The sequence below is a fragment of the Mobula hypostoma genome, chromosome 2 (genome assembly GCF_963921235.1).
Source record: "Mobula hypostoma chromosome 2, sMobHyp1.1, whole genome shotgun sequence".
Taxonomy (NCBI): domain Eukaryota; kingdom Metazoa; phylum Chordata; class Chondrichthyes; order Myliobatiformes; family Myliobatidae; genus Mobula; species Mobula hypostoma.
This window is the reverse complement of record NC_086098.1, coordinates 140,310,300-140,558,991: the sequence shown is the minus strand read 5'-3', so window position 1 is coordinate 140,558,991 and position 248,692 is coordinate 140,310,300. Positions and strand designations below refer to the sequence as shown.

At 41.5% G+C, this 248,692-nt stretch overlaps 2 protein-coding genes across 3 annotated transcripts; one reads left to right on the top strand and one right to left on the bottom strand.

The window, feature by feature from the left end:
• Positions 1-29,705: 29,705 nt before the first annotated feature.
• Positions 29,706-59,280, bottom strand: snx3 (sorting nexin 3). Its single transcript, XM_063040804.1, has 4 exons — positions 59,047-59,280; positions 37,733-37,828; positions 33,446-33,570; positions 29,706-30,869 (listed from the first exon to the last, which is right to left on the bottom strand). The coding sequence occupies exons 1-4, from the start codon at positions 59,206-59,208 to the stop codon at positions 30,755-30,757; spliced, it is 498 nt and encodes a 165-aa protein (XP_062896874.1). The 5' UTR covers positions 59,209-59,280; the 3' UTR covers positions 29,706-30,754.
• A 21,077-nt stretch (positions 59,281-80,357) lies between these two features.
• afg1lb (AFG1 like ATPase b) lies at positions 80,358-216,064 on the top strand. 2 transcript variants are annotated; one of them, XM_063040801.1, is made up of 13 exons: positions 80,361-80,522; positions 111,608-111,834; positions 118,016-118,067; positions 120,188-120,289; positions 125,522-125,652; positions 131,308-131,407; positions 139,245-139,303; positions 154,670-154,752; positions 188,340-188,410; positions 188,667-188,767; positions 208,375-208,515; positions 210,439-210,552; positions 215,024-216,064. In XM_063040801.1, exons 1-13 carry the CDS (start codon positions 80,408-80,410, stop codon positions 215,147-215,149), a joined length of 1,422 nt encoding a protein of 473 aa, XP_062896871.1. In that variant the 5' UTR covers positions 80,361-80,407; the 3' UTR covers positions 215,150-216,064. The 2 variants fall into 2 exon arrangements, with proteins under 2 accessions (XP_062896873.1, XP_062896871.1); XM_063040803.1 differs by lacking the exon at positions 208,375-208,515 and having other exon boundaries at positions 80,358-80,522.
• The last annotated feature ends 32,628 nt before the right edge of the window (positions 216,065-248,692 follow it).

Genomic DNA, 248,692 nt, shown 5'->3' with positions numbered 1-248,692 from the left:
CCTAGTCAGGGAAAATGTCACAGCAGTGTTCAGTCAGAACAGACTGGAGAGATCACCTAGTGAGGCTTTATGGGTAGAACCGAGGAATAAGAAAGGTATGACCACATTGATGGAATTATATTATAAACCATCCAACAGTCCGAGATTTAAAGGTGCAAATTTATAGAGAGATCACAGACTATTGCAAAATACATAAGCTTGTGATTCTAGGTGATTTTTACTTTCCACATATTGGCTGGAATTCCCATACTGTAGAAGTTCTGGATGGGAAAGTGTTTGTCAAACATGTTCAGGGAAGTTTCCTTAATCAGTACATTAAAGTCCCAACTAGAGAGAGTGTGATATTGGATCTCCTAGTAGGGAATGAAACAGGGCAGGCGACAGATGTTTGTATAAGGGAACACTTTGCATCTAGTTATCATAATGCCATTAGTTTCAAGGTAATTATAAAAATGCATAGGTCTTGTCTTCCGGTTGAGATTCTAAATTGGAGAAAGGCCAATTTTGATAGTATCAGAAAGGATCTGACAAGTGTGGATTGGGATAGTTATTTTTTCTGGAAAATGTGTGCTTGTTAAGTGGGAGGCCTTCCTACTTTGAGAGTACGGAGTTTGTATGTTCCTGTCAATAAAAGGCAAGGATAGCATGTTTATGGAATTTTGCTTTTTTGAGAAATACAGTATTGATGTGCTAGATAAGAAAAAGGAGGTACTTAGTAAGTACAGGCAGGCAGGAACAAACGAGATACTTGAGGAGTGTAAGAAATGCAAGAGGACATGTAGACAGGAAATCAGGAGGACTGAAAGACATGAAGTTGCTCTAGCAGACAAGGTAAAGGAGAATCCCAAGGGCTTCTACAGATATATTAAGAGCAAAAGGATAGCAAGGGACAAAATTGGTCCTCTGGAAGATCAGAATGGTAATCTATGCATGGAGTCAAAAGAGATGGGGGAGATATTAAATGGATTTTTTGCATCTGTATTTACAGGGGAGATGGACACTCAAGGTGAGGTAAAGCAGCAGTGGGGTCATGGACCCTATACAGATTACAGAGGAGGAGGTGTTTGCTGTCTTGAGGCAAATTAGGGTGGGTAAATCCCAAGGGCCTGATAAGGTGTTCCCCCAGACCCTGTGGGAAGCTATGGTAGAAATTGAACAGTCTCTAGTAGAGATATTTAAAACATCCTTAGGTACCAGAGAATTGGAGGATAGTGAATATTGTTATGTTGTTTGAGAAAGGCTATAAGATAAGCCAAGAACCTATTGGCCGATGAGCCTGATAACAGTAGTGGGAAAGATAGACAATGACAGATTAGGGATAGTCAACATGGCTTTGTTCATGGTAAATCATATCTAACTAATCTTATAGAGTTTTTTCAAGTAAGTTACCAGCAAAGTGGATGAAGGGGAGACAGTGGATATGCCTACATGGACTTTAGCCAGGCCTTTGACAAAATCCCACATGGGAGGCTGGTCAAGAAGGTTCAGTTGCTTGTCGTTCAAGATGAGGTGATAAATTAGATTAGACATTGGCTTTGTGAAGAAGCCAGAAAGTGGTTGTAGATGGTTGCCTCTCTGAATGGACACCTGCAACTAGTGGTGTGCCACAGGGATCGGTGCTGTGTCCATTGTTGTTTGTCATCTATTCAATGATCTGGATGATAATGTGGTTAACAGGATTAGCAAATTTGCGGATGACTCCATGATTGGGGGTTTAGTTGGCACTGAAGAAGACTATCAAAGCTTGCAGTGGGATCTGGACCAGCTAGCTGAAAAATGGCAGATGGAATTTAATGCAGACAAATGTAAGGCAAATGGTCCTCCATTTTGGGAGGACCAACTAGAGTGGGTCTCACACAGTGAGTGGTAGGGCACAGGGGAGTACGGTAGAATGGACGGATCTGGGAGTACAAATCCATAATTCCTTGAAAGTGGAGTCACAGGTAGATAGGATCATAAAGAAAGCTTTTGGTACATTGGCCTTCATAAATCAAAGTATTGAGCAAAGGAGTTGGAATGTTATGTTGTATAAGACGTTGGTGAGGCCTAATTTGGAGTATTGTTTGCAGTTTTGGTCACCTACCTAAAGGAAAGATGTAAATAAGACTGAAAGAGTGCAGAGAAAATTTACAAGGCTGTCGCTGGGTCTGGAGGACCTGAGTTATAAGGAGAGATTGAATAGGTTGGGACTTTATACCCTAGAATGTAGAAGATTGAGTGGCAATTTGGTGGAGGTATATAAAATTATGAGGGGTATAGATACGATAAATGTAAGCAGGCTTTTTCCACTGAGCTTGGGTGAGATTCCACCTATAGGCCATGGGTTAAGGGTGAAAGGTGAAATAGTTAAAGGCGAACTTCTTCAATCAGACGGTGGAGAGTGTGTGGAACAAGCTGCAGGTGTAGGTGCTGGATGTGGGGTCGATTTCAACGTTTAAAAAATTGGATAGGTACAATGATGGGAGGGGTATGGAGGGCTAAGGTCTGGGTACAGGTCAATGGGATTAGACAGATTAATGGTTCAACACAAAGTAGTTATACTGAAGGGCCTGTTTCTGTGCTATTGGAGGACATATAATATAGGAAAAAATTGGTGAAAAACTAAAGGATTGGAAAGGTTTTAAAACAGAAGGCAACAGAAAAAGCCTTATGGAGGGAAAGAGAAGGTAAGCTCCCAATAATATCAAAGAGATACCAGAAGAGTTCAGATACATAAAGGGTAAAGGAGAGGCAAGAGTGGATATCGAACTGCTGAAAAATGATGCTAGAGAGGGAGTGAATCACAAACATGAGAAATTCTGAGTCCTGAAGAAGGATGTTGGCATGAAATGTTGACTGTTTACACTTCTACAATTTGCCTACTGACACAACCGATCAACAGATGACGCAATAGCCACAGCTCTACACATTGTCCTTACACATCTGGAGAAGAAGGATGCTTATGTTAGAACACTGTTCTTGGACTACAGTTCAGCATTCAACACCATAGTTCCCTCCAGGCTCAACAAGAAGCTCAGAGACCTCGGCCTTCACCCTGCCTTGTGTAGCTGGATCCTGGACTTCCTGGCAGATTGCCAGCAGGTGGTAAGAGTGGGCTCCTTCACCTCAGCCCCTCTGACCCTCAACACAGGTGCCCCTCAGGGCTGTGTACTAAACCCCCTCCTTTACTCTCTGTATACCCATGACTGTGTCGCCACCCACAGCTCCAATCTGCTAATTAAATTTGTTGATGATACCATGCTGATTGGCCCAATTTCAAATAATAAAGAGGCAGCATACAGAGAAGAAGTCATCACCCTGACACAGTGGTGTCAAGAAAACAAGCTCTCCCTCAATGTTGCAAAAACAAAGGAGCTGGTTGTGGATTAAAGGAGGAATGGAGACAGACTAACCCCTATAGACATCAATAGATCTGGGGTTGAGAGAGTGAACAGCTTTAAGTACCTCGGCGTACACATCACTGAGGATCTCATGCGGTCTGTGCGGTGAAAAAAGCACAACAGCACCTCTTTAACCTCAGACGGTTGAAGTTTGGTGTGGGCCCACAGATCCTAAGAACTATCTACAGGGGCACAATTGAGAGCATCCTGCCTGGATGCATCACTGCCTGGTATGGGAACTGTATTCCCTCAATTGCAGGGCTCTGCAGAGAGTGGTGCGGACAGCCCAGTGCATCTGTAGATGTGAACTTCCCACTGTTTAGGACATGTACAAAAACAGGTGTGTAAAGAGGGCCTGAAGAATCATTGGGGACCCGAGTCACCCCAACCACAAACTGTTCCGGCTGCTACCATCCAGGAAAGTACAAGATAAAGCCATCCAGGAAAGTACAAGTAGGATAGATAAAGGGGATGCAGTGGATGTTGTATATTTGGAGAGATTACAAGTAGGATAGATAAAGGGGATGTAGTGGATGCTGTATATCTGGACTTTCAGAAGGCCTTTGACAAGGTGTCACACATGAGGTTGCTTATCAAGTTAAGAGCCCATGGTATTACAGTAAAGTTACTAACATGGTAAGAGCATTGGCTGATTGGTAGAAGGCAGTGAGTGGAAATAAAATGATCCTTTTCTGGTTGGCTGCCAGTAACTAGTGGTGTTCCACATGGGTCAGTGTCGGGATCAGTTCTTTTTATGCTGTATATAAATGATTTAGATGACGAAATAGAAGGCTTTGTTGCCGAGTTTGCAGATGATACAAAGATTGGTGGAGGGGCAGATAGTGTTGAGGAAATAGCTAGGATGCAGAAGGACTTAGACAGATTAGGAGAACGGGCAAGAAAGTGGCAAATGAAATACAATGTTGGAAAATGCATGGTCATGCACTTTGGTAGTAGAAATAAATATGCACACTATTTTCTATATGAGGAGAAAATCCAGGAATCTGGGATGCAAAGGGACTTGGGAGTCCTTGTGCAGAACACCCTAAAGGTTAATTTTCAGGTTGAGTTGGTGGTGAGGAAGGCAAATGCCATGTTAGCATTCATTTCAAGAGGTCTAGAATACAAGAGCAAGGATGTGACACTGAGGCTTTATAAGGCACTGATGAGGCCTCACCCTGAGTATTGTGAACAGTTTTGGGCCCCTCATCTTAGAAAGGATGTGCTGGCATTGGAGAGGGTCCAAAGGAGGTTCACAAGGATGCTTCCAGGAATGAAAGGGTTATCATATGAGTAATGTTTGATGGCTCTGGGTCTGTACTCACTGGAATTCAGAAGGATGTGGAGGGATCTCATTGAAACCTTTCGAATGTTGAAAGGCCTAGACAGAGTAGATGTTGAAAAGATGTCTCCCATGGTGGGAGAGTCTAGGACAAGAGGGCAAAGCCTCAGGATAGAGAGGCTGAGAAATTTCTTTAGCCAAAGAGTGTTGAATTTGTGGAATTTGTTGCCACATGCAGCTGTGGAGGCCAGGTCATTGGGTGTATTTAAGGCAGAGATTGATAGGTTCTTGACTGGACATGGCACCAAAGGTTATGGGGAGAAGGCCAGGAACTGGGGTTGAGGAGGAGATTAAAAAAAAGGATCGGCCATGATTGAATGGTGGAGCAGACTTGATGGGCCAATCGTTAATTTTCGTTATTTTTTTTTCTCCAACGGCGTTCTGAGAGGCGGGACTGCACAGGCGTGTGACGTCGGGCAGTGCAGCGTGGCAGATTTAAAAGGGCAGACATCCTGCTTCGGGTTTGATTCGAAGAAGGAGTCTGAGAGTCTGAGTGGGAGTGCCAAGAAAGACATTTTTGAAATTTTCGTTATTTTTTTCTCCAACGGCGTTCTGAGAGGCGGGACTGCGCAGGCGTGTGACGTCAGGCTGTGCAGTGCGGCAGATTTAAAAGGAACAAAGCCTCATAGAGCGGGCAGCGTAGTTTGCAGGCTACGGAGTGAGCTGGGAGCAGAGTGAAGACTTAAGGGCTTCGGCTCAACGGGCTTAGGTGGAAACGGGCGAGGCGAGGAAGGTTTGGCATTCATTTTCTGTTGTTATTTGAGGAGAGGGGCAGTATGAGTGTGAGGGCAGTTTGCTGTTCTCGGTGTCGGATGTGGGAGGCCCTGGAGTCTCCAAGCCTCCCGGACGTCTACATCTGCGCCAAGTGCGTCGAGATGCAGCTCCTAAGGGACCGCGTTACGGAACTGGAGCTGCAGCTCAATGACCTTCGTCTGGTCAGGGAGAGTGAGGAGGTGATAGAGAGGAGTTGCAGGCAGGTGGTCACACCGGGGCCACGGGAGGCAGGCAAGTGGGTCATGGTTAGGAGGGGGAAGGGGAAAAATCAGGTAATAGGGAGTACCCCGGTGGCTGTGCCCCTTAACAACAGGTACTCCTGTTTGAGTACTGTTGGGGGGGGACAGCTTACCCGGGGGAAGCGACAGTGGCCGTGCCTCCAGCACAGAGTCTGGCCCTGTAGCTCAGAAGGGTAGGGCAAGGAAGAGGAGGGCAGTTGTGATAGGGGACTCGATAGTAAGGGGGTCAGATAGGCGATTCTGTGGACGCAGTCCAGAGACCCGGATGGTAGTTTGCCTCCCTGGTGCCAGGGTCCGGGATATTTCTGATCATGTCCAAGGTATCCTGAAGTGGGAGGGTGAGGAGCCAGAGGTCGTGGTACATATAGGTACCAATGACATAGGTAGGAAAAGGGATGAGGTCCTGAAAGGAGAATATAGGGAGCTAGGTAGGGAGTTGAGAAAAAGGACCGCAAAGGTAATAATCTCGGGATTACTGCCTGTGCCACGCGACAGTGAGAGTAGGAATGCGATGAGGTGGAGGATAGATGCGTGGCTGAGGGATTGGAGCAGGGGGCAGGGATTCAAGTTTTGGATCATTGGGACCTCTTTTGGCGCAGGCGTGACCTGTACAAAAGGGACGGGTTACACTTGAATCCTAGGGGGACCAATATCCTGGCAGGGAGATTAGCAGGGGCTACTGAGGTGACTTTAAACTAGAATGGTTGGGGGGTGGGAATCAAATTAAAGAGGCTAGGCGTGAGGAGGTTAGTTCACAACAGGGGGATGGGAACCAGTGCAGAGAGACAGAGGGGTGTAAAGTGAGGGTAGAAGCAAAAAGTACTAAGGAGAAAAGTAAAAGTAGCAGGCCGACAAATCCAGGGCAAGCATCAAAAAGGGCCACTTTTCAGCATAATTGTATAAGGGCTAAGAGAGTTGTAAAAGAGCGCCTGAAGGCTTTGTGTGTCAATGCAAGGAGCATTCGTAATAAGGTGGATGAATTGAAAGTGCAGCTTGTTATTAATGATTATGATATAGTTGGGATCACAGAGACATGGCTCCAGGGTGACCGGGGATGGGAGCTCAACGTTCAGGGATATTCAATATTCAGGAGGGATAGACATGAAGGAAGGGGAGGTGGGGTGGCGTTGCTGGCTAAAGGAGAGATTAACACAATAGAAAGGAAGGACATAAGCCGGGAAGATGTGGAATCGATATGGGTAGAGTTGCGTAACACTAAGGGGCAGAAGACGCTGGTGGGAGTTGTGTACAGGCCACCTAACAGTAGTAGTGAGGTCGGAGATGGTATTAAACAGGAAATTAGAAATGTGTGCAATAAAGGAACAGCAGTTATAATGGGTGACTTCAATCTACATGTAGATTGGGTGAACCAAATTGGTAAAGGTGCTGAGGAAGAGGATTTCTTGGAATGTATGCGGGATGGTTTTTTGAACCAACATGTCGAGGAACCAACTAGAGAGCAGGCTATTCTGGACTGGGTTTTGAGCAATGAGGAAGGGTTAATTAGCAATCTTGTCGTGAGAGGCCCCTTGGGTAAGAGTGACCATAATATGGTGGAATTCTTCATTAAGATGGAGAGTGACATAGTTAATTCAGAAACAAAGGTTCTGAACTTAAAGAGGGGTAACTTTGAAGGTATGAGACGTGAATTAGCTAAGATAGACTGGCAAATGACACTTAAAGGATTGACGGTGGATATGCAATGGCAAGCATTTAAAGGTTGCATGGATGAACTACAACAATTGTTCATCCCAGTTTGGCAAAAGAATAAATCAAGGAAGGTAGTGCACCCGTGGCTGACAAGAGAAATTAGGGATAGTATCAATTCCAAAGAAGAAGCATACAAATTAGCCAGAGAAAGTGGCTCACCTGATGACTGGGAGAAATTCAGAATTCAGCAGAGGAGGACAAAGGAAGGGAATTAGGAAGGGGAAAAAAGATTATGAGAGAAAACTGGCAGGGAACATAAAAACGGACTGTAAAAGCTTTTATAGATATGTAAAAAGGAAAAGACTGGTAAAGACAAATGTAGGTCCCCTGCAGACAGAAACAGGTGAATTGATTATGGGGAGCAAGGACATGGCAGACCAATTGAATAATTACTTTGGTTCTGCCTTCACTAAGGAGGACATAAATAATCTTCCAGAAATAGTAGGGGACAGAGGGTCCAGTGAGATGGAGGAACTGAGCGAAATACATGTTAGTAGGGAAGTGGTGTTAGGTAAATTGAAGGGATTGAAGGCAGATAAATCCCCAGGGCCAGATGGTCTGCATCCTAGAGTGCTTAAGGAAGTAGCCCAAGAAATAGTGGATGCATTAGTGATAATTTTTCAAAACTCGTTAGATTCTGGACTAGTTCCTGAGGATTGGAGGGTGGCTAATGTAACTCCACTTTTTAAAAAAGGAGGGAGAGAGAAACCGGGGAATTATAGACCGGTTAGCCTAACGTCGGTGGTGGGGAAACTGCTGGAGTCAGTTATCAAGGATGTGATAACAGCACATTTGGAAAGCAGTGAAATGATCGGACAAAGTCAGCATGGATTTGTGAAAGGAAAATCATGTCTGACGAATCTCATAGAATTTTTTGAGGATGTAACCAGTAGAGTGGATAGGGGAGAACCAGTGGATGTGGTATATTTGGATTTTCAAAAGGCTTTTGACAAGGTCCCACACAGGAGATTAGTGTGCAAACTTAAGGCACACGGTATTGGGGGTAAGGTATTGGTGTGGGTGGAGAATTGGTTAGCAGACAGGAAGCAAAGAGTGGGAATAAACAGGACCTTTTCAGAATGGCGGGTGGTGACGAGTGGGGTACCGCAAGGCTCAGTGCTGGGACCCCAGTTGTTTACAATATATATTAATGACTTGGATGAGGGAATTAAATGCAGCATCTCCAAGTTTGCGGATGACACGAAGCTGGGTGGCAGTGTTAGCAGTGAGGAGGATGCTAAGAGGATGCAGGGTGACTTGGATAGGTTGGGTGAGTGGGCAAATTCATGGTAGATGCAATTTAATGTGGATAAATGTGAGGTTATCCACTTTGGTGGCAAAAATAGGAAAACAGATTATTATCTGAATGGTGGCCGATTAGGAAAAGGGGAGGTGCAACGAGACCTGGGTGTCATTATACACCAGTCATTGAAAGTGGGCATGCAGGTACAGCAGGCAGTGAAAAAGGCGAATGGTATGCTGGCATTTATAGCGAGAGGATTCGAGTATAGGAGCAGGGAGGTACTACTGCAGTTGTACAAGGCCTTGGTGAGACCACACCATCCCAGTATTGTGTGCAGTTTTGGTCCCCTAATCTGAGGAAAGACATCCTTGCCATAGAGGGAGTACAAAGAAGGTTCACCAGATTGATTCCTGGGATGGCAGGACTTTCATATGAAGAAAGACTGGATGAACTGGGCTTGTACTCGTTGGAATTTAGAAGATTGAGGGGGGATCTGATTGAAACGTATAAAATCCTAAAGGGATTGGACAGGCTGGATGCAGGAAGATTGTTCCCGATGTTGGGGAAGTCCAGAACAAGGTGTCACAGTTTGAGGATAGAGGGGAAGCCTTTTAGGACTGAGATTAGGAAAAACTTCTTCACACAGAGAGTGGTGAATCTGTGGAATTCTCTGCCACAGGAAACAGTTGAGGCCAGTTCATTGGCTATATTTAAGAGGGAGTTAGATATGGCCCTTGTGGCTATGGGGGTCAGTGGGTATGGAAGGAAGGCTGGGGCGGGGTTCTGAGTTGGATGATCAGCCATGATCATAATAAATGGCGGTGCAGGCTCGAAGGGCCGAATGGCCTACTCCTGCACCTATTTTCTATGTTTCTATGTTTCTATGTTTCTATGTATTATGGTCTTATGGAAACTGTACTGCAGCATAAAAGCCAGGACCAACAGGCTCCGCACAGCTTCTTCCACCAGGCCATCAGACTGATTAATTCAGGCTGATACAACTGTATTTCTATGCTATATTGACTGTCCTATTGTACATACTATTTATTACAAATTAACTACAAATTGCACATTGCACATTTAGACGGAGACGTAATGTAAAGATTTTTACTCCTCATGTATATGAAGGATGTAAGTAATAAAGTCAATTCAAAATCAGTTCAATTTTCAATTGATCCTGCTGGGTCTGCAGAGTTCCTCCAGCATTTTGTGTGTGTTGCTCCGGAACGATAGTAATGTGAAACGAAGAAATGGTGAACAAACTCAATAAGTATTTTGCTTCAGTCTTCACTGTGGAAGACACCAGCAGTATGCTAAAACTTCATGGGAGTCGGGGGCAGAAGTGAGTGTAGTCTCTGTTACTAAGGAGAAGGTGCTTATGATGTTGAAAGATCTCACGACATATGCCAGTGATAATAAATCTGATTCTGTTTCTGATTCTGATTCTGAAGGTAGCTAAGTCACTTGGACCAGCTGGACTACAGTATATTCCAGGGTTCTGAAAGAGGGAGCTGAAGAGATTGTGGCAGCATTAGTAGTGATTCTTCAAGAATCACTAGATCCTGGAATGGTTCCGGAGGACCAGAAAATTATAAATATCCCTCCAATCTTTAAGAAGTGAGGGAGGCAAAAGACGGGAAATCTGCCTATTAATCTGACTTCAGTGGTTGGTAAGATGTTGAATACATTATTAAGGATGAAGTTTTGGCGTACTTGGAGGCACATGATAAAATAGGCCAAAGTCAGCATGGTTTCCTTATGGGGAGATCTTGCTTGAGAAATTTGTTGGAATTCTTTGAGGAACTAACAGGCATGATAGAAGAAGAAGAGTCAGTGGATATTATTTACTTGGATTTTCAGAAGGCCTTTGACAAGTTGCTATAGAGGCGCTAAACAAGATAGGAGACCATGGTATTCCAGGAAGGATAGAATGGATAGAAGATTTAAGATTCTGGTTTAAGGTGGTGTTGGTAAAACACGGTGACGTCTTACTGGCAGCAGACAAAACTACTAACTGTTCCATTAATCACACTTTTTCAGGAAGACAATCCCTGCAATCAATAGCCTGTGACTTCTGTTTTGGAGTTGAGTTTTTTGGGGTCACCTGTATGATCTGGCATTTTTGCGGTGTGACCTGCAGTCTCAAAGGTGTGGCGTGGCGTGTGTGGATGGTTGTGGCGTGCCATGTATGGGTGGAATCAATGTGATAGGGCCCAGAGCTGAGAGCGAGGGACGAGCCAATGTTTGACCGATTAAAGTGAAAGGCCAGATTGGAAAGGTTGGGTATGGGCCGAATTAAACCAGCAGGGCCTGAGTGTAGGGACGGGGTAGTGTTCAGCTTGCTGCTCGGCAAGTTTTACTCGTCTCTGCACTGAACTGAGGCTGTGGTCTGCAACTAACAGGCTCCTGGAGATGCTGCAGTGATGACTGTCTTCATGGCTGTGGCCTCACTTACAGGTACATGAACTTTAGTTCTTACTCTTATTTGCTTACTTTTTTATTGTTTGCACAATCTGGGTTTTTTTGCACATTGGATGTTTGCTGGTCTTCTTTTCAATGGGTGCTATTGGGTTTCTTTGTTTTTTGGTTGCCTGTAAGGAGATAAATCTCAAGATATATACATACTTTGATAATAAATGTACTTTGAACTTTGAGAAGATTGATTGACTGGCAAGAGGCAAAGAGAGGGAATAAAGGGAGCCCTTTCCGGTAGGCTGCCTGTGACGAGTGGTGTTCTGTAGGGGTCAGGGTTGGGTCCGCTTCTTTACACCTTATATGTCAATGATTTGGATGACAGAATCGATGGCTTTATGTCCAAGTTTGTAGACAATACGAAGATATCCTATGGTGGGGGAGTCTAGTACCAGAGTGTACAGCCTCAGAACAGAAGAATGTCTTTTCAGAACAGAAATGAGGAGGAAGTTTTTTTTCAGCAGGATGGTGGTGAACCTGTGGAATTCATTGTCACAGATGACTGTTGAGTCCAAGTTATTGGGTACATTTAAAGCAGAGGTCGATAGGTTCTTGATTAGTAACGGTGTCAAAGGTTATGGGCAGAAGGCAGGAGAACAGAGTTGCAAGGAACAATAAATCAGCCAAAACTGAATGGCAGAGCACTCGATGGGCTGAATGGCCTACTTCTGCTCCTGCGTCTTATGTTCTTACCTCCTGAGTGCATGTTTACTTCTCTAATAGGAATAGCGATGTTTTTAAAGTTTAAGGGGACCATGGGAAACAAGGCCACAGTGGGTTTCAAGGGAGTGCAGGAAACATTAGGTTGGGTAGTGAATGACTGTGACTGTTTTGAACAGAGAGATTGCTAGCACATTTGAGTTAAGAACCAAAGCTGGTGGTACACTTCTCACCACTTATCACCTTTCTTCGACACTTATAGCCTTTTTCAACCTCTCACTACTATGGGCGGAAGTTCTTACTTGCTTCAAAAAGGCAATAATTATACCAATGTCTAAGAAGAATAATGTGGGCTGCCTTAATGACTATCGCCCGGTAGCACTCACATCGACACAGTGATGAAATGCTTTGAGAGGTTGGTCATGACTAGACTGAACTCCTGCCTCAGCAAGGACCTGGACCCATTGCAGTTTGCCTATCACCACAATAGATAAACAGCAGACACAATCACAATGGCTCTCCACACGGCTTTAGACCACCTGGACAACACAAGCACCTACATCAGGATGCTGTTCATCAACTATAGCTCAGCTTTAAAGACCATCATTCTCACAATCCTGATTGAGAAGTGCAGAACCTGGGCCTCTGTACCTCCCTCTGCAATTGGATCCTTGACTTCCTAACCGGAAGACCACAATCTGTGCAGATTGGTGATAACATATCCTCCTTGCTGACGATCAACACTGGTGCACCTCAGGGGTGTGTGCTTAGCCCACTGCTCTACTCTCTGTATACACATGACTGTGTGGCTAGGCATAGCTCAAATACCATCTATAAATTTGCTGATGATACAACCATTGTTGGCAGAATATCAGGTGGTGATGAGAGGGCATACAGGATTGAGATATGCCAGCTAGTGGAGTGGTGCCGCAGCAACAACCTGGTACTCAACGTCAGTAAGATGAAAGAACTTCTTTGTAAGACGAAGGAACACATACCAATCCTCAAGTGGAGAGAGCGAACAGCTTCAATTTCCTGGGTGTCAACATCTCTGAGCATCTAACCTGGTCCCAACATATTGATGTAGTCATAAAGAAGGCAAGACAGCAGCTATACGTTATTAGGAGTTTGAAGAGATTTGGCATGTCAACAAATACACTCAAAAAACTTCTAAAGTTGTACCGTGGAAAGCATTCTGACAGACTGCATCACTGTCTGGTATGGAGGGGCTACTGCACAGGACCGAAAGAAGCTGCAGAAGGTTGTAGATCTAGTCAACTCCATCTTGGGCACTAGCCTACAAAGTACCCAGGACATCTTCAGGGAGTGATGTCTCAGAAAGGCAGCATCCATTGTTAAGGACTTCCAGCACCCAGGGCATACCCTTTTCTCACTGTTACCATCAGGTAGGAAGTACAGAAGCCTGAAGGCACACACTCAGCGATTCAGGAACAGCTTCTTCCCCTCTGCCATCCGATTCCTAAATGGTCATTGAATCTTTGGACACTACCTCCCTTTTTTTAAAAAAACATACAGTATTCCTGTGTTTGCACGTTTTAAAAAATCTATTCAACATACATAACTGATTTACTTGTTTATTTAATATTATTTTATTTATTATAAGTAATTTTTTCTTTGCTAGATTATGTATTGTATTGAACTGCTGCTGCTAAGTTAACAAATTTCATGTCACATGCCATTGATAATAAACCTGATTCTGATTTGATAGGCATTGGGTAGCAGTCCAACAGTGAATAATGAATTCACTTGGGAAAGGATAGTGTAGAAGCCATGCATCTGTTCTCTATCTGCATTGTATTCTGTGTTGCACATTTATTATGTTAGTTATGGTAAATACTCACGTGGGTGGGGGTGGTGTTAAAAGTGAAGGGAATAAGTTGCGTATTCATGCTTATTGTGGGCAGTTTAGAGCTGGGTACCGTCGGGTGTCAAATCTTTTGTTGACCACTTAACTTCGCTTAATTGCATCGCTTCAAGACTGTATGTTTTACTGGTTTCTAATAAAAGATCAAATACAGTTCTTCAACTTTTTGGAACATTATTTTTGAATTGATCGGAGGGCGCCTCATACAAGGATAACAACCCGTGCTAGATCGTCAGCAGCTGCAATGGTTTGTCTACAGATAGGTAGAACTGGACTTCATCACCATGCAGATTGAATCTGCCCCCAGATATAGTGATAGGCATTCAAACACATAGATAAACAGAAAGGAAATGCTGATAGCAAGAATATCAATTTTTCCTTCTTTCAAAAAAATTGTACCTCCCCCTCTCTTCTTCTATCCCCTGCTCTGGCCTCTTCTCACCTGCCTATCACCACCTTCTTCCCTTTTTCCTGTGGTCCACTCTCTTCTGCTATCAGATTCCTTCGGCTCCAGCCCTTTACCTTTCCTAATCATCTGGCTTCACCTATCACCTTCTACCTATCCTCCTTCCCTGCCCCTCAACCTTTTTTATTCTGGCATCTTCCCCCTTCCTTTCCAGTCCTGAAGAAGGGCCTCGGCCCAAAACATCGACTGTTTATTCATTTCCATAGATGCTGCCTGACCTGCTGAGTTCCTCCAGCATCTTGTGTGGGTTGCTCTGGATTTCTCGTGTTTATGTCTGCAGATGTGGTGTTGTTCTGCTCAGTACAAGATGTACCAAATATTCCAGCAAAGATTCCTTCGTCCTCGGTGCAAAGCTGCCATCAACAGCATGATCACTGGCTCACACCTCAAGTACAAGAAGACCTGGGGTGTTATTGGCTCAACTGTTGATTTTGATGCCACTGCCATTATCATTACAGCATGTGGAAGTATTAGAAGTATTAGAGTGCACTTTTAAATGATGATTAGATTTTTAACAAAAAAAATTGGAAAATTAGATTGTTGAATTAGTTGCATTCCATTGAAACGGAACCTGTTTCTCACACACTTAATCTACAGTCACCTCTTCTACCTTCTGGTTTTCATTTCATTAAAGGTACAGTAAAGGTAGAATTGCTGATTTAATCATTCATTTACAGGCAAAAGATGTAAACAAACTAGTAGTGAAAAAGAAAGATCAGTGAGAAATGATTGGCAAATACAGTCTTTGGTGCACACTTTTCTATGTACCGGGTAACATTATGCTCTTACAAATAAAAGAGGCGTTGGTAGAGAAATCTGACAAAAAAGTGTCTTTAAAAAACAGTACAGATTATGTGTCAAAAATAGGGAAAGAAACAAACTTGCTCAGTCACAAGCTGTGGAACTGAGTAGCTTAAAGTCACGTCAGTTTAAATGTGCATAGTTATCATGCAAAAAAGACCTTTTTAATGCTTCTGTGAGGTATTGCCTACAGGAGTTGGCACATGATGCAGTTCTACAAGGTGTTATGTTTGAGTGCACACAGAATATGAAATAAGGTAGATGATCTTGTAGTGCAGTGAGAAATTGGCAGGTATGATGTCGTGGGCATCACTACGTTAAGGTTGAAAGAGGATCTCAGCCAGGAGCTCAACATCCAGGGATATACATATATCAAAATGACGGGCAGAAGAGAAAGGCACCTTTGTTATTTAAAAAATAAATCAAATCCTGAGAAAGGAAGAACATAGGGTCAAAAATGTGGAATTCTAGTGGGCAGAGTTAAGAACAGCAAGGGTAAAAAGACTCTGATGGGAGTTATATAAGGCCGCCAGACAGTAGCCAAGTTGTGAGGTACAGATTACAATGGGAGATAGGTAAGGTATGTAAAAAGTACAATGTTAAGATGATCATAGGGAATTTCAATATGAAAGTAGTTTCAGAAAATTAATTTGGTGCTGGATCCCAAGAGAAGGAACTTGTAAAATGTCTATGAGATGGCTTTTTAGAGCTGCCTGTGGTCGAGCCCACTGGAAAAAAGGCATTTCTGAATTGGGTGTTGTGCAATGAACCAGATTTGATTAGAGAGCTTAAGGTAAAGGAACCCTCAGGAGGCAGCTATTAAAACATGATGGAATTCGCCCTGCAATTTGAGAAGGAAAATAAAATCAGATGTATCAGTATTACAGTGCAGTAGGTACTGAGGCATGCTGAGGAATTGGCCAAAGGTGATTGGAAGGGGACGTAGGTAGTGATGATGGTAAAGCAGGAATGGCTGCAGTTTCTGGGAGTAATTCAGAAGGCTCAGCATTGGTTCATCCTAAATAAGAAGCAGCACTCTAAAGGGAGGATGAGGCAACTGTGGCTGACAAGTCAAGTCAAAGATAGCATAAATGCAAAACAGAGAGCATACAATACAGCATATGATTAATGGGAATACAGAAGGTTAGAAAGCTTTTAATAAGCATCAGAAGGCAACTAAAACAGCAATAAGGAGAGAAAAGATGAAATATGAAGGCAAGCTAGCCAATAATGTAAAAATGTGAAAAAAACTTTTGGTATCCTCTTTTGTAAGCTTATATAAAGAGTACAAGAAAGGTGAAAGTGGAGACTGGACTGCTGGAAATTGATGCTAGAGAGGTAGTAATGGGAAAGAAAGAAATGGCAGACAAACTGAATAAGTATTTTGTGTTGGCCTTTACAGTGGAAGGCACCAGCAGCATGCCAGAAATTTAAGTGTCAGGAGCAGATCAGAATCAGGCTTATTATCACTGGCATATGTGGCAGCAGTACATTGTAATTCATAATAATAATAAAAATACTATAAATAATAAGATATTATATATAATTAAATTAAGTAGTGGAAAAAGAGAGGGAAAAAAAGTCCTGAGGAAATGTTCATTGGTTCATTCAGAAATCTAACGGTGGAGAGGAAAAAGCTGTTGCTAAAACATTGAGTGTGTCTTCAGGCTCCTGTACCACCTCCTTGATAGTAGCAATGAGAAGAGGGCATGTCCTGGGTGATGGGGGTCCTTAATGATGGATGCTGCTTCTGAGGCATCTGAATGATGGGGAGACTAGTGCCCACGACGGACCTGGCTGAGTTTACAACTTTCTGCAGCTTTTTCTGAACCTGTGCAGTGACCCTTCCGTACCAGACAGTGATGCAATCAGTTCGAATGCTCTCCACAGTGCATCATTAGAAACTTGCGAGTGTCTTTAGTGACATACCAATTCCCCTCAAACTCCTAATGAAATATAGCTGCTGTCATACCTTCTTTATAATTGTATCAATATGTTGGGCCCCAGGATAAATCTTCAGAGATGATGATACCCAGGAACTTAAAATAGCTCACCATTTCCACTCCTGATCCCTCAATGAGGACAGGTGTGTGTTTTCTCAACTTTCTCTTTGTGAAGTCGACAATAAATTCCTTGGTCTTACTGATGTTGAGCGCAAGGTCGTTGCTGTGGCACCACTCAAGCAACTGAACTATCTCAACTCCTGTACACCTCCTCATCATCATCTGAAAGTCTGCCAACAATAGTTGTGTCATCGGCAAATTTACAGATGGCATTTGAGCTGTGAATAACCACACAGTCATGGGTGTAGAGAGAGTAGAGCAGTGGACTAAGCACACATCCTTGAGGTGTGACAGTGTTAATTGTCAGCAAGGAGGAGATGTTTCTTCCGACCTGCACAGATTGTGGTCTCCCAGTGAGAAAGTCAAGGATCCACTTGCAGAGGCAAGTACAGAGGCCCAGGTTTTGGAACTTCTCATTAGAACTGAGGGTATGATTATGTCAAATGCTAAGCTGCAGTCAGTAAACAGCAGCCTAACACAAGTATTACTAGTGTCCAGGTGATACAAGGCCAAGTGGAGAGCCAGTGAGATTGCAACCCCTATAGACCTATTGTGGTGATAGGCAAATTGCAGTGTATCTTGGTCCTTGCTTAGGCAGGAGTTGATTCTAGTCATGATCAACCCCTCAAAGCAACTCATCACAGTAGATGTGAGTGCCACTGGATGATATTTGTTGGGGCACCTCACCTTGCACTTATTGCTTCCCTTTTGAAGCAGGTGGGAACTTCTGACTGCAGGAATGAGAGATTAAAGATGTCCTTGAACACTCCTCCTAGTTGGTTGGTACAGTTCTTCAGAGCCCTGCCTGGTACACCACCAGGGTCTGATGCCTTGCGAGGGTTCACCCTCTTGAAAGATCTTTTAACGTCAGCCTCTGAGACAGAGATCACAGGATGACCAAATGCTACGGGTGTAGTTTTATTCTCCCTTTCAACTCATCTGGGAGTGAAGTATCACTGCTCTTCATGAAGTTGGGTTTCACTTGGTAGGAAATAATGGCTTGCAAACCCTCCCAGAGCTGACGTCCATCTGATTCAGTTTCTAACCTCAACTGGATTTTTTTTTCCACTCTTCAGATAGCTTTTCATAGGTCATACCTGGACCTCGTATATAGTTGTGGATCACAGGGTCTTGAATGCTACAGATCTAGTCCTCAGCAAATATGGAATGTTCTCAGAGGTACACATTCATCCACACAGGTTTCGATGAAGTTGATGACAACAATGTTATTAATTTAGACTAAAGCTTGAATCCTTAAATAGTGTCTATTGTAGTCAATATTACAAAGGGGAAAGTGCTTGGGAATTTGAGAGGTCTCAAGGTAGCCAAGTTACCTGGTCCAGATGGACTATATTCCAGGGTTCTGAAATTTAGCTGAAGAGATTGTGAGGGCATTAGTAGTGACCTGTCAAGAATCACTAGTTTCTGGAATAGTTCCAGAGGACTAGAAAGTCACAAATGTCACTCCACTCTTCAAAAAGAGAAGACGACAAAAGACAAGAAATTATAGGCCAGTTGGCCTGATGTCAGTTGTTGGCAAGATGTTAGAACCCATTATTATGGATGAAGTTTTAGGATACTTGGAGGTATAGAATGAAATAGACCTAAGTCAGCATAGTTTCCTTAAGGGAAATTCTTACCTGACAAGTATGTTGGAATTCTTTGAGGAAATAGCAGCCAGGATAGACAAAGGAGAGCCAATGGATTTTGTTTACTTTGATTTTCAGAAGGCCTTTGACAAGGAGCCACACATGAGGCTGGTATTAGAGAATAGAAGCTAGCATGGACAGAAAATCGGCTGACTGACAGCAGGGAAAGAGTGAGAATAAAGAGGGCCTTTTCTGGTTGGCTGCTGGTGACTGGTGGTGTTTTTCAGGGGCCAGCTACTTGTCACGCTATTATGTCAAAGAACTGGATGACAGGTTGGCTTTGTGGCCAAGCTTGCAGATGATACAAAGATAGGTGGAGAACCAGGTAGTGTTGAAGAAGCAAGGACTTAAACAGATTAGCAAATTAAGTTTGAAGTGACAGAGAAGCAGCTAGTTCCACACACAGGTTAGGGAGTATATGGAACCAGCTGCCAGAGGAACTGGTAGAGACATACAATTACAACATTTTAAAGACAGATTGGCACATGGAAAGGAAAGGCATACAGTATGGGCTATGCAAAGGAAAATGGGATTAACTCAGTTAGGCAATTTGGTCAGCATGATGAAGTTGGGGCAAAGGGCCTCTCTTTCATGCTGTATGGCTCTAGGTCCAGTAATACTGATAATGACACTAACAACCGAGATGCCAGCACTACTGGCTCTCCCGCAGTTTCCTCAACTCCTGCTTCTAAATAAATGGCAATTATACCCAGAAAACATGAACTGTATTATAGATAAAACAAAAGCAAAACAATAAGCTTGAAGTCAGAGATAAAACCCACAAACGCTGGAGAACTCAGCAGATGCAGCATTTGTGAAGAGTTAATGACACGGAGGGACTGCATCAGATGGCCTGGAATTACATTCCTTTGCAGGATCCCACATGTGCTTGAGCACAAGTTTAAAGAAAAGAGCAGGAGTCAAGCACAACCATTTTTGAATTTGGAGACTACTTATGGGATACGACTTGGATCATTTCTGTGGGTAAATAAAACAGTGTCCAACAGCCTCCAAACCATTATCCCCTATTGGAGACAAGCACAATTATAGACACTTCCCTACCTACCCCACTTTGCTGGTATAGATACACTAGGTTTTATTGATATGGGTTTGCTTACAGATGGGTACATGGGGAATCTTAGCAAATATTCCAGAGCCCAAATTTCAGCACTGTAAAAGTTGCCAGCATATTAATGCCCTTTTCCGTAACCAAATCAAATATATTTCACCCTATCACATCGTCATTGGCTAAAATGAATACCAGCTCATGATATTGGGCTGACAAATCACTGATTAAAACACAAACACGAGGAAATCTGCAGATGCTGGAAATTCAAGCAACACACATCAAAGTTGCTGGTGAACGCAGCAGGCCAGGCAGCATCTCTAGGAAGAGGTACAGTCGACGTTTTGGGCCGAGACCCTTGGTCAGGACTAACTGAAAGAAGAGCTAGTAAGAGATTTGAAAGTGGGAGGGGGAAGGGGAGATCCGAAATGATAGGAGAGGACAGGAGGGGGAGGGATGGAGCCAAGAGCTGGACAGGTGATTGGCAAAAGGGAGGTGAGAGGATCATGGGACAGGAGGCCTAGGGAGAAAGAAAAGGGGGAGAGGGGGAAAACCAGAGGATGAGCAAGGGGTATAGTGAGGGGGCAGAGGGAGAAAAAGGAGAGATAGAAAAAGAATGTGTGTATATGAATAAATAATGGATGGGGTACGAGGGGGAGGTGGGCCATTAGCGGAAGTTTGAGAAGTCAATGTTCATGCCATCAGGTTGAAGGCTACCCAGATGGAATATAAGGTGTCGTTCCTCCGAGTGTGGCTTCATCTTTACAGTAGCCATGGATAGACATATCAGAATGGGAATGGGATGTGGAATTAAAATGTGTAGCCACTGGGAGATCCTGCTTTCTCTGACAGATAGAGCGTAGGTGTTCAGCGAAACGATCTCCCAGTCTTCCGCAGGTTTTGCCAATATATAGAAGGCCACATCGGGAGCACCAGATGCAGTATATCACCCCAGCTGACTCACAGGTGAAGTGTCACCTCACCTGCAAGGACTGTCTGGGACCCTGAATAGTGGTGAGGGAGGAAGTGTAAGGGCATGCGTAGCACTTGTTCTGGGCCATTTTCCTTTGCCTATATGCATCCATTTTAATGAGGCCACTCATCAAACCAGCAGTTTTATTGTACAGCTCTAAGAGGTCTTGAGAAGCTGATGGCCAGCTACATTGAATTACAGTAACAATGTAGAATGGTCCTAAATAATGAATAACCGACTGGTGGATAAATCCCCAGTAACTAATGAGATCTACCCCAGCTTGTTACAGAAGGCAATGAAGATTACTGGGGCACTAAGAGGAATGTACGAATCTTTTCTCCCCATATAAGAGGTTCCCATTGACCAGAGGACAAAGATACAATATCTTCATCCAAGGGGCACTGCAGGGTTTACTTAGGTAATTACAGGCCAGCAAGTCCAACAGCAGTAGTAAAGAAGTCATGGGAACAGTAAAAAGGAACAGGATTAATCAATTTTTGAAAAGTAGTAAGTAATCAATTATTCAGGAGGTAACTAATTATGTCAACAAGGCTAATGTAGCAAATGTAAACTAAATCAACTCCAGTAATGCCTTTGATATAAGACCATAGATGTAGGAGCAGAATTAGGCCATTTGGCCCATCAAGTCTGCTCCACCATTTCATCATGGTTGATTCATTTTCCCTCTTAACCCCAATTTCCTGCCTTCTCCCCGTATCCCTTCATGCCCTGACTAATCAAGAAGCTATCAACCTCTGCCTTAAATATATCTAATGACTTGGCCTTCACAGTTGCCTGTGGCAACAGATTCACCACTGTCGGGCTAAAGAAATTCCTCCTCATCTGCATTCCAAATGGATGCCCCTCTATTCGGAGGCTGAGTCCCCTGGTCCTGGAGTCCCCCACCATAGGAACCATCCTCTCCACATCCACTCAATCAAGACTTCTCAACATTCGATAGGTTTTCAATGAGAACCCCCCCCCACCCCACCAATTCTTCTGAGCCATCAAACTCTCCTCAGACAAGCCATTCAATCCCAGAATAATTTGTGAACCTCCTCTAAACCCTCTCCAATATCAGCATATCCTTTCTTAGACAAGGGGACCAAAACTGCTCACAATACTCCAAGCAAGGCCTCACCTGTGCCTTGTAAAACCTCAATATTGCATCTTTGCTTTTATATTCTAGTCTTTGCGAATTACAATGAATGCTAACACTGGATTTGCCTTCCTCACCACCAACTCAACTTGCAAATTAACCTTCAGGGAATCCTGCACCAGGACTCAAGTCCCTTGTGCCTCATTTCCGTATTTTCTCTACATTTAGAAAATAGTTTACACTTTTTATTTCTTCCACCAAAGTGCATGACCATACACTTCCTGACACTGTATTCCATCTGCCACTTCTTTGCCCATTCTTCTAATCTATTTAAGTGCTTCTATAGTCTCTTTGCTTCTTCAACATTATCTGCCCCTCCATCCATCTCTGTATTGTCTGCAAATCTGGTCACAAATCCATCAATTCCATCATTCAAATCATTGACATATAACATAAAATGAAGTGATCCCAACGCAGACCACTGTGGAACAATATTAGTCACTGGCAGCCAACCAAAACAGACTCCCTTTATTCCCACTTTGCCTCCTGCCAATCAGCCACTGCTCTACCCATGCTAATAAATTTCCTGTAATATCTTGGGCTCTTAAGTTAAGTAGCTTCCTGTGCAGCATCTTGTCAAAGACCTTCTGAAAATCAAAGTACATGGCATCCACCGATTCTCCTTTTTTTTTTTAAAATCCTGCTTGTTATTTCTTCAAAGTATTCCAACAGCCTTGTCAGGAAACCATGCTGACTTTGGCCTATTATATCATGTGCTTCCAAGTAGCTCAAAATCACATCCTTAACAATGAACTCCAGCATCTTCTCAATCACTGAGGTCAGACTACCTGGCCTATAATTTCCTTTTTTTCTGTCTCTCACTTCTTGAAGAGTGGAGTGATATTTCCAATTTTTCTGTCCTCTGGAACCATGCTAGAATCTACTGATTCTTGAAAGATCACTACTAATGTCTCCATAATCTCTTCAGCGACCTCCTTCAGAACCCTGGAGAGCAGACCATCTGGTCCAGGTGACTTATCGACCTTCAGACCTTTCAGTTTCTCAAGCACCTTCTCCCTAGTAATGGCAACTTCACTCACTTCTGCCCCGACACTCTTGAACTTCCAGCATACTGGTAGTGTCTTACACAATGACAACTGATACAAAATACTTATTCCATTTGTCCACCATTTCTTTGACTCCCCATTACCATCTCTTCAGCATCATTTTCCAGTGGTCTGATATCTACTCTCACCTCTTTTACACTTTATATACTTGAAGAACAGATATATCTTTAACATTATCAGTGAGCTTACCTTCATATTGCATCTTTTCCTTCTTTATGACTTTTGTAGTTGCCTTGTTAGTTTTTTAAAAAAGCTTCCTAATCCTCTAAATTCCCACTAATTTTTGCTCTATTATATGCCCTTGCTTTGGCTTTGACTTCCCGTGTCAGCCACAGTTGTGTCATCCTGCTTTTAGGATACTAATTGTTCTTTGGGATGTATCTATCCTTGCCTTCTGAATTGCTCCCAGAAGTTCCAGCTATTGCTGTTCTGCCATCATCCCTGCTAGTGTTCCCTTCCAATCAATTCTGGCCAGCTCCTCTCTCATGCCCAATTCCCTTTACTCCACGCCAATACTGATACATCTGACTTTAGCTTTTCCTCCTCAAATTTCTGAGTGAATATATCACATTATCATCATTGATCTCCTAAGGGTTTCTTTACCTTAAGCTCTCTAATCAATTCCAGTTCATTGCACAACACCCAATCCAGAATAGCTGATCCCCTAGTGGGCTCAATCACAAACTGCTCTTTAAAAACATCTTGTAGGCATTCTACATAGAACAGCACAGTACAGGCCCTTCGGCCCACAATGTTGTGCCGACCCTCAAACTCTGCCTCCCATATAAGCCCCCACCTTAGATTCCTCCATATACCTGTCCAGTAGTCTCTTAAACTTCACTAGTGTATCTGCCTCCACCACTGATTCAGGCAATGCATTCCACGCACCAACCACTCTGAGTAAAAAACCTTCCTCTAATATCCCCCTTGAACTTCCCACCCCTTACCTTAAAGCCATGTCCTCTTGTATTGAGCAGTGGTGCCCTAGGGAAGAGGCGCTGGCTATCCACCATCTATTCCTCTTATTATCTTGTACACCTCTATCATGTCTCCTCTCATCCTCCTTCTCTCCAAAGAGTAAAGCCCTAGCTCCCTTAATCTCTGATCATAATGCATACTTTCTAAACCAGGCAGCATCCTGGTAAGTCTCCTCTGTACCCTTTCCAATGCTTCCACATCCTTGCTATAGTGAGGTGACCAGAACTGGACACAGTACTCCAAGTGTGGCCTAACCAGAGTTTTATAGAGCTGCATCATTACATCGCAACTCTTAAACTCTATCCCTCGACTTATGAAAGCTAACACCCCATAAGCTTTCTTAACTACCCTATCCACCTGTGAGGCAACTTTCAGGGATCTATGGACATGTACCCCGAGATCCCTCTGCTCCTCCACACTACCAAGTATCCTGCCATTTACTTTATACTCTGCCTTGGAGTTTGTCCTTCCAAAGTGTACCACCTCACACTTCTCTGGGTTGAACTCCATCTGCCACTTCTCAGCCCACTTCTGCATCCTATCAATGTCTCTCTGCAATCTTTGACAATCCTCGACAATCCTCTACACTATCTACAACACCACCAACCTTTGTGTCATCTGCAAACTTGCCAACCCACCTATCTACCCCCACATCCAGGTCGTTAATAAAAATCACTAAAACTAGAGGTCCCAGAACAGATCCTTGTGGGACACCACTAGACGCAATCCTCCAATCTGAATGTACTCCCTCCACCACCACCCTCTGCCTTCTGCAGGCAAGCCAATTCTGAATCCACCTGGCCAAACTTCCCTGGATCCCATGCCTTCTAACTTTCTGAATAAGCCTACTGTGTGGAACCTTGTCAAATGCCTTACTAAAATCCATATAGTTCACATCCACTGCACTACCCTCATCTACATGCCTGGTCACCTCCTCAAAGAACTCTGTCAGGCTTGTTAGACACGATCTGCCCTTCACAAAGCCATGCTGACTGTCCCTGATCAGACCATGATTCTCTAAATGCCTATGGATCCTATCTCTAAGAATCTTTTCCAACAGCTTTCCCTTCACAGATGTAAGGCTCACTGGTCTATAATTAGTTGGACTATCCCTACTACCTTTTTTGAACAAGGGAACAACATTCGTCTCCCTCCAATCCTCCGGTACCATTCCCGTGGACAACGAGGACATAAAGATCCTAGCCAGAGGCTCAGCAATCTCTTCTCTCGCCTCGTGGAGCAGCCTGGGGAATATTCCATCAGGCCCCGGGAACTTATCTGTCCTAATGTATTTTAACAACTCCAACACCTCCTCTCCCTTAATATCAACATGCTCCAGAACATCAACCTCACTCATATTGTCCTCACCATCAAGTTCCCTCTCATTGGTGAATACCGAACAGAAGTATTCATTAAGGATCTCACTCACTTCCACAGCCTCCAGGCACATCTTCCCACCTTTATCTCTAAATCGGTCCTACCTTCACTCCTGTCATCCTTTTCTTCACATTAATTGAAGAATGCCTTGGGGTTTTCCTTTACCCTACTTGCCAAGGCCTTCTCATGCCCCCTTCTTGCTCCTCAGCCCCTTCTTAAGCTCCTTTCTTGCTTCCCTATATTCCTCAATAGACCCATCTGATCCTTGCTTCCTAAACCTCATGTATGCTGCCTTCTACCACCTGACTAAATTTTCCACCTCACTTGTCACCCATGGTTCCTTCACCCTACCATTCTTTATCTTCCTCACCAGGACAAATTTATCCCTTACATCCCGCAAGAGATCTCTAAACATCGACCACATGTCCATAGTACATTTCCTTGCAAAAACATCATCCCAACTCACACCCGCAAGTTCTAGCCTTATAGCCTCATAATTTGCCTTTCCCCAATTAAAAATTTTCCTGTCCTCTTTGATTCTATCCTTTTCCATGATAATTATAAAGGCCAGGGAGCAGTGGTCACTGTCCCCCAGATGCTCACCCACTGAGAGATCTGTGACCTGACCCAGTTCATTACCTAGTACTAGATCTAGTATGGCATTCCCCCTGGCTGGCCTGTCCACATACTGTGACAGGAATCCATCCTGGACACACTTAACAAACTCTGCCCCATCTAAACCCTTGGAACTAATCAGGTGCCAATCAATATTAGGGAAGTTAAAGTCACCCATGATAACAACCCTGTTATTTTTGCACCTTTCCAAAATCTGCCTCCCAATCTGCTCCTATGTATCTCTGCTGCTACCAGGGGGCCTATAGAATACCCCCAGTAGAGTAACTGCTCCCTTCCTGTTCCTGACTTCCACCCATATGGATACAAAAGAGGATCCTGCTACATTACCCACCCTTTCTGTAGCTGTAATAGTATCCCTGACCAGTAATGCCACCCCTCCTCCCCTTTTTCCATCCTCTCTATCCCTTTTAAAGCACTGAAATCCAGGAATATTGAGAATCCATTCCTGCCCTGGTGCCAGCCAAGTCTCTGTAATGGCCACTACATCATAGAAACTACAGCACAGAAACAGGCCTTTTGGCCCTCCTTGGCTGTGCCAAACCATTTTCTGCCTATTCCCACTGACCTGCACACGGACCATATACCTCCATACACCTCCCATCCATGTATCTGTCCAATTTATTCTTAAATGTTAAAAAAGAACCTGCATTTACCACCTCATCTGGCAGCTCATTCCATACTCCCACCATTCTGTGTGAAGCCCCCCCCTAATGTTCCCTTTAAACCTTTCCCCCCTCACCCTTAACCCATGTCCTCTGGTTTTTTTCTCCCCTTGCCTCAGTGGAAAAAGCCTGCTTGCATTCACTCTATCAATACCCATCATAATTTTTTGTACCTCTATCAAATCTCCCCTCATTCTTCTACGCTCCAGGGAATAAAGCCCTAACCTATTCAACCCTTCTCTGTAACTGAGTTTCTCAAGTCCCGGCAACATCCTTGTAAACCTTCTCTGCACCCTTTCAACCTTATTTATATCCTTCCTGTAATTTGGTGACCAAAACCGAACACAATACTCCAGATTCGGCCTCACCAATGCCTTATCCAACCTCATCATAACATTCCAGCTCTTATACTCAATACTTTAATAAAGGCCAATGTACCAAAAGCTCTCTTTGCAACCCTATCTACCTGTGACGACACTTTTAGGGAATTTTGTATCTGTATTCCCAGATCCCTCTGTTCCACTGCACTCCTCAGTGCCTTACCATTAACCCCGTATGTTCTACCTTGGTTTGTCCTTCCAACATACAATACCTCACACTTGTCTGTATTAAACTTCATCTGCCATTTTTCAGCCCATTTTTCCAGCTGGTCCAAGTCCCTCTGCAGGCTCTGAAAACCTTCCTCACTGTCTACTACACCTCCAATCTTTGTATCATCAGCAAATTTGCTGATCCAATTTACCACATTATCATCCAGATCATTGATATAGATGACAAATAACAACAGACCCAGCACTGATCCCTGTGGCACACCACTAGTCACAGGCCTCCACTTGGAGAAGCAATTCCCTACTACCACTCTTTGGCTTCTTCCATTGAGCCAATGTCTAATCCAATTTACCACCTCTCCATGTATACCTAGCGAATGAATTTTTCTAACTAACCTCCCATGCGGGCCCTTGTCAAAGGCCTTACTGAAGTCCATAATTCCATGTATGTATCCAAGCTCTCAATTCATCACCTTTGTTCCTGATGCTTCTTGCATTGAAGTACACACATTTCAGCCGTTCTACCTTACTGTCTTTATACTGTTTATTCCGCTTCTCTTTCCTCAAAGCCTCTATGTTAGATCTGGCTTTACTCCATGCACTTCTTTCACTGCTCTATCGCTCTGGGTCCCATCCCCCTCGCAAATTAATTTAAACCCTCCCGAATCATGCTAGCAAGCCTACCTGCAAGGATATTGCTCCCCCTCGAGTTCAGGTGCAACCCATCCAATCTGTACAAGTCCCACCTTCCCCAGAGGAGATCCCAATGATCTAAAAATCTAAAACCCTGCTCCCTGCACCAACTCCTCAGCCACGCATTCAACTGCCATCTCCTCCAATTCTTACCATCTCTGTCATGTAGCACTGGCAGCAATCCTGAGAACATCACCCTTGAGGTCCTGTTCTTCAGCCTTCTGCCTAATTCCCGAAACTCACACTTCAGGACCTCATCCCTCTTCCTGCCTATGTTGTTGGTCCCAACATGTAGCACAACTTCTGGTTGCTTTCCCTCTTGTACCAGGATGTCGTGCACCCCGTCAGAGACATCCCGGACCCTGGCACCCGGGAGGCAACAAACCATGCGGGTGTCCTGCTCACGTCCACAAAATCTCCCGTCTGCTTCCCTGACTATAGAGTCTCTAATGACGACAGCTCTCCTCTTTTCCGTCCCACCCTTCTGCATCACAGGGTCAGATTGCAATTTGGGATGCAGCACCAACCTAATTTTCCCCACCTACCTGCATATTGAAATCTTCCATTATCTTAACATTGCCCTTTTGACATGCATTTTCTATCTCCTGTGATAATTTCTACACATCTTTGCTACTGTTAGGAGGTTTGCATACAACTCTTTTTATCCTTGTAGTTTCTTAGCTCTACCACAACGATCTACAACTTCTGCTCCTCTGTCACTTTTTAAAAATGATTTGATTTTTAAAAAACAGAGCCACTCTATCCCCTCTACGTACCCACCTATCCTTTTGATACAATATGTATCCTTGTATTTTAAGCTCCTAGCTATGATCTTCTTTCAGTCACAATTCAGTGATGCCCACAATATCATACATGCCAGTCTCACTGTGCTACAAGTTCATCACCTTTTTCTGTATACTACACATATTCAAGTATACCACAGTCCTGTTTTATAGAACATAGAACAGTACAGCACAGTACAGGCCCATCAGTCCACAATGTTGTGCCAACCCTTACACCCTACCTCCCATATAACCCCCCACCTTAAATTCCTCCATATACCTGTCTATAGAACATATTTTCATCATTCTTTTCAATTTTGTCCCTCCTTTACATTGCAACACATCCCATTGACTGCAATTTACCCCTATCATCAGCTTCCCCTTGCTTCAGTCTCATTACATACTGCCTCTGTTTGTAAACCAACTACCTCATTCTCAGTGCTGTCACTCTGGTTCCCACCCCCTGTCAAATCAGTTTAAACCCTCCCAAACAGCTCTTGCAAACCTGCCCACAAAGATATTGTGCACAAATCATCCTGTCAGATTTGTACGATAAGCTCCATTTGCAAACTCTACCACACTCTGGAAACACTAGTCTAGCCCATCATAGGGAGAGCTTAAGAAAAATAGAGGAGAATCAGCACACTCAAAGCAACCTTAAAATTGCAAATGCCTAGGTATCAATATGGAGGAAAACAGAACTGAATGAGATCAGTTTATCAATCAAGACGACAAAGGTTTAGCACCACCTCAAACCAGAACCAGACACCTGGTCATATGGTAGTGTAGTTTCTGTATTGGCACCATCCATCTCAGAACTCAATCAGAATGGACACAGAGCATCAAGCTTTGTCAGTGTCTGGAGACTTGCACAAATTTTCACATTAAGGTACAAGGCATTAAGTTACAGCCTCACGCTGTGAAGACTTTGAAGTACAGCACTTTAAATACAACACTGAAGCCTATAACAGCATTTGTTACTGGAATCCAGTCCAAAATAATGTTCTGTAACTCACAATTAATGAAGTTAGTTAACCAGTTCTCTGAATGGAAGCATAGTACAAATACTGAAGTCATTAGTAAGTTATCAATACACGTTTAATGTCCCATTACAGTCTCAAGTGCAGTTAATCAAGACAAAGCAGCCAACCAGAACACAGCAATATTTCAGGTAACTGGTGACTGGTAAATCAATTACACCAGAAGGTATTGGATTGTCCGGAACTTGAACTCTGCTGCTCTTCCAGTAACACTGATGCACATCAAAATATGAAGCCGCAAAGCACATCTCAATTGTTCCTAACAAACCAAAAGGGAAAAGAGATTACAAAGCATAATAACATGTGCACAAGTTAAATACGATTCAACATTTGTATTTTTTTATTTGAAAACATTTCAACTTTGCAGGAGGCTTGGTCTTAGTGTTTGATAAATTCAAAAGTAGAGACTTGGCTATAAGAGTTAATACAAAAACTTGAAAAGGAAGCATCTGAAATAGTCTCCACTCTTACTAAGAGAGCCAAAAAGTTACAAATACAGTGTATGGATAAAGGTTATAGCTGAGGGAAACGGAGCTACATGGTAATAGTTGAACTTGACAACAGTTTGAGGTAACATTACTGAAATTCAAGAAGTTCATTTTGGCTATAGGTTGCTTCCAGGAAGACTGAATCTCTCCGTTCATTTACCATGCACTCAAAGAACAAAACTTGCCAAATATGGACAGACTTCAGCTAGAAATTTTAAATTACAAAGCACATGCATTATAAAAATATTCTTTCATAACTGATGAAGCATCAGCTAAAATTGTTAGAAATGCTGCACTTATGCCACAGGTTTACCTGACAATCCTGTCAAATGTAACATTTGGGCACAAACAATTACATCAGCATACTTTACTCAATTTAAGGCTTCAGTATGAATAAAGCAATAAAGTGTTATACAAAGCCAAATTATAGTAGCCAGCTCTAATCCCGAATGCAGATCTTTCTTGCTCATGATCTGCACCTGAGATGAAGTTCTGTTTTCAGAAACATCAGTAAGCAGAAAGATGTACTGAGGATTAACAAAAACCAGCAATCTCAATTGGTATGGAAGGATTTCTTTGACAGATCTGTGTTTTAGTCCTTTCACACTGTTTGTGCATGTTTCACTTTTGCTGGTGTGTAGTTTTTGTCTATGATTTCCTCTTGTAGGAACATATGAAGGCAGCGCTCATTTTGTGCCAAGGGATGTCCAGCCACTCTGAAAAGTAAAATACATTCATGATACATTGCATTTTTCAGCAAATAAACTTCAAAAGTAGTAAAAACCCAAGAATGATCTAATCTAGAGCAACAAATCTGCTGTAAGAACTCAGCATGTCATGAACTACTTGGGGAAGAGGGGGTGGGGGAGGAACTGTGAAAAGTGATTTTGGGTCAGAAACCTGCACCAGGACTAACCCAAAACAAATTCCTCCCCCTCCCCCCACTTGACCCCCCAACTTCCTTCAGCAGACTGCAGTCTTATTTCCTAAACAAATCTAGAAGTTGATAGTTAGATTACTGTTTCCTCCACGGAGGAAGATTTAATAGAGAAGTGATGAGTAGGGGCAAGACTAGAAAAGCTGGCCATGCTTACAGATAACAAATCACGGGTAGATGAAAAAGATCCAAACTCAGAACTAGTGGAGATCATCTACAGGCTTGCTATGATGCTCCAATCCTCCAATTACCAGAAAACTGGAGAATGACAAATACAATATTCTTGTTCAAGATAGCTAACGGACATAGCCAACTACAGATCAAATTCTAAGGCTCACCTACAATGGGGCACAATTAAATAGGAATTGCGCTGATGGTAATTTTGATGACAGATTTAAGGGAAGGTAAATACATCATTCAAGCCCGTTTCCTCCTTTCAACAAGGTCACAGCTGACCGAGGTATCGATATCCTTGAATGGCATGGTAGAATCACAAGCTATCAGCTGCCAAGTTAGACCAGGTCTGATTCTACAGACAAGTGGAAATTAAAATCACATCTGAAATCTGAGATTGTGTACAAGACAGATAGAGCTGTTCCCATTAGCTAAATAGTTCAAGAGTCAGCTGATGAGATTTGTTCCGTTCAAATGCAGCAAACTTGGAAAATTTTTAATGCAAGTTAATACAGAAGTCAAAAGCAAGCGCAACTCTAAAAAGATAATGTGCACTTATTTTATTTTACATACAATGTTCTTACTAGGTTCAAGAAAAGCTGCATTAAGGCAATTTGGAGCCACTTCCCCTTAATACCTTATGATTTTTAAACCGATTTAAGAGTTCATCATCTTCAAGAAATTCAGACCACTAATTAACTTGTCAAATCAAAAGCAGGCAAATAATGAATTTAGATTCAATAGAATTTTGTTTACAGAACTAGAGGCTAACCAAGGTTAGGAGACAATACAATATTCTCTAATGTATCCACTCATCCCACTATTATTATTCAGACATTAGCTGCCAAAAACTATACATTAGGGGGAAAGTACTAGTTTTTAGAAGACTGGGAAAAATCCTATTTTGACTAGCTAGCATCTTGCCTGTAGTGTAGACATATAATACACTTTGAAGAGCCATGTTTGAACTTAACATTACTAAATTCGAAATCAATGACATTTAAATGCAAGCTCAAGAACCAATGCTTCTTGGCGATAATTTGTCTGGCTTTATTCTGCCGGTGTCTGTACGGAGCTTGTACATTCCCCCCGTGACTGAGTGAATTTCCTCTGGGTGCTCTGGTTTTTACCCGCATTTCAAAGACTTACAGGTTGGTAGGTTAATTGGTCTTTGTAAATTGTCCTGTGATGAGGCGAGGATTAAATTGTGTTGCTGAGCAGCACAACCCAAAGGGCTGGAGGGGTCACCCATGCACTGTAATTAAGTAATACTCTGCCTTAGTAACCCACAGAGGCCATTTTGTTGGGTACAACCTGCTCACTGATGCAAATATCTATTAGCCAAACATGTGGCAGCAACTCAATGGATAAAAGCATACAGACGTGGTCGAGAGGTTCAGTTTTTCAGATCAAACATCAGAATGGGGAAGAAAGGTGATCTAAGTGACTTTGACTGTTGATGCCACAAGGGACGGTTTGAATATCTCAAACTGCTGATCTCCTGGGATTTTCACGCAGAACAGTCTCTTAGAGTTTACAGAAAATGGTGCAAAATATTTAGTCAGCAGCAGTTCTAAAGGGGAGAAAACACCTTGTTTATAAGAGATCAGAGAGAGAATAGCCAGATTGGTTCAAGCTGACAGGAAAGCAGCAGTAACTCAAGTAACCATGCATTACAACAGTGGTGTGTAGAAGAGGATTTCTGAACAAACACGCTGAATCTTAAAACGGACATGCTATATAGCAGCAAAAGACCATGAACATAGTAAAGTGGCCATTTTACTACATACAGGGAGGTACCTAACAAAGTGGCCACTTAGTCTACATACAGCAAGATTCACCAGTCACATTATAACTGTTGGCTTAAAAGTTTCCCCTTCAAATGAAGACAACCTTGGATGAAAAATAATTACATTTTTGTGGGGTGGGGCAAGAGGAAAATAAGCATAGGACTATTGTTTCAGAAAACCAACTTAATGAAAAGCAATTGAAACTTAGCTAGACTATTATACCATCTATATGCCCTCAGCCTCAATGGAATCAGAGGTAATCATTAAAAAATTATTCTGCTCAATTAAAACACCGTACACTTATATTTCACTAATTTGTGAAACTGACTTCTATTTTATTCACCCAACTCAATTCTTTTGGCATTCACTACAGTATTAAAAAAAACTTTACTTGTTAATAAATTGTTCAAGTCCTTGTCTTCTTTCTTCTATAAAATTGTCATCAAATATGCCATCATCCCCTCTAAAAGGTAGCTGACGAAATAGTGCTTTGCCAGGCAGTGGGGGCACCACAACCTAAGGGATGAAATGTGTGAAGTTTTCAGTGAGAAAATAGGAATTAAATATTGTCATGCAACATACCAAGCACTAGTAATCCAAAAGAAAAGCAGCTCAACTTTTACTTTGAAGTGTACAGTACATTTTGAATCTATTTGATAAATGTTAAATCACTACAAGTTGCTTACTTGTTCTTGACATATAGGCAGTTGAAGTCATGGAAACTATGACAAAGCAGTACAAGAATAGATATGCCAACCAATAAAAAAAAACCATAACTTTCCACCATTTGTTAGTAATTTTCATAAAATCTGTGCATCACAACCTGCCAGTAAACACTTAAGATCTTTATTTTCCACTGATATGCTATATGTGGATCTAACTCAAGGTCAGAACCAATCTCTGAACAATTTGTGTATACTTTAAGAAACAAATCATTGTCTGTACAAAGATAAGATGCATGTCAAGTGACTCCCTGCTATGCACTGCTGGTAATCCTTGATGGAATTAATTAATACTTCCTCTTGATTCATCATTTCAGTATGTTTATAAACTTAATAAACAAATAAAATCGCATTTGGAGGAGCATTGGGTATAATGCAGGGGGGTGTAGTGATATCTGCTTTTGGCCAGCTGTAGCAAATCTAAACTCCTATCCGCACAGAGGACTCTGAGATACCATTCCCTGGACTGGAATAAGACTGACAATAGGAAAACAAATATAGTACTAGTGTAGTAGGGTTAATTTGGTCACCTAAAAAGATTCTTGCTTATGTCAACTAAGGAGAGGCAAATGCAACAATCAAACAGTGAAATAAAATTAAGTCCAGTTTGCACCCTTACTTCTGTAATCAAGTCCATTCACAATAAGTAGGTAAGCAATTACACTTTTCAATTGATATGCTCAAGTTTATTTTTTAAAATTACACACGGAGTCATAGTCTGTTGGGGCAATAAACTTTGATTCTCCATAATGTACCAAAACATTTTCCATTCCTACTTTTCCCAGCCATCTGCTGAAAACTTGCATATCCATTATACTTCCTAGATTTCAACAGAAGTTCACCTACTGATGCAGTCAATTCATTCTGGAGATTGAAAGAATCTACAAAGAACATTTTTTTCTTAGCCATGATCCTGAAAACGAACCCTCTTCAACTTGTTCTGCATTTATGCAGGACCCATTTCCAGCACTTTTAAATCCACAGTGAATTAAGTTCACATGCCTGATATTCACTAAGTAGCAAATTACTTTTAAAAAGGGATTCAAAAGATCACTTTAAATATTTGAGGAAATGCCAGATGGCCAAATAAAATTTGATCCTTTACCATGGGTGGTAATCAAATTGGCCAAAAAGAAAGTGCCCAAATTGGCAAGTATAAAAATTTTGTTGGAATGCAGCAAAGCTTCTTGATTATTTAAACCCCACCTGTACCAAAAAGACAATGATCATCTTAACAGCCAGATGAAGCAGCAAATGATTCTTTTTACAATCTGAGAGCAGTGAAATGTTTTTACAGAAACATCTCACACTGGCTTGGCAACAGCTGGACAGCTAAGAGAACATGCCACTTTGTGACGATACATTTTGAAATCCTTTCAGACCTGGTGTACACATCAGTATTTGGATCGTAAACAGTTGGGCCAGTTAACATTGGCTTTGCACTGCTTACATTTCTGTCATTTGTGAGTGAATACTGGATATTCAGTGATAATAGCAGTAAAAACTAGGTGGTTTAGCATCTCCATGAATCTTTTTTTGCAATAAACATTAGTAAAACCATGATATTTAAGTTTATCTGTGAGATACTTTAAAATTGTGTTTATGCTTTGCAGCTTGTTCAGAATGTCAGAAACACCAAAGTAAGGGAAATATTCAAATGATAGAAGCAGCAGAGACTTTCAAGAGCAGTGAAAGATTTGACAGGATTGAGAAAGGTGTTAAAGCATTATGCATCTTGCATTCCAAAACTGTGGTGTACAGGACTTCCTCCATAAAGCAGCATTATGAAAGTGTTCATAAAATGTCTTTGAATAAAAAGATCAAAACAAAAAAAAAGAACATTTCTTGAGATCAGCAACAAAAAAAGTGTAATATTTTGATGACATTTATTTCAGGTAATTCCAATTTAGTTACCGCTAGTTTTGAGATTTCAAAGATTATTGCTCAGTGATGGGGAATATGATAAAGAATCATATCTAGTGTGCTCCTTTCCTTTGGATGGTTTTCCAGAAAAAGAAAATATTCAACTCATTAAGCAGAAATACTGCAAAACATTAATGGGAACAAACCTAGCAGAACAACAAGAGATTAGTTTATATAAAGAACTTTCCATACATTTGATGAGACCAATGATGTGACACTGTCAGCTAGGGTAGCCATTTTGATTTTGTAGGAGTGATGAAATTGGTGAAGAATTAATTAATGTGGTAGTATCATTTGAACAAACTACAGGGGGTTAAACTATATAAGGCAGTAGTAAAAGTCTCTGATCAACAAGTTAACCTTTCAAAAATATAGTTTCTGTAACAATTGATAAGCTCAGAATGATTGGTAAAAAGGAAGATTTTACGATCTGTTTGCAAAATACAATGGACATCCACTGATTGTAGTACACAAGGAGGCTTCATATGCAAAAGCTGGCCTTAAAGAACTTGAAGTGATGAAAATTTTATCTCTGGGCATGCTTTGGGAAAAAAGGCAATTTCAGTATTAAATGAGCGAGGTGAATTCAGTGCACACAGAACTACACGTCTAACCATGTTTATTGGTTTAGTAGAGGTTCTGTCTTTAAATGACTTGAGTGCTTGGATGAAATCGGTCCGATTTTGATGAATGGAAAAATTTCATGTTGAGAATAATATGCTTGTGCTGATCTGTTGATTTTTTTGTTTTGCAGATTTCTCCTCACATTTAAATGACTTGAGCACCAAATTATAGGGACCCAGCAAAATGCTTCATGTTACTTTCGATTAAAAACCTTTGAAATCAAACTAGATTTCAATGCGATGCCAAAAATGGCACTTTAAAATATTTCTCAAATGTAAAAAGAGGTATCAAATTCCTGAAAAGACAGTGAATCTTAAAGAAACCTGTATAGTAATTAAACCAATGTTGTTCAAATTACATTGGAAGGCTCTGAATGTCTAAGTTTAAGGCATTTGAAGAAACAAAATTTATTGAGTATGTAGACAGTAACATCAGACAAATTGAATTTGGAAGTATTGCAGTGGATTGATTTGGATAATTTTGAAATGCAATTGAATGATTTACAAAGCAGCTCGATTTGGAGGCAAAAAAACTTCAACTTAAAGCTGAAGAAAGTATTTAAACAGGATGAAAAGATTTTAAAAAAGAATAAAACAGGATGAAAGCATAAAACTCCAGACTTTCAAATTCTATTCCTGAAACTTCTGTTTTGAAAAATCTTGCAATATTAACAGCATTTTCATCAATATATTTATGTGAGTCATTGCTTTCAGTGATGAACTTGGTCAAGTCTAACTACAGCAGTATACTTACTGATTAGAGCTACCTGCATAGCTCCCAAAACCAAATGCAAACCGGAAACAAAATGTTTATCTTTGTTAGTGCAACAAGTTTCACTGAGATCAAAGTATGCTATTTTCCTTTCCTTGAACTTCTATGAATACACAAAGCTTAATTTCATGTTCACATTTCTTATGTCATGAAGTACAATTATACTGTTTAGAAATGCTGTTCTTCAATTGTCTTTTAAAGATTAATCTGTAATATTTGAACAAGCTTTCAAAAATGCTTCACTTATTTCAGTCTCCATGATATTTTTATTAATAGAAAAACAATATACGGAAGCAACAGGGCTTAGACATTTTTTTTATTAAAAAAGTCCATAATTATTGTTAATTCACCAAGGATAATCTCTGCTCAAAATTACCAAGGCATGCAAGAAGTTAAAAAAAGATTTTCGCAAATTTGGTCACTCTCAAAAAGCTCCATCTCTGCTCTAGACAGTTTGATATAGTTTTGAAACAAACTGAAATGTACATCCAATAAAATTCCATTAACTTTTTGCATTACAATTTACTCAGTAACAATTCTATTTAAGATATCCATGTACATCTTTTCACCTCCACAAAAGAGGCAACATATTTAAATAGTTTCCCTCTTTAGAGAAAATTTTGAAAATTGGGCTTTACCTTGCTTTCCCTTTCAAGCTCATTCCTCAGCCATTCAAAATCACTGTATCTTCTTCTCACAGAAGATTCCTTCAATTTGAATATTGGTAGATTAGTCTGAAAAATAATGATTCAAGATACTCAGTGGAATGACAAAGCCTTGTCAAGGAAGTTTAAATTGACTGTTGCAAGTGCAATGATCATCTCCAAGATTTATTCATAACTTTAAAACTTTGAAAGTGAGTTTCACATTTCAAGCAAAAAAGTACATGAAGACTGTAGGACCCAATAAATCAGAATCCAAAGGGAAGCTGGTTCCCTTTTATACACAAGGTTACAAACCAGTTTAACAGTAGAGCAAGATCAAAAGGACACTAAAGGCTGATTTATACTTGTGCGTCAAGCTTGCGCCGTAGCCTACCCAAGTGGACAACGCCATTGTGAACATTTATAGTTGTGCGTTGGTGTGTCTGCGTCGCTCTGCAATTTACGCAAGTCACGCATGCACACACACCTGCCCGTGCAAGGCTTCATGGTCATGGTAGTCTTTCTCGGGGTAAACAAGTTTGAAGCGAGCATCTTTTTTCGTAAAAGCAAAATGTATCATCATAATTCGAGGTCTGTAAAGCTTTATGGAAAACATTACAGCCAGAGTCCTTCCCCGCCCTTCAGGGAAGCTACTGCAGCGTAGGAGAAAATGCGATGCTACCAAGCGGACCAATCACAGTTGCTGCGGTCTGCGTTGCCGCAATGCGTAGTTATATTTTGGGAGAGGTGCGCATCAGGCTACGGCGTAGGGATCCACGTAGGCTCTGTGTAGGGTTCGCAGCTACGCCGTAGATTTGACACAGAAGTATAAATCAGCCTTTGGAAAGTCCTTAATGAGAGTTCAATGAATAAGTAATAAAGTCAAAAAGTTTAAAAAAGTTTCCATTGTCAAAATATTTCTTCTGCTTCTGGTGTTTTGAGATAGTTAACCACAGAATTGTGAGCTGTTGACAGATTATCAAAGGATTTTCTCAAAAAATGTCCAGTGCCTCCTAGAAATACTTGGCCTACAAGTGATCAAAGTGAAGCAGCAGAATTCAGGTCGGCACCAAGAGCCTCAAATCCAAGCAATGGAAACACAGACACCAAGGGCAAGTGGAGGAACATGCCATCTGTTGCAAAAAGCAAACCCTGCTCAAATCTATAATATGGATCCTACCCTGATCTCAGAACCCACAAAAATGGAATGGAAACAGACTTGCCTCAATGCCAAATTATTGCCTTCTGATAGGTGATATCAACTAAATTTCTTCAGTAAGCAGTATCAAACCATCTAAAAAAGTTGCTCATTCAGCTGGGCAAACTTACAGGAACAAATGTGGGCCTCTCAGTCAGTTGAAGTGTCATGAAGAAAGATTCCTTTCTCACTTTCATAGTGTTCATCTTCGCTGAAAACAAAATTTGCTGGATACACTAGAATACCAAGTGCCTCAAGACTGAGTAAACTGACGAAAGAGTCACTGCCAACACACGCAAAATGCTGAAGGAACTCGGCAGGCCAGGCAGCATCTATGGAAAAAAGTAGAGTTGACATTTTGGGCCGAAACTTCCGGCAGTACGGGAGAGAAAAAGCCAAGTAGATTTAAAAGGTGGAGACAGGGGAGAGAGAAACACCAGGTGATAGGTGAAACTCGGTGGGGGGAGGGGGGGGGGAAGAGATGAAGTAAAGAGCTGGGAAGTTTATTGTTGAAAGAGACAGAAGACCATGGAAGAAAGGGTGGGGGGAGAAGAAGAGGAACACTAGAGGGAGGTGGTGGGCAGGCAAGGTGAGGGAGGGAAAAAGGGGATGGGAGGCATTACCGGAGGTTTAAGAAATTGATGTTCATCCCATCAGGTTGGAGGCTACCGAAACGGAATACAAGGGGTTGTTCCTCCAAGCTAAGTGTGGCCTCATCATGACAGTGGAGGAGACCATTGATAGACATATTGGAATGGGAAGTGGAATTAAAATGGATGGCCACTGGGAGATCCCACTTTTTCTGGTGGACAGAGCAGAGATGCTTGATGAAGCAGTCTCCCAATCTACGTCAGTTCTCACAGGAGGACACACCGGGAGCACCGAACATAGTAAATGACCCGAACAGACTCGCAGGTGAAGTGTTGGCTCACCTAGAAGGACTGTTTGGGGCCCTGAATGGCAGTGAAGAAGGTGTAGGGGCAAGTGTAGCACTTGTGCCATTTGCAAGGATAAGTGTCAGGAGGGAGATCAGTGGGGAGGGATGAATGGACAAGGAGGTTGTGTATGCAGCGATCCCTGAGGAAAGTGGAAAGTGGGGGGGGAGGAAGAGGAGAAGATGTGCTTGGTGGTGGAATCCCATTTCTAAGAATTATGTGCTGGATGTGGAGGCTGGTGGGGTGGTAGGCGAGCACAAGAGGAACCCTATCCCTGGCAGGGTGCCGGGAGGATAGGGTAAGAGCAGATGTGCATGAAATGGAAATGGAAGATATGGGGTTGAGGGCAGCATTGATGGTGGAGGAAGGGAAGCCTCTTTCTTTGAAAAAGGAGGACATCTTCTTCATTCTAGAATGAAAAGGCTCATCCTGAGAGAAGATGCAGCAGAGACAGAGGAATTCAGAGAAAGCGATAGCAGGGTGGGACGATGCAGGATCTCCCAGTGACCACCTGTTTTAATTCCACTTCCCATTCTGATATGTCCATCCATGGCCTCCTCCTCTGTTGTGATGAGGCCACATTTAGGTCGTTGGGAAAACATGTTATATTTTGTCTGGGTAGCCTCCAACCTGATGGCATGAACATGGCAAACTTCCAGAAATGCCCCCCATTCCATACCCCCCACCACCACCATTTCCCTCCTTCACCTGATCTCCTTGCCTGCCCATCACCTTCCTCTGGGCTCACCTTCCTTTTCTTTCTTCCATGGCCTTCTGTCTCTTTCACCAATCAACTCTCCACCCCCCCAATCTTGTCACCTATCACCTGGTGTTTCTCTCCCCTCCCCCCACCTTTTAGATCCACTCCTCAGCTTTCTTCTCCAGTCCTGCCAAAGGGTTTCGGACAGAAACATCGACAGTACTTTTCCATAGACGCTGCCTGGTCTGCGGAGCTCTTCTGGCATTTTGTGCATGTTGCTTGGTTTTCAGCATCTGCAGATTTTCTCATTTGAAAAAAAAGTCACTACACAAAGATTCAAAGTACATTTATTAGCAAAGAATGTACAAATTCTACAACCTGAGATATGTTTGCTTACAAGTAGCCGCAAAGCAAGAAATTCAAAAGAACCTACTTTACAAAAAAATAAAAATAAAAGACCAACACCTGATGCACAAGAGAAAAGGGGGAGAAAAAACACAAATTATACAAACGAAGTGAACAACAACATTCCGAACCGAACTGAGTCCTCAGATCCGAACCCAGGAGCACCCAAGAGTAGGTCCAAAGCCTCGCTCAGTTCAGCCGAGGCAGTCTACAAAGCCTCAGCATCATGGGCAGAACGAGTGAAATCAACTCGCCTCTAACCTTGGCTGACGTCTAAACACCAGGTTGACCCGGCTACTGCGAAGGACTCCGGGCAAAGACCATGCCGCCCAGCGACCCACTCCGGGCCCAGATCTCTCCACCCAGCTCGAAGCCGCTCTCAAGCTCTTCAAATCTGTTCAGTACCAGAACAATCCAACCTTGCACCCAGACCTGATGACATCTGAACTCCTCTGCCCCGGCATCTTTAACTAACAGCATGCCAGCTCAAAAGCTGGTAACCCTCCCCACAGCCCTGACTGATGATCTACATCGAAGTGTAGAAGGGTGGCTTTAGAGAAGTGGCTGCGCCCATGCAAATATGGTCACACTGCTTAGCAAAGGAGGACAAGAGAAAATCAGGAATTTAAAAAAGAACATCTTCAGAAAAATAATGATCGAGTACAATACACACCAATTGAAGGAACATGTTTAAATTCCATAGAGTTATCTTATCAGATGATCTGCCCTGGGACCAGCATGCAAGTGTCTTTACAAAGCCAGCACAACAGTGCCTCTACTTTTAGAAGTTTATGCAGGTTTAGCGTGTCATCTAAAACTCCGACAAGCTTCTATCGATGCACAATAGAGTATCTTGACTGGTTGCATCACAGCCTGATACGAAACCACCAATGCCCTGGAACAGAAAGGTCTACAGAAAATGGTGGGAAATGCAGAATCTATGACAGGCAAAACTTTACACTATTGAACACATCTGTAAGGAGTGCTACCACAAGAAAGCATCACCAGGCAGCCCTATCTTCCTACTTCTACCACTGGGCAGGAGGTACAGGAGCCCTAGATCGCACACCACCAGGCTCAGGAACAGTTATTACCCCACAACCATCAAGCTCCTGACCAGTATGGATAATTTCACTCAGCTGAACTGATTACACAACCCACAGACTCACTTTCAAAGGAAGTATATTTTTTCCAACCCATAGACTCACTTTCAAAGGAATTATATTTTTTAATTTAAATTTGCACAAATTGTCTTCCATTACACATTGGTTATTTGTCCTACTTGTGTATAGTTTTTCCATAAATTCTATTGCATTTCTTGTAAAATCCTGCAAGAAAATTATATCAAGGTAGTATATGGTGACGTATGTACTTTGATAACACATTTACTTACACTCCATCTACTGGAGCCTATTATCACCTTTCAATACTGGTAGCATTGATGTTTCTGTTCGTCATCCAGCTCATTGCCATCAACTTCACCCTACCATCATTCCACACCTCCTCCTCCTCCTCCCACCCCACCCTCCACATCTAGGCCCATCTGCCCTCACTTATCATCCACGTATCTGCATTTTCCAACCATCACTGCCAAACCTGGCTCAATCCTCTTTCACCTCAGTCTACTAATCACCCACTGCCCTCTGTTTCACCACTCTTCTTAAAGCTGGCCATCTCCCCTCTCCACTCAGCACCCTTCAACCAGAAATGTTGACAATTCTCTTCTTCCCCACCCCACACTGCTTCAGATTTTTTAGCCGACTGTTACTGTAACTCTTTGGAATTTAGCGAACAAGGGGACAACGTGGAAGTAGTTCCTTTGGATTTCCCCAAATTCTTTTGGGAATACCTCATGTTTGTTGAAAGGGTTAGAGCAGGGGTAACTGCAGAAATCCATGCTTGGACTACAACTATTTATGATCAAAAATATAGCTGAGGAAGATGGATTGCTGTTCCTAAAATCAAACACTCAAGAAGCCAACACAGCATTTGTTCTCATTAGCTTATTGCTACTTTAGAGATTAAATGATATATTGGAGCAAACACTCCATCTAAAACCAAAAGTGCAAACTTTTGGAAAAGTGTTCTCAATCCAGTAAAAGGTGCAATTTCTATAGTTACCCTTTTATCTATACACTTGCAAAATTATGTGCAGCGCAATGTAAACTTCCATAAAATGGCCTTTTGGAGCAGTTTAGAGAAAACAATGCTCAACATTGTTGGAGGTAGAGTTAAGATGGTGCTAAGCAGCAACTCTTTTGCTTGCATCTTTGGAAACAGCTTTATTTTTATCTTTAGAATCTTTATTTTTCCCCTTTCAGGGTTCTTTTGAAGACCTTAACCTGGAGTTACACACTGACTTCGATTCTTTACAGGAATGGGACCCATTCTCCGGGTTTCAGAACTGGCCATTGTTTGGCACGCCAAAGGTTCGGCCTGAGAGTCTTCCTCGTTATTTGGAAGCCCAAGATCTTGGGGCTCTTGAAACGGGCGGACTGAGGGTTGGTGTCACGGCAGGAGACTCGTGTCTTCGGGGAGGCCGGAAAATCTTTCACTGTCGGCCCGAAGACCCGAGATCTTTGTGATCTTCAGACACAGAGCTTGTAAAAAGCGACTAAACAAACTTAACATCGTAAAGCAGCAGGTTGTTATGTCTCCCACTCCCTGTGAAAATGGGGGACACCTCCCTCCCCCTTATTAGGGAGAGAGAGAGAACCTGTGGTTTGTTGAATGCCAGATGAAATACGAAGTCTTTGAGGTAACTGCAGGTCTGTATCTTTGCTACAGCCTAGCTGACGCTTGCGCTCGGTGATGATGTTGATGTTTTGCCGGTGGAGGGAGGGGTGATTGTTGCTCGCTGCTGCTTGCATGGTGGGGGGGGGGGGGGAAGAGATGACCTTGGGTTCTCACGTTTATCTATCGTTCATTCTTTAGGGCACTTCAGTTTTTGTGGATGTTTGCGCAGAAAAAACATATCAGTATGTATATTATATACATTTCCTTGACATTAAATTGGACCTTTGAACATATTGCTTTGTTCCAACAGCAGTATTTTGCTGCACAGGCAGGACAAAATTAACTATGCTGTTTTAAGAGGATTGTGTCCAAGAAACAAATTTTCTTCAAAAATGGCAGTGCAAGGTGAAGTCCAACTAAAGTATAGACAAAAGATTTAAGATTTCTTTTGACTTCAATGCTTAATTAAGAAAGGCACAGTACTGAGTAAAAGTCATGTCCCAAACGAATGATACCAATTAGCAGCAAACACTAACCTACCCAAACACGAAATTCACTTCCCAAACTACAGTCTTCTAACATTTGCCTGGCTTCGACCATGACATTACCAATGCATTCAAACAGTTAAAGTTTAAGACTGGCTCCCATGAGCAAATGTGGTCAACAAATTTAACCTCAAGTTTTCAACACTTCTTCTAGCTTTAGATATCAAAACTGCATTAAAAACAATTTAGATTTATTTTACTATAATCTGGAAGAAGTCAATACTGGTCTGAAGAGTTCTTACTATGTTCCTGGATTTTTCTGGTCAGCTGCTTTCTTCAAAGAAATGCAACTCTCCTATTTTCCACCAAACTGTTAATTTGCACTAATTGTACTCTGGTTTAGAGTTATCCAATTTCACCAACTGGCTTTTTACCTGAACTTGCCTTCCTTCTCCTTGAAGCACCATTGGGTCTTTGTGAATCTTGAATACACCGAACAAAGCCTTTAAAATACTGATTACATTAAAATGGAACTCTACATTTTAAATACCTTTTCTCAAATTACAAAGAGATTAGCTTCTATTTTACTTGGCATAAAGACCAACCAAGCCCAAAAAAAAAGCCTACCTGTGGGCACGGAAGTCTATAAAAAGTTAATCCTTGGAACAGATCTTGGTTACAGGTACAATGCTCGAACAGAGAGAGTAAATTGACATTAATTTGCCTTTAAAATTTCCTTTTTGAACTTCTGATACCCCATTCTTTATTCAACAAAGGAAAAATTAGCTGAAGATACCAGTCTATTACAGGAATGCAATAGCTTCACTTCTGCTCAGTTTCATGGTTCTAATCTAGAGGTCTATCCATTTTTAAAAGATTTCAAAATGCATCATTCAGCATTAGAACACTTCCAGTTTATCCATTATACTGAATATGATAAAGCTGATGTTCATAAACCGTTTGATAATTATTACTGACTTCACAGCCTTTATAACTAATTCCTGGTTAGTTATTAAGATATTCCTATCAGTTATGCAAAAAGTTATAAAACTAGTTAGTTATAAAATACCCTATTCTACACAGCAAATCCTGTTTAAAAGGTGCACAGGAATTTGAGAACTGGTGTAGCAGTAGTTTGTTGAAATTGCTTTGAGCAATTAGTCTCAATCATAAAAATATACAAAAATATCCAGCAATCGTCAATCGTCAGGAGAATATACAAGATGTTATGAATTTGGGGAAATCTAATACCTGCCATCCAGACAACAGGAATTCTGGAAATTCAAGCAACACACATCAAAGTTGCTAGTGAACGCAGCAGGCCAGGCAGCATCTCTAGGAAGAGGAACAGTCGACGTTTCAGGCCGAGACCCTTCGTCAGGACTAACTGAAGGAAGAGTTAGTAAGAGATTTGAGAGAGGGAGATCCAAAATGATAGGAGAAGACAGGAGGGGGAGGGATGGAGCCAAGAGCTGGCCAGGTGATTGGCAAAAGGGATACGAGAGGATCATGGGACAGGAGGTCCGGGAAGAAAGACGGGGCGGGGGGGGGGAACCCAGAGGATGGGCAAGGGGTATATTCAGAGGGACAAAGGGAGAAAAAGGAGAGTGAGAGAAAGAATGTGTGTATAAAAAAAAATAACAGATGGGGTTTGAGGGGGAGATGAGGTATTAGGAAGTTAGAGAAGTCGATGTTCATGCCATCAGGTTGGAGGCTACCCAGACGGAATACAAGGTGTTGTTCCTCCAACCTGAGTGTGGCTTCATCTTTACAGTAGAGGAGGCTGTGGATAGACATATCAGAATGGGAATGGGACGTGGAATTAAAATGTGTGGCCACTGGGAGATCCTGCTTTCTCTGGCGGACAGAGCGTAGGTGTTCAGCAAAGAGGTCTCCCAGTCTGCGTCGGGTCTCGCCAATATATAAAAGGCCACATCGGGAGCACTGGACGCAGTATATCCTCCCTTACTACCATTCAGGGCCCTAAACAGTCCTTCCAGGTGAGGCGACACTTCACCTGTGAGTCGGCTGGGGTGATGTACTGTGTCCGGCCACACATTTTAATTCTACATCCCATTCCCATTCTGACATGTCTATCCACAGCCTCCTCTACTGTAAAGATGAAGCCACACTCAGGTTGGAGGAACAACACCTTATATTCTGTCTGGGTAGCCTCCAACCTGATGGCATGAACATCGACTTCTCTAACTTCCGCTAATGCCCCACCTCCCCCTCGTACCCCATCTTATTTATTTCTATACACATATTCTTTCTCTCACTCTCCTTTTTCTCCCTCTGTCCCTCTGAATATACCCCTTGCCCATCCTCTGGGTTCCCCGCCCCCCTTGTCTTTCTTCCCGGACCTCCTATCCTATGATCCTCTCGTATCCCTTTTGCCAATCACCTGGCCAGCTCTTGGCTCCATCCCTCCCCCTCCTGTCTTCTCCTATCATTTTGGATCTCCCTCTCTCAAATCTCTTACTAACTCTTCCTTCAGTTAGTCCTGACGAAGGGTCTCGGCCTGAAACGTCGACTGTTCCTCTTCCTAGAGATGCTGCCTGGCCTGCTGCGTTCACCAGCAACTTTGATGTATGTTACCTGCCATCCAGAGTACATTGTTTAAAAATTGACTATATAATAGTCAAAAACTTGTTTATTGCGATAGCTACATTTCATTTGCAAACAAAATTCAAAGTTACAGACTCAGATCCATTTAAGCACAATTACTTAGAATATGATAGGGGATACAAGCACTGTAACACTACACCACAGAACAGGAGAGGAGCAGCCTCATCAGTCCACTATGTCTGCATCAGCTACGATGCTGATCTGCTCATATTCCCATCCTTTTATTCCCGGCTCATCAGTCCATCAGACAGCAGCAGAAATAGGCTATTCACATTTAAGTGATGGAGCACGTTCAATCACAATTTCCTATCCCCCCCCAACAACTCTATTCTCCCGCCTTCTCCCTTCAATGCTTGATGACCTTGCTAATCAAGAACCTATCAACCTCCACTTTAAATATACCCAATGAATTGGCCTCCACAGCTGTCTGTGGCAATGATTTTCATAAATTCACTGCCCTCTGGCTAAAGTAGTTACCTTACAACCTTCAGTGTAATTTAGAAAACGGATTCAACAGGCCATATTTGTGGAATAACTTTCATCACCCATTTGTGGTCTTAAAGGACCATCAGCAAAGCACCTACCTCAGAGCCTTACAGACAAGACAGCATCCATGGATAAGAACAGCTAACGTATCTAGAGCAATACATGTACCGTACACAAAAAGCTGGAAGAACTCAGGGCCGGCCAAAATCCTCCTGTTGTGTTGCTCCAGATCCCAGCATCTGTACTCGTTTCAAATTAATGTTTCTGGTCTAACTCATGCAGAATCTGTCCAAAACAAATCTTTATTTAGTTCGCCAATATAAAAACATTGCAGCACTGAGGCAAAGCAGTAAATTGCTGCCTCATTTGGAAGGCCAATGTCTCCCCATGGAAAAAGGTAATTGTTTAAAAGACAGGTGGCATTACTTGCAGTTACACACTGTCGTTGAGAATAGGATAGAACTTCACTGTCATCATTCAAGACAACAAGACTGCAGTGCTACTCCAGTCCATGCAAAACTGACATTTACTCCATGAAAGTGTCTTGGATACTACAGCTCGTACCTACGATGGAGTTGACCAATTTACAACTCTCTGTAGTTTACTTCATTCCTGTGCAGTGGCACCCTCCTCCCCCCAACCCAGACAGTGATGCAGCTAGTCAGAATGTTCTCCATGGTACATCTGTAGAAACTTAAGTGTTTTAGGTGACATTCTAAATCTCAAACTTCTAATGAAATATAGTTGCTGTCTTGCCTTCTTAGTAGTAGCATCGATATGCTAGTACCAGGGTAGGTCCTCAGAGATATTGATACCCAGGAACTTGAAATTCTGGCCTCTCCACTTCTGCTCCCCCTGTACAGATTGGTGTGTTCTCTCATCTTACCCTTTTTGAAGTCCACAATCAGCTCTTTGGTCTTACTGACATTGAGTGTAAGGTTGTTGCTGCGACACCACTCAACTAGCTGGTGTATCTCACTTCTGTATGCCCTCTCGCATTCCTATTTACATGTAGCAAGTAAAGTTGATAGTCCTTAACACTCAAAGGCCGTTGGCAAGCCAGGATGTAGCATTATTCAGCTGCACAACAGCCCTCAGGAAGAAGCTGTTCTTGGCCAAGATGTTTCTGTATCTCCTGGAGATTGAACAGAGTGTCCGGGATGGGATGGGTCTTTAATGAGGTTATCAGTGCACTGTAGTCATCGAGAGTTGTAGATAATGTTTTCAGGTCCAGTAGTTGAGTCCCAACAATGTGCGGAGCTGTTCTAATCACTCGTTGGGGTGCCTTGTGATCCGTCTTGCTGCAGCTACAGTACCACACGGTCATTCCATATGTCAGTATGCTCTCTATCGTACATCGATAACATTTTTAGGGCAGATTAGCTCTCCTTAAGCACCTCAGGCAGAATAGTAGGCAAGGGACAACACAAACTATCGAAGTTTATGTAGACAGACTAAGACAACTACTCAGATATTCACCCCCAAAAACTTGAAACTGAAGACCCTTTGCACTAACTCACTATTTATGAACAGTGGTGCTTGTTCAGGACCTCTCATCTTCCTGAACTCAATTATTTCTTTTGTCTTCATGATGCTGAGTGATAGACTGTGGTTTCTGCACCAATCAGATGGAGTTTCAGGATCTCCTCTCTACAGATTCGTATTGTTTGTGATTAGGTCAATCACAGCTGTGTCATCTGCAAATTTGATCACTGAGTTTGTAGAATGAGGAGTGCAGTCATGGGTGAAAGAGAGTAGAGAAGTGGGTTCAGTACACTTCTCTGTGGGGCACTGGTGCTAACAGTTGGGGCAGGGGTTGGTAGGCACTTGTCTAGTTTCACTGCCGGGGTAGTTAGTGAGGAAGTCCAAGATCCAATGACAGGTTGATGCGCTGAGACCTAGATTTTGAAACTTGACAGTCAGTTTGTTTGGTAGAATGGTGTTAAAGGCCAAGCTGTAATCAATGAAAACCATCCTGACGTAGGAGTCTTTGTGCTCCAGGTGTTTCACGACAGAGTGAAAGGCAAAAAGAAATGGCAAATTCAGTTGATCTATTCGCCTCGTAAACAAACTGGTGCTGGTCGTGGGAGATAATAAGACTAGAGGCTGTGGAAAGATCAGTGGAAGGTTAGTGACCATCTAGAAGTCAATGGTCTGATGTTCAGTAATAGGATCAGAGTATACATAGTGTCAGAACTGGTGTTCAAACTTTGAGCGGTAATCAGTTTGCCAAACAATACTGTTTTTGCCAGCATGTTTGATGACACTGGAGAAACTCCTTAATAAGCAGAGTACTGCAAGCTCTATAGGGGCAGAAAAACAGAGGGAGGAAACGTGGTTAAAATGTTATGTTACCCAAGTGAAAACAGGAGTCAAGAAAGTGGTGGCTGGGGGGTGGGGAAGAGGAAGACATTATCCAAAATTAGATAATGGTGGTAGGAGAGTATCAGAATCAGGTTTAATATCACCAGTATACATTGAGAGATTTGTAATAGGGCAGCAGTACATTGCAATACATCATAAAATCTGTAAATTACAGCAAGTACATAAACTTAATTTAACTATTTTAATACAAGTAGTGTGAAGAGAGAAAGTAGGGAGGTAGTGTTCATGGGTTCAATGTCCATTCAGAAATCAGATGGCAGAGGGGAAGAAGCTGTTTCTGAATTACTGAGTATGTGTCTTCAAGCTCTTGTACCTGACGGTAGCAATGAGAAGAGGGCATGTCCTGAGTGATGGGGGTCCTTAATGATGGATGTTGCCTTTTTGAGTCACAACTCCTTGAAGACATCCTGGATGCTGGGGTGGCTAGTGCTCACAAGTTCACAACTTTCTGCAGCTTATTTCAAACCTGTGTACTGCCCCCATACAGGACCGTGATGCAGCCAGTTAGAATGTTCTCCACAATACATCTTCACTGTACATCTGTAGAAATTTGCGAGTGTCTTTAGTGACATACCAATCTTTTCAAACTGCTAAGGAGATATAGCCACTGTTGTGTCTTCTTTGTAACGGTATCAATGTTGGGCCCAGGATAGATCCTCAGATGCTGACACCCAGGAACTTGAAATTGCTCCCCATTTCCACTGCTGATCCCTTGATGAGGACTGGTGTGTCTTTGCTCGACTTCTTTTAAAGTCCACAATCAATTCTTTGGTCTTACTGACATTGAGTGCGAGTTTGCTGCAGCGACACTACTCATCTGGCTGATCCATCTTGGTGGTTGGAGGTACACCTTGTTGTCACCATCTGAAATTCTACCAACAATAGTTGTGTCATCAGCAAATGTAAAAATGACATTTGAACTGTGCCTTGCCACACAGTCACAGGTATACAGAGAGTAGAGTAGTGGGCTAAGCACATGCTCTTGAGGTGTGCCAGTACTGATTATCAGCGAGGAGGAGATGTTATTTCTAATCTGCACAGACTGTGGTCTTCCCTTGAGGAAGTAAGTCAAGGGTCCAGTTGCACAGGGAAGTACAGAAGCCCAGGTTTGGGGTTTTTTTGATCAGTACGGTAGGAAAGATCGTTGAAAATGCTGAGCTGTAGTCAATAAACAGCAGACTGACACAACTATTAGTATTGTCCAGGTAATCCAAGATCGTGCCAAGTGCCAATGAGATTGCATCCACTGTAGACCTATTGTGATTGGCAAATTGCAGTGGGTTCAGGTCCTTGCTTAGGCAGGAGTTGATTCTAACCATAACCAACTTCTCAAAGCACTAATCTGGTGGACGGAGCATAGATGCTCGGTGAAGCTGTCTCCCAATCTAAGTTGGGTCTCACCAATGCACAGGAGGCCACACCGGGAGCACTGAACACAGTAAATGACCTCAGACTCACAGGTGAAGTGTCCCTTAACCTGGAAGGGCTGTTTAGGGCCCTGGATGGTAGTGAGGGAGGTGGTGTAGGGGCAGGTGTAGCACTTGTTCCGCTTGCAAGGGTAAGTGCCAGGATGGAGATCAGTGGGGAGGGACGAATGGACAAGGCAGTCGCATAGGGAGCAATCCCTACAGAAATGGGGGAGGGGGAGGGGGAGGGGGAGGGGGAGGGGGAGGGGGAGGGGGAGGGGGAGGGGGAGGGGGAGGGGGAGGGGGAGGGGGAGGGGAGGGGGAGAATTGTGCAATGGGCGCGGAGGTTGGTAGGTGAGGATAAGAGGAACCCTATCCCTGGTAGGGTGGCAGGAAGATGGGGTAAGAGCAGATGTGCATGAAATGGAAGTCAGAACCCTCTTCTCCTTAAACAAATTTTCAATTCTGCATGGCTGTCTCAGAGGAGAACGGCACCTGTGATCACAGACACAAGATTCAGTGACTGAGCAGCAATAGATTTTTAAAAAAATGATGCTGCTTAATGCACATTTCATGCTGTAGCTGTGGATTTCAGCCATAGCAGTCTAAAATAGGAAAATTTGAAGAATTCCATCAGACTACTCGCACGAGTCACCACTTTAATGGCGCCACCGTAAGTATAAAAAAAAGAGCCAGAGTGGAAGCTGATTTTCTAGACTGGAGGCTCATGACCAGGGTTCACTGTTTGTTACCCATTTATTGATTTGGATGAGTGTAGGTGGCATGGTTATTAAGTTTGAAGTTGGCATCTACCTCAAACTCTCATGCTTCTCACTTTAAATCCTGGCTCGTATTAAGTGGGAGTGCAGTCTGGAAAATCAGATCAGTCTCTTGTAACCTATTTTCTGATAGCCCACTGAACCCATAGCCCTCCTCTCCAATTCACCTACAAACATTTGTACCACCCACCAACACCGGAGGAAACTGAGTGGCCATTCAACCTGCAATCCATGTAATCTGTGACACATCCCACATGGTTACAAAGACCATACAAACTCCACACAGACCACATACTTCGTATTGAAAACAGGTCACTCAAGCAGTTCTACTAAACAGGAAATAAGCTAATACACAAGTATTTAACTTCATGCCTACCCTGTCTAAACGTAGAGAAATAAAATGGAGTTGTGCACTGTAATTTATTCCATTAATGCCACAGTTCATTCTCATACATTTACAGCAAAAATTGTGTTGATGCATTAGTTTTGGTAATAACTTCATTTCCTTAATTACTATGGTAATTTTGTCAGGCATCTTGACTATTAAAAGCCAGTACAGACCCCACCCTATCATGCCACTTTTTCATTTGAGAATGGCTTGTACAAAAAGCTTTTCAGATTTTCACCAATACAAGCATCCAGAGGAGTCAGGAAAGTTTATTTCAACTTACAGCTGAGGCCTTGTGGCAGAGATAAATAGCTTTGGTCTAGTATTGGGATTACGTGTGGCAAAATATTTGGGGAAGTGAAGTAATTACAAAGCATACCAGCTATCGAACATCCTTAGCGGGATTTTCCGAACTGATTCAAATTAGAAAAAAAAATTACCAATGAAGTCAGTCTTTTAAACAAGAAAGACTATTTACGTGTTGTAGCAGCATTCATTTGCTTGAATAAAAAAGCTAAAAATATTCAGAGGTTATTTACATGAAGAACTAGCACAGGGGTCAGGGATTCAAGATCTTGAATAACTGGGATCCTTCTAGGGTAGAGACAACCTGTACAAGATGGATGGGACACATTTGAACTAGAGGGGGACCAATATCCTAGCAGGGCAATTTGCTTTTGCCACGAGGGGAAGAATTAAACTGGATTGGCAGGGACGAAATTTGAGACAGCAAAGTCAGTGAGCAGACAAGGGTACATACAGAACCCAGGAGTGCAAGCTGAGCAGTCGGCATAGCCATGTTTACAGTAAAAAGGACAGATACAACCACTGCTTTAAATTGCATCTATTCCCATGCACATAAATTCAACAGGTAAAGTGGATAATCTGAGGGAATATGCTGCCTGCGTGATAATGCGGCCATAACAGAAGCCTGGCTGAGAGAAGGGCAGGACTGGCAGCTCAATATTCCGGGCTACCAATGTGTTAAGCAGGACAAAGGAGTGTAGGAATGGAAGGGGTGTCCATCAGTTTAACTTCAGCACTCCCTTCTCCTTCTCAAACCTTATTCCCTCTGAATTCACTGCCCTCCCATCTCTCTGCACCAATACAAACCTTGCTATCAAACACACAGCCAAAATGGGTGCTGTTGTAATGGGGTAGACTGACCTCTAATTTGCTGAGGTCAGGCGGCAACTCTCAGGAAAAGGCTTTCCTTTCCCAGGACAGAGATGTCCCCTTTCTCCAAAGAACGGAGTTTCCCTTTCTCCACCAGTGATTCTGCCCTTACCTGCATCTCCTCCTTTTCCTGAACATCCTCATGCCGCCTGAACAGTGATAAGAGGTCCTCACCTACCACCCAGAAGTGTCTGAATCCAAAACATCATTCTCCACAACTTCTGCTATCTCCAAAGGAATACCACCAAACATATTTTTAATTCTCCCCACCCTTCCGTCTGTGATTCCATTGTCCTTTTGTCCCTCCCAGCAAGCAGCCAAAGTGCTACACCTGCCTATTCACTCTGTCCCTCACCTCCATTCAGGGCTCCAAACTGTTATTCCAGGTGAGGCAACGCTTCACCTGCTAAATTGCTGAGGCTGTCCATTGTGTCCAGTGGTCCTGATGAGGTCTCTTCTACATTGGTAAGATCCATCATAAATTGGGGGACCATTTTGTTGAACACCCCCGCTCCATCCACCAAAAGCGGAACTTCCCAGTTGCCAAACATTTTAATTCCATTTCCCATTCCTTCATGTCGGTCCGTGGCCTCCTCTATTACCATAATGAGGCCACCCTTAGGGTGGAGGTGCAACACCTAATATTCTATCTGGACAGCTTCCAACCTGATGGTAGGAATATCAATTTCTCCTTCCCTCACTATCCCCTCTTCTTCTATTCCCCACTCTGGCCTTTTCCTCTTCTCACCTGCCCAACACCTCCCACTGGGTCCTCTCCTCCTTCCCTTTCCTACTATGGTCCACTCTCCTCTCCAGTCAGATTCCTTCTTCTCCAGCCCTTTACCACTCCTACCCACCTGGCTTCACCCACCATCTTCTAGCTAACCTCCTTCCTCTTCCCCCCACCTTTTTATTCTGGCGTTTTTCCCCTTCCTTTCCAGTCCTGAAGGTTCTTGACCTGAAATGTCGACTGCTTATTCATTTCCATAGATGTTGCCTGACCAGGATTTTGTGTATGCGTTGCTCAAAGTTCCAGAAGACTTGAAGATGGCTAATGTCGTTCCATTGTTCAAGGCGGCTAGCAAGGACAGGCCAGCAAACTACAGTAAGGCAAGCCAGAGTTGAGATGTAGAGAAATTACTGGACAGAATTCTGAGGGACAAGATCTACCATCACTTGGACAGTCAAACCCTGACCAGGAATAAATCAGTATGGTTTCGTGTGCTAGATCATATCCGGTTGATTGTTTTTTGAAGAGGTAGCCAAGGGGATAGATGCAGATAGGACAGAGATAATAGATTTTCCTGAGGCCTTTGACAAAGACCTGCATGGCAGACTGATCTGCAAGATTAGGTTTCATGGGATTCAGAAGGAAGGTTGTGAGCTGGATTCATTATTGGCTTGATGAGAGGAGGCAGGGCATTGCCAGAGGAGGTTGTCAAAGTAGGCACAACTGCAATAATTAGGAGGCATTTGGATAGGTACATAGGGGAGAATGGCTTTGAGTGTTATGGGCTGAAGATGGACAACTGGGACCAGCAGGCAATGTTCCTTCTACTTTGTAATGACCAGTGTGCGCAGAAATTTTGTACTGTGCAATTTTTTCTCCAGTGACATGTGTGCACTGAATAATTTCTTCAATAAAGTATAAATAAGCCAGTCCTTTAAAAAAAATTTGCAAAACCAATCACAAACTCCACATTATCACTGTTCACATCAGAAACTAGAAAAGGAAATGTGGTTGTGTACGAACCTTTTGTGCAGTTTAAATTGCTTGATGCACTAGTAGCAAGATGTGCGCATTGGAACATTGCTAGCAGGGAGGATGATCTCAGCATGGACCAGTTGAACTAAAGGGCCTAATTCTGTGCTGTGTTACTCCATGAAAGAACTAACGTTTTAAAGACCCTCAGGTGAGGACTGGTTCAATAGCTTGGTTTCTTCTCTCACAGATGTGAGCTGAGTATTTCCAGCATTTTCTGCTTTTATTTCAAACTTCTGGCATTTAATTCCACTCTCCTCTCCCTCCACAAATTTCCCCTTCTCCTTCCCCCTCCCCCCTCAAAGTTCCTCATTTGCTTCTTTGGTTACAGGCATAAAACAAAATACTGGGGACATTCAGGTGAAGCAGCATCGGGGGAGCAAGAGATCACAAGGGAGCAAAAACCCTGGTAACCATTATCCAATCATCATTGGAAAAGGCATGATACTGTCGGACTGTTAAAAGCCTTATTGTAGCACATTGCTTAAAGTAGTAGTAGTAAATCATGACAGTCAAGAGAGACTATAGATGGTGCAAATAGGAAAAAATCCAGAAAATCTACACTCAAGATACAATAAAACATTGATCCAACTATATTTGAATAAAAGAGAATGTAAAGTCTTAGAGTTAACAGAAAGTTGAACAAAGCAATTGCATTAAAAGCATTAATACTAATAAACATTGAAAATGTTGGGCAAGATCAGCAAGGAAGGAGTGCAAGGCTCAAAGCAACTGGATCCTGATTGATACTGAAATGACTTACAAAGGTTGATAAAAAGCAACACACACACACAGGACTTCAGCAGGCCAGGCAGCATCTATGAAAAAGAGTAAATAGTCGATGCTTCAGGCTCAGACCCTTCATCGGGACTGAATCTACATCAAGACTGAATTTCCAGCATCTGCAGATTTTCTCTGGTTAAGGATGATAAAAAGGCATTTCTCCTGAAATCATCTACAAGTATGGAAGCCTTCAACTACTCAGTTTGAATCCACATTTACAAGCATTATGAAATTTTAAACCATGCTTCAAATTGATGCCAATTCAACATTGATTTATGTATTATCCAAATTTTAATGCACTAAGTACATGCTATCTATCATAGGGCAAGTTTGCAGGATGCAAAACAGCCACAAGAAAAATGTCTGTTTAAAACAGATAATAACCACTAAGTGTCAAACAGGAAAGGTGATAACGTTTAATTGAGCCAGCTGGAATAAATGGATAGCATTTGTTGCAGTGTAGAACAAACTGTGGTAGATTCAAACTAGATTTGTTTTTGTTATCTCATTCCAAAACTAATTAAAATTCTTAAAGGAAGTAATGCATTATATCTCACCCAAGCTATCAGAGCTCCAAATCTCATCTACTTGTATTCCAGCTAGAATCATTTTTAAATATTTCACTTCATTGCAGCTTCACAGGGTAGGAGAAATTCCTTTGTTTGAATTATTTCCTTATGAAATCATGAATGTTTACTTAGCTGAGGACTCAACACCTTTCTATTTACAAGGCACAAGAATGTCATTTTTAATACTCAAAGCAGATTTAAAATATTCTGTAAACCCAAAATAAAAGCAAATCTGCTGACACTTTTGCCAATTATTGATTCATTTTACTTAACACAATTCCTTTCAAGAATATGGCTTACAGATATGTGTAAAGTTGTGATCTTGCCAAATATATTCAATAATCTAAATATTTCATGCAAATGAAATAACTCCTACCAGAAATATTACCAGCTTAATTTTAGATTCCAGTTATCCATAATTAACACTGAAGGGAATGTATGGAAAGAAAAAAGAGCAAGATAACTTTCATATCCTTACAATAGAGTCAACTGTTTGGTACAGCAAGACTATGCTGGCTCTCCAGCCAATCCCATTATCTCAATTAATTCCTTAGTAACTTCTGCTCTCACATACGTCACCCATCATTCACTTACTCAAGTGCATTTGAAAAGCATAAGCCTATGGGTGGGCACAACAGCAGAGCACCCAGATGAAACCCACATGATCACAGATGAAGTGCGTCAACTCCATTGGAGGTCAGGCTCAAATCAAGTTCCGTGTTTAGTGGGCGATGCACTGCCTTCTACATCACATGCTGCCCCTTCCAAACAAACAGTTCCAGAGTGAGCTTGATGTACTTTTCTATTACCTTAAAGACCTTATTCTGAGGCACAGAATATTCAGTTTTTCCTGGTAACAGGCTTTGACAACATTGCTTCTATTCAATGATTGCAAATTTATACAGAAAGTGTTTATCATAGCTTCATTTCCATCCCCTGATAATGTTTTTTGCGTTTTCAAACCCACTACTGTACTTCATGACCTATATCTCCTTGTGCTGTTACCCAATGAAAGGGGTCAGCAGTCGAGGGTTCTGGTCTCACAAGTCTTTCAAAAGTAATATTTCCATACATTCTACAGTTAATTTAGTCATTCAAATTAAATTCCACTCAACAGTGGAATGCAAAACGAGTTAAAGAACTACCCAAGTACTCAAGTCTAAAGCATCCAAAAGTACAGATCAATTTTTAAACATTCAGAAGGATCGAAAATTAAAGCTATTCTGCAGACTAAAACAAATCAGTTCCAAAACTATTGTTACACGCATTGCCTGTTCCTCCTTACCTCAAATGCTGTGACCTACCCAACTTCTACAGCAGTTAATCCAGTGTTCAACAATTTCTCTGCAGATGCTGCCCTATTACTTCTAGCATTTTGTTTTAAATCCCCTCACATTCTGTTTCAGCAACAGTTTGCTGTGAACACACGCCACATACAATCTGTACTGTTCTATCAAATTACATTTAGACCACAAAAGCTACCACAGGCCTTAACTTGAAACAATTTCACTAAATTCAGAAATAGTCTGGTGGTGCTTTGAAGACGGAACACACAAGTTCTTAAATAAAGGCAACTATGGAATATCTTGCTACCTGTGTTGTTTAGAACTACCAGTACAAACAATACATTCATCTCAACTTTACAAAGCCACCGTTTTGTCAGAGATTCTCAACTGAGCTCTTAATGCCTGTAACTCAGTTTTTGTGTACGTTGAACTTCCAAACAGAAATTAATAATCAACAGTACTAAGCCGAATGCGATACTCTCCCTGATGTTTTCTCAACATCCTCCATTACTATTTAAGAGAGACTCAACTAGGACGTAAGCGAAGAGAGTTTACACGTCCTTTAAAGATATATGCAACAAGCCAGGCTTCAAGGGCAAAAAAAAATTTACATCTCAAGCACGCGCTCAAAGAAAACTACTCAAAGTAAATTTTGAATGGTCACACCTAAAAGCACACTCCGTAATGTCCACAATTGTTGGCACCCGCAACTCTGATCTCCTATCTTGAGGAAATACACGATTACAACATTCCAGTTCTTGGACTGGAAACAGGAGTTGTTCCAACTTCCCGTATTCCACCGCCCCTCTGTCCTCCTCCTCACGCTTCAACCAGAAAAAAAGTTTTTGCACAACATGGACACCAAAGTGCACCTCTACCTTCAATATTTAGGTTACGCAAAAGACACCGACTGACAGCGTTAGCCCAGTAACCGTGCTGAAACATCTAACTCTACAGTGGGGGCAGATCATTTGGGAAGGGAAGCAATCCTCTTCCTGAGGTTTCGCCAGTCACACACACACGGTCAACCCCCTTTCCCCATGACCCAGAAGGAGACAGAAACACCCGACAGCCATGAATTCTCCACGGAAGGGGAGAAAAGAGACCGCGCCGACGGTCGAGTTGGATGACACAGATTCTTCCCTCCACCCTCGCCCAGCTGGACGGCCCGGCGAGTATTCCCCTCCCCGGTACGGCTCACCTTTATCCGGACCTCGTAGGTAGTGTAGCGCTGCCTGCCGACCCCGACCGTCTGCGGGGTGCCCACGTCAATCTCCAGGAAGTTGCTGGGCGGCCCGTAGGCATCGTTGAGGTTCTGGGGCTTGGCCAGCAGTCGCCTAGTGTCGGGCACAGCCTCAGCCATCTTGTTCCCTTTCTCTCGCTTACTGATGGGCCTAATGACGTCTCTTTTCGCCAGCCGTCAGCTGCCTTTCAAATGACTGCGAGGCGGGGAAGGGTGGGGGCGCCTGGGATTGTGGGAAATGTAGTTCACGCCTGCCATTGGAAAGCGATAGGCCCAAGGACAAGAATGAATTGAACTACATTTTCCAGAGTGCCACGCAGTCGTTTTTCGCAACTCCCTACTACCCTTCCCCACCCCGCCTCTCAAACAGTTGACGTACATTCATTCCAGCTGCAAATATAACTTCCCTCAGCGAGAACGAGGGTAGCTTTCCTATTATTTTGTATGCAGAGAAGTTGCGTCGAAAACATTTTTTTCCACATAAGTAGCATTATCATTTCAAGACACACATTGGATTTAGTTGACAATGCTAATCTTCGTTTTGAAGAACATAAATAGGTGAAAGTACACCTAGCTTCCACTTCATTAGGTACACATTTACACCTGCGTCAATATAAATATCTCATCATGTGACAACAACTCAATGCATAAAAGCATGCAGACATAGTCAAGAGGTCCAGTTGTTGTTCAGAATGTGGAAGGAATGTGATCTAAGTGATTTTGACCGTGGAATGATTGTTGGTGCTAGACAGGGTGGTTTGAGTATCTCAGAAACTGCTGATCTCCTGGGATTTCCATGCACAACAATCACTAGAGTTTACAGAGAACGGTGAAAAAAAATATAAAAACACCCAGTGTGCAACAGTTCTGTGGGCGAAAACACCTTGTTGATGAGAGAGGTCGGAGAATGGCCAGGCTGGTTGGCTGACAGGAAGGCAACAGTAACTCAAACAACATTGCATTCCAACAGTGGTGCGCAGAAGACACACAACACGTCGAATCTTGAAGTGGATGCACTACAACAGCAGAAGACCACATAGGGTTCCGCTCCTGTACCTAATAAAGTGGCCATTGAGTGTTTGCCCTTTATTATGGATGCACAGAGCTGCAGACACTGGAAATCTGGAGCAACACATACAAAAGTACTGGAGGAGCTTAGCATGTCAGGCAGCATCCATGCAGGAAAATAAACAGCTGATGTATTGGGCCGAGGCCGTTGTTCATTATAGAATTGGTTTGTAATCTGTGCAACCTTAAATTGTAAATCAATGACATTCCTAACCATTGACAACTTCTTAAACATTCAAGGAATCATAAAATGTTATTATTGGATTGCTGCTCAAAGGAAATCAAAGCAAGGAAAACTTTGGTTGGATTCACACTGAGGAAAAAGAAAGACGGTTGTGGTCGTTAAATATAAAATACTCAATCCAGGTCATAAGAAAATTTTTAGGAGTGTAGCGCTGCTTCTGACTGATCTGTTATAAAGTTACGTGGGAGACTTTTCTGGTCTGTAAAATATTCAGGTGTCACTGGCATACAGCATGTCATGTAATTTGTTGTTTTGCGGCAGCAGTACATCAGAATACGCAATAATAAGATGAAATATACATAAAAATTAAATAAATAAGTAGTGCGAAATGAGAACAAAAAAAAGTGAGGTAGTGCACATGGGTTCGTTGTTCACTCAGAAATCTGATGGCAGAGGGAAAAGGGCAGTTCCTGAACATTTGGGTGTGCTTTCAGGCTCCTGTACCTCCTCCCTGATTATAGCAATGAGAAGAGGGCATGTTCTGGGTGAGGGGGGTCCTTAAAGATGGATGCCACCTTTTTGAGGCATCGCCTTTTGAAGATGTCCTTGATGCTGGAGAGGCAAGTGCCCAGGATGGAGCAAGCTGAGTTTACAACCTTCTGCAGCTTTTTCTGATCCTGTGAAGTGACCCCTCCACACTAGACGGTGATGCAACCAGTTAGAATGCTCTCCATGGTATATCTGTTCATTTAATCAATGCATTTGCCATGCCTTTGTATTCATGTAGCTGGTTGACCACGTGCTTGCATGTAACAAGACAAATATTCAACCAGACCTTTGGTTACAGGAGAAGATCAGAAGCTGAATAATTTACTCCTGACTCCCCAAAGCTTTCTGTGATGCAAAGCGCAGTCAAAAGTTCAATGACTGGTTAAGTGAAAGTCTTAATACAAGAGCCTTCGACACTCTCCTTCCAAAATACCCACACCGAACAAACCTGTGCACCTTGACTGCAGTGTATACTGTCTACAACATACTCTTTAATTACTTGTCTAGACTACTCCAACAGCACTTGCTAAAGCTGTACCTCAAACACCAAAAGAAATGGAATTGGCATCCCTGGTAAGTGCATGACTCTCATTTACATGTTGCCTTTGTTACAGTATGCGTAGATATTTTAATATTTACAGTATAGCTGCTTGCTTTATATGTGGACTTGGATGAGGAAACACTACTGAAACTATGTATAGCCCAGGATCAATTTTGCACCTTAGAGACTGATTTCATTTCCCTTTCTGATTTCTTGCTCAAGGTCAACCTAGTGGTATACATTTAGTATTTATTTATTGAGATTTAGGCCCTTCCGGAATAGGCCATGCCACCCAGCAATCACCCAATTTAACCCTAGCCTAATCATGGGACAATTTACAATGACCAATTAACCTACCAACCTGTAGGTCTTTGGACTGTGGGAGGAAACTGGAGCACCTGGGAGGAAACCCACAAGGTCATGGAAAGAACGTACAGACTCCCCACAGGCACCAGCGGGAATTGAACCCGTGTCGCCTATACTGTAAAGCGTTGTGCTAACCACCACGCTACCGTGCCGCCCTTTAGGGGCGTGAGATTGGTGTCCTGAGCTGAGCTTAGGCTACAGGTTCTATTCTTAACTTCTGGCTGTCCAGAAAGGATTTGCGACAGCTCTGGCAATGGTTGTGTCCCAAAATTTACATATAAGGTGAAATGCTCTGTTTCTCCCGGTGCTACAAAGGTGAAACCTAACAGCATAAATACAGTGATGCTTCACTCCCTAAAGAACTTACAAACTTTAATGCATACTTTGAAAAGGTGAATAGCATGATACACATGCAAATCCAACAACTCTGTAATCTCATATTTGTTAAATAGGGTACCTTGCACAATTCTGATTTGATGGAGACAGACCTGAGTAGGCACAGAGGAACATCTGGAAATTTCTGAAATGCCCGGTTCGCTGCCGCTGCTACTGTGTGATTGAGAATCTCCGGAGGTTGGCCCCAAAATCCGCGGCTTTGCCTGCTGCTGGCGACCGAGGCTGAGGTTGAAGCGCTCGGCAGAGGTGGCGCTCGGTACTCAGTGTCGGAGGGCTGATCAGAACTCGAAGTTTTCGGACAACTCAGAGTCAGACTGTGGTTAGGCATGGCAGGGAGAGTTTTCTTCCTTCTCCCGTCTGCATGAGATGTGGGGCTTTCGAGAGACTTTGAACTTTTTTACTGTGCCATGGCCTGTTCTTCATCAAGTTACGGTATTGTTGCACTGTTGTAACTATATGTTATAATTATGTGGTTTTTGTTAGTTTTTCAGTCTTGGTCTGTCCTGTGTTTCTGTGATATCACACCGGAGGAATATTGTATCATTTCTTAATGCATGCATTACTAAATGACAATAAAAGAGGACTGCGTGTCCTCATAATCTAATCTAATCTAATCTCTGTCTCAGAGGCCAATGTCCAACCATCCTTCGAGACGGTGGACCCTCACAAGGCATCAGGCCCTGATGCAGTATCTGGTCAGGTGCCGAAAACCTACGCCGATCAACTGGCTGAAGTTCTCAAGGACCTCTTCAAACCTCTCACTGCAGCAGTCTGCTTGAGACCAACTGTTTGAAAAGCACAGCAATCATCCCTGTGCCCAGGAAGAGTGGGATGGGCTGCCTCAGTGATTCTCACCCAGTAATACTCACACCTACCATAATTAAGTGGTTTGGGAGGTTGAATTACCTCCTAGCTGAGCAAGGACATGGACCTGCTGCAATTTGCTCACCGGCACAGCAGGTCTACAGTCATGCAATATGACTGGCTCTCCACTCTGTATTGGAACTCCTGGACAACAGCAAAACCCGCTGTTAATTGATTACAGGTCAGTGCTTAATACAATCATTGCTTCAGTATTAATCGTAAAACTTCTAAGCTTGGACCTCTGTACTTCACTCTGCAATTGGTTCCTAGACTTCCTCATTGGGAGATCACGGCCAGTAGGATCAGTGACAAGTTCTCTTCCTCAGTGGCTATCAACACAAGCACGTCTCAAGAAGGCATGCCTAGCCCACCACTCTCTTCCCCCTACTACATTCACGACTGTGCGGCTATGCACAGCTCAAATGCCATCTATAAATTTGCCAGTGACGCCACTGTTAATGCTAGGGTCTCAGATGCAATGAAGAGGCTTAGAGGAGTGAGATAAATTGGCTGGTTGAGTGGTGTCACAACAACAAGGTTGCACTTAACGTCAGCAAGACCAAGGAATTGACTGTGGACTTCAGGAAAGGGAAGTTGAGAGAACAAACACCAGTCCTTCACTTGTTTGTTTATTTGTTTATTTACTCGTTCATTCATTCGTTTGTTTGTTTGTTTGTTTATTTATTTAGAGATGCAGCGTAGAACAGGCCCTTCTGGCCCAACGAGCCACGCTGCCTAGCAACCCACCTATTTAACCCTAACCTGATCACAGGATAATTTACAACGACCAGTTAATCTATTAACCAGTACGCCTTTGGACCGTGGGAGGGAAGCAGAGCACCTGGAGGAAGTCTGCGCATGCACAGGAAGAACGTACAAACTGTCTTACAGAGGGCGTCAAAATCGAACTCCACACTCCAACGCCCTGAGCTGTAATGGCACCACACTAACTGCTACGCAACCGCGGCCCCTTATTAAGGGGTCGGTTGTGGAAAGAGTGAGCAGCTTCAAGTTCCGAGCTGTCAATATCTCAGAGGACCTATCCTGGATACAACACATCTAGAAGGACCTGTACTGGGTAGAACACATCAATGCAATCATGAAGAAGGCTCTACTTCATTAGGAGTTTGTGGAGATTTAGTATATCACCAAAGACCCTTACTAATTTCTATAGACGTACAGTGGAGAGCATTCTGATTGTTTACATCACAGCCTGGTATGGAGCCTCCAATGCACAGGAGCAAAAGAGATTGTAGAGGATTGTAGAATCAGCCACTTCCAACACAGGCACAGCCTGCCCCACCATCAAGGACAGCTTCAAGGTATGTTGCCTTAAGTAACCAGCGTCTATCATTAAGGACCATCTGGGGCACGCCCTTTTCTCGTTACTACCAAGAGGGAGGAGAACCCTGAAGACCCACATTCAATGACCCAGAAAGAGCTTCTTCCCCTCCGCCATGGTTCAGGTTCATCTCTTATTTATTGATGTGATCTTTGATATTGGTATTGGCAAATGGACTCTTGACCCCACAATCTACCTTTCACTTCGTCAGTGCCCATTTGTAGTGAAATGATGTGTTTGATACATTATGCCAGACAGGGTTTTCACTGTACCTTGGTAAACGTGACAATAATAAACCTACTTACCAAATTTTGTACCAAGATACAGTGAAAGGCTTTTGTTTTCTGTGTGATCCAGACAGATCATGCCATACATAATTAGACAGAGGTGGTGAAAAGTAAACAAATGCAGCATATAATGTTACATTTCCAGAGAAAGTGGAATGTAGACAAGTAAAGTGGAAGGGCCATAAAGCGGTAGATTGGGAGATCCTTTAGTGTATGAGATGTCTACTCGAGTCTAATAATGGCAGATAGAAGCTGTGTATAATTTTGGTGGTTTGTGTTCTCAGGCAGATGTTATCTGTCAGTACCTCCAGTTGAACTCTGTCTTTTTGTGTGCTTCCCCCAGCTGTTAGTCCGTGGTTTTGTATTGCCATGTGCTTCTGTCCCTGCTCCTGCTCTACTCTGGCTCCTGTATTACTGAGTACTCCATCTCTCATCTGTTTCTCATTATTACCTGTATTGCTGAGTACTCCATCTCTCATCTGTTTCTCATTATTACCTGTATTGCTGCCACCTGAGTCTCATTGTGCTCCACCTATCATCTGCCTCTCTGTTTATTGCTCAGTGTATTTCAGTCCTGTGTTTTCACCAGATTGTGCTAGTGAACTTGCCTGAGCCTTTTCAGCATTTGTGTCTGTCTGTTGACTCTGCCTGTTTCCTGATTCTGGTTTTTGGATTTCTCTGCATGTTTTCATCGCTGCCTGAACTTTGATGCTGACTTTGTTTGCACCTTGGGATTTGTTACTCAATTAATATCACTGTGTGAACTGTACCGGGTCTGCAATTGAATCCCTGCTCCAGTGTCCTGACAGTTATCTTCCTCCTGATAGGAGAAAGGAGAGGGGAGAAGAAAGAATGACTAAGGTGGTGGGATTCTTGATTATGTTAGCTGCTTTCCTGAGGCAGTAGGAACCATAGACAGCCAACAGAGGAGAGAATAATTTGCATGATGGACTGGACTGGTTTCACAACTCTTTAAAATTTGACTCTTAAAGTTGAATTATTGTCACAGGTGCAAGCATACAAATGCACAAGTTCTATGAAAGGAAACTTATTGCATCATAAAAGCAGAATATCTCAAGGAAAACTTAAACTAAATATAAATTATACACATTTTTACATGGAAATTCAATTTTTGAACAATATAGAAACAAAGGCCATTTCAGTGTAAAGTGGTCAAATGGTCATAGCACTGATGAACTACAATGATTAAGGTCTTTCCAGTTGGACGTAGATGTTCTTGAGCCTGGTGGTGTGGGACCTCAGGCTTCTGTACCTCCTGCCTGAGGGTAGCTGTGAAAAGATGGCAAAGCCCACATGATGGGGATCTTTGATAGCAGAAGGTGCTTATTTGATGCAACATCTCAATTTCTGCAATTGCTTGTGGTCCTGGGCAGAGCAGTTGTCACAATCAATCTACAATGCATCCAGGCAGGATGTTTACCCCTGCATCAACATAGAAACTCACTTACCTACTTACTGCCCGTTACACTGTTGGTGTTTAGGACAGCAATGAAAGTCCTCCATCTCTATTTGTCCATACTGTCATACACAGACAAAGAAGGATTATTCATTGTTGTTTCTGTAACAATTTCTTTGACCAGTTAGGGTTGTTAACCCGAAGCTGAACCCCCAAATTTGGAGGTCTAGTGGACCATTCTTAGTCTGGCCTCTACCCTTTGACCTGTTTGGCAAGGGTGACCTTACCAAGAGCCAAAGTATAAAGCCCTGACTCCAGCCAACATAAGCTCTCTGGGTTACTGAGGCATGCAACCCTCCAAATCATTGCTTCAGTATTAATCATAAAACTTCTAAGCTTGGACCTCTGTAGGATAGAAACTCAACACAAGTAATAATCTTACACGTAGGTCTTCAGCTTCTGCTTTTGCAGTCCATGCTCCTTTTCCTTCTTTAGGAAGATAATAAAGTTAATGCTAAACAAACACATGTAAAATCCTAAAGAAGAAGATCTGTCAGGCATTTGTAAGACTACAGGTCCACAGAATGGGTAACTTTGGATCAGGGTAATAAATCAATGACAAGTATTGATTACTTGGCTATATTGACAAATCTCTGGACAAATAAATCAAACATTCAGGAATCCAAGAAATATGTAGCAGTAATTTTAGAATATAATCTTCATCGAGTTGTCAGGAGATCGTGATCTTTTTCAGAATGATCTGAGTGTCCCAAGTGTTCCCAATTAATTTCAACTGTAGATATAACTTGGGGGGGGGGGGAACTGACATCTGTTTGCTCAGTATCAAAGATCACCAGACAGTACTCAAGAATGGGAGCTTTTTCAATCTATCTTCACTCTTACCCAGGGTTATGCTGCCAGATATAATCCTCATTACTGCTGGAGTTAAGATTCCAACTCTGTCAGATCTCAATGATCTTGGCTTCAAGTAGATAGACTTGGAATCTTTGAAGCAGGGGGTAAAGGAAAGCTCTGTAATCCGACACATAATAAAAACATTACATTTGTGGAAACAAGCCAGGCAGTGTGTGGTGCCTATTGAAATCAAAAGGCTCATGGATTACTCAGACGACATGAGACTGCCTTTGTAAGTACAGAATTAATAATGAATACTCTATAGAAACCAATGTCAGGAGTCCATAAACTGTTGTTAATACTAGTTTTAATGCTGAGCTCTGAAAATTAACAGTATTTTAATAATAGTGCAATATTTTTCAAAGGAGCTGATACCTTACAAACTTGCTTGAAACTTATCCAAACTGTTAATAGCATTTCATTGAAACAATGTATAAACTGCACATGTGGGAAAAATCTGAACTAGATGTGAATAAAAAAAAACATTCTTTATATTTAAAGAGGGACAACACTAACTCAGTCATTAATTCTGAGCATTGGCCACATAGTGACCCTTTCAGTGTGGAAAAGAACTTCAGATGTGCTTTGAAAAATCTGATTGCCTTACTTCTGTAAATTGCAAGGGTAGCAGAGCATTTTTAAATGGTTTTACCATACTCTGACACAGGAAGTGTAAACCTATTTCTCCTTTAAAAACATTAAAAGTATTCCTTCTGTGGGCCTCCGGATTCCTTTGTCATCAACAAATACTGGAAGAGAGATGGTAACTTGGGAAGGGGTAAAAACTCATTTTGACCAGCATCTATCGAGGAAAAAAATCATGAAACAGAATGACAGATATAAAACAGAAGCATTTAGTGGCTTGCAGTACTGAAGAACTCACAACATGGAGAGTGCTGGTTTACCCATTCTGTCAATGTCTACATTGGTTTTTAAGCCTTCTTCTCCATTCTTATCTTTCTTATCATTTTCAATATATGTTCTTTTATCATTTTATTTCAAATGCAGAAACAATTCCTCTTAAAGTTATGTTAAAACTTTCACCTTACATGGATGAACCACCCTGGTTTCCTTGGCTGCGTAAGTCTAAGGAAGACAATTTCAAGTCCCGCCAAACTCGTGAGATTGAGACGGCTCATCCCACCCCAAACCCCGGTTTGTGTGGATGCTGTGTAATTTGCTACCCTGTCACAAATTAGTGCCACGAGATAACAGACAGTACACTGCATACGATTAAAGGAATTATATTTATGAATCTTAACTAAAGGGTTAGTGAAGAATAACAAAAAGAAAAGGAGCCATTCTAATTAAACAGTCAAAAGTGCACAAGTTGGAGCTCATCTTGAACTTCTCTGTCACTCACCTGCTGGGCCCTCGGCCAGCGTGAAAGCACACACCACCTTCCGAACGTCGCTCGCAATCCATCTTGAACAAACGGGTCTCCCACTGGATCGTATGCTATGACCGGTTCTCCCCTCGCCTTCTCTCTTCATCTCCTGATGAACAAAAGCCCAAGACCAACCTTATTGTCTCTCACCAAGAAAACGTCCTGCTAATTGGATGGCACAAATTCCACATCATCCCTTATCTTCAACAATAACCCAGACAGGCTGAAAACAGAACAGAGCTGCTAAATGAAATACCTACAGCATAACAGTAAAGATGTGAACCAGGGCATTGCACTGGCATACAGTGAAACTTCATTATGTTTTATGTTCCACATACAAAATATTGGAGGAACTCAGCAAGACAGGCAGCATCTACGGAAGGGAATGAACAGTCGACTTTTCAGGTCGTGTCCTTTCATCAGGACTGGAAATGAAAGGGGAGACGCCAGGAAAAGAAAGTGGCGGTGAGGGGAAGGAGTACGATTCGGCAGGGGATAGGTGAAGCCAGGCAAAGTGGGATGGGAAGGTAGGTGGGAGAGTGGGGGGAGTGAAGTGAGAAGCTGGGAGGTGAAATTTGAATGGGTGTGAGGGGAACCAGAATAGTGAATGGAAAAAGAGAGAAGGGTTGAGGGGGGGGGGCAGTGAAAGAGATTACCTGAAGTTAGAGAAATAAATATTCATGCCGTCAGGTTGGAGGTTATCCAGAAAATGAGGTGTTGCTCCTCCACCATGAGAGTGGCCTCATCGTGGCAGTAGAGGAGGCCATAGGCCAATTTCTCTGAAAGGGAGTGGAGAGTGAAACTAAAATGGTTGGCCACTGGGAAGTCTTCTCTATTGCAGATGGAGCAAAGGTGCGCAACAAAGCGGTCCTCCAAATCTACTTTGGGTCTCACCGATGTAGAGGAAGCTGCACCGGGAGCACCGGATAGAGTAGATGATCCGGACAGACTCACAAGCGATGTGTTGCTTCGCCTGGAAGGAATGGTTGGAGCCCTGAATGGAGGTGAGGGAGGTGGTGAATGGGCAGGAGTAGCGCTTGTGCCACTTGCAAGGGGAAGTGCCAGAGGGAGATCAGCGGGGAGGGATGAGTGGACAAGGGAGTCATGGAGAGTGTGATCCCTGTGGAAAGCGAAGAATGTGGCGGGGGGGGGTAGGTAGTAAAGATGTGTTTAGTGGTAGAATCCCATTAAAGAAGGCAGAAGTTGCAGAACGTAGGTTCCGGTCACCAACCATTTTAATTCTACTCCCCATTCCAATTCCAACATGTCAGTCCATGGCCTTCTCTACCGCCAAGATGAGGCCACTCTCAGGTTGGAGGACTAAAACCTCCTATTCTGTCTGGATAGCCCCTAACCTGATGGCAAGAACATCGATTTCTCTAACTTCCAGTAATCTCTCTTCCCCACTTCCTCTTCTCTCTTTTTCCATTTCCCATTCCGGCTCCCCTCTTACTCCTTCTCTTCTCCTCCCCTGCTGATCTCCTCCCTCTAGTGCCCCCCCTTCCCTGTCTCCCATGGTCCACTCTCCTCTCCTATCAGATTCTTTCTTCTTCAGCCCTTTACCTTTTCCACCAATCACCTCCCAGTTTCTTACTTCATCACCCCTCCCCCACCCACCTACCTCCCCCCGACCTTCACCTGGCTTCACCTACCACCTACCAGCTTGTACTCCTTCCCCTCCCTCCCACCTTCTTATTCTGGCATCTTCCCCCTTCCTTTCTGGCCCTGACGAAGGGCCTCGTCCTGAAACGGTGACAGTTTTATTCCCTTCCAGAGCTGCTGCCTGACCTGCTGAGTTTCTCCAGCATTTTGTGGGTGTTACTCTGGATTTCCAGCTTCTATAGAATCTCTTGTGTTTATGTAATGTATTAGTTAGGCAGTACTTATAATAAAAACTGAAAATTTTGGAAACATTCAGCAGATCAGACAAAAGCAGGATATCCTTAGAGAGTGTATACAGGGTCTCCTGCATTAACTGCCTGCCTCTCCTGGTAATCACCTACCTACCCTCTAGCAGAACCTGCGGTGTGACCACTTCCCAAAACTCCTATCTCCGACACTTATGCCTCCTGTATGCTTCTTACTGAGTCTAACTGCTGCTCCAACTGAACAATATGATCTGAGATAAGATGTGGCTGTACAGACCTGCAAACACAGTCCTCAGGAACATTTGAATTCTCCATCATCTCACATACATCATAGGAGGAGCATGCCAATCTGCTGAATGCCAGCTACGCTTCTAGAAACTACTGAATCAAAAGAAATCATTTTACCTCTCTTTACAGTTTGCTTTTTGCCAAAACCTCAGCATATTATCCTCAACCACAGCACTTTGACCTCAGAAACAGCCACTCTTAAGATGGATGCTCCAATGTAGTTACTGCTGTGGGACCTAATTTTATTTTTATACCGTGTACGCACTCAGAGGTCACTTTCATTCAGAGATGCTCTTCTGCACACAACTGTTGTAATATGTGGTTGCTTGAGTTACTGTCGCCTTCCTGTCAGCTTGAACACACCTGGCCATTCTCCTCTGACTTCTCTCATTATCAAGGCGTTTTCGCCTACAGAATTGCCACTCACTGTTTTTTTGCACCATCCACGATAAACTTCAGAGACTGCTGTGGATGAAAGTTCCGGGGATCAGCAGTTTCTGAAATACTCAAACCTTCCCATCTGGCACCAATAATCATTCCACAGTCAAAGTCAATTAGTTAACATTTCTTCCCATTGTGATGTTTGGCCTGAACAACAACTGGACCTCTTGACCATGTCTGCATGCTTTTATGCATTGAGTTGCTGCCTCATGATTGACTGATTATTGTCATTGGCCGAATTAATGGTGGTGATGAATCAGCATATAGGAAGGAGACTGAAAATCTGGCTGAGTGGTGCCACAGCAACAACCTGTTACTCAGTGTCACCAAGACCAAGAAGATGATTATTGACTTCAGGAGGAGGAAATCAGATGTCCATGAGCCAGTCCTTATCGGAGGGTCAGAGGTGGAGAGGGTCAGCAACTTTAAATTTCTTGGTGTTATGATTTTGGAGGACCTGTCCTGGGCCCAGTATGTAAATACAATTACCAAGAAAGCACGTCAGCATCTCTACTTCTTTAGAAGTTTGCAAAGATTCGGCATGACATCTAAAACTTTGACAAAACTTCTATAGATGTGTGGTTGAGGGTATATTGACTGCTGCAACACAGCCTGATATGGAAACATCAATTCCCTTAAACGGAAAATCTTACAAAACATAGTGGATACGGCCCAGTCCATCATGGGTGAAGCCCTTCCCACCACTGAGCTCATCTACACGGAGCGCTGACGCGGGAAAGCAGTGTCCATTATCAAGGACTCCCACAACCCAGCTTCTGCTCTTGTCTCACTGCTGCAATCAGGCAGACAGTACTGGAGCCTCAGGACTCACACCACGAGGTTCAGGAATAGTTGTTACCCTTCAACCATCAGGCTCTTGAACTAAAGGGGATAAATGTATCCCTAATAGCAACCTCAGAATAATAATGAGAGCTTTTCATTGGACTAATGTGGTCTGGGAACAAAAGTTACAGATACTTCTAAGGCAGGGGGAGGTTAAATTCAATTAACTAATTAATTAGCTGTCACTGCACATGGCAGCGTAGCGGTTAGCACAACGCTTTATAGTATCAGTGACCCAGTTCAATTCCCACTGCTGTCTATAAGGAGTTTGTATGTTGCCCCTGTGACCACGTGGGTTTCCTCTGGCTGCTCTGGTTTCCTCCCACAGTCCAAGGTTAACTGGTCGTTAGAAATTGTCCTGTGATTAGGCTCGGATTAATTTGGGGGATTACTGGGCGGCACGGCTTGAAGGGCTGGATGGGCCTATTCTGCACTGTATCTCAATCAATAAACTTAACTCAACCTCACTTACCCCATCATTGAAATGTACCCACAACCTATGGGCTCACTCTCACGGACTCTTCATCGCATGTTCTTGATGCTTTTTCGTCATTATTTGTTTCTTTTTGCCTTTGCACATTGGCTGAGTGCCTGAGTTGGTGTGGTCTTTCATTGATTCCATTATGATTATTATTCTATTAAGGAATTATTAAGTATGCCTGCAAGAAAATGAATCCCAGGGTTCTGTATGGTGACATATATGCACCTTGATAATAAATCTGCTTTGAACGTTGATTTGTATTAACGAGCAGGTGTACAGGTATACCTAATAATGTGGCCACTGAGCGTAGATCTTGCCTTGCTCCTGTTTGCTTTCTCTTGCAAACTCTCAAGTGACTGACATTGGTATTGCCTTTTGTAAGCCTTACCTGTTTCTCTCTTGCTTTGTCCTGCAATTTTTATTTTGCAAACCTGCAAATTTTCAGAAGCAATTGACCTCTTATAAAACATTTTGCTCTGTTTTTGAATATGATGAGACCCCATATAGATTTGTTTTTGTTTGTTTATTTTAATGCTCTACTAAATTTACAGAAAATCAATTAAAAATCCTCATAAAACAATTAGTATAAGAAATCTATGATGAAGGGCCTTTGAAAAATAGGTACTTCTGAATCCTGTGATTTTTCCAATAATTTTCAGTTTTATTGCTGTTACATAATTATCCACCACGTGGGCATTAAAATTGAATCCCTAAGGAAAGACGAAAAAGGGAAGTCCAAAGAACACATGGAGGAGTGACATCGAGGCCGAAGTTTGATGATGGGGCACTCCTGGTCCACCCTTGAGAAAGTAGCTCAGAACAGAGGACAATGGAGATGGGAGCAATGCTCCACTGCGAGCTAAGTGCCCAGGAATAAGAGATACCCATTACTAGTGCAATAGGTTCAATAGATACATTTAATGTCAGAGAAATGTGTACAATATACATCCTGAAATTCTTTTTCTTCGCAAACATCCATGAAGACAGAGCCTCGAAGGATGAATGACATTTAAAACATTAGAACCCAAAAGCACCCCCCCAGCTGCCCCCTCCAATGCACAAGCAGCAGCAAGGCAATGACCACCCCACCCCCACCAGGAAAAAAGCATTAGCACCCTCCACTGAGCACTCAAGCATGAAGCAAGCATCAATAAAGACACAGACTTGCAGTACCCCAAAGACTACTCGTTCACCTGACAATTCGACATAATGGGGGCAATATTTCACTATTTGCCCCATGAAAAATACTATCATTTTGAAAATCATCACTAGATCGCTGTTAACTTTCCCTGTACTACATAAAACGGTCAGATTTTTATGTTTTTCTTTGTGCCTCTATTCTTTCATTCATAGCAAACCTTTGTTCTTTTACAGTATAAACACAAGAGGTTCTGCAGTGCTGGATGGGATTCCAGAGCAACATGTAAAAAGTGCTGGAGGAACTCAGCAGGTCAGGTAATGTCCATGGAAAGGAATAAAAAGTGAATGTTTCGGACCAAAACTTTTCATCAAGTCCTGATGAAGGGTCTGGCACAAAACATCGATTCTTTATTCCTTTCCATGGATGCTGCCTGACCTGCTGAGTTCCTTCAGCGTTTTATGTGCGACATTGTCATCTGCAAATTTGCTGTTCTGGTTTTCCACATTATCATGCAGATCATTGATATAGATGATATATAACAATGGACCCAGCACAGATCCCTGCTGCACACCACTAGTCAGAGGCCTCCAGTTGGAAAGGCAGCTATCTACTACCACTCTCTGGCTTATCCTGTGAGGGCAATATTCAGTTCAATTTACTACTTCATCCTGAATGCCAGGCACCTGAATCTTCTTTACCAGCCTCCCAATGTCTTTGTCAAAGGCATTGTTGCAACCTCATCAACTTCCCTTGTAATCTCCTCGAATAGCTCTAAGGTTAATTAAATACAACATGCCATGTTCAAAGCCATGTTGGCTAACTCTAATCAGACCCCACCTATCCAAACACAATTATATCTGGTCCCTTTAGAATAATTTCCAGTAATTTACCCACAACTGACATTTGTCTCACCAGCCTATAATTTCCCAGCTTATTTTAGAGCCTTTCTTGAACAATAGATTCAAGGACATTTTAAATGCCTCTGCCAGGGCTCCTGCAATTTCTACATTGGTATCCCACAAAGCCCAAGCAGACACTTGTTCAGGTTCTGAGGCTTGTGAAACCTAATTTTCCTCTAGACAGCAAGCACCTCCTCTTCTGTAATTGACATCAGGCCATGACCTTCCTGTTGTTTTGCCTCAATTCTATAGACTCTGTGTCCATCTCCCAAGCAAATACAGATGCAAAAAATCCATTTAAGATCTGATCTCCCCCATCTCATTTGGTTCCACGCATAGACCACTACCCGGTGTTACGTACCCCGTAACTGGGTTGCCAAACCAGCAGAAGTGGATCACTCAGTTGGAGTCTGGAGTACTAGAACTAAGAAAGTTTTATTAAAGGAACAAGCAACACAGTAATCGAAAGGATAATAAATGCAACAGTTCAGCAATGATAACCACACATGTGCACAGAATTAAGATAACAGCATCAATCAAGCTCTATCGTTGTCTAGGGGTAAATGACCAAATTTCAAAGTGACTCAAAGTTCAGTCCAGTTTAGTAGTTCAGTTCGCAGTAATCGTTGCCATGGCGATGGACAACGTGGGGGAAGAGAGAGATAGAACAGGAACAACTGATCATTCAGACACTGCTTCACTCACAGACCGGCGAGATGGCTCACAAGCAGCTTTTGGGCGGGTCCTTGGTGATGTCACCTGAGGTCACCGACTGTGACCCCTCCTCCAGATGCGGTCGATCCTCTGCAGTGAACCCGGCACCCAGGCAAGGGCGGACACACACCGGGTTCCCGCTGATCGTACCTTTCCACCCTGGGCGTTGTCCGGTACCCCCCACCAACTCGTGAGAAGCGTACCGCTTCCAGGGTCTCGTTACCTCGGGTGGCGTGTGTGTCCTGCCTTAGCGAACCTGTCCCTTTTTATCCCCCGGCTGGGGTATCGCCTGTCCATCACTTCAAACAGTTCAGGGTTCAAAGGGGGGAGCCGCTCCAGACAGCTCTCTCTCCCACGTCCCTTCATTACACATCTCCAGACGCTGCTCCATTGTTCCTTATCTCTCCTTCCCCTGAGGGCAGGTGGCAGACCACTTGCTGATGTCACTGATGCTAACCCAGGCCAGCAAACATCTTAATTTTATGTGTATTCTCGTCACACCGGATCTTTACGTGGATCCCTTTTATCCTTTTGCTCTTAATATATCTGTAGAAGCTCCTCCTGCAATCAAGGCTCACTAATGGCTATGATGTCATAATTCCACCTGCAGATCCATGTTCTAAACTCATTGGCCTTACCTACAATACTGCTTATATTGAAATTGATACAACTCAGAACATTATTTCCACCATGCTCAAACTTTCGATTTCAGTCTTTGCATGTTTAACGTCATCCTCCCCCACAACCACATTACTATCTGCCCTGGCACTCTTCCAATCTTTCTGCATCTCACTCTAAACTCATTGGAGGAGCACTAGCAAACCGTCCCGCATAGTGTCTCCCTTCAGTACAGGTACAAACTGTCCCATCTGCTTAGATCCACACCTTCACTGGAAGAAAGCCCAAAGATCAAAAAAAAGAATCTGAATCCCTCCCTCTTGCACCATCTCCTTCGCGACATGTTACATTGTATTGTTTTCCTCTTTCTGTCCTCATTAGCACCATGCAGAGGTAGCAGTCCTGACACCACACCCCTGGAGGTCCTTTCCTGTAGCTTAGCACCTAAATCCCCGAACTCACTTTTGTGTTAGGTCTACGTACTGGGTGGCGGGGTGAGGATACAGTAGTGTGCAGAGGTCTTAGGCACATATACATAGCTAGGGTGCCTAAGACCTTTGCACAGTACTGCATTCGTCAACGTGGAGCAGAGAGTGAGATTGTAAATGAGTCAGAAGCAAAGGATGTTGGGAATGGCGAGGGTGGAGTGCCATGGGAGGGGTGTGGGACAGGTGCCAGAAAAGGAGTGCCGGACTGGGAGGATGGCAAGGGTGAAGACACACCCAGCCCTGAGACACCAGGCAAGGTCATTTCATTCCAAACAATTGGTTTATTGATCATCACAGAACATCTTTCTGGTGCTTCCCACTTCCTCCCCTCTCTCTTCCCCTTTTCCCAACCCTGATGCTCCTCTCCCTGCCACCTTCCCACTCTCGGTGCACAATAGAGACCCATGTCAGAATCAGGTTTCTCATCGCTCACATATATCATAAAATTTGTTTTCTTTTTGCAGAAGCAGTACAGTGCAATACATAAAATTACTCCAGTACTGTGCAAAACTCTTAGGCACTCCAGCTATATATATGTGCTTAATACTTTTGTACAGTACTATACATCAATACCAAAGGAGGTGCAAGGCATTCCTTTCCTTCTCTAGCCTGCAGGTCATCCATGGGCAAGGTGGAGCACCTGCTTAGCCTCCCATTCAGGGTCACATGAAGCCAAGGAAGCAGATGGTAGATGGTCATATGAGCAGCTGGTGCATATCACAAGTCCTGGTTATGCAACCACTGACTGCAGGCAAACAGTCTCTGAAGAATATTGTTAATGGTTGGGGTCACCCATCTTGTAAAGACATGGCCTGGAGAAAGGTAATGGCAAACCACTTCTGTAGAAAAACCTGCCAAGAGCAATCGCGGTCATGGAAAGACCATAATCACCCACTTCAAACAATATGGCACATTATGAGTGAATGGACTATGTACTCAGATTTCACGCCTGTACCTTTTCGTGGAGCAAGCACGACTGGCATTGATATAAAGAGTGTTACACAACATGCCACCTTGATTATTATGTTGTAATGGTTTTGACCAGTTATTCAGTTTTATATATGAATACAGTATCTGGAAGAGAATACATTGCCGCACTTAACAGATCGACTCTTTTAAAGGACAGATTATGCTTTTATAGAGTTGCAGCTCTGAATTAACCATTCTCAATTTTGACATAGTGTGAATTCTGGATCTCTTAGACAGCATGAAAAAGTACCCTATTGTAAGTAAGAAGGAGGAGCAATGGAAGAATGATAATATTGCACATAAATCTATCAAAGTCTGAAGGCATGTTCAGAAGAATGAGCTGGAGTGATATACAGTACTGTGGTCAAACTCACAGAGGACATCTTTTGAGACTAAATATCAACCATCTCAATATTTTGTTTATGGCTGGAATCCTTTAAATCCTATTGGAGGAAAGATGGCCATGATTAAGACTCATAAAGTAATAGAGAACTGCAAAGCAGAAAAAGGAACTTTGACAAATTGAGTCCATGCTGACCACTTACACCGATCCATTAATGACCCATTGAGTCCATGCTGACCATTTACACTGATCCATTAATGACCCATTGAGTCCATGCTGACCATTTACACTGATCCATTAATGACCCATTGAGTCCATGCTGACCATTTACACTGATCCATTAATGACCCATTGAGTCCATGCTGACCATTTACACTGATCCATTAATGACCCATTGAGTCCATACTGACCACTTACACTGATCCATTAATGACCCATTGAGTCCATGCTGACCATTTACACCGATCCATTAATGACCCATTGAGTCCATACTGACCACTTACACTGATCCATTAATGACCCATTGAGTCCATGCTGACCATTTACACTGATCCATTAATGACCCATTGAGTCCATGCTGACCATTTACACTGATCCATTAATGACCCATTGAGTCCATGCTGACCATTTACACTGATCCATTAATGACCCATTGGGTCCATATTAACCATTTACACTGATCTATTAATGACCAATTGAGTCCACACTGACCATTTACACTGATCCATTTATGACCCATTGAGTCCACACTGACCATTTACACTGATCCATTTATGACCCATTTGGTCCACACTGACCATTTACACTGATCCATTTATGACCCATTGAGGCCACACTGACCATTTACACTGATCCATTAATGACCCATTTGGTCCATGCTGACCATTTACACTGATCCATTAATGACCTATCGAGTCCATACTGGCCATTTACAATGATCCATTAATGACCCATTTGGTCCATGCTGACCATTTACACCAATCCATTAATGACCCACTCATGATGACCATTTACACTGATCCATTAATGACCCATTGAGTCCACACTGACCATTTACTGATCCATTAATGACCCATTGACTCCATGCTGACCATTTACACTGATCCTTCATTAATGACCCATTGGGTTCATGCTGATCATTTACACCGATCCTACATTAATGACCCATTGGGTGCATACTGACCATTTACACTGATCCAACATTAATCCATTTTTTATCATTGTCACATTTCCGTTTTGTAAGAGGTGACCAAGAGGATTAATGAGCACACACTGGTAGACATTTTCTACTGTATCTGGACTATAGCAAGGCCTTTGTCAAGTTTCTGCATGGTACACTGGTCTGGAATAGTATCCAAAGTGAGCCAGCAAATTGGATACAAAATTGGCTTGGTTCGAGCAGGTTTCACAATTGTACTGGTGCCCAATAAAACCTTGGTACACTGCCTCAATGATTATCATCCAGTAGCTCTTACACCCACCGTGATGAAGTGCTTTGAGAAGTTGGCCTTGAAACGTGTCAACTCCTGACTGAGGAGAGACCTGGTATTGCTCTAATTGCCTGATGTCACAACGGCAGATGCCATTTCATTGCCTCTTCACTTAGCCCTGGAACATCTGGACATCAAAATGCTCTTCATTGACTACAGCTCAGCACTCAACACCATCATACCATTGAAACTAATCATTAATCCCCAAGACCTAGTCCTCAATACTTCCTTCTGCAACTGGATCCTTGCCATCCTCACATACAGACCCCAGTTAATACAGATTGGCAACAACATTTCCTCCATAATCAGCTGGGACCTCCACCATCCAGGCCATCTTCTGTCCTCACTGCTGCTATTGGGAGGGAGGTACAGGAGCCTTAGTACCCACAACACTAGGTTCAGGAGCAATCATTACCTTCAGGTTCCTGAAGCAGCGTGGTTAACTTCACTCACCTCAGCAATAAACAATTACATAACCTTTGGACGTATCTTCAAAGAATCCACAACCTCTGTTCTCAGTATTATTTATTTATTTATAATTTTGCACATTGGCTGTTTGTCAGTCTTTGCGTGTAGTTTTCTATTGATTCCGTTGTGAATGCCTGCAAGAAAATTAATTGGTATTTGGTGACATTGTACTTTGACAATAAGTTTACTTTGAACTTTGGTGGAAGATGTCAGAGGATGGAGGGTCCCGCCGAAGGGTCTTCGTCCGAAATATCTGATGTACTTTTTTCCACAGATGCTGCCCGACCTGCTGAGTTCCTCCAGCATTTTGCGTGTGTTGCTTTGGAATTCCAGCATCTGCAGGTTTTCTCTTGCTTGTGAAAGGACGAAGGGGTATTATTCGGAGTGGAGGACCGTAACAAGTGGTGTACTGCTGGAATCAGTGCTGAGTCCCAGGACAGCACTTCCTAATACGATAAAATTACTAGCAAAATTTGAGAATTTCTATTGCATAGGAAGATTCACAAAGTGTATGGTGCAGTCTTCTGTGAGAATGTTTTAAAAACTGTTTCAGATTTCTCACAAAGCAAAATGACATTATAGCAGGTTAGTCAGGCATTTATAATAAAAATAGAAACTTCTGGAAACACTCATAAGATCAGACAGCATCTGTAGACAATGAAAATAGGGTGGACGTTAACAGAACAGTTCTGATGAAGGTTCTAGCTGAAACATAACCTGTTCGGTGTCAATAAAAAAAAAACAATTTTTCATTTTAACAAATAATTATCACTTTCTTAGCCCGAGAATATCGGCGATCAGACTTCCCCTCATTAGCTGCCTACAAGCGGCTAGAGATCACGCCAAGCATTCAACGCCTTCCACTCTAGCACAGCAGATGCAGGAATCTGGACGCGAAGCGCCGGAGTTCTGTGCGTTGAAATAAAGTTAATTGTTGTTGACATTTACGAAGATGGCGACCGGCAGGACGCCCTTGGTTGCTATCGGCCGCTGGGCCGGTCTGTTGAATGGCGAAGGTCGTTGGTTCAGATACAAGTTGCGGCTGACCAGCCTTGCTTGTATGAGGGGTGAGTGCGATCACAGTCAGCTGCCGGAAGGCGAATCGTGGAACTGGGCGGCCTCGGGGTTCGGGGTTCCGAGGCCGGGGACGCGGGTAGGGAAAGATTAGGAAAGGGCTTTAACTCGACTTTTTTTAAACCGTGGTGGCGGGGACCACAACTTGCTTGTTGACAAATGTGTACTTTGGGCGCTTGGGGTCTGGAATTTACTGCCTGGAAGTGTGTTCAAAGGAATGCCCCTTTAGGACTGAAGTGAAGAGGAATTTCTTCAGCCAAAGGTTGGCGAATATGTGGAATTCATTGTCGTATATACTTAAATCATAGATTGATGGTTTCTTGATTGGCAAGGGGGTGGGTGGGGTTAGGGGATATAGAGAGAAGACGAAAGAACGGGAGGGAGGGGTGGAAAAAAATCAGCCATGATTGAATGGCAGAACAGACTCGATGGGCCAAATGGTTGACTTAAAGGTCGTCTGATGATACATGAGCATTAACCCTAATGCTGCTGTATTATAAGACCATAAAACATAGGAGCAGAATTAGGCCATTCAGCCCATCATAGCTGATCCTGGATCCCACTCAACCCCATATACCTGCCTTCTCGTCATATCCTTTGATGCCCTGACTGATCAGGAAATAATCAACTTCCGCCTTAAATATACCCGCGGACTTGGCCTCCACTGCAGTCTGTGGCAGAGCATTTCACAGATTCACTACTCTCCAGCAAAAAAAATCCTCCTTACCTCTGTTCTAAAAGGTCACCCTTCAATTTAGAGCTGTGCACTCAAGTTCTGGATAACCTGACTATGGGAAACATACTCTCCACTTCCACCCTATTTAGTCCCTTAAACATTCAGTAGGTTTCAATGAGATCCCCCACCCCCACATTGTTCTAAATTCCAGTGAGTACAGGCCCAAAGCTGCCAAACCCTCCTCACAGGTTCACACCTTCATTCCCAGAATCATCCTTGTGAACCTCCTCTGGACTCTCTCCAATGACAACACATGCTTTCTGAGGTATGGCCTCCAAAACTGTTGACGGTACTCCCAAGTGCGGCCTGACGAGTGTCTCATAAAGCCTTGCATTATCTCCTTGCTTTTATATTCTGTTCCCCTTGAAATAAATGCCAACATTGTACTTATCTTCTTTACCACAGATTCAACCTGTAAATTAACCTTCTGAGATTCTTGCATGAGGACTCCCAAGTCACTCTGCACCTCTAATGTTTGAACCGTATCCCCATATTGATTATAGTCATGTAGTCTAAATACTCAATATAACTAAGTAGTATGGTTGACTGGGATTATTCTCAATGAACTGGACACTATGAGCTTCCTAAGTGCTATAAATTGTTTAATGTCATTTCCAGTTCACAAATGTAAAGGACACCCAGATAATTGATGATTTGTGTAGAATCGCTGACTTGAGAAGCACTGAAATGTGTGGACCCAGTATCAGATTATGTAGTATGATCTATTCATTTTATTTCAAGGATAATGTGTTTAGAAGAAAGACATTCTTATAGCTACGTAGATAAGTTTTACATTTGATAGTTTGCACCCAGTACCACGGTTGGATAGTCAGCATTCTGATTCTGTTGCTCATCGAGAATTGTAGGCAGCACTTCTTTCTGGGTAAATTGGCACTTATTAAAATGAAAACCATTCTTGAAGGTTATTGTCTTCAAAATTCTTAGCTTGGTATATTTAAACAAGTTTTATGCAAATATGATCCTCTCATATCCCTTTTGCCAATCAACTGTCCAGCTCCTGGCTCCATCCCTCCCCCTCCCGTCTTCTCCCCCTCCCCCTCCCACTTTCAAATCTCTTACTAGCTCTTCTTTTAGTTAGTCCTGACGAAGGGTCTCGGCCCGAAACGTCGACTGTACCTCTTCCTAGAGATGCTGCCTGGCCTGCTGTGTTCACCAGCAACTTTTATGTGTGTTGCTTGAAATTTCAGCATCTGCAGATTTCCTCATGTTTGCGTTTATGCAAGTATGGTTTCCATTGCATCCGTGCAGACATTTAATTGTGCATATAGCACTAAAGTCGACTTTGACTTTGAATCCGGCCTTCACCTTCTGATATGTGTAATAATGAGCGCTATCACTCAGCTGTAATCCTTGTTCAGCTGTAACTGTTTCTTCAGTTTCACTTTCCAGAGTATCCCTGATTTTCCTACTTCCTGTTGACAGCTGTTTTTTTTTCTCTGTTCGGGCTTTGTGCCTGGAGCTTCTGTGTTAAACCCATCTATTTCTCTCCACTTTGTTCCTTAAAACATCATTCTTTGAGTAAGCTTTGGTGTAAGATCTGGTCACTTGACAAAATTTGTTCTTGTGGCTTTTGTCAAGTCTTATACTGTATTATTAAATCTCTGTGAAGCTAACTGTTGCAACTTTAACTATTTCATTCCCAAGAATCAGTCTAGTGACTCTAAATTCCACTGTCTCCGGAGGAAGTATACACCCCTTTTAGAATACAGACCAAAGCTGCTATATTACTCCAAATGTGATATCGTCAAAGTCCTTAAAAATCTCCTGCCACAGGGTTTCAACCCCAAACATTGGTAATTACTCCCCTGCCCCCCAACAGATGCTGCTTGATCCAGAGATTGTTTGTTGTTCCAGATTCCAGTATCTGCAGTTTCTTGTGTCTCCTATAAAAGCTCAGCTGGATTTATAATATTTTGAATTGCAGTTTCCTTGCAATAAAGCACATTCATTTTCAGTCCTTTGGGTCAAGAATAACTCGTTTGCATTTCAGTTTTGTGGGTTCTGAGCTGGTTGATGAGATCAATCCAGGTTGATATTTCACAGTGAATGGGAGTGTTGCAGAACAGATGAATATCGGAGAACAAGTACATGGTTCCCTGAAAGTGATGTCACAGGTACACAGGGTGATAAAGAGGGCTTTTGATATTCTGGCATTCATAAGTCAGGGCACTGAGTATAAAAATTGGGAGATTGTGGTTCAGTAGTACAGGACACTGGTGAGGCTGTACTTGGAATATTGTGTCCAGTTTTGGTCACGCTACTATAAGAAAGATGTTATTAAACTGGATCAAATGCAGAATTTTTTTTTCTGGATGTTGTCAGCACTTGAGGAACTGGGTTATAGGGAGAGTTTGGATAGGCAAGGACTTTAGAGACTAATAGGAGACTGAGAGGTGATCTCACAGAGGTGTATAAAATCATGAGGGGCATAGACAGGGTAAATCCACTCAGTCTTTATCCCTGGGTTGGGAATCAAGAATAAGAAGTAATAGGTTTAAGGTGAGAGGGCAAAGATTTATTAGGAACTTGGGGGCAACTTACTTTTACACAAAGCATGGTATGTATGTGGAATGTGCTGCCGGAGGAAGTGGTTGAGCCAAGTACAAAGTTTCAAGGGATAATTGGACAATTATGTAATTGTGCAAAAGTCTTAGGCACCCTAGATTTTTAATATGGTTTCAAATTGTATGGCCTCCACAGAGCCTTGATCTTAGCCATATCAAGACTGTCTGGGGTTATCTATAGAGACAGAAGCAAGCAACAAAATCAAGGTCTGCAGAAGAACTGTGGCAAGTTCCCCAAGATGCTTGGAACAACCTACAAACCGATTTTCTTTTAAAACTGAACAACAGTGTAACCAAGATAATTGATGCAGTTTTAAATGCAAAGGATAGTCACATCAAATATTGATTTGATTTAAGCTTTTTACTGTATACTGCTCTTTATAGTAAATATTTTGTTACTTAGAAACTTTCCATTATTTTTGAAAGCACCTTCACTTTACAGACAGCACACATCAAAGTTGCTGGTGAACGCAGCAGGCCAGGCAGCATCTCTAGGAAGAGGTACAGTCGATGTTTCCGGCCGAGACCCTTCGTCAGGACTAACTGAAGGAAGAGCTAGTAAGAGATTTGAAAGTGGGAGGGGAAGGGGGAGATCCGAAATGATCGGAGAAGACAGGAGGGGGACGGATGGAGCCAAGAGCTGGACAGGTGATAGGCAAAAGGGATATGGGAGGATCATGGGACAGGAGGTCCAGGGAGAAAGAAAAGGGGGAGGGGGGAAAACCCAGAGGATGGGCAAGGGGTATAGTCAGAGGGACAGAGGGAGAAAAAGGAGAGAGAGGGAGAGAAAGAATGTGTGTATATAAATAAATAACGGATGGGGTATGAGGGGGAGGTGGGGCATTAGCGGAAGTTAGAGAAGTCAATGTTCATGCCATCAGGTTGGAAGCTACCCAGACAGAATATAAGGTGTTGTTCCTCCAACCTGAGTTGGCTCCATCTTTACAGTAGAGGAGGCCGTGGATAGACATATCAGAATGGGAATGGGATGTGGAATTAAAATGTGTGGCCACTGGGAGATCCTGCTTTCTCTGGCGGACAAAGAGTAGGTGTTCAGCAAAGCGGTCTCCCAGTGTGCATCGGGTCTTGCCAATATATAAAAGGCCACATCGGGAGCACCGGACGCAGTATATCACCCCAGCTGACTCATAGGTGAAGTGTCGCCTCACCTGGAAGGACTGTTTGGGGCCCTGAATGGTGGTAAGGGAGGAAGTGTAAGGGCATGTGTAGCACTTGTTCTGCTTACAAGGATAAGTGCCAGGAGGGAGATCAGTGGGGAGAGATGGGACGAATGGACAAGGGAGTCGTGTAGGGAGCGATCCCTGCGGAAAGCGGGGGGAGGGGAGGGAAAGATGTGCTTAGTGGTGGGATCCCGTTGGAGGTGGCGGAAGTTACAGAGAATAATATGTTGGACCCGGAGGCTGGTGGGGTGGTAGATGAGGACCAGGGGAACTCTATTCCTAGTGGGGTGGTGGGAGGTTGGAGTGAGAGCAGATGTGCGTGAAATGGGGGAGATGCATTTGAGAGCAGAGTTTGATGGAGACCAGCAACTTTGATGTGTGTTGCTTGAATTTCCAGCATCTGCAGATTTCCTTGTGTTCACTTTACAGATTTTTTTTACATGAGCCTAAGACTTTTGCACAATACTGCACATGAGTAGGAAAGGTTTAAAACGTTATGGGCCAAACTCTGGCAAATAAGACTTCTTTGAATGGCATTTTGATCAGCATAAACTAGTTGGGCCATTAAGTCACATTTGCTAGTATTTGGGCCACGATTTTCTAAACTCTATGAACTCTATGAACTTCAGTGTGAGAGCAATTTTTGGGTTTAGCATGTATAGCAAATAACTTCAGCCACCAATTTTCAAATCTGAAGATAGATTGTAGATTAAATTTAAAATGCAGCTCTGAACAATGGGTTCCGAAAAGCCTTGAATCACAGACCAGATAATACTGATTAAAATTCATTTAGATGTCTGTGGTGCAGGGTGTGAATTGGGAGGTTTGAAGTTTGTGTGTAGTTTCAAAGACGTTATTGTGGATGCATTGTAAATATGGAATTGTCCTTTGATGTTTAGCACATAAAATGTCAGGTAGCTTTGGGCCAGCCAGACCTTTCCACCAAAAGGGACTCAGTATGATGCCTTTTGTATCTTGTTTCGTCAAATAAAGAGGCTGCTTCATATCTACCAGTAATTTTCTCTGGTGACTTCATTCATGAAACAACATTTGGTGGCAGGCACAGGATGCCTTCTTGTGACCCATTGTGGGCCAGTGATCTTAGCATTCTAAGTGGGTGAGTATTTTTAAAATTAGCACTCACACTTGGTGGTACACGGGAATGCAAGAGCTGAACTGGTGGATATAAAAGTAGTGTGTGTGCATTTATGTTTATGTAAGAGACAAAACCTTGTGTGTTAATTTGGTGAGACGGAGCCACCAGTTGTGATGGGTGGTTATTGAAGGTTGGGATCGCCAGAGGGGAGCGTGTAGCCTTGTTCTGGGAGTTGTATTTTAGCATACGTGCTTTGCGAGTGTGATGCAAAGGGGTACAGCAGGCATCATGAGTTTGGATGCACATAAGTGACAGATTGCGGCATATATATTCTGCTGTTTTAAGTATTTACTGTTTAACTTATATCCTTCATTTATGTTTTGCATTGTATGGGAACTGCTGTAGAGATATTTCAGGGAGAGGTTTTACCCAGATGTATCTGTCAGGATGGCACCTATTGAGGTCAGGAACGTTAGGTGGAGAACCCTGATGATCCGAGCTAGCCCTCGATCCTTATTATGACCATTCATAAGCTCTTCACCTCCAGGGAGAAACAGCGCACTTTGTCAGTGTTGCCCTCACTTAAAGTTGCCTGTGGGAATTTGGAATTCAAGCTTGAGGAAATGGTTGAAATTTGTCAGATGTATCCTAAAGATATACACGTGTTGGTAAAAGCGAAGTGCCCAAGGAATATGTGGGACAGTATGGCCCAGGGGTTGCGGGACGGTACACGGGCAACTACTGAGACTGTCAGCAATGAAGAAAGATATTGCTCTTTTAAAGGGGAAGTGAGGCAGCGACTGGGAGGAGATGAGAGGAACTGGGGAACGACAATGTCACTGATTCAGAAAGCTGATAGACAGCCATGGATTATGCAGAACATAAATATTGAGTGTATGAGGAGTATTCAGGTAGGGACCCAGTCTTCCTGAAAACGATGAAGGAAGGCCTGAGCTCAACAGAAAAGGAAATTGTAGATTTAGGGACAGCAGTTGGGATGACCTATTCTGCAATACTTTCATGGGCCTGTGAGATAGACCAAAGAAAGTGCAAGAGAAATTGTAAGGTAATTATCGTGTATGGAGCTGCCGTGACATCAGAGGGTTCGCTTTGTGTGCCAGAAACCAGGGCTGATAGTAAAGGACTGCCAGACCGAGCATTAAACAGTAAAGGAGTTGATATGCTACAGCTGTGGCCTAACAGGATATGGTTGGAGGCAGTGTCCAAAAAAGGGGAAAGCTAAGCAGGTGAAAGTCACAGCAGACCGGTAATCTCTCATCCCATCAGCATCCAGTCTGACCAGACTGACTGCTGATCAGATCATAGAGCTGGTGAAGAAGTGGTGGTGCCAGCACTGGTGACCCGTGGATGTACACAACAGCATTGTTAGGGGCTGGCAATGTGATGTGTTAGTTGACACAGGGACCTCAGTATCAGTAACTGACGTACCCTTGGCAACAACCAGGCAGACTATGTATATTACAGGCGTAGGAGTGAAAACGGTGAAAGCAGAAGGAAACAGAAGAAAATCTGCAGATGTTGTGTATGTTGAAAGGAAGAAGAATCAGGTCTCAGATCCTCAAAAATGGCAAGGTGCAGCTTCCAGTATGTTTCTTGGTCTGCCCAAATAACGAGGGTACTGTCCTTGGACTAGACATCCTAAGAGAAGCAGGGGCCACAATAGATTCAGGAAAGAGGGAAATAATATAGACAGGCTAGGGGCAGCGACCACGTACAGCCAGCGGAGTACACAACTAAGCCTGTGCTGCCGCAGCCACTCCAATCATCAGAGTCTAGAGCCAGGCTGGTGTCTGTGAGCTACTTGGACAGCAGTTCCCAGCAGTGTGGGCTAGACACAAGCAAGATTGTGGTTGAGTGAAGATAAACCCAGTTAAATCCTGCAGAAACCCCATAAGCAGGATCCTATAAAAACCGAAACACTGACAGCTGTTCACTGGACAGTAATGATAGTGAAGGAAACTGGTGAAGAATTAGCTTCAGGAGCACTGCCAGGCGGTTGCTGAGCTCAGCCGGTGGAACTGGTGGTCCTGATATAAGCATTGTGCTACAGTGAAGACAGGTGAGCAAATATATACGCAGACAGTGCCTTTGGGGTGGTGCATGATTATCTGATGGCATGGGCACGAAGAGGATTTGTAACCTCAATGGGTGCAGGTATTCAGCATGGGCACCTGATACAACAACTGATGGAAGCAGTGACTCTGTCAGCAGAGGCGGCAGTGAATAAAGTAAAGGCTCACCAGAAACGGGAGAGAGTAAGGATCAAAAAGGAAATGAGTGGGTGGACATCAGTGCAAAGATGGCAGCAGAAGAACAAGAGGCGATTGAAATTGCTGGTGTGCAGGAAGAAATGACTGAAGCCAGTTTAGTAAAATTATATGAAGAGGTGGAGGCAGAAGAGAAGGAGAAATGGAGGAGAAAAGGAGCAAAGGAGGGACCAGATAGGAGCAGGACCCATGGGGAAGGAGTCATGGTGGTCCCTAAATGTATTAAGCATATACTTCTGAAGTTATATCATGGGGTGATGCATTAGGGAAGGCAGAGCATGATCACAACCCTCTGGCAAGACTGGTGGTGGCCAGGGATGGGTGGGGATATTGAGAAATTCTGCCACTGTTGTATCATTTGCACCCAGCATAACCCTGGTAAGGGCATAAAGCTCCAGCTGGCGAACCAGTCATGGCTGAGGGGACCCTGGGATAACATCCAGATGCCAGAAAGCAGGAGGAAAAGCTACTGTCTAGCAATTATGGATCACTTCACCCGGTGGGTAGAAGCTTTCCCAACAAGGGACTGCACTGCCAGCCCCACTGCACAGGTTCTAGTTTAGGAGATCCTCCCAAGGTGGGGAACTCCAGTCCAGATGGACTTGTAGCGAGGAGCACATTTCACAGGGAAAGTGATTCAGGAACTGTGCCGACTGTTAGGGGTTCGACAACGGTTCCGTGTACCCTACCACCCTCAGAGTGGTAGAAAAGATGAACCGAGCAATCAAGAATACCTTAGCTGAAGCTGTAACTGAGACTGGAAAGACATGGGTTGATGCATTACCAGGAATCTTGATGGGATTCCGAGCAACCTCCAAACTGCAGGCTGGGTCTCAGCCCCTACGAATTATTGATGGGGCAAGCAGTGCGACTCCTTTATGGGGTAATTATGAGTTGTGGTGAATCTGGGACTGACAGGGATATTTCGACACTTTTCTTTTCATACTTTTTGAAAGCATCTTTACAGAATTTTTTTTATATGTGTTTAAGACTTTTGCACAATGTTGTACATGGCCAGGAAAGGTTTAGAAAGTTGTGGACTAAACTCAGGCAAATTGACGTCTTTGAATGGCATCTTGATCGGCATAAACTAGTTGGGCCCTTCAGTCACTTTTGCCAGTATTTGGGCTGCAATTTTCTAAACTCCACGACCGATGTAGGATCCATATGCTCTGCTTGTTGGGTGTGGATGGATGGGTCCTGTGAGGGTGGTAAGGTCCCTGCACTGTTCTAAGTTTCCATGTGATTCCCGTGAAGAGACTTGAGATTCTCAATGCAGTCCCTGATACTCCCCCATTATTTTTATGTTATGGACCATGGATTCCTCGTGCATGAGTAGCAATGTTTTATTTTTGCAAAAGAGACATTGATAATGTATCTGGAGCATTTCAACACTCCTGATAATCTTGCTGTGACAAGGCTTGGAGTAGAGTTCCTGATTTGGGAGTCTGATGTCAGGTATATGTTCAGCCGAAGCAATAGATGGGATGTAATTTCAGCCTGGATGATGTGGGTGTTGGCCTGACTGAGCACACTAACATTGATTCACTTACCTATCCTGCTTGTGGATTTGGAGGAGTTTGCAAAGGCAATTTTGGTGACTTTGAGAATACTATCTACAGAAGATAATATCACCGAGTCTGCAGGGAACATTGATCACTTTAGCCCACTCAGCTTTTTGCCAGGAATGGTGAAGTCTTGATTTTTGAGTGTTCTTTTCCTCAGGAATAGATTGTACTGGTGTACAGTAGACAGTGGTGTACTCTACCTTTGTTGAGGGGTAGTCCCTGAGATTTGAAGGTTGTCTTCATTTTGCCAGGTCTTGGTGTGGAACTACATTGTTGCAGATTGGTGTTGTACAGTTTAATGGCTAACACGAGAGGGCACAGTTTATGGCTAACACGAGAGGGCACAGTTTTAAGGTGCCTGGAAGTAGGTGCAGAGGAGATGTACGGGGGCAGGACCTTTGTTTTGCTGATGTTCAGAGTGAGCCTATTCAGAGTTCAAAGTACATTTGTTATCAAAGTATGTGTACTGCATACAACCTTGAGGTTCGTCTTATTGCAGGCAGCCACAAAACAAAGAAACACAAGAAAACCCACTTTTTAAAAAAAGCACACCCACACAACAAAGGCTGTCCAACACCCAAAGTTTGGGGGGAGAAAAGAACAAATCATGCAAAAAAACAACACACAGAACATTAACTGCAGAGTCCTTGAAAGTGAATGCACAGCCACAGAGCCAGTCCAGCGCTGAGCCCAGTGAAGCCAGTCCCGAGGTCCAGTGGCTGTAGGCCAGGGGTCCCCAACCTTTTTTGCACTGTGGACCGGTTTATTATTGACAGTATTCTTGCGGACCGGCCGACCCCGGGGGGGGGGGCGGGTAGGGTTGCCCACGGACAAGAGTAGCAGTCAAATACGTTGAAAGACTACCATGACCATGAAGCCTTGCGCGGGCACCAGTGCGCATGCGTGTACGTGCCGTTTTTTTTCCTACAAATCATTTTTGGCGATTCTGTTCGGGGTGGGGTGGGTGGTGTTAATCACAACAGGAATATAGGTGATAGGTGGCTAATATACTCAATTTCATTTTTAGAAGGGTTTATCTAACGAATTTAATATTAAACACACAGTGCATATTTTCCTCGCATGAATATAGTGATAAGTCAATTATCAGGGGAGCTTGAAGTAAATGTTGAACGAACTTCCAGTAGAAGTGGTAGAGACAGGTTCGATATTATCGTTTAAAGAAAAATTGTATAGGTATATGGACAGGAAAGGAATGGAGGGTTATGGGCTGAGTGCAGGTCGGTGGGACTAGGTGAGAGTAATGTTTGGCACAGACTAGAAGGACAGAGATGGCCTGTTTCTGTGCTGTAATTGTTATATGGTTATATAAGTCACTTATAAGTCAATAACATCATAATATTTTAAGTAACGTTTGGATATGAAACACACAGCACATATTTTCCCCATATAAACATATAAAATCATTGCAACACACCAATATTGCTGAATCAGTGGGAGCCCTGGGCTTGTTTCCCTGCAACAAGACGGTCCCATCGAGGGGTGATGGGAGACAGTGATACTTGAAGGAGGTTCCTTATGTCCAGTCTATTCCGCAGTTTAGTTTTCGTTGCATTCATTGCAGAGATATGTTGGAAATGGAAGCAACGTTTTCAGTGCTTTCGTAGCTATCTCAGGATATTTAGCCTTGACTTTGATCCAGAATGCCGGCAGAGATGTTATGTCAAACATACTTTTCAGCCCGCCGTCACTTACAAGCTTGAGGAGTTGATCTCCTTCCAGCACTGTCATGGACTACGCGCGGGTAATGACCTCGCATGTGTAATGGCTCAACAGTGGCCGTGACAGGGAATGAGGAAATGTGCAGCTGACTCATATCGCCAAATCATATCGTTTCCTTGCACATGCTTTGCGGCCTAGTACCGGTCGGCGGCCCGGTGGTTGGGGACCGCTGCTGTAGGTCATAGCCACAGAGCCAGTTCAGTGGAGCCCATTCAGCACTGAGGTGAGTGAAGCCTGTCCAGAATCCCAATGCCTGTAGGGCAACAACTGCCCCCAAACCTGGCGGTATGGTGTGATGGTAGTAGTGAAAAGAATGGGGGGGGGGTGGCGCGACTGGTCAATTGTAGGGACGTGGCACTGAACACCTGTTTGTTTTCCGCTCTCATTCTCAATGACTTTAATCTTGCTCGATGCTGTACTTGACATGGAGTAATGAAACCGACCACAGGTTGGGCTTCCTGTATCAGGCAGCGACACAGCATACACCCCCAGTGATGGCCGCGCTGTAGTTCACCGAATCCCCCAGGTGATGGTAGAAACCCCAGATTGTTTAGTTGGCTCAAAAGAACATCTGCGGTCTGCTACACGTCGCCATTGGTTGCTGGCGCCACCTTACATTTTTCATTCTCCTGTATGTTTTGGTAAATGAATCAATAATGATGTGGAGCTCAGCATCCGAATGTGTACAAATGCAAATGTTATCTGCTTACCTCCTCTTAATGATTGAAGTTGGAGTGACCAGATTTTGGACAGTTTCTCTTTTAACTGTAGATTAGCTGCCCTTCAATGGGACGCTTAATTCAGAATCAGGTTTGTTATCACTGACATATGTCGTGAAATTTATTGTTTTGGGGCAGCAGTACAGTGCAATATATTAATATATTGTAATCATATAATAATAAATAATATGTAAAATACTATATTGCAATCATTAATATTTAAAAGATAAATAATGTGCAAAAAGAGAGCAGAATAGTGAAGTAGTGTTCATGGACCATTCAGAAATCTGATGGTGGAGGGGAAGAAGCTGTTCCTAAAACATTGAGTCTGTGACTTCCGGCTCCTGAACTGCCTTGATGGTAGTATGAGATAAGGTGGAGATTATTACAACAAGAAAGATGGAGAAAAGAGGGGGATTATACCTCCCAGTTATACTGGAATTAAATCTGTATTAGATTTGTGGATTAGAATCAAGCCTTGCATGCTGTCGTATGGCAGGGATAGAATGGAAATGAATTTCCGAAGGCAGCCACATTTGTGAACAATTCTCCACAGTTGCATTAAGTTGACCCAGTAACAGGCTTTTGTAAGGTCAAAGTAGGCGATGTACATGCATTTGTTGATGCTGCTCCCTGTGGTTTTCTTGGAACTGTTGTCAGGTATTTCTTGATGGATGAAATACATACTGCAGTCCAAGGAGCAGTTCTTCAATCACTAAGAAGGCATGGTGGAGGAGGACACTGACATTTATATCTCATTCACTGTGACGTTCAACAGGCAGGCCCCTTTGTTGTTACCTCCAGCCTACTTTATTTCACATGGGAAATGAATCTGTGAATTTGTGTGTGGGGTTCCTCTTTATAAAGTTTTAGAAATTCAGTAAGGTTACTGTCCGCCCCAGAAGCTTTGCTATTTAACATATGTCCTCCATGACCCATTGTCAGGTCAAGATGGTGGCAAAGCTGAATAGGACAGAATGCGTGAGGTTGACTCTGGTGTTCTCAGAACACTGATGCCAAGGGCAGAATCATATTTGCGGAACTTTTCGAAGTGTTGTTTCCAGAAGACACTGAATGCTTCCCCTTGCACTCTCCTCCATTTTGGGGTTTTAGCAGAGTAGTCTATTGTATGTTTGAGCCAGAAATGGTGTTTATAAAGCTGAAAAATCAATGCTGTATTTCCTATGCTTTTGTTCACCCACCGCCTGTTCTCAGGTTTTTCTTTGTTGGACTGCACCTTCAGCTGTTTGTAGAGCTGTTTTATTCTCCCAACCCTACCCCTAACATGTCCGACTTTACAAACTACAAACACTGTGCATTTTTGGTTAATGAACTTTTGAGTCTGTTCGTTCTCATCAGTCCAGGTACTGTGGGGACTGTCTGCAGCTCCCATTGTTTGGAGCCCATCAGGTTTTCTGTGAGATGTCATGAGAGTTCCAAATGTATTACACACTGGACAACGCTGCAAATGAGGTTTCACCCCACCTCAACATGATCTTGGTTTGGCTTTTAAGCTTTTGCATTCAATTTCCTTTGCAATATAGAAATCTCAGTGATACAGTGTCTAATTGCTTTTTGTTACAATAGTACACCATGATCCCTCTGTATACAAGGATTTATTGGTTTATCATACATTTAAAATCTAGATTTTCTATTCTGACCAGCTAGATAAATAACTTCCTCTTGAGTTAAGTTTGAGTACTTAAGTCCACCTAAAACTGTAGATTTTCCGGTGATGCAGGGGTTCCCAACCTTTTTTATGCCCTGGACCCCTACCATTAACAGAGGAGTCCGTGGACCCCGGGTTGGGAACCTGGACCATAATGTATGTGTGCTACCTTAAATATGAAAGGGAAATCTTCTGCATGTCAGCAGTTTCAAACTTCAAAGTTAATTTGGTATCAAAGTTCATGCATATCACTGAAACAACACTGAGATTTATTTACAAACAAGTGAAAATCTGCAGATGCTGGAAATCCGAGCAACACACACAAAATGCCGGAGGAACTCAGCAGTTCCAGGCAGCGTCTACCTGCCTGCTGAGTTCCTCCAGCATTTTGTGTGTGTTACTGAGATTCATTTTCCTGCAGGCATTCAAAGTAAATTCTTTGGGGCACTCCTTTGTTTTTGTGGATGTTTGCGAAGAAGAGGAATTTCAGGATGTATATTGTATACATTTCTCTGACATTAAATGTACCTATTGAACCTAAATACAAGGAACACAATAGAATCAATGAAAGACTGCACCCAACAGAATGGATAAACAGCCAACGTGCAAAAGATAATAAACTGTGCAAATACAAAAAGAAAGAGAAAAAGAAATAATAATAAGTAAATAAATAAATATTGAGAACATGAGACAAGTCCTTGAAAGTGAGTCCATAGGTTGTAGTGATGGGGCAAGTGAAGTTATCCCCTCTGGTTCAAGAGCCTGATGATTGAGGGGTAATAACTGTTCCTGAACCTGGTGGTATGGGTCCTGAGGCTCCTGTACCACCTTCTTGCTGACTGTATTGAGAAGAGAGCATGGCCTGGATGATGGGGTTCCTTGATGATGGAGGCCGCAGCAGTTTTCCATGGGATGCAGCAAAATGAAAATTGGCCAGGTTGAATCTCAGGCAATGTATTTTGAGAACATGAGATAGTGCACATTGTGTGGGTCCATAATCTAGTGTAATATCTGGCGAGCATCTTTCAGCAAAGGTAAGCCAAATGATGTTGCTATTGTGCTAAAACTGTGCTGAGTAGGTAATGAAGTAAAGGGATGAATATGGACACCTCCACTACTTACTAAGTATCCTAAGATGGCTAAGGAAGAGTCCAATAAAATTTTGGAAATCAAGATAGCATTGGCATACTTTGAATTCAAGGTAGCAAGAAAGGTAACAAAAATATCTTTAACATTAGGACCCAGGCACACACACTGGAAATTCCTTCATCCCCTGAAATGTAGCAATAAGGGAGAGAGAGATTGAAAGAGATAAGCGATAATCTGTTGACAGCATTATAAGCAACAATTGGACAATAAGCACAATAATTTTTGAGATAACAAAACAATTGCCACTATATATAAACACATGGCTATAAATAAACTTTTTGGCGAGGATTATGATGCAATATTATATTTTTAAAAAATTAACTCCTCTTTAGGGAGCTGTGCATTTCTCCTGATGTAGATCCAATTTATGAAAAGTCGATAAAACAATTTACAAGACCAACAGAAGTTGATTCCTACAACATCAGTTCCAGTATATGGGGCTGGGAGTCAATAGGTTTTCATACAGTTTATTGAACTTCATGAGAAGCTTATTTTTCTATCTAATAGCTTGGAAGTCTAAAAACATCTAAATATTTGGAAATTTTATTTTTTTCAGTCTTTTTTAAATTATATTTTGTATTGCATGTTATGGAATTATCTGAAAGTGAACATATTATACTCAACCTATTAGTTGAACCAGTCCTGTTTTTAAAATATGAGTTAAGGATTTTACATTTTTAATAATTTTGTCTGACATTAGATTCACAAGATCTAGTATTAGAGTCTACTAGACTAAATCTCTTACTAGATCTTCCTTCAGTTAGTCCTGACGAAGGGTCTCAGCCCGAAACGTCGACTATACCTCTTCCTAGAGATGTTGCCTGGCCTGCTGCGTTCACCAGCAACTTTGATGTGTGTTGCTTGAATTTCCAGCATCTGCAGAATTCCTTGTGTTTGCTAGTATTAGAGTACTTGATAACTGAATTGCTTGCAATCCTTGTTCCTACTTCACATGTTCACGGTTTATACTCTATTGTCAGCTACTTGCTTGCTGACTTGACCTGTCTTCACTCCATGGCCACTTTATTAGGTACCTCTTGTACCCAAATGTTGTGGTAGTGATCAAAGTCACTGGAGAGACACTTTGTAATTGATATGACACCTCTGAAGGTTCAAGTGCCTCTGGGAGAAACTGGTTAACGCAAACATTCTAAAACCTTTTGTCAGCAGAGAGCCAGGCACCCAAAATTAATGTTTCAGGGCTGTCTCTGAGAACACAAATTTGCTAACTATATAAAAACTACTGACTGCCTATACCTGTAGCCATGTTTGATATGCGAAGTGACAACATCCATCTGGTCTGCCAGCTTGCATTCAAGTCACAATGATGCAAGTAGCTTCGCCATGTTGCCTGGTTTGACATCAACTAATTGTCTTAACGTTTGGCTCTTGCATGTATATGCAATATCTTAGTCTGCGGAGCAGCTTGTGCTTTTAACTTCAATTTACCCCTTGCAATTTACAATAAATTGAAGGCAAACTGTAAGCTTGCTGAACTTCTTTACATTTACAATGAGAATGGAAGCCTGGTTCTTGTTTGAATTAATATGCCATATTCTCGTAATTCTAGAATACTCGCTAACACCAACGAAGTAGCCACGAAGTTTATGGTATGTTTGTGGTCTTCTACTGCCATGGCCCATTCACTTCAAGGTTCAATGTGTTGTACGTTCAGTGATGCTGTTGCTCACTTGATTTTTTTTGTTTTTAGCGCTATTCTCCGTAAACTCCAGAGACTGTTGTGCATGAAAATCCAAGGAGATCATTAGTTTCTGAGATACTCAAACCACCCAATCTGGCACCAACAAATATTCTATGGTCAAGTCACTTAGAAGCCATTTCTTCCCCATTTTGATGTTTAGTCTGAACAACAACAGACCGTGTCTGCATGTTTTTATGCATTGAGTTGCTGCCAATTAGATATTTGCATTAACGTACAGGTGTACCTAATAAAGTGCTACTGAGTGTATATCCTTTTGCAGATTCTTTGCATCCTCATGGTGTCCTTTCCTATCTTGTATCACCAGCAAAGTACAAGTTCAAAGTACATTTTGTTAGCAAAGTATGTATAAATTATACAACCTTGAGATTCTTCTACCTAACAGGCAGCTACAAGACAAGAAACCTAAACGAAACCAGTTTAAAAGAAGACCGACACCCAATGTGCAGAGAGGGAGAAAAAAACAAATCAAATCAAATCATACAAACAATAAAGCAAGCATTAGCATTCAGAACGAAATTGGGTCCATAAACCCATAGACCATCACACAGAGGCGTGCCGGCTGCCATATTCTAGGGGAATTTCCATAAGTGTAGTTTTATTCTCTCTTTCAAAGCGTGCATAAAAGTTCATGGGGCAGTGAATCATTACAGCCACTTATGCTGTAGGTTTCACCTTCTAGGAAGTAATGGCGTGCAAACCCTGCCACAGTTGTCATGGATCTGATGGTGTCTCTGACTTCACAAGGAATTGCATTTTTGCTGTTACGATGCCCTTCTGTATGTTGTACCTGGACATTGTTTAGGATTCTGAATCATCAGTCTTGACCACCACAAAGCTAACTCTCAGCTGAATCACTTGGTTCATTCATGGCTTCTGGTTTGGTTATGTTCTCGAAGGCACACATTCATCCACACAGGTGTTGGTGTAGTCGGTGACAACTGTGGCATATTCATTTAGAGCCAGAGATGAATCCCTGAATATGATCCAGTCCGCTGTTTCAGAAAATGCTCTTCTGTCTCCCTTATTTGTACCTTCATGGCCCTTACCACTAGTGCTATGGTCCTCAGTCTCTGCCTGCATGCCGGAGGTAGGCATACTGTACATTCAGGTGAAGTGCTGGTGTCGGATGGCATGCTAAGTGTCCTTGACGGTGGTGTTAACAGTGGTCCTGCCTGTTAACTCCTCTGGTTCCACTGGTGACATGTTCATGATAGTTGGTCAGAGACCCTTCAAGCTGGCCTGCAGTGATTGGGCAGACATCAGGGTGCACTGACTCATGACTATTGGATCACAGTGCTCAGCCCCTTCAGTGCCCGCTTCGCATTTGCCCAGGTGGAATCTTCACACTGCTACCAGGATGATGGCAGAGAACGCCCTTGGCAGATAGAATGGATGAAATTTGACTGCTAGGTGTTCCAGGTTGGCGGAGCAGGACTGACACAGAACTGCCATGTCTGTGCACCAGGATACATTAACCATAGGGACAACACTGCCACCTCTGCCTTTACCTGACACTGCTGTTTGGTCCATGCATTGGAAGGTGAAGCCCTCGAGTTGGAGTACTGTGTCTGGAGTGCTGGGGGTGGGGGGGGGGAGTAGATCCGTCTCTGTGAAGCAGAGTAAACAGCAGTACCTAATGACCCTCTGATATTGAAATCTTGCTCTGAGGTCTTCAATTTTATTTTCCAGAGACTGTACATTAGCCTGGAGGACGGTAGGGCTTGGGGGCCTTAGGACCCTGTGCATCAGTTTTTGCATGCAGTCTCATCCGGTAGCCACGGTTCCTAATACAATGGGGATATTCTCTTAGCTTCCAGCTGCTACACCCACTCCCTGGGTGAATACTTGCTACAAGTGGGAAATTACATCCAGCAACAAAAATATTTACTGTTTGCAGCTCTTAAGGAGAAACCACAATTAAGTTCGGATGAATGGTTTTGACCCAAGATGTCAAATTTCAAAGGAAATTTATTATCAAGTACATATGTGTCATCATATGTTATCCTAAGATTCATTTTCTTTTGGGCATTCACAGTAAGTACAAAGAGACATAATAGAATCAATGAAAAGATGCACACAACCTGTGAGCAAAAAACAACTAATTGTGCAAACACAAAAATGAAAAATCAAAGCAATAATAATAATTAATTAGTAAGTATTGAAAACAGGCATTGTAGACTCCTTGAAAGAGAGTCCATAGGTTATAGAATCAGTTCAGTGTTGGGGTGATTGAAGTTATCCACTCTGTTCCTGAACCTGATGGTGAGGGACCTAAGGCTTCTGTACCTCCTGCCCGTTTGTGTAAACAAGAAGAGAGCATGGCCTGGATGGTGGGGGTCCTTGATGATAACTACTGCTTTCTTGTGGCAGTACTCCTTGTAAACGTGCTCAACAGTGGGGAGGGCTTTTCCTGTGATGGACAGGTTTATATCCACTGCTTTTTGTAGGCTTTTTTATTCAAGGGCATTGCTGTTTCCCTACCAGGCTGTGGTGCAACCAGACAGTATACTCTCCAACGTGCATCTATAGAATTTTGTCAAAGTTTTGGATGTCATGCCAAATCTGTGCAAACTTCTTAGAAAGTGGAGGTGCTGCAGTGCCTTCTTTGTAATGGCACTTGGTTGCTGGGCCCAGGGTAGGTCGTATGAAATGATAACACTGAGGAATTTAAAGTTACTGACTCTCCCCACCTCTGATCCCCTGATGAGGACTGGCTCACAGACCTCTGGTTTCCTCCTCCTGTAGTCAATAATCAGCCCTTTAGTTTTGTTGAAAGTGAAAGGTTGTTATTGTGGTACACTCAGTCAGATTTTCAATTTCGTCCAATCTACTGATTTGTCACCACCTTTTGATTTGGCCAACAACAGGGGTGTCATCAGCAAACTTAAATATGGCATTGGAGCTATACTTAGCCTCGCAGAGCGAGTCAAGCAGGTGGCTAAATGCATAGCCTTATGGTGCACCTGTGCTGAAGTTGCCAATCCAAATTGACTGAGGTCTTCAAGTGAGGAAATCAAGGATCTGGTTGTACAGAGAGGTATTGAGGACTGAGTCTTGGACTCCATGGATGCTGTCAAGCATACTGAGTTCATCCAGCAGTTTGTTTTCTGCTTCAGATGACAGCATTTGCCATTCTTGTGTTTCCATAAAATGCTGCCCTTTAAGTTGATGGAAAATACAGTGGATTCCAGTTAGTTGGAGCAGCCACGTGTTTAAGACAACCCTTAAAGAACAAAAACAAAGCAAGAAAATAGCCAGGATTCCCTTTGTTTATTTGGGACACTAACCACTTAACTGGAACAGGAGACCACTGCTGAACAGTTTCTCACTAGTGTCAGTCATGTGAACTTGTGTGCCTGTTAGGCACTACACCGTGCTTAGAACGAACAGTTTTGAATAGTGTCAGTTGTGTGCATTTGTGTTCAGAAAGCAATTATAGTTGACAAAAAACTAACCAGTAAAACAATTTAGAATTGTTTTGCTCACCTGCGGTTTCAAGCATTCAGGCTTGGAGGTGCCAGAAGTGGCCGGGAGTGAAAATGAAACGATTTCACTACTTCAACAAGTTAGGAACTATGAAGAATTAGAAGGTATCAACAATCATCTTGAATGTTACAATGAAAATGAAGATTTGGAGGATGCAATCATCAAAACCATTGTACTAAGGCAATCCACTTTCTGCACTATGTGACTGCGGTAATTTTGTTCATTTACAGTCAGTCAAGAATACGACAGCGTGTTGGTTGTCCGACATATCCGAAGATGACAGTGAAACCTGAGTGGGAGAGTTTTTGGACCGTACCACTTTCTTGACCTCAGAAGTCTGGGTCTAATGGTACGAGTTGTTGTCACAATCTAGGGTCTTTCCTTAGTTACGGTGGATAACCATGACTACTTCTATGCCTTGTCATGTCTTTTACTCTCCACAGATTGTAACACAGCTGCCTTCTTGACCATTGGAACTCATTATTGATTTAATCCACCCAGTCGACCAGAGCTGAATTCACATGCTAGGACAGGCATGTCCTTATTTCACTGGGGTATGAGGCCCACCAGCTACCCACACCTGCTTTAGCCCGCCTGTTGAGACTGTGTACCGAGATGTGGCCGCTGTCACGTGCAAACAGCTAATTGGAGCCACAGGTAGGAGCTGAGTGTACCAAAGTTGAGTGAGCCACCCCCAGAATGGACATGACAAGCCCCTTCACCAGAGGTGCTACCCCTCCCTGGACACACCATACATAGCAGCATACATAGGATGAATTCCTCTGTTGATAGCTATGAAGAGCTAATATAGTTTTATATAACTGTTGTAGCACTGGTAGTGTTCTAATTTGTTCTGCATTTCATTTAAATACATAATTTGTTACTCGGTTAAATGGTAGTGTGTCTTTTTTATACTTTTTTAACTATTTCCATGAAACTTCAGCTAATTGGGGCAACCACTTAATTGGGCCAAAACATACTGGTCCCGATATGTCCCAATTAACCAGCGCCCACCCTATATACACTCAGTGGTCACTTTGTTTGCTCCAGGAGTGGAACCCAGTGTGGTCTTCTGCTGCAGTAGCTCATCCACTTCAAGGTTCGACATGTTGTGCACTCAGAGATGCTCTTCTGCACACCACTGTTGTAACACGTGGTTATTTGAGTTACTGTCACCTTCCTGTTAGCATAAACCAGTCTGGCCATTCTCCTCTGACCTCTCTCATTAGCATGGCGTTTTCACCCGCAAAACTGCTGCTCATTAGGTGTTTTTTGTTTATGGCACCATTCTCTGTAAACTCTTGAGACAAGCTATTGTGCATGAAAATCCCAGGAGATCAACGGTTTCTCAGATACTTAAACCACCCTGTCTGCCACCTACAATTATTCCACCATCAAAGTCACTTAGATCACATTTCTTCCCCATTCTGATGTTTGGTCTGAACAACAACTGAACCTCTCGACCATGTCTGCATGCTTTCGTGCATTGAGTTGCTGCCACATGATTCTCTGATTAGATATTTGCATTAATGAGCAGGTGTATCCAATAAGGTGGCCACTGAGTATATTTCTTATTGTAATTTGTAGTCTTTTTATCTTTTGCACTGAATTGTTGCCACAAAACAACAAATTTCACAATATGTACCAGTGATGTTGAATCTGATTCTTAGACATGTGTGCGCAGCTGCAATGAAAAACGTACTTGCATTAACATCACAGGCACACAGCATCATATAAGCAGCATTCATGCTAAAACCTAAATTAAACATTAATTCTTCACAATTTTTATTTGAAAGAACACATTGGAACAAAACAAAACAAAGTCCATTTTAGTGCAAATTGAGCATAGTGTTGTTAAACTGCTGTGATTAAAGTTTTGTAGGTTGGTCTAAGAATTGAACAGTTGAAGGGAAGTAGCTGTCCTTGAATCTGATGGTGTTTGATTTCAGGCTTCTGTACCTCCTGTTCAATGGTAGTTACGAAAAATTGCATGGCCCCAATGGTAGAAATCTTTGATAGATGTTGCCTTACTATGGTGGTGTGACTCTCGCTTTGGCTAGCGGCTTAATATAGGGGATGATGGCCCCCCCCCCCGGCCTGGCCAAAATGAAGAAATCTCGTTTGGGTGGATGCTGCGCAATGCATCCCCTGTTACAGGTCAGTGCCACAAAATAACAAGCAGTACACAATATGCGATTAAATGATTGAGCTTTATAATTCTTAATTAGACTATGTGATTAGTAAAGAAAAAGGGCCTATTCTCATGAAACAGTCCATTGCGCAATGTTGGAGCTCACTGATAAGGCTGTTCGTCCACCATTGACCTCCTCCGATCGTCGCTGACCTTCAGACCCTCACTCCAAGTCCACACCATCTGAGGTCTACCAACTCTCTCCATTCGCGTCTTCTCTCCTCATCTCTCCCTACCAAAGGTCCGTGAATTCCCGAAACAGGCATTTCAGAAGTTTCACCAGATGTTCCTCCGTGCTCTCACGTCTGCCTCCATCAAATCAGAGTTGTGCACGGCATCCTACTTGACAGATAACAGATATTCATCACCGGAGAGGCCGCGCGTGCTGCGTCGCACCGCCATCTTTTCCTCCTCCCGACACTGGATCTGAAATTGATGTGAGGAATACCTTAATCAGTTCAATCCATTTTCCTGGTTGGAATTTTTAAAAAGGTAATTTTCCTTTTGTTTAATAACTGCAAGTTCTTAAATATATTCTTTTTCAATCAGCTACTGGACACATTGTATTAGGACCATGCAACAGGTTAAGCTGTAGCACAAAGTGGAAAAGATTGCCTTGTTTGTAGTTGAATAATTTGGAACGATTCTTCAGAGAAATTGAAGTTGTCTTTAAAGAAGCATTCCCAACAGCTGAATTTTTCTATGTTCTTATCATTCTTGTTCCCCCCCTACTCCTTTTCAAACATATTCACGTACCTTACCGTGAACAATTTGTTTTCATGTCACTGTCCTTTAGGCTGAGCACCGTGCAGTGTAAAAGGCTGACTTGAATGTTCTTCTTTTTCATGCAAGGACTCTTATTTCATATCCTGTGCCTTACAGAGCATGGTTTTTAAACTGTGTGATTTGGTTTGATATGCCAGGCATTTGATGTAGATTGGGGATTCCCAACCTTTTTTATGACATGGGACCCTACCATTAACCAAGGGGCCCATGAACCCCAGGTTGGGAACTCCTGGTATTTATTAATGTAACTCAGGTACTTGCTAAACTAGTAAAGCTGGAATTAAATATGATGCAGAAAAAGCTACATGTAATATATTAATTTAGTTATGTTGATGAAACGTACAGAACACTATCATTCAAATAGTCATTTATTAGAAATCTGTAGTATTTAAAATGCCAAATTTGACCAAGTCTCTGAATTAATGGATCATTAATTGAGTTAGTGAATTCAGTGAGTTATGAAAAAGGTTGTGGTGGCTCATTGGCGTTTTAAGATTTTCACACAAAAAATTGGTGTCAGTGGTGATCAAGTTTTGAATGAATTGAAGCTAAAATATCCTTACTGAGTACTCACTGAGGCTCCTGACAAAGCTAGTATACTACAAAGAAAAGCATTTTACTAGATGGTGTACAGAGCCATTTTCCTTTTACAATCCTGTGGTCACTGTTGTTTAACTCAAGATTGATTACATTGGAGAATTTAAGATAATGGGATATGTGGTGTAATCTATGACAGTCCCAGAAAAGCCACTGTGGACACAGGGACAACCTATCCAATTTGTATTTGTTAGTGAAACACCTGATCTAATCTTGTTGAGAACTGCATCTTTGCAAAGTACTAATAGTACAAAGACAGTGTGTTCTTTAATATATCCCCCAATTTCTCATTGTAATGGTGCTAAACTGAAAAAGATCATTATGGGCAATTACTTGTAGACACTGCTGTTCTGTGTAGTTGATTTTTCAAGCTGTTATCTATCCTTATCACCTCCAAACAAGGTACAGTTTCATAATTTCAAATAGCCTTCCTTCAGGCTTAATCCAGTTATACATACATGCTTGCTTACCAATAGATCTTATAGGATATCCACGCAGAGGAATAATGGTATTTAATAACACTCTCTATTCTGTGCTTTCTCAAACACAATCCCATTTCTCCAATCTGCAGAGCTGATGTATGGTTAGAATGACAATAAAGTTTTTTGAATCTTGAATCTTGAATCAATGATGTGGAGGACAATTACACCAGCTCCAATTATGCTCCTGCTGAGCTGGCCCAAATCTGACACCTGAGACCTCTTGTTCTATAAATAATCCACCACATATTTACCTGTCTTGCTGCGTGAATAAAACCATCAACCACACTCATTTGGTGCAAATGTTCAAGTGGTATTCTGACATCTTTTGGAATCTAGGTGTATTAGTTTACCCAGCAGTACAAATAGTTCCTTTCAAATTTGCTGTCTTTTTTAACAGTACAAAAAGAATGTGGTTGATGCTTTGATTTGCTCCTTTCATTCTTACGCAAGATCAAATATATTAAGGTAACAGTGGCCCTTAAGCATGATTACACCTTGAAGGGGTAACTCTTGAAATGGGAGGTGTGTATGAATGAATGTTAATTTTATTCATTTATGAATGACTACATATTTTTCTGCTACTGCCTGCCTTCTCCAAGGAATCCTGAATTGGTTTTAAAATGACTTGCCAATTTAACAGCTAGTTCTGCTCCTAACATTCCTTGCTGTAGGTTTTAGGGATTTTACCAGTCATTTTGAAAAGCCTCATGATGAACTGGTAGTGCAATAAAAATTCTCATTTGTTCATTAAGTTACAATTTTACTCGGAGCTTAAAATTGCACAGAGTCCAGTTTGATTCAAAATAGGACAAGGTTTTAACAAATGGATTTTTGGGGTGATAGGATGGTGATGGGAGCTGCTGAATAATGTAATTATTTCTTTACCCAGTTTGGAAAGTCTGGCTAGTTCAGTCATTTGCTTTGTATGTCTGTCCAGATAAAGTGGCCCTTCACACCAGTTAATTACAAAGGGATCCTTGAAAGGATGTATTTGAATATTTCCTTGAAGGTTTTAGCAATGGAAAGCATATTATATGTGAAGAATGAGTAGAAACAGGTTTAAATAAATGTGGAAATTTCATATGAATCGAGGCAGATATATACTAAGGGAATAAAATTAAGAAGTGCTCTAGAGATATTTCAAAATAGGTGAGAAGGGATTAAAGGATTAGCTCAAAAGGTCAGCGCTATTCAGATGCTAATCTATTCATGGGGCAAGGGGCTCCAAATAAATTCATTATCGATTCTATTAAAAGTATTGTTCCAGTGACTTGAAGATTGATTAGTTATTGATGGATTTTGATTAACAATTTTATTTTAAGACTAGCAGATTTACACCAAATATGCAGCATACATTTTAAGACTAAAAAATATCATCACAGTCCAACAGTCTGGATTCATCTTGCTATGTAACAAGTTTAAGAAATCCAGTAAGAAAATGCAATTCAGGCAATTGTAGTTCATACCTCTGGTACTCCAGCTTGCCTGATTGTGAACTATATTTTCAATTTCTCCAAATTACTTAACACCCTCTACAATATCAAAATTGAGTGGATTATTTGTCAAGTTTCATCTTGTTCTTCCTTTCAAGTCTCAAAATTGACACCAGGGACTGCTGTGGACTTTGCTTATGGAAGCGTGGCTCACTGCCCTCCCCCCCCCACCATTTTGGACTCAGCATTGCAACCTGAGTTCACCGTCAAGACGAGTCAGATGAGTTTTTTAAAGGTAGAGGAGGGTGAGTATGCCTCATGATTACTCACTGAGGTAAATCACAGACGTAATGGTTCTGCCTCATTCCTGCTCACCCGACCTGAAACATCTAGTGGTCAAGTGTCATCCATTTTACCTGTCGCTAGGAGTCAGGCCCTGATGATATACTGTACCTGGTAGAGCACTGAAAACCTGTGCCAACCAACTGTTGGGAGTATTCCAAGGACATCTTCAATCTCTCACTGCTGTAGTCGGAGGTTCCCATCTGCTTCAAAAGGGCGACAGTCATACCAGTGCCCAAGAAGAGCAGAGTGAGCTGCCTTAATGATTATCACCCAGCTGCATCACATCTGCAGTGATGAAGTGCCTTGAGAGGTTGGTCATGGCCAGAGTCAACTCCTGCCTAAGCAAGGACCTGGACCTGCTGCGACTTGCCTATCAGAACAATGGGTGCACAGCGGATGCAATCTCACTGGCTCTCCACTCAGCCCTGGATCACCTGCACAATAGCAATACCTACACCAAACTGCTGTTGACTGATCACAGCTCAGCGTCCAACACTATCATACCTTCAGTATTAACGAGCTCCAAAACCTGGGTTGCTGTACCACCCCCTGCAACTGGATCTTTGACTTCTTCATTGGGAGACCACAATCCGTGTGGGTTGACCCCTTGCTGACAATCAAGGATGCACTGCTCTACTCTCTCTGCACACATGACTGTGTGGCTGGGTACAGCCCAAACATCATCTATAAATTTGCGGATGACATAGATGTCATTGGCAGAATTTCAGATGGTGATGAGGAGGCGTACAGGAGTGAGATGAGTCAGCTGGTTGAGTGGTGTGGCATCAACAACTTTGCACTCAACCGTGGAATTGATTGTGGTCTTCAGGAAGGGGAACTCGAGCAAACACACACCAGTCCTCATCAAGGTATCAGCTGTGGAAAGGGTGAGCAGTTTCAAGTTCCTGGATGTCAACATCTCTGAAGATCTCTCCTGAGGCCAACATATTGATGCAATTACAAAGAAGGCACAATAGCGGCTATATTTCATTAGGAGTTTGAGGAGATCTGGTATGTCACCAAAGACTCTCACAAATTTTTATAGATGTACCGTGGACAGCATTCTAACTGCTTGCATCACTCTTTGATATGGAGAGGCCATTGCACAGGATCAGAAAAAGCTGCAGAAAGTTGAAAACTCAGCCAGCTCTGTCATAGGCACTAGTCTCCCCAGCGTTGAGGACATCTTCAAAAGGTGATGCTTCAGAAAGGCAGTACTCGTCATTAAGGACCCCATCATCCAGGACATGTCGTCTTCTCATTGCTACCAAAACAGCCTGAAAGCACACACTTAATGTTTTAGGAACAGCTTCTTCCATTCTGTTATCAGATTTCTGAGTGGACAATAAACCCATGTACTGTACAATATCTCAGGTTTTTTTCTCTTTTCTGCTCTCTTTTTGCACTTTTAATTTAATTTGATTTTTATTGATCAATAGATTTCGGTTAATTAGTCCGTTGGTTAATTAAGGTAGTCACCCTTCTGGGACAAATCCTAAAGAATGAAAACTGATGGAGAAAATGGGAACAACAGGAATTCTGCAGATGCTGGAAATTCAAGCAACACACATAAAAGTTGCTGGTGAACGCAGCAGGCCAGGCAGCATCTGTAGGAAGAGGTGCAGTCGACGTTTCAGGCCGAGACCCTTCGTCCTGAAACGTCGACTGCACCTCTTCCTACAGATGCTGCCTGGCCTGCTGCGTTCACCAGCAACTTTTATGTGTGTTGGAGAAAATGGGGTTGGGGAATTCCTTTTGTTTATTGGGAAACTATGTCACTTAATTGGAGTAGAAGACAGTTGCTGAACAGTTTCTAACTAGCGCCAGTCATGTGAACTTGTGTGGCTGTTAGATACTACACCACGCTTCCGGCAAACAGTTTATAAATAATGTCAGTTGCATGTATTTGTGCTCACGAAGCAGAGATTTTTGTCACTGATTATTGGTGTGAAATAAGCAGTAAGACAATTTAGAACTGTTTTGCTCACTGTGGCTTCAAGCAGTGAATGGCCAGGAGTGAAAATGGAACAATTTCACTACTTCAGTACGTTAGTAACTATGAAGAATATGAAGGTATCAGCAATTATCTTGTATGTTACAATAAAAATGAAGATTTTGAGGATGCAGTCGTCAAAAACATTGTATGAAGTTAGTCCCTTATCAGCACTCCGTTAATTTTGTTTATTTACAGTCAATCAAAAGAACACAGCAGCGTGTTGGTTGTCTGTCGTATCCGACGGTGACGGTGAAACCAGTGCAGGAGAATTTTTAGAATGGAAAAGCTGTTGCACTGGGACAGTTTCCACTCTCTCGACCATGGAAGTCCAGCTCCAGTGGTATTAGCAGTTGTCACAAACTGGGGTTTTCCTTGATTGCAGTGGATAACTATAACTTCCTCTGTGCCTCGTCATGCCCTTTGCTGTCCCTGAAGTGATGCAGAACCGCCTTCTTGGCTGTTGCATCTCTTCTGCCAGTCTGCTGGAGCTTACTTCATACGCTAGGACAGCCATGTCCCTATATCACTGCACTCCTAGGCCCAGTAGCTACCCCAACCTGGTTTAGCCCGCCTGTTGAAGCGGTGTACTGGGGCAGGGCCGCTGTCGCAAGCAGACAGGTACTTGGAGCCACAGGCGTCAGCTATGTGTGTGATGAGGTGGGTGACCTACCCCAGAATGGATAGGACAAGCCCCTTCACTAGAGGAGCACCCCTTCTCTGGACATCCCATACACAGCAGCCAGCATTGGATGAATTCCTCCTTTGATAGCTATTAGAAAATAATGCACAGTTTTATAGTACTGTAGTAACATTGGTAGTGTTCTTATTTGTTCTTTATTTCATTTAAATACATAACTTGTTACTCAGTTAAATGGTAGTTTGTTTTTTTTAAATGCCTTTTTAACTATTTCCATAAAACTTCGGCTAACTGGGGCAACTGCTTATTTGGGTCAAGACGTATTGGTCCCGATGTCCAGTTTGCGTGGCTTCAGAGCTATATGTCAGACATGGCTATAGGCAGCACTGGAGCCCCACAGGGGACTGTATTGGCTCCCTTCCTGTTTACCCTGTATACCTCAGACTTTAGATACAACATTGAGTCATGTCATCTGCAGAAATTCTCTGACGACTCAGCAATAGTTTGGTGTATTATGGGAGGACGGGAGGATGAATACAGGGCCCTGGTGGAGGACTTTGTCAAATGGTGCAAGCTGAATCATCTGCAGCTCAACATTAGTAAGACAAAGGACTTTAGGAAGCCTAAGCCTGCACTGCTCCCTGTTACAGATGTGGTGAGGATCTACACGTACTTGGGGGTACATCTGGATGGCAGACTTGAGTGAAGCTTCAGCACAGAGGCTGTGTACAAGAAGGGTCAGAGTCTGAGGAGACTGAGGTCCTTTGGAGTATGCAGGCTTCTCTATCACATGTTCTACCAGTCTGTTGTCGCCGGTACAATCTTCTATGCAGTGGTGTGCTGGGGCAATGGCATCAACACAGGTGATGCCAACAGGCTCAATAAACTGCTTAAAAAGGCTGGCTCTGTTATCGGAATCAAACTGGATACACTGCGGGCTGTGGTAGAACAAAGGACCCTACAGAAAATCCTGGCAATTCTTGACAATGTTTCTCACCCTTTTCATGCCACCTTGGTGAACAGAGGAGCACTTCTAGTAATAGACTAAGACAACTGCACTTCTCCAAAGAGCGTTATACTGTATGAAGTCATTCTTACCCTTGGCCATTAGGCTCTATAATGAGTCGACCTATAGCCAGGGAAGTGATGACCCCCTCCTGTTAGACTGTTTGAGGTAAGTTATTTTTTATTTTTTATTCTTTCTTCTCTTCTAATATTTGTATATCTGTGCACTAGTAATGCTACAGTGACACTGTAATTTCCTATGGGATCAATAAAATACCTATCTATCTATGTGTCGAAAATAACTGGAAGCCAATGTTTATTTCTTATTGTAATCTATGTATTTTTTGATTATGTACTACACTGTATATCTGCCACAAAACAACATATTTCACTTCATATGCCTGTGATATTAAACCTGATTCTGATTGTATATTGTAGGCTCACTCCAGATGTGAGTACAAAATCCATGCATATAATTCAGTGCAGTGCTGAGTGGGATTTGCACTGCTGAAAGTGTTTCGGGCATTATGTGTCCTCTTGGATTGATGCAATAATTCCCATGACACTGTTTCCAGGAAGAATAGAGGACTACTTCCTGACATTTTAGCCAATATTTGTCACACTGAACAGAATCCAAACAGGTGAATTGGTCATTTTCTCTGTCAAATTAATTGCTGCATTTCTTGCATTAGAGCTGTTTCTGAAGTTAATTGGGATTTCCTGAGATTGTCAAAATCGAATCTGTCTTTCTCTGCAACCTGTGATTTTCCTGACATGGCACACATGATCAACATAATTAAAATCCCCACTCACTCTAGACATTCTCTCTTACTGCTTCCCCCCTCTCCAATTGGGCAGAAGATACAAAAGCCTGAAAGCACTTACCACCAGGCTCGAAAACAGCTTCGGTCCTGCTATTATAAGACTATTGAACGGTCCCCTAGTTTGATAAAATAGACGATTAACCTCACAATCGACCTCATTACGACCTTGCACCTTATTGTCTACCAGCACTAGACTTTTTCTGTAGCTGTTACAGTTTATTCTGCTCTCTGCGATTGCTTCCCCTTGTGCTACCCCAGTCTGCTAATGTGACAAATAATCGGTAGAGACAGGATGCAAAACAAAGTTTTTTCACTGTACCTCGGTGTGTGTGACAAGAATAAACCAATTTGCCAATTTATGATCTAATGGGAGTCTGAGGAGGAACCTTTCACTCACTGCTGCCACTATTCTTTGTCTCTAAGTTTCAGACACAATTGTTAGTAACATTTGGAAAAATATAATGAGAATGTGTCAGTTTTTCAAGTATCTTTTTAAAAAATAAATTGACGATTGTGCCTTATTAGCAGCCAAACCGCAAAATAAATTTGAGAGTGTGCCCAGGTGTCCTTTTCAATTACGATTTTTTCATACTGTTACAGGCCAGGATCATAGTTTGTAAGCTTGAAAGACTAAATCACTAAATAATTATACAGGTTAAATAAATTGGAATGAGTTGTACTGAAAGGGCATCTGCTTATTCTGCTGGAGAGTCAGGATATGAAAGACATGAAAAACCAGCTTATCCTCAGTTTTAAAAGTACAGAATACAATCTTACACTTAACTATAGTTGTCAGAAAATTGAAGATTCAAGTAATCAGTTTCATTTTTGCTTGCTTCCAGGTTATGCTCTGCCAACAACAAACAGTGCTGCTACTGAGGTGGAAATTATTCAGAAAGTTTCTGGGTTTGCACCAAGTGTTGAAGGACCTCTGCAGCACTACGATGTGTTGGTCAGGCAAGGAAGTATAAAACACGACGAACATCAGAGAAGGGTCGTGCAGTGTTTACAGAAGCTTCATGAGTTGCTTAAGGGATACAATACCGGTCAGAAGAATTTCTTTTCACAGGTAAGGTCACAAGTTGAGAGGGGAGGCCTCAGTAACATAGCAATTAGTGCGATGCTATTGCAGCACAGGGCGCCAGAGTTCGGAGTTCAGTGCTGGCGGTGTCTGTAAGGAGTCCCCGTGGAATGCGTGCGTTTCTCCCCAGGTGCTCCAGTTTCCTCCCACAGCCCAAAGGTGCAGCAGATAGGTTAATCGGTCACTGCAAATTGTCCCGTAATCAGGTTAGGTTGAATTGGGATTGCTGGGGTGGCATGGCTTGGAGGACTGGAAGGAGCTACGCCGCGCTGTATTGCCAAATAAATAAATAAGGCGAGCAGGTCAGACAGCTCTCAGAGGCTGCAAAGACTGGAGAGGTGTAAATTCCTGTATAGACTGCACTCGTATATTGCTTCCAACCCACAAAGTGACTTCTCTCTGTGAATCATCCATATCTAACCATTCCCTTCGTATTAATGTGTCTATCTAAAAGTCTCCTATGCTTCCCCAAGCTGCCTGTTACCCCTGCTGATGCTGACAGGAAGGTGACAGTAACTCAAATAATCGCGCGTTACAACAGTGGTGTGCAGAAGAGCAGCTCTTGAACGCACAGCATGTTGAACCTTGAAGTGGATGGGCTACAGCAACAGAAGACCACGAACATACACTCAGCGGTCACTTTATTAGGTATGGGGGGCTCATAATAAAGCGGCCACTGAGTGAATAATGCTTTTTACAGAGTAAATTCATTCCACAATAATTACCAAATAAAATTTGACAATGCTTGACTTAGTGCAGGTTTTATTGAGGAGAGGCATGTTAAAACATTGAGGGACTGGCTATTTGTTCTGTATGAATAGATGGGAATTACATATCATGGTGCATTTTAATTTAATATCTTTATAGTTTACTGAGAGTAAGATGCTCTGCATTGAACCACAATTTACAATGAGCAATTAACCTACTGGGCTTAACTGTGGGAGGAAACCGAAGGACCCAGAGAAAACTCATGCATTCCACAGGGCGGAACATTACAAACTCCTTGCATAGGGTGGCTGAGATGGAACTCCAGACTTTGATGCCCCAAGCTGTAATAGAGTTGCGCTAACCGATACACTCCATGGCACTCACTATATCTAGATCCCTTACGACTTCATACTTCGTAATTAAACTTCTAACACCTCCTCCTACCCCACCTCCCACTTCCCCTATGGTATAAACAATTCTTCTTTATCCAACTTGCCTCATGGCTACAGCTTCTCTCCTGTCAACATCTTTATAAATCTCCTTGGCTTTCACATACTTCATGCTAATGATGACCAGACCTTAAGCTGTGGTCCAATTTGTGTTGTTCACAGTTTCAGCACAATCTTCCTGCACTTATACTTGTTGAGATACAGAATATGCAAACACAATCCATGTGGTTTTTTTAAGCCACCTTGTTGGTATGTCCTGCTGCCATTAAGATTCCAAGCAAGCACTCTGAAGGCTGTCTGCTGATTGAAATCACTCAATATCCTAGAGAAAATTTTGTATTCTAGGAGAGAATTTTTGCTTTCTCTTGTCTTGTGGCACCTTCCCAAATGCATTAAATCTCAGTTGAATTATATCTTCAATTTTTCTACATAACTTATTTTGCATCCTCCTGTGGGCTAAGGATTTCCTACTCACTGCTAATTGCATCACCAATTTTCGTATTATCCATAAATTTTCTCATGTACTTGTATTCAGTTGTAATGAATAGTATAGAGAAAATAAGTATCTAAGTGAACAGTCCCATGAAGAAAGATTTGTAGCAGCCTTCCAGTCATAACAAGAACCAACCTTTTCCTCCTTTACAGGGTGATTATGCAAGACAAGCTTTTCACTGTATCTTGTACAGATTACAATAATAAGTCAATACCAATATTAAGAGTTGGCTGGGGTGCAGGACTAGCTCGATTGCTGTTGTATAAAGTCACTATCAACTCAATAGGCTATATTGTCTCCTTACACGCTGCTACCACTCTGATTTGTGCCTCAGGGCCAGCTTTGGAAACATTCTCCCACTTTCTCTTGGATCTCATGGATTTTATTTTTTTGACCAACTTGTCATTTGGGACATCATCAAAATCCTGGAGATCCACATAACATACAGTAAACTCACTTGCCCACAGCAACTGTTACTCCTTCAAGAAATATTGTCAGGTTATTCAGGCATAGCCTTTTGTTATCTCTTATTTTTAAAATTAAGGTTTATATTGTCTCTTAAACTGAAATCCAGTGAATTTCAATGAACAGGTCTCTAGTTGCTTGGCTTATCCCTTCTTTCCTTAAGAAAAAAAGGGTAGAATAGTAAACCATGCTGACTTTGGTCTGTCATGTGCCTTCAAGCACCCCAAAACCTCATTCTTAATAATGGGCTCTTAACATCTTTCCAACCACTAAAGCAAGATAACTAGCCTATAATTTTCTGTCTTCCATCTTCCTCAAATTTCTGGCAAGCTGCTTGTGTCTTCCAAAGTGAAGATTGATGTAAAATACTTACTAAGTTTGTCCACCATTTATTTGTCCCCATTACTCCCTCTCCAGCGTTATTTTCTGGCAGTCCAAAATCCACTCTTACCTCTCTTTTACTCCAGAAAAAACTTTTGGTATCTTCTTTTATATTACAGTATTGCTAACTTACATTCGTATTTCATCTTCTCTCTCCTTATGGCTTTTTTAGTTGCCTTCTGTAGGTTTTTAAAAACTTCCCAGTCCTCTAAATTCCCACTAATTTTTGCTGTGTTATAAGTCTTCTCTTTTGCTTTTATGCTGTCTTTGACTTCCCTTGTCAGCCATGATTGCCTCATCCTCCCTCTGGAATATTTCTTCATCTTTGGGATGGATCGAATTGAATTGACTTTATTTCTTACATCCTTCACATACATGAGGCGTAAAATTCTTTACGTTACGTCTGTGTCTATATGTGCAATGTGCAATCATAGTAATTTATAATAAATAGAACAGTCAGTGTAATATAGAGTACATTCATCCTGCACCTTCCGAATTGCCCCCAGAAACTCCAGCTATTGAGGTTCACATGTCATCCCTGCTGGTGTCCCTTTCCAATTAACTTTGGCTAGCTCCTCTCTTATACCTCTGTAATTCCCTTTATTCTTCTGTAATACTGATACGTCTGACTTTATCTTTCCCTCTAAAACTGCAGGATGAATTCTATTGTATAATGATCACTGCCTCCTAAGTGTTCCTTTACCTTAAACTCCCTAATCAAATCTGATTTATTACACGACACCCAGTCTAGAATTATCTTTCCCCTAATAGGCTCAACCACAATTTGCTCTAAAAAACATCTCGTAAACATTCCATAAATTCCTTCTCTTGGAATGCAGCACCAACCTGATTTTCCAAATCTACCTGCATATTGAAATACCCTATCACTCTCATAACATTGGCCTTTTTACGTGCCTTTTCTATCTCCCATTGTAACTTATATCCCACATCCTGTCTATTCTTCAGAGGCCTGTATATAACTCCCATAAGGGTCTTTTTACCATTTTAGTTTTTTAACTCTACCCACAAAGATTCTACAGCTTCCAAGATCATCTACCTTATTCCGTAAATTGCACGTATTCCCTTACGCTCTCTTGACAGTCACCCAAGTACCTGCCTCGTGCAACTTAGGGGTGACTACTTCCCTGTAGATCTTATCTATCACCTCCTCAGTTTCCTGTATGAGCCAAAGGTTATCAAGCTGCAGCTCCAGTTCCTTAATACAGTCTCTGAGAAGTTGCAGCTTGATGTACTCCATGCAGATGTAGTTATCATGGAGACTGGATGTCTCCCAGAGTTCCCACATCTCACACAAAGAGCATATCACTAGCTCTGGTCCCATTCTAACTATGTACTAATAGACCAAGAATGCAGCGGAAAAATTACTAGGAACTTACTTAGAACCTCCACTTGTGTTTGCCCAAGTCTGTTCTTGCCGAAGCCTATTGAGCCAAAGACTCTAACCTACTACTCTAACACTGGTTTAAGAGATATTTAGATTCATTTCATAATTTAATTTTTTTTCTACATGATTAATTTGGAATATGGGATACTGTGATCATATTACTGTGATTTAAATGTAATGTAATTCATATTACTTGTATCCTTATGAATTTTGTATTTGTATTTATGCAATTTATATATTAATAAAAAAATTGAAAGAGAAGAGAAATTTAGACAGGTACTTAAATAAGGAAGGCAAAGAAGGAAATGGACCCGGTGTGGCCAAATGGGATTAGTACAGATGGGTTAAAAAGTTCATCATGATGTAGTGGACCAAAGGGCCTGGTTCTCTTCTATACGAATCTATGACTCGAATAAATTGGTAAAAATCACAAAATAGTTTGGTTCAGTATTTCACACTTGATGCTCATGGTGCAGTTACAACAAAAGTGCCCCTTTTTTGTAAGGACAGTTGCAAAATATGCATTAAGAATCTTACCAATATCCTCCAGTGACATATCCAGCCCTAATAGGCTCTTTCATGGATATTCTGTTGTTGTTTATTTACTTATAAAGTCTTTGGATTTCCTTTGATTTTACTCAAAAACATTTTTTTTTCAGTTCTTGTCTTTGATTTCTTAATTCCTCTGAAGAATCTTCTTCTTACAGAAAAAACCTTATGGTACAACTGGGTATTAATAATCTTTTGTGATCCTTGGAATAAATATTGTATGTAATTGGTTCTTTTTCTGCTCTAACTTTTACTTCCTTGCGGACGTACCTTAAGTGGTTCCATATCAGTATTGAGCTTATTTGTTGAGAGTTATTTCATGAAAAACATTTCCTCTGAGTAGATTTCTTCCATTTTTAAAAAAATAGTCCATTTTATCTTTGTACTGCTCAGTTATCAAAGTTAAAGTTCTGTGATCGGTAGCATGGGAGACTTGCAGGCAGACTGCAGGGAGAATTTTTTTGTTAATTCTAAATCCCTGGTGTCGATGTTTTCTGGTGTTTACCATTCGGGCAATGAAGATAGAATGTGTGTTGTTTGTAAAGTACTTTTCCCTCTATACTGTAATTGTATAATCAAATGTTATACTTAGTACTTCCTCACAGGCGCATGTCTCGTTAACTAGCATGATTCTGCATCATTCAATTAAAATTAAAATCTCTTTTGTCGTGTGGACTTATTTCTTTGTATGCTGTTCAGTTCACCGTGCTGGCTGTTTCTAGATCATACAGTCATCAGGATATGTTGTCATACAAAAGGTAATCTCTGTGTACAGTACTGTGCAAAAATATTAGGCACATACAGTACATATAGCTAGGGTACCTAAAACTTTTGAACTGTACTGTATTTGTCAACATGGAGTAGAGAGTAAGTTTGTAAATCTGGCAGGATCAAAGGATGTTGGGGATGGCGAGGGTGGAGCACCACGGGAGGGGTTTGGGACAGGTGGAAGTCAAGAATGGGCGGGGGGATAGTGTGGGTGCAGACACACCTAGCCCTGAGACACCAGACATGGTCATTTGATTCCAAACAATGGGTTTATTAATCATTATAAAATGTCTCTCTTGTGCTTCCTGCTCCCTCCCTTTTTCCAACCATGATTCCCTTCTCCCTGCCCCCTTCCCACAATACAGACCCATATCAGAATCAGGTTTATCATTACTCACATATGTCATGACTTTTTGTTTGCGGCAGCAGTACAGTGTAATACATAAATTTACTGCAGTGCTGTGAAAAAGACCAAGCAGCCTAGCTACATATACAGTATATGTGTTTAATTCTTTAACCCAGTACTAGATTATGAATTGTCTGAATACATTTAAACCCAGAACTGTTGCCTGAGCATATTCCCCTAGACTTCTGCTGCATGGAGAGATTAAAGGAATGATCCAGATGATGCACCCCTCCATCTATCTGCCTCATTATACTTTTCGTTCCAACCCCCCCGCCCCCCAAGAAATGTCTCAGGATCTCGTTTTAGGGTTGGTATATCTACTGTGGTAACACAGTTTTGTTTTGGTCGTGCTCACTGTATAATCATTTGTGGTCCTCTTGGTGTGTATAACCATCTCTGGCAGATATCTGCTGTGCTCAACTGATGAAAATTCCAGCTGAGCAGTATTTTAAAAAATAATTTCCAAAGACATAGATCTGCAGATTTCACTTAGTTATATGAAACAATAATTTGAAACACTCTGTTCTTTGTATTTCTGTTTGCAGTTTTTTGAAAGATCTAAACCTCCCAAAGGCCTTTATGTGTATGGGGATGTTGGTAAGTGTAAATCATAATTACTTTGTTCCCAGTCATGCTAATTAGCTGCTTTGTATTTAACGGAATATAGGACAGTCCAGCACAGAAACAGGTCCTTCATCCCACAATGTCTGTGTCGATTACGAGACCAATTTAAACTGCGCGTCTGCCTGCAGTCTGTATACCTAAACTCCTCGCCTGTTCATGTGTCTATACCAACACCTCTTAAATGTTGCTACTGTTTCTGTTTCCACCGCTGCCCCTGGCAGTGCATTCCAGGCACCTACTGGAGCACCTGGAGGAAACCACACACTCACGGGAAGGACCTACAAACTTCTTACAGTCAGTGTCAGACTTGCACTCCAGACTCCAACATCCCAAATTATAAATAACATCACTAACCGCTACACTACCATGGCTTCCATATACATTATTCCTTAGACATTTCTAGCATTATAATGCATTAGCTAATCTTCCATTAAACATGACCAGGTAAATTGAAATAAGAGGCTGGATCTGTTTGCACAGCCATACATTACTTAGCACCTTAACAGCTAAAGAGAGAGAGAGAGAAGGAAATGATAGTATATATTACAGAGCAATGACAGCTGGAATGTAAGAGACTGAGGCACAGTCATGAGAATATGCCTCCAGTTATAACTGGAACTGAGAAGAATGATTAATAGATGAAAACAGAAGGATCTTGCTCTGAATGCATATTTTGTTCATTTTAAGAATGAAAAGTAATGACACCCAATAGAAATAAATGGATGTGATCTAATAGCAGGTTAGAGAGGCAGGGTTGGAGTTGTGGAAACATTGCCTTGTGATGGGAGGAAGCTACTGAAGATGGTTGGGCACAAGAGGAACCCCGGTACTACTGCCCAGAGGTTGAGCTGATTGGCCTCCGACAGCCACGCAGCCATCTTCCTTCACACAAAGTGTGCCAGCACTACTGGAATGTTTTCACTTTGCCCATCGAATTAGATTTTACCAGGGTGCCTACATACCGCATTCAGTCAAGTGCTGCCTTGGCTAAAGGGACAGCTAGTTCTGAAGCATAGGCAGACAGTACCGCAGGAAATTGTCCATGTTACGTATAGTGCTTTCAGCTGTTTATTGATATCAAGTAGAGTGAAATGAATTGGTTGGCAGTTGTTTCTGTAATGGTGGAGATCATCCATTTGGCACTTCTAGATGAACATGGTTGGACATACTTGTCCTTGCATTTATTGATGGGCTCTTTCATCTTTGTATCCTCATCTTGTTATCTGCATACATTAAGATCATGGAATAAATCAGGGTATAATAAGCATACATAATATACATGGACTATATGAATTATAATAACTTATTTGACACATTATTTGCCTTAGGCGAATGAAATCTGCCTTCTTTATCTGAATCTAAACCCACCAATTTAGTTGGCTTTTAGCTGTTCCCTGAAATGTCCAAGTAATGTTTAGGAAAAGAGGATCACTGTCAGCCTTGGTAACAATCTGTACATCCTGTAAATAGAATGCTGGAAAACATATCTTACAATTATAAGTGGTATCTGTGTTTTACTTAAGAAGGTTGTAATTTGAAATGTTCTCCCCAGATAGCTGTGGACAGTCAGTGGCTCTGTGCACTCAAGGCTGAAATTTAGTGACTATTGGACACTTTGAGGATCAGACAGAAAGTGGATAAAATGCATATCATCTCACTGAATGGTGCAACAGGTTCGAATGGCCATATGAACTATTCTTGCTACTATTTCATATTTATATAGTTACAGTGCATTTCGCCATGGTGAGATTTGAACTTGTCTGTAGATTATCATTCGGAGAAGATTGCTAATCTAGTAACATAAATGTTTCACACATGAGGTTTAAGATCTGCTGAGTTTCCAGAGTAACTTCTTCCATGGTTATGCTTTTTGTGTTGCCAAATTAAACTATCGTGGTCTTCATTGACTCTTATTCCACCCCCCCCACCCCGTTGTCCACGTCCTTGTCAAATATTCCATGTGTGTTGGCTATAAACATCGTATTTCATCTGAAAGTAAAATGTTACATAAACTACTGCTTTGCTTTTAAGGAGGGAGAACAATTAATTTTTAACCTTTATGTGACACAAAATTTCATCTTTGATTTTCACAGGTTCTGGGAAAACAATGTTGATGGACCTGTTTTATTCTCATTCAACAGTTAAAAGGAAGAATCGAGTACATTTTCATGGTTTCATGCTGGATGTCCATAGAAGTAAGATATTTTCAAATAAGGCACCAGAAATGGCGATTATCTGCATAAATACGGCAGTGATGTTTAAGTATGTTGTATCTCTGATTCTCTGCAACAGAGTGGAAGTGTGTGTGACTTCACACCCATTATTCCTTAACATTTATAATTTCAATTATACTGCTATTAGGCAGGATTCTCAAAACGAAGTAAAATAACAGAATAGCCAGAGCCAAAACTTCCAATAAGCTGTTTTCAGGGCAAGGTTGGTGGATTGGAAAGTACGTTGGCTCAGAAAGTTGGGTCCTTTGAAACTGTGTCGGAAAATGGATGAGGTACACACTACCTCAATGAATGTTGGAAATGATCAAAACAAAGAAGCATAATTGCTTGGAAAATGTATGATTTTTTTCTTTTTGATGGTATATACATTGTATTAAACTGGAACACTCTAATATCATTATCTGGGTTTGTATTTAGTCCAGGTTGGTGTTGGGTAAGTGTTGTCTTGTCTGAAAACCTGGTACAATGAATGTGGACAGTTTCAGCCAATTCCTTAGTGAGTGTCAGCACCTGTTCGAAAACAGTTCTTAAATTTGTGTAACTTTCCAGTTGTACTTGGGCTAATGACACTGCAAGAGGTTGAAATGTTGCCCTTCAGTCTTTTTGTGATGCAGCAGAGGGAACCATTTGACTAATGGATGTTGCCGATGCTGAGCTCTTGGAGTGGTTGTGCATATTTTAAACATTGAGTTCATTAGGATCGTTGGTCTTGCAACATTCACTAAATGGCTGAATTGCCGTGAACTTTCTATTTTCAGAGTTGTAATTCCACCCCCCGCCATCCATCCTATTAATCCCATATGAGAGTTCCTCATCTTGGTTTTGATGTTTGACCAAGATCATGTCCATTACTTTATAAAAGAAGGAAATTAACATTGACAGTGTTCAGTGGCATGTACTTGAAGACCATCTAGATAGATAGATATACTTTATTGATCCCGAGGGAAATTGGGTTTTGTTACAGCTGCACCAACCAAGAATAGAGCATAAATATAACAATACAAAAACCACAAACAATCAAACAACAAAATGCAAACTATGGCAGATGGAAAATAAGTCCAGGACCAGTCTATTGGCTCAGGGTGTCTGATCCTCCATGGGAGGAGCTGCAAGTTCGATGGCCACAGGCAGGAACAACCTCCCGTGACGCCCAGTGTTGTATCTCGGTGGAATATGGCCGAAGTCCAACAGTAAAAAAGTTCAATATCCGGTCTACAAACACGTTCCTCGATCGTAATATGACCCAGATTGCACCATCTGCTGTTAACCAGAACAGTAAGCACCCAACTCTTTTACGCTTACCGCTCTCAATGCACTTCCGGTCAGCCTGAACGGTCTGGAAGCCGCCCATGGAAAAGTTTTGATTGGGTATGTCCTCGTGCAGCCCCGTTCCAGTGAAACACATAACACTGCACTCCCGAAACGTTCTCTGACGCCTGGCTAGTGCCATGAACTCATCCATTTTATTACCCACCGAACTCCTCTTCTCCATAAGTCTCTGTTGTCTTGAGGATCTTAAAAGGAATTGTATGGTTCTTGCATTGTAATTAACAAATATAAAAAGGCTGTTTTATTCAGCTGGTGGTTATTTGCAACTTGAGAAAATAATGGGTCATCAGTTTCCTATATTCTTTTATCTCATTTACCTTTATCCTCCTATCTGTAGGGGACTTCAGTATTCACAGTCTTAGCTTATCTTGAACATGAATGCCTTTTCATTCCAATACAAAGTGAGAGAGAAGCCAAAGATTGATCACTGGGACACCTGATATCCTGCTCCACTACTGAATTTGGAACTGAATATGGATGGTGAAGGCATTCATTTTTAATCTTTTTGTAATTGTTTGGTATTTTCTTAGATTTGCACATAGGTTAAAAGCTGTTGATAGCCATCAGGCTATCTGGGAGCAGGGCCTTAACATACAAACCTGAGACTCCCACTGCTTTGAGTCCCCTCTTGTTTTGCAGGACATCTTTGGTGTGAAGGGCAAGCTTATCCAGCTGTCTGCCTCTGGGTAAGTTAGGCCCAGAACAAATTGCCAATTATTCATGCCAGCCTCTAATCCTGGAAATGAACTCTACAATGCTCCAAGAGTGTAGCAAAGTATTTCCACTGGTTCCCAGATGGTGGTGGCACCATCGTGTGGTAGAAGTTTTATTGCTTTTTTCTTCACACGAAAAATCCTGCACAACTTTTGTCTAGTGCTCATTCTCTACTGCAGCTAGTCACATTGCTTTAAAAACTGATGGTGGTTTTCCATTTTCATCCATCATGTTCACCTGGTCAAGTCCCACCAGCTTACTTCATCAATTATAACACTAAGGAAAAAAAATCTCATTTTAATTACTTTTTGGGTTTGTTTTAACTGTTTATTTAATAATACACATGTCATAATTAAACCTTTTAATTTTGGTTCTTCGTGCTTTTCTGCTTGGCTTTTTTAATTAAGCTAACACACAGTCAACCTGTTATTGTCATTATTAGATCCCCTCTTCATTTGTCCCTCAGTACCTTTGCTTTCAGCTCTTTCCCCATCTTTCCTTGTCTCCTGCTCAGTTAATTCATTAATTTGCATAATGATTATTCTCTTGGGCAGAAGGCACAATCTTGTTTTATTAATTACATCCTCACAGTCATGCTATCACTGTTCTTTTTAAGTTGCTGACATGTCTAATCTGATTTTATTACTTTGCTTCCCCAAGTCTGCACTGTGAAGCCATTGACAATATTTACTTATTTTCGAGAAATCCGCTGTTTTACTTTACTTAAACAACAGGAATTCTGCAGATGCTGGAAATTCAAGCAACATACATCAAAGTTGCTGGTCCTAGTCTGACGAAGGGTCTCGGCCTGAAACGTCGACTGCGCCTCTTCCTATAGATGCTGCTTGGCCTGCTGCGTTCACCAGCAACTTTGATGTATGTTGTTTTACTTTACTTGTTGGATTCGTATTTAATTGATTTAGTTTTGAATTGGAGTCCTTTTGATCTCTGTGGTTCTTCGCTTTTCCTTAGATGCTACTCTCTTTCTAATGTAGACTTTTTCTAATAAGTAAGAGTTTTTACTCAACTTCTACCTTGGGTCTTTCTCAAACTTCCCTGGGAGGTACTCATAGTTGATTATCCATGCTCTACTGCAATCCTCTAAGTTAGCATTCATTAAAAATAATATATAATTTGTTTCCACCATCCTTTCAATTTGTATGTTTCAAACCACAGCAACTTATTGAATCTTTTCCTCCCCCCAACCCTCATATACCCTTTGACCTGATATCTCAAATATTCATTTTCTGGCTGGAGCCATTCCAGCTGGTTGAAATAGTTACTCACTTTTTTTTTACCAAATGAAATATAAAACACAAATCATTGGTTAACAAAAACAGAAGACGTCTCAGAGGTAAGATTTATCGTTTTGAGTAGCTACAATGAAAATGAAACATCTGGAATCTTTCGAGCTGCTAAGGTGTGTCAAAAGTATTTTCAAGATGCTATGGGATCTCAGGACTTGTAAGGGATGTTGGGCACTCACTTATCCTCGGAGTTGAAGATGGAGGGTTCCAAAAAGGGAAGAGTCAGAGGTAAACCATGTAACTGTGAAAGCAGGGTGGAATTTGGCAGCAAGTATATGAAATTTTCCAGTTCAGTATGAGTGCAGAAAACAGCACCTATAATGCCATCAATGTTCTGGAAAGGGGGGTAAGGGAGTGAGACCAAGTAGGCCTGCAACAGAAAGCGTATCTGCCAGAACATGAGTATGTGAGTTCCCATAGCGACACCATTGATCTGATAGAAATAAGCTCAGTGGGGCAAGAGCAGGCTTAAGCAATGGGTGGACTCAGTCGATCCTGCTTGTGGTTACTGGGCAGGCGGCAGAAATGGGTCATGAGAAGTTGTGAGTGATAAGGCAAGAAACTGTTAGTGAAGATCTCAAGGGAAGTACAGTTCACAGCTCTATGGGAGACAAAGGCCTGATGCTGTATGGTGCACCTGTAGTCTAGAGGGGGGTATGAGGAGGTGTCTGAAAGCTGACATTTAACCTCTTGAGAGGTAGGAGTTAATTCACCAAACCACAACAGTGATTCCTTTGTTGGCGAGCTATGAGATCATTTTTATTAAATTGTATCGATAATTTTTATTAAATTCAGTCACGTTTCACAATCTGGGCATTGAACACAAACAGTCTTTGAATAGTTACTTGAACAGTTGCAATCTTTGTGGTAAAGATATTCTCGCAAGGTATTAGTTAGGGAGTTGGTACAAGGCATAGTGTTCCCATTCTTTTGAAGCCCTTGTTTTCCCTGGTGATAGGCTTGGAAGGTGCTATTGGAGTAGCCTGAGCCTGTAGTTTTGTAGATGGTACATTGAACAAATTAACATTTAAGGTGATGGTTGGGTTGTAGTCAAGCAGGCTGCTGTTGGGTCTTGGATGGTATTGAGCTTTTTGGGTGGTTTTTAGAGATGTGCTCATGCAGCCAGACGAAGAGCAAAACACCACAGTCCTGTCGTGTGCCTTCAATATGGTAGAAAGGCCTTGAGGTGTCAGGCAAGTAATTAGCTAGAGGAAATCCAGTCTGTGAATTGCACTTGCAACCATTGTATAAATGTGGTTGATGCAGCTGAGCTTATTGTTAGTGGTATTGTGATTATATTGATGAAACCAGCAGGTAAGGTTCCACCAATACTTTATATAAATGAAGCACAACCTCAATACTTCTGAATTTGATTCCTCTTGCAATTAACAGTTGCATTGTTAACCTTCTGAATCATTTGCCATGTGCATACTAGCCCAAATCCTCTGTACTTTGGATTTCTGCCATCACTTACCACTTAGTAGTTTTTTTTCAACTTTTCAAGCCAAAATGGACAATTTAGCATTTGCCAGATATTTGTGAAAACCGTATAAGGCACAGGTAATCAAAAACAACAGTTTCTATTAATATTGTCATTGAGTTGTGCCCTTTCATTTTTGCTGAGAATTGTGCTTGTCATGTTCTCTTGGCATGTTGAAATAAAGTGGAAAAAGTCTTCGAACATTTGTGTTATTACATGGGAGAATAGCTGCTCATTAAAATCAAGTGCGTGCCAGCAAACAACATAATTGTTTTTATCTGGGGCAGGCACTTCTGTTTCATATATTTAAAATTAATTGTAGAAATATGAATATCCAATTGTTTTTAAACTCACTCACAACAGGAATTCATCGGTTAAAGCAGACCTTACCCAAAAGGAAGCCTGGCTTAATGGCAAAATCGTATGATCCGATAGCACCTATTGCCACAGAAATCAGCAATGAGACCTGCCTGTTGTGTTTTGATGAGTTTCAGGTAAATGGTGTTTCTTTTTGTGAGACTTGATTAATTCATTAATTGGTTTATTATTGTCACTTATACCAGGATACAGCAAAAAACTTTGTTTTGCATGCCATCTATATAACAATCCAAAACGTAAGTACATCAAGTAGTACAAAGGGAAGAGCAATCAAAGAATGCAGAAAATAGTGTTACAGTTACAGAGAAAATGCAGTGACGTAAGACAAATGAGGTGCAAGGGCCAAAAGGAGGTCCTAGATTGAGAGGTTAAGAGTGATTTATTATTAAAGAAGAGGGTGCATTAAGTTACATGAGAGGGTGACATTTTTGTGTGTGTTTGTGTTAATGCATGCAGCAAGTGACTTGGTAAGCAAAAGCCAAGTTTGTGCTCTGAAAATTCCTCAGCACTGAACAGATTCAATATATTGATTTATGTTTGTGGGTATTTTTACATGTTAGGTTTTGTTAGTACTTACTAATAGCAGATCTGCAAACTTGTCTGTCAAGGGAATACGGAATCGCTAGAGAAGCAGAGCATTAAACGTGCAGAGATTCATCTTGGCTCTCTCACTACACCTACACAGAGACCACTGTCAGCAAGTCTTGTGAGGCTGAGGAGGAGGGAGACCAGTATCAAATGAGAGCAGCTCCACTGAAAGTTGTCAATAAATTCACCAGTTAGTACCCTTGAAAGAGGATTACCAAAGTCATCTGTAATGCAGTCAGTACAGCTTATCCCAGTGACATTCTGCAGTGGGAAACTGTGTGACATCGTTACGTCTCAGTTAAAGGAAACCTTTGATTGAACTGCCTGATCTGCAGCTAGGATGCTGCAAGCACTGGTACTTCCACGCTTTCAAATAAATATTTCTCTGCTTGCATGCTTCAATCTTTTTGCATGTGAAAGACTTGTTCCCGTGGTGAAATGTGTCCATTTTTTAAATTTGGGAAGCTCAGGTATTCTTTTTACACTTTTGACTTGTGTTCTGAGAAAGATGCATACTTTTGACTTTCTTGCTTAGTGAATTATGTAAAGCTGCTTCAAATTTATTTGTCTTAACTACCTCTGTACTGTGGAGAATAATATCCTAGTTTGATATCAAGTATTAAAATACAGATTTAGGTTGAGGAAAATGCCATATTTATTGATTGAAATTGATTTTAACTTTCATAACTATAGGAAGGATGTGGAAGCATTGGAAAGGGTACAAAGGAGATTTACCAGGATGCTGCCTGGTTTAGAGAGTATGGATTATGATCAGAGATTAAGGGAGCTAGGGCTTTACTCTTTGGAGAGAAGGAGGATGAGAGGAGACATGATAGAGGTGTACAAGATATTAAGAGGAATAGATAGAGTGGACAGCCAGCGCCTCTTCCCCAGGGCATCACTGCTCAATACAAGAGGACATGGCTTTAAGGTAACGGGTGTGAAGTTTAAGGGGGATATTAGAGGAAGGTTTTTTACTCAGAGAGTGGTTGGTGCATGGAATGCACTGCCTGAGTCAGTGGTGGAGGCAGATACACTAGTGAAGTTTAAGAGACTACCGGACAGGTATATGGAGGAATTTAAGGTGGGGGGTTATATGGGAGGCAGGGTTTGAGGGTCGGCACAACATTGTGGGCCGAAGGGCCTGTAATATGCTGTACTATTCTATAACATTGAATGTCAGTTATGAGGCTGGATAATTTAAAAGGGAAGGAATTTTGGGTGAGTGGAATTGTTACCTAATTTAATGGAAAAGTACTTGCATGCTGAGATATTGTTTACCCATTATAATTATTTACTAATCACTTTTCCATTAATTACATTCGTATTAGCAGTTTTAATGGAACAAAAGCATGCGTCAGAATTGTAAGACAAGTATAGAGTTGTGGAATAAATACCAATTTAATATACTGAAAACTAAGCAAAGGTATTTTATATCTGTCTTCCAAGTCATAGATTGGTCTGAATCTGCACAAAAACAAAGCTTTTGTTTTGTGCTGCTACTAATTAATGAAAGCACTTATTAATGGATAGAAATTTATAAAGCACTTCGCCAATCAAGGATGACTGAGATTAAGGGACTTGCTTATGTAAATATTGTATTGGCTTTTTTCTCTTTTACTTAAGTGAATCATAATGAAACAACTGTAGGTCATAGAAATCTCTTTTTCTTAAATGCTAATGAATTTTCTCTCTTCCTATGAGCTGACTATCATTAACAGTAATTTGTATCCATCCTTCTCTGCTTGCTTGTAATGAATACTATGCAGCATTCGAGAATATCCTTTGGTTATTGTACTTTGCTTCTTTAGACTGTACAATTACTTCTCCCTTCTTAAGCTGTATATGATCAAAGGATCCACACACTGGAACAGGAATTTAGTGTGACTCCTGCCACAACAGCTACTGTATATATTATTCTAAGACCATTCAGTTCCGAATTTATTAGTATCCATATATTTGCAGATAGTAGTGATAATTTCAAAATGAAGCTTTTGGTAGTAAAATCTTAAATTATTAATGTGTGCCATGCAATAAGCCATTCTCTGTAGCAAGATGACGTTAATTTTATATAAGAAAAGTCATCAATCCATTTTGATTCCCCTGTCTCTCCCCCTCCCCTTCCCCATCAACTCCCCCACCCCCGCTCACTCCCTCCCCCTCCCCTCCTGCCCCCTTCTCCCCATAACTCTACATCACCCTTTTAACTCCTGTCCTTAGTATTTTTCAAGCATCCAACATCTATGTCTTCCCGGTCTAATTTTGCTCGCAAACAGAAAAAAATGTCTAAGAACTGTTTTATAGGTTGCTTGCTTTCCTCAGCTTCACTTTCTTGCTAGGGTTTCCAATTAACTTTGATTGCACATCTTGAGCCACCTTCAGATCAGGATTAAGTATTAGATTGGCCTAGCCTTCATTTGGACATTAAGTTAAAATGTTATTAAATTATTTAAAAATCCCATTTGAACCACTTGCATAAGGGGCTGTCATAACGCTCAGATTTAAAATCTATATCAACTGTATGATTAACCCAAGTCTTGTCACTGATGTTGGAAAATATGATTAATTTTAGTTATAACCAAGTAACAGTACTGAAATGTTTGAAACAGCTTTCATTAGTCTGCTGTTTTAATGAGGATTTTAGTCTATTTGTTCCCATATGTAATGCAGTACTTGCATCAAGACCACTATAAATTTAACTTTCTTTCTTTCATCTATTTTTGATAAATTGCAGTTTGATGCCAGTTTGATTTCAGTGTTTATGTGAAGGAAGCTTAACTCCCTTATCGTTGGTTTGGGCAGCAAAATAAGATAATCGTATCTCTATCTGAACACGCACCTATGACTTGAACACTGAGTAAAATATCATAGCCTCCACAGTTTTGATCCCTCTCCGTTACATTTATCTGATGACTCCATTAATTTGTCCTTGAAGAAAATTAATGTTGTAATCATTTGATTTCTAAATGAATATCCAGAATTAAAGTTGGGTACAATGTGCTCCATTTTCATCCTGTCAAAAAAATTTGATACAATCTGGTCAGCATATACAAAGTGTATCGTACATCATCTGCTTATTTAATGAGGTTCTTTGTATAGAATAGTTGCTTGATGTATATTTTGCTGAAGACCTATTGAGCAAAACATTAAAATTATATTGGGAAGATGCAAGGATTACACAAATTTCATTCAAATCATCCAAATCTAAGGCCATTGTCACACTGAGATGATATTACATAAAATGATTTGCTCGAGAGGCGCTTCTGCTTTGAAAACTGCATCAAATTGGTGAGGTGGAAATACCATGATTCCTTGTAGCCCTCGCGATAAACTGCCATGGAGCTGCAGATTGTTGTTTCATGTTTGAACGTTGACATTCTGCTCACTTGCCAGTCTGAAGCTATTGGTAATATTTCCTCAGGCGTATCTGTGAAAGTAAGCAGCCATGTAATGAAGGATCTTTTAAGGGTGATTTTTTAATGATATCTCAAAGTGAGTAGTAGTATTGCTGTAAACATGCTGCTCGATTCTTAATGTTCAATAGATTTGTTCCAGTTTGAATATTGAGAGTAATAACTGTAATTGGTGCACCAAATAACATCAGTGATTCCGGATTAAGAAAGTGAAAATCTACTCATCAGATATCAGTGTGGTAGGAAAATTACACAAGATAGTGACAGTGATAATGTTGGCAAATGAAAGTTTGAAGAAGTGCCCATGATTGTATTGCTTTTAGTATAAAGGTTGTGGTAAAGAAATAGTGTTTTTTGTAAACAAGAAGCCACAACTGCCACTTTCTTCTCAGCATTTTAACAGGTAGCTAATTTAATTTACATGCAGAAATAATTTGGCTCAGCATGTGTCAGATTGATGAAGATACCAAGTGCAACAGTTTTTTTTCCCCATGAGACAGCATTATTGAACCAAGAAACATTACTAGCTCTGATGGAAATTGAGATATGAAACCTTACATGCCAACAAAAATAATAGCATTTATTTCCCTACAGTGAACCAAGGGTCAGAATAGTGAAAAGGCAGTACTTGAGCAAAGAAAAGCTGTGAAAAAAAAACAACCATCAGATTGGCTGGGTTACAAATGGAACTGGTATACAAAGTCTGATTTGCTGCAGGGTGTTCTGGAAGAGGAAATGTAGGACAAGGTCAAAAGAGATCAGTGTTGGGAAAGGAAAGACAGTGTAGGAATTAGAATTAGCAACGGGGATAAGGTCTGGGAAATTAGCTGAATTACAGGGCTGATGAAGGATAAGAGAAGGCTGATTGATTCTGAGATAATTAAGAATAGCCAAGGATCTGGCATTAATGTAAATCTGATCTGTGTAACAGGAGAGAGTGTCATTGCTGATGGCAAGCAGTCAAGTCATCGAGAATCATGGTCCAGCAGCACAGAAGTTTAGAATCTTGTATATTTGTTTCTTTTTTCCTGTGTTTTGGATGATGTGCAAAGCAGTGAGAAGGTGGTGAATGTTTCTTTTAGCAGCAAGTCAATCAGGCTATACTTTGGAGCCAAAGAAAGCAACAGGAAACTAGAATGACATGTGTGGTCTCTCTTTTGCTCCAGCTTCTAATATAAACATTTTAAGGCGTATGGGGAGAGCAGGATTTGAAATTTAGATGTCACAGTAAAGTGTAAATTAGGTATGGAAAAGATTCGATTTTAGAAACTTTATGTGACAAGAAGAAACATATATAGCAAGTGATTTCTCATAAACTGCACGGTACTCACTTCTAATGGGGATGTAATAAATAATATTTACTGCTGCGAGTTATGTTAATTTTTAAATGTATACGAACACAGTGATTACCATCTAGAATACTGCCCTTGGTTCAATAATTCCATCCAGGAGCTCCATTTTCTCTGTGGTGGTATAAATCTTGACTGGGCATGTGTAATTTGTTTGGCCAATTGAAATGCAGTTCTCTTTAACTATCCATAGCTTATTTTATCATGTTAATTTCTTCTCATTCTGCATATGTTTAATTTTGCTTTCATGACTAACACTGAGCCATTTAAACATAGCTAATGAGTGTAATGAAAAAATTCTTGGTTTGAAGCATTTTTAATTTACCTTGTGTATCTGTTCTTTGCTTCCATCTGACGGTAAGTTATGTCTGCATAAATTAACCTGATCCACTCGATGACAGTTTTGTTTTCATGTTGTAAGGTCACAGATATTGCTGATGCCATGATACTGAAGCAGCTTTTTGAAAATCTGTTCAAAAACGGTGTTGTTGTTGTGGCCACATCCAACAGACCACCTGAAGGTAAGATTATTCTTTTCTCAAGTACAATTTGAAACTTTCAGTAATGTGGAAGCATAGTGAAGCAAAAGTATTAGCAAAGTTTGATTAACACACACCCAACCATGTGATTACAAAGAACAAGGGAAAGGAGATAAAATAAAGCACATTAGAAAGTTATATTTATGTCTACATGGAATTATTATAGAGGCTGAGATTCACTCTAGAAAAGAGCTGACTAAGCAACGATTGAAGACCCACTGTTAAGGTAACATATAGAGATCCAAATGAGCAGCCTTAACATAAGAAAGCCACTCATATATCCACTAGTGAATTTAGAACAAACTTGCTAGAAAATAGTTTGACTGAGGTATAGGTAAGTACTTGATAGAGCAAGGAATTGAAGTGTTTGCTGATGGAATTCCACAAAGATAATCAGAAGTAACATCAGAGCATAAATGCCATGGAATTGTAACATGTAGAATGGCATATATCTGGAATATGAACAATTTATCACCCTGTTGTATTATAATATTAAGTTATGGTGTTTGTCTGGGTGGTGGTAGGCTTGATGAAAGGCAAGGTACCACCTGAAAAATGACTGAGAGGGAACAGGAGAGAAAATATGCAAAGGTGTTATAGTCAGGAAATGCTTCAATAGGTTTAGTCGATTGCCTTTGTGGGGAATGTATTTCCCACAGATCCTCATAATGATGGTTATGGTCGGACTAGGATGGTAACCTAATGATGGATGTAACCTGGTTTTTGATTTATTCACAATCCGATCTCCTACCATTGCCAATTTAAATTCATAACCAGGACTACTCCTCCTACCTTCATATCATGAACATGTATTGGCTTTTCTGTTTGCCTTTTCAAATTCATATAGATTCCTATTTAGATGCACACCTATAGGATGGAGGAAAAAACTTAAAACAGGTTAATTTCCAAGTCAGGAATATTGTGCTCAAAAACCTGTAAAGATATTTTCTTCCAGATTTCAGCATCTACAGGCTTTTGTGTCTTCAAAATATCTTTTTCATTTGATCAGCAGCATTTTTGTGCTGTTAAAATCCACTAGACATATTAATGTAATGAATAGATCCTTCAAGATCTCAATCTAACCACACTTATGGATTAACTTTAATAAAAATTTGATAATGTACCCCATTTTAAAGTCATAAATAAATTAACTTTATAGGGAAGAATAGGTGTCTGCCTCTATAAGTGAAATATTGTATCTTGGGTGGTATTATGATTAGGCCAGCTTTCTAAGAGCTGTCTCGATAAAAGCTGGTCAGTTCTAGACCCCTGACTTTGCTAAGAAAGTTGTTGGGACTTGGTACTATGGAAGTCATAGTAACACACACACATCCAGCAAGCCATAAACAATGACCTGAAGAAGGATGTATATTGAGGCAATATGATGTGTTCTCATATTGAATAGTCTTAGCATTGATGCACATATATCTAAAAAGAATTAAAGATGCAATTACAAAATGAGAAATGATACATTTTTCAGAATTGATAGTGTTTAAATAAAATTCTGGGACAGGTAGATTTTGATGTTAAAATATCTACTTGGTTAACAGCATTTAAAACATGATCTCTTTCCATATTGCATTCATTTGTTAGAGGGTTGAATTCCTTCTCTATTTCATACTTGCGCATTGCCTAGGGTCTTGCATCTTGTATAATGGCGATAGATAATCTGACCACATCCTTCTTGTGATCAAGCAGTTGGGCAAACATTCCCATTTTTCTGTGCCTTTTCCTTCTGCTCACTTCCATGATGAGGATACAGAATTTTAAATGTTCCTATTTCCTATTGAGAATGCAGTTAAATTTGGAAATTAAAATGATCCTTCACTCTTAATCCAAATGTGCTTTTATTTTGAAGGATATTAATCTGCTACTGCGTTTGGAAATGTCTGTGGTCAGGGTCCACTGCAGAAAATTTGTTACCAACTGTGTTGCTGCTTTATATTGCCTGTTCACATCACTGCACAGTGAAATTTGTCCAGTATGCTCTGATGTCTGAGTATCAACTGCTGGTTAAATCTTATCTATGAGAAATATAGAAATGCTATCTATGAGAACTGCCTAGGCAGTTTCTGCTATCTCGTTAGTGACCAGTGATTGATCTAGCAGTGCCATTAGTCTGTTAATGCACTGCATTCAGACAACTCTCACTCTGCAGCCATAGTGCTCCTGGCTTAATTCAACTGTGCAGCATTCTCTTTGGAGCTATTTCATTGACTTTTCTAACTAGTGCTTTTGTTTACTCTATTTTCCTGAATGCGACGATCTCATTGTTAGGTTGCCAGTGGTACATGTATTGACAGTCCTTCAAAATCTTGTCCAAGTACCTATTAATTGTGTGAGATGTACAGTAATATTGGCAGGCTGCTTAACAGTGTAGGCAATTATAGTGAACCCAATCCTCTTGACCTAACACTGCACTATACAATACTTCTACCAAGGTGCCCTGGACCAGAACTATCAGTTGTTTTGTATGCTTCCTTAAGCAATAAATTTCAAAATGTAGGAGTGTACTTCCCCATACAGGTTTAGTGGAGGACTGGAAATATTTATATCAATCAAAATTTTTTTTCTAAACACAAGGAAGTCTGCAGATGCTGGAAATCCAGAGCAACATATACAAAATGCTGGAGGAACTCAACAGGTCTGGCAGAATCTATGGAAATGAATAAACATTCAACATTTCGGGCAAAACCCTTCTTCAGGACTGGACAGGAAGGGGGAAGACACCAAAATAAAAAGGTGGGGGTGGGGAAGGAGGACAGCTAGAAGTTGATGGGTAAAGCCAATTGGATAGGAAAAGTAAAGGGCTGAAGGAATCTGATAGGAGAAGAGAGTGGACTATTGGAGAAAGGGAAGAAGAGGGGGATTCAGGCAGAGGTGGTAGGCAGGTGAGAAGAGGTAAAAGAACGGAGTGGACAATAGGGAAGGGGGAGGTAATTTTTTATTACTGGAAGGAGAAATCGGTATTCATACCATCAACATCAGGTTGGAGGCTACCAAGCTGGAATATAAAGAGTTGCTCCTCCACCCTGAGGGTGGCCTCATTGTGGCACGAGAAGAGCATGGAACAGGGATGGGAGTTGGCTCCCGGGAAATTCTGCTTTTGGTGGATGGAGCATAGGTGTTCATTGTAAAGTGGTCCCCCAATTTACGACGGGTCTCACCAATGTAGAGGAGATAGCATTGGAAGCACCGGACACAATAGACAACCCTAACAGATTTGTAGGTTAAATGTTGCCTCACTTGGAAGGACTTTTTGGGGCCCTGAATGGAGGTGAATGGGTAGGTGTAGCACTTTGGCCGCTTGCAGGGAGGGAGATTAGTGGGTGTGGAAGAATGGACAAGGGAATCATGGAGCGAGTGATCTCTGTGGAAAGCGGAGAGAGGGAGGGAAATAAAGACATGTTTGATGGTAGGATCCCTTTGTAGGTGGCGGAAGTTGTAGAGAATGATGTGTTGGATGTGGAAGCTCATGAGGTTGTAGAAAAGGAAGAGAGGAACTCTATCCCTGTTAAGGCAGTGGGAAATGGAGAAGATGCAGGTGAGGGGAGTGTCAATGGTGGAGGAAGGGAAACCCTGTTCTCTGATGTCCCAGAAAGGAAAGCTGCATCCGAGGAACAGTTGTGCTGGAGACGAAGAAACTGAGAAAAAGGAATAACATTTTTACAGGAGACAGGATGGGACGAGGTATAGTCAAGGTAACCGTGGGAACTAGTAGGTTTATAAAAGATGTTGGTTGACATTTTGTCTCCAGAGATGGAGACAGCGAGATTGAGAAAGGGGAGGGAGGTGACTTTCAAAGTTCAAAGTACATTTATTTTCAAAGTGTATACATTATACAAGCCTGAGATTTGTCTTCTCACATGCAGCCACAAAACAGGATACCTAAAAGAATGCATAAAAAAATACCCAATATGTAGAGAGAGAAAAAAAACAAATCATGCAAACAATAAAAGTAAACAAATAGCATTTAGAACGAAAGTGAGTCCTCAGACACGAAGCCCAGAGCAGGCCCACAGCCTCAACCTCAACCTCAGTTCTTCACACAGCAGAGTAAAACATCGCGGAGCCCGCAGGTACGCAGCCCGGAGCAGACCCACAGCATCGGTCTCAGTGCAGCACTTAGCGGAATAAACATCGCGGAGCCCGCAGGTACGCAGCCCAGAGCAGACCCACAGCATCGATCTCAGTGCAGCATATGACAGAGTACACATCGCGGAGCCCGCAGGTACGCAGCCCGGAGCAGACCCACAGCGTCGGTCTCAGTGCAGCATATGACAGAGTACACATCGCGGAGCCCGCAGGTACACAGCCCGGAGCAGACCCACAGCGTCGGTCTCAGTGCGGCATATGACAGAGTAAACATCGTGGAGCCCGCAGGTACGCAGCCCGGAGCAGACCCACAGCGTCGGTCTCAGTGCAGCATATGACAGAGTACACATCGCGGAGCCCACAGGTACACAGCCCGGAGCAGACCCACAGCGTCGGTCTCAGTGCAGCATATGACAGAGTACACATCGCGGAGCCCGCAGGTACGCAGCCCGGAGCAGACCCACAGCGTCGGTCTCAGTGCAGCATATGACAGAGTACACATCGCGGAGCCCGCAGGTACGCAGCCCGGAGCAGACCCACAGCATCGGTCTCTGTGCAGCACTTAGCGGAATAAACATCGCGGAGCCCGCAGGCACGCAGCCCGGAGCAGACCCACAGCGTCGGTCTCAGTGCAGCACTTAGCGGAATAAACATCGCGGAGCCCGCAGGTACGCAGCCCGGAGCAGACCCACAGCGTCGGTCTCAGTGCAGCATATGACAGAGTAAACATCGCGGAGCCCGCAGGTACGCAGCCGGGAGCAGACCCACAGCGTCGGTCTCAGTGCAGCATATGACAGAGTACACATCGCGGAGCCCGCAGGTACACAGCCCGGAGCAGACCCACAGCGTCGGTCTCAGTGCAGCACTTAGTGGAATAAACATCGTGGAGCCCGCAGGTACGCAGCCCGGAGCAGACCCACAGCGTCGGTCTCAGTGCAGCATATGACAGAGTAAACATCGCGGAGCCCGCAGGTACGCAGCCCGGAGCAGACCCACAGCGTCGGTCTCAGTGCAGCATATGACAGAGTAAACATCGCGGGGCCCGCAGGTACACAGCCCGGAGCAGACCCACAGCATCGATCTCAGTGCAGCATATGACAGAGTAAACATCACGGAGCCCGCAGGTACACAGCCCGGAGCAGACCCACAGCATCGGTCTCAGTGCGGCATATGACAGAGTACACATCGCGGAGCCCGCAGGTACGCAGCCCGGAGCAGACCCACAGCGTCGGTCTCAGTGCAGCATATGACAGAGTACACATCGCGGAGCCCGCAGGTACGCAGCCCGGAGCAGACCCACAGCGTCGGTCTCAGTGCAGCATATGACAGAGTAAACATCGCGGAGCCCGCAGGTACGCAGCCCGGAGCAGACCCACAGCGTCGGTCTCAGTGCAGCATATGACAGAGTAAACATCGCGGAGCAGTGAGCAGAACTGGCCCGACCTTCGCCTCTTGTCCCGACACCCAGCCTTTTCAATCCATCAGGCCTGGTGTTTAAATCATCCAAACACTGGGTGGTTTCTCAGTCAATGACCCAGGCCCTATCGCTTCACTACGCCTTGGGACCGAACTCCGCCACCACATTCAGGACCATACTTGACTTTTAGGGGCAAGGTGGAAGTTAGAGGCAAAGTTGATGAAATTGACGAGCTCAGCATGGTTGCGTAAAGCAGGATCAATGAAGTCATCAGTGTAGCGGAGGAAGAGTTGGGGACCATTCCCAGGGAAGGCTTGGAACATGGACTGTTCTACCTAGCCAAGGAAAGGATAGGCATTGCTGGGGTGATTCCGGTGTCCGTGGCTACTCGTTGCGTCTGGAGAAAGTGGGAGGAGCCAAAGGAAAAATTGTTGGACCAGAGGACAAATTCTGAGGGGAGCTGGTTGGTTATTTTATTGAGAAGGAAGTGGAGAGCTTTAAGGCCTTCATAATGGGGGAGAGAAGTGTCACACACAAAATACTGGAGGAACTCGGCAGGTCAGGCAGCATCTGTGGAAAAGAGTAAACAGTTAACGTTTCAGGCCAAGAACCTTCTAGACCAAAACAGCGACTGTGTACTCTTTTCTTTAGTTGCTGTTTGGGCTGCTGAGTTCTTCCAGCATTTTGTGTGTGTTGCTTGAATTTCCAGCATCTGCTGATTTTCTTGTGTTTGGAAGTAGAAATGTATAGGGACTGGACATCCATGGTGAAAAGGAGGCAGTCAGGACCAATGAATTGAAAGTTAGTGAGGTGATCGAGTGATCTGTCAAAATTCTCTTCTGTTCTGTGAATGGAAGGTTCTTTGAATTTCTGTAAATTGAATCATGTTTTTTATATTTCAATTTAATGGATTTCAGCTAAGATCAATATTGTTCTTAATCAGCAGGCACATTTATTTTCCTGCAAGTTTTGTTAGCTATTAATATGGAACCCTGTTTCATTTTCTGATATTTTCCTTTCTCCATTCCTTAAATACCGAAACCAATCATATTCAAGAACTAAATAAAACAAAAAAAACCTGAGAATATTTAGCAAGTTGGGCAGCGTCTATGGAGAGGGAGGAGCTGAATCCAATGTGCTATGTATCTCTGACCTTTTTCCTTTCAGATTTCTAGCATATTCAGTTTTTTGCTTTTTACTGACCAGAGCGAGATAACTTACTCAGCATGTTCTAGCACCAAAACAAACATGAGGCAAGAAATGAGCATGGTTCACCTCCTTAAATAATTAATGTTTTGGTGAGTGTGGAGTGTACCCCAACATTTTCTGTAAGTATTCATGACTGACAGCTCTTGAGATATTCTGCTGTTCACATTAGCAAGACCAAACTTAATGACAAATAAGGGATGTCAATGATTTCTGCCTTTTTTTAATCATTGTTTTTTTAAAATTAGGTACTGAAAGGCTGAACAGGCAGGTGGTCAAATAGCCATTCACTGTCTCTTTTTAAACATTTTTCACAATTTAAAAGGTTGTTTCATAAATATAACAAACATATATATTTTGATTTTCCAAAGTTTGAGCTAAATTTAGAACCAGAATCAGATTTAATATCACCAACATCTGTTGTGAAATTTGTTAACTTTGCAGTAATACGATGCAATACATGATAAATATAGGAAAAAATGGAATTACAGTAAATATATACATAATGTACTGGTAGTTCAGTTAAAATAAGTAGTGCAAAAGCAGAAATAAAAAAAAGTAGTGAGGTAGTGTTCATGGGTTCAATGTCCATTTATAAATTGGATGGCAGAGGAAAAGAAGCTGTTCCTGAATTGCTGAATGTCTGTCTTCAGGCTTCTGAACGTCCTTCCTGATAGTAACAATGAGAAGAGGACATATCCTGGGAGGTGGGGGATGTTAATGATGGATGCCGTCTCCCTACGACACCAACTCAGTAGAATTATTCTACTGTGTCTGAGTAGTGTTGGCCTTGACATGTAAAAAAAATATAATCTAACAGTTTTATCCTTCTGTTTCAATGCTGACTTGGGTCACGTGAACAATATATGTATCATTACTTCAGAATGTCGGCAGACTTTCTGTGGCTGTTCACACTCCAGTTTGCATTATGACTATCATGGATTGTTATTAAGAACTCTACATATTGCTTGAGCAGGAATCAATTCTGTACCTTTGGTCTTGCTATTATCTGCTGTTGTTGAGTGCATGTATTTGCCAAAATGAAAAATAGAAGCTATCATCAAGCTAAGTAGCAAAGCTAATACCAATTTTCTCTTTCAGACCTCTATAAAAATGGGCTTCAGAGGGCTAACTTTGTGCCATTTATTGATGTCCTGAAGGTAAAGAATGTCACGTTTTGATGTTTTCTCTCATTGACTGTAATATTGATCAGGGTTTACATAGTTTCCTTTGATCTTGCCTTCAAGGTGAATGCTACTAATAATTACCACGAATGCTGCTAATGGAATTGCTGTTGGAGAAAGGGAACCTAACAATGACAGGTCCTTAGATTTTTTTTGAGTAGGCACGCAACAACTTGATAGCTTGCTTTCTTTTAACTCTTGACTGCCACTGGCAATTTCTATTTTTAAAAGAAAGGTACTGTATAATAGACAATATATTCTGAAGAATATAGCATGTAAAATGTCAGGGACTGAAATTTATCTCTGTAATATTCACATTGTAGAAATACATTGAATAGAATTTATTTCTGTATAGCTCCATGACATTTCTAAATACACTTGTTCTGTTGTTCCTCAGCTGTTGAGAATTTCTGTTCTCTTTAAGTAGGGACTGACTGGTGAGTTTGGTATAATTACCACAGAAACAGGTTACTCTCAGCTTTTGTTATTGTTCATGTTAAGGCATTATATACACACTTATCTTAAATCATTGAATTGTGAAGAGAAAATAAATCTTGTGTTAATTCTTGTTGAAAGGATAAGATGGGTATAATTGAAGTTTTATGACTCATCACATAAATTAATGGATGGGTGCAAAAATATACTTTTGGCTAATATTTGCAGTTAGTTAATTTCATAATGTTGTAAGTGACCCAAGGCCTTGCACACTAGTGAGGAATGATGGAAAGATGGGAGAGCGAAGAAGAAGTGCCTGAAGAACCCAGTGGAAATCTCAAATTAAGGCTGCTTGCTTATGAGACATACTGCCTTTTAGTTCAGGTAATTTTTATAGAATAGGTGGATAAATGACAGGTTTAAGTACATAATGGCAAAGCAAGAGGTTTATTTTGAAGGGAGAACTGAATATGGTGAACTGAAATGGTGCTACATAGAGTGGTTAAAGTAGATTGGAATGGTTAAAGCACATGGGATTGTTCCAATTGGTGGAAGGCTTGAGGGACAAGAGAACAAGGGATGTGTCTGGGGGAATGGTATTTGACAGTAGCTTTGAAGAAATTTGATTTGTGTGCGCTATAACTGCTTGAACTATTCCTTTGAGCTGGAGCAGGGGTGCCCAACCTGGGGACCACGGACTCCTCAGTTAATGAGGCTGTATGGCCTAAGAAAGACTGGGAACCCCCTGAGCTGGTGTTTCTCTCTGGGCTAAGTTTTTGCAACACAGACAGGTTATAAAGAGGTTTACAGAGTATTTAAAACTCATGAGAAATAGACAAATGGACTTGGTAAACATTGATTTTGATCTCCAGTTGTCAGAGGATTCTGCACTCCTATGGAAGTAATGAGGGAGAACAGAGTACCCCTGTTCACTTAATGTTCAATCTCATCACGCTTTCTAGTCTCAGTTCTAATTACTTCATAGATGAGTTTGTCTTTTTTAATTGTGCCTCTCTTGATGAAGGTGTGAGCTAGTTATATTTGTCTCTGTCTACTGTTTGGAAGTTCTTCCTGCCAGAGATCACAGAGGTGACCGCAGGTATATCTTGTCTATTGGTGGGTGATTGGCATCAGGACACCTCCACAGATGCCTTCTCATGGGAGGTGTAGAAGCATGGTATGGGGAAGGCTGCATTTGTCTTTGATACTGTTTTACCTCCATAGTGTAAGTTCATTTGTAGTTGAATCTAATTTTATTACTGGTAGTTCTTCACAGAAGTTAGAAATCATGAATTACTTTGCCCTTGCAGTTTACACTTCAGGCTTCATTTGATGAAGAACTGAACAAATCCTGCATTAACTCTGAATCACTTACAAATGGATTAACGTTCTGACTGGCCTTCATACTGCACCATTCAAAACTTACAGACTAAAATCTTTAAGGTTAACCTAGCAACAGATAAAATTAGAAGTATTAAAGAACTAGAAGTCTTGTAATAAGACACACTGATGCCAATAATACCTTGATCAAATGTGACTGTTTAATCGCAGCTAATGTTTTAATTTTGTACAAAGGTGTGCCAATAGACATGAGTTACTTTGATCATATGGTTTAGCCATTGGGTACTGAGATGTTAAAGTTTTTTGTTTGCTTCCTTTTTATTCCTTCTCGTGCAATAGGTTGATACCTCTTAGGTTTTTTTGGACTCGGACATCTCTGTTTCATTAACAAGCGTCTATATAATAGCAAATAGTACACCGCGAACAATTTGCCATCCTTTTGGATTCATCAGTTTGGAAGCTTAAATTGAGTTGTCAGATTGCAGCCTTATAAGACTTTGACACTACAACAGTCTTTTATAAGCTACAATGACCCAGAGACCAACCTGTGAGGTCAGTACATGACCTCGGTGTGGCTGTCACCTGAGCCGAGTGCTGGGGTTAATCCGGTGCTGATGTATTTGCTTATCAATTGACTTTCAATGCAGTCTTCTCACTCATGTCATTTTAATTCTTGGCTGTTTATCATTTGAGGACAGTCTTTATGAGAATTTCATCCCTATTTTTGCCTCAGTTTTCATAGATGTATAACTGTTCTCTTCACTTTACTGTGAAATTTATTTTGTATTCCACAATTAGGCCTGTGTCAATTGCCTGTTGTTTAAATTTCCAATGAAGGTCTCACTATAACCTTACCTTACTCATTCTAGTTAAAAGCATCGGTGTCCAGAGTGAAACTAATAAATTTCCTCTGTTTTTGGTGCACTGATGTAATGCTGAATCAAGTTTTCTGTTTTTAATCCCAGGGCAATTAGTATAGTCATTGGGATTTTTAAGTTCTTTGTTACAGGCCACCTCGGAGGTCTGCAGAGAAGAACCCTAATCCAATAAACGTCTCATTTAGATCATGAAAAGAAAGCATGAGGAGAAGGCCCACAGGAGAGGTCTCTTCCACTGCCTCTAAGCAGCAACACTGTGGGGAACTGTCAAATTAGCCAAGAGGTCCCCATATTTAACATGCATTTTCTGTTGAAACCAATAATAGAATAATTATTTAATGCAGGTAGAACCTTTATAATAGGCCATAAAAGGAATAATAATTGTCCTCCAAAGAACTTGCCATTATGTTAGCTGTCTTGCAAAAGGCATGGGGGAGGGTGTGAGAAATGCAAGTAGTAAATAGCTCCGGCTGAAGTTGGTCACAGAAAAAGGAATTGATAATTAGATGTAATTAGGGTGTATGAATCGTTGTCTTCTGTTTTGGGAATGAATAAATTTGGAAGAAAAAACCCTTGTGATGAAAATGCTTTGATGTAAGAAGAGTAGTTGCGGCTTGGCAGCATAAAGGCAGTGTTTTATACTTTTTGCATAATAGCTGTAACACAGAAATGGTAAATGGACTACAACCCCCTATTTGCTTTAGACCAAGTGCTTTGAGGTCGGTTGATTCTTTTCAAACAAAAAGCATCAAAAGTTTTCAGCTGTTGGTAATGAGGAGTAGACCTCAACACGGCTGAAGGAGTTAGTTATCTCTGGTTTCTCCCTCTGGATCAGACAATAACAGATCAAAAAATTGAACTCTTATCTTAAAAGTGATTCAGGCACAAGTTAGAGTCTGTAGGTGGGAAGAGTGTTTTTAACTTGACTTTTTTTTTGCAAAGAAAAGGTTTGCTTTGCATGCAACACTATGGCATGTAGGAAAAGTGTCCACAGATGCAAAATGTTTCCTTTTTCACAGTGGGACTGGAGTGGGTATTCTCACTGTGAAAATGGTGATTCTAATGATTTTATTTTCAAATGGTCCTATTGGTTTGTATGATGACTATGTATTAACGTTTTCCACTGAAAGCTGTTCCAGCACTGCTTAGAATTGGTTCCTTGTGCAAACATAGCAACTGAGAACTATTAATTCTTTCCTTGCTTTTGCTAATTTGCTACTGCTTCTGTTCATGTTCTGCCTTCTAAGAAGGAGGAATAAAGGTTTTGTGACATGAATATACAGAAATTTTGTTTCATGGTTTTGCTTGGATATTAAAGTTTAAAAGCCCTTGTTATGCTATAACAATATTACAGTTTAATTATGTTGCAAATCTTGTAAAGCTTTTGTTATTATTAGTCCACTGCATCATTTCATTGTCTGCCATTGAACGTCATAATCTATAAATTCAAGTTTTCAAATATCTCATCAAATAGTTAAAGGTAATAGCAAAAAAAGACATTAAAAATTGGGCAGTCACAAGAGTTACTGCATATTTAAGAGATTTTGTTTTACTTACTTCTCACTTCTTTTAAAGTATGGTGCTAGATCAATGTGATTGTGACACTGGTTTATGATTCTATTGTACCACCTGTATAGAGGAAATCTTTTGCAAGTAGAGTGTAATTGTCTCCAGTGTCACACATTGATATAAAATTCTTTCGAGGCAACTTGATAGCTATCTGTTGTATGGATGATGCTTGAAGATAGAATATTTGGGGGTGATCTGGTTAAAGGTTTTAGATAAGGAGAAGCTCTTTACTTTGGTGAGCAAGGTGAGAACAAAGGAACATGCTCAGTAATATTGTTGTGCAGCTCTTCAGATAATTCTTTAGTCACATGGGTATAATTGGACAGCGTGGGCTTGTTGATCCAGAACGGCCTTGTTACCCTGCTGTATTTCTCAATAAATAAAATTAATTTAAAAAATGGTGTTATTCTGGAATGCTAGGTTCTGAAAATCAACTGCAACAGTTGAAAAATTCAAACCTCACTTTGATAAATTCTCATCAGAGTTACAAGCCAAGATGGATAATGCCATGTCTCTGTTCAGCAGCCAAAAGATACTTGCATACTTGATGGCCTAATCCTGATTTTATGTACCTATGTATGTGAAATGGGATGAATATGAAAGATATTTGCAATAGCAACTGCCAATATTGGGGGAAAAATTGCTTGGGAAGTGATTGCAAAAACATTGTTAGCACTTGGCTCCATTGGAAAGATTTTGCAGGGTTTCATCCATATTTGCTGGATGTTATAGTGTCTTCTCTCAGTGACCATTTGTATATTCAAACCATTCTATCTTGGCACTCAGTTGAATCAAATTTTTACTGTACCAAGGCTTATAACTATATCTACCCGTCATCATATGTTGTCTTGCACTTGTTTTTGCCATTTCTGCCAGAAAGTTTTGTGAAAGTATGGTAACTTTTCAACAACAGAAAGCGGCAGGTAGGACCTGAATGAATTGGGAAAATCTTAACCAATTATATCCAAAGGATTGAGAAAGTGGGTACAAAAAGATAAATTGAGAGCGTTGGGAAGACTGGTTTGAGCAAGGTACAGTCTGAAAAAGGAAATTTCACAGCAAAGATAATAATCTTAATCTTGTCTGTTTTCCAACACCAAGTGAGGCTCCACAATTGCAAACAACAGGAATTCTGCAGATGCTGGAAATTCAAGCAACATACATCAAAGTTGCTAGTGAACGCAGCAGGCCAAGCAGCATCTATAGGAAGAGGCGCAGTCGACGTTTCAGGCCGAGACCCTTCGTCAGGACAACTCCACAATTGCAGTTATTTTTCCAGGTTGCTCAGCAATTATTAACACATCAGTTTGGTTTTACCAATTCTCAGTGGTGAATATAGTTTGTCTTTGCAATACAAATAAAGCAACTTCACACAGCATGATCAAAATCCCACCCACTCCAGATATCCTCTCTCCTCTCATCGCGGAGACACAGAAGCCTGAAAGCAGGTACCACCAGGCTCAAGGACAGCGTCTACCTCGCTGTTGTAAGACCATAGAATGGCTCCCTAGTGCGGTAAGATGGACTGTTGATCTGACAATCCACCTCGTTGTGACTTTGCACCTTACTGCCCACCTGCACTGCATTGTCTTTGAACTGTAACTCCTTATTTGGCACTCTTTCACCTTATAGTCCCTTAATGAATTGATCTGTATGGACAGCATGCAAGACAAGTTTTTCATGCTGCACGTGACAATAATAAACCAACTTACCAATATCTGCTTCAGCTCATGCGAGTAGGCTGTGCATCAACATTTCACGCCACCATTATCAAACTCAGCACTGAACTGCGTTGAATGATGAGGACCTGCTGAACATTTAAGCACTTGGGGGAAAGCAAACACAGGACTTCCATTGATTCCTTGTGCTGTAGTTTCCAGATCCTTGTTCTCATCATCAAACCTATTTGAGTTTCACCCCCAGCCTTTAGCCGTTAGTCCTCTAATTCTATTTTAGCGTTTCTGTCCAGAATCATAGAATTAGGAATTGCCCTAGCTCTTTCTAGAGCAATCCCATCAATCTCATTCCCAAGATATCTTTTTTCTCCCCAATAACCATACAAATTATTTTCTTTTAAGTGCTTTTTCAATTCTGTATTGAAAGCCTTGCTTGATTTCCCCCAATAACCTTACTAGAAATCCATCATGCATCCATAACTGCATAGAATTAGGCCCTTCAATCCACTGCGTGTGCAGCAACCATTCACACTGATTCCATTTCATTCTACCCTCTGGATTCCACCACTTGCCTACATAAGTAGCAACTTACAGTGGTAAATAACCTAGTAACCCAAACATTTTCTAACATCTTTGAGAGCACCTGGAAGTAATTCATGTGGTCACAGTGAGAACAGCACTGAAGCTTCGGAGAGAACCTGGCTTGCTGGAGCTATCGGGCACCAACACTATTAGCTGTACCAGTCACTGTTTCACCTCAAGTTCTAGGTCTAATTATGTATGTTCAAAAGAGAGGGCTTTTTTCTTTTTGCATCCCCGCCATCGACCATCTGGACCATGCTGTCTTTACACAGCTACCGTTGGGTAGGTGTTGTAGAACATAGAACGGAACAGCACACTGAAGGCCCTTTAGCCTATAATGCTGTGCTGACCTTTTAACCTACTCCAAGATCAATCTAATTCTTCTCGCCCACATAGCCCTCTATTTTCTTCAATCCATGTGCCTATCTAAGAGACTTTTAAATGTCCTTAATGTATCTGCCTCCACCACCACTCCCAGCAGTGCATTACATGAACTTACAAATCCGTGTGTTAAAAAAAAACTACTTCTGACATCCATTCCTCCCCCGCCACACCCAAACAGTCCTCCAATCTCCTTAAAAGTATGCCCTCTTGTACGGTATTAGACATTGCTCTGGGAAAAACGTGCAAGCTGTCCACACTATTTGTACCTCTTATTATCTTATACACCTCTCTCAAGTTGCCTCTCATCCTCCTTCGCTCCAAAGGGAAAAGTCCTAGCTAGCTCGCTTAAGCTTTCCTCATGAGAAATACTCTCTAATCCTGGCAGCATGCTGGTAAAGCTGCTCTGCACCCTCTCTAAAGATTCCATATCCTTCCTATAACAAGGCAATCAGAACTGAACACAATACTCCAAGTATGGTCTAATCAGAGTTTTATAGAGCTGCAATATTGCCTCGTGCCTCTTGAACTTGATAACCCAACTAATGAAGACCATGTGCCTTCCGAACTGCCTCTGAACTTGTGCAGCAACTTAGAGGGATCTATGTGCTTGGGTGACAAGATCCCTCTGACCCTCTGCACTGCTAGGAACCATGCCATTACCCTTGTATTCTGCCTTCAAAATAGACCTTCTAAAGTGTATCATTTTTCCAGACTGAACCGAATCTGTCACTTCTCAGCCCAGCTCTAATCCTCCAAGTGTTCCTGTTTCCTCCAATAGTCCAAAGACGTGTTAGTTAGTAGGTTAATTGGTCGTTGTAAATGGTCTGGTGATTAGGCTAATGTTAAATAGGTGTGTTGCTGGAGGGCACAGCTTGTTAGGCCAGAAGGGCCTGTTCCATGCTGTATCTCCAAAACCATGTAAAATTTTAAAAACAGATCCGGCTAAGAACAGCTCCAATGCTATCTTCAAATTTACTGATGACACTCCTGTTGTTGGATAAAGCATAGGCGATGGTGGGTCAGCTTAGCAGAGCAGATAGGACGGCTGGCCACAACAGCAACCTCTCCCTCATTGTCAGCAAAACTAAAGAGCTGATTGTTGACTTCAGCAAGAGGAGTGAGTCTGCGTCAGTCTACATCAGGATTGACAGTGGAGAGAATCGGCAGCTTTAAATTCCTGAATATTAACATAACAGATCACCGTCCCTCGACACAGCACATGGATGCCATCACAAGGGAAGCCCATCAGCATCTGTACTTTCTTCGGAGCTTTGGCTTGTCACCAAACGCTTTGACAAACTTGTATCAATGTATTTTTTAAAAAGTACAGTATCCTGACTGGTTGCATCACGGTCTACCATGGCAATGCAAGTGCACAGGAATGTCTGAGATTCAATGTAGGGGACTGTGCTCAGCACATAATGGGCACGTTCCTCTCCACCATTGTCAGCATATGCTGCCGAAAGAAGACAATATCTGTCGTCAAACATCTCACCATCCTAGCCATGACATCTTTTCACAGCTGCCCTCAGGCAGGAGGTACAGAAGCTTGAAGTCTCACACCATCAGGTTCAACGATAGCAGCTACTTCCCTTCAACCGTTCAGTTCTTGAACCAACCAACAAAACTCTAATCAATACAGTTTAGCAGTGCTTTGACCATTTCAATTACTTTGGACTAAAATTGACTTTTTTGTTGTAATTATAAAATTGTTTATAATTTATGATTAATTTGTTTTTCTTGTGAATGCTGCTTCAGTGATGCTAAGTGCCTGTGATGCTGCTGAAAGCAGGTTTTTAATTGTACCTTTTTAATTCTAAATTTGACTTTGACCTTGACTACACCTACAGACAAGGTGCTTCAATACTGTTACAGCACTGAAATCTTTCTGATGCTGTTGTGGAATATTGGGTGTTTGCAAAAAAGCAGGACAACTCCACTCTGGTTAAAACTACTCTCAATATCAGCAATGTGATGAAAAGTGTTACGGACAGTCAGGTGTTCCCAACCTCTTTTATGCCATGGGCCCCTATCATTAACCGAATGCTCTGTGGACCCTAGGTTATGAGTTAGTAACTTCAAACTTTCTGCATAATCACTCACAGTTGAACTTCACATGCATGTAACGAGAGCTGTATAACTCATTTCCTTCTACCTTAGGCCATAAACTTATCAATCACCTCTGCAGTGGACCACTTTCTAGAGGTCCAAGATGCTGACTTCTAAAAAGAAGGGATCCATCCGTATGTTCCATGACCGCTGGGCTAAGTGTCTGAATGTAGGAGGGGACGATGCTGAAAAATAAATGTGCTAGGTTTTCTAAAATTGACTCCTTCTGCCTTAGGCCACAAACTTATCAATCACCCCTTGTAATGTTGCAAAAGTAGCCAGAGGCTGGGTATCCAGTAGTGAGTGACTTGCATCCTGACATTATCTCCAATGCACAAGTCAGGAGCATGATGATACTCCCCAAGTATACCAAGATACTGGGGAGAAAAGTAAGTGAGTAAATAAGCATTGTACCTCTCAATCTTGTTGACTTAGATTTTCATGAAGAGAAAGGGAATTATGATAAATATTCCAGCTGAAAATTGCATATTGTAATCCACCTCAGAATTATTCTGACAAATTGGCTCAGACATGAGCATGTGGGCATAGAAACCATAGAAAAACTACAGCACAGAAATAGGCCTTTTGGCCCTTCTTGGCTGTGCCGAACCATTTTCTGCCTAGTCCCACTGACCTGCACACAGACCATATCCCTCCATACACCTCCCATCCATGTATCCGTCCAATTTATTCTTAAATGTTAAAAAAAGAACCCGCATTTACCACCTCGTCTGGCAGCTCATTCCACACTCCCACCACTCTCTGTCTGAAGAAGCCCCCCACTAATGTTCCCTTTAAACTCCCCCCCCCACCCTTAACCCATGTCCTCTGGTTTTTTTTCTCCCCTTGCCTCAGTGGAAAAAGCCTGCTTGCGTTCACTCTATCTATACCCATCATAATTTTATATACCTCTATCAAATCTTCCCTCATTCTTCTACGCTCCAGGGAATAAAGTCCTAACCTATTCAACCTTTCTCTGTAACTCAGTTTCTCAAGTTCCGGCAACATCCTTGTAAACCTTCTCTGCACTCTTTCAACCTTATTAATATCCTTCCTGTAATTTGGTGACCAAAACTGAACACAATACTCGAAATTCAGCCTCACCAATGCGTTATACAACCTCATCATAACATTCCAGCTCTTATACTCAATACTTTGATTAATAAAGGCCAATGTACCAAAAGCTCTCTTTACGACCCTATCTATCTGTGACACCACTTTTAGGGAATTTTGTATCTGTATTCCCAGATCCCTCTGTTCTACTGCACTCCTCAGTGCCTTACCATTAACCCTGTATGTTCTACCTTGGTTTGTCCTTCCAACATGCAATACCTCACACTTGTCTGTATTAAACTCCATCTGCCATTTTTCAGCCCATTTTTCCAGCTGGTCCAAGTCCCTCTGCAAGCTTTGAAAACCTTTCTCACTGTCCACTACACCTTTGTTAGGTGTTGGTTGAATATGTGCAATAACTTATTTTATGAAGTGGAAGGTGGCTAAATTTTGAATAGGTTAAGACTAGAACAGCTTTTCTGCACTCTGTACCACATTAAAGTAAGAAAACATGAAGAAAAGCAACTAGATTACTTGTTTTATTTTGTTCGCTGCTGCAAGTTGGAGATCTGATCTGTTCAAAGTTCTAATGAGTAGGGAAATATCAGTCAGTGAATTGATTACTCCTGTAAAACTCCGATAACCTGACATACTTTGGTAAACAAGCAGATTTTTTGGATTAATGGATCTTATTGCTGTTAATGCCAGAGTGTATTTTTTAATTCACTTTTTTTTTAGATTCTATACAATATTATAATAAATTCCCGGTGAGTTTAAAAGGACCAGGGGAGATGGGATCCTTGTCTGTTTAAAAAGAGAGCATGGGAACTGGGGCCCCATTGATTTGGAGAGGAGCATAGGAAACATCACCTGGTTAGTCACATTTCATGCCATTGCAAATTCCAAGTAACCAGATTGCAGACCACTGTAGTTTTATTATAAAGCACCGAATTTTTAAGATGAATGAGATCTGGAGAACCTTGTTTTCATCCACAGTTGGTAGGCTGTGGAATGCTTCAGCAGAAAAGAAGTTGGAGTCAATAGAATTATCAAAGAAAATGAAAATGTTAGAAAAATAGCATTTAAAAATGGAAATAGCAGGAGGGTAGAATAGCAGAAAAAGAGAAGCAATGTGGGCATAATGGACTGAATGGCTTTCTTTTGTATTGTGAAGCTGAACTATACTGCCCTTTTATTAAAATAAGCTGCCTCAATGTTATATTATGGCTTTGTGGAACTTGTGAAGACTTTTGGGGGAGGTTGATGGTATGGAGTGAGGGTGGGCAATGAGGGATTTTTAAACCCGAAACAAAGAGAATGCGGGGGTACTGAGAAAGCATAGCAGTGTCACAGTTAAATAGGATTATATGTATTCATGTCTCATACAGTGTTCCAGTAGTTGACTTGGCAATCTTCTTTTATTCTGTAGCATTTTGAGCACTTCACCATGCAATTATGAATGATTCAAAGGATCAGTTCTTAACAACCTAAATTTTAAAGGCTGATTAGGACGAGGATTGATAGTACGGTGGGTTGAAACTTGTTGCAGCATTACTTCTGATATCATTATTAATCATTCCTGGTTAAAAATGTACCTGTGTTATTGTTGAAAATCATCATTTATGATTGTTAACCCTTGGCTGCCAGTCATCCTATTTTGTTACTCTTTAGCTCAGAATGCTCAAATGCAGGAGTTCCCAAATGGCAGAATTTTAATGCAGATAATTTGAAAATGATTGGTTGAATATAATATTGTTTGTTCAGTTGCATGCCTGTCAAGTTAACCTGAAAGCAAAATGGAGAATTTTTTTCTCTCTCTCTCCCTCTGAGAATGTTGTGCTTCATGCCTGCATTATTTTGTCAACTTTGCTATAGAACATCTTTACATTTACTTTGATTACAAGCAATGTGATTTGCTTAAGTTTGTCAGAAGGGAGTTTATTGTTATGAAGTTAGCCTAATTTAGCAATCATGGTGATCCTCAAAAAAAGTTAAGCAAATCCCAATTTGAGCCAATAAGATGATGAATCTGATATTATTATTGTATGGGCCAGCATCAACATTTTCTCAGTATTATGAAGGAATTTGGTGAGAATTTTATTTATTGCAGTGAGCTGAAAAGCTGGAACTGATTTGTAAGGTGCAAAGTTTTTGTTATAAATGCCAAAAGTTTAAAGAACTTGCTTTATATATTGGTCATAACATAATCAGAAAGTTCCTCATTCATGTCATGTAAACTGAGGCTCCACACTCTTCATTGCCTTTGCACGTACGCCTAACCTTTTGTCCTTTTGCAGCACAGCAACTTCCAATATTCTAGAGTCTCAATGGATTGCAAAGATACGTCAGAGATGAAAGATTACATCATTGAAAATCACTATAATGCCTTTCACAATTCCTGACAGGATGAATAAAAGTGATTCGGGACAATTATTTTCAACTATAGAGAAAGATTAAATGAAAGACAGGAATCAAATCACCATATCTTTTAAAAGTCATAATACAGCAGTGAGCAGATCAAGTTAGGATATGAATGCTATTTAATTTTAGTCCCTGTGAACCAGAGATCTTAAAAATTTTGTTGTATATACTTGCACTAACCATCTATTAACGGTTCCTTGTCATGTAAATAACTTAGAAAACCCTTTTAAAAGACCTTTAAAGTGAACTTCAAAAACAGTTTTCCTATCATTTAGCCTGGATTCCTATTGTGAGTGTCTAGGCTGGGAGATGGCTTTAAAGATACACATAGCTATGTACCACTTTGTGAGTTTGCAAAACTTTTTATTGGATTTGAAAGAAAAAATGCTGGAGCTATATAATGGAAATTACACCTTCCACACATTCTTTGACCCCTTTTCCCCTTTCACTGGAAAGAAGCCTGATACATCATGAAGAATATTTCCTCCTCAGCAATTGTTCCATCAATAAAAATATAACCATGGGTTGTCTCACTATGTCATGCTTCAAAGCTGGTAAAGGCCAAGTGTACGGATGAATTTGATAGCTGCACTCCTATCTGGTTACCATAGTGTTGAGTAAGGATCAGCATTCTTCTGTAAGCTGTGTCGTGAGCCTTGTATGCAACTGAACATTTTAGTGCCGGTACTGGCATTTTGTAAGCCTGCTGATCCTTGTATGCTCAGGTGGTTGGAAGCATTTCTTTCCAAACAGTAGAAGATAATGATTAAAATTATTCCGTGCTACTCAAATATTAATGTATGACACGAAGAGAATCTAGATCTAATGTTTAATGTTAAATTTATTGATAATGAATTTTGTTCTGATGAAGGGTCTCAGCCCAAAATATCGACTGTTTAATTCCCATCCATTGATGGTGCCTGACGTGCTGAGCTCCTTCAGCGCATTGTGTGTACTTATTGATAAAATTTGGTGATGACTTCTTAACACTACAACAGCTGACCAGACCAAGTTCTTTTCTTCCTCAAGTGAAATGTACATTCTCCCCATGACTACGTGGGTTTCTTCCAGGTGCTCCGGTTTCCTCCCATATTCCAAAAATGGACTTGATTGGTCACATGGGTGTAATTGGGCAGCGTAGGCTCATTGGGCCATAAGGGCCTGTTACCATGCTGTATACTGTATCTAAATAATTAAATGAATAAGTAAGAGTCAAACTAATTTGCTAATCGTACAGTGCGCGCGCACACACACATTCTCTCTCTCTCTCTCTCTCTCACACACACACACACACACACACACACACACACACACACACACACACACACCAATTTCTCTTAGAGCTTTGGGAAAGTTGCTTACTGGTTTTTTACACACCACAGGGTCTACTTTATGCTTCTACTTTTACTGCAGATCAAATTTGTTAACAGTAATATATTGGATGATGATTGAGCTTTAATTAAAAATGTGGACACTTCTGTCACTCATCTGGTAGTGATGCCAGCATTTATTGCTTATTCCTAACTGTGCTTGATCTGCATGAATTGCTGAAACATTTCGGAAGGTGATTAAGAATTACTGATCTTGGAGTCTTAAGTGGTCCAAAGTGGGTAGAAAAACAGACTTATTTCCATGAAGGACAATAAAGAACGTGAGAATTAGAAGCAAGAAGTTTTCTAACCCTTTGAATCTACTCCACCATTTATCAAGATTGACTCATCACAGTTGAGTCTACTCCACCGTCCACCACGGATAAACTTTTACCTCAATACCATTTTCTACACTAACCCCACATCCTCCTATTCCCTTAATCACCAGCCGTCTTTTGATTACTGACTGAAGGAACTCAATGATTGATCTTCCACAACCAGGCATTTTATCTGAACTTTTCGTGATCATTCAATGCTGATTCCAGTTCCGCATTGCAGATTTATTTTAACAACCCCGTTTAAGTTCTACAGCAGGCATGAAGGGAATTTGCCAGTTGGCTGTGGTGCATGTGTCTACATATTGCAGACTTCAGGTCCGCGTAGTGATTGCACAAACACAGAATGTGCTGGAAGTCAGATGACACCTAAGCTCTTGCTCCATCCCTGAGAACAGCATCAAGTCCAAATACACATGCAAAAAGTACTGAGTTGAGGAGCTGGATACCTGTTGTGTCTGACTTTTCATCTGGCTGTGATATTTTAAGAGATTGTTGATCTCATTTAAAAAGATAAATGGAGCAACTTGCCAATTTTTTCCATTTTTTAAAATTAATATTAATATTTCAATTAATTTACTTGTGCTTCTAGATATGCTTTTAAGTTCTTACAATTAAATAAAAATTTTAAAATTAATTTCATCTACATCCAGTCTGTCTAATCATTGAATTCACATAAAAACAGCAGAAAAGACTACAGAGAGCACAAGTAATCAGAAGCCCATCAGTATGGTCCTTGGGCAGGGATTGAGGGTCCGTTGCCTGAAGTGATCTTGTTGTATTGTTCTGTCCTCAGATTGGGCAGGTTGTATGGGGTGTCTTACTAAATTAGTGACCTAATGCTTTGATGTAAATTGTGTTCCTGTACAATTAACAAAGTACACTTTGTACAATTAATACTCTGCCATATTGGAAAATTTATGCTACCATTGAAATTATTATCAAATAAATTTGATAAATTATCTCTCCCTCTTTGTGGGGGAGGGGGCTTTGGGGTTCTAACATTTTTCTGTTCATTCTTTGGGGTTCTCTTCTGCTTTCATGGACGTCTGTGAAAAGTAAGAATTTCAGGTTGTATACTGTACACATTGATATTAAAATGGAACCATTTGAAATAAATTTTTTAAATAGTGAAAATGCAACTCCATTCCTTTATTAATTGTGTTGTTTTTCTTGTTTTAATTTTCAGGAATATTGTGATGCTATCCAGTTGAATTCGGGAGTTGACTACAGGAAAAGAGCTTCTTCTGGAGCAGCACGACTTTATTATCTGTAAGCTTTCCTATCACTAAAGTTCTGAAAGGATAGGAGGTACATTTTAATATATCTATTGCCATGATTATCCACCAAGATTTCCTAGACAAGAACACCATTGACAGTAGGGAAGGCCATTTACCTTCTCATGCAACTTAATGAGATCCTGGCTGACCTTTTATCTCAATGCCACTTTCCTGTACATATCCGTTATCCCTTGATTCCTTACTATACAAAAATCTGTCAACTCCTACTTGAGTGTATTCGAACTGAGCCTCCACAGCCCTCATGGGTGGATGTCTCCAAAGATTCACCACACTCCTGAGGCATTTTCTTGGCACCCACATTCACAAAACATTCAACCCTGCAACTATCCTGTTAAGATAATTATGTTTTCAAAATCTGATATGATTAATAAGGTACAGATGTAACTTTGGACAAGAATGGAAGTACCACACTACATACTGTATGAGTTAACAAAATTCTTGTTATTTTGTTGCTCCAAGGTAACCTCGACAGATAGCCGTTAATATTTGAGAGAATCTTTGATGGCTCTGGGCCTGTACTCATGGGAGTTTAGAAGAATGTGGGGGAATCGCATTGAAACATTGAATATTGAAAGGTTTAGATAAAGTAGTTTAGGACAAGATGTTTCCTGTAGTGGGGGAGTCTAGGACCAGAGAGCACAGCTTCAGAGTTCCATGACGTCCTTTTAGAACAGAGATGAAGAAGAATTTCTTTAGCCAGAAGGTGGTGAACCTGTGGAATTCATTGCTGCTGATTACTGTGGAGGCCAAGTCATTGCATATATTTTTAGTAGAGCTTGATAGGTTCTTGATTAGTCAGGGTGTCAAAGGTTACGTGGAGAAGGCAGGAGAATGGGGTTGAGAGGAATAATAAATTGGCCAGGATGAAATGGCAAAGCAGACTTAATGGAGCAAGTGATCTTATTCTAATCGTAAGTCATATGGTCTAAGTATGAGAGAAGGTACAATAAGAAGAATTTTGGAACATTGCTCTCGAAGGCTCACTGAAGAATCTGCAATGTGTAACTGGAATGTGATTAACTTGTTATTGTCACGTGTATTGAGATACAGTGAAATACTTTGTTTTGCATGCCATCCATGCAGATGATGTACCTTGAGGTGATACAAAGGGAAGAGCAATAACAGAATAGAATGTATTCACACAATTTTCTACGTTCATGATTCATAATAACAGATATTGAGAATAGCCTCAGCTTCTCAGATCCTTTTCAATGATTTAGTGAAGGAACCGCATGCATTATTAGGCAAAGTATTATTTAAACAAAAAAAGGAAGAAATCAGCAGTTTAAGCAACAACTGGAGATAACAGTTGTAAATCAATGTTTCAGATTAAGTTTCTGCTCCAGGACTGAGAGGAAAGAGGAAAGATTGCCAATATAATGCTGTAAGAGGAGGGAGGTCTGGATCAGAGGTAGGTAGGTGATAGGTGGAACCAGATGAAGAAGTGATGAAGGGCAGATGGAACCAGGCAGTGATCAGGGGAAGGGGAGTGGTAATTGGAGAATAAAGAAATGTGTCTAGGCAGGTGACTTTGTGAGAGGTGAGAACATGGGGAATGGAGCTCGTTGAACTTGGAAAATTCAAAACTCGTACCTTTGGCTTATAAGCTACCCAACTGAATACGAGATGCTGTCCTTCCAGTTTGCATTTTGACTCTCTGTAGCATTGAAGAAGGCTGAGGATAGATCGGTGTGTGAGTAGGATGCAGAGTTAACATAGTGTACAACCAAATGCTGAAGGTGACCACTGTGGAGAGAGTGCAGATACTCCAGAAAACAGCCAACTAGTCTACTATTGGATTCACCAGTGTAATGGTGGCCACAACAAAGCACCAAATGCTGTAGGGCAACTAAGAAAAGGTGCAGGTGATCCTCTGCCTTACCTGGAAGAGCTGTTTTGGTCCCACGTCAATGGTGAGGGAGAAGGTAAAGGGATAAGTGTTACATCTTCTCTGTTTGTAGAGGGAATTAGCAGGAGATGGGGAAGGGTGGATGAGGAGAGGTAAGCAAACCATACAGTCATAAAGGTGAGTTGGAGGAGAGGGAAGATGTGGCTGGTGGTGAGATCACATTCCTCTAGCAGTTTGTCCTTTGCTTATTTCTTCTGTTTTCTTTTTGCTCCAAAATTCAGAATCTGTGGTCCCTTTCATTTCCAGAGCAGTATTCGAATAGTGATGTCCAAAGGGATCTCTGTGAAGTGTATGTTGGCTTTCATTATAAGAGGCCTTTGAGTACAGTAGCTAAGTAAGACATAGGAGCGGAATTAGGACATTCAGTTTCTCAAGTCTGCTCTGCTGTTCGATCACAGCTATTTTATTATCCCCCTCAAAGCCATTCTTCTGCCTTCTTCCCATAACCTTTGATATCCTCACTAATTAAGAATCTATTAAATTCTGACTTAAATATACCCAATGACTTGGCCTCCACGGCCACCCGTGGCAATGAATTCCACAGATTCACTACCCTCTGGCTGAAGAAATTCTTCCTCATCTCTGTTCTAAATGGATGTCCCTCTAATCTGAAGCTGTGCCCTCTGGTCCTAACCTCCCCCACTGTAGGAAATATCTGCTCCACATCTACTCTACCTAGCCTTTCAATTTTTGATGGAAGTTAATGAGATCCCCCCTCATTCTTCTAAACTTCAGTGAGTATATCAAATGATCCTCTACAATTAACTTTTTAATTCCTGGAATCATTCTCGTGAACCTCTTCTGGTACCCTCTCCAATGCAAGCACATCTTTTCTTAGATGAGGGGCCCAAAGTTGCTTTCAATACTCTACAAGTGCAGTCTGACCAATGTCTTATAAAGCCTCCACATTACATCCTTGTTTTTATATTCTAGTCCTCTCAGAATGAATGCTACCATTGCATTTGCCCTCATTACCACCGACTCAGTCTGCAAGTTAGCCTTTAGGGAATTCTGTACAAGGACTCCCAAGCACCTTTGCACCTCAGATTTTTGAATTTTCTCCCCATTTGGAAAATAATCTACACCTTTATTCCTTCTACCAAAATGCATGACTGTATGCTGTATCCCATACACTATATTCCCTTCACTATATTCCATAGCCACTTCTTTGCCCATTCTCCCAATTTGTCTATAAGTTCTTCTGCAGATACACTGCTTCCTCAACACTATCTGCCCCTCCACCTATCTTCGTATCATCCATAAACCTGGCCACAGAGCCAACAATTCCATCATCCAAATAATTGCCTTATAATGTAAAAAGAAGTGGTTCCAACACTGACCCTTGTGGAACACCACTAGTCACTGGCAGCCAACCAGAAAAGCCCCCCTCAGTTTCCATGCATTGCCTCTTGTCAGTCAGCCAATGCTGGTATCTTTCCTCTTGTAGTGTTAAGTAGCTTCATGTGCTGCACCTTGTCAAAGGCCTTCTGAAAGTCCAAGTAAACAATGTCCACTGACTTTACTTTGTCTACCCTGCTTGTTATTTCTTCAAAGAGTTCTGACAGATTTGTCAAGCAAGATTTCCCCTTAAGGAAAGCTTGCTGACTTTGGCCTATTTTACATATGCCTCCAAGTACCCTGAAACTTCATCCTTAATAATAGATTCCAGCATCTTTTCAACCTCTGAAGTCAGGCTAACTGCCCTATAATTTTCTTCCTTCTGCTTTCCTCCCTTCCTTAAAGAGTGGAGTAACATTTGCAATTTTCCAATCCATTCCAGAATCCAGTGATTTTAGAAAGATCATTCTTAATGCCTGCACAATCTCTTCAGCTACCTCTTTTAGAACCTTGGTGTTTAGTCTGTCTGGTCCCAAGTGGCTTGTCTATCTTCAGACCTTTCAGCTTACCAAGCATCTTCTCCTTATAATAGCAACTGCACTCACTTCTGACCCCTGCTGACACTCTTTAAGTTTCTGGCATGCTGCTAGTGTCTTCCACAGTGAAGACTGATGCAAAATACATCTTCAGTTTGTTCCCCATTTCCTTATCCCCCATTACTACCTCTCTAGCAAAATTTTCCAGCAGTCTAATATCCACTCTTGCCTCACTTTTATTCTTTTATAAAGTGCCTATCAAGAGTATTCATCCTCCCCCCCCCGGGAAATTTTCATTGTTACTGTTTTACAACATTGAATCACAATGGATTTAATTTGGCTTTTCATTGACACAATCAACAGAAAAAGACTTATGTCAAAGTGAAAACAGATCTGTACAAAGTGAGCTAAATTAATCACAAATATAAAAACAAAATAATTAATGCATAAGTTTTCACCTCCTTCAAGTCAGTATTTAGTAGATGCACCTTTGGCAGCAATTACAGCCTTGAGTCTGTGTGGATAGGTCACTATCAGCTTTGCACATCTGGACACTTCAATTTTTCCAAATTCTTCTTTACAATATTGCTCAAACTCTATCAGATTGCATGGGGATTATGAGGCTCTTTTCAAGTCCAGCCACAAATTCTCAATTGGATTGAGGTGTGGACTCTGACTTGGCCTCTCGAGGACATTAACTTTGTTGTTTTTAAGCTAATCCTGTGTAGCTTTGACTTTATGCTTGGGTTCATTGTCTTGCTGGAAATTAATTTTCTTCCAAATCGCAGTTCTCTTGCAGACTGCATCAGGTTTTCCTCCAGGATTTTCGTGTATTTTGCTGTATTTATTTTACCCTCTACAAACCTTGCAGTGCCTGCTGCAGTGAAACATCCCCACATCACTCTTCATGGTTGGGATGGTATGTTTTTGATGATGTGTGGTATTTGGCTTACGCCAAACATAATGTTTGGTCTGATGGCCAAAAGATCAATTTTGGTTTCATCAGACCATAGAACCTTCTTCCAGCTGACTTCAGAATCTTCCACATGCCTTCTGGCAATCTCTAGCTGAGATTTCATGTGAGTTTTTTTCAACAGTGACTTTCTCTTTGCCACTCTCCCATTAAGCTGCAGCTGGTGAAGTACCCAGGCAACAGTTGTTGTATGCACAGTCTCTCCCACCTCAGCCAGTGAAGCTTGTAACTCTTCCAGAGTTGTCATAGGTCTCCGGGTGGCCTCCCTCACTAGTCCCCTTCTTGCATGGTCACTCAGTTTCTGAGGATGGCCTGCTCTAGGCAGATTTACAGCTGTGCCATATTCTTTCTATTTCTTGATGATTGACTTAACTGTACTCTGAAGGATATTTAGTGACTTGGAAAATCTTTTGTATCCATCTCCTGACTTGTGCTTTTCAATATTTTTTTTGTGGAGTTGTTTGGAGTGCTCTTTAGTCTTCATGGTGTAGTTTTTGCCTGAATACTGACTCACCAGCAGCTGGATCTTCCAGGTACGTATGTATTTTCACTGCAGTCAATTGAAACACCTTGACTGCACATAGGTTTCCTAAAACAGATCTCCATTTAACTAATTACGTGACTTCTAAAACCAATTGGCCGCACTAGTGATGATTTGATGTGTCATATTAAAGGGGGTGAATACTTATGCAATTAATTATTTTGTGTTTTATATTTGCAATTAATTTAGATCATTTTGTAAGATCTGTTTCACTTTGACACAAAAGAGTCTTTTTCTGTTGACCAGTGTCAAAAAAGCCAAATTAAATCACTGTTAATCAATGTTGTAGAATGATTAAGAAATGAAAACTTCCAAGATGGGGGTGAATACTTTTTATAAGACCTGTATTTCTAAAAAAAAACTTCTGGTATCCTCTTTTATCTTAATTGGATAGCTTATCTTCATTTTTCATCTTTTCTCTCCTTATAGCTTTTTAGTTGCCTTTTAAAAACTTACAAATCCTCTGATTTCCCATTAATTTTTGCTATGTTATATAACCACTATTTTGCTTTTATGCTGTCTTTGACTTCCTTTGTCAGCCAGGGTTGTGTCATCCTCCCTTTATAGTACTTGTGTATCTTTGGATATATTTGACCCGTGCCTTCCAATTGCTCCCAGAAACTCCAGCCATTGTTGCTTTGCTGTCATCCTTACTAGTGTCCCCTTCCAATCAACTTTGGGCAGCTCCTCTCTCATGCCCCTTTTCTCCACTGTAATGTTGATATCTCTGACTTTAGCTTCTCCCTCTCAAATTGCAGGATAAATTCTAGCATACTATGATCACTCTCTCCCAAGGGTCCCTTTACCTTAAGCTCCCTAATCAAATCTGGTTCATTACACAATCCCCAACCCAGAATTGGCTTTCTCCTAATGGGCTCAACCATAAGCTGCTCTGAAAAGCCACCTTATAGGCATTCTACAAATTCCCTCTCTTGGGATCCAGCACCAACCTGATTTCCCCAAACTACCTGTGTATTTAGATTTCCTGTCGCTATTGTAACATTGCCCTTTTCATGTGTCTTTTCTATCACCCATTGTAATTTTTTTCTCACATCCTGGCTACTGTTTGGAGGCCTGTACATAACTCCCATCAGAGTCTTCTTATCCTTGCGGTTTCTTAACTCTACCCACAAGGATTCTGCATCTTCGAATCCTAAGTCACCTCTTTCTAAGATTTTGATTTAATCTTTTACTAACAGATCTACCCCACCCTTTCAGCCTGCCTGCCTGTCCTTTTGATACAATGTGGATTCTTGGATGTTAATCTCCCAACTATGATCTTCTTTGAACCACGACTCAGTGATGCCCACAATGGGGTCTTATTAAAATTATGCATAGCCTTAGTGTGACTCCTGCTGGAGAACTGTGTGCAGTTTAGGTCTTCTTATTGAATAGGTTTGCCATAAAGGGTGTTAAATTTAGATTCTACCGGTTAAATTCCTGGAATGGCTGGACTGTTGGTTATAGAGAAAGTAAACCAACTAGGTGTGCATTTACTTAAATTTAAATGGGGAAGGAATATCATTGCAACTTACAAAATTCCACTGGTCTAGACACTTGTATGCTGAAAATATATTCCCCTTACCTGAGTTTCTAGAAGGAGGGGTCAGCCTCAGGATGCAAGGTACTGTATATCATTCCGAACTAAGATTAGGATAAATTTCTTCACTCAGGGTGGTGAGCCTGGGGAAATCTCTGAAAGTTGTGGAGCCTGTCACTGAGTATATTTAAAGGAGAGAGATTTCTATTTTCAAAATGTGTCCATGAGTGTGGGGAGAGAGTTCAAATGTAGTATGAAGGGAAATGAAGGGGTTGTCATATGAAGAGCATTTGCCAGCTTTGGGCCTGTGCTCACTGGAATTTAGAAGAATGCAGCAGGGTCTCATTGAAACCAACCAAATGTTGAAAAGACTAAATAGAGTAGATGTGGAGAGGATGTCTTCTACGATGGAGGTGTCCAGAACTAGAGGGCACAGCCTCAAAATTGAGGGATGACCTTTTAGAACAGAGGTAAGGAGGAATTTTTTTTAGCCAGAGAGTAGTGAATCTGTGGAATGCTCTGCCACAGACAGCTGTGGAGGCAAATCTGTGGGTATTTTTAAAGTGAAAGTTGATAGTTTCCTGAATAGTCAGGGCATCAAAGGATATTGCGAGAAGGCGGGTGTATGGGGGTGACTGGGATGGTGAAGCAGACTTGATGGGCTGAATGGCCTAATTCTGCTCCTATGTCTTATGGTCTTAAGGTTGTACTAAAATAGATGATCTGACATTGATCTATTGAGTAACAGAGTAGGCTCCAACAGCAAATAGACTATTCTCTACTCTGATGCTTTTATGTTTCTGCTACTGTAGCTCATTCTAGCTAAGGCAGGTCTACCAGAAGTGTTCATAACCTTGTCAATGAGTAATAATTGTAGGCATGATTGTTTTGCTAAAAGCTAATTTTCATGGCAGTTATATCCTATGTATGTATGTCCAGAGCAATAAGCTTGAACTTGAACTTTCACTCATGATAGATTAGCTGCATTACCTGTGAGTGGACATTCTGAAATATTAGAATATTCAAGAAGTAGGAGCAGGAAAAGTCAATTCTGCTTCTGTAACCATAAGACTATAAGGCATTGGAGCAGAATTAGGCGATTTGGCTTCCATCTGATCATGGATAATTTATTTTCCCTTTCAACCCCACTCTCCTATCTTCTCCCCATAACCTTTGATGCCCTTATTAACCAAGAATGTATCAACTTCCGCTTTAAATAAACCCAGTAACTTGGCCTCTGCAGCTGCCTGTGACAATGAATTCCACAGATTCACTACCCTCTGACTAAAGAAATCCCTCCTTATTTCTGTTTTGAAGGGACATCCTTTTATTTTGAGGCCGTGCCTCGCACCTTCACTTTTTCCAAAACTATTTTGTTTGCTGTTATCTTTGTGCTTTGGTACCTAGAAACAGAAGATGGAAATACTCAGCAAACTGGGCAACAGCTATGGATAATGAAACAAGGTTAATGCTTCAGATCCTGAAGTTCTGCCTGGCCTGTTGAGTACTTTCAGTATTTCCTGTATTTTGCTTGTGGATTAACAGTTAAAGAGGTAGTGAATGAATTTATGGGGCTAAAATTGTTGCAGATCATCTCATTATTGTTCAGGTGTATATTCCAGCTATAATCCTTAAAATGTTTGTTTTTGAAATGATAATGTTGGAAATGACTGGACAATGATAAATGTTGAATCTCTGTTTACTGAAGAGTAAATGACAATGGAGTAAACTACTGTTCATTGTCTATTATAGGTAAGCTACAGGTGTATCTTTGGTGTAGAATGAAGCTGGATCATCTTTAAAGCCTTGATTATTGATAATGATAGGTGACACTTACCCAGTTTTATTGAACTTTATTATTTTTATTTAAATAAACGACGGTTGAGCGGTAAGGTAAATATTATGGCCCTTCTTTCCTTAAATGGTTTGTAATACAAATAAAAAAAAGAGGCTTCTTTCATTTGCGTGGGATATACCAACACACTTCGTAGTTAATGTTTAAGTGCAGTCATTTTGCTTCAAGGAACTTGGCAGCCTTTGTGCTCAAAACATTTTCTAAAGCAATGAATGAACAATCAATCTCTTTTAGTGATGTTGATTGAAGCATGAATGTTGTGATTTCAGAATATCTCAGAGGGTTTTAAATACTTGCTTTGCTGTTTTGTCACTTGTAGAAAATGGCAGCCAATTTGCACACAGCAAGTTTTCACAAACAATACTATACTAATGACTGGAAATGTGTTCCTGTGCTGATGATTGAGACATCGGCAGCCAACTGGACAAAGTGGTTAGCTCCTTTGCACTTAACTGCAAGGAATTTTGACATCCACCTGATGAGCTGATGCCTCTTCAATTGCAAAGGCACTACCTACTTCGTAAGGTAACAAATAATAAGCAATGTCACAAAAAGAACTAAGGAGGAAATTAGAATAAAATTGTCAATAGTGTAAATAGAAAATTGAATAATTTGCTCTTGCAAAAAAAAAAGTAACCTGTTCAGCAACTAGGGCTAAGTGGGTAGGAGGTTGTCTGTGTCATTTGTACTTGGAAGAAATCAAGCCATTCAGCATGGAAAGATCCAACTTGTCCATGTGTACTGTATTGCCCAGGTAACTAGTCCCATCTGTCTGTGTTTGGCCCATAGCCCTCTAAACCTCGACCAACACACACAAAATGACGGAGGAACCCAGTAAGTCAGGCAGCAGCTGTGGAAAGGAATAAATTGTCATCATTTCAAGCCAAACCCCTTCATCAGGTCTGGAGAGGAAGGGAGCAGAAGCCAAGATAAGAAGGTGGGGTGGGGGAGGGGGGTAGGGAAGGAGTCCAGACTGGCAAGTGATAGGTGAAGAGGAAGGTGGATGGGTAGGATTAGGAGTGATGTGGTAAGAGAGGAGAATGAACCATGGAACTAAAGGAAGAAGGAGGGCAACCAGAGGGAGGTGATGAGCAGGTGAGAAGAGGAGGAGTGAGAGGGTAGCTAGGAATGGAAAAAAGAGAGAAGAACTCTCCACTACTGATGAAGGGTTTCAGACTGAAGCATCAACTATTCATTCCTCTCCATAGATGCTGCCTGACTGGCTGTGTTCTTCCAGCATTTTGTACATTTCCAGCATCTGGAGAATCTCTTGTGTTTATGATTTGCCCTCTAAACCTCTCCTATTTATGTGTTATTGAGCTGGCTTTTAAATGTTACTAATGCATCCTCCTCAGACAGTATTTATTTTATTTTTATTTACTTTTATTGAGGTAGAGCACAGAATAGACCCTTCCGATCCTTCAAGCTGGAATGCCTTGCAATCCCCCGACTTAATCCTAGCCTAATCATAGGACAATTTACAATGACCAATTAACCTACCAACCAAGATACCTTTGGACGGTGGGAGGAAACTGGAGCACCCAGAGGAAGTCAACACGGTCACGGGAAGAACATACAAGTTCCTTACAGGCAGCAGTGGGAATTGAACCCGGGTCGCCATTCTCTGATTCTTGCTCACCCTCAGGAGTAATCACTGCACTAATGGCAGCCATGTCTGCACTGCACTTTCTCTGTAGCTGTTACACTTTATTTTGCATTCTGTTGTTATTTTACCTCAGTGCACTGTGTAGTGAATTGATCTGTATGCATGGCAAGCTTTTCATTGTATCTTGGTAACTGGGGCAAAAATAAGGTATTTCCGATTCCACTGTAACTGCCACCATCCTATCTATGGAATTGCCTTGACTGAATCTTTCTGCCTGTCCACCATACTTTCTTCCTGTGAGATCTTCCTTAAGATTTACTTTTCTGACACGCTTTTGGATAGGACTTAGTGTCACCTTATTTAATTTGGCATCAGTATTTAATTTGATATCACTTTGTGAAGCTGCTTGGCATGGATTTGCTGCAATAAAGGTGTTACGTTAAAATATTATTTTTATTCTTACCCAACATACTGAAAATATTCAAGCCTTTTCTTGGTGTTCGTTATTTATTTATGTATTTGAATCCTGATTATTTTTTCTACTAGTGTATAAAGTGCTTGGGGAAATTGCACTGAGGGTAATATTTTTTAAGAACTCTAAAAGTAGAGATATGACCAGACTGCTATAACACACCAACTTGGATCACATGCAGATTTTCACTTTGCTGACAGGTTGTCCATAATAGTAGTCTATCAGTGGAAAAATTGCAAGAATAACCTACAGGTTTAAGGAATAGGAATTCAGAAGTTTGAATATGAGGTGGCCTGGAGCTCTGAGGGAATAGTTAGATCCAAAACTGGAAATATCTACGTTGGAGGTAAAAATCTGAGGCTGAGAGAATGAACAACTTGATTATGCAAGCATTGATAAGAGAAGAAAATTAGTGGTTGAAAAATTGAATAAAGTGGACAAAAGGTGTGTCACAGATCACTGTTCTGAATTGTGTATCATGCTATGAAGCCAATCCTGTAAACACTACTGTCTCTGACACTTCCCTTCTCTCGACTGTTCTGACAATGTGTCGGCATGGTCTTTGTTTTTGTTGGAATCTATATATTGACCTTTAAGTAATCGTGTCTTACACGGTCAGATAATTTTGAAATAACTAAATATATGTGGCCCAACTTTAGTGGCTGAGTCACTTGATACTAATTTAGTACCTAAGTAAAATATTCATCTAAAAGATTTGTTGAATAAATTATTATAAATGTATTTTTATGGGTCAGATAATTCTAAGTAGTCTTCTGCAGTATCTTCCATCTTAAAAAAAAGTTAGTAGTAATATTAACTAGTTGGTTAAATGGATCATGAAGGCGTCAATACAAAGACTAGTTTCTTTTTTTGCTGAAACAACATATATCATCAGAAGTGGGACAACTGTGTCCTTTAATCCTCTAATTTCTTTTCAAAAGTATTTCAAAAGTAGCTTCATGAAGTTGAATTTCAAATATGCTATGAACAAGTCTTGCATATTACATTATGAATAATAACTATTATTCAAATGTGAAGCTCAACATAATTCTCACAATCCAGTCAGCAGGAAAATAACATGTTGTATCTGTGAATAATCAAACACCGTGAACAATTTCCTTTCAGTTACTCAGTTGTTGAAACGAGCCACTTTAAACATGGGATCAAAAGTCACCGTCTGCTTTTTTAATTACAAAGGAAATAAAGCAGTTTAAAATTCATGACGGTCTACAAAAAAATTGTCTATAATTTTGATCTGTTTCAACAAAAAATGCTACACATTGTGCACTGCCTAAATAGAAGCACAATGAAGGAAACAGTTTGTTAAATGTCCAAATGTTGCATTATATTTCCATTGGAATGAAACACTAAAAATGAGAGAATCTGGAATGAAAAGCTATCACTTTCAATATCCAGTTTTCTTTTTCACTTACATTAATATAACTAGTACCATCAAAGTGAAATTTTAACTCCATTTATTAAATATAACAGTGGTATTTTCATTGAATTATAAAATATCTTAATAAATTCAAGTTCCCACAAGAAATATTCTGCACATTTATGTGTTTCACTTCAGTAACTGTGTAAAAATTTATCTTAAAATATCTTTTTCATTGAGCCACTATAATTGTCAAGGAACATAATTTCAAAAGCTTAAAACTAAACTTTCCTAGGAAGTTGAGAAATCCTAGCAGTCTAACAATTGTAATTTTGATTCCTGTCCCCCCCCCCACTAAAAGTACAGAAATTGTTTTCAGTAAACTGTAAAAAATTGTTGCAATAAAGGACGTTAAATTGTTATAGTTAAATAATTTTTCTAGTTTATTTTGGAGAGTTTATTGATGTCAACTGTGGGGTAGGGTTGTAGAGACATCATTTAGTTTTCATTGCTGTAAATCAGTATTCATTTAGTCTACATTTTCTTGAATTTTTACTATAAAGTTATTAGAATCATAGAATTGTGTAGCATAGAAACAGGCCCTTTGGCCCACTGCTTTTGCGGCAATCAATACCAATCTCACTTTTCTGCATTAATTCCATAGTCCTGTGTTCCCTCACGAAAACAGAGAAAATCTGCAGATGCTGGAAATCCAAGCAACATATGTAAAATGTTGGAGGAACTCAGCAGGCCAGGCAGCATCTAGGGAAAAAAGTACAGTCGACGTTCTGTGCCAAGACACTGGCTATCCTTTCTGTGCCACTCATAATTTTATTAACCTCCTTCACATCACCTCTCAGTAACCCTCACTCCAGGGGAATCAAACTTGGCTTATCCAATCTCTCCTAGTATATCAAGTCCACCAATTTCAGTAACATCCTTGTGAATTTTTTTTCTGTACTCTCTAGAGCTGAAGTCTATTCTTCATATAGTATCGTTCTATACAACTGTACCATGATATCTCAACTCATTTATACTCAGGACCCCAAATGATTCAGGCTAGCATGCCATAGCCTTCCTTGCCACTCTGGGAAATATGCACTCAATAAATAGATACACGATTGGTTTGAATAAAACTGCTGAATTGTAAAAGTTTAAAAGAATTTCTGGATGCTTGTAAGCAGTGTCACCACTCCCAGCATTTGGGTGCTTTATTTTTATTTTTTAAAATGACATCATTTAGTTTTATGTGTGCTTTTAGTTTTGACAATGGTAGATAAAATTTGTCATTTGCGTTGTGTTGCAGACATTGAGGAGCAGTTCAAAATATCATGGAGGCAATGTTAATTTGAGGAGGTTCCAATGAGCACAGTTTGCAAGGAAGACATGTTTGGAGCTGGCATTTATGCTGAAAATGTGAGGACAAGGAGTCTGGGAAGTGGGAAGCTAACAGGTTCTGGGAAGTGTAGAAGATGAAATGGATACAATAGACGATGTCAAGAATGGTATTGGTGAATGCTCAGTTGAGGAAAAAGAAAGTTCAGATATGGCAACTGTTTTGACATAACAGTTGCAACAGAGGCACAGCATTTGATAGAATAAGCAAATATACAAAAGGGGAGGGGAACTAGAAATATGAGAGTTTGACTGATGGCCTATTTCCAGAAAGGAGATGGAGAAGCTGAAAAAGGGAAGAGTTTAGTTGCCAGGTAACTACCAACCCTCTGTCCCGTCATTCTGAAACATCTTCTGGTGATACCTTGGCATAGTGTACTTTGGATTTCTCTGGTGAGCCCTCTTAAGATATTTCTGCAATATTGTAATAATCACTGATGACTTTAAACCTGTTGTCGAGTGAACAAATCAAACTGAAAATGATAGTTTTGATGGAAATTCATAGAGTATATTCTAAGCAGTTTCTTTCAACACCACTTTGTAATTTTGCAACTTTAGATCTGTTGGGGGTAGTGAGAGAGAATTGAAGATCTCATAGTAAAGGGAAAAGTAACAATTTCAAAGTTCAAAGTAAGTTTATTATCAAAGAACATACAAATCACCATATGCTAGCAACATACATCAAAGTTGCTGGTGAACGCAGCAGGCCAAGCAGCATCTATAGGAAGAGGCGCAGTCGACGTTTCAGGCCGAGACCCTTCGTCAGGACTAACTGAAGGAAGAGTGAGTAATGCTATTTATTTTCTGCAAGCATTCACAGTAAATACAAAGAAACACTATACAATCAGTGAAAGACTGCACAGAACAGGACAAACAACCAATGTGGAAAAAACAACAAACTGTGCAAACAGGGGACGGGGGGGGCGCGGGGGGGGGAATAAATAAATAAATAGTCAAGGATATTGAGAACGTGAGTTGTAGAGTCCTTGAAGATTAGTCACTAGGTTGTGGAATCGGTTCACTGTTGAGGTGAGTGAAACTGATAGCTGAGGGTTAATAACTGTTCCTGAACCAGGTGGTGTGAGACCTGAGGCTCCTGTACCACCTTCCCAAACGCAGCAGTGGGAAGAGAGTATGGTCTGGGTATTGGGTATCCTTGATGATAGATACTGCTTTCTTGTGGCAGTGCTCCTTGTAGATGTGCTCAGTGGTGGGGAGGGTTTTTCCTGTGATGGACTGGGCTGTATCCACTACTTTTTGTAGGCTTTTCTGTTCATGGCATTGGTGTTTCCATACCTGGCTGTGGTGCAACCAAACAGGATACTCTCCACTGTTTACTTATTGAAGTTTGTCGATGTTTTAGGTGTCATGCCACTTTCGTAATGGCACTTACGTGCTGGTCTCAGGACAGATCCTCTGAAATGATAACACCAAGAAATTTAATGTTGCTGACCCTCCCCACTTCCAATTCTCTGATGAGAACTCCTGTTCTTGGAACTTCCAGTTCCCTTCTGCAATAAATAATCAGCTCTTTGGTTTTGCTAACGTTGAGTGAAAGATTGTTGTTGTGGCACCATTCAACTAGATATTCAATCTCTCTCCTACATGCTGATTTGTCACCACCTTTGATTTGGTCAATGACAGTAGTGTTGTCAGCAAACGTAAATATGGCATTGAAGTTGTGCTTAGCCACTCAGCCATAAGTATAAAGTGAGTAGAGCAGAGGGCTAAGGACACAGCCTTGTGGTGCACCTGTGCTGATGGTGACTGGGGAGGAGATGTTGTTGCCAGTCCAAACTGACTGGGCTCTGCAAGTGAGGAAATTTAGGATCAAATTACACAAGGTGGTATTGAGGCCCAGGTCTTATCAATTAGTTTTGAGGAGATGATGGTGTTGAATGTGAGCTGATTTCAATGAAGTGCATCCTGATGTATGCATCTTCAGTGTCCAGATGTTCAAAGGTTGAATGAAGAGCCAATGAAATGGCATCTGCTGTTGACCTTTTGTGACGGTAGGCAAATTGGAGCAGATCCAAGTCATTCCTCAGCAGGAGTTTCATGATCGACCTCTCAAAGCACCTCATCACAGTGGATGTAAGTGCTATTGGACGATAGTCATTGGGGCAGGTTACCAAGTTCTGCTTGGGCATGGTATGATTGAAGCCTACTTGAAGCAGGTGGGTACCTCAGACTGATGAAACAAGAGGTTAAAGATGTCATTTGATCAGCACAGATCTTCAGTACTTGGACAGGGACACAGTTTGGGCCAGGTGCTTTCTGTCGGTTCTCCCTCCTGAAGGATGCTTTCATGTTGAGTCATCACAGAGTCATCGGGGTGTGGGAGCTTCTGAAGGTACATCCATGTTTTTTCAGTCAAAGCGAGCATAAAAGGCATTTAGCTGATCTGGGAGCGAAACCTTGTTGTCACATACAGTATGTGGCTTGGTTTGACTTCGAAGGTGGTTGACAGCTTTCAAGCCCTGCCACAACTGTTGAGCATCTTTTTGTGATTCAAATTTGGTCTGGAATTGCCGCTTTGCATGTGAGATGGCTTTCTGGAGGGCATACATTTTACATTCAGCCTGAGAATCAAAAACTTTTATCTAAAAATAGAAATTAAAGCAGTTAGCTGAAGTGAAGTGGGAAAGTGGATTTAAACTCAAGAGGAGAGATACAGAGCAGCCAATCTATTTCTCAATATTTAGAAATTTGGAAAGGATAACTGAAAAATAGAAAGAAAACCTATTATGGAGGTATGGTAGCAAAACGAGTGAAAATAGTTTAAGAAAAAAAATTGGTCAGCATTGGTGTTTCAAAGAAAGAGGCAGGAAATTAATTTAGATAAGGAAATCTCAGAGACTTTGAAAACGTATTTTGTATCTGCTTTCGTGGTGGAAGATACCAAAGTATCCAACAATGTGTAGCAAAAAACTTGAAACTTGCTGCTATCACTGAAGAAAAGTCCCTGGACCTGGTTCCTGATGAACATTCTTTGGCCTAAAATATTGCTTTCTCTCTGTTCATTTTGATGAAACCCAGGAAGTTAGCATGCAGATATAGGAGTATTGAGAAAGACTAATATAATGTTGGTCCTAATTGCAAAAGAAATGAATTATAAAAGTAGCAAGGATTTGTTTTAACATTCAGGGCATTGGTGAGACCATAGGCTACAATTTTGGTCTCTGCATTTAAGGACAGTTTTACTTACAATAGAGGCAGTTCTGGGAATGTTCACCAGGTTGATTCCGAAGGTGAGGAAAGGTTGAGCAAACAGTAGATTCTCATTGGAATTTGGAAAAACAAGAGGTGATTTTACTGGAACATAAAGTATTCTAAGAAGGCTTTGACAAGAAGGTACTGATGTTTTCCAATGGGGAGCAACATTTCAGAATAGAGAGCAAGCCATTTAAAATGGGGATGAGGAGGAATTTCTCTGAAGATTGTTAGTCTTTAGAATTCTTTATTCCAAAGACCTTTGAAGCTAATTCATTTGAAGTGTGGAAGGCTGATATATTTGGTCGAGAGAAGATTATAGAGCCTAAACTGAAAAGTGGGGCAGAGACTAAGATTAGATCAAGCATTGTCTTATTGAACAGCAAAACAGGCTTGAGGGGCCAGATGGACTTTCCTGCTATTTCTTATGTTACTTCTTAATAAATTTAGAGCTGTTTCAAAAGTGATGATTTGATCAGTGCCATCTAAAATGCATTCAATAAATTTGGAATATCACCTTTCCACATGTAATTCACAGTTTATTTTGCTCCGTAACCTAGTAAATTAGCTTGAAATTGAAAATAATAAAATGAGTAGATTTGCTTATCATTATAGTGACCACATCCCTCAGAATAGTGGCGGGATGAGTAACAATATAATATATTTTTTCCTCTGGTGTTAATGGCTAAGCCAGGGCTATTGAGCAGGCACCATCAAAGTTCCTTGGAGCAACATTCTTGTGTCAATATTGCATATAAATAACATTGTCATCAAGGTGATATTTAGTACAGGTCTGAAGGATGTGCACACTGTCACTTTTTCAAACTGTACTTAGATTTGGGTCCTAGGATTTGGGATAACGAGAAATTTTTCACTCACAATACAGTAATGGGCAAGCCTCTGAATATATTTAGAACAAAGATACATAAATTTCTAGACACAGAAGGCATCAACAAAAATGGGTAGAGTGTAGGAATATTATCTATGGGTACAGCATTGATCTCATTAAATGGCAGAAAAAGCACGAAGGGCAGAGTGCTTATGTTTTCAGTCTTTCTCCTCAGGGATAAACAACTTGGCTGAGGGGCAGATGGTCAATGAATTCGATGATAAGGAGTATCAGTGGAGTTTGGAGATAGGTGCGACACTTAAGTATATGTCTGATGCAGAGGTTGTTATGCTACAAACTAAACAGGCTGATGTGTTCTGGTCTTGCACTTATAAAAGAAAGCGATGAAAAAGCCCTCCCTCTGGTAACATAATGTCTTTGGAGGAAAACACCTTTGAAAGAAAATATGACATAAGTAAACATTTATTTAAAATACAAGGCAAATAAAATTTCAAGAAAATGAAGGATTGTATCTCTGCGCTCATTTAAGTTATTTGGAAAATTTCCGTTCCGTTGTGCTCAGCATAGTTAATCTTTGAAGCATGCTGATATTCTGTAATTGAAAACGTCTCTGCAGCAAAAATGTTGAAGTTCCTTTTAATACATGCAAATAGCACATTGGCCAACATGTAGGTTCCTCATGCTCTCAGTTCCTTTTAGGAACATTGCTTAAAGTGTAAAATACCTAAACAGTTGATAGCTAATATCTTGTGTTTTTTAAAATTAAATTTTGAGCATTCTGCATGTATTCCTGTGAATTCCAATCAGCCATGGTGCAACAGAACCTTTTGTGTGATCAGAATTGTTAATGATGAGATGGAATCCAGGCTTATTGTGTGTTTCTTAAATAACACACAGCATGAGAAGCATGGATGGTAACAACACTTTGAAAAATGCGAGTCATTTCCAAAGACTGATATTAAAAAGATTCTTGTAGATGATATTGTTCATACAGAATCTACCACCAAACCCTCACCACCCTTTCCAACAGTTTTTCTCTGGTCTCCACTCATCCTCTTCCTGAGTTCATCTTATCCATGGGACTCGTGTCCCGCCCTCTTAACCCACTATCTGAACAGCTGCCCATTCTGCTTTTGCTTTGACTTCTGTTCAGACTGATATTGGGTAATTGTTCTCTCTGCTCAAACACAGAATCCATTTTCCATTTGCATCCCTCAAGCATCAACCCATGATCACCTTCCAGCTTCTATTCCTTCCTTGCCTCCCCCCACTCCCCACCTTCATATTCTGTCTTCTTTCCCCTTTCTTGCCTGTCCTGATGAATGGCCTCAGCCCAAAATATTGTCTCTTTATTCCTCTCCATAGATGCTGCCTGACATGCTGAGTACCTCCAGCATTTTGTGTGTGTTGCCCGAGTTCCATTTCCTTTCAAGTCTATGAAGATGCTGTTGCATCCAACTCTGTTGGTCTTTTCAAAAGCTTCATGTTCGAGTTCTTCCAAACCTGCCTTGGTCATAGTGTCAGAATGGTTTTATCACGTTATAGTCTAACACAGTCACACTCTTGCTCTCTCGCTCTCTCTCGCTCTCGTTCTCACTCTCTCACATATATATTTCTTTGGAAAGAATTTCCTATGAATCAAGAAGGTTCTGGTTGCACATTTACTCTCCATGGCATCTCTCCCCTGTACTACCCTTAGATCAGTTGCTCAACTGAATAACCATAGGAATGAATTCACAATGGTTTTTCCTTTGAGGGTAATACTAGAGTCATTTCATTTAAGCTGGAAAGCCCCACCACGAGCAATATAAAACTAACATTTAAACCACGATGTGAAATTTGCCTGAACTTGGTGAATAGGGTTCAGGAATTGTTACTGCATGAGACTGTGGGTGTGACTGGCTGTTTCTAAGAGGGCTTTTTGTATATGAATTTCTAGGAGCACCTCAGTGATCAGTCATGGCATGTGTTAATTTTAAAAGGAAGCAAGTGATTACCACTGCCCTGAGTGCTTGTGTATGGGGTTTTCTAGTCATTATCTGGTTGCTGGGACGATATCAGTGGACACTTACTTGAGGTTGTGGAGACAACATAAGGTGCAGGTAAGATTTACTGGAATGGTTCCAGAGACAAGGAAGCTCAGTTATGTACGTTATGTGGACTGGCTGTAGAATCAGAATCTTGAGGGGTCCATGCAGTAAGCTGAGGAACTGTTTTGGTTTAGTGGAATGGTTGAGAACTAGATTAAATGTATTGATTCTACTGCCGAGACATTAAAAGTTTTTCTTATGATCTGTTCCTGAAACTTCCTTGAAATATATGTAACAATTCTATTGAAACATAATACTTGGCTAATGACCATCAAAGTGAATAAGACCAATTTGGGATGGACTGAGGACTGTGAGCTGGTTCAACCAGAGCACACAAAGGCCCGATATAAACAGCAGAAAGAATGTACCATCTCCAAAGCAACATTCATCTTCCAGAAATGTGGTATAATTCAATTCACTCATGTCTGAAATAGTCACCAGGAGCCATCAAGTTCCTACAGAGTGAAACATACTGAATTAGAATTAAATGGAGTGGTCGTAACAAGATATTTATAGATGTAGGGCAACCATTTACCTTTGAAGACACAAACATCTGCAGTTGTTCTAGGCAGTCTCTAGAGTAGGTTACATGGTTTGCACAACATTGTGGGCCGAAGGGCCTGTAATGTGCTGTAAATTTCTATGTTCTATGTTCTATATCCTTTGATAAGGACTGAGATAAGAACTTGAAGCAGGGAAAGTGCTGGGACATGGAACTGGGATTTGGTCATGTAAAAGATGGGCACGTGTTCTGTGGAGTCTCATAGCCATGTCCAGTTCTGACTATTTTATCTATATTTCATACTTCAACCAAGAAAAATACATTTTCTAACTACTTAGGGGTTATATTTTAGCGCATCCTTGGGGAATTAATCTTTTTGGGTAATGCCTCAGGATCACGATGACTTGCTTCTTCTTCAGTTCTGAGGTGGCTGTTCAGGACAGTGGGCGACCTGCAGTCTCTACCACTGCTGGGCAGACGCTGCTCGGTGGGCTAGGTGTTGGATTGATTAGGAGACATTACAGTCGGCCCTCCGTATCTGCGAGTTCTGCATCCGTGGATTCAACCAACTGCAGATCCAGATCGGAAAAAAACCCCGGAAGTTCTCTCTCCAGCACTCGTCGTTTGAGCACAGATTCTGACAGTAGTATTATTGAGTCTCCTCCAAAGCGTCCTTATTTCTTAAACAGTACAGTGTAACAACTATTCACGTAGCATTTCCATTGTATTAGGTATTATAAGTACTGTAATCTAGAGATGATTAGAAGTATTATTCGTTGTTTGAGCATTATTCGCCTCGTGTCTCGTTCGTTCGCTACTTGTGAGCGAGAGGAAGGAGTTTAAGGCTAGTAAGGGATGGCTGGCTAGCCATGTAAAGCACTACAGCCTCAGGAACTTGGATCACGGGAGAATGGGCATCACCTGATGCCAAGGCAGCATCAGCGTTCCCAGAAGAGCTACAATGGTTGCGTCTGTACTGAACATGTGCAGACTTTTTTTTCCCCTGTCATTATTCCCTAAACAATTCAGTATAACAACTATTTACATAGCATTTACATTGTATTAGGTATTATAAGTGATCTAGAGATGATTTAAAGTATACGGGAGGATGTGTGTAGGTTAAATGCAAATACTACACCATCCGCGGAATTTGGTATCCGTGGGGGTTCCTGGAACCAAATCGGAGATCAGACTGTACACTCTTTCTGCTGTTTATATTGGGCCTTTGTGTGCTTTGGTTGAATGAGCTTATGGTTCTCAGTACCATCCCAAATAAGTCTTCTCCACTTTGATGGCCAAGGCTTATGTTTCAAACAGATTGTTACACTTTTTTAAAAAGTTTCAAGAAAATCCTTGAATCAGTTCCTCTGTCTTCCTGGTATTTTATTATCACAGCAGTTATTAGATTAGATAACTTGTTTGGATCTGTATGTTCAATCCTGATTACTTACTGAACACCATAAACAAGAAAATTTAACTTTTCAGCCATACCTTTTTATGTTTGTACTTTTTGAACCACAGTGAAATGAAGGACTGGTTGAATTGAGCTCTGTGTGGCCTATAATCAAATTTTATTTGAAAGCTCAACAGCTTGTGGGGGCAGTTTTGCAACTAAATACAGTGTATGCTTATGATTGTTATTGTGCTGGAATGCCATCAATTAATGGGAATGTTTGGAATAGTTACAGCCAGGTGCTGCAAAGCACAAGCAGAATGTTGGAAGATCACGAGCAAAACAGATGTCATTCTGAAAAAAATTGTTTCTGAAAACAGTCCTCTCGAAAGCTATTTATCCAAAACAACCTCTGAATTCATTTTTCCATTTCTCCTATTTCAACATATTTAAAGATGTACATTGAAATAAGGTGCAAATGGTATTATTGACGATCAAATTGTTTGTTTTTATTGGATGCAGGACTGTGGTGTGGCGCAGTAACATTGTGGTTAGCACAACGCTTACAGTACCAGCGACCCAGGTTCAATTCCTGCTGTTGCCTGCAAGGAGTTTACGCATTCTCCCTGTGACTGTGTGGTTTTCCTCTGGGTTCTCCGGTTTTCTCCCACAGTCCAAAGACCTACTGTTGGTAGGTGAATTGATCAATGTAGATTGTTCTGTGATTAGGCTAGGATTAAATCAAAAATTTAATTAGGCTAGGATTGCTGGGTGGAAGGGCGTACTCCACGCTGTATCGCAATAAATAAATAGAACAAAGTTGATTATATATACTGAGTCAGTCAAAGAACAAAAAATGACGTTTTAAAGTTTATTCCTAAATTAAAATTTTTTGTTCACAATACATTAAGTTAAATGTCCTACATTACAGGACAAACTGTAGCATATTTATCTTTGCAAGTATCTTGTTCAAGCTACATTGAGGTTTGCTTACTGGCCATAGCATGTTCCAGTGATGTAGTGGAGGAACTCCAGTTTTGTAGTTAAGTGGTATTGGCTGGTTAGAATTAAAAACCTGTACACTGCCTCTGAGGACTGCATTTTTTTTCCCTCTGGCAAATCTTGAGAATAATGTTGCTATAAAAAGATAAAGCAGTATGGTCTAACATTTGTGTCTGTGTGTGTTTTTTTGTCTGAGACTATTACGTGACATTGGGGTTAATTTTACATTGTCAGCAGACATGAATTAAATGAATAAAACCTCATCAAAACAAAGGAATATATCAGCCTCATTTTTGGATGCAATTTCTCTTGATCACCAGTTACTGCAATTTGAACAGGGTACTTTTGGTTATGTTGAACTTAGCTGATTGTAATTCAGCTGGTTTTAATAAGGAAATAAAAAATAAATTTTGTACAAGGAGGAAATTTTGGTGTCAATAAAGATTAAAATTATTTATACTAATATGTGAAGGTGCAGTTAAAAGTTGATATTGAGCTTATGAATCAGTGTGAGAAAGCTCGGATTACCTTTTTGTTCCTGTCCCAGTGGTTGGATGAGTCACATAAAGTGTTTCTACAAATGAGGGAACAGTGACAAAATAGATGTTGAAATGTTTCCATTAGTGGGAGAAACTCCAACAATGGGATGTAGGTATAAGATTAGCGGATGTTCATTTAAAACTGAGGTGCATAGGAACTACTTGCAGAGTGAAGTGAATCTTGGGGGTATTAAAGGAGAACGGAGATGTATTTCTTGAAATATTGGGGAATTGAGGGCTGAGTGGAACAGACACAGAGAGGAAATGAGGCCTGGGGCAGATAACATTGAATGGGTGGAGCAGGCTTGAGGGACTTTCTGATGAAGAGACTTCGACCTGAAACTTTTAACTGATTTCTCTTTCCAGAGATGCTGCTTTGACTGATTGACTTCTTCCGGCATTTCTGTTTTACGTTTCAAATTTCAGCATCTGTACTTTTGTTTTATGGGGATGAACGGCCCTTCTTTTGTGTTCTTATTATAGGGGCTGCTGAGCGAGCCTCCAGGTGGCAATGGATCAAGAGGTGTGACCTATGGACCAATGCTGCTGGGGCACAGACCAGGGCCTGATCAGCCCTGGTTGGGTCACTTGGGCAAAGGTGTCTGACTTTGAAAGACGCAAAGCACCTATGATGTGTCCCAGTGCATCCTAGGTTGTATCTCAGCTCCTAAGGTCAAAGGTATAGTGGAGGGATAACAGGACATGGGGCAAAGAAGAAGGGATTCTGTGATATGTCATGAGTATTTATTTTCCCAACAAGAAAAGTGCTAGTGTCTAGATTAATTAAGGGAGAGAAACTGAGACAATTAGATAATCTGGGGGAACTTGAGGGAAATAGTGACCAAACAGCTCAATTCAATATGAAGACTGAAAAGGAAATGGAGTTGAAAAAGTTAAATGCTTTTGACTGGAAAGAAGCCAATTTAATGAGATGCAAAAGGAACTCGCCAAACAAATTGAAAAGAAAAATGTCAAACAAGGCAGTGGACAAACCATGGGAAATTTTCAAAGAAGAACTGACTGAGGTTCAGAAACGATACCTTCCCACAAGTAGAAGTGAGAATGAAGCCAAAAACCAGTACTTAAAAGAAATTAAAATATTAAAACAAAGGCACATCATTAATTTGGAATGATAATACAAAAGAAAACCAAACTCTCTGCATCCCTGTGTAGCAACCTGAAGGTTAGAATCAGAATCATTTATTATCACTGAAATACATCAGAAAATTTGTTGTTTTGTGGCAGCATTAGAGTGTTGTGCATAAAATATATCATAAATTGCAATTTAAAATATTCATATCAAAATAAATAAGTCGCGCAAAGAGAGAGAGAGCAAAACATAATGAACTAGTATTTATGGGTTCATGGATTTTCAGAAAATATGATGGTGGAAGGGAAGAAGCTGTTCCTAAAATGCTGAGTGTGGGTCTTCAGGCTCCTGTACCTCCTCCCCAATGGTGGTAATGAGAAGAGTGCATGTCTTGGGTGGTGGGCGTTCTTAATGATGTATGCCACCTTTCTGAGGTATCTCTTCATGAAGATGTCCACAGTGATGGGGAGGCTAGTGCCCATGAGGAGCTGGCTGAGTTTACAACCCTCCACAATGTTCTCTGATCCTGTGCAGTGGCCCCTTCATACCAGATGGTGACACAACCAATTATAATGCTCTTCACAGTACTGGAGTCCTTGGTGACATACCAAATCTCCTCAAGATCCTAATGAAATATAGTTGCTGGCACCCCTTCTTTGGAATACATCAATATGTTGGGCCCAGGATAGATCTTCAGTAATGTTGACACTTAGGGATTTGTTTATCTTTTCCACTGCTGATCCCTCAGTGAGGACTGGTGTGTTCTCTTGACTTCTGTTTGCTAAAATCCACAATCAGTTCTGTGGTTTTATTGACATTGAGTGCAAGGTTGCTGCTGCGACCCCACTCAACCAGCCTATCTATCTCACTCCTGTACGCCTCGTCGTCACCATCTGTGATTCTGCCATCAACAGCTGTGTCATTGGCCAATTTATAGATGGCGTTTTTGCTGTGCCTAGCCACACAGTCGTGAGTGTAGAGGGAGTAGAGCAGTGGGCTAAATGTGCATCCTTGAGTGCATCTCTGTTGATTGTCAGCGAGGAGAAATGTTATTTCCAATCCGCACTGACTGTGGTTTCCTAATGAGGATCCAGTTGCAGAGGGAGGTACACAGGCCCAGATTTAGAAACTTATTGATTAGTACTGAGGGGATGCTGGGGTAATCAATAAATAGCAGTCTGACATGGGTATTGTTGTTCTCCAAGTGATCCAAGGCCAAGTGGAGAACCAGTAAAATTGCATCCGCTGTAGACCTGATGTGATGGTAGGCAGCTGGTCCAGATCTTTGCTTGGGCAGGAGTTAATTATAACCACAATCAACTTCTCAAAGCACTTCATCTTAGTAGATGTAAGTGCAACTCACTTCAAGGATCTATTGAATGTCATTAAACATCAAGGATGTTTAATAATATTCAATAGATCACCAGATCAAAAACGTGGACTTAAATTGTTAACTATCAGTTTGAATGGTACAATCATGCTGCTTCATTTTGGTTTTGGGTCATTTATATCTGCACCAAATCACTGAGGCAATTACTGCCTATTGACTCTGGATCTCAGTTTATACACGAGAAAGAAATGTTTGTCTTTTTCTTAAAGTATCACAGTGAAGCACTTAGACAACAAAATGGCTTGTGCTTGAAGAGAGGAAAGCTCAATGTATCCTTTTTATTTAAATCTGGGTTTTTTTTAGTCCATTCTTATTGTCTTTGACAAGTTCGTGAGTCATAGAAACTTAGAAAACCTACAGCACAGTACAGGCACTTCGGCCCACAATGCTGTGCCGAACATGTACTCACTTTAGAAATTACCTAGGGTTACACGTAGCCCTCTATTTCCTAAGCTCCATGTACCTATCCAGGAGTCTCTTAAAAGACCTTATCGTATCCACCACCACCACCGTCGTTGGCAGCCCACTCCACGCACTCACCACTCTCTGCATAAAAAACTTACCCCTGACATCTTTGTACCTACTTCCAAGCACCTTAAAACTGTGCCCTCTTGTGTTAGCCATTTCAGCCCTCGGAAAAAGCCTCTGATTATCCACACGATCAATGCCTCTCATCATTTTTTCCACCTCTGAAAGGTCACATCTTATCCTCTGCCTCTCCAGGGAGAAAAGGCTGAGTTCACTCAACCTATTCTCGTTAGGCATGCTCCCCAATCCAGGCAACATCCCTGTAAGTCTCCTCTGCACCCTTTCTATAGTTTCCACATCCTTTCCTGTAGTGAGGTGACCAGAACTAAGCACAGTACTCCAAATGGGATCTGACCAGGGTCCTATATAGCTGTGACATTACCTCTCGGCTCTTGAACTCAATTGCATGGTTGATGAAGGTCAATGCACTGTGTGTCTTCTTAACCACACAGTTAACCTGCACAGCAGCTTTGAGTGTCCTATGGACTCGGACCCCAAGATCCATCCTCCACACTGCCAAGAGTCTTACCATTAATACTATATTCTGCCATCATATTTGACTACCAAAATGAACCACCTCACACTTACCTGGTTTTAACTCCATCTGCCACTTCTCAGCCCTTTTTTTGCATCCTATCGATGTCCGGCTATAACCTCTGACAGCCCTCCACACTATCCACAACACCCCCAACCTTTGTGTCATCAGCAAATTTACTAACCCATCCCTCCACTGCCCCATCCATAAAAATCACAAAGAGAAGGAATCCCAGAACAGATCCTGGAGGCACACCACTGGTCACCAACCTCCATGCAGAACATGGCCCGTCTACAACCACTCTGCCTTCTGTGGGCAAGCCAGTTCTGGATCCACAAAGCAAGGTCCCCTTGGATCCTTTGCCTCCTTATTTTCTTAATAAGCCTTGCATGGGGTACCTTATCAAATGCCTTGCTGAAATCCTTTTACACTATATCTACTGCTCTACGTTCATCAATGTGTTGAGTCACATCCTCAAAAAATTCAATCAGGCTCGTAAGGCACAACCTGCCCTTGACAAAGCCGTGCTGACTATTCCTAATCATATTATACCGATCTAAATGTTCATAAATCCTGCCTGTCAGGATCATCTCCATCAACCTACCAACCACTGAAGTAAGACTCACTGGTCTATAATTTCCTGGGCTATCTCTACTCCCTTTCTTGAATAAGGGAACAACATCTGCAACCCTCCAATCCTCCGGAACCTCCCCCATCCCCACTGATGATGCAAAGATCATTGCCAGAGACTCAGCAATCTCCTCCTTCACCTCTCACGGTAGCCTGGGGTATATCTCATCCGGTCCCAGTGACTTATCCAACTTGATGCTTTCCAAAAGCTCCAGTTCATCCTGTTTCTTAATGTCTATATGCTCAAGCTTTTCAGTCCGCTGTTAGAATTGCAAGGTCCTTTTCTGTAATGAGTACTTTGCTTCAGTATTCATTAAGTACCTCCGCTGGCTCCTCCGGTTCCATATGCACTTTACCACTGTCACAATTGATAGGTCCTATTCTCTCATGTCTTATCCTCTTGCTTTTCACATGCTTATAGAATGCCTTGGGGTTTTCCTTAATCCTGCTCGCCAAGGCCTTCTCATGGCCCCTTCCGGCTCTCCTAATTTCATTCTTGAGCTCCTTCCTGCTAGCCTTATAATTTTCTAGATCTCTATCATTACCTAGTTGTTTGAACCTTTCGTAAGCTTTTCTTTTCTTCTTGACTGGATTTTCAACATCTTGAAGAACTGCAGTTCCTCTAGTGATGATCCCACAGTGGTGTTCCATGGTTTAGATCCAGCGATGATAAAAGAATGCTGATGTATTGCGAGTGACTTGAGGGGGAATCTGCAGGGGGCGGTATTCCACCATGCCTGTTGCGGGCGTCCTATTTGGCAGGGCGATGCTTTCCTTGTCACCACTGTTTTTAAGTGGATAGTGCTGTTGAGTTTCTCCAATAGACCAGCCATCATTTCTCAATAACAGTTCCAGAACAGTGATTCTGAAGGAATCAGTGCTGATCATGCTGTTGAATTTCATGGGTGGGCAGTCTCTTGTTGAAGGTTGCCATTGTCTGGTACTTTGGTAGTCCAAATGTTACATATTGGTGCATTTCTGAATGATGCATTTGCTGAATAGTTGTAAATGGAAGTGAACAGTTTGCAGTCATCAACCAACACTTTGGACCTTGTGATAGAATGGTCATTGATAAAGCTGTAGAACATGGGCCCAGTCTTGATGAGCTCCTGCAATTATGTCATGGGTATGAGGTGATTGACTTTAACAACCACAACCAACTTTCAGACTCTAGTATCTGCAGTCTCTTTTGTCTTCTCACCACAACTTTCTTTGTGCAAGGTTGAAACCAACCATCAGAGTATTTTCCTTTGATGTCCAGTTGTTTCAGTTTTACCAGGCCATCTTAATATCACACTTGCTCAAGTTTCAAGGCAGGCAGGTTCGAGAATTCAAGTTTTTGGTGCACAAATGATCATGATGAGCTTTGCAATAAAATGGTCTTAAACTGGGTGTCAATGGTCAGGTTATCCGTAACGTAACTGATGATGCCTTCTATCACTGAAAATAGACTAAGTGGGTTTTAATTAGTGGGATTTAATTTATCCTGCTTTTTTCGAACAAGACAGTTATCCACATTGTGTCATAGATGCCAGTTTTGGCATCTATCCAACAATGTTGTAAGGATGTAACTGTACTGGAACAGATAAATTACAGACACAAATCACTGTAACAGAATCAAGCAGTATGTAGACTGGTATAAGTTATTCCAGTTGAAGGTCAAAATATATTGAGCAATGTCTGAGATGTAGCAGAGCAATATTATTACTGAGATTTTTGAGTATTTCACCTGGCAGCCCATTTCCATGCTTCAGCATCATTATCCTGCTACTTACAAAATCTAGTGAAGTCACCATGGTGGCATCAGTCCCCGGGGCATACCAGGCATCCACCAACAATGATGTTGATAAGCAAGCAGAACATTATAGAATTCTTAAAAATGTAAGTTAAGAAATAAAAATCAAACTCTTCGAACATTTTTCAAAGAAAAGTGGAGGATCAGAATGTGGCTGCGGAATTAAAGTAGAATCTGAAAATGTAAAAACATTGTTAAAAATCAGGGATTTTGGAGATACTTACCTGAGGTAATTAACATCCAAGGATATACCATGGACAGGCAGGTATGCAGAGGGAGTGGGGTGGCTCTGTTGGTAAAAAAAATGAAATCAAGTCCTTAGAAGAAGTGACATAAGATCGGAAGATGTAGAATGCTTGTGGGTAGAGTTAAGAAACTAACAAGGGTGAAAAGACCTTAATGGAAGTTATATACAGGCTTCTGAACAGTAGCCAATTACAACAGGAGATTGAAGAAGCATGTAATAAGGACAATGTCATGATAGTCATGGGGGGGATTTCAATATGCAGGTAGATTGAGAAAATCAGGTTGGCGCTGGATCTAAAGAGAGGGTATTTGTAGAATGCCTATGAGATGGCTTTTTAGAGCGACACTGGGGGAAGGGCAATTCTGGTTGGTGTTATATTATGAACCATATTTGATTAGGGAGCTTAAGGTAAAGGAACACTTAGGAGACAGTGATCATAATTATGATAGAATTTACTTTGCACTTTGAGAGGGAGAAAATAAAGCCAGATGTATCAGCATTTTACTGGTGTAAAGGGAGTTACAGATGCATGAGAGGGGAGTGGCCACAGTTGATTGGAATAGGACACTATAAGGGATGATGGCAGAATAGCAGTGGCTGGATTTTCTGGGGGCATTTCAGAAAGCACAGGATAGATACATCTCAAAAATGAAGAAGTATTCTAAAGGTAGGATGAGGCAACCATGGCTGACAAGAGAAGTCAAAGACAGCATAAAAACAAAAGAGAGGGCGAATAGTATAGCAAAAATTAGTGGTAAGTTAGGGAGCTGGGAAGCTTTTAAAGACCAGAAGGCAACTAAAAAGCCATAAGGAAGAGAAAAGATGAAATATGAAGGTAAGCAATTCAATAATATAAAAGAGGATACCAAAAGTTTTTTAGGGATATATGAAGAGGAGAAAGTGGACATCAGACTGCTGAAATATGATGCTGGAGAGGTGGTAATGGAGGACAAGAAATAGTGGATGGATATATTATTTTTTGTCAGACTTCATTGTGAAAGGTACTGGCAGTAAACCAGAAATTCAGTAGTGTCGGGGGCAGAAGTGAGTGTAGTTGCTGTTACTAAAGAGAAGGTGTTTGGGAAGATGACAGGTCTGAAGGTAGATAAGTCACGTGTGCCAAATGGACTACACACGGGGTTCTGAAAGAGGTGGCTGAAGAGATTGTGCAGGCACTTGAAATGATCTTTCAAGCATCACTAGATTCTGGAATGGTTCCAGAGGATTGGAAAATTGCAAACATCACTCCACTCTTTAAGAAAGGAGGAAGGCAGAAGAAAGGAAATTATTGCCAATTAGCCTGACTCCAGTGGTTGGGAAGATGTTGGAATCCATTATTAAGGATTAAGTTTCAAGGTACTTGGAGGCACGTGTTAAAATAGGCCAAAGACAGCATGGTTTGCTTAAGGGAAAATCTTGCCTGACAAATCTGATTTGAATTGAATTGACTTTATTACTTATATCCTTTATATACATGAGTAAAATTCTTTACATTACTTCTCCATCTGAGTGTGCAATGTGCAATTTATAGTAATTTATAATAAATAGTATGTACAACAGGATAGCCAATATAACACAGAAATACAGTTGTGTCAACATGAATTAATCAGTCTGATGTCCTGGTGGAAGAAGCTGTCCTGGAGCCTGTTGGTCGTGGCTTTTATGCTGAGGTACTGTTTTCCGGATGGTAGCAGCTGGAACAGTTTGTGGTTGGGGTGACTCGGGTCCCCAGTGATCCTTCAAGCCCTTTTTACACACCTGTCTTTGTAAGTGTCCTTGCATAGTGGGAAGTTCACATCTGCAGATGTGCTGGGCTGTCCGCACCACTCTCTGCAGAGTCCTGCGATTGAGGGAAGTACAGTTCCCTACCAGTCAGTGATGCGGCCAGTCGGGATGCTCTTAGTTGTGCCCCTGTAGAAAGTTCTTGGGATTTGGGGGCCCATACCAAACTTTTTAAACTGTCTGAGGTGAAAGAGGCGCTGTTGTTAGAATTCTTTGAGGAAATAAGAAGCAGGATAGACATGGGAGAATTGGTGAATGTTGTGTACTTGGATTTTAAGATGGCTTTTGACAAGGTGCTGCACATGAGGCTACTTAAGAAGATAAGAGCCCGTGGTATTATAGGAAAGCTACTAGCATGGTTAGAAAATTGGCTAATTGGCAGGAGGCAAAGCATGGACATAAAGGGGGCCTTTTCTGGTTTGCTCCAAGTGACTAGTAGTGTTCCACGAGGGTCAGTGTTGAGACCACTTCATACGTTATATGTAAGTGATTTGGATGATGGAATTGTTGGCTTTGTGGCCAGTTTGTAGATGATACAAAGATAAGTGGAGGTGGTGTTAAGGAGGCAGGGAGTCTGCAGGAGGACTAAGATAGATTGGGGGAATGGACAAAGAAGTGGCTGATGAAATATTGTGTAGGGAAGCGCATGGTCAAGCACTTTGGTAGAAGGAATAAAAGCGTAGACTGTTTTCTAAACGGGGAGAAAATTCAAGAATCAGAGATGGAGAGGGACTTGGGAGTCCTTGTGCAGGATTTCCTGAAGATGAACTTGCTGGTTGACTTGGTGGTAAGGAAGGCAAATGCAATGTTAGCATTAATTTCGAGAGGACCCTAATATAAGAACAAAAATATGATGATGAGGCTTTATTAGGCACTGGCCAGACCACAGTTGGAGTATTGTGAGCAGTTTTGGGCCCCTTATATAAAAAACGATGTGCTGGCATTGGAGAAGGTCCACAGGAGGTTCAGAAGAGTGATCCCAAAATGAAACAGTTCGCACATGAGGAGCATTTGACGGCTCTGGGCCTGTACTCACTGGAGTTTAGAAGAATGGTGGGGCGGGGGGAGCCTCATTGAAACCTGTTGAAAATTGAAAAGCCTAGATGGAGTGGATGTGAGAGAATGTTTCCTGTTGTGGGTGGGTCTAGGACGAGAGGGCACAGTCTCAGAATAGTGGGACGTCCATTTAGAACTGAGATGGAGAGAATTTTCAATAGCCAGAGGGTGGTGAATCTGTGGAATTCATTGCCACAGATGTTATGGGGACCAAGTCATTGAGTTTATTTAAAGTGGAGATTGATCGGTTATTGATTAGTCAGGGCATCAAAGGTTACAGGGAGAAGGCAGGAGACTGGGGTTGAGAGGGATAATAAATCACTCATGATAGAATGGTGGAACAGACTTGATGGTCTTGAGTTGCCTAATTCTGTTCCCATGTCTTAAGGTTATAGCCTAGTAAGACTGCATACATTTTTATGGTTTTGAACAGGTACAGTATTAAGGAGTAAGTAATCCAAATAAAATTTGAATGTAAGTTATGCATTGTTACTCCTTTTTTTGGGGTTGATGTTGATTGTAAGTTGTTCTCAACAGTTCGCTGATCCTGCTGAGTTCTGCAGATACAGAGAATATCCTCTTGAGCACTTTTCGTGTAGAAAATTATTTTAAGGTGCATTCAAAACTTCCAGTTAAATTGATGTGTTTTCATGATTTAATTTTAAGCAACTGTTTGAAGCTGCCCTCCTATTACAGATTCCCCTTACTGCTCTCTTCATTTTCAACTGTTCTCACAAGATTTTTGAAAAAAGACTGATCAATTCTATTTTAACATTTCCTTTGGTTAGTACCAAACTCTTGGAAGTAATTTTGTTCCAGACTGTCTTGTGCAGCCCTGGAGGACTCTTGATTGTGAAGTGATTTCTTATTTGAAAATGTTTGCATTGACTCAGTATTTTATAAGCTTAATGGTAACATGCTATCTGAATACTGCTTTAATATGACTTTTATAACAAGCTACTTAGCCAAATTTTGTCAGAGTGATGGACTATCTTAGTACATTTTCAAAAGCTGTTTCTTCTGAAGAATTACTGATCGGTTCTCTTGCTCTTGTTTTGCATGCAAGAGAAACCTATGGTCCTTTCTTCTCATTGTAAATACATAGTATTAATGGATTTGGTTTGTCTGTATTGCCTCATTACTGGCTTAGGTCTCAATCACAGAAGTCTTTCAGTGTATGTAAATAAGGTAGAATCATCTACCTGAGAGTTAATATTCCAAGCTTTAAAGTGTATTATAAATCTAATGTTTGTATTTACAGCATAACATCCTGTTCGTTTTTGATGGGCAAAAAGCTAAGCGAGCCCGGGCAGCTGTTTGATGTTGGCTTCAAGTGTTATTAATTTCATATTCCATTATTCTTTTCACTGTAGCACAAGTGAAGCTGATGTGGGGGCTGTCATGGATAAGCTATTTGATGAGCTGGCTCAGAAACAAAATGATAGTACGTAAGTTAATTTCTCTTGAAAGAGAATACATTTAGAACACAATGCCCAATCTCCACTGACCAATTAGTAAGTTCCATTGCTGTATACGGGTTGATGCCATATTCAAGTGGTTGTCATTGTATCAGTATTTTGTCTAATTTCTGTGTTGAATCATCCGCTATTATTCATGAAACCATGCATTTCCAAGGTATAAGGGATGAATTTTATCGTAATTATCCAGACAAGGCTGATTCTTTGTTCATGTTTCCATAGTAACAAGACCAAGGATTTTGAAAGTGCAAGGTAGAGAACTGAGATTGAGCAAAGCTTGTGGAACCATGGCAGACTGCACATTTGAAGAGCTATGTGATAAAGTGAGTATAGGCAAGTCTTAAGCTAAGGGTCTTGACTGTTTTATTTCAACTTTGATTTCCTCCATTACTGAGGCTGAAGTGACTTTATCCACAAGATTAAATATCGTCAGGATGTTGAGCAAACATTGCTTGTTTTAAATTGTCATGACTTTCGTTTTTTCAGAAAAGAAAAAGAGGAGATGCCATGTCCCTTATTCAGGTGTAAGGAAATAAAACTAGAATACATAGCCCCCTGGTAAGCCTCAGGCTCACTCAGCTTGCTTTCCTCTAGGGGGAGCAACCTTCAACCCCGCCAAACTGGGTAATCAATTTTGTGTGGATGCTGCGTGATGTACCCAACCCCGCCAAATAACAGACAATACGCCATATACGATTAAATGATTACTTTATAGATCTTACTGGAACTATGTAATTAATAGAGATAAAATATAAAAGGAAGGTAAAAGGTGCCACTTGGTGCACAACAGTTGGAGCTCAATTAACGGAGTCTTCTTTCCACCATTCAATCCCCTCCGACCTCCTCGACCCTCCGCCTGGGACCAACCACAGTGGTCAACCAGACGCTCCACACGAGTCTATCTTCATCTCCACTCCTCGTGGTAGACCCTGAGCCTCGGACTCCCGCTCGGGGTCCGTTCAGCTGCCCAGCTTGCAGCATCGCGTCTCCTCTCTCTCTGTCCCCATCGCACCTTTTGCCCCAAAGCCCGCGAAACAATAGCTTACAGACACACAAGAAAGAATAACATCTATCCCAATTGGTTAGCAAATGAATACATTTCTCTTATCAGTAATTAACCCAAACAAGTTGCTAGAGAGAGAATTTTCTCAGCAGTCAACATAACAAAGAAGCCATTTTATTCTAACATAACAAAGAAGCCATTTTTATTAGCCTTAGCAGTAACATAAAAGAAGAAACTCCTTACAAATATATAATGTAAAAGAATTAATCTAATGTAACTAGATCTGTCTTACAGTCCTGAACAGCAAGGGACAGCTGATAATGGCCTATTCTTTATTTCCCTTCTTCCTACCCTTCCCAACTTAACCGTCTTGCAATCATACATGGTACATTACTTCTAGATCCATTGTTTTCACAATTGAAAAAAAATTATGCAGGGCCTTAAATAAGCACTCTTTTAGAGGCTGCCCCAAACCTCTGTTGCATAATTGTGTACTCAATTTACTGCTTTTTAAATGTACTGTATCTATCATGAAGCTTTAGATCTGATCAAGATTAAAGATTATCTTTATTTCTCGCATGTATATTGAAACAGCTAAACATACAGTGAAATGAATCATTAGCTTCAGTGAGTAACGCAATCCAAGGATGTGCTGGGGGCGGCTGGCAAGTGCTGTCCTGCTTCCAGTGGCAACAGAGCATGCCCACAACTTACTAACATATGTCTTTGGAATGTGGGAGGAAACCAGAGCACTTGGAGGAAACTTGCACGGTTATGGGGAGAACGTGCAAATTCCTTACAGCAGTGGAAACTGAACCCTGCGACCAGTTCTGCAAAGTATTAGCCTGACCACTACGCTACCGTGCCATCTGTATGTTGGAAATAATACACCGAAGGTGGTTTGTGTGTGTTGGAAGCTATTGGAAATGTCAAGGAAGAAAATGAAACTCTAAACTCTTAAAGGATTGGCACTGAAATTGGGATTGGATTATTATTGTCACATGTACTGAGGCTCAGTGAAAAGCATGCCTTGCATATTGTTCATACGGATCAAATCATTACACAGTGCATTGAGGTAGAACTAGGAAAAACGATAACAGAATGCAGAATAAAGTGTTACAGTTACAGGTAAACAATCAGGTGCAGGACTGTAACAATGTGGATTGTGAGGTCAAGATTCCACCTTATCGTACCAGGGAACCACTCCTATAGTCTTATAAGAGAAGGGTAGAAGCTGCCCTTGAGCCTGATGGGATGTGCTATCAGGCTTTTGTATTTTTTACTTGATAGAGGAGGGGGGAAGAGAGAACGTCTGGGGTGGGTGAGGTCCTTGATGTGCTGGCTGCTTTATTGAGGTAGCAAGAAATAGACAGATATTATATTCATCACCACTTGTTTGATTTCGAAATGGTTTTTACAGGTTTCAATGCAATAAAACACTCATTTCCCATGATGTATCCAGCTTGCATTCACATATATATCAGTTTTCTATTAAAAATGAACAAATCAGAAACCTGTAGGGAGTGCTGCCAAAGGTTGTTCATTGAAGTGAGCCTTGAGAATTTCATTATAGACTGAAAAGCACAGAGATTGAGTATGTTCAATAATTCCATTCCATTTAGTTGTTTGTTCAAGTTGAAGCAATTTCCAGCCATCTTTGACCTGTCATTACACACTTCAACTCATTTTTAGGTGTTAAGCAAACAAAGGCCCACCGAGGAATCTATACTATAGATCCATTGACAAGCAGAAGGGTTTAATGGGAATGGGTGCTGTATTTGGAGGTGGTATTGTTACCACAAGGACAAGAAAATCTGCAGAAGCTGGAAATCCAAGCAACACACATACAACGCTGGAGGAACTCAGCAGGCCAGGCAGCATCTATGGAAAAGAGTGAACAGTGGACATTTCGGGCTGAGAATCTTCATCGGGTCTGGAAAAAAAGATGAAAGTTAGAGCAAGAAGGTGGAGGGAGCGAAGGAAGAACTATAAGGTGGTAGGTAATAGATGAAACCAGGAGAGGGGGAAGGGTGAAGTAAAGAGCTGGGAAAATGATAGGTAAAAGAGATAAAGGGCTGGAGAAGGGGGAATCTGATAGGAGAGGGTAGAAGGGAAGGGAAGAGGGAGAAGCACCAGAAGGAGGTGAAGGAATGGTGAAGGGGTGGGTGGGCAGTTACTGGAAGTTTGAGAAATTGATGTTCATGCCATCAGCTTGGGGTTACCCAGACCAAATATAAGGTGGTGCACCTCCAACCTGAGTGCAGCGTCATCGTGGCAGTAGAGGAGACCATGGCATGACATGTCGGAATGGGAATGGGACATAGAATTGAAATGGGTGGCCACCGGGAGATCTTGCTTTTTCTGGCAGACGGAGTGTAGATGCTCGGCAAAGCAGTCTCCCAATCTATGTCGCGTCTCACTGATATAGAGGAAGCACCAGATACAGCAGATGATCCCAACAGACTCACAGGTGAAGTGTTGCCTCACCTGGAAGGACTGTATAGGGCCCTGAACGGTAGCGAGGGAGGTGTAGGGGCAGGTATGGCACTTGTTCTGCTTGCAAGGTTAAGTACAAGGAGGGAGATCCATGGGGAGGGATGAATGAACAAGGAAGTCACTTAGGAAACGATCCCTGCAGAAAGCAGATAGTTGGGGGATGGAAAGCTGTGCTTGGTGGTGGGATCCCATTGGAGATTGTGGAAGTTACGGAGAATTATGTGCTGAATGCAGAGGCTACTGGGGTGGTAGGTGAGGACAAGAGGAACCCTATACCTGGTGGGGTGGCAGGAGGATGAGGTGTGGTCAGACGTGCACGAAATGGAAGAGATGTAGGGGAGGGCATCGTTCCTCCACCATGTGTTGCTGGTATTGTTATCTGTTCATTCTTCCCTAATACTTAATTGCTTGGAGTCATTGGCAAGAAATGGTCATCACTGTACATGCATAACCGAATTTTCATAGCAGAATTTTTGTTGACTTTTGAGTGGCAATGTGCTGCCTTTATGTGTCAGTTCAGCACCAGTCTCTCTCCAACAGACCTGGTTGTAGTGTGTGTGAGTAGGGCTCTCAAAGGAATGTCATTTTTATTTAAAGGAGGGGGAATATATTGGAAAATATAATTCATTATAGAAACATTTATTTAGAGGAAAATGAAGTACTACCGTGAAAGGAGGATAGAGCAAAGTGCAAATAAAAAATCATGTCATCATTGAGCACGGTAACAGGTCCTTTGGCTCAGTGTTTCCATGCTGACCAAGTTGTGCATGTAAGCTTGTCCTGTTTGTCCACATTTGGTTCATCTTCCTGTAAACCTTTCCTATCCATGTACTTGTCCAGGTGTCTCTTTTAAATATTGTCAATGTATTTGCCTCAACCACTTCCTTTGGCAGCTCACTTCCAGAAATGCAGCACCTTTTTTGTGAAGAACTTGCTCCTCAGGTTCTGATTAAATTTTTCCCCGCTCACCTTAAACCTGTAACTTTTTATTCCCTTTCCCTGGGAGAAAGATTATGTGCACCCATCCTATATATTGCCTTCATGAAATAAACCTCTATGAAGTCATTCCTCATCCTCCTATTCTCCAGTGGATAAAGTCCTAGCCTGTCTAGACATACCTAGGGAAAGAGATAAGATCCTGATGAATGACTATAGGGAGCTAGAAAGGAAGCTAAAGCTCCAGAGTGGTAGTGATTGCTACCTGTGCCACATACCAGTGAGGGTAAGAATATGACGATTTGACAGATGAATGTGTGACTGTAGAACTGAAGTAGGTGGCAGGGTTTCAAATTTGAGGATCATTGGGATATCTTCTGGGGAAGGTATGATCTGCACAAAAGTGACGGGTTACACCTGAACTCAAGGGGGACCAACACCCTTGCCGGCAGGTTTGCTGAGCTTTAAACTAGGTTGGCAGGGGGGTAGGTCAGATTCAAGATCCAAGAGTGTTTAATGTCATTTCCAGTACAGAAATGTAAAGGAGAACAAAATTATTACACTGGACCCAATGCAGCACAATAAAAACATAATCAGATAAAGAACACAATAATAAAAGAACAATAAATATAAATCCATAAGATAGCTTGTGTACATAGATTGATTGAATGAATGTAAATGAGGTGACTGACAGGAAACGATAAAGTAGTGGTGGTGGGATGGGTTAGTGGGTGGAGCTGTTGGTCACCCTTACTGCCTGGGGAAAGTAACTGTTTTAGAGTCTAGTGGTCCTGGTGTGAATGCTACATATCCTCTTCCCTGATGGGAGTGGCACAGACAGTCCATGAGCAGGATGTGTGAAATCCTTATGATGTTACTGGCCCTTTTCCAGCATCTTTCTGTATACATGTCCTTGATGGCAGGTAAGCTGGTGCCAGTGATGCGTTGGGCAGTTTTGACTACCCGTTGTGGAGCCTTCCTGTCTGCCGCAGTGCAGTTTCCGTACTAAGCAGTGATGCTGCTTGTTAGGGTGCTCTGTACTGCACATCTGTAGAAGGTCATGAGTATTGCATGTGCAAAGCCCAGCTCTCTTCAGCCTCCTCAGAAAGAAGAGGTGCTGATGGTCTTTCTTGACTGTGTAGGATGTGTTTTGGGACTATGAGAGGTTGAGCGAGATGTGCACTCCCAAGAGCTTGAAACAGTTCACAGTTTCTACTGCCGTGCCACCAGTGTAAAGAGGGGTGTGGCTGGTGCGAATTCTCCTGAAATTGATAACCATCTCCCTTGTTTTGTTGACATTGAGAAAGAGGTCATGGCACCAGGCCTCGAGCTCTTCCACTTTCTCTCTGTAGGCCATCTCATCGTTGTTTCTGATGAATCCACCAGATGATGGAGCAGTTGGTGTAAACTAGGTGCAGCATGTAGAGGGACTGTAAGTAGGCAGTGGATAGGGCATGTGTACAGTTTTAAAAAATGCGTCTAATGCGAGAAGTATGAGGAACAAGGGTGAAGAATTCAGCGTATGTTTCATGGTAATGGAACTACGACCTTGTAACCATTGCAGAGACTTGGGTGTTACAAGGACAGGGATGGCTGTGGAATATTCTGAGGTTTAGACATTTCAGAAGGGACAGGGAGGGAGGTGAAAGGGATGGGAGAGTGGCATTGCTAATCAGAGATAGTATCATAACTGTAGAAAGGGAGGACGTTGTGCAGGGAGAAGTTGTGAAGTCAGAAACAGGAAGGCAGCAATCACTCTATTGAGAATATTCTATAGGCCCCCCAATAGCAACAGAGATGCCGAGGAGCAGATTGATAAGCAGATTTTAGGAAGGCGAAAAAATAGCAGGGTTGTTGTCATGGGTGATATCAATTTCCCTAATATTAATTGTTACCTCCTTAGTGCAAAAGGCTTAGATGAGGCAGAATTTGTTGGGTGGGTCCAGGGAGCTTTCCTAACACAGTAAGTGAACAGGCTGACTAGAGGAGAGACCATGCTGGGTCTAGTAATAGACAATGAACCTGGTCAGGTGACAAATCTCTCAGTGGGTGAGCATTTCGCAGACAGTGACCACAACTCTCTGATCTACAACATAGCCTTGGACAGGGAGAGGAGCAGTTGGTATGGGAAGGTATCTAATTGAGGGGGGATGAATTATGATACTGTTATGCAGGAACTTGGGAGCATAAATTGAATGTTCTTAGAGAAATGCACAATGGAAATGTGGAGGTTGTTTAGGGAGCACTAGCATGGGATTCTAAATAGGTTTGTCGCATTAAGGCAGGGAAAGGATGGTAAGGTAAAAGAACCATGGTTGTCAAGAGAAGTGGAATATTCTGGTCAAAAAGAAGAAATCCTATTTAAAGTTTAGGAAGCAAGGATCAGACCGGGCTCTTGGGAGTTATAAGGTAGCCAGGAAGGAGCTAAGAAGGGATTTAGGAAAGCCAGAAGGGTAATTTGAAGGCTTTGTCAAGTAGCAAAAAGGAAAATCTCAAGGCATTCTATAAGTACGTGAAGAACAGGAGTCTGGCTAGAATGAGGGTAGGACTGATCACGGATAAAAAAAAAGGAAGCGTTTTCCTGGAGTTGGAGAAGGTAGGGGAGGTTCTTAATGAATACTTTGCTTCAGGATTCACCACCTGGAGGAATGTGAAATCAGCGTAGATCAGGCTATGCTGGAACATGCCGAGGTTACAAAAGAGGAACTTTTGAAAAACATTAGGATAGATAAGTCCTTGGGGCTGGATGGGATATACTATGGGAAGCGAAGCAAGAGACTGTTATGCCTTTGGTAATGCTATTTGCATCTTCACTGGCCACAAGAGTAGTACTAGGAGACTGGAGGATACCAAATGTTATTCCTTTGTTGCAGAAAGGTAAGAGAGATAACCCTGGGAATTAAGTCTTCCGTTAGTGGTGGGAAAACTATTGGAGAAGATTCTTAAAGACAGGATTTATGAGTAGTTTGAGAAGCATAGTTTATTAGGGATAGTCAGCATGGCTTTGTGAGGGGCAGTTCATGCCTTAGGAGCCTGACTGAATTCCTTAAGGAGGTGACAAAACAAATTGATGAATGTAAAGGGATAGATGTGGTCTATATGGATTTTAGGAAACAAGTTTCCCCATGGTAGGCTCAGTCAGAAAGTCAGGAGGCATAGGATCCAGGGAAACTTGGATGTGTGGATTCAGAATTAGCTCATCTATAGAAGGCAGAGGGTGATAGTATTTTGCCTAGAAGTCCATGACTAGTCCTGTTCCTGCTCTTTGTGATTTTTATAAATGACTTGGATGAGGAAGTGTAAAGGTGATTTAGTAAGTTTGCAGATGGTTTGAAGTTTAGTAGTTTTGTGGATGGTGTAGAAGGTTATCGTGGGTTACAATGGGACATTAACAGGATGCAGAGCTGGGCTGAGAAGTGGCAAATGGAGTTCAATTCTGAAAAGTGTGAAGTGATTCACTTTGAAAGGTCGAAGAGTACAAGGTTATTGAACGCAGAGTACAAGGTTATTGGCAAGGTTTTTTTTAGCAGCATGGAGGAACAGAGGAACCTTGGGGTCCAAGGTGTCATGCAAATTGATAAAATGGTTAAGAAGGCATATTGTGTGTTGGCTTTCATTAGCCAGGGAATTGAGTTCAAGAGCCACAAAGTAATATTGCAACTCTATAATCTCTAGTTAGACCACACTTTGAATATTGTGTTCAGTTCAGGTTGCTTTATTGTAAGATGGATGTGGAAGCTTTAGAGGGGGGGCAGAGGAGATTTACCAGGATGCTGCCTAGATTAAAGTGCAAATCTTATGAATGTAGGTAGAGGTCTATAAGATAGAAAGAGACATAAATAGAGAGAATAACCAGCTCCTTTTTTTTCCCAGGATGGCAAAGGTTAATACCAGACGACATACTTTTAAGGTGAATGGAGGGAAGTATGGGGGGGGGGGATGTTTTATACAGAGAGTGGTAAGTGTGTGAAATGCACTGCCAGGAGGTGGTGGTAGAGGCAGATACCTTTGGAATATCTAAGAGACTCTTAGATCGAGACATGGTTGAAAGTAAAATGCAGGGCTATGTGGGAGGGAAAGCTGACCGGTGGTGTAGTGGCATCCACACCGGACTTCAAGGCGAGTGGACCCAGGTTTAAATCCGGCCGGCTCTTTGTATGCTTTCCATCCATGTTGGGTGAGTGTCGAGGTAGCAACTCGGCCTGGTAAAAAGTAGGCAGAGGCTACAGAAACAGCAGAGTTGCCACCTGATATGCCACAAGGCGCGGAGAGGAACTCTACAACAACATGTGGGAGGGAAGAGTTAGATTAGTCCCTGAATAGGTTAAAGTTTGGCAAAACATCGTAGCTAAAGGGCCTGTACTATTTAATGTTCTATATTCCTCGTTCTGCACAACCTAAAGTATACTTTGTTTTTCTTCAAATTCCCAGCAATGATTACATTTCAAAGACCATTGTGAAAAGTTCTGTGACTCCTCTGGTTTTATTGTGGTGTTTTCTGGATATCTTGTGGGAAGTGCAATGACTTCTTGCTTTTACATTGATTTTGAGAATTAAACTGTAAAGGAGCAAAACAAATTAAACATCGTGTTCTGGATTCCTGCATGTAACTGTTACTTGCCATTTAGTTTTACTAATGTCGAATGCTACTAGTGCTGTTGCACTTCATAGAAATTCTGGGACAACAATTTTATATACACATCCTTATTACTGTCTATTTCAAACCTCCCTTTTCCTGTCAAATATTTCCAGGCCTCTGCAACGCTGATCTTTTACCTTGTACTACCAATTGGAGGACTAAACTAGCATCTACGAGGAGCCCTGTTGTATGATTCCAGTCATTGATTTAATAAGATCTTTGTCTTTATCTTGGCTTCTTTCTACAATTCCAGCATCTTCTGATCTTGTATTCCTCATGGGCTCCTTTTGACCCTCAGCAATTTTTATCAATGCACCATAGAAAGCATCCTATCTGGATTCATCATGGCTTGGTATGTCAACTGATCTGCCCGAGACTGCAAGAAGCTGCAGAGGAATGTGGACACCATTCAGTACGTCCTGGAAACCAGCCTCCCCTCCATGGACACCATCTACACTGCTCACTGCATTGGTAAAGCAGCCAACATAATCAAACACCCCACCCATTGGGCAGAAGAGAGCACCTGCCACCAGGGTCAGGGACAGCTCATTATAAGACTATCGTTCCCTAGTATAATAAGGTGGACCTTTGACCTTGCAATCTACCTCATTATGCTTGCACCTTGTTATCTGCTGCACCGCACTTTATCTGTGACTGAAACACTTAATTCTGCATTCTGTTATTATTGATTTTCTCTTGTACTACTCCACACACTGATGTGACGAAATGATCTGTATGGATGGCGTGCAAAACCAAGCTTTTCACTGCACCTCAGTGTACGTGACAGTAATAAACCAATTTAACCTTATGCTTATGAGAGTCTGAAGACTCCCCACATCTTCATCTTTCTCAGAACTTCGCAGACTACCGTGTCAGGTGGAACAAAGTCTAGTTCCATCTCCTATCCTAATTAGTTTACTTTTCAAAATTATTCTCTTCCTTAGAGGAACAGGCCCTCTAGCCTGCCATACAGTACCGTGCAAAAGTCTTAGTCACAGATGTATAGCTAGGGTGCCTAAGACTTTTGCACGGTACTGTATTTGTCAATGTGGAGTGGACAGCACGTTTGTAATCTGGTGGGAGCAAAGGATGTTGGGAATGGTGAGAGTGGAGCGCCGCGGGAGGGGTGTGGGACAGGTGGCAGAGAGAGCATGTCAGGGGCAGTGGATGGTGCAGGTGCAGACACACCCAGCTCTGAGATACCAGGTAAGATCACTTGATTCCAAACAATTGGTTTATTGATCATTACAGAATGTCCCTTTGGTGCTTCCTGCTCCCTCCCCTCTCCCTGCTCCCTTCCCACTCTCAGTCCACAATAGAGACCAAATCAGAATCAGGTTTATCAACAATCACATATGTCATGAAATTTGTTTTTTTTTTGTGGCAGCAGTACAGTGCAAAAATCTTAGGCATCCTTGCTATATTTATGTGCCTGAGACTTTTGCAGTCTACTGTATGTTTGCTAGTTGTAAAGACAAACTATGTAATCCCAGCAGTTCGTACATGCAAGCAGGGTCTGGGCCAGAGAGATCTGGCCCATTATCTGAGATGTTTCCCCATTTGAAATGAAATGAAGTATCTTTACTGTCATTGCATAGTACAATTTGTCATGCACCAATACAGCAAAAATGAGTTTGCAACTCTCGTACTCAATGCTATAAAACAACAAATAAAATAAATAAACAGTAAATAAAATCAAGTAACCAGCCAGTACAAGCAATGTCCAGCAGTACAAAAGCACAACTCAGATGCATGACAGCCATAAAATCAGTATTAAAGTAGCAATATAACAAATTTATGGATGATGCTTGATCAATTGGTTCAGAACAATTATAGCTCTGGGAAAAAAGCTATTTTTCAGTCTGGAAGAGCGGGCATAGAAAATCTTATAACGTCTGCCAGATGGAAGAAGTTCAGACAGATGATTGCATGGGTGTGTATTGTCCTTACAGATGCTTGTAGCTTTCCTTAGGCAGCGAGAACTGTAGGTGTCCTCCAGGGCTGGGAGCTGTGTATACATGATAAAGCAGAGAGAGACTATCCATAATTGACAGTTGATGTTAGGACCTAATGAATGTAACTTTTATGCCAGTGCCTTGGATTCTAATTCCAAGCTTGGTCATTGGAGCTAATTACTTGAGCAATGATGAGTCGGTATATAGGGAGGAGGTTTAGAGGCTTGTCAGATGGTGTGTGAACAACAACCTGAGTCTCAACATGGACGAGACAAAAGAGATGATTGTGGACTTGAGACAAGGCGACGACTCTCTGTTGCACAGCCACAGCTCTGCTGTGGAGAAAGTGAAGAGCACAGAGTTCCTCGGTGTCTGCAAAACAGACAATCTAACCTGGACCCACAACACCTCCTCATTGGTCAAGATGGCACAGCAGTGTCGACACTTTCTGAGGAGACTGAGTTGTGCGAGGCTCCTCCTCCCAACCCCACTCTAACAACTTTCTACAGGAGCACCATTGAGAATGTCCTGTCTGGCTGCATCATTGTGATACACAGGAAGAGATCATTTAGTATAAATTGGCATCAAGATTGGCACCACGTTGTGGTCTGAATGGCTTCACAAATGCTGTACTGTTCTCTATTCTATTAGAACTGTTTTAAGGAAAGGCTGTCAACCAGAAGTATTAATTATCTTTTTGTTTTGTGTTGTTTGATCTACTGAGTATTTCCAGCATTTTCTGTTTTAATGATGCTGGAAGTCATTGGTTTAATAATGTAAATCTTATTTTTGTTTTGGGAATTTTTAGATTGATAATGTAAATGTAGTCACTGATTCTAAGGAGAAAAGGGAATGGCCCTTCATCAGCTTCTTGTCATTCTCCTGATGATGATAGCTACAGGGCTCCTGGCAGTCTGATTGTCAAACATAATGTATATTTGAAAAATAAATGCTACAGATCCTGGAATTTCAAGAAGAACCCCAAACTGTTGGAAACACTGAGCAAGACAGAAGTACAGTCAACAGTTTGATACGGTTTGATGATTTTTTTTATTGGAGCTTTTCTGATGGAAAGCTTTCAACCGTAAAATTTTAAAACTCAAAATGTTAACCATTTCTCTCTCTTCAGATTCAGCCTTACTTGGATGTTTTCAGCATTTGTATTAGTATCTATTTGCCTGGGTGTTGATAGAGTGGTACTGAATTGCCCAGCTATATGGAAAATGTGGCACAAATATGAAGAAGGTGTTTGGCACACGTGCCTTCATCAATTGGGCATTGAGTACAAGAGTCGGAACATCATGTTAAATTATACAAGATGTTGGTGAGACTGTACTTGAAGCAGTGTATGCAGTTCTCGTCACCTAGACTCACAAGGATGTTATAACGAGTGGAGGGTTTCAATTACAAAGAAGACTGGATAGGCTGGTCAACACGCACAAAAATGCTGGAGGAACTCAGCAGGCCAGGCAGCATCTATGGAAAAGAGCACAGTCGACATTTCGGGCTGAAACCCCTTCAGTAGGACTGAAAAAAAAAGCTGAGGAGTGGATTTAAAAGGTGGGGTAAGGGGAGAGAGAAAGACAAGGTGATAGGTGAAACCTGAAGTGGGGGGTGGGGGAAGAAGTAAAAAGCTGGAACATTGATTGGTGAGGGAGAGCTTTGAGGCCTTTCTGGTGGAGGATTGAATTGTATAGGGACATCTGCTCTCGGGATGAGGCTTTTCATTCCAGAACGAAGGAGATGTCCTCCTTTTCCAAAGAAGGGGGCTTCCCTTCCTCCACCATCAACGCTGCCCTCACCTGCATCTCTTCCATTTCACGCACGTCTGCTCTTACCCCATCCTCCCGCCCCACATTCCTCTTGTCCTCACCTACCACCCTACCAGCCTCCACATCCAGCACATAATTCTTGGGAACTTCCACCATCCTTTCTGAGATATGGGGCCCACAACTGTTGATAATGCTCCAAGTGCAGCCTGACTTGTGTCTCATAAAGCCTCAGTGTTATCTTCTTGCTTTTATATTCTATTGCCCTTGAAATGAATGCCAACATTGCATTTGCCTTCTTTACCACAGACTTGACCTGTAAATTAACCTTCTGGGAGTCTTGCACGAAAACTCCCAGGTCCCTCTGCACCTCTGATGTTTGAATTTTCTCCCCATTTAAATAATAGTCTGCACTTTTGTTCCTTCTACCAAAATGCATTATTATACATTTCCCAGCACTGTATTCCATCTATCCCATTTTTGCCCATTCTTCCGATTTGTTGAAGTCCTTCTGCAACTGCATTGCTTTCACAGCCCTACCTACACCTCCACCTATATTTGTATCATCTGCAAACCTTGCCACAAAGCCATCAATTCCATTATCTAAATCACTGACAAACAATGTGAAAAGTAGCAGTCCCAATACTGACCCCTGAGGAACGCCACTAGTCACTGGCAGCCAACCAGAAAAGGCCCCTTTTATTTCCTCGCTCCCTATTTTAATTCCACTTCCCATTCCCATTCCGATAAGTTTATCCATGGCCTTCTTCACTGTTGTGATGAGGCGACATTTAGGTTGGAGGAACAACACCTTATGTTCTGCCTGGGTAGCCTCCAACCTGATGGCATGAACATCAATTTCTCAAACTTCTGATAATGATGCTTCTCTCCTTCACCATTTCCCACCCCTTTTCCTTCTCGTTACCTGCCCATCGCCTCCCTCTGGTGCTCCTCCCTCCTTTTCTTTCTTCCATGGCCTTCTGTCTCTTTCACCAATCAACTTCCCAGCTCTTTACTTCACCCCTCCCCCTCCAGGTTTCACCTACCACCTGGTGTTTCTCTCTCCCCTCCCCCACCTTTTAAATCTACTCCTCAGCTTTTTTTCTCCAGTCCTGCTGAAGGATTTCGGCTCGAAACGTCGACTGTACTCTTTTCCATAGATGCTGTCTGGCCTGCTGAGTTTCTCCAACATTTTATGTGTGTTGCTTGGATTTCCAGCATCTGCAGATTTTTGCTTGTTTGTGATTGGATAGGCTGGGGCTTTTTTTCTGTCATTTTACTTTCCAATTTCCCTGTGTATTTTGAAAGATTACTAAGTAACCAGATTGCTGGAAATCTGATACGGCTGATTTCAAAGCACCTACAGAATGGTGCACTTTGTATATAAAACCCCACAGCATCTCTCTGCCTAGAATAGCTAATGCAGTTAAACAAAAGGCTGAACTTCCTACTGAGCAGGGCAGAATCTGTTCAGTGTAGGAAAATAATAATCCTGAAACTGAGATGATGCTCTTGGAGCATGCAGTAAATCATTCCACTTTGGTGGATTTCTGCAAAATAAATAAAGCAGCTATGGGCAAGGAACAAAGGAATGACTCTGCCATCCCAACTGAAGTGGGCTGAAGATGAAAAGCCAAAGCTGTTGCATTGTACGTTTCTATTTTCACACACTGGCATCGTAAAGAAAACGACCTTTTATCCACAATAAGAACAGCATTTAAAGCTTTGTGAGTTATTTCTCTTTTTATTACTTTTCCTGTGATTCAGTAGATTTTTTTTTCATCCGATAACTGACAAGCGATCTCTGTTTCCTGCAGCTCCAGTGACCTGTATTGGTCTTGCGTTGGTGCAGTGTACTTAAGTAGCTTGTTGTTTAATGAATATTATTTGAGAAAATACAAATGCAAAAAGAAGACATATTATAGAGTAACAAAAACAACCCGCAGGAAGAACTCAGCAGAGCAGGCAGCATCTGTGGGAGGGAAGGAATTATCAGTGTATTTATCAAAGCCCCAAATCAGCACTGAAACATTGATTATTTCCCACCACAGATGCTGGTTGATCTGCTGAGTTCTCCTCGCAGAACTTTTATTGCTCCATACTACAACATCTGCAATTTGTTGTGTCTCTATATTCTGGAACACCTTATGAGGTGTTCCAAAATAACTTTATGTTAATAACTTTATGTTAGTGTTGCATTGTGAGGAATCTAGTTCTGCACAACAAGGATCCACCAAATGGAAATTGACATTGACTGGGATTTTACATTGCTTGAAGCATAAACATCAGCCAGGACACCAAGGAGAGGTCCTATGCTGTGGAGTTTTTGCATAGGGTAATTAGAATCTCGGTTTAACACCTGAAAATTTGAGGGTCCGGTACTGCATATAACTTATGCACTGTGCTGGAGTATTTAACAGTTTCCCAGTTCTAATGAAGGCTCATGGAACCGAAATTGTGAACTGTTTCTCCTTCTGCAGATTCTACTTGACTACTGAGTTTCCAGTTTTGTTATAGCGACAAAGTGGCACTAGTGACTCCTGTATTCATGGAGTCAATCATCTGCTCTCTAGTTATGCTGATGTGAAGTAATTATGAAATGCAACAGATCAGCTCATTTGATATATTTGCTATCTCTAAGTTACTGGATAATGGTGCTAAAGTCTAATGATAACTGTGTATACTACAAATTATCAGGCTCAAATGGCAGATTTCAGGACATATAGAAACATACATCAAAAGAAAGTTTAAAAGCTTTAATATCTGGAAATCTAGCACAAAACTGGAACAACTTAGTAGTCGGGAAGCATCTGCTGAATAAGAAGCAGTTGATGTTTCTGATTCCAGGACCCTTCATTAGAACTGGGAAAGAGAGAAAACAAGCAAGTTTTAAAGATTAGCCTTATTGTTTAAATGTACAGTGGTGTGCAAAAGTTTGGGCACCGCTGGTCAAAATTTCTATTACTGTGAATAGCTAAGCGGGTAAAAGATGACCTGATTTCCAAAAGGCATAAAGTTAAAGATGATGCATTCCTTTAATATTTTGAGCAAGATTACTTTTTTATTTCCATCTTTTACAGTTTCGAAATAGCAAAAAAGGAAAAGGGCCCAAAGCAAAAGTTTGGGCACCCTGCATGGTCAGTACTTAGTAACAACCCCTTTGGAAAGTATCACAACTTGTAAATGCTTTCTGTAGCCAGCTAAGAGTCTTTTAATTCTTGTTTGGGGGATTTTCGCCCTTTCTTCCTTGCAAAAGGCTTCTTTCTAGTTCTTGGGCCGTCTTGCATGCACTGCTCTTTTGAGGTCTATCCACAGATATTTGATGATTTTTAGGTTGGGGGACTGTGAGGGCCATGGCAAAACCTTCAGCTTGCGCCTCTTGAGGTAGTCCATTGTGGATTTTGAGGTGTGTTTAGGATCATTATCCTGTTGTAGAAGCCATCCTCATTTCATCTTCAGCTTTTTTACAGACAGTGTGATGTTTGCTTCCAGAATTTGCTGGTATTTAATTGAATTCATTCTTCCCTCTACCAGTGAAATGTTCCCTGTGCCACTGGTTGCAACACAAGCCCAAAGCATGATCGATCCACCTCCATGCTTAACAGTTGGAGAGGTGTTCTTTAAATGAAACTCTGCACCCTTTTTTCTCCAAACATACCTTTGCTCATTGCGGCCAGAAAGTTCTATTTTAACTTCATCAGTCCACAGGACTTGTTTCAAAAATGCATCAGCCTTGTTTAGATGTTCCTTTGCAAACTTCTGATGCTGAATTTTGTGGTGAGGATGCAGGAAAGGTTTTTTTCTAATGACTCTTCCATGAAGGTCATATTTGTGCAGGTGTCACTGCACAGTAGAACAGTGCACCACCACTCCAGAGTCTGCTGAATCTTCCTTAAGGTCTTTTGCAGTCAAACGGGGGTTTTAATTTGCCTTTCTAGCAATCCTACAAGCAGTTCTCTCAGAAGGTTTTCTTGGTCTTCCAGACCTCAACTTGACCTCCACCGTTCCTGTTAACTGCAATTTCTTAATTACATTACGAACTGAGGAAACGGCTACCTGAAAACGCTGTGCTATCTTCTTATAGCCTTCTCCTGCTTTGTGGGCATCATTTATTTTAATTTTCAGAGTGCTAAGCAGCTGCTTAGAAGAGCCCATGGCTGCTGATTGTTGGGACAAGGTTTGAGGAGACAAGGTATTTATAAAGCTTTGAAATTTGCATCACCTGGCCTTTCCTAACGATGATTGTGAACAAGCCATAGCCCTAACAAGCTAATTAAGGTCTGAGACCTTGGTAAAAGTTATCTGAGAGTTCAATCTCTTGGGGTGCCCAAATTTTTGTATGGTGCTCCTTTCCCTTTTTTCACTCCAAAATTGTACAAAACAAAAATAATACACTAATCTTGCTTAAAATTTTGAAAAGAATGTTTCATCTTTAACTTTATGACTTTTGGAGATCAGTTCATCTTCTACTCACTTAACTATTCACAGTAACAGAAATTTTGACCCGGGGTGCCCAAACTTTTGCATGCCACTGTACATTGAAACATTGAAACATACAGTGAAATGCAATGTCATGCAATGAAATGTGAGGATGTGCTGGGGGAAGCTCGCAAGTGTTACTGTACTTCCGGTGCCAACAACCTACTAACCCTAACTCATACATTTTTGGAATATGGGAGGAAACCCATGCGTTTTTCAGTATGAGTGAAGGGAAGTGAAGAGCAAAGAGAATATTGAGAATTTCAATGAGCAGAGCGAGAATTTCAGGTTGTATATTGTATACATTCTCCATTAAATGGAACCATTGAATATGTTTGATAGATTGAGTCCAAATGACTTAATGGAGGCAAGCACCATAAAGCCATACTAAGCTTGTTTATCTGTGTATCTGGCAGAGGGCAGCAAGCCAGGTGTTCAAATAGAATAAGAAAAACTGCACCCACATGGATGACAGATAGAAATGGCCAGTTCTGATACAGACGAAAAGAACGAATTACCTTAAGCTGCAATATTCAGTATTGAGACTGGTAGGCTCGGTGTGCAAGGATGGGCAAAGAATTGTTGTTCACCGAACTTGCAGCGGGTTTTGTTGTAACACCGTAAGAGGCCATAGACTGATAGGCCGTAGTGGGCGCAAGATGGGGAATTAAAGTGGTAGGCAGGGTCACTCCAGCCTACTGAATGCAAAACAAAACAAATTCATCATCTGTAAATTGCCCTCATTGTCCCAGTCATGTCCTGAAGGCTGTTTTATTTAATTGCTTTGTGAAAGACCCATCCTCAAAAGCTGAAGAGTGACTTCAACTCATTTATGCTAAATCAGTGTTGTGAAACCTGTTAATTAGAATTTCTCTGTTAGATGTGTTGATTATACAGGATCAAGATGTTTCACTGAACCGTAATTTCATATGTTGTAGTGAAATCCTGACCTCTTTTGGCTATTTTAAACTAAATTTGCAGAATACTATTCCTGGAGTCTATTATTTTTAAAGTACCATCCTGTTGAAGATAGTTCTGACAAGACTTGCATTGAGTTTTGGATAGTAAAGGTTGATAACATCCTCATTGCAAGGTGTCTTCTAGTTTCATCTTCCCACCTCAATGGATCCCACTGCACAGTTACAAACACTAAAGCCCTGCCCACCATTTCCCCATTCACTCAATTCTCCATTTTTTTGCCTACCAGTTGCCAGCCTTTTTTCTGCATCCACCGTATCACCTTGCCTGATCTCATGATATGGCTATGATACATTAGCCATGGCCAAATCAAGACATCCTTCCCTTACTACTGAAACAATAGCCAGATTTCCGGCATTAAAAATGAAAACTCATTCTGATGAAGGAATATACCTGCAATTTATCATTCCTCTCCGTATTTGTGCTTGTCTTGCTAAGTACAGTATTGTGCAGAAGTCTTTTAGGCACATACATATACAGTAGCTATGATGCATAAGGCTTTTACACAATACCGTAGTAATTTTATATATTACACTGCACTGCTGCCACAAAAACAAAGCAAGTTTCATGGCATATGTGAGAGATGATAAAATTGATTCTGATATAGGTCTCTGTTGTGGACTGAGAGTGGGAAGGGGACATGGAGAGGGGAATCATGGTTGGGAAAAGGGGAAGGGAGAGGAGAGGGAGTGGGGGAGCACCACAGAGACATTCTGTAATGATCAATAAACCAATTGTTTGGAATCAAATGACCTTGCCTGGTGTGTCGGGGCTGGGTGTGTGTGCACCTACGCCACTCTCCTCCACCCCAGCAACTCCTTCTCTGCCACCTGACCAACACCCCTCCTGTGGCACTGCCCCTTCACCATTCTCCGACAGATTTACAAACTCACTCTCCGCTCTATGTTGAAAAATACAGTGCTGTGCAAAGGTCTTAGGCACCCTAGCTATATATACTGTATGTGCCCATGACTTTTGCACAGTACTGTATGTCCAGAATGTCCTGTAGTACTTTAAAGTTTGATTTTCTTTTGCAAGTTTCTTGTCTCTGAGATGCAGAATTTGCCTCTGGAGTGTGCCTTCAATGAGATTAGAGAATTTCAAACACATTCCCAGTTGGTTTGTTCTGTCAGATCGTGTTGTATTGCTGGAAAGATCATCTGCAAGCAGGAGAAAAAAAACACATTTTCCCCACGGATTTCATATTTTAATGATTAAAAAACAAAACTGTTCATGTAAAAAGGGAAAAGCAAACTTTCTTATGCATTATGATTTTTATCTTGTAGCAGCCCAGAGTTTCATCCTTAATATTAGGTCCTTTCTGGAGGATTGGGGTACCTTTTTGTCCAAAACACATCAGAGAAAATTGATACCAATTTGAAAATTGTATCAGATGAGGTTGTGTAGATTGGAGCAGATCGGCTTGGAAAAGTGTATGGTGGGACAGTGTTATGGCTGGAAGCCAGACCCCACTCTCCCCCCACCCTCCACCTCCTTTCAGATAAAGTATAATCTGGTGGGCCCCATGATGATCAATTGCTTACCTTTTTTTGGTGGAAGCCAATCACAAAATGCATCTGCTTATATAGTGAGGATAAAGCTAAAAATAAAGTCACCGAATGGAAGTTGCAATGTGCTAAGCATATTGTAATGTGCTTCTCTTTCTAAATTGTAGCCTCTTGGAGCAAGTGACTACCTGGAGATTGCCAAGCATTTTGACACCGTGTTCATCAGGAACATACCAATGCTCACTTTAGCAAAGAAGACTCAAGCAAGACGCTTCATTACTCTTATTGATGCCTTTTATGATCATAAGGTTGGATTTCATTAGATGTTGCTCGTAATAATGTTGGTGAAACTCCATGATTTTCTGGATCTTTGCCTGTAGAATCATCAAGCTTTTATCTTGAAATAAAGTACAAGAGAACAATGAAGGATGTAAATTTGAAGATGTCCCACATCCATTTAAGCTAATAACAAACTCATTTTCAGAGTTCGCTTTTAGTGTTAGCTCTGCATTTCCAAGTGTTAAGGGCTGTACTTGTCCAGTCGTAATTCTATAACCTGGAACTTTTAGGGTTCTGATTAGGAAATTTCCCTCCTTTTACCACTTGGCTTGATCTCTGGCAACTGGTCTGCTCAGTACCTTACGGAAAGAAGGAGGGGCATTTCCAGCACTGCTCCTGATCCTGAGCTAGTATTATATTCAGGAAATCCTCATGAAATTTAGTTAATTAAATGAAATTACAACAAAAACTCTGAATCACATTGATTAACACTATCTAATATAACAGGATATTTGTTTGTGGTGACGGTATAGTGCAAAGACTTAAAATTACTATAAATTACAAAAGGAAAAGAGGGCACGACCTGGGTGGTGTGGGTCCTTAATGATGGATGCCACCTTCTTAAAGCATCACCTTTTGAAGGTGTCCTCCATGGTGAGAGGGTTGTCTCCATGATGGAACTGCCTGAATCTACAACCTAGTGCAGCCCCTTGCAATCCTGTACCTTGGAGCCCCCATACCAGGCTGTGATGCAACTAGTTAGAATGCTCACCAGTGTCGTCGATAGAAATTTGCAAGAGTCTTTGGTGATATACCAAATGTCCTGAAACAAAGTAGAATGCTGGCCTGCCTTCTTCATGATTGGATGAATTAGGACACTGGCATTCCTGTTTCACGATTGGATCAATGTGTTGCTGAGATCCTTGGGGATATTGGCACCCAAGAATTTAAAGCTGCTCAATCTTTCAACGTTGACCCCTCAATGAGGCACAGTGTGTGCTCTCCTGACTTCCCCTTCCTGAAGTCCACAATCAGTTCCTTGGTCTTGCTGATATTGAGTGCAAGGTGACACCACTCATCCAGCTGATCTTTCTCACTCCTGTGTGCCTCCTCCTTGTCATTGGAGACTTTACCAGCAACAGTAGTATCATCTGCAAATTTACAAGTGGTATTTGAGCTTGCTTAGCCACACAGTCATGAGTGTAGCGAGAGCAGAGCAGCGGTCTAAGAACACATCCTTGAGGTGCACTTGTGTTGATTGTCAGTGGGGAGGTAATGTTATTACCAATCCGTACCGATGTCAAGCACTCAGTTGCAGAGGGAGTACAGAGAGCCAGATTTTGAAGCTTGGTTGTCTAATGAAGAAATTATGGTGTTGAACGCTAAGCTTCAATTGATAAACAGCAGCCTGATGTATGTTTTGCTGTTGTCTAAGTACTCCAAAGCCAAGTGGAGAGCCGGTGAGCTGCGCCTGCTGTGGACCTGTTGTGGCGGTCAGCCAGGTCTTTGTTCAGGCAGGAGTTAATTCCAGCTCTAACCACCTTGTTTAAAAAAAAGTTAATCATTACTAATAATGACCACAAAACTACTGAATTGGTATAAAAACCCACCTAAGTTCAGAGGGGGAAAAATCCCATCTTCATCCAGTCCGAACTACTTGTGACTCCAGGGTCACCCAGCAAAGTGGATAACATTTATGTGGCCTCCACTTTAACCCAGTCACCCACTCAGTTCCAGAGCAGCCACTATTGGACAGTAAGTGCTGGTCTGGGTCATGAAAATAAACCATGAATTCCTTATGGGAAAGATGTTTACTTATGGAAGATGGCATATTGATTTGTAACTATTACTTAGGCAATGGGTAATATTTTGAATGTTATAAACCTTTATATGATCAAGTGAAAACCATCTGATTCTATTGAGTTGTAAAACATGCTTTTAATTTCTTAAAGGTCAGGGTGATTTGCTTAGCTGAAATGCCTTTGGAGAATATATTTGTTCAAAAGGATCATGACAGTCAAGAGGATGAGGCCAGAGTGTTCATCGACGACCTAGAATTGAATCATGTGAGTAGTGTGGTTTATAGTTTTCCCTTTCTAACATTTTGGAGTATCTCTGTTTAGGTGACATCATGGAACAGCTGATTGCAATCTACTGATCTACATTTTGTTTTGTTTAAATTCGGGATGAGACCTGCAGTCAAGCTACTGTGTAGTAGTTTCATTAGGTTGCAAATTCAACATCATTACTGAATTCACAGTGAAGAATCGCAGTGATCATGTCAAACAATATAAATCCATTATTTAAAATTAATATATTCATTATTTAAATATTTAATTTCATAATTTTGATCACAGATTATACTTTATCAAATTTTTCAGTCAGGGCCATGCAATAAGCTACTGTATAGTCTAGAGAGACTTAATACATTTCTTAGTATTATTGAAACCATTGGAATAAAAAGGAAATCGAGTGAATGATTTGTCTTAAGAGCAGGAACTGAAAAGCAAACTGTAGCAAAAATCAGTGGGAAATTAGAGAATTTGGAAGCTTTTAAAAATCAACAGAATGCAACTTAGAAAGCAATAAGGAAAGAGAAGAGCAAATATAAAGGTAAGCTAGCCAATAATATAAAAGAGAATACCAAAGGTTTCTTCAGATATATAAAGAGTAAAAGAGAGAGAAGCATAGACATCGAACTGCTGGAAAATAACACTGGAGAGGTAGTAATGGGGACAAAGAAATGGGGGATGAACTGAATCAGTATTTTGCAGTAGTCTTCACTGTGGATGATACCAGCAGTATGCTAGAAGTTTGTGTCAGCAGCAGAAGTAAGTGTAGTCACTATTGCAAAGTAGAAGGTTCTTGGGAAGGTCTGAAGTTGGATAAGTCACCTGGATCAGGTGGACTTCAACCCAGGGTTGTGAAAGAGGTAGCTGATGAGATTGTGGAGGCTTCAAAAGTGATCTTTCAAGAATCATTTGATTCTGGAATAATTCCAGAAGACTGGAAAATCACAAATGTCACTCCACCCTTTATGAAGGGAGGGAGGCAAAGGACAGGAAATTATAAGCCAGTTACCTTCACTTCAGTGGTTGTAAGATGTTTAGGTCCCTTATTAAGGATGTCATTTTGGACTACTTGGAGGCATGTGATAAAATAGGGCAAAGTCAGCATGGTTTCCTTCACAGGAAATCTTGCCTGATAGATCTGTTGGAACGTCTTGAGGAAATTACAGACAGGATCAACAAAATAGAGACAGTGGATGTTGTTTACTTGGGTTTTCAGAAGGCCTTTGACAAGGTGCTGCACTTGAATCTGCTAAATAGCTTAAGATTCATGGTACGACAGGAAAGATGGACGGAAGATTGGTTGACTGGGTGAAAGCAAGAGTGGGAGTAGTAGGCCTTTTCTGCTTGGCTGCTGGTAACTAGTGGTGTTCCACAAGGGTTGGTGTTAGGTTTGCTACTTTTCACATTATATGTTAATGATCTGGAAGATGGAATTGGATAGCTTTTGTGGCCAAGTTTATGGATGATACAAAGATGGGTGGAGGGTCAGGCAGCATCAACAAGCCGGGAGTTTGCAGAAGGACTTTGACAGGTAGGAGAAAGAACAAAGAAGTGGCAGGTGGAATACTGTATTGTATATAATCATGTACATTGGAAGAACAATAAAGGCATATATTATTTTCTAGTTGGAGAATGAATTCAGAAATCAGAAGTGCAAAGGTACTTGGGAGGACTCCTTAAAGTTTAACTTGCTTGTTAAGCCTCTAGTAAGGAAGGCAAATACAATGTTAGCATTCATTTCAAGAGGATAAGAATATAAAGTAAAGATGTAATGCTGAGGCTTTATAAGGCATTGGTCAGACCACATTTAGAGTATTGTGAACAGTTTTGGGCTCCATACCTAAGAAAGGATGTGCTGGCATTGGAGAGAGTCCAGAGGAAGTTCATGAGAATGTCTCCGGGATTGAAAGGGTTAATGTATGAGGAAGATTTGATATACTCACTGGAGTTATAGAAGAATTGCGGGGCGGGGGTGGGGGGATTTCATTGAAACCTACCAATTATTGAAAGGCCTGGATAGAGTGAACATGCAGGGGATGTTTCTAATAGTGGGAGAGTCTAAGTCCAGTGGGAACTGCCTCAGACAAGAAGGGTGTCCCTTCAGAACAAAGAGGGAGAGGAATTTGTTTAGCCAGAAGATGGTGAACTTGTGGAATTCATTCCTATGGATTATCGTAGAGTCTGTCATTGGGAATGTTTAAAGCAGCGGTTGGTAGGTTATTGATTAGTCAGGGTGTCAAAATAATCAGGGAGAAAATGGGATCGAGAGGGAAAATTAATCAGCCACGATTGAATGACAGAGAAGACTCGATGGACTGAGTAGCATGATTCTGCTCTTATGTTTTATGGTCTTACAGTTTTTCAGAATGTAGAAATGTATGTACAGGTTGAGCAATGCTTGTAATTAATTTAGATCACTTTGTAGAGATCTGTTTTCACATTGACACAGAAGTTTTTTTCTATTGATCAGTTTCAAAAACGCCAAATTAAATCCACTGTGATTCAATGTTGTAAAACAATAAAACATGAAAACTTCCAGGAGGGGGTGGGGTTGAATACTTTTTATAGGCACTGTATATACACATATGTATTTATATATAATATTTTTAATAATTTTGTACATGAAACAATCATTTGTACTTTGAACCATCAAAAAGGTAAGTTACCACTACTCGGTCACCTGGGTGGACAGTCACTGGCTGTTTGGGATTGCCATTGTTCTGGACTCTGAATTGATGTGCTACTGGGAAGCAGTCTTTGTCCTGCACTTGTTCATCAGACATATGTACTGATGCAGCTGTAAGCATGTTAAATTTTCATCAGCGACGATCTTGGCAAACTCTCTACATTTGAAAAGGCCCCTCATGGTAGGTTAATTCAGAAGGTAAAGATACATGGGATCTAGGGTCAATTGCAGGTTTGGATTCTGAACTGGCTTACCCAGAGCCAACAGAGAGTGGAAATGAAAGGCTGTTGTTTTGGCTGGAAGTCCATGACCAGTGATGTTCCACAAAGATCAGTGCTGGGACCTCTGTTGTTGCCATATCTATCAATAATTTGGATGACAATGTACATGGGCTGATTAGCATGTTTGTCGATGACACCAAGATTGGTAGAATTGTGGACAGTGCAAAGGACTATCAAAGAATATAGCAGGGTATAGATCAGTTACAGATATGGGCAGAGAAGTGGCAGATGGAGTTTAATCAAGCAAGTGTGAAATGTTGAACTTTGGGAAATCAAGTAAAAGGAGAAAGTATACAGTTAATATGAGGCCCCTTAATAGAATTGAGGCACAGAGGGATGTTGGGGTCCATCTCCATAGTTCACTGAAAGTGGATGGGGAGATAAAGAAGTCACATATATATACACACACACACACACACACACACACACACGTGTCTTCATTGGTGGAGGTGCTCAGTATAAGATTAAGAAAGTCATGCTTCAGCTATATAAAACTTTAACCAGACTGCTGTTGGAGTACTGTGTGCATTGCTGGTCACCTCCATTATAGGAGGGTGCAAAAGAGGTTTACCAGGATGCTGTCTAGATTAGAAGGTACGAGCTACCTGGAAATGTTGGACAAACTTGGGTTTTGCTCCCTAGAGCATCGAAAGCTGAGGGAGGATCTGATAGAGGTTTTTGAAAGGCTAAGGTAGGGTAGATAGTCAATACCTTTTCCCAGATTTGAATTGTCAAGGACCAGAAAACAAGCTTCTAAGTCTAGAGAAAGGAAGCTGAAACGGCAGGTGTTTTTTAGACAGAGAATAGTAGGTGCCTGGAATAGGTTACCAGGGATCGTGGTGTCAGGTTGGTGGGGTTTAGATAGACAAATGGATAGGAAGGGAATGGAGGGATCTGGATGATACCGAGGAGGATGTCATTTAGTAAAAATTGATATCAAGGTTAACACAACATCATGGGCTGAATGGCCTGTGCATTGCAGTGCTGTTCTCTGTTCGATACATCTTCAGTTTCTTTTTGTCTTCTGCCCATTGATATTGCAACGCTAATGATGTGCCTGGTATCTGCACAGTTTTCCAAATATTTATTGTACTATTCAGCTGGATTGGGTTCTCTCTTCTTGCAGAAGTCTGAAAACAACTTTGATGCATGCCTGTTACCATCCATGCAAGTACTGTTATGGCCCGTAAACAGGTGTTCAGATGTGCATGGACTGTATTCATTCAGTCCATGTGGTTAGAAAGAATTGACATTAAATTAAGGTCTCCTTTGACTGTTCAGATCTGAAGTGTATTTGAGAGAAGAGCAGAAAGTTCTCATGTCCAAGGGCATATCTTAGTTGCTCCTGTTGAGACCACTGGTATTAGCATGTTATCAACTGTGAAAGGGTAACTCAGTATTGCAACAAACCTACTGCATATTGTATTTCAGTGGATCCCATCCTGATAGCATGAAAATAGATTTTCACTCACCTTTGTGATTTTGTTCTAACACACAGAAGGTAGAAGACCTTTCCATTTTTTCTGGAGCAGAAGAAATATTTGCATTTCAGCGCACTATCTCCCGGCTCACAGAAATGCAAACAGAAGAGTACTGGAATGAAGGAGACCGGGGGAAGAAGTGACTGTGTGAATGTAACTGAAATCCACAAAGTGCAATGGACAATAGTTCAAATTTTATTTTAATGCAAGGACTAAGATTAATATGATAAATTATAAGTGTATTTCATTTGCTAAGGTTCATTGACAGGACCATTTGATGTACTTCCACACAACATTTTGAAAATTTGTTGGTTCTAGACTAATGTGCAATTGTCTTTTTTTAATTTAGTGGACAGTTTCCTTTTCTATTGTTTTTTATGTCTTATCATCATTTCCTGATTAATTGTCTTTTCTGCAACTCTTTACTTTGGTGGGGTTTCCATGTTATGAAATGTATCCTTTTGCTTAGAGGGCTCCAAAAATAACGAAATGAAACAGTCCAGGAAAAAACATGCAGCTCCATCAAATCCACTCCAGCCATAAACTCTGTACTCTTTCACTGTGGTCTGTTCTCCGTCAATTTTATGTCCTCAGGGAAAATTTTAAGTATTTATGTATATTTAAACTCTTAAGAATAAATGTATTTAACCTCAATAAACATTCCTTTTTCTTTTCAGTGGGTGGAAAACTAAATTACTTAAGAGTCGCAGGCATACAGCACAGAAACAAACCATTTGGTCAAGCTTGTCCTTGCCAACCAAGACAGCAGTGCAATCTGGTCGCAAAATGCTGGAAGAATTTCATCAGGACAGAATCGCGGCCTGAAATGCCGACCGTTTATTCATTTCCAAAAAATGCTGCCTAACCTGCTAACTTCCACCTCTGGATTTCCACATCTGCAGAATCTCTTGCGTTTGTAATCCAGTTCCATTTGACTGGATTTGGCCCATATCTCTCTGAAATGATGCAGGAACTCAGCAGGCCAGGCAGATCTATGGAGAAGAGTAAACTGTTGATGTTTCCAGCCGAGACCCTTCACCAGGACTTGGGGGGGAAAAGAAGAGGAGTTAGAATAAGAAGGTGGGGGGAGGGGAGGAAGAAACAATGTGATAGGTGAAACCGGGGGGGGGGGGGTGAAGTAAAGAGCTGGGAAGTTGATTGGTGAAAGAGATACAGGGCTGGAGAAGGGGGAATCTGATAGGAGAGGACAGAAGGCCATCGAAGAAAGGCAATGAACAGGTAAGGAGATAAAGTGAGAGAGGGAAATGGAAATGGGGAATGGTGAGTTGGGGGGTCATTACCAGAAGTTCGAGAAATCAACATTCATGTCATCAGGATGAAATATAAAGTGTTGCTCCTCCAACCTGAGTGTGGCCTGGTCACAGCAGTAGAGGAGACCATGGACTGACCTGTCAGAATGGAAGTGGAATTAAAATGGGTGGCCACTGGAAGATCCCACTTTTTCTGGCAGACAGAGCATCGGGTCCCTGGTGAAGCGGTCTCCCAATCTACGTCAAGTCTCACCGATATACAGGAGGCTACATCGGGGCACCAGCTACAGTAGATGAACCCAACAGACTCACAGGTGAAGGACTGTTTGGGGTCCAGAATGGGAGTGAAGGAGAAGGTGTAGGGGCAGGTGTAGCACTTGTTCAACTTGCAAGGTTAAGTGCCAGGAGGGAGATCAGTGGGGAGGGACGAATGGACAAGGAGTTGCGTAGGGAGTGATCCCTGTGGAAAGCAGTAAGTGGGGCTGGGGGGAAGGGAGGGAAAGATGTGCTTGGTGGTGGGATCTTGTTGGAGATGGCGGAAGTTGTGGAGAATTACTGCTGGACGCGGAGGCTGGTGGGGTGGTAGGTGAGGATGAGAAACCCTATCCCTGGTGGGGTGGCTGGACGATGGGGTGAGAGCAGGCATGTGTGAAATGGGAAGAGATGCAGTGGAGGGCATTTCCTCTGAAAGTTCTTTACGTATATGGATTAACCTGCGCAAAAGAAATTGTCATTCAGGTCAGTTTCAAATCTTTCCTTTCTCACTTTATTTACCCCTCATAGGTTTAATAGTTAACTGACAGTTTGACATTCAAAATCGTTAATCTTGTACATGACTGAGTGGAGGAAGACTGAAGAATCTCATCAACTAAATAGAGAGACCCAAGTCGTGCCTGACTTCCGGGGCATTTTGTTAATCATTTTCTATCTGGTAGGCTTGTTGGTAAACCTGGATGGAATTTTGTTACTCTGAAATAGCAACATCTCTCAGGCAAGTGATGAAGGCCATGCTGAGGAAGAGGAATGATGCCAGCAAGGAATTGTGGGGTTGGTGAGTAGAAGCTGGGAGTTATAGTGGTTGGTTGTCAGTGAAGGAAGAAAAGGCAATCAGAAGCAGGCCACATTTAGAAGGAGTACTGCTACTTATAAAAGGCCCAGGTTAGATTGGCATATTTTAAAGTCTCCTCTTCAGAGATCTGTTAGGGAACCACCAGATAGGCAACAGTTAGCCCAGTTTTAGCCTTGAGACATGGGGTTGAATGGGAGTACAGGAGGAGACAGAAAGGAGGCAAGGTACATGTTCATTCGTAAGGCCAGTGATGTTGTGGGGATGGAACTGGACTCTCTGACGGTGGTGTCTGAAAAGAGGATGCTGTCCAAGTTGCATGCCGTCTTGGACAATGTCTCCCATCCACCAGATAATATACTCGTTAGGCACAGGAGTACATTCAGCCAGAGACTCATTCCACCGAGATGCAACACAGAGCATCATAGGAAGTCATTCCTGCCTGTGGCCATCAAACTTTACAACTCCTCCCTTGGAGGGTCAGACACCCTGAGCCAATAGGCTGGTCCTGGACTTATTTCCTGGCATAATTTACATATTATTATTTAATTATTTATGGTTTATTACTATTTAATTATTTATGGTGCAACTGTAACAAAAACCAATTTCCCCCGGGATCAATAAAGTATGACTATGACTATGTTTCCAAATATTGGCAAAGCACTCCGAACTTCTACTTTTTGGCGTTTGCCAACATTGTAGGTAGCACACTCTCATTGTTAATGAGACATATTCAAGGCTTAAGAAACCAAGTACTGCTAGACAAGCAGGTGCTGTGTGGGAGATTTCCTGAAGAAACACACCTCCTCTGACTGTCAATCATGTGTGCCTTTGCAAACCCAAAGAATGCGGGCTGTTGTTAGCAAGACCAAAGTATAGACAGAAACTGCCCCTTGTACCAGTGCTGTTTTCCAAATAGCCCACTGTCTATTTGACAACTGGCATGGAAAATTCCTATAGATAATCTTTAACTGTGAATTCTTTTCATTTCCCAGTAATAACTAAGTGAGCAGGAGCACCTGTCCTTAACAACAGGGAGTTAAAACATGAAAGGAATAATAGCAGAATGCCACTGTCTTCCCATTAGGGAAATTATCAGTAAATTACTGGATACTTATTTCAGAATTATGTGCTGTACATACTGTGTAATATTAACCTACAAGTCAGAAGCCAGAATAGACCAGTTTGGCCCATCGAGTCTGTTGAAGTAACAAAAATTGACTCATCTAATTGTGCATTCCCATCTACCCACAGCAGCCTTTCGCCCCTTGCTTATCAGATACATAAAATGATTCAGACTCTGCTTTGACCATTCTTTAAGATACAGAGAGCCAAAAACTCACGGACCTCAGATTTAAAACAGAACTTGTCTCTATCTTAAATGTTCTAGATTCTCCCACAAGAGGGAACATTGTCTTCATATCCATCCTGTCAAAAGTTGTCAGGAACTTAAATGTTCTGTCAGGATTTTACTAGTGGACACAGCCACTCTGTCCAGCATCTCCTCAGGCAGGTTTTAGTCCAGTAAGCCTCTCAACAGCTAACATCACATTAACGTGCTTTTAAATAAGATGACCATTACCTCTCTAATTTTGTCTTCAATCCGTTAGCAATTAGCAATAGCATGTTTGTTAATTAATTGTTGTACCTCCATACAAATCATGCACTAGGACACCTAGTTCTTTCCATCTCAGAGCTCTGCAGTCTCTCACTATTTAGGCAGAATGTTGTTTTCCTGCCGAACCAGACAGTTTAATATTTTTCACATTATACCCCATTTGCAAACATTGCCTACCAATAGCTATAACATAGCCTATATATATATATATATATATATATCCCTTTGTAGTCTCCTTAATTCCTCTCCACAACTTATTTGCCCACCTTTCTTTACGTCATCAGTAGACTGAGTGACCATACAAGTCATTAATACAAATTTTAAAAAGTTGAGCTCCCAGTCTGATGACTATGATACTGTATTACAAACTTGCATCCAGAAAAAAAATTCTCCGTGCCTACACTGTTAGCCTGCCAATCTTTTATCCAAGCTGAAGTGTTAACTGCTGCAGCATGATCTTTTTTACTGCCTCCCTATCTCAGTCATGAGGGTATTCATCTCCACAGCTCTCTGGGTTTCAGAAATCCAGAGATTGACGATCCTTTGAAGGAAGAAATTCCCCCTTATCTCAATCTGAAATGGGAAAGTACTTAATCTGAAATTATGCCTCTTAGATTCAGAAGCCTACACTCACGGAAACATCTTGTCAGGCACCACTGTACTAATCACTTCAGAATCTGATCTGTTTCAATAAGAACACCTTTAATTTTTCTATACTCAATCAGTATAGGCAAAACTGCACAACCTTTCTTCACACGTCAACCCCTTCATCCCATGAATTACCCTAGTGAACTTTCTCAGTACAACCTCCTTTAATACTGAAAAATAACAATATGCAATACACCAGGTGTGGTCTCACCAGTGCCCTGTTAAATTACTGTATATCAAAAACTTCTCAAATTCTATACTCCCTACTCCTTGCAATAAATGCCATTAGTTTAACTGACTACTTGCTGTATCTGAATGTTGTCCTGTAGTTTGTGCATGAGGGCATCCAAATCCTTTTTTATTTAATTCATGTTTTTGTTTCATTCTTCATTCAAAAGTAATAACCTGACATTTTCATAGTGTCCTGTTACCATACAAGTGCTCTAACCCTTCTTTCCCTAGCTTTGTCCAGAGCTGTCATCTTCTACTTCCTTAGCCATTGTGTTTTTGTGGATCTGATCTGCTTTCCCAGTTTATTCTCCTATTGCTCTGAGATATCCTTTACCCTTCCTGCACATGGCCGATGATATTCACTCCAAAATTAGCTTTCTGACCATTCTTCCTGCCATATTCATCTTTGACTTGTGGCTGGATAGGACCGACTGATGATTGGTACAACCTTGATGGAAATATGGGATATTTCCACTGTCCACTTATCTCTTCACAGCGCACAAAACAAACAGCTGTAAAATCTGAGAGGGATGGGGTGCAGGCAGTATTTATGCAAGCAAAGGCCTTGCCAATATGTTAGGTTGAGACCCTGCATTCGAATAGAGTGTAGAGAGGAGATAACAAGTCTGAAAGGTTGAGGGGGAGCTCCAAGACAGGGATTGGGAGGCAACAGGTGCAACCAGGAGAGGAGGGAGATGATAGGAAGATGGAAACTAGGTGAGGGAGGGGGAGGAGTGATGTTGGGAGATCTCATGGTGTATTCCTGACACATTGCCAACTCTGAATGTTGCCTTCAATTCATCTGTAGAGATGAAAACCACTGTAAATAATTGGTGGATCCGTTTGATACCTAATTGATTAATTACTCATTAGTTTATCCATCTATAATATAATGCCAATAGCCACCTTGTTTATTTTGTCTGCAGATCTCATTAATTAATCTTATTAACAGTTTGTGGTATATATTTTTAATGAAAAAGGCAACAATTAATTAAACGTAGTTTAAATTCCTCCATCTGCATTATCACTTTAACATTTTCCACTTCATTTTAGCCTCTGTTAATATTAATTTTAAAGCAGGTACCTCTCCAATTCCAGATGTCCTGGATGAAATTTATTCCTCTTTCTTTCTAAATCAGTGCCATGTTACAGTTTGTGGGAGCTCCCTGTGCTAAAATTCAAAAAGTAATCTGCTCAGGTATGAAAGGTGGATTGTAGATTCAAGGCTTTTGGTAATACACTGTTGGTTTAATTGCCTACTTGTTTGTCTTGCATTTCATGTGCAAATTATTCAATAGATTCAAAGAATGCAATGTTGAATCAGTTTGCCTTAGCAACCTTTGGGTAAGCAACTGAGAAATGTAGCATTTTAGAAATTTGAGTTATACCATTTTATTGAGGTATTTTAACTACTCTTGTTCTTTGTTAAATCACTTATATGCTAATTACAACTTCATATGATTTGCATACCAGGTATAGATCATAGTTTAAATCTTTCTAACTTGTACATCTCAGGTGAATAATTACACAAACACTTACTTACTTCAACTGCCCACATCCTAACCTGTAGCAAGTGCACAGATAAGGCTCTTGCTGCTCTTTTGACACTGTTATGTCCTGGACATTGGAGGTGAGGTATTCAAATATTGTATTCATGCAAGGTGCTCAGTCTATGGTGTAATAAATGCATCAGTTGTTTATTGAATGTGATATGTAAATTAACCACAGCTGCAGCCTGCCCCATCTAACGTATAGGTTCAACTAATGCAATATTTTCATAAAATGTAATTATGAGTATTCCCTTCACTTGTGGATAATTTTAAAAGTCGTTACAATCTTGAATAAATTACAATGTTTGTACTACTAAGGATGCAATTTCAAGTTCATGAGTTCACGTTTTTCTCTCCTGAGTGGAATGCCTTTTTTAAAATATGAAGCCACCAAGTATATTTTGACTGTTTTCAATTCTGTAGAAGCATTTGTGTTTCAACTCTACATTGGGGGGAGGGGTGGTCCAAATGTGGGTTTGGCGACCATTTTGTGAGTTCCTCCTCTCAATCCACAACCGTGGTTCTGGGACAGTTCTCCCTTACCCACTCTTTACTCTGCCTTCAACCTCCTGCATTCCCTGCTCCATCAAGGTTTAATATATGCCAGAAGAATGGTAGTCCAGCTCTCCACATTGTAGCCATTTCTTATTGAGCACAATGTGTTACAGATCATCAGAATTTCCAGCGTTTTTCTTTTTCAGATCTGTCGCAATCATGTGATTCTGTTGATCATTCTAATTTTGTTTTCTCATGCCCCACTGCAACTTGTCCTCTCTTGCACTTTTATCCCATTTCGTCATTTAATCACTTTTCATGGATTAAATTGATGGCATGCCAGATTATTGTGCCCATGGTGACAGTGGAAGTCAGGAGAGAGCTCTTTAACTGATATCCAAGCAGACTTTAAGTATGATGGGTTTCAAGGTTTTGAGGAGAGATTGGATAGGTTGAGTTTACTTTCCTTGGATTCTGGAGCAAAGGGGGCTGAGAGGTGAAGTGATAGAGGTATGTAGAATTACGAGAGGCTTGGACAATCAGTATCTGCTTCCCATGGTTGAGATGCCTAAAATGAGAAGGCTTAGGTTTAAGGTAAGAGGGAAGAGGTTTAAATGAGATATGAGGAGTAAATCTTTCCACACAGGGTAGTTGTTATCTGGAATGGTGTGGAGGCAGAAACATCAACAAAATTTGGAGGTGGTGGAAGCAGCAACAAAAATTAAAAGGCATCTAAACAGGGTCTTGAATGAGCAGGGCACCGAGGGATATGGAATTAATGCAAGCAAGTAGGATTAGTATAGACACAAGAGAGTCTACAGATGCTGGAAATCTTGAGCAACACACAGAAAATGCTGGAGGAACTCAGGAGGACCAGCAGCTATGGTGGGGAATATTTTGGTCCGAAATCCTGATGAGAAATATTCCAATGAGGATCTGTGAACTTAAGTTCCTAGACCCTTCTGTTCCTCCACACCGAACAATATCCTCCCATTTACTGTATAGTCACTTGACTTGAAGCCCCTTTGCGAGAATAAATTTCATTTGCCACTTTTCTGCCTAAATTTCAAGTCTATCTTATTTTTGTGTCAGTCCAAGGTGTTCCTCCTCACAGACACTTGACAACCTTTAGCAAAACCTGCAATTGTATTTATCATGCTCCCTATATTTTAAATGTGAATCATTAATATGTTTTACAGGAAGTGCTTACTGCTGTGGAGTCCCACTGATAACAGCCCTCTGGTCACAAAAATACCCTTTAGTTATCCTCCTAAATCTTAACTGTGTCCACTCCAATACAGCAATACCTTTCCTAAATTATGTAACACAGGGTATTCACCCAACATATCCATGCCAGCCGAATCCTGTTTACCTACATGAGGTAATTATTCCATCTATACATTTCCTATACAAGTACCTATTCGAATGCCGTAATTGCACCTGGCTCTCCCACCTCCTCCTAGAGCAGGGGTTCCCAACCATTTTTATGCTAGTGAGACTTATCATTAACCAAGGGGTTTGTGGATCCCAGATTGTGAACCCCTGTCTGAGAGCTCACGCTATACACTGTAGAATGTGCCCCTCAGATCACTCTTAGATTTCTTACATTTCATCTTCAACTCTTGCCCTCTGCTTTTAGACTGACTATCCTGCCAGAAAGACCGAATAACACTGCTATCTGGACTCCTCACAATATACAAAATCACCCCTTATAATCTATTAGGTCAACCCTCAGCCTCCTGCATTCCAATGAGAATAAACCCAGTCTATCAAATTCCTCCTTATAACTAAGCTTTCTATTCTAGGTAACATCTTGCTGATTTTCTTCTGCACTCACTCTAATGCTACCACACCCTTTCTATAGTTTGCTGATCAGAACTGTACACTATGCTCCCAAGTGTGACCTGATCATCATTTTGTACAACTGCAACATGATGTCCCAACACTCATGCTCAATGCCACGGCAAACATATCAAAAGCCTTCTTTGCTGCCTTTTCCACCTAATTTCAGAGAACAATGAACTAGCACCCAAGGGCAAGACACAAGAGACTGCAGATGCTGAAATCTGGACCAACAAACGTTCTGCTGGAGGAACTCAGTGTATCAGGCAGAATCTGTGGAGAGGATGGAATTATGAATGTTTCAGGTCAAAACCCTGGTGCAGGTTTCAACCCAAAACATCAGCAGGTCCTGTCGTCTGCAAATTCTGCTTGACCCATCGAGTTCCTTCAGCAGATTATTTTTTGAGCACCCACGGTCTCTCTATATATCAACACTACTGAGGTCCTTGCTGTGCCAGTATTTGGTCCCCCAAAAATGCATTATCACTCTTGTCTTGGCATTGCTCTGCCCAACTTTCCATCTGATCTACTATATGTCCTTTGATAACCATCTTAACTACGAGTCCTCCAATTTTTCAGTCGATCAGGCCTCCGACTAGATGGTCTGATCTGCTAATTAGACAGCCTACATTCTCAACCACGTCATTTATATGTACGGCAAATAACAAAGGCGCTAGCATCAGTCTCTGCAGTTACATAAAATGCTTCACCACTGCCCTCTGCCTCATATCACTAAGCCAATTGTGGATCCAGTTTATTCACACCTTGGATTCTACGTATTTTAACCTTCTGAACTTTATCCAAAGCCTCGCTAAAGTTCATATAAACCAGATCTACCATTCTGTCTTCATTAACTCTCTTAGTTACTTCCTCAAAAGACTCAACCAAATTTGCAAAACAGAATTTGCCCAGCACAAAATCATGCTTACTACTCCAAATTAGTTCCAGCCTTTCCAAGTGAACATAAATCCCGCCCTTTAAATTTTTTTCCAATTATTTTCTGACTAGGTACACTGTCCTGTAGTTTCTTAGCTTATTCCTACAGCCCTTTCTGAATAAGGGAACGATGATTGCTAATCTTCAGTCCTTTGGTACCTTATCTGAAGCTAACAAAGATGCAAGACTTTACTTCAGAGCCACTGCAATCTCCCTGCTTGGTTCTTATAGCATCCTGGAATAGATCCCATCAGATGCTGGGGATTTATCCACCTCAAAGCATATTTAATACTTCCTCCCTGATGCAAATGTGTTCTAAAATATCAGTGTACCCTTCCCATAGCTCTACATCCTTCTCCATGGTGAATACTGATGAGAAATATTTGTTACGAACCCCATTCACATCCTCTTAACTCCACACATAGAATTCCCTGTTGGTTCCTGAGGAGACCTTTCTCTTAATACCCTCTTTCTTCCAATTTACTTATGAAAGGGTTTGAGAGTCTCCTTTTTTCTGCTTTCCAAGGCTCTTTTATATGCCCCCTTTGCCCTCCTAACTACTTCCAGCATACTCTCCTACATCATAGTCAAACTCAAAGTTGAGTTTATTGTCAAATACACCTGTATGCGCAGGTGCAATGAAAACCTTGCAGCACCATCACTGGGATATAACATCATATAAACAGCTTTCACAATGAAAACATATATTAAACCTCATTTGATATCAATTGCCTATACCTAAGTAATAAGAGTATACCTAATGTGTTCTTATTGAACTGCAATCAATCCTTTGCTTTCCTGGGTCTGTTTATTTATTTATCTGTCTAGAGATGCAACTGGGTAACCGGCCCTTCTGGCCCAATGAGCCCACAATGCCCAATTACTTCCATATGACCAATAGCCTACTAACCTATAGATCCTTGGAAAGTGGGGGGAGAAACTGAGACATTCGGAGAAAACCAATGCCATCATGGAGAGAACAAACAAATTGATTACAGACTGCGGTGGAATTGAACCCGGGCTGTTGGCAATGTGATCGCCTTATATTAATCACTATGCTGCAGTGCTGTTCACGTGTACATGAATCCCATGGGCATTTGCCTTTTTGGTAAGCTTGCCATGTTGGACATTGTCAAAAGCCTTTCTAATGTCAGTGTACATGTACCAACTCCATTAGGCTCATTTGTAATCTAAGTAAATTCAATCATTAGAAATGGCCTTCACTTTTCAAATCCATGCTGATTAACCCCTGAACCTTTCCTAATTAAGATTTATTCTAGAATGGATTTCATAACTTTTCCACCACTAAAATGAACGAAACCACTGTGGTAGGTGGAGTACGGTGTGCAAAATTGTCCATTTTTCAACTTCAGCAGAAAAACAGTAATACTGAATATTTTTTAAGATAGTGAGAGATTGGGAAATGTTGATGTTCAGAAGTATCTATTTATCCTTCTACACAATTGACTGAAAGCTCAGATGCGGATACAGAATGCATCAAGGGGTTTGGGAGAAAATGTGAATATGGTATTGAGATAGAGGAGTTGTAACAATCATATTGAATGGTGGAACTGGTTTGAGGGGCCATATGAGCGACTCCTAATTCTGTTCACTGTATTTCAATTGGGAAAAAGATTGTTTTTTATTGTTCAAATGTCTGAATAGAAAGATAAAAATACCCTTCTACAATTATATAGAGCCTTATTGAGCTGGAGTACTGTATACAATGTTGATCTATACAGGATATGTTTGCAATGTGAAGAATGCAGCAAAGGTTCACTGGGCTGGTCCCTGGGATGACAGATCCATCAACTGAGGAGTCATTGAATGAACTATGGCACCATTCTCTCAGGTTTAGGGAGACACAAGAGTCTGCAGGTGCTGGAATATGGAGAACACCCAAGATGCCGGAGGGGCTTTGCAGGCCAGGGTGTATCAGTGGAAGGAACTGGACAGTCGATGTTTCAGGTCCTTGCCCAGGTGGATGTGCTCGACTGGAATGTTGACTATCCGTTTCCCTGCACAGATGTTGTCCAAGTTCCTCCAGCATCCTGTTTCTTTCTCTAAAATTTAACAATGTGAGCTGACCTCATTGAAACATGCTAACCCTTGCAGGGCTCGACAGGATAGATGTAGGAAAGACATTTCTCCCACCTAAACATACTTTAATTTGGAGCCACAGGAGGCTAGTGGTAGGCCATTTAGGATTGAAATGAGGAAAGGTTTCTTCACTTGGGATATATTTAATCTTTGGAGTTCTCTAGCCAGATGAGCCATGGAAGTTCAGCCATTGAATGTTTCAAAATAGAGTGATTCATTCCTTGATATGTAGGAATCAAGTGAGAAAATAAGAAAGTGATATTTAAGGTAGGAGAGAGTAGTGATATTTAAGGTAGGAGAGAGTAGTGATATTTAAGGTAGGAGACCTAGACGAGTGATGGAGCAGGTCTGAGGGGACCTGCTCTTATTTCTTATATTCTTACCTCATCAAACTTTTATTAATTTACTGTAAGGTGTCTTTAGTGGCTTAATGAGTTCTAATACATTTTATTAATTCAGATGAAACGTTTTTGCTTTTCTGAAGTAAGACCACCATTCCTCTTACATGATTTTGAAATGAAACTTTAAAGAACATTCAAAAGAAAAAGATCAACACCAAATATAGTCCCCCCCCAAAATGAAACATAACCATAAAATACAAATACATCATCAGATCAGTTATTTGTTTTTAATGTAATTTAAGCGTACTGTTTAAGAGTCCTGCAGGTCTTCTAACTATCAATAGCATGCGATAATCCTTAAACAATGACCGCAATTAAATGTATGAAAAAGAAACTCCCCTTACAAGTGTCAGAGAGTGATCCCTGCACTGACAAGAAAATAACTACTTAGGAGAGAATGTTGTGTTAAAAAGATGACAATAGGCTTGATTTGATGACAAATAGGCTGCATTATCAGCTCCAGATAAATAGAGCTCTGTTGAAAATAAGACTTTCGGAAAATTTGCTTCAGCAGTTTTGACACACTCTACGAGGCCAAAAAAGGTGCCTTGTTGAGTTTTATTTTTACACAGTTAAAATGCTTTTCATTTTCATGAATTCAGTTCAATGTTTAATAAAACAATTGTGGTCATTTTAAATCTTCGTTAAGTTGATATTCTTTAAATTCTAGTGGCAGTAATGTCATTCAATTATCTTAGGATTTACATAACCAATGATACTTTTCAGTATTGTTAAATTAAATAAAAGCCACTCTTGCCTCGTGTCACTTGGTGTTTGACAAAACCAGGAATCATCAGTACTGGTAGGGCAATCATTTGTTTCTTTTGTGATTGAACTCACTCAACCAAAGGTAACATAGAGGTATAGGAATGTGTTCACCTGACTAGATCCGGAACCATGATTCCTCCGAACCTGGCCTCCCGTTCATTGAATTTTCTCTGCTTGTATTTTTGTTTCCAGATGCAAAAGGGAGTAAATAACGCTCTCTCCATACACACAAGAGATACTGCAGATACTGGAAATCCAGAGCAACACGCACAAAATGCTGGAGGAACTCAGCAGGCCAGGCTGCATCTTTAGAAAAGCGTAAACAGTCGACATTTTGGGCTGAGACTCTTCATCAGGACTGGAAAAAGAAATGAGAAGGTGGGGGGAGGTCTGTGTGTATTGCTTGGATTTCCAGCATCGGCAGATTGTCTCTTGCTTGTGATTTGAGTACTACACTGCAAAGTCTTTTCCAGGATGCCTACCCTGAAGAAGTTTAAATCTTCCTTTCGACGGAAGCTCGGTAAAACCCTTTTCACTGCTTGCCTATCACCTACTACCTTTTATTTCTTCCTCCCCTCTCCCCAAGGTGGGTGAGAGGGGATTGAAGTAACAAGCTGGGTAGTGATAGCTGGAGAGGTAAAGGGCCGAATAAGAAGGAATCTAACTGGAGAGGACAATGGACCATGGAAGAAAAGGTAGGCGGAGGGAAATCAGAAGTGATGAGAAGTGAAGGGATGAGAGAATAACCGGAATGGGGGATGGAAAAAGACAGGAGGGAGGGGGGAAAATTAGTTTGCTAAATTGATGCTCATGGCATCAGATTGGAGGCCACCCTGATGAAATTTGAGGTGTTGTTCCTCCAACCTGACTTTGGCCTGATCATGGTGAGAAAGGAGGCCATGGACAGACATTTCAGAATGGCATTGAGAAGTTGAACTGAAATGGATAGCTACACAGAGATCCTATCTTTAGTGGTGGAAGGAGTGAAGGTACTCGACAAAGTGGTGCCCCAATCTGTGTCAGGTCTCAGTTACGTAGAGGAAGCCACATTGGGAGCACCAAATTAAATTGGCGACCCCGACAAGCTTACAGGTGAAGTGTTGCCTTTCCTGGAAGAACTGTTTAGGGCTCTGAGTGGTGATGATAGAGGAGGTGCAGGGGCAGGTGTAGCATTTGTCATGATTGTAGGGATAAGTGCCAGGAGAGAGATCGGTGGGGAGTGTTGTGTGGACAAGGGAGTCACGTAGAAAGTAATCTCTACGGAACATGGGAGTATGGATGTGTGGGAAGTATTCAATGGTGGTATCCCATTGGAAATGGTAGAAGTTACAGAGAACAATGTGCTGGATATGGAAGCTCATGGGGTGGTAAGGAAGGACAAGGGGATAAGAGGAACTATGTCCCTGTTATGATGAAAGGATGGGCAAGGACAGATGTGTAGAAATGGAGGAGATGAGGGCGAAGGTACCATTGATGGTGATGGTAGGGAAACCCCATCTTCAACCCTCCTCCTCTTCTTGCACACTCTTCTCTGGTCTTCTGCCTGCTCTGGATCTTTTCATCTCAAACCTCCGATGAGACATCAACCATCTCAACTTCAGCACTCCTGTTCCTTCCTTGAATCTGTTGCCTTCTAAATGCACTGCCCTCCAGTCTTTCTGCATGAGTTCCAACCTCACCATCAACCCCAGAGATAAGGTGGGTGCTGTCGTAGTCTGGTGGACTGACCTCTACCTTACTGAGATCAAGTGGCAATTCTGAGACACATCCTCTTACTTACCTCTTAAACAGGACCCCACTAATGAGCATCAGGCCATTGTCTTCTGGACCATGACCAACTTCATGAACACTTGAGATCTCCCATTCATATACAAGGGGTGATTGATAAGTTCGTGGCCTAAGGTAGAAGGAGTCAATTTTAGAAAACCTAGCACATTTATTTTTCAACATAGTCCCCTGCTACATGTACACACTTAGTCCAGTGGTCATGGAGCATACGGATCCCTTCTTTGTAGAAGTGGTCCACAGCAGGGGCAATTGATGAGTTTGTGGCCTAAGGTAGAAGGAGATGAGTTATTAACTTTAAAATTTCTGCATTATCACTCAAAGAGTTGAACTGCACGTGCATGTAACGAGAGCATCTTGGACCTCCAGGTGGTCCACAGTAGGGATGATTGATAAGTTCGTGGCCTAAGGTAGAAAGCGTACAGCTCTCGTTACATGTACGTGCAGTTCAACTCTTTGAGTGAAAATGCAGAAAGTTTGAAGTTCCTCCTCATCTCCTTCTACCTTAGGCCATGAACTTATCAATCACCCCTGCTGTGAACCACTTTCTAGTTCCCTTGTAGTTCCCTTACCCTGCATTGCTGGTTTCTATGTCCTATCCAAGATTTATAAATCTGACTGGCCAGGTAGGTCTATTGTTTCTGCCTGCTCCTGCCCACTGAAATTATGTTAGCATACCTCAATTCCATTTTGTCACCCTTAGTTCAATCTCTTCCCACCTACATCCATGACACCTCACATGCTGTTGATCACTTCAATCACTTAAAGTTCCTTGCCCTGATTGTCTCATTTTCTCTCTGAATGTATGGTCTTAATACACTTCTATCCCCCATCAGGAAGGTCTTAAAGCTCTCTGATTCTTTCGAAACATCAGATCCAGAAGTTCCCTCCTCCGTCTGGTGGAATTGGTCTTCACCCTCAACAACTTCTCTCTCAGCTCCTCCCACCTTCTCCAAACCAAAGCTGTGGCCATGGTCATTGGTGTGGACCCCATCAATGCCCACTTTTTCATCAGCCACATGGAACAGACCATGTTCCAAGCCTATGTTGGTAATGCTCCCCTGCTACATTGATGACTGCATTGGAGCTACTCCCTGCACCCGTGCTGAACTTGCCAATTTCATATACTTTATCTCAATATTCCACCCTGCCCCCAAACTTACTTGGCCCATCTCTCCTTTCTCATTCTCTCAACCTCCATCTCTGGAGACAATCTATATCTTTTATAAACCCACTGACTCTCAGACCTATCTTGACCTACAAAGGGATCCTACCACTGCTCACCGCTTTCTGCAGGGATCGTTTTCTATGTGACTCCATCGCCTACTCATCCTCCCCACTAATCTCCCTCTTGCCACTTCTCCCTACAAGTGGGACAAGTACTACACTTATCCTTGCACCTCCCCTTCAGCACCTTTCAGGGCCCTAGAATGTCCTTCCATGTGAGGCAACATTTCACCACAGGTCTGTCAGGGTTATCTGATGAAAGATCTCAGCCCGAAACATTGAAGGTTTATTGTTCTCCATAGCTGTTGCCCGACTTGCCGAGTTCCTCCAGCATTTTATGTGTGCTGCTCAAGATTTCCAGTGTCCGCAGAATTTTTTGTGTTCCGCATTATATACCTTTGTCTCCAGGTATGGATCATTTTGATCCCATATCAGCACCATATATCACCTGTCATTTACAAATGCTTGGAAGAGTCTTGCATTCCTTCCATTCCTTTTTGTTAAATATCAATTTACTTTCAAACTTTTTCTGGCGTATTTCCATTTTTACTTTCCCCTCAAACTTACCATATTCAGTCATCCCCATTTTTAACCTAGTTTTTATCATACACTCAAGCTTAGTTTTGCTTCATACACTGAGTTCTAGCTATTTTTTTCATTAGAAAGTAACCAGACAACACCTGAGCTGTTTCCTCCTCATGAGCCGCTCATTGTTCACTTATAATTGTGCCTGCCAATCTTCACTCAGGCCAAGTCAGCTTCCACCCTACAGAAAGCTGATCTCTCCCTGTTAAGTATTTGCACACTAAGATGCTCTTTGTCCTTTCCCAAAAATAACCTAAACTTTAGTATACTATGGTTCCCCTCCTCCTTCCCTTTCTCCTATGTTTCACTCCCCTCTCCTATCAGGTTCCTTCTTCTCCAGCCCTTGACCTCCACCTCCCACCTGACTTCACCTATCACCTTCTAGCTAGCCTCCTTCTCCTCCTCCCACCTTTTTACTGTGGGGCTTCCCCCTTCCTTTTCGGTCCTAAACAAGGGCCTTGTCCCAAAATGCCAACTGTTCATTCATTTCCATAGATGTCGCTTGACCTTCTGAGTTCCTCCAGCATGTTGTGTTTTGTGCATTATACTATGGTTCCCTGCTCTCTAACTGTTCCCCTATTTATCCACCTTGTTCATGGAGCCATATCTATCAATGCCTTATCAACTTTTTGCCAGACACCTCTGCTGATCGGACTTCAGAAACTGTCCCTATTCTGATGGTTTGAAGTTCCTCACTATCAGAATTCTGTGCACCTTTTTAATTCTGTACAAATTTGCTCTTAAATATCCTTTCTGCTGGAGAATACACCAGAGTGTAACTGATAGAGCCAATAACCCACAAGGACATCGACCAGCACTGCAGTATTCTCCTTACTTAGTGGCGCCAGACATATTCCTTTCTTAAGCTTCTTTCCTAAAGGTTTTGTAGCCAGAAACATTTTGCCTTTTTTGATCATGACCCCCTTTGGCACCATGACACCAAATTATTTTCATCTAGCTATCTACAGTATGTTTGCACCTTATTCACTGGTCTAAATCTACCTTAGCTGTCTTATGTTCTCACAGACTGATCCAACTCATTACAATATCTTAATCTGCTGCTGTCTTTCTTTTCGAATCCTGTGTGTACATGTTTTCTCCTTTTCAATGCTGCTCCCTGACATCCATTCATTACCAAATTATTTGATGTACACACACACACACACACACACACACACACACACAGAGAGGACATGGAAGTGTCTGCCCCTTACATGTAAGTATGGATACACATTTTTGAGAAGATTGCTCTCAGTTCAAAGTAAAACTTATTATCAGAGTACATACATGTCACCACATACAACCCTGAGATTCTTTTTCCTGCAGACATACTCAGTGAGTCTATAGAATAGTAACTGTAAACAGGATCAATGAAAGAGCAAGAGCAGAGAAGACAACAAAAACTGTGCAATTGCAAATGTAAATAAATAGCAATAAATAACGAGTGCATGAAATAACAAAATAAAGAATCCTTAAAGTGAGATCATTGGTTGTGGGAATATCTCAATAGATAAGGGTAGTTTTCTGTTTTGTTCAAGAGCCTGATGGTGAGGAGTAGTAACTGTTCTTGAACCTGGTGGAGGGAGTTCTGAGGCTCTTGTACCTTCTACCTGTTGACAGCAGTGAGAAAAGAACGTGGTCTGGGTGGTGAGGATCTTTGATGATGCATGTTGCTTTTCTATGACAACATTTCATGTAGATGTGCTCAATGGTTGGGAGAGCTTTACCCGTGAGGTACTTGGCCGAGTCCACTACCTTTTATAGGACTTTCTGCTCAAAGGCTTTGGTATTCCCGGACAAGGCCGTAATGCAGCCAGTCAATACACTTAGAGGCACAATCTGTTTGTTTAGGGCTCTCCCCCAACCCTGCCCCTGCCAGAACGTACCGGGACCTGGGACTGGAGTTCAAGAACATCAGGCTCAAACAAATAACACTTATTTGCATTAATATGAACTTGTCTCTCTATGCGCGGTCGTCTTAATAAGCATGATTTTATCAGTCTTGTAATAACTCTGGGCAATTTGTAGTTGCATATACTTAAACATTATCACTTAATTTCAAGCTGCTCAGACATTTGGTGATTTATTGGCCTGAGCTGGATTCAAAGCCCAGAAATGATTTGATGTGTTTTTAACCTACTTCATCCTCCAGCCTCAGTCATTCAGTGTGTCTATTTGTCAATTTTATATGATAAAATTAGATGGATTATTATAAACTTTTGTAAGTAGGAACAAATGGAAAGACCCTGTCAGAGAATATTTCAGTCCAGTTTTTCATGCGATGTTTGGTTTGTTATCTATTACGGGGCTCTTGCATTCATCTTTACCGCTGGAGGCCTGCATCTTTCTGGGATATGGCATAAATAATTAAGGTCGCTTTGTTGAATGACAGGACAATGGCATCCCCTAGAGGCAATGAAACAAAAGACATCTGAAATGGTCAGTGACGGCATCTCTAGGAATTATACTTCATGAATGGAAAAGCTCATTGATGGAAACACTCACTAGCTGGCCTATTAAGTACAACGTTTCTACTCAATGGCCATCATCAAGATTTTAATTATGTACTTCCAGGTATTCCTGGCCATCCAACAACTTGAAAACTTAATGAGTCTGGACAGTTTGATTGTTTCTTCCTTGGGTATCTCAATTTCATCCTGTTCACATCATGAAAAGTAAATATGTCACAATTCATTTGAACAAGCAGTTTCAAGCCCATTATTTGGTTTTGCCATTCAGTTCAGATCAAAGATGAAGATGAATATGTTTAATGATGGAGAAGATGGAATATTAACTGTTGCAATGTAAACCTCTGTCTGGCTGCCCTGACACTGTGTAATCACAAACTGAAGATTTAACTTTGCAAATTTCTTTCTACATCCAACTGGAATGAACTGACCATTTTCAAAGATAATGCTTTAAATAATATGCATAAAATTATATTTCAATGATGTGAATTAAATAGGTACAGTGAATATCTTTTGCATACTATCCTTCATTAGGATGGTGCATTGAGGTAGTATGGGTAAAACAATAACAGTGCAGAATAAAGTATTACGGTACAGAGGTGTAAAGACATAACAAAGTAGGTTTTGAAGTCAAGAGTCCTTCATATCATACCGGAGAAACGTTCAATAGTCTTATAACAGTGAGATACTGGTCGTCCTTGAGCCTGCTGGTACGTGCTTTCAGGCTTACATATCTTTTGCCCGATAGGAGAAGGGAGAAGAGAGATATGTTCAGGGTGGATGGGAACTTTGAAAATGCTGGCTGATTTACTGTTTAGACAAAGACCATGAAGGGGAGATTGGTTCCTGTGATGTGCCGAGCTGTGTCCACGATTCTTCGCAGTTTCTTTTGGTCATGCAGAGCAGTTGCTGTACCAAGCCATGATGCACTTAGATAGGATGATGCATCGGACAAAGATAGTGAGGGTCCAAGGAGACATGCCAAATTTCTTTCACACTCCAAGGAAGTAGAGGTGCTGATGTGCTTTCATGGCCGTAGTGTCAATGTGTTTGGACCACGTCGGGTTATATATGATGTTCATTCTTAGGTACCTGAAACTGTCAACCCTCTCAACTTCAGCACTGTTGATGTAAACAGGAACCTGTACATCAACCCTCCTCCTTAAGTTAATAATCAGCTCTCTTATTTTGTTGACATTGAGGAAAAGACTATAGTCATGACACCATGTCACTAGGCTTGGTGTACTTGATCTGTTGTGTCAACGGTTCTATTAACATTTAAAATTTTAGTTGTTACTGGGGCAATGTCATAGAATTATAGTACGGGAACAGGCGCTTTGGTCCAACTGAACCAAGGCGCCCCATCCAAGCTAGTTGCATTTGCCAGTGTTTGGCTCATAACCCTATACTGTAAACCTTTCCAATCCATGTACCCTTGGAACTGTCTTTTCAAAGTTGTTATTATACTCGCTGCAGTCTCTCCCTCTGGCAGCTGATTCCACATTGATATCACCCTTTGTGAAAAACAGTTGCCCCTCAAATTCCTCTGAAATATTTCTCTTCTCACCTTAAACCTATGCTCTCTTGTCCTTGACACCCAATTCTAGGAAAAAGACTATCTGAATTTATGTCCATCGTGATTTTACAAGGCTCTGTAAGATCACCACTCAGCCTCCTGTGCTCCAAGGAATAAAATGAATAGTTTGTCCAACCTCTCCATATAACTCAGTCCCTCAGGTCCTGGCAACATCCTTGTAAATATGCTCTGCACTCTTTCCAATCTAATAAAGCCTTTCCTATAGCAGGGGACGAAAACTGAACACAAGTTTCCAAGTGCAGCCTCTCTAGCATTCTGTACAACCACACCATGACTTCCCAGTTTTTATACTCAATGCCCTGACTCATGAAGACCATCACGCCAAAAGCCACCTTCACCACTATGTTACTTCACTTTCAGAGAACCATGTACTACACTCCAAGGTACCTCTGTCTGTGCTCCATAAAGCCCTGGCATTCACTGTGAATATACCTGGATATACCTTTACAAAATGCAACATCTTACACTTACCCAAACTAAACTCCATTTGCCATTCCTTGGCCCTCTTACTCAGCTGATTAAGGTCCCCTTGTAATTTTTGATAACCTTCATTGTCCATTATACTACCTATTTTAGTGATTCTGCAAATGTATTAACCAACACCTTCTACATTTTTATCCAATTGTTGATATAGAATGCAAAAACAATGGACCCAACACACCCTGAGCACACCCCTAGTCAAATGCCTCCAGTCCAAGAAAGAAGCTTCTACCATCACCTTCTGCTTTCTACCAACAGGACAACTCTGTATCCAATTTTCCAGCTCTCCCTGGATTTCATGTGACCCATCCTTTCAGAGTAGTCTACTTTTAATAGAAACATTTATAAAAGAACCCCGGGGATTAGAATAAATAAACATAATCTACTGATGCAATCTTTACCCCAATTGTGCCCATTCAACTTTCTCTGACTCTTGCGGAAAATCTAATATATTTTGGTTTGTTACTCAGGAATATAAATTGACAATCATTTTCATTCCTCTTGATCACATGCTGTGACATGAGTTCAAAGTACATTTATTATCAAAGAATGTATAAATTATACAACCTTGAAATTTGTTGGCTAGGGGGTAGCCACAAAGCAAGAAACCTGAAAGAACCCAATTTAAAAAAATAAAGGACAACAGCGGATGTGCAGAGAAAGAGAGAAAAAACACACAAATCATGCAAAACAATGGAAGCAGTCAACAACATTCCAAACCAAAATTAGTCCTTAGTTCCAAACCCAGATTTGGCCCAAGCCTTGGTATCAGTCATGATACTAGCGGGCACAGAGCATGGCAGCTGGGGCAGTCTTCATAACTTCAGCACCACGGAAGGAGTGAACATCATGGGAGAGTGAGCAAAATGGGCTCTTGCCCTCAAACCCGACAATCTGTCTTTTTATTATATCATTTAAATTGTCCAAACAGTGTATCGTTCCTCGAGTCACTGCAAATATGAATGGTTTCGTTTTTTGAAGCAATGTGGATTGATCTGAGCCAGCTTGCAGGCAGTAGAGTTTATGGCATTAATCTATTTTTTTCATTTCTTTCTTTCTATTTAAGAAAACAAAATAACATGTTAAAATAAAGACCTTTTAAAAAGTAATTAATTTCAACTCCGAACGAAAATAATGTAGAAAGGAAAACCTCTCTCCAGGTCTAAGTTTTCATGATTTTATAACTTTCTCTCATCTTGGAAGTAATTTTATCTACATGAAATACTTCCTGACTTAGTTTCAGTGGTTACCACATGAGTTGCTGTGCTTTCTGGCTCAGCCTGAACTTTCCACCTTTATGGCCCCAATGAAAGGGTTCCCTGCAGCCTATGAGAAACATATCATCAAAATAAAGTAACATGGGAATAAAAGAGTATGGAATGAGAAAAAGGTCACTTAGCCCATTGAATGTAATGCTACCAACAAACTAATTACATTTTAAATTAATTACTTTTTGTGAGCCGGTTCAATGTGATTACTACTCTTTGGAGATAAAGTGTTCTTGTTATAGACTTGCCTGTTTTGTACTTGTCTTTGGTTCGTTGATCAGATGTTGTGGTGTAATCTACGATTCAGCAGTGCTGCTCTAATCTTGTTGAGCTCCTCGAAAATTGAATCATAAACCATTTATAAAGTCACTATGCTTTTAATATTGACATTAATGATGTACTAGTGTAGAATTTTCTAGCTGTGAAGTGAGTTACGTGGACGTTCTCTTGCAGTGTAAAATGTTGAGTTATAGCTTTTTATTTTAAAACTAATCTAAATAATTAGAGTTAAAGGACAAACTAATATTCACAAGTTCAAGTGCATTCATTTTTACAGAGTGGGTATTGAATCTCAATTGTACTATGTCCCATTGCAGAAACAAACCAAATAAGATCCACCGCATCATAATTACTTTCAACCAGAAATTTAATCAAATTCCATTAAGAATTGAGGTGATCTCTTTGAGAAATTTAAAGAGTAGATCCCTGGGCTGTGGTGGCTTGAAGTAGGGGGTAACAGTATCACAATATAGCAATATAGGGTTAGCCAGCCAGGACTGAGAAAAAGAAAGTTTTTTTTTACACCTACAAGGTGGTAAATCTTTGGAATTATCTATCCTAAGAGGACATGAGAGCTTTGAAGACAGATCAAAAGATTTTTAGATACAATGTTCATTGGGTCCGTGCAGGAATGTGGGGCAGTGGTTAAAAGGTCATCCATGATCTTATTGATTAGTAGAGCAGAAAGAAGGGACTGATTGGCCCACTCCTGCCTCCAGGATAAACCATATTTGGAATAGTGTGTGTGGTTCTGGCTGTCGCACTATAGGAGGAAGGAGGAGGAGGCCTTGGAGAGGGTGCAGAAGGGGGTCACCAGCATGTTGCCTGAACTGGAGTATGTTAGTGATGATGAGAGATTGACCAAACTTGAATTATTTTTTTTTCTCTGGCACATTGGAGGGTGAGGGGCAAAGAGATAGAAGTATGTAATAGTATGAGAGGTATAGGTAGGACAGATAGTCATTATCTTTCTCCAAGGTTAGTAATAGTAAACACTGGAGGCCACTGGTGAATGGAAAAGTTTACAGGAAATTTACGAAGTAACTTTTCTTGACACAGAGTGTGGTGGGTGCACAGAAAAAGCTGCCAGGTTAATGGAGATGGGGGTGGGTGAGGGTTTGTTAGTGGAATTAGATACGATGCTGATATTTAAGGGACATTTAAACAAACACACGAACAGACATGGGACAGAAGGATATGGACCATGTGCAAGCAGACTGGATTAGTTTAGATTGGCATTATGGTTGGCACAGACATGGTGGGTCAAAGCCTGTTCCTGTGACTCTTGAGCTTATATAGAGCTGCCAGGTAGGGCAAATTGGGCAAGATGGGTCAGAAAATTGAATTAAAATGGATCAAACAGAAATAAACATTGGCAAACATTTAAAGCAGGAGTTCCCAACCTTTTTATACCATGGACCCGTACCATTAACTGAGGGGTCTGTGGACCCCAAATTGGGAACCCCTGATTAAATTAATTTAATTCTAAACCAAGTTTATTGAGCAAAAACAAAGAAGTGTAATCCACCTGTGGTGGAGGGAGGTTAAAGATAGTGATAAATTAAAAAAAGCTTATAATATTGCCAAGAGCAATAGTACATCTGAGTACAGTAAGAATACTCCTTCAAGATGCTCCTTGTAATTTACTCCTTTGATCAAGTTGTGTTAATCTTTCTTACTATCTCCTTAATATAGTTTGGCATCACATTGTGTTTGTTAGTACTTCATTGAGTTGACTTAGCATGTTGACTGTGTTAGAAATGGCTGAAACAATCCTACCCTAAAAATAACCCAAACACAATGAGAAGACTGATTGCTTAATTCTTTCTTTGAAGTAATTACCAGAACATTACACTCTTGAAATTAAAGCTGCAGGATTTTGAATACCCTTTTCTTTAAAGCTTCAGATGAAAGACAACAGCATGTGTTGTTTTAATATCATTCTGGATCTTGTACTTAATGTAAAATTGGAAGTCCTGAATTTTATCCAATCCACAGTTCAAGACATTGCAAAATAATGTGCAATGTAGTAAGGATGCTTCAAAATGCAAAGTACATTTATTATCAAATATGTATGCAGCATACAACTCTAAGATTTGGTTTCCCACAGACAGCCACAAAACAAAGAAACACCATTGGACCCCTTCAAAGAAAGCATCAAACATCCAACACACATCATTTGTAATATTGTGAGTAGCTTCTGTTCTCATAGCTAAGGAAAAATGTGCTGTACCTGCAGAAGATCCGGAGGAGATCCATAGGAATGCTCCCAGGACTGCAAGGCTTAATGTAATGTATGAGGAGTGTCTGATGTTCTTTGGGCCTGTACTCCATGAAGTTTGGAAGGCTGAAGGGAATCTCACTGGAACCTACCAAATACTGAAAGGCCTAGATTGAGTGGAAGCAGAGAGGACGTTTCCATTCATGAGGGCACAGTGTGAGAATAAAGGGACGTCCCTTTAGAACTGAGATGTGGAGAAATTTTTTCAGCAAAAAGGATAATAAACCAGTGGAATCTGTCGCCATGGAAGTCTGAGAAGACCAGGTCATTTGGTGTAATTAAGGTAGAGTTCATAGGCCTTTGACCTCTATTATTTCTACAGTCCTCCATAATCTCCCCAGTCCATTAGGTCTCCAGTCTCACCCTAATACTCCTGATTGGCATTACTTTCCTTTGCTTAAAAAGGGCTTTAAGAATAAGTGGGAAATTATAGACCAGCTGTGGGAAAATTATTGAAAGGTATTCTAACGGACCGGAGGATATATAAGTATTTGGATAGATAGGGACTGATTTGGAATAGGCAGGATCTAGATAGACAAGGCCAGATTAGGAATAGTCAACATAGCTTTGTGCATGTTAGATCATGTCTAACCAATCTTAGAGAATTTTTGAGGAGGTTACATGGAATGTTGATGAAGGCAAGGCAGTGGATGTTGTCTACATTGACTTTAGCAAGACCTTTGACAAGGTCCCGCATGGAATGTCGGAAAAGAAGGTTCAGTTGCTTGGCATTCATGATGTAGTAGTAAATTGAATTAGACATTGGCTTAGCGAGAGAAGTCAGACAGTGGTAGTAGATGGTTGTCTCTTATCACTGGAGGTCAGTGACTAGTGGTATGCCACAGTGATCAGTGCTGGGTTCATTGTTTGCCATCTATATCAAGCATCTAGATGATAATGTGGTAAACTAGATCAGGAAATTTGAAGTTGACACCAAGGTTGATGGCATACTGGACAGTGAGGAAGGCTAACAACAGTTGCATTGGGATCTGGACCAGCTGAAAAATGAGTTGATAAAGACAGATGGAATTTAACGCAGACAAGTTGCACATAGGGAGGATAAACTAGGGTAGGACTTGCACAGTGAATTGTCAGGCACTATGACTCTAGTGTCAGGATTTAATGCATGTCAAACTAATTAATGTGTTGTTTCAATAAGATCTGTAAAAGATGATGAAAGATGCCCTGTTTCTTTTTAATTTATTATAGTTATAAAATAATAGCTTTGAATATGGATGAAACTCCTCATGCTCAGTAAATTTCCACGTTCACTCTCCAAGAATTTGTTGCCCCTGCTGGTAAATGCAATTTGAATGCATGTCTGGGAATTTATTTGGGAATTTTCATTGTTCACAGTGTCACTGGATGATAAAATCAGAGAGTCATAGAGCCCTACAGCACAGAAACAGGTCCTTCAGCCCATCAATTCCATGCCAAACTGTAATTCTGCCTAGTTCCATTGACCAGCATCTGGACCATAACACTCCATACCCCTCCCATTCAAGTACTTATCCAAACCTCTCTTAAATGCTGCAATCAAACCCACATTCACCAGTTCCACTAGCAGCTCTTTCCACTCACACCATGTGAGTGAAAAACTTCCCCCTCATGTTCTGCCAAAATATTCCACCTCTAGTTCTAATCTCTCACTGGAAAAAGCCTGCTTGCATTTACCCTATCTATACCTCTCCTAATTTTGTATACCTCCACCAATTTTCCCATTATTCTGCTATGCTCCAGGGAATAAATCCTAACCTATTCAACCTTTCCCTATATCTCAGGTCCTCGAGTCCCAGCAAAATCCTTGTAAATGTTTTCTGTACTCTTTCAATCTTTTTGATATCTTTCCTGTAGGTAGGTGACTGGAACTGCACTTGGTACTCCAAATTAGGCCTTGCCAATATCTTATACAACTTCAAGATAACGTCCCAACTCCGGTACTCAGAACTCAGATTTATGAAGGCCTATATGGCAAAAGCTCTCTTTATGACCCTATCTACCTGTGACACCACTTTCAAGGAATTATGGATCTGTATTCCCAGATCCCTTTGTTCTACCGCACTCCTCTGTGCCCTACCATTCTCTGTGCAAGTCCTGCCCTGGATTGTCCTTCCAAAGTCCAACAGCTCACACTTGTCTGCATTAAATCCCATCTGCCATATTTCAGCCCATTTTACCAGCTTTGATAGCCTTCCTCGTTATCCACTACACTCCAAATTTTGGTGTTATCTGCAAATTTTCTTATTCAGTTTACCACATTATCATTAATATACTATAAATAAATTAATATAGATGACAACAACAATGGACACAGCTCTGATCGCTATGGCACATCATTAGTCTCAGGTCTCCATGCAAAAAAAAATTCAACAATTATAAGAAAGTAGAATTATATACATAAGTTTATTTATTAACATTAAATAAAGTATGGATATGGAATAAAATTTGCATAAATACCAGCATGTATTTACAATAAACAGCATATTAAAAAGTCACCTCTGCAACCAGAGGATCACCTGTGAAATATAGAAACCCTGTTCACTATTGCTATCCCATTCTGCTTGTCATTTGTACAATTGAGCCACTTGTGGTGGTCCAGGTGAGGAACGATTGTCTTCATCAATATCCTGGAGGAGAATTCTATTGGTGGGGAGGGAGAAGGAGTTAGGGGATTCCTGCCCTCTCTGCCTGCTGTGGGCTGATCAGCTCCCTAAATGTGCAGTGTCTGTGCAGAGAGAAAAACAAGAGTACATGTTTCGTCAGAAGGGTCTTGTACCTAAGGTGTTGACTGTGTTCCTCTTTCCACATGATAGTGTAGTGGTTAGCACAGTGCTTTACAGTACAGGTGACCCGGGTTCAATTCCCACAGCCTCCTGTAAGGAGGACCTGTTTGTGTCCTGACGAAGGGTCTCGGCCTGAAACGTCGACTGCACCTTTTCCTAGAGATGCTGCCTGGCCTGCTGTGTTCACCAGCAACTTTTATGTGTGTTGCCTCCTGTAAGGAGTTTGTATGTTCTCCCCATGACCACGTGGGTTTCCTCTGGGTGCTCTGGTTTCCTCCCACCGTCCAACAATGTGGTAGGTTAATTAGTTATTGTAAATTGTCCCATGATTAAACTAGGATTAAATTGGGGAATTGCTGGTCGATGTGGCTCAAAGGACTGGAAGGGCTGATTCTGCACTTATCTCAATAAATAAATAAGATGCTGCCTGATAGCATCTTATTTAGTGAAGGAATGGCAGTTATAGGGCTATCTCAGAGTAGATATAATTCAAAATGTTTAATGTTTATCTCACAAAATCCCTTGGCTAAAGTTAATTTTTATGTATAATATGCCTTGGTTCTTATGAAATGCACAGTCAATGAATTGTGGATTGCAGAAGTAAAGTTTGGAAGGTGGAAAGGAATTTGCTTATCAATTGTAAGCAGGGCAGGATGATGTCAGGGAGAGAGAGGTATGGAGACCTCTGGGTATTGGTTCTGGGGACCTTGCTGTTTCTAAGCAGTCATTGGCAAGAGTTAAATTAACTCACAATGCCCATCTCTTCGGAGAAAGTAATGGACGCTGTTGAAACAGCCAGAAGTACTTAGAGAGTGTTTATAAATAGGCAGAACGGAGGGGAGGAGAAGATGGCGTCGCAACGCACCATGCGCAGCCACTCCGAATGATATCGTGTTTGTGAAGTAGGATGCCGTGCACAATCCTGATTTGATGGAGACAGATGTGAAGAAGCATGGAGGAACATCTGGAGAAACTTCTGAAATGCCTGCTTCGCTGTCTCTGCTACTGTGCGATCGAGAATCTCCGGAGGGGAAGGCCCCAAATCCTCGGCTTTGCCTATTGCCTGTTGCTGGGGATGGGGTCGAAGTGCTCGGCAGAGATGGTGCTCAGTGTCGGAGGGCTGGTTGGGGGCTTGAAGTTTTCAGACGGACTCACCCGAGTTGGACTGTGGTCGGGTGCTTCCAGGATGCTGCATCGGCAAGTTTGCGGCGCTGGAAGCTCATGGAAGGGAGTTTCTCCCTTCAACCGTCTGCGTGAGATGATGGGACCTTCGAGAGACTTTGAGACTTTTTTTTACCATGCCCATGGTCTTTTCTTCATCAAATTACGGTATTACTTTGCACTGTTGTAACTATATGTTATAATTATATGTTATAATTATGTAGTTTTTGTCAGTTTTTTAAGTCTTGGTTTGTCTTGTGTTTCTGTGATATCATTCTGGAGGAACAAATTGTATCATTTCTTAATGCATGCATTACTAAATGACAATAAAAGAGGACTGCGTGTCCTCATAATCTAATCTAATCTAATAATCTAATCCAAACTGTGATAATTACAATTAAATATTGATTAAATTTGGTATGTCACCAAGGACACTTGCAGATTTCTATAGATGTACTGTAGAGAGCATTCTAGCTGACTGCATCATTGTCTGGTATGGGGGGAGGGATTACTGCACAGGATCAAAATAAACTAAGTTGTAAATTTAGTCAGCTCCATCATGGGCACTAATCTCTGTAGTATCCAGGACATCTTTAAGTAGCTGTGCCTCAAAAAGGTGGCATCCATCATTAAGGTTCCCCATCACCCAGGACATGTCCTCTTCTCATTGCTACCATCAGGAAGGAGGAACAGAGGCCTGAAGGCACACACTCAGTGATTCAGGAACAGCTTCTTCCCCTCTGCCATCTAATTTCTGAATGGACATTGAACCCATGAACCCTACCTCACTACTTTGACTCCGGAGTGTCGATGTTGAAGGTGTGGACAGGCTACATCTTGCTTGTCGGTTCACTGAACATTAACAAAATTGTGAGAGAAAAATCAGGAAAAGATTTCTGGTATTTCTATTTCCAACCGGAAATGTTGACTGGTTTCTATCTCCACAGATGCTACTTAACCAGCCTATATCTTCCAGCATTTCTGCTTTTGTTTCAGATGTCAGTTCCACAACTTTTTTTGTTGTTTTCAATTACTTGGAAGCAGGATTATTTAGTTTTGAAAGGAATTTGTGAGGGTTGGGGAGATTAGGAGGGCGGGAAAGGGGCTTGTTCTGATGTTGTTGTCTCGTTTTGTTCTGTAGTTGCTGCCTGTGCTGTGTTGTGCTGAACATTGAGGGCATGTTGGTGCTGGAATATGTGGCAACACTTGCTTGGCTCTGTTGGTTGTTAACCCAAACGATGCATGTCACTGCATGTTTTGATGTACATGTGATAAGTAAATCTGATCCAGAATCTGGTGTTGGAAAAACACTGAATTGAAAGATGATTGTTGCTTTCCTGGGGTAGTGTTCCGTGTGGTGTGTCCATTCTTCTGGATGTGACTCCAGCCTGACCTCTGGCTTCATACTCATTGGCTTCAGTGTTGTGGATAGTTTGTGGAGGGTAGTCAGAGGTCACAGCGGGACATTGATAGGATGCAGAACTGGGCTGAGAAGTGGCAGATGAAGTTTAACCCAGATAAGTGTGAAGTAGTTCATTTCGGTGGGCCAAATTTGAAGACAGAATATAATATTAATGGTAACACTCTTGGCAGTGTGGAGGATCAGCGAGATCTTGGGGTCCATGTCCATAGGACACTCAAAGCTGCTTCGCAAGTTTAACAGCTATACTAAGTAGACCTAAGTAGGCCTAAGTTAGACCCCACTTGGAGTTCTTTGTACAGTTCTGGTCACCTCATTGCAGGAAGGATGCGGATACTATAGAAAGAGTGCAGAAGAGATTTACAAAGATGTTGCCTGGATTGGAGGGTGGACTTATGAGAATAGGTTCAGTGTACTTGGCCTTTTCTCCTCAGAGCAATGGAGGATGAGAGGTGACCAGATAGAGGTGTATAAGATGATGAGAGGCATTGATCATGTGGTTAGCCAGAGGCTTTTTCACAGGGCTGAAATGAGGGGACATAGTTTAAAGGTGCTTGGAGGTAGGTACAGAGGGGATGTCAGGGGTAAGTTTTTCACAAAGAGAGTGGTGGGTGCGTGGAATGCACTGCCAGACATGGTAGTGGGGACAGACACAATAGGGTCTTTTAAGTGACTCTTAGATAGGTACATGGAGCTTAGAAAAATAGAGGGCTATGCGGTAGGGAAATTGTAGGCAGTTTCTAGAATAGGTTACATGGCCGGCACAACACTGTGGGCCAAAGGGCCGGTAATGTGCTGTGGATTCTATGTTTCTGTGTTTCTGTGTTTCAATAATGCAACCATCTATTGGCTTCTCCTGCTAAGCCAATGTTGAATTAAATTTACTATCTCATCTTGAATGCCAAGTAGCTGCACCTTCTGTAATAGCCACCCATGTGGGACCTTGTCAACGGGCTTGTTAGAGATCATGTAGACAATGTCCACCGCCTTTCCTTCATCAACTTCCCTGGTAGTCTCTTTGTAAAACTCTCTAAGATTTGTTATGCACAACCTTCCATTCACAAAGCCATGTTGACTATCTCTAATCATGCCCTGTCTATCTTAACACATATATATCCTGCCCCTTAGAATACCAACCAGTAATTTACCCAATACTGACATCAGGTTCAGCAGCCTCAATTTCCTGGCTTATTCTTCGAGCCTTTCTTGAACACAGCAACGTTATCCATGCTCTCATACTCCAGCACCTCATCCCAGCTAAGGTAATTTTACCTACCTCTGCCAGGGCCCCTGCTATTTCTGCTCCAGCCTCACACAAAGTACGAAGGGGATACCTTGTCAGGCCCTGGAAATTTATCCACCCTAATCTGCCTCAAAGACAGCAAGCACCTCACCACATTCCTGAGGAGTCACTGGATCTTGTAGAGGGAGAGAGAGTTTAAAAGAAGTGAGCAGGGACAGGGCACATTTTGCATGCCACAGTTCCCGAGGAGACATTGGATTGCGCGTACATAATTACGCATTTGGCAAGGGCCAACAGAAAGAAGCTAGATTTAAATGAGCGACCATTGTGACAGCAACAATTGTGTGAATGGACCAGTGCTGGGGTGGTGAGTGAGGCTTTGATTCATCGAGGTTTCAGCAAGGAGAGGTGTAGTCTGGAAGGACATTTTTCTTGTTATTTATTCTTTCTTTCTTTCTTGTTACACATTTAGAGCAGAGGGGATGCCAAACAGGAAATTGAATGCTCCTCTTTCAGGATGTGGAAAGACAGGGAGACCTCCAGTATCCCTGACAACTACAGCTGCAAAAAGTGCGTCCAGCTGCAGCTTTTAACAGACTGTGTTAAGGAGTTGGAACTGGAACTGAATGAATTCTGGATCATTTGGGTGGCTGATATGCAGGACAAGCAGGGAGGTAGTTACACCCAAGGTGCAGGACATAGGTAAATGGGTGACTGTCAGAGGGGGAAAGGGGATTGGCAGCTATTGCAGAGTACCCCTGTGGCCATTACCCTCAAAAACAGGTATATCGCTTTGGATACTGTTGGAGGGTATGAGCTAGCAAAGGAAAGCCACAATGGTCAGGACTCTGTGGTTCTGAAGGGAAGGGGAGGAGAAGAGGTATACTGTAGTGATAGGGGATTCATTGGTTACGGGAACAGAAAGGAGATTCTGTGGACAAGAACGAGATTCTCAGATGGTTTGTTACCTCTCGGGTGCCAGGGTCAGAGACATCTTGGAGCCAGTCCACAGCATTCTTAGCGGGAGAGTGAGCAGCCAGAGCAGCCATGAGTGGGAGGGGTGATGAGGTCCTGCAAAGAGATTTCAAGGAGTTAGGTACTAAGGTAAAGGATAAGACCTCCAGGGTTGAGATCTCTGGGTTGATACCTGTGCCACATGCTGGTGAGGCCAGGAATCGGAAGATCATGCAGTTTAACATGTGGCTAAGGAGCTGGTGCAAAGGGAGGGCTTCAGACTTTTGGATCATTGGGCTCTCTTCCAGGTGAGGTGAGATCTGTGCTGAAGGGATAGTTTGCACCTGAACTGAAGGGGGACCAATATCCTACCAGGGAGGTTTGCTAGTGCTGCACAGGGGTGGGGGAGTGGTTTAAACCAGAGTTACAGGGGATGGGAACCAGAGTGCCAGAACAGATAATGGAGTGGCTGTGGAGAAAAATGTGGTCAAACATACATTCAAGGTCGGGAATCAAAAGCTTGAGCATAATGGGACTAGTGTTCTGAGCTGCATTTATTTCAATGCAAGGAAAGGCAGTTGAGCTCAGGGCATGGATCACCACATGGAATTATGATATTGTAGCCATTACTGAAACTTGATTGCAGGAAGGGCAGGACTGGCAGTTCAAAGTTCCGGGGTTTTGTTGTTTTCGACGTGATAGAGTGGGAGGGATGGCATTACTAGTCAGGGAAAATGTTACGGCAGTGCTCAGTCAGGATAGACTGGAGAGCTCATCCAGTGAGGCTTTACGGATAGAACTGAGGAATGAGAAAGTGTATTGTATGGATCTATTTCTTTCAAAGCAATGATCCCCACTACCACCATCCCCCAGCACTATGTATAATCTGTTGTCTACGTATGTGCATTGTTTTCTCTCATTTTCTTTCTCTCTCGCTGCAATATGAATACACCAGTTAAAGCCATCTCCCACATGCGTGCTTTTACTTAATCAGTATGTGGTTGTGCACAGACACAACAAATTGGCGAGGAGCACGAACCTGAATATCAGAAAATATCATTAACTGCACCAACCGTTATGGGACAAAACAGTGGGAGCTAAACAGCACGAGAAGGCTGTCACGGATGCTAACAAACAAATGTGTGAAAGACGCGCTGAATTTAAAGTGAAAATAATGTGGCGATGCCTTCAGTCGGGAAAGTTGACAAATTTGATAGCGCTAATGAAGG

Bases quoted from the DNA above. Each gene is read 5' to 3' on its own strand.
- snx3 (XM_063040804.1), bottom strand. From the start codon at position 59,208: ATGGCTGAGGCTGTGCCCGACACTAGGCGACTGCTGGCCAAGCCCCAG. The intron at 33,571-37,732 runs GTAAAGCCCAAT...TTCATCCCTTAG, and splicing joins AGCTTGAAAGGGAAAGCAAG to GTTGTGGTGCCCCCACTGCC. The intron at 30,870-33,445 runs GTAAAGTTTTTT...TTTACTTTTCAG, and splicing joins CTTGAACAATTTATTAACAA to AGTGGCTGGACATCCCTTGG.
- afg1lb (XM_063040801.1), top strand. From the start codon at position 80,408: ATGGCGACCGGCAGGACGCCCTTGGTTGCTATCGGCCGCTGGGCCGGT. The intron at 125,653-131,307 runs GTAAATGGTGTT...TCATGTTGTAAG, and splicing joins TGTGTTTTGATGAGTTTCAG to GTCACAGATATTGCTGATGC. The intron at 210,553-215,023 runs GTGAGTAGTGTG...TCTAACACACAG, and splicing joins ACGACCTAGAATTGAATCAT to AAGGTAGAAGACCTTTCCAT.